Genomic DNA, 261,505 nt, shown 5'->3' with positions numbered 1-261,505 from the left:
CACAAGTTTTCTCCGGGTCAGCAACCTTCTTGCAGTGGGATGAGTGGACCCAAGTCTCTCTCTCAGCAACCTTTAGTGCTGTCGTGCTGGTCAACAAAACTTGATACGGTCCTTCCCACCTGTCTATGAGGCAACCTGAGCGTAAAACATTTCTAATCATCACATAATCCTCAGGCTCAATGTCATGACAATTACTGTTCGGTAGGTCAGGAATCACCAGCTTTAGATTACTTTGCTGGTTTCTCAGTTGCTGGCTCATCCTAACCAAATATTGCACAATTATTTCGTTATTGCACTTCAAATCATCCCGAGGGTCTATCATTACATGGGGTTGTCGTACAAAGAACTTTGAAGGGTGATAGGTTAAGCGGTGACCTGGGAGTGGTTCTGATGCTGTACAACACTAGTGGCAATGCTTCTGGCCACAACAATCCAGTTTCAGCCATCACTTTGCAGCTTGTTCTTAATAGTGCTGTTCACTCTCTCTACCTTCGCACTTGCCTGTGGCCGGTATGGAGTATGCAGCTTGCCATTAATACCCATCAGTTTGCACATGACCTGAAAGACTTCACCTGTAAAATGGGTACCCCTATCACTTCCAATCATTCTAGGGATACCATATCTACACACAAATTCCTGCACAATTTTCTTTGTAGTGAACACAGCAGTATTTGTGGCAGCAGGGAACGCTTCTACCCAATTTGAAAAGACATTGGTACATACTAATACATTTCAAATTCCTACAGGGTGGTAACTGTATGAAGTCGATTTGTAGTACCTGGAAAGGTCCGTCTGTAGGAGGGATATGGGATGGCTCCGTTGGTATTGTCCTACCAATATTCTTCCTCAAGCAAGTAAGACATGTCATTGCTTTCTTACCTGCATGAGAAGAGCACCCTAGTGCACTCCAGTAGGCTCTTACCAATTTGCACATACCCAGATGAGTCAGACCGTGTGCCGCCTCAGCTAGGCTTGGGAGATATGCCCTGGGGGCCACTGGCTTACCGTGTCCATCTGTCCAGAGGCGGAACTACAGCCAGTGCAACCAGTGCATTGCACTGGGGCCCGCCTCTGTCCAGGGGCCCAAAGCATGTAATGAGTCAAACTGACTCATTACATGCCGCTGTGTGCTGCAGGCAACCACTGCCCGCAGCACACAGGGCCAATGCCGTTTCTAGCGGCGGGCGAGCCGTGCAACCGCAGGGGCGCCCGCCGCGGCACTTAGCGTGTCCTTATCTTCCCCTCCTCCCATTTCCCGAGCACTCCTGCTCGGGGGGCGGAGTTTCAGAATGACGCGTTTGCGTTGTGACGTCACGACGCAATCGCGTCATTCCGCGAAACCCTGCCCCCCGAGCAGGAGTACTCAAGAGGGAGGAGGAGCAGACAAGCCTGGAAGGAGGAGGCGGCCGGCACGAGGGAGGTGAGGCGTCCCGACCCGAAGAGTGGGAAGATCCTCTATGTAAGTAATCTCTCTCTCTCCCTCTCCCATCCTTCCCCCCCACTTGACACCTGCCTGACTCACTGTGTAAAATGGGGACACCTGCCTACCGCACTGTATAAAATGGGGACACCTGCCTGCCGCACTGTTTAAAATGGGGACACCTGCCTGCCGCGCTGTTTAAAATGGGGACACTTGCCTGCCGCGCTGTTTACAATGGGGACACTTGCCTGCCGTGCTGTTTAAAATGGGGACACCTGCCTGCCGCACTGTGTAAAATGGGGACACCTGCCTGCCGCTCTGTTTAAAATGGGGACACCTGCCTGCCGCTCTGTTTAAAATGGAGACACCTGCCTGCCGCGCTGTTTAAAATGGGGACACTTGCCTGCCGCGCTGTATAAAATGGGGACACTTGCCTGCCGTGCTGTTTAAAATGGGGACACTTGCCTGCCGCACTGTGTAAAATGGGGACACTTGCCTGCCGTGCTGTTTAAAATGGGGACACTTGCCTGCCGCACTGTGTAAAATGGGGACACTTGCCTGCCGTACTGTGTAAAATGGGGACACCTGCCGTACTGTGTAAAATGGGCATGCTGTCTGACGTAATGTGTAACAAGGGCACGCTGTCTGCCGTTATGTGTAAAAAGGGCACGCTGTCTGACGTTATGTGTAAAAAGGGGACGCTGTCTGCCGTTATGTGTAAAAAGTGTACGCTGTCTGCCGTTATGTGTAAAAAGCGTACGCTGTCTGCCGCTATGTGTAACAAGGGCACGCTGTCTGCCGTTATGTGTAAAAAGGGGACTCTGTCTGCCGTTATGTGTAAAAAGTGCACGCTGTCTGCTGCTATGTGTAAAAAGGGGGAATCTGCCTGCCGTAATGTGTAAAAAGGGGCACGCTGTCTGCCGTAATGTGTAACAAGGGCACGCTGTCTGCCGTAGAGATGAGCGGGTTCGGTTCCTCGGAATCCGAACCCGCCCAAACTTCACCCTTTTTTGCACGGGTCCGAGCAGACTCGGATCCTCCCGCCTTGCTCGGTTAACCCGAGCGCGCCCGAACGTCATCATCCCGCTGTCGGATTCTCGCGAGACTCGGATTCTATATAAGGAGCCGTGCGTCGCCGCCATTTTCACACGTGCATTTAGATTGATAGGGAGAGGACGTGGCTGGCGTCCTCTCCGTTTATATAGTTAGTAGTTAGTTGATCTGATTGCTACTGCTTAGCTTATTGTGGGGAGGATTGGGGAGCAGCTGTTAGGAGGAGTACAGTCAGTGCAGAGTTTTGCTAGTTTTTTTTATCCGTTCTCTGCCTGAAAAAAACCGCTCCATACCATATCTGACTGTGCTCAGCCTCAGTGTGCTGCATGATATATCTATGTATATCTGACTGTGCTGAGTGCTCACTGCTCACACAGCTTAATTGTGGGGGAGACTGGGGAGCAGTTATAGCAGGAGTACAGTGCACACTTTTGCTGCCAGTGACCACCAGTATATTGTCTGCCTGAAAAAGTTAAACACTCCTGTGGTGTTTTTATTTTTTATTCTATAAACGCATTCTGCTGACAGTGTCCAGCAGGTCCGTCATTCATTATATTATATAAATATTTACCTACAGTAGTGTTATATTTTTTTTTCATCACTATCATCTTTATCATCTCTATATTAGCAGACGCAGTACGGTAGTCCACGTCTGTAGCTAGTGCTACCTCTGTGTCGTGAGACTCGTGACTACTAGTGCTCGGCCAATATTGTAAATAATATACCTCTACCTGTGTGGTGTTTTCTTTTTTCTATCTTCATTCATACTAGTCTAGTACTAGTTAGTTTAGCAGTCTGCTGACAGTGTCCAGCAGGTCCGTCATTATATTATACATACCTACAGTAGTGATATATATATATTTTTTATATCATTATCATCTCTATACTAGCAGACACAGTACGGTAGTCCACGGCTGTAGCTACCTCTGTGTCGTCAGTGCTCGTCCATAATTGTATACCTACCTGTGGTGGGGGTTTTTTTTCTATCTTCTTCATACTAGTAGTTTAGCAGTCTGCTGACAGTGTCCACCAGGTCCGTCATTATATTATATACCTACAGTAGAATATTTATTATATTATCTATACTAGCAGACGCAGTACGGTAGGCCACGGCTGTAACTACCTCTGTGTCGTCAGTGCTCATCCATAATTGTATACCTACCTGTGGTGGGTTTTTTTTTTCTATCTTCTTCATACTAGTAGTTTAGCAGTCTGCTGACAGTGTCCACCAGGTCCGTCATTATATCATATACCTACAGTAGTATATTTATTATATTATCTATACTAGCAGACGCAGTACGGTTGGCCACGGCTGTACCTACCTCTGTGTTGTCACTCGTCCATAATTGTATACCTACCTGTGGTGGGGTTTTTTTTTCTATCTTCTTCATTCTAGTAGTTTAGCAGTCTGCTGACAGTGTCCACCAGGTCCGTCATTATATTATATACCTACAGTAGTAATATATTTATTATATTATCTATACTAGCAGACGCAGTACGGTAGGCCACGGCTGTACCTACCTCTGTGTCGTCAGTGCTCGTCCATAATTGTATACCTACCTGTGGTGGGGTTTTTTTTTCTATCTTCTTCATACTAGTAGTTTAGCAGTCTGCTGACAGTGTCCACCAGGTCCATCATTATATTATATACCTACAGTAGTAATATATTTATTATATTATCTATACTAGCAGACGCAGTACGGTAGGCCACGGCTGTACCTACCTCTGTGTCGTCAGTGCTCGTCCATAATTGTATACCTACCTGTGGTGGGGTTTTTTTTTCTATCTTCTTCATACTAGTAGTTTAGCAGTCTGCTGACAGTGTCCACCAGGTCCGTAATTATATTATATATACCTACAGTAGTAATATATTTATTATATTATCTATACTAGCAGACGCAGTACAGTAGTCCACGGCTGTACCTACCTCTGTGTCGTCACTCGTTCATAATTGTATACCTACCTGTGGTGGGTTTTTTTTTCTATCTTCTTCATACTAGTAGTTTAGCAGTCTGCTGACAGTGTCCACCAGGTCCGTCATTATATTATATATACCTACAGTAGTAATATATTTATTATATTATCTATACTAGCAGACGCAGTACGGTAGGCCACGGCTGTACCTACCTCTGTGTCGACTCGTCACTCGTCGTCCATAAGTATAAGTAATACTATCCATCCATCTACATTATACCTGTGGTGGCTTTTAGTTGTGCGCAAAATATGGAGAACAAAAATGTGGAGGTTAAAAAAATAGGGAAAGATCAAGATCCACTTCCACCTCGTGCTGAAGCTGCTGCCACTAGTCATGGCCGAGACGATGAAATGCCATCAACGTTGTCTGCCAAGGCCGATGCCCAATGTCATAGTACAGAGCATGTAAAATCATTGCGCCTCTTTTTTTCTTTGCGTCATGTGCTGTTTGGGGAGTAGTTTTTGGAAGGGCCATCCTGCGTGACACTGCAGTGCCACTCCTAGATGGGCCAGGTGTTTGTGTCGACCACTAGGGTCGCTTAGCTTACTCACACAGCTACATCATTGCGCCTCTTTTTTTTCTTCTTTGCGTCATGTGCTGTTTGGGGAGTAGTTTTTGGAAGGGCCATCCTGCGTGACACTGCAGTGCCACTCCTAGATGGGCCAGGTGTTTGTGTCGGCCACTTGGGTCATTTACATTAGCCATCCAGCGACCTCGGTGCAAATTTTAGGACTAAAAATAATATTGTGAGGTGTTCAGAATAGACTGTAAATGAGTGTAAATTATGGTTATTGAGGTTAATAATACTATGGGATCAAAATGACCCCCAAATTCAATGATTGAAGCTGTTTTTTAGGTTTTTTTGAAAAAAACACCCGAATCCAAAACACACCCAAATCCGACAAAAATAATTCGGTGAGGTTTTGCCAAAACGCGTTCGAACCCAAAACACGGCCACGGAACCGAACCCAAAACCAAAACACAAAACCCGAAAAATTTCAGGTGCACATGTGTAAAAAGGTCACGCTGTCTGCCGTAATGTGTAAAAAGGGGATGCTGTCTGCCGCTATGTGTAAAAAGGGCATGCTGTCTGCCGTTATGTGTAAAAAGGGGGACGCTGGCTGCCGTAATGTGTAAAAAGGGGATGCTGTCTGCCGTAATATGTAAAAAGGGGATGCTGTCTGCCGTAATGTGTAAAAAGGGGATGCTGTCTGCCGCTATGTGTAAAAAGGGCATGCTGTCTGCCGTTATGTGTAAAAAGGGGGACGCTGGCTGCCGTAATGTGTAAAAAGGGGATGCTGTCTGCCGTAATGTGTAAAAAGGGGATGCTGTCTGCCGCTATGTGTAAAAAGGGCATGTTGTCTGCCGTTATGTGTAAAAAGGGGGACGCTGTCTGCCGTAATGTGTAAAAAGGGGAATCTGTCCGCCGTAAGGTGTAAAAGGGTCTCTACCTGGTGTAGTGGTGCTACTGTGTGGCGTAATTTGAATAATGGAGACTACTGTGCACCGTTTTATGAATTGGTATTATGTTGTGGCCACACCCCATCCCCACGAAGCCACGCCCCTATGTATTTTTGCACGTGCCTACGGCGCGCACTGCCCCTGATTTGCATTCAGGGGTGGGGCTCCGATACCGTTTCTTGCACACAATGCTAAAATGTCTAGTTACGGCACTGTTGCTAGGTATCCATTTCTCTGGCCCTGAGCAGGACCCCTCACCAGATCCTCTCCAGGAGTGAGGAGGTGGACTTGGATGGGATGAGGGGGGCCCAAAGCATTTTGTCGCACATGGGCCCACCGCTCGCTAGTTCCGCCACTGCATCTGTCCAAAGTCCTGAGGAATCCTGACCATATCCCTTTGCCTTCCAGACCGCCCTCTCCTGTAGGGAACACAAATTTTGCATTTCAATTTAATTGTTGTGTATTTGTTGTATGTGGTAAAACGTCTCTAGAGGAGGAAGATGAGAGAATAAAAAAAAAAGAAAATGTCAGGTTTGCGTTCACTAACAGGCTGCACACCATCATGCATATCAGTGTCCGTACACAATCTCCCTTTACCAGTATTCCCATTCTCCACCCTTTGTGCATGACAAGGCACACTGCAGTAATACTGGTGCCACCATGCTGGTGAGATATACCGGGTTCGGGCAGCACTTTGAAAGACCAATTAGGCATGTGGAGTATGAACTGTAATCAGGTCCATGTATTGTACCCTCCTGTAGGTAAACGTAAGAGATGAAGAGCAGTGGCGTAAGTTCGTCACAGTCACCCGGAGGCAAGATAAATATTGGTACCCCCCTATTTCCTATATTAAGATAAATATATGTATGTGTGTGTGTGTGTGTGTGTGTGTGTGTGTGTGTGTGTGTGTGTGTGTGTTTATTATATGCAGTGTTCTGAAAAACATTTATATACTGTATTTATACATTTAATTGTCTTTTATTTTAAATCACACATTTCTTAGCAGTCATACCCAGGATTAGAACTCATGATCTGTTACACTGACAGCAGACACTTTACTGATGGAGTTATTTGCTCCTGTAGGGGAAGTATGAGAATTCTAACTATATGAAGTTACGGGTAATTGTCAGAAAAGTATCTTCATATAGTTAAAATTCTCATATTTCCTATACAGGAGCAAATAACTTCATCAGTAAGGTGACTGCTTCCAGTGTAATAGGTTGTGGTTTCTAATCCTGGGTGTGATACTTGTAAAATGTGTATATTCAGTATAATAAAGAGGGTGTGATTTGTAAGGTGCATGGACCAGTGAGGAAGTCGGCCACTGAAAAGACAGCGGCAGAGATCAATTAACTTAATTCAATGGTGTCACAGAATGGGAGTAGAGGTGCCCCCCTTCAGAGCAGGAGCCCGGCGGCAGATAACTCCATTGCCTCCCAGAGTTCTGCCTCTGATGAAGAGGAAACTGTGAAGACCAACCACATAGAGGTTGGTAACAGATAAGTTTGTAGAGGTGAAGAGGATTTTATTAAAATGACAACTGGATTGGGCACTACGGGGAATTGATTCCCTACTTGGTCTACTCCCTTTAAAATCTGTGTTTGTTGTATCACTACTGGGACTATCCCAGCCATCAATCCAGTGTCCTGTCCATCCTAAGGTCATAGGGAACCCGGTATTTTGCGAGATAATTTCCTCTACCTGTGATGGACATGAATCTAGAACGGGTGTGGTTCATTTTATCGACAGTGTCTAGGTCGACAATGTTTAGGTCAACCACTATAGGTCGACATGGATGGTAGGTCGACAGGATTTATAGGTCGACATGTGCTAGGTCGACAGGTCTAAAGGTCGACATGATGATTTTTTTTTTGGGTGTCGTTTTCTTCGTAAATTGACCGGGATCCCAAATTAGAGCACCGCATCCCCTCGCAGGGCTCGCTCCGCTCGCCATGCTTCGGGCATGGTGCCTTCGCTCCGCTGCCGCTTCGCTCGGCACACTTTACCGTTCCAATCGTAGTCCACGTGGATCGTTAAGTATGAAAAAATCCCCCAAAAATGTGAAAAACTCATGTCGACCTTTAGACCTGTCGACCTAGCACATGTCGACCTAGAAACCCTGTCGACCTTCCATCCATGTCGACCTAGTGACTGGCGACCTATAGTGGTCGACCTAAACATTGTCGACCTAGACACTGTCGATCTTCAGACCGGGTCCCATCTAGAACAGTGGAATGCAACATTAGTCTTTGTGGGTGTCTAACATACTTTGTACTTCCTGAGCAGGAGCACACTATATGTATATCATATTTAACAAAGTCTCTGTTGATTAAGTTAGTCAGGGGTCACCGTTGCTAGGAGAAAAAGTTTAGCTTCATAGAAGCCCCATCTTAACTTCAGGAGGTTTTGTCAAAGGGTAATGTTGCACTTATCTCGTTCTTCCCATTTGCCAAATTTGTGTTTTCTATGTGGTTTTGAATCCTTACTATATGTCCCTTGGTCCCGTCTATGTGTTTGATAACGTGGCTCGTGTTGTCTAGGAGGTCTATATTTACTATGTGTCCCACAACTTCTACAATCCCTGGCAAAATGCCTTCCTGCAATGGAAACATGTTATTGACCGTGACTTACCATCAGGGGTCTGGGATTTAGGCTGATGGGACTTCCCTATAAGAGCCTGTATACTTACCATCATCAGCTTATCCCCTTGCGACTCCTTGTGTTTAGTGATGTTGCGATCATGCTCAATGGGAGACTCTCTTAGTGCAACTACCGTGATACCCCTCCAATTTGGCAGAGAGGTCTGCATTCTGGTCCTCAATGCGTCCTTTAATCCATCCATTAGTACAGAGACAGCTACCTCCCTGTGGTTGGCTTTATATCCGCTATCCCTGTGTATCTAGCCATTTCCTGCGGTGCTCTATGGAAATACTCGGATGCCAATTCACTGTCCTTCTGTCTTATGGAGAAATTTTTGTTCCACTTAACAACAGTAGGGAAATACAATCCTAATTGTATGTTAATTTGCCTTACATTCTCCTGGTTGTACTCGTCAGTGAGAGGCAATTCTACATCTAGTTTACAAGCAGTTATGAATTTTGGGATGTCAAAATTTGAGGGTAGGCTCGCTCTTAGCACTGTCCGCCAATCTTTGTTTGTGAGCTCATGGGCATTACCCAATTCTCTAATAAATTTCTGGCATCCGACTAGATCTTTTCTGGGATCGGGGAATTCTGACATAATTGACCTCAGTTCTGATCAGGACCAAGGACAGTGCATTGCAATGTTCCTGATGGGAGTTACTCCCTGATTATCAGTTCTCCCATTGGGGACTGCAATCACCCTGACTGGATGTAACTCAACCACATCATTTTTGTTTGTCTCTATAATACGGGGAGCTATTGTCTTTGCATAATGTATGGTACCTTACTTACCTGTGGACATGATCTCACTCACCCCCGTGCTGGGGGGCATCGCCACTGCTCTCACTGGTTGGCCACATGAGTGTCCTGTATGGTAGCTGCTAGAAAGAGTGCTGATATCGTGCTAGGCTCGTCATCTTCCTCACAACCTTGGGGAAAATTCAAAACGGGATACAACTGGCAAGGGTTAGGGTTAATACATTGATTATGCATACTGCTATCTCTTACCGATGTACCATTGGTTGTAGACAATTTCCCCCCATCGACATATGGCAGTGGTGGTGCACTCGCAATCACCTTCCTGTTGGGTTTGGAACTTGCTGTGCGTGCAAGTTCCCTTTGCACATATCCCTCTTGTTTCCACATATTTAAACAATCAGTATGTCTGATCCTCTGTTTCCTAGATTTGATCAGACATATTCTAATCCCTATGCTCTGCAGTACCTCTGGTTCAAAAGTACCCATCCTAGGGAATGATGCCCTATCATCAGCAGTCATACGTACCCATTCGTCACAAAAAGCCTCCGAGTGTGGACCATATTTCTCACACATTATCACCCTTGCTGCCCCCTGGGCCACAGCTCTCCAACATGAACCCTGGCTGCCGAACGCCTTCCGCTTGTGCAATTGGATCCCATTGCAGACTTTTTAAACACAATACACAAATGCATAACGAAAAGACGGTGAAAGTTAACCTAGCACTTTCACTCGCTCCTGCCTACGCTGGCCTATACTCCGATCCACTCCACCAGTGAAAAACTCGGTGTACCCAACCTCGGACTCCTATCAGACCCTTCAGCACCGTAATTTCTTTCAGTGTAGGTTCTGTTGGAATATTTTCCTGAGAGAGAACCAGCAAAAAATTCCTATTCGGTATCTTTCCACTGGAATTTTTATAGGGAAACATGCTATCAATCCCCCTTTCCAGTGGACGCCCACCAGGGAGATTTCCTGTAAAGCGAAAAACCCCTTGTTTACACAATCACATCTGCATATGCTTTCCACAGCGCATATGACACAATAGTATCACGTTGTGCTGTGTAGAACAAATGGACGTGCGGTTATCTATATGCCCTACGATCGCGGGAGTCTAATTCACAAGCTGCGTTCCTCAGCCGGAGCGTAACACAAAAACCTTTAACTTCAATTCACAATCTATACTCTATCACGCTCCTGTGCAAGTTTCCTCACAATTTGCGTACTTCTCTATTTATTAACGTAAGGTAGCAGGCCTCACGCCACGAGCCTCTGCTAACTCAGTGTTTCCACAGGATCCCGAATTTCCGGGGTTCAATCCACTCACTCTCACTTTCAGCTCACAGTGTTTTTCTGTACAGAAAAATATCACTCCCTTTGACTGATAGCTTTACCCCAGAGGCAGTACAGTTTAAACAAAGTCTTACAATAATCTGCTTTTGAAATCGGATAGTTATGTGCTATAGTATTAAATGTATTCTATCCCGCCTTAAATTGAGGTGCTATCGTGTGGTTATACCTTGCGCTCGCAACTCTACGCAACCTTGCGTAAACAGGCGACCGTGCGTTTCTCTACACCACGTGCGCGACCCTGCGCAACATGCGAGCTTCTGTGCGCTGTCCTCACATACCGTACCACGTGAACAAATGTGCGTTCGCAATTCAATAAACCACACTATCGATAAATGTGAGCAACAAAACTACTATTGCTCACTAACACAACACACAATTGTTCGTGTTTTACAATTACTCCCTTAACACACTATTTCAAATAAATATATATATATATATATATATATATATAAAACCAAATGTATCCGATTTCACACAGATCTATAATGACTGTAATAACCTATGGCAACAATATGTGAGAATGCATGCAAAGTATCGGTACGCTTTGTGTGCGCTTTCGCGCCAAAATTACACACAAATAAACGTTTTTTTTCTTGTTTGTCCCTTGGGTTACACCAGCACCTCTAAAACTATACAGAACAGACATGGTCTAACAACACAAACTGGTTTCAAACACAATGCAAGGTTACTTAACATGCGTCTCCACCCTTTGTTGGTAGATCAAAGTCTGTTTATGGCCTGCAAGTCTGTGAGTGTGAGATGAACCAGACAAAGCTCCCAATATTTAAGTTTGATTAACTTTCAGGAAAAGAGCAATACTTTAAATACAGAAATGTTCAGGCTGCTGCAACCCTCTAAGCGTGTGTGTGAAACCCCTATGAAATGCGTACATGTTGCGTAAGCACACCGTCACACTGTAAGCACAAAGTAGCTACACATGCGGCGGAATATACTTTATAACCCCTAACAGGAAAGCATTGCGACACCAGTTGTTATATAATGTTGTGATCCAACCCAGCAACAAATATTTACTTAAAAGGGGGGTACAACAGAAATACAATAAGACAAGAGAAAAGAAGCTACAACCAATGGATACATACGTTTGTTCGCCTGCGCAACCCGATTCCGGCCCTCAGTCAATCTGGATAGATGACCTTCAGAGAATAGACTGAGCGCAGCCAGGAGGCTTGGATGTATACAATGGTCCAAAGCATGAAACAAAGGAAACTGTAATTTCTTCTTTCATAGGTCAAAGAGCTGGTCATTTACAGTACATGAGGGGTCATAGGTTTGAACAGGTGGGTGATGCTTAGTCCAGGTGTACTTGCAGATGTCTTCCACTGGGTTCCCGCCGAATATCAAGAGTACAGTACATACAGTGTGATATTAATAATATATTCCTGCGCATATCTATACGCAGGAGCGTGCTACTTTTTGCAAACTGCCATCGGAATATTGCCCTTGAAATATTGTACAGCTGGATACCAAACACCACCTCCTAACCTAATTCTGTCCCCTCATATCCTGTAAAGTTGAATCCCTCTGTTGTTATACCTTTGAAGCAAATGTAACTCGCTGGTGTGGTGCATGTAGGCTATGTGTAAATTATGTGCTATGTGGATTAAATATCAGTTTTGTCTTTTCTATGCAAATGCGTATGCTACCGTATTTACTCATACCACGCGATAATACGCAGGACCTTGTGGGCCAATATATGCAACGTGCGAGTATGCGCATGCATGGCAGAACAAGCACGCGCACGGAGGCCACTCTGTGTTGTATTTGCACGTGATGCGTGACTATAATATTTTCGACTTCGACAGACATCTGGCTGTGTAATGTACAGGAAGTGCAGGGCTGACCCCCTCTGTCACAGCCTCCCCCCCCCCACACCCCTTCACAGGAAACCTCAGTCAGCTGAAGGGCTTGTGACATCACAAATGATTACAAGGGGTTAATCGTGACTGATTATATTACACTAATGTGAACTATCCCCCTTATCAGCATAATTAGCTGGCTTTGTCCTACAAGGCCCTTTCCAGACTCCCAGGCACCAGCCTAGTAGGGAGCCAAGCTGCTCAAGGGACGTTTTACATTTCTTGGATTCAAGAGTCAGCCAATTCCTGCACAGAACTCAGTGGACATGTACATTCTGGGATTCAAGAGCCAACCAATCCCAGAGAGAGAATTGTCTCCTATCTCCACCAGCATCAGAGGTTTTAAAAGGTCACGCGGAAGGGCTTTTAGAGTCAGTTGAGTGAAGCTCCTGCCTTGTGAGGAGTTTTGGAACGAGGTTGTTGCCAGGAGTCGAGAGATCCTCTCAGCCCGTTTGTGTGGAGACCTGGCTCGGTGGAAAGGGTCCAGTATACGCAGCTAAGCGTTTGCTCCATCGGGAGCTGTCCCAGGTGTGTGACTGGTGTGCCGGCCGGAGCCGGGTGACTAGTCAGCATGCCCTACCTCTGCAGGGTAGAGGACCATCAGGCCAAAAGCAGCCAGGTTCAGCAAGACAGACACCATCACCCCTTCCAGGAACCAGTATCCGCCAGGAGCCGCCAAACGCAAGTATTCCCATTATTAATGCTACCTGTAAATAATGTATAAAGTGTGGTTACGGATTTTCCTGTATAATTAGTAAGGTGCGTTTTGTACTTTGCTATGGTGTCCTGTGTGATTCCTGACCCATACCAGGCACTGGAGTAACCGCACTGAGCTGTAAAGTACAGCCTTTCTGAAGGCTGCTCCCATAGTAAGTGCACATAAACCAGTGTCCTCACAGGGGGTAATGTCAAGACATTACCATCGTATCTGAAAGAAATTAGTCTCTTGGTGTGAGAGCAGACAATATTCTACAGTGGAATTTCATCTGGGACGTTACCTGCTTTTTTCTGCAGTCGGGAATGGATGTGGGCGTACGCCTAGGCTCCATAAAAGTTCAGAATTTGGCCTTGTCTATTTTCTTTCAGAAACAATTGGCTTCTCTGCCTGAAGTCCATATGTTCTTGAAGGGTGTCCTTCATATCCAACCTCCCTTTGTGCCTCCCACGGCACCCTGGGATCTCAAGTTGGTTCTACGATTCCTCCAATCGGACTGGTTTGAACCGTTACAGGAGGTAGACGTAAAGTACCTTACGTGGAAGGCCGTCACACTGCTGGCCTTGGCTTCAGCAAGACGTGTGTTGGAACTGGGGGCATTGTCTCACAAGAGCCCCTACTTGATTTTCCATGAGGACAGAGCTACACTCAGGACTCGTCAGCAATTCCTTCCTAAGGTGATGTCGGCGTTCACATCAACCAGCTGATGGTGGTTCCGGTTGTTACAGACACCTCTACTGTTTCAACGTCCTTGGATATTGTACGGGCTTTGAAGGTATATGTGAAGCACACAGCTCATACCAGGAAATTGGACTCGCTGTTCGTTCTCTATGATGCCAACAAGATTGGGTGTCCTGCTTCAAAGCAGTCGATTGCACGCTGGATCAGGCTCACTATCCAACATGCTTATTCCACAGCAGGTTTGCCGATTCCAAACTCTGTTCAGGCCCACTCTACTAGGTCGGTGGGTGCTTCCTGGGTGGCTGCCCGGGGTGTCTCGGCATTACAGCTCTGCCAAGCAGCTACTTGGTCAGGTTTGAACATGTTTGCCAAGTTTTACAAGTTTGATAACTTGGCTTCTGAGGACCTTCAGTTTGGTCAATCAGTTCTGCAGGAACCTCAGCACTCTCCCACCCGGTTTGGGAGCTTGGGTACATCCCCATGGAACTAAGGATTTCCCAGTATCCCCTAGGACGTAAAAGAAAATAGGATTTTAATTACCTACCGGTAAATCCTTTATTCATAGTCCGTAGGGGATACTGGCCGCCTGCCTGGTACTTAAGTTTTCCTGCATGGTTGCTTGTTAACTGTTGTTTGGTTCAGCTGTTGCTATCCTTGTTTTCAAGCTATGGTTAGCATGGCTATCCTCTTGTTCCGGTTGTGCTGGTTCGAAATCTCACCACTTTACTCAACTATTTTCCTTCTCTCAAAGTATGTCCATCTCCTCGGGCACAGTTTCCTGGACTGAGTCTGGTAGGAGGGGCATAGAGGGAGAAGCCAGCACACGTTATCAAACTTCTATAGTGCAAATGGCTCCAAGTGGACCCTTCTATACCCCATGGTACTAAGGATTTCCCAGTATCCCCTAGGATGTAAGAGATAAATGTGTAAGATGGTGATGCCCCAAAGCGGCCCAGGCAGAGCAATCCTAGGAGCCCCACGCCCCAAAAGTATAATAATTCAGAAATCAATATAAGAGGAATGGTTTTCCACCCACGATAATACATTGGCGGTGATCCCCCATCCTTTTTCTTAGTGAAGAAGAATCCAGCGCCGGCTGGAGAGGTGGAAGGAGGATGAAACCCTTTCCAGGTTTTCTTTAATGTAGGAAAAAAGAGAAAAATAAGGAGCGGAAAAAAGTTAAAATGTAAATGTAGATAAATAGAATACAATAAGATACATGTACAATATAGATCAGAATATGACCACATTGTCTCCGATAATGATATAAAATCAGCACTGGGGGGTGACGGAAATATCCCCTGACAGGTTCCAGACAATGTATCACTCTCCACACTGACTACTTTACAAGAAGAGATTTGTATCAGGATAATAGCGGATGTTACACTGTATCAGTCCAGCTGCTGCCAGTAATCAGGATTCCCCTTTACCAGCACTGTAGCAGACACATGTGACAGTATAGGGTGTATCAGAGCCTATTTATATCATTGCTGGAGACAGGATTGTCATGTGTGGATCATAGGGTCGACTGTAACTAGGTCGACCACTACTGGTCGACAGTGACTAGGTCGACACGGTCATTAGGTCGGCATGAACAAGGTTGACGAGGGTTTTTTTTGTGTCATTTTCTTCTGAAAGTGACCGGGAACCCAATTACTGCACCGTGTCCCCTCGCATGGCTCTCTTCGCTCAACATGCTTCGGGCAAGGTGTCTTGCTCTGCTACCGCTGCGTTCGGCACAGGTTACTATTCCCAATCGTAGTCCATGCGGATCTTAAAGGATTAAAAAGTAAAAAAAAAAAAAAGTGAGAAAACTGGATTTTGGTACTCACTGATAAAATCTTTTCTCGTAGTCTATAGGGGATGCTGGGGATGGATATTACAGTGGGGTATAGATGGGATCCACCTGCCGGGTGCACTTTAACTTTTTTTAGTGTGCGGCAGGCTCCTCCCCTCTATGCACACTCCCCCTGACCAGTTTAGAAACTGTGCTCGAAGAGAGAGAAACATACAGAAATAGGGAAGAAGCCAAACCAACAGAGAAAGTCTAACCAGAACAGTAAAACTGGAAACACAACTGTAATTGATAACACCACCAAGAGAACCAAACAAGAGACCACAGCACTGGGTGCGCGCCCAGCGTCCCCTATGGACTACGAGTAAAGGATTTATCAATGAGTACCAAAATCCTATTTTCTCTAACATCCATAGGGGACGCTGGGGATGGATATTACAGTGGGGACGTACAAAGCTCCCATCCTGGGTGGGACAGTGCTGTGGGTCCTGTAAGACAGAACGACCAAACTGAGAATCAGATTCTGCAAAGGTATCAAACCTATAAAATTTGATAAAAGTATGTCTACCCACCCAGGTAGCAGCACGACACAACTGTAAGGCTGAGACTCCCCGGGCCGCCGCCCAGGAAGATCCCACTGAATGGGTGGAATGGGCCGTTACAGCCGAAGGCAATGGCCTACACGAAGATATATAAGCCTGCCGAATGGCAAACTTAATCCACTGTTAGGGTCTCCTGCCCTGTGCTGCCACGTCGTCATGGCAACCGGGAGACAAGTGCTAGCGGAGTAACCTGAGCGCAGCTGATACTCCAGTTCGGGTCTTTTGCTGTGCAGTGGTTACAGGCAGGGGATCCGGTGCTGGTTTTTGTGCTCACAGTCTGTGAGGTCTGAGTGGGGCGTGGACAGCACCTGCTTTATAAGGCCTCTTCTCAGATTAAGCAGATGCTGCTGAATCTTTGTTGGTTAGTCAGTTCCTGAAAATTAGCCAGTACTGTGTAGCTTTGTATTTGTTATTGCTTACTGCATATAGGCCTGGAGATTTGGTACTACACTCTGCCAATCCAGACCTAGCAGTAAGACTGGAGTCAGTCGTTTAGCCTGCTGAAGTTCTTTTGCTATTCTGTGAACCCAGCAGGTTTGTGGCTGTACTTTCAGACCTGCATGCTTAATCCTCTCTCACTGTGCAGGGCGTCCATGTGTCAGTTTAGTGGCAGGAAGCTGAACCTGTGCCCTGCAAGTGAGAAATAGGATTGTGGAGACTCTCCTTGTGTCTACTATTCCATCTCTGACCAAGGAGTTTGCTGCCACACCCGTTGGTAACCCTTTAGGGTTTTGCTGTTGCCCTTAGCAACAGCATTTCGGGTTCTCTACGTATTAAAACACAACATCTTGCTTTTTCCATCTGAGCATTTGTAATACTAGGGAGACACCCAGTTTCTTAGCCTCTGGGCTTATCTGTTCACTTTGTGTTGGTTTTGTTACCCTATCACTTTCTGTGTACGTGATGTCATATTTCCCAGTCTGTCTGTTAGTTCATTTGTTTTGCATCCCTCTCTGTTCAGACACCAGTACATTCCTGCAGGCACTGGTGTGCATAACATATTCAGCAGCCCAATACTCCTGTTGAAATTTTGTGGGAATATGGAGCATACCCCTCAAAATACGTTGCAACAGGTGGTCGATCAGGTGCAGGTCCTGACTCGTCAATTTAGTGATTTGTCCATTAAAATGCACACCTCCCAGGCCGCTGGCGGAGCTCCCGCAGCAGCAGCACCTTCAGGGGTTAAGGAGCCGAAAGTAAATCTTCCGGATCGTTTTTCTGGAGATCGCTCGCAGTTCTTTTGTTTCAAGGAGAGCTGCAAGCTATATTTCCAGCTTAGGCCTCAGTCTTCTGGGTCAGAGATTCAGCGGGTGGGCATAGTGATTTCCTTGCTACAAGGAGACCCACAGGTCTGGGCATATGGGTTGCAGCCTGACTGTCCGTCGCTTAAAAGTGTTGATGCTTTTTTTACGGCACTGGGCATGTTGTATGATGACCCTGACAAGACGGCCTCAGCCGAGGCTCAGATTTCGATCCTTAAGCAAGGGCGAAGGCCAGTTGAGGTTTACTGTACGGAGTTTCGGAGGTTGGCCCATGATACCCAGTGGAATGACCCAGCCCTGAGACACCAGTACCGAAGAGGTCTTTCTAACCAGATAAAAGACCAACTGGTACAATATCCCTTGCCTGATAGCTTGGATCAGCTCATGCAGTTATCCATCCGGGTTGATAGACGGCTGAGAGAGCGTAGGCTTGAAAGGGAGACCGAGGTTTCCTTCTTTCCCAAGGGAACCTCAGACTCTGAGGAATTTTCCGAGGAGCCTATGCAGATTGGGGCTAGACGCCTCTCCTCGCGTGAGAAGACGCGGAGGAGACAGCAGGGGTTGTGTTTGTACTGTGGGAATAAGGGTCATGTGGTAGTATCATGCCCAGAAAAGCCGGAAAACTTCAGGGCCTGAGGGTGATGGGAAATATCCTGTCAGGCCAGAAGTCAGAATTTCCCAAGAAGACTTTTATCATTCCGGTGACCTTGAAGATCCTCGGTCAAACTGTCAAGACTGAGGCCTTTGTGGACAGTGGGGCCGACGGGGTTTTTATGGACCGCCAATTCGCCCTGAAACACTTTGTTTCCTTAGTACCCTTGGCGTCGGAAATTGAAATTTGTGGGTTAAACGGGGAACCATTATCCCAGGGTAAAATTACCTCTTGCACTAGCCAGATTTCTTTGTTTATTGGAGCCACACACTCTGAAAAATTGTCCTTTTATGTGACTGTCTGTACTTTTGCCCCAATGGTGTTGGGGTTACCCTGGTTAAGGGCCCACAATCCTCAATTTGACTGGGTCTCTGGGGAGATTCTTAGTTGGGGTACTGATTGTTTCAGGAGTTGCTTGAGCCTTCCAGTCAGGCTCTCGCAGCTAAGTTTGCCAGGATTGCCAGGGTGTTATGCAGATTTTGCGGACGTGTTCTCCAAAAAAGTTGCAGAGGTACTACCTCCCCATCGCCCCTATGACTGTGCCATTAATTTGTTGCCGAATGCTAAGCTTCCCAAGAGCAGGTTGTACTCCCTGTCACGTCCTGAGACTCAGGCTATGGCAGAGTACATTCAGGAGAACTTGGCTAAAGGATTTATCAGACCTTCACAGTCTCCAGTTGGGTCGGGGTTCTTCTTCGTGGGTAAAAAGGATGGTTCATTGCGACCCTGCATCGACTTCAGGGAATTGAACCGTATCACGATTAAAAACTCATACCCACTGCCTCTCATTTCGGTCTTGTTTGACCAGCTTCGTACTGCCACCATTTTTTCTAAGATTGACCTACGCGGTGCGTACAATCTAATCCGAATAAGAGAGGGGGATGAATGGAAGACTGCCTTTAATACTCACTCAGGGCATTATGAATATTTGGTGATGCCTTTTGGGCTCTGTAATGCCCCGGCAGTCTTCCAGGATTTCATGAACGATGTGCTCAGGGAATATTTGGATAGATTCTTGGTCGTATACTTAGATGACATCCTAATCTTCTCCCATTCCCTGGAGGAACATCGGAAGCATGTACGCTTAGTCCTCCAGAAACTCAGAGACCACCGGCTTGGGGCGAAGCTGGAGAAGTGCGAATTTGAAGTTCAGCAAATCGCATTTCTAGGATATATTATCTCCCCAGAAGGTTTCCAAATGGAGGGTTCCAAGGTACAGGCAGTCCTGGATTGGGTGCAGCCCACTAGTTTGAAGGCGCTTCAGCGTTTCCTGGGCTTTGCAAATTTTTATAGACGATTTATCGCTGGATTTTCGTCTATAGTGGCGCCCTTGGTGGCACTCACTAAGAAAGGGGCGGATGTTGTTCACTGGTCTCGTGAGGCCAAATCGGCTTTTGCCCGTCTCAAAAGGGCATTTGTCTCGGCCAAAGTGCTGCGACACCCAGATCCAGAGCGTCCTTTTGTGGTGGAGGTGGATGCCTCTGAGATGGGTATTGGGGCAGTGCTCTCTCAGATGGGAGTGTCTGATAATCGCCTTCATCCCTGTGCTTACTTTTCCCGTAAATTTTCGCCTGCCGAGATGAATTATGACGTGGGTAACCGGGAATTGTTGGCTATTAAGGATGCACTCGAGGAGTGGAGACACTGGCTTGAGGGGGCTAAGTTTGTGGTCTCAATTCTCACCGACCATAAGAATTTGGCATATTTAGAGTCAGCAAAGCGTCTCAATGCCAGGCAGGCACGATGGGCTTTGTTTTTTGCTCGCTTTAATTTTTTGATAACATATCGCCCTGGGTCAAAAAACATCAAGGCTGATGCGCTCTCGCGGAGTTTTGCTCCAATCCAAGAGACCACCGAGGAGCCGTTGCCCATTGTGTCCCCCTCATGTATTAAAGTGGGCATTACCCAGGACCTCTTGTCATTAGTCCTTAGAGCACAGGAGCAGGCTCCTCCAGACCTTCCGGTAGGTCTTTTGTTTGTGCCTCCTAGGTTAAGACAGCGAGTGTTCCTGGAATTCCATGCCAAGAAGTCGGCAGGTCACCCGGGTATTGCCAGAACTCGGGAGTTGCTATCTAGGGCGGTGTGGTGGCCCTCGGTGGCTAAGGATGTGGATCAGTGGGTTCGGGCATGTGACATCTGTGCCCGAAATAAGACTCCTAGAGGGGTTCCTGTTGGCCCATTGCATCCACTCTCTATTCCATCTAAGCCATGGACCCACATTTCAATGGATTTTGTGGTGGACTTGCCCAAATCCTCGGGGATGACAGCCATCTGGGTTGTCGTTGACAGGTTTTCGAAGATGGCGCACTTCGTTCCACTGGTTGGGCTGCCATCGGCCAGACGCCTGTCTGAATTATTTATGCTGCATGTTGTGCGTCTCCACGGGTTGCCACTTGATGTGGTCTCTGACCGCGGATCCCAGTTTGTGGCCAAATTCTGGAGGGCATTTTGTTCCGATCTCCAGATTTCTGTCAGCTTGTCGTCAGGCTACCATCCGCAGTCTAATGGGCAGACTGAAAGGGTGAACCAGTCCTTGGAGCAGTTCCTCAGGTGTTATGTCTCCAAGTGTCAGACTGACTGGGTTGCTCATCTGTCCATGGCGGAGTTTGCCTATAACAACGCGGCTCACTCTGCTACAGGGATCTCTCCTTTCCTTTGTGTGTATGGGCATCATCCTAAGGCCAATTCTTTTGACCCCCTGGACTCCACGCCTGGTGGTTCCTCTGTCGTTTCGGTCCTTAGAGGTATTTGGAGGAAAGTGAAGAAAGCCCTTGTGTCTGTGTCATTAGTGACCAAAAGGGTTTTTGATAAGCGGAAAAGACCCTGCAGCTTCAAATTAGGAGACTTCGTCTGGTTGTCTACCAAGAATTTGAAGTTGAGACAGCCATCTCATAAGTTAGGCCCCCGGTTCATCGGCCCTTATAAGATCACCAGGGTTATCAATCCAGTGGCATTTCAGTTAGATCTGCCCCGTTCTTTGGGTATCAATAAAACATTTCATTGTTCCCTTTTAAAACGGGCGATTAGTAATCCTTCTTCCAGAGGAAGACCTTCCCCTCTTCTGATACGTGGCCAGAGGGAGTTTGTTGTTGAAAGGATTCTTGACTCCAAGATGGTTCGGGGTCGGCTGTCATTTTTGGTGCACTGGAAGGGGTATGGCCCGGAGGAGCGGTCGTGGGTGCGCAGTTGTGATCTTCATGCCCCCAGACTGATACGCTCTTTCTTCTCGCAGTTCCCCGATAAACCCGGTGGTAGGGGTTCTTTGACCCCTCGTCAGAGGGGGGGTACTGTTAGGGTCTCCTGCCCTGTGCTGCCACGTCGTCATGGCAACCGGGAGACAAGTGCTAGCGGAGTAACCTGAGCGCAGCTGATACTCCAGTTCGGGTCTTTTGCTGTGCAGTGGTTACAGGCAGGGGATCCGGTGCTGGTTTTTGTGCTCACAGTCTGTGAGGTCTGAGTGGGGCGTGGACAGCACCTGCTTTATAAGGCCTCTTCTCAGATTAAGCAGATGCTGCTGAATCTTTGTTGGTTAGTCAGTTCCTGAAAATTAGCCAGTACTGTGTAGCTTTGTATTTGTTATTGCTTACTGCATATAGGCCTGGAGATTTGGTACTACACTCTGCCAATCCAGACCTAGCAGTAAGACTGGAGTCAGTCGTTTAGCCTGCTGAAGTTCTTTTGCTATTCTGTGAACCCAGCAGGTTTGTGGCTGTACTTTCAGACCTGCATGCTTAATCCTCTCTCACTGTGCAGGGCGTCCATGTGTCAGTTTAGTGGCAGGAAGCTGAACCTGTGCCCTGCAAGTGAGAAATAGGATTGTGGAGACTCTCCTTGTGTCTACTATTCCATCTCTGACCAAGGAGTTTGCTGCCACACCCGTTGGTAACCCTTTAGGGTTTTGCTGTTGCCCTTAGCAACAGCATTTCGGGTTCTCTACGTATTAAAACACAACATCTTGCTTTTTCCATCTGAGCATTTGTAATACTAGGGAGACACCCAGTTTCTTAGCCTCTGGGCTTATCTGTTCACTTTGTGTTGGTTTTGTTACCCTATCACTTTCTGTGTACGTGATGTCATATTTCCCAGTCTGTCTGTTAGTTCATTTGTTTTGCATCCCTCTCTGTTCAGACACCAGTACATTCCTGCAGGCACTGGTGTGCATAACATATTCAGCAGCCCAATACTCCTGTTGAAATTTTGTGGGAATATGGAGCATACCCCTCAAAATACGTTGCAACAGGTGGTCGATCAGGTGCAGGTCCTGACTCGTCAATTTAGTGATTTGTCCATTAAAATGCACACCTCCCAGGCCGCTGGCGGAGCTCCCGCAGCAGCAGCACCTTCAGGGGTTAAGGAGCCGAAAGTAAATCTTCCGGATCGTTTTTCTGGAGATCGCTCGCAGTTCTTTTGTTTCAAGGAGAGCTGCAAGCTATATTTCCAGCTTAGGCCTCAGTCTTCTGGGTCAGAGATTCAGCGGGTGGGCATAGTGATTTCCTTGCTACAAGGAGACCCACAGGTCTGGGCATATGGGTTGCAGCCTGACTGTCCGTCGCTTAAAAGTGTTGATGCTTTTTTACGGCACTGGGCATGTTGTATGATGACCCTGACAAGACGGCCTCAGCCGAGGCTCAGATTTCGATCCTTAAGCAAGGGCGAAGGCCAGTTGAGGTTTACTGTACGGAGTTTCGGAGGTTGGCCCATGATACCCAGTGGAATGACCCAGCCCTGAGACACCAGTACCGAAGAGGTCTTTCTAACCAGATAAAAGACCAACTGGTACAATATCCCTTGCCTGATAGCTTGGATCAGCTCATGCAGTTATCCATCCGGGTTGATAGACGGCTGAGAGAGCGTAGGCTTGAAAGGGAGACCGAGGTTTCCTTCTTTCCCAAGGGAACCTCAGACTCTGAGGAATTTTCCGAGGAGCCTATGCAGATTGGGGCTACCCGCCTCTCCTCGCGTGAGAAGACGCGGAGGAGACAGCAGGGGTTGTGTTTGTACTGTGGGAATAAGGGTCATGTGGTAGTATCATGCCCAGAAAAGCCGGAAAACTTCAGGGCCTGAGGGTGATGGGAAATATCCTGTCAGGCCAGAAGTCAGAATTTCCCAAGAAGACTTTTATCATTCCGGTGACCTTGAAGATCCTCGGTCAAACTGTCAAGACTGAGGCCTTTGTGGACAGTGGGGCCGACGGGGTTTTTATGGACCGCCAATTCGCCCTGAAACACTTTGTTTCCTTAGTACCCTTGGCGTCGGAAATTGAAATTTGTGGGTTAAACGGGGAACCATTATCCCAGGGTAAAATTACCTCTTGCACTAGCCAGATTTCTTTGTTTATTGGAGCCACACACTCTGAAAAATTGTCCTTTTATGTGACTGTCTGTACTTTTGCCCCAATGGTGTTGGGGTTACCCTGGTTAAGGGCCCACAATCCTCAATTTGACTGGGTCTCTGGGGAGATTCTTAGTTGGGGTACTGATTGTTTCAGGAGTTGCTTGAGCCTTCCAGTCAGGCTCTCGCAGCTAAGTTTGCCAGGATTGCCAGGGTGTTATGCAGATTTTGCGGACGTGTTCTCCAAAAAAGTTGCAGAGGTACTACCTCCCCATCGCCCCTATGACTGTGCCATTAATTTGTTGCCGAATGCTAAGCTTCCCAAGAGCAGGTTGTACTCCCTGTCACGTCCTGAGACTCAGGCTATGGCAGAGTACATTCAGGAGAACTTGGCTAAAGGATTTATCAGACCTTCACAGTCTCCAGTTGGGTCGGGGTTCTTCTTCGTGGGTAAAAAGGATGGTTCATTGCGACCCTGCATCGACTTCAGGGAATTGAACCGTATCACGATTAAAAACTCATACCCACTGCCTCTCATTTCGGTCTTGTTTGACCAGCTTCGTACTGCCACCATTTTTTCTAAGATTGACCTACGCGGTGCGTACAATCTAATCCGAATAAGAGAGGGGGATGAATGGAAGACTGCCTTTAATACTCACTCAGGGCATTATGAATATTTGGTGATGCCTTTTGGGCTCTGTAATGCCCCGGCAGTCTTCCAGGATTTCATGAACGATGTGCTCAGGGAATATTTGGATAGATTCTTGGTCGTATACTTAGATGACATCCTAATCTTCTCCCATTCCCTGGAGGAACATCGGAAGCATGTACGCTTAGTCCTCCAGAAACTCAGAGACCACCGGCTTGGGGCGAAGCTGGAGAAGTGCGAATTTGAAGTTCAGCAAATCGCATTTCTAGGATATATTATCTCCCCAGAAGGTTTCCAAATGGAGGGTTCCAAGGTACAGGCAGTCCTGGATTGGGTGCAGCCCACTAGTTTGAAGGCGCTTCAGCGTTTCCTGGGCTTTGCAAATTTTTATAGACGATTTATCGCTGGATTTTCGTCTATAGTGGCGCCCTTGGTGGCACTCACTAAGAAAGGGGCGGATGTTGTTCACTGGTCTCGTGAGGCCAAATCGGCTTTTGCCCGTCTCAAAAGGGCATTTGTCTCGGCCAAAGTGCTGCGACACCCAGATCCAGAGCGTCCTTTTGTGGTGGAGGTGGATGCCTCTGAGATGGGTATTGGGGCAGTGCTCTCTCAGATGGGAGTGTCTGATAATCGCCTTCATCCCTGTGCTTACTTTTCCCGTAAATTTTCGCCTGCCGAGATGAATTATGACGTGGGTAACCGGGAATTGTTGGCTATTAAGGATGCACTCGAGGAGTGGAGACACTGGCTTGAGGGGGCTAAGTTTGTGGTCTCAATTCTCACCGACCATAAGAATTTGGCATATTTAGAGTCAGCAAAGCGTCTCAATGCCAGGCAGGCACGATGGGCTTTGTTTTTTGCTCGCTTTAATTTTTTGATAACATATCGCCCTGGGTCAAAAAACATCAAGGCTGATGCGCTCTCGCGGAGTTTTGCTCCAATCCAAGAGACCACCGAGGAGCCGTTGCCCATTGTGTCCCCCTCATGTATTAAAGTGGGCATTACCCAGGACCTCTTGTCATTAGTCCTTAGAGCACAGGAGCAGGCTCCTCCAGACCTTCCGGTAGGTCTTTTGTTTGTGCCTCCTAGGTTAAGACAGCGAGTGTTCCTGGAATTCCATGCCAAGAAGTCGGCAGGTCACCCGGGTATTGCCAGAACTCGGGAGTTGCTATCTAGGGCGGTGTGGTGGCCCTCGGTGGCTAAGGATGTGGATCAGTGGGTTCGGGCATGTGACATCTGTGCCCGAAATAAGACTCCTAGAGGGGTTCCTGTTGGCCCATTGCATCCACTCTCTATTCCATCTAAGCCATGGACCCACATTTCAATGGATTTTGTGGTGGACTTGCCCAAATCCTCGGGGATGACAGCCATCTGGGTTGTCGTTGACAGGTTTTCGAAGATGGCGCACTTCGTTCCACTGGTTGGGCTGCCATCGGCCAGACGCCTGTCTGAATTATTTATGCTGCATGTTGTGCGTCTCCACGGGTTGCCACTTGATGTGGTCTCTGACCGCGGATCCCAGTTTGTGGCCAAATTCTGGAGGGCATTTTGTTCCGATCTCCAGATTTCTGTCAGCTTGTCGTCAGGCTACCATCCGCAGTCTAATGGGCAGACTGAAAGGGTGAACCAGTCCTTGGAGCAGTTCCTCAGGTGTTATGTCTCCAAGTGTCAGACTGACTGGGTTGCTCATCTGTCCATGGCGGAGTTTGCCTATAACAACGCGGCTCACTCTGCTACAGGGATCTCTCCTTTCCTTTGTGTGTATGGGCATCATCCTAAGGCCAATTCTTTTGACCCCCTGGACTCCACGCCTGGTGGTTCCTCTGTCGTTTCGGTCCTTAGAGGTATTTGGAGGAAAGTGAAGAAAGCCCTTGTGTCTGTGTCATTAGTGACCAAAAGGGTTTTTGATAAGCGGAAAAGACCCTGCAGCTTCAAATTAGGAGACTTCGTCTGGTTGTCTACCAAGAATTTGAAGTTGAGACAGCCATCTCATAAGTTAGGCCCCCGGTTCATCGGCCCTTATAAGATCACCAGGGTTATCAATCCAGTGGCATTTCAGTTAGATCTGCCCCGTTCTTTGGGTATCAATAAAACATTTCATTGTTCCCTTTTAAAACGGGCGATTAGTAATCCTTCTTCCAGAGGAAGACCTTCCCCTCTTCTGATACGTGGCCAGAGGGAGTTTGTTGTTGAAAGGATTCTTGACTCCAAGATGGTTCGGGGTCGGCTGTCATTTTTGGTGCACTGGAAGGGGTATGGCCCGGAGGAGCGGTCGTGGGTGCGCAGTTGTGATCTTCATGCCCCCTTTCTTCTCGCAGTTCCCCGATAAACCCGGTGGTAGGGGTTCTTTGACCCCTCGTCAGAGGGGGGGTACTGTTAGGGTCTCCTGCCCTGTGCTGCCACGTCGTCATGGCAACCGGGAGACAAGTGCTAGCGGAGTAACCTGAGCGCAGCTGATACTCCAGTTCGGGTCTTTTGCTGTGCAGTGGTTACAGGCAGGGGATCCGGTGCTGGTTTTTGTGCTCACAGTCTGTGAGGTCTGAGTGGGGCGTGGACAGCACCTGCTTTATAAGGCCTCTTCTCAGATTAAGCAGATGCTGCTGAATCTTTGTTGGTTAGTCAGTTCCTGAAAATTAGCCAGTACTGTGTAGCTTTGTATTTGTTATTGCTTACTGCATATAGGCCTGGAGATTTGGTACTACACTCTGCCAATCCAGACCTAGCAGTAAGACTGGAGTCAGTCGTTTAGCCTGCTGAAGTTCTTTTGCTATTCTGTGAACCCAGCAGGTTTGTGGCTGTACTTTCAGACCTGCATGCTTAATCCTCTCTCACTGTGCAGGGCGTCCATGTGTCAGTTTAGTGGCAGGAAGCTGAACCTGTGCCCTGCAAGTGAGAAATAGGATTGTGGAGACTCTCCTTGTGTCTACTATTCCATCTCTGACCAAGGAGTTTGCTGCCACACCCGTTGGTAACCCTTTAGGGTTTTGCTGTTGCCCTTAGCAACAGCATTTCGGGTTCTCTACGTATTAAAACACAACATCTTGCTTTTTCCATCTGAGCATTTGTAATACTAGGGAGACACCCAGTTTCTTAGCCTCTGGGCTTATCTGTTCACTTTGTGTTGGTTTTGTTACCCTATCACTTTCTGTGTACGTGATGTCATATTTCCCAGTCTGTCTGTTAGTTCATTTGTTTTGCATCCCTCTCTGTTCAGACACCAGTACATTCCTGCAGGCACTGGTGTGCATAACATCCACCTGGCCAAGGTCTGTTTAGAAGCCGACCAGCCCAACTTATGGGGATCATACAACACAAAAAGGGAATCAGATTTTCGTAGTGAAGCCGTCCTCTGAATATAGATACGGAGGGCCCGAACAACATCCAAGGTCTTTGTAGCAGGAGAATCATCCTTCAAGACAGGCACCACAATTGGTTGATTTACTGTATGTGAAAAGCCAAAACCACTTTTGGCAAGAAGGTCGGTCGGGTCCTCAATTCTGTTCTGTCTGCATGAAAAATCAAATACAGAGAGCGACAAGACAATGCTCCCAATTCAGAAACTCTCCGAGCTGATGCTAGAGCCAAAAGAAGCACCACCTTCCACGAAAGAAATGTAAAATCCATGGTATCCAGAGGTTCAAATAACGGAGACTGAAGGAATTGAGGCCCTCATTCCGAGTTGTTCGCTCGGTATTTTTCATCGCATCGCAGTGAAAATCCGCTTAGTACGCATGCGCAAAGTTCGCACTGCGACTGCGCCAAGTAACTTTACTATGAAGAAAGTATTTTTACTCACGGCTTTTTCTTCGCTCCGGCGATCGTAATGTGATTGACAGGAAATGGGTGTTACTGGGCGGAAACACGGCGTTTCAGGGGCGTGTGGCTGAAAACGCTACCGTTTCCGGAAAAAACGCAGGAGTGGCCGGAGAAACGGTGGGAGTGCCTGGGCGAACGCTGGGTGTGTTTGTGACGTCAACCAGGAACGACAAGCACTGAAATGATCGCACAGGCAGAGTAAGTCTGGAGCTACTCTGAAACTGCTAAGTAGTTAGTAATCGCAATATTGCGAATACATCGGTCGCAATTTTAAGAAGCTAAGATTCACTCCCAGTAGGCAGCGGCTTAGCGTGTGTAACTCTGCTAAATTCGCCTTGCGACCGATCAACTCGGAATGAGGGCCTGAAGCACCAATTTTAAGTCCCAAGGTGCCGTAGGAGGTACAAAAGGAGGTTGTAACTGCAAAACCCCCTGTAGGAAAGTCTGAATCTCTGGGATAGTGGTTAAACACTTCTGGAAAATAAATAGGATTTTAATTACCTACCGGTAAATCCTTTTCTCGTAGTCTGTAGAGGACACTGGGGTCCACATTAGTACAATGGGGTATATACAGGTTCACTAGGTGCCTTGGGCACTTTAAGAAATCAATAGTGTCCTCCCTCTATGCTCCTCCTACTGGACTCAGTGTAGAAACTGTGCCCAAGGAGACGGACATACTTTGAGAGAAGAATAGAAAAGAACAGTGGTGATTTTCGACCCAGCCCACACAAACAAGAGGAAAGCCATGCTAACCAAACTTGAACAGGAACAGCAACAGCTGAACCAACAACAATACATAACCAAGTAACAGTGCAGGAAAACATGAAGCACTCTACGGACTACGAGAAAAGTATTTACCGGTAGGTAATTAAAATCCTATTTTCTCTTACATCCTAGAGGATACTGGGGTCCACATTAGTACCATGGGGATGTACCAAAGCTCCCAAACCGGGTGGGAGAGTGCTGAGGTTCCTGCAGAACAGATTTACCAAACTGAAGGTCCTCAGAGGCCAAAGTATCGAACTTGTAGAACTTAGCAAACATGTTCGAACCTGAGCAAGTAGCTGCTTGGCAGAGCTGTAAAGCCAAGACACCCCAGGTAGCCGCCCAGGAAGAACCCACCGACCTAGTAGAGTGGGCCTGTACAGATCTTGGAACAGGCAAATCTGCCATAGAATAAGCATGCTGGATAGTAAGCCTGATCCAACGAGCAATAGACTGCTTTGAAGCAGGACACCCAATTTTATTGGGATCATAGAGAACAAACAGCGAGTCCAATTTTGTGTGACAAGCTGTCCGCTTCACATAGATCTTCAATGCCCTCACAAAATCCAAGGACTTTGAAGTAGCAGAGGTGTCTGTAACCACCGGAATCACAATAGGTTGGTTGATATGAAACGCAGACACCACCTTAGGAAGAAATTGCTGATGAGTTCTGAGTTCAGCTCTATCCTCACGAAAAATCAAATAGGGGCTTTTGTGAGACAATGCCCCCAGCTCTGACACACGTCTTGCCAAAGCCAAGGCCAACAGTGTGACGGCCTTCCATGTAAGAAACTTGACGTCAACGTCCTGCAAAGGCTCAAACCATTCAGATTGCAGGCACTGCAACACCACGTTGAGATCCCAAGGTGCCGTAGGAGGCACAAAGGGCGGTTGGATGTGCAGAACACCCTTCAAAAATGTCTGAACCTCCGGGAGAGAAGCCAATTGTTTCTGGAAGAAAATGGATAAGGCCGAAATCTGGACTTTTAAGGAGCCCAAATGTATGCCCACATCCACTCCTGACTGCAGAAAAAGGAGAAAATGTCGCATTTGAAATTAAATGCAGGAAATTTCCTGTTCTCACACCAAGAGACGTATTTTTTCCAAATACGGTGGTAAGTTTTAGACGTTACCCCCTTTCTGGCTTGGATCAAAGTTACAATAACCCTGTCCGGGATCCCTTTCCGGGCCAGAATTTGATGCTCAACCTCCATGCCGTCAAACGTAGCCGTGGTAAGTCGTGATAGACATATGGCACCTGTTGTAAAAGATCCTCGCAAAGAGGTAGAGGCCAGTGGTCCTCTAGGAGCATCTCCAGTAGATCCGCATACCAGGCCCTTCCTGGCCAGTCTGGAGCAATGTGAATTGCTTGAACCTTTTCGCTTTTTATTCTTTTGAGAATTCTTGGGATCAATGGAAGTGGTGGAACCACGTACACCATCTGGTAGACCCATGGAGTCACCAGAGCGTCCACCGCCACAGCCTGTGGGTCTCTCAACCTGGAACAATACCGCTTAAGCTTCTTGTTGAGTCGAGAGGCCATCATGTCGATTTGTGGAATTCCCCAACGTGTCAAGTACCCGAACACTTCCGGGTGAAGGCCCCACTCTCCTGGGTGGAGGTCGTGTCTGCTGAGGAAGTCTTCTTCCCAGTTGTCTACTTCCGGAATGAAGACCACTGACAACGCCACAGCATGTCTTTCTGCCCAGAGGAGAATCCTTGTTACCTCTGACATTGTTGCTCTGCTCCTCGTTCCGCCATGTCGGTTTATGTACATTACTACCATCACATTGTCCGACTGACAATGTGACGCCTGTAAAAGGGCATTGTATATGGCCCTTATTTCCAGAATGTTGATTGGAAGAATGGTTTCCTGACTTGATAATTTTCCTTGGAACTTTTCCCCTTGGGTGACTGCTCCCCAACCCCTGAGGCTTGCGTCTGTGGTTAGCAGAATGCAATTTTGAATCCTGAACCTTCGGTCCTCGGTCAGGTGAAAAGTCTGAAGCCACCACAGAAGAGAAATCCTGGCTTTTGGCGACAGACGTATCCTCTGGTGCATGTGAAGATGCGAACCGGACCATTTGTCCGAAGGCGAATGCATAGATGCACCGATATCCGGGTTTGTTTTAGAACATCCCGCACCATTGATTGGATAACCAATGCCTTTTCCAATGGAAGGAATACCTTCTGTTCCTCCATGTCCAGTATCATCCCCAGGAATGGAAGCCTCCGTGTTGGTTCCAGGTGAGATTTTGGCAGGTTCAGAATCCACCCGTGATCCTGGAGTAGTGGTGTTGATAGGGCAATGTTGTCCAACAACTTCTCCCTGGAAGGAGCTTTTATCAGCAGATCATCCAGGTACCGTATTATGTTCACTCCTTGCTTGCGGAGGAGAAACATCATAGTAACATAGTATCTAAGGTTGAAAAAAGACAATTTGTCCATCGAGTTCAACCTGTTTGTGGTCTCCTATGCAGGATTATTTTGGTCTAAATTTTGTCTGATGCTAATGTCAGCCGTTGTGTATTATTCCTCTTTTTATAGTAACTATATTGCGTGACTACGCACCATAACCCTGGATAGCCTTATCCATTAGGAATTTACCTAACCCATTAAAGGTGTTGACTGAGTCCGCCATTACAACTCCCTCAGGCAGGGAATTCCAAACAAGTATTGTCCTTACTGTGAAAAAAACCTTTACGCTGCATTGTGTGGAATCTCCTCTCCTCTAACCTAAGAGAGTGTCCACGAGTCCCCTGTGCTGATCTTACCAAAAATAGGTCACGCGCAATCTGTGCATTGTCCCCTTATATATTTGTAGACGTTGATCATGTCCCCTTAGTCTCCTCTTTTCCAGTGTAAACATGCATATCCTTGCAAACCTTTCCTCGTATTCCAGCTTCTCCATGCCCTTAATTAGTTTGGTCGCCCGCCTCTGAACCTTTTCTAGTTCCAGGATATCCTTTATGTAGTATGTTGCCCAAAATTGTACACAGTATTCAAGATATGGCCTCACTAGTGATTTATATAATGGGAGTATAACACTCTCCTCCCTTGCATCAATTCCCTGTTTTATGCATGCTAATCTCCTAATATTACCCCATTTAGTATGTAAGTGTTATTTTGTTCTTGCTACGAGAGTGCATTACCTTACACTTGTCGGTATTGAAGCATATTCTCCATTTGGTTGCCCATGCTTCTAGTTTAACTAAGTCATTATGAAGAGACTCAGAATCCCCCTCCGTATTTATAACCTTACACAATTTGGTATCGTCAGCAAAAATTGACACCATGCTCTCTAGACCTAATGAAAATGTTGAACAATAGTTGTCCTAGTACAGACTCCTATGGCACACCACTTAACACTTCAGTCCAATTTGAAAATGACCCATTACCCACAAAGCGCTGCTCCCTATTATCTAACCAATTTTTGACCCAAGTGCATATTGTGCTCCCTAGCCCTATTTCTTGAAGCTTATAGATAAGTCGCAAGTGTGGTACTGTGTCAAAAGCTTTGGAAAAGTCTAAAAAGATTACATCCACCTCCTTACCACGATCAAGGTTCGCACTTACTGTTTCATAAAAGCCAAGTAAGTTGGTTTGACATGATCTGTCCTTCACAAATCCATGTTGATTCCTATTAATGACCTTACTGGCTTCAAGGAACTTCTGAATACTATCCCTTAGAATACTTTCTAATACTTTCCCCACTATAGATGTAAGACTAACTGGTCTATAATTACCCAGTTCAGCTTTACTTCCCTTTTTGAATATTGGCACTACTTCTGCTACACGCCAGTCTTTGGGAACCATACCTGATATAACTGAATCTTAAAAGATCAAAAATAGCAGTCTTGCAAGTTCAGAGTGAAGCTCCATTAGGACCCTTGGGTGAATTTCATCAGGACCCGGTGACTTATTTATCTTTACATTTTTTCATCGGTCACAGACTACCTCCTCACTTAAATAAGCACTTATCAGTGGGGCAATATCATTATTGAGTTTGTGTGTTAGTCCCTGAATTTGGTCGTCTCTTGTAAATACCGTTGGAAAAAAAACTCATTTAGTTTGTCCGCTATGTCATTATCATTTTTGATTAAGACTCCCAACTTGTCTTTTAGAGGGCCTATACTCTCCTTCTTTAATCTCTTGCTGTTGATGTATTTAAATAATTGTTTGGGATTCACTTTGCTTTCCTTTGCTACTAGTTTTTCAGTTTCTACTTTAGCCGCTCATTTTTTTTTTGCATATTTTCTTACATTACTTATAGTGCTGAAATGACTCCGCATTCCCGTCAGATTTGTATTTTTTGAATGCTTGCCTTTTCTTGCCCATAAGTTCCTTTATCTTTTTGTTCAGCCACATTGGTTTGGGATTTTTATTCCTTTTTTTACTGCTCGTGGGAATAAATTTGAGAGTATTTTTATCTAGCAGTGATTTTAATACATCCCATTTCTCCGTAGTATTTTTTTCCTTGAAACAAAATTTCCCATTTGATATTCCTTAAAGCTTCCCTCATCATGTCAAAGTTGGCTTTGCTAAAGTTTAGAGTCCTAGTTGAGCCAGTATAGGAATGCTTATGAAAGCTGATATTGAATGTGACCATATTGTGGTCGCTGTTTCCTATGGCCTCCCCTACTATAATATTTGATATCCGTTCCCCATTGTTATTTAATATCAGGTCTAAGATTGCATTGTACCTAGTTGGTTCCTCAATTAGTTGAACTAAGTAGTTATCATTTAGTATATTTAAAAACATGTTACCCCTAGCAGTATCACATGAATCGTTTTTACAGTAAATCTCTGGATAGTTAAAATCTCCCATCACTACTATGTCTCTTACTCCTGCTGCTCTTTCAATTTGCTTTATTAACAATTCCTCATCAGGCACATTAATACCAGGCAGCCTGTAGCATAACCCCAATACTAACTTTTTATTCCTTTGCCCCGCTTGCAATTTCTACCCATAACGTCTCAACAGTGTCTACAGTCCCCTCCTGAATATCTTCCCGTATATCAGGTTTTAAAAACGGCTTTACGTAAAGACATACCCTTTCACCCCGTTTATTAAATCTGTCACTCCTGAACAGCGTATAACCCTCTAGATTGACTGTCCAATCATGAGATTTGTCCCACCAAGTTTCAGTAATGGCTATAATATCATACTGTTTGCTTGCTGCAAGTATTTCTTGTTCGCCCTTTTTACCTGTAAGGCTTCTAGCGTTTACATACATACAATTAAGATAAGTATTTCCCCTTGTGCTAGGGACATCATTCACTTTATGCAACAACGATGACACGTAATCATTATTAGTTAGTGTTTTGATAAAACCTTTTTTAGTACCCATGTTGATACCCTTACCGGCTGCTCTTTCCCTCCTCCTACTCCTCCTCTATTTCGTTTACTACCGCCATCCCCATTATTCTCACTGCATGACCCGTAGTTTCTAGCTAAACCCTCCCACCAGGCTCCTAGTTTAAAATGTCCAACCTTCTAACCATCCTTCCCCCATCACCGCTGTCCCCTCTCATTCAGGTGCAATCCATCACGACAAAAAAGATGGCACCTGACTGAGAAGTCTGCCCAGTGTTCCAGGAACACAAATCCCTCTTTCCTGCACCAATCCCTAAGTCACACATTTACCTCCCTAGTCTCCCTCTGCCTCCCTGGGCTAGCGCGTGGCACGGGTAATATTTCGGAGAATATTACTTTAGATGTTCTTGCCTTAAGTTTCTTGCCTAAGTCCCTATAATCTTTCTTAAGGACATCCCACCTTCCACTAACTTTGTCATTGGTGCCAACATGCACCAAGACCGCCGGGTCCTTCCCAGCCCCCCCCCCAACAATATCTACCCGGTACGCGATGTGCCGCACCCGGGAGACAACAGACTGTACGGCGATCACGGTCCTGGTAGCAGATTGCCCTATCTGTCTTCCTGATAATGGAATCCCCTTGGTGAACACCCTCTGTGCCGTGGAGAGGCCAAATGGCAGGGCCTGGAACTGGTAGTGACAGTCCTGTAATGCAAACCATAGATAAGTCTGATGAGGCGGCCAAATCGGAATATGAAGGTACGCATCCTTGATATCCAGAGACACCAGGAATTCCCCCTCCTCCAGACCTGAGATCACTGCTCTCAGAGACTCCATGTTGAATTTGAACGTCCGTAAGTATGGGTTCAGTGACTTGAGGTTTAAAATGGGCCTTATGGAACCATCCGGTTTCGGTACCACAAACAGGTTGGAATAATAACCCTTGTTTTGCAGGTGAGGTGGAAATGGAACAATGACCTGAGTCTGTACCAGTTTTTGAATTGCCACCAGTAAATTCATGCCTGCTTCTGTAGAAGCTGGTAAGCCTGATTTAAAGAATCTGTGAGGTGGGAGTTCCAGAAACTACAGTCTGTAGCCCTGGGCGATAAGATCTTTGACCCAGGGATCCAGGCATGATGTTGCCCATATGTGACTGAAATATCTTAATTGGGCTCCCACCTGCCTGTTTTCCAGGCAGTGTGGTCCACCGTCATGCTGAAAGCTTTTAGGAAGCAGAACCGGAGGTCTGTTCAGGTGAACCTGCAGTTGCAGGTTTTCTGGGTTTACCTCTATTGCTTTTGAAGGCTGTAGAAGAACCTTTGGATTTACTTTTAAATTTTGCTGTCCAAAAGGACTGCAGAGTTGGAGCAGAGTAGGTTTTCCTAGCTGGTGTTGCTGCGGAAGGAAGGTATGTAGACTTACCCGCCGTAGCCTTGGATATCCACGTATCCAGTTCATCTCCAAAAAGGGCTTCACCTGTGAAAGGTAGACTTTCCATGCCCTTCCTCGAATCCGCATCCACAGTCCACTGGCGTAGCCACAAGCCCCTTTGCGCTGACACTGCCATGGCAGTGGTGCATGCATTGAGCAAACCAATTTCCTTTATGGCCTCCACCATAAAATTAGCAGAGTCCTGTATATGCTGTAGGAGTAAACTTATCTCCCCCGTGGATAAGGACTCTAACCCGTCAATGATACCCCTTTTACACTCGCAGAAAAATCCCGGGATATTGCACGTGAACGCGCATCATCCCGGGATTCTTCTCAGTGTAAATGGGTACAGGGACAATTTCCCAGGACGAGCATCCCGGGATTTCATCCCAGGTCAAAAGCAGGGTTGAACCCGGGACCGTCCCGGGAAGCTGCCAGTGTAAACGGGTATACCGGGTCAAGGCGACCCGGCACCCGTTCTCTTCATAGGAGGAGGCGGTGCTTGGAGAAGATTATCTCCAAGCACCGCCTCTGGGAGACTCGGCAGTGACGTCACTGTGTCGGCAATATGCCGGGTCAGCCCGCTAATGTGAAAGGGTCATTCCCGGGAATGTGTCCCGGCAAATATACCGGGACACATTCCCGGGAATGAACTTTCCTGCGAGTGTAAAAGAGGTATGAGATTACCTGACCATTTTGCAATGGCCCATATACAAGCAATAGTGGTAACTATATGTGGAATGGTATGTGTTTCAGCGCAAGGACCTTCGATGGTAACGGTGTATGAAGAATAATAAACAAATATATGATTGTGGTAAATAAAAATAAGAATTTACTTACCGATAATTCTATTTCTCGGAGTCCGTAGTGGATGCTGGGGTTCCTGAAAGGACCATGGGGAATAGCGGCTCCGCAGGAGACAGGGCACAAAAGTAAAGCTTTCCGATCAGGTGGTGTGCACTGGCTCCTCCCCCTATGACCCTCCTCCAGACTCCAGTTAGATACTGTGCCCGGACGAGCGTACACAATAAGGGAGGAATTTTGAATCCCGGGTAAGACTCATACCAGCCACACCAATCACACTGTACAACCTGTGATCTGAACCCAGTTAACAGTATGATAACAGGGGAGCCTCTGAAAAGATGGCTCACAATAACACTAACCCGATTTAGTTAGCAATAACTATGTACAAGTATTGCAGATAATCCGCACTTGGGATGGGCGCCCAGCATCCACTACGGACTCCGAGAAATAGAATTATCGGTAAGTAAATTCTTATTTTCTCTATCGTCCTAGTGGATGCTGGGGTTCCTGAAAGGACCATGGGGATTATACCAAAGCTCCCAAACGGGCGGGAGAGTGCGGATGACTCTGCAGCACCGAATGAGAGAACTCCAGGTCCTCTTTTGCCAGGGTATCAAATTTGTAGAATTTTACAAACGTGTTCTCCCCTGACCACGTAGCTGCTCGGCAGAGTTGTAATGCCGAGACCCCTCGGGCAGCCGCCCAAGATGAGCCCACCTTCCTTGTGGAATGGGCATTTACATATTTTTTGCTGTGGCAAGCCTGCCACAGAATGTGCAAGCTGAATTGTACTACAAATCCAACGAGCAATAGTCTGCTTAGAAGCAGGAGCACCCAGCTTGTTGGGTGCACACAGGATAAACAGCAAGTCAGATTTCCTGACTCCAGCCGACCTGGAAACTATATTTTCAGGGCCCTGACAACATTCAGCAACTTGGAGTCCTCCAAGTCCCTAGTAGCCGCAGGTACCACAATAAGCTGGTTCAGGTGAAACGCTGACACCACCTTAGGGAGAAACTGGGGACGAGTCCACAGCTTTGCTCTGTCCGAATGGACAATCAGATATGGCTTTATGAGATAAAGCCGCCAATTCTGACACTCGCCTGGCCGAGGCCAGGACCAACAGCATGGTCACTTTCCATGTGAGATATATCAAATCCACAGATTTGAGTTGTTTAAACCAATGTGATTTTAGGAATCCCAAACTACGTTGAGATCGCCCAGTGCCACTGGAGACATCAAAAGGGGGTTGTATATGCAGTACTCCCTTAACAACTTCTGGACTTCAGGAACTGAAGCCAATTTCTTTCTGGAAGAAAATCGACCGGTCGAAATTTGAACCTTAATGGACCCCAATTTGAGACCCATATACACTCCTGTTTGCAGGAAATGTAGGAATTAACCTAGTTGAAATTCTTCCGTGGAGCCTTCCTGGCCTCACACCATGGAACATATTTTCACCTAAGCGGTGATAATGTTGTGCGGTCACCTCCTTCCTGGCTCTGACCAGGGTAGGGATGACCTCTTCCGGAATGCCTTTTTCCCTTAGGATCCGGCGTTCACCCGCCCTGGCGTCAACGCAGCTGCGGTAAGTCATGGAACAGACATGATTCTTGCTGAATCAAGATCCTTTCTAGTATCTCTTGAAGTTCCGGGTGCCAAGTTCTTCTTGGCCAAACCGGAGCCACGAGTATAGTTCTTACTCCTCTCCTTCCTATCATTCTCCATACACTGGGTATGAAAGGCAGAGGAGGGAACACATACACCGACTGGTACACCCACGGTGTTACCAGAGCGTCCCAGCTATTGCCTGAGGGTCTCTAGACCTGGCGCTTCATGTGAGACGCCATCATAACCACCTTTGGTCTTTCCCAACGGTTTACAAACATGTGGAAACTTCCAGATGAAGTTCCCACTTTTCCGGGTGGAATTCATTCATGCTGAGGAAATCTTGCTAGTTGTCCACTCCCGGAATGAACACTGCTGACAGTGTTATCACATGATCTTTCGCCCAGCGAAGAATCCTTGCTGTCATTGCCCTCCTGCTTCTTGTGCCGCCCCGTCTGTTTACGTGGGCGACTGCCATGATGATGTCCTACTGGATCAGCACCGGTTGACTTTGAAGCAGAGTTTTTCCTAGGCTCAGAGCATCGTAAATTGCCCTTAGCTCCAGTATATTCATGTGGAGAGAAATCTCCAGACTTGACCACACTTCCTTGGAAATTTCTTCCCTGTGTGACTGTTCCCCAGCCTCTCAGGCTGGCATCCGTGGTCACCAGAACACAGTCCTGAATGCTGAATGTGCTGCCCTCTAGAAGATGAGCACTCTGCAGCCCCCACAGAAGAGACACCCTTGTCCTTGGAGACAGGGTTATCCGCTGATGCATCTGAAGATGCGATCCGGACCATTCGTCCAGCAAATCCCCCTGAAAAGTTTTTGCGTGAGATCTGCCGAATGGAATCGCTTCGTAAGAAGCCACCATTTTTCCCAGGACTCCTGTGCATTGATGCACTGATACTTGGCCTGGTTTTAGGAGGTTTCTGACTAGGTCGGATAACTCCCTGGCTTTCCCCTCCAGGAGAAATACCTCTTTCTGGACTATGCCCAGAATCATTCCTAGGAACAGCAGACGTATCATCGGAAAACAGCTGCGATTTTTGGAATATTTAGAATCCACTCGTGCTGTCGTAGAACTACTTTAGATAGTTCTTTTCCGGCCTCCAACTGTTCTCTGGAAACTTGCCCCTTTCAGGATATCGTCCAAGTAAGGGATAATTAAGATGCCTTTCTTCTTTTAAGAATCATCTTTTCGGCCATTACCTTGGTAAAGGCCCGGGGTGCCGTGGATAATTCAACGGCAGCGTCTGAAACTGATATTGACAGTTCTGTATCACGAACCAGAGGTACCCTTGTTGAGAAGGGCAAATTTGGACATGGAGGTAATCCTTGATGTCCAGGGACACCATATAGTCCCCTTTTTTCCGGTTCTCTATCACTGCTTTGAGTGACTCCATCTTGATTTGAACCTTTTTATGTAAGTGTTCAAAGATTTCAGATTTAGACTATGTCTCACCAAGCCGTCTGGCTTCAGTACCACAATATAGTGTGGAAGACTAATACCCTTTTCCTTGTTGTAGGAGGGGTACTTTGATTATCACCTGCTGGAAATACAGCTTGTGAATTTTTTCCAATACTGCCTCCCTGTCGGAGGGAGCCGTTGGTAAAGCAGGCTTCAGGAACCTGCGAGGAAAAAATGTCTCGTCTCTCCAATCTGTACCCCTGGGATAATACTTGTACGATCTAGGGGTCAACTTGCGAGTGATCCCACTGCGCGCTGAGACTCTTGAGACTACCCCCCCACTGGTGGAGGGCTTCTTTTCCTGGGAAGGGGCTGCCTGCTGCAGTCTACTTCCCTTTCCTCTATGTCTGGGCAGATATGACTGGCCTTTTGCCCGCTTGCCCACATGGGAACGGAAGGATTGAGGCTGAAAAGACAGTGTCTTTTTCTGCTGAGATGTAACTTGGGGTAAAAAGGTTGGATTTCCCAGCTGTAGCCGTGGCCCCCAGGTCCGATGGACCGACCCCAAATAACTCCTTCCCTTTATACGGCAATACTTCCACGTGCCGTATGGGATCTGTATCACCTGACCACTGTCGTGTCCATGACATCTTCTGGGAGATATGGACAACGCACTTATCTTGATGCCAGAGTGCAAATATCCCTCTGTGCATCTCGCATACATATATATAGAATGCATCCTATTAAATGCTCTATATCAATAAAATATTTTTAGTCAGGGAATTCGACCAAGCCAACCCAGCACTGCATCTCCAGGCTGATGGCGATCGCTGGTCGCAGTATAACCACCGTATGTGTGTATATACTTTTTAGGATATTTTTCCAGCTGCCTATCAGCTGGCTCCTTGAGGGCGGCCGTATCTGGAGACGGTAACGCCACTTGATAAGCGTGTGAGCGCCTTTTCCACCCTAAGGGGTGTTTCCCAACGCGCCCTAACTTCTGGCGGGAAAGGGTATAACGCCAATATTTGCTATCGGGGTAAACCCACGCATCATCACACACTTCATTTTATTTTATCTGATTCAGGAAAAACTACAGGTAGTTTTTTCACTCCCACATAATACCCTTTTTTGTGGTACTTGTAGTATCAGAAATATGTAACACCTCCTTCATTGCCCTTAACGTGTGGCCCTAATGAGGAATACGTTTGTTTATTCACCGTCGACACTGGATTCAGTGTCCGTGTCTGTGTCGACCGACTGAGGTAAATAGGCGTTTTTTTTTAAAAACCCCTGACGGTGTTTCTGAGACGCCTGGACCGGTACTAATTGTTTGTCGGCCGTCTCATGTCGTCAACCGACCTTGCAGCGTGTTGACATTCTCACGTAATTCCCTAAATAAGCCATCCATTCCGGTGTCGACTCCCTAGAGAGTGACATCACCCTTACAGGCAATTTCTCCGCCTCCTCCAACATCGTCCTCATACATGTCGACACACACGTACCGACACACAGCACACACACCTGGAATGCTCTGACAGAGGACAGGACCCCACTAGCCCTTTGGAGAGACAGAGGGAGAGTTTGCCAGCACACACCAAAAAAACGCTATAATTACATAGGGACAACCTTATATAAGTGTTTCTCCCTAATAGCATCTTTATATATATATTTATATCGCCAATTAGTGCCCCCCCTCTCTGTTTAAACCCTGTTTCTGTAGTGCAGTGCAGGGGAGAGCCTGGGAGCCTTCTCTCCAGCCTTTCTGTGAGAGAAAATGGCGCTGTGTGCTGAGGAGATAGGCCCCGCCCCTTTTCCGGCGGGCTCGTCTCCCGCTCTTTAGTGAAGTTTGGCAGGGGTTAAATATCTCCATATAGCCTCTGGGGGCTATATGTGAGGTATTTTTAGCCAGTATATAGGTTTACATTTGCCTCCCAGGGCGCCCCCCCCCAGCGCCCTGCACCCTCAGTGACTGCGTGTGAAGTGTGCTGAGAGGAAAATGGCGCACAGCTGCAGTGCTGTGCGCTACCTTTAGAAGACTGCAAGGGTCTTCAGCCGCCGATTCTGGACCTCTTCTTACTTCAGCATCTGCAAGGGGGCCGGCGGCGCGGCTCCGGTGACCATCCAGGCTGTACCTGTGATCGTCCCTCTGGAGCTGATGTCCAGTAGCCAAGAAGCCAATCCATCCTGCACGCAGGTGAGTTCACTTCTTCTCCCCTCTGTCCCTCGTTGCAGTGATCCTGTTGCCAGCAGGACTCACTGTAAAATAACAAACCTAAGCTAAACTTTCTCTAAGCAGCTCTTTAGGAGAGCCACCTAGAATTGCACCCTTCTCGGCCGGGCACAAAAATCTAACTGGAGTCTGGAGGAGGGTCATAGGGGGAGGAGCCAGTGCACACCACCTGATCGGAAAGCTTTACTTTTGTGCCCTGTCTCCTGCGGAGCCGCTATTCCCCATGGTCCTTTCAGGAACCCCAGCATCCACTAGGACGATAGAGAAAAGTGTTTATTAATTGACAGATGGTTATCACCTGATTAATATGTAGTACATATGACATGAAGAAAAAGAAGAAAAAGAAAAAGGGAAAGAACAGAAAAAATGAGAGGAAGAATGAGATGGGGACAAAATTTAAAATGAATAAAAATAATATATATGAAAATAAGAAATAAAAAATTAATTTAGCAAAAATTCTTTAAAAATGAGGAATCCTCCTTGATGCTTTCAAAAATTGTCCATCAAAAAACTATTTAAATACCAGTATAAAATTCATAGGTGTGAATAAAAGTCACAATTGATGTCGAAGTTTTTAGGTATCCTGGTACTAACAGTTTCCCATATAGTAGATACAAATCTTTAAACATACATCCTCAAAATGCCCTGAAGAAGCCTTACGGTGAAACGATGGTGAGAGGAGCTTGGATGTTCCAGGACTTAGGTCATTTGGACAACCAGCTTTGCTGGCAAAACACCCCTCCGTCGATTGAGACAAGGTTCGGAATAAACCTTGACCACAAATCTGATATGGACAAGTGACGTATGTTTAAAGATTTGTATCAACTGTGACTTTTATTCACACCTATGAATTGTATACTGGTGTTTCAATAGTTTTTTGATGACAATTTTTTAAAGCATCAAGGAGGATTCCTCATTTTTAAAGAATTTTCCCTAAATCAATTTTTTATTTTCATATATATTATTTTTATTAATTTTTATTTTTTTTTCCTTCTCATTCTTTCTCTCCTTTTTTCTGTTCTCTCCCTATGTCTTCTTTTTCTTTTTCTTCATGCCATATGTACTACATATTAATCAGGTGATAACCATCTGTCAATTAATAAACACTTTTTATTTTCCACAATCATATATACCGTATATACTCGAGTATAAGCCGACTTTTTCAGCACTTTTTTTTGTGCTGAAAAAGCCACCTTGGCTTATACTCGAGTCAGCGTTAGGAGGGACACGGAGAGCACAGCGCGCGGCTCTCCTGTGTCCCTCCTGCATCTCCGGCGGCAGTAGCGTGTGTGTTAAAGGAAGTGCACAAACCGGCACTTCCTTTAACACACGCCGGAGATGCAGGAGGGACACAGGAGAGCCGTGTCCCTCCTTCAGAAGACAGCGCGGGAGCGATGGAGGGTAAGTATCTAGCACTGTGGGGCACATCTGGCACTGTGGGGCACATCTGGCACTGTGGGGAATATCTGGCACATCTGGCACTGTGGGGCATATCTGGCACTGTGAGGCATAGCTGGCACTGTGGGGCATATCTGGCACTGTGAGGCACATCTGGCACTGTGAGGCATAGCTGGCACTGTGGGGCATATCTGGCACTGTGAGGCACATCTGGCACTGTGAGGCATAGCTGGCACTGTGAGGCATAGCTGGCACTGTGGGGCATATCTGGCACTGTGGGGTATACCTGGCACATCTGGCACTGTGGGGCATATCTGGCACTGTGGGGCATATTTGGCACATCTGGCACTGTGGGGCATAGCAGGCACTGTGGGGCATAGCTGGCACTGTGGGGCATATCTGGCACTGTGGGGGCATATCTGGCACTGTGGGGCATATCTGGCAGTATGAGGGCATATCTGGCACTGTGGGGCATATCTGGCAGTATGAGGGCATATCTGGCACCGTGGGGCATATCTGGCAGCATGAGGGCATATCTGGCACATCAGGCACTGTGGGGCATATCTGGCAGTATGAGGGCATATCTGGCACTGTGGGGGCATATCTGGCAGTATGAGGGCATATCTGGCACTGAGGGCTGTGTACGGCTAGAGCTGCATTTCCCACCCTAGGCTTATACTCGAGTCAATAAGTTTTCCCAGGTTTTTGTGGTAAAATTAGGTGCCTCGGCTTATATTCGGGTCGGCTTATACTCGAGTATATACGGTATTTTTATTATTCTTCATACACCATTACCATAGAAGGTCCTTGCGCTGGAACACATACCATTCCACATATAGTTACCACCTTAGGGGACTGGGGATTCCCTTTATTCCAATAGCAGCATACCTTATACGGTTATATTACTTGTTTCTCCAGTTAGCGCAGCCATTTTACAATTTTCTGTTACAAACAATAGTGGGTCTCTGGGCCGCCCCGGCAGCTGTGTACAGGGATCTGAGAGTGGTCTCGATTTTGCAGTCAGCCGTGTTCTTTAAGGAAGCTGCCCCCGGGACAGGGAAGACTATTTTATGTGACAACCTAGATACCGATGCATCCACAATCGGCAGATTTTCCCAATCTTTCCTATCATCCTGAGGAAACGGGAAGGATGTGAGCAACCTTTTAGGGATCTGAAAATTTTTGTCTGGATTAACCCAAGTTTCTTCAAACAGAGAATTTAACTCATTTGAAGCAGGTAAAGTAGCAGAGGATTTTTTGACATTAAAATAAGATACCTCATCCACCTCCACCACCTTGTCAGGAATGTGCAGGACATCTCTAATAGCTTCTATCAGGGCCTGTATTCCTAGTGACAGAGCTGCACCCCCCCCCCCCCCACCTAAGTCCACCTCACCCTCCTCTGCATTTGATACATCATCATCAGTGTCAGCCTACAGGATTTGGGCCAGTGTACGCTTTTGTGGACAAATGGTAGGGGTCTGAGACGCTGGTATGGGAACTGAATCTCTAGTTATCAGGTCCTCCACAGACTTAAGTATTGTGTCTCTTTCTCATTTTGGGACAATTTATTAGAAAATTTTAGATCATCCCTTTAAGGGAATCCAACCATACTGGGTCGGACCCACTAGCCAGAGAATGTGTACTATCCTGAGTACACTGTAGTGATCCCCCCGGGGAAGACAAACACTCTGCTGTGCATGAAACACACTCCCTTGACATTGCAGATGTGAAGGAACACACACACAGGAAATGGTTAAAGCACAGTTAACCCACACAGAGCCCACTAGGGAGACAGAGTATGATGGAGCCGTGCCCTTATTGCCAATGCAAAGCAAAGCTGGGTTGCAAACCAAGTACCCGTAATAGGGGCTTAGTGGTCTAATAACGCTCGCCCCCCTTACTATGACCCCCTGGTACTGCTGAGGTAGTATGGAGTCCTTGTGGAGGAGCTGCGCTTCCCTGCCAGTTTGTCTGTGTGAAGCTGCATAGGGAAAATGGTGCTGGTGAGGTGCTGGATCCGCTCATAGTGAAGCACCACCACCTCAATGGCACGCGGTCTTCCCAGTTTTTTATACTGGCTGAGGTGAATTTGGTGCTTAACAGTGGTTCAGAGCCCCTGCGGGTATTATGTGTGAAACGGCTCAGCTCGTTCCTCAAGCAGTGCAGCCATGCTGATCTTAGCCCTGTAGACGCAGCCTGTACTCAAGAGCTGCGCTCCTACCCTTGTGCCACCATAATAGCCGGTGACCCGTTAACCGGGACGCCGGCATAGTACTCACCACTCTTCTGTCTTCTGGCTCTGTTAGGGGTGGTGGCATGCTGTGGGAATGTACGCTCGCCGTGGTGGGTCTCATCAGCGGGGAATGGGACCATTAACCCTATAGGAGTTTGGACCGTCTCCCCTCTTCCCTAAGTCCCACGAAGCAGACAGGCTGGTGCCAACCAGCCCTGGCTGAAAATAACAAACAGAGAAGAATGTAGAAAACACTCCAGGAGCTTCCCCAAGCGTGACCGGCTCCTCCGGGCACATTTTCTAAACTGAGTCTGGTAGGAGGGGCATAGAGGGAGGAGCCAGCGCACACTATTGATTTATAATGTGGCCAAGGCTTCTAGTGGACCCGTCTATACCCCATGGTACTAATGTGGACCCCAGTATCCTCTAGAACGTTAGAGAAATAGACAAGGCCGATATCTGTACTTTTAAAGATCCTAATCATAAAACAGCCTCCAACCCTGACTGTAGAAAACGGAGGAACCAGCCTAGATGAGAAACCCCCGCCGGGACCTGGCGTCGTTCACACCAGGTAATGGAGGCTTTCCAAATCCTATAATAATGTTGCGACGTAACTTCCTTCCTAGATCGCAGCATAGTAGGAATGACCGCCTCTGCAATACCCTTCCTCTTCAGCAGCTCCTTCTCAACAGCCATGCCGTTAAACAAAACCGCTGTAAATTCGGGTAAACGAAGAGACCTTGCTGAAGGTCTTCTTGCAGAGGCAGAGAATATAGGTTGTCTATGAGAAGATCTGCATACCATGTTCTGTGTGGCCAATCTGGAGCCACCAGGATTATCGTTACATCCTCACGTTTTATCCGCTTGAGGAGACATGGAGGTAGAGGGAATGGCGGAAACAGATATGCCATCTGAAAATGCCAGGGAGCTGTCGGCGCATCTACCACCTTCGTCGCAGGATTTCTAGTTCTGGAAAAGTAGCATTGAAGTGACGGGACACCATGAGATCTATCTGAGGCTGCCCCCAGTGGGATACCAGAAGCTGGAAAATAGCAGAGATTGCCTCCAGATGTTGTTCCGCCCAGTGAAGAACTTTGGATACTTCTCTCATCGCCGCCCTGCTCTTCGTCCCGCCCTGCCGATTTATGTATGCCACAGCAGTGGCATTGTCAGATTGAACTTGAACCGCCTGGCCCCTGAGCATAGGGAAGGCCTGAAGCAGGGCATTGTAGATCGCCCGTATCTCCAAGATATTGATGGGAAGAGAAGACACCTGAGTAGTCCAACGACCCTGAAACTGACAATTCAGGTTCACTGCCCCCCAACCGCAAAGACTCGCGTCTGTAGTTAGCAGCACCCAGTTCCATGTCCCGAAAGAATAACCTGCCAGCAGATGAGGAGTGTGTAACCACCACAGGAGCGCTATCCTGGACTGAGGGGAGAGGCAAACCAGCCTGTGCATCTGGAGATGAGATCCCGACCATTTTGAGAGTAGATCCAACTGGAACGGCATGGAGTGAAATCTTCTGTATTGAATCGCCTCGGAGGCCACCATCTTACCTAGAAGTTGAATACACAGATGGATGGAAACACTTGTCTCACTAGAGCTTTCAGTGTGTGGGCCTTGTCCAATGGGAGAATTACCCGTTGTTCCACCGTGTCTAGGATCATGCGAGGAATTGGAGTCTCTGAGTAGGTATCAGGTGAGATTTTTGAAAATTCAAAATCCAACCGTGCTGGATTAGTAAATTCTGAGTTAATGCAATACTGTTTAGAAGTAGTTCCTGTGACTGGGCTTTTATCAGTAAAACGTCCGAATAGGGAACAATATTTACTCCCTGCGTCCAGAGCTGTCTCATCATCTCTGCCATTACTTTTGTAAATACCCGCGGGGCTGAAGATGGGTCGAATGGCAGGGCCTGAAATTGATAATGAGAATCCCGAAAAGCAAAACGTAGAAAAGCTTGATGTGGTGTCCAGACCGGAATATGAAGATATGTGTCCTTGATGTCCAAGGACACTAGGAACTCCTTTGGTTCCAGTCCGGCAATCACTGCTCTCAGAGATTCCATCTTGAACTTGAAGACTCTTAGGTACGGATTTAGGGACTTCAAGTTCAAAATCAGCCAGACCGAGCCATCTGGTTTAGGGACCACAAACAAGTTTGAATAAAATCCCTTCTTTTGTTGCTGATAAGGAACTTGAATGATTACATTTGCCTGACGCAACCTGTGAACTGCTTCCTGTAAAATGATCTGTTTTTCTGTGGAAGCTGGTATATTGGAAGTGAAAAACCGTAATAGGGGTTGTATCTCGAAGTCGATTGTGTATCCTCAAACAATGAGATCCCTGACCCAGGCGTCTTGACACGTCTGTTCCCAAACACACCTGAAATTCCTGAGACGCTCTCCCACTCTGGGATCCCCCAGGTGAGAGGATAGACCGTCATGCAACAGGTTTGGTGGTAGGTTTAGGATCCTGTTGGGAGGTAGTCGTGGTGGAACGACCATGCCCGCTTGCACCTCTGTTAATGGAAGAGGATCCTCTTGCATGACCCCCGAACTTTGCAGGGGGACAAAAAGATCGAAAGGACGGCCCTGTGTAGAGAAGTCGCCACGGAGGCGCTGCAGAAGGAAGATAAGTGGACTTACCTCCTGTAGCCTTAGAAATCCATTTATCCAGCTCCTCACCGAAAACGGCTACTCCATCATAAGGTAGACCTTCAACCCGTCTCTTGGATTCAGTATCCGCCAACCACTGTCGTAACCACAGAACTCTGCGTGCTGAAACAGCCATAGACGAAAAGATAGCATCCCTATCTCCTTGCCTGCTTCACAAAGATATACAGCCGACTCCTGTGTTGCACCAGTATTACTAGTTCCTCCGCTGGGAGATCCTCCTGAATTACTGACACCAACTTCTGTGCCCAGGCCTCAATTGCCCTATTCACCCAGCAGCTAACTATAGCTGGTCTAAGGGTTACTCTGGCCGCTGTATAAATAGATTTGAGAGTATTTTCCAGTTTCCGGTCCGACGGCTCCTTAAGAGCGGTGGCTCCTGGAAATGTGAGGAAGATTTTCTTAGATAAACGAGAAACAGACGGGTCTACTGTCGGTGGGGTTTCCCATTTCCGTCTGCTATCAGCAGGAAAAGGATAAGAAGATAAAATTATTTTAGGAATCTGAAACTTCCTATCCAGATGAGCCCAAGCCTCCTGAAGAAGGGTGTGTCCAGTTTTTGCGCTACCGGAAAAGTAACTGAAGACTTTTGCCTAGGTCCGAAAAAGGAAGGCTGCACAGGAGCTGGATCCGAATCAGGAATTTTTAAGATATCTCTTACCGCCAAGATATGTGCATCGATTCCTTGTGAACTTGAATCGGACTCCTCCTGAGGGTATTCATCTACCGACTCCTGGACGAACTCGCCTTCTTCCAGTGTTGGTATATCATCATCCAATTCCTCTGATTGTAGCACCAGCAGGTAACTGGCGTATCTTAGTTACCTGCTTAGAGGGAATGGAGAATTTTTGTGAAGAACCCATAGCTGAAGCTCAGTTGTCACAACTGAGGGCCTGAGCTGACGGGAGGCAGCCTCAGTTGTAGGGGCTGAGATGTAACGGAACCTGGGAGGTTGTATCAGACCCCTAGACATGTAAGTAACATGTAGAATAACTGCCCGAAGGCGTGACCACGACAACCAGGATAAAAGTCAATGATGTTTATTATGACAAACTCCGTAACACAGCAGCAGTAAAGGAAACATAAAAGTCAACAGAGGATAAATACAATTCCTGGGTACTACAGGGTGGCAAGGGCCACAGGCACTGGTAGAGTGAGACAGTTCTAATAATCTTCTAGTTGGAAAGTCCTTACCAGGCCTGACTGTAGCAATGGAGAGAACCCAGGATCGTACCAGCTGGTGTTCCAGGAAAGGCTGGGTTGCTGAAGATAAAACGGCTGCTGTGGATACTGGCTGGAACCAGACTGTTGTTGGTACGGAGTGGATACTGGCTGGAACCAGTTAAATAATAAACGAACTTGAGAGCGATGAAATAATAATGAAGTTTGGAGTTTGAGAGCGGTGAAATAATAATACCGGTGGAGAGTGGTAAACTGCAGAAAGGACACCGGCCCTTTAAGAGAAGCTGTACACTGCTGGAAGCTGGGCTGGAAGCAGGTGATTGATGAAGTTTGGAGTTTGAGAGCGGTGAAATAATAATACCGGTGGAGAGTGGTAAACTGCAGAAAGGACACCGGCCCTTTAAGAGAAGCTGTACACTGCTGGAAGCTGGGCTGGAAGCAGGTGATTGATGTAACTGGAAACAGATGAGTCCAGAATGGATCGGAGAGTCAGGCTACACCGCAGATGGAATGCTGGTGCGGGTCTCTATAGCAGAAGTCTGGAGACAGGAGCTGGAACCTGGAAGACAACCACAGGAGAGAGACAAACTGGAACTAGGTTAGACAACCAAAGCACTGACGCCTTCCTTGCTCAGGCACAGCTTACTTATACCTGCAGCAAGGAAGGGGTTGGCTAGGCAATTATGCAAATCAACAATACAGACAGCAGATTGGTGGAAATGCTCAGATGACAAAATCCAAGATGGCTGCGCCCATGCAGACACTTGGAGGGAAGTTTGGTTTGTAATCCATGTGAGAATTGAAACAGTAATGGCGACGCCGGCCACAGGAGACAGGAGACGCCAGACTGACAAGCGCACATTTAACCACGCGGGCACAGCGGAGGCCGCGGCTAATGAAATCACCACTCTGACATTCTGTATGTGGAAACTCAGGAACAGCGGGATCCGGACCTGGAACGCTGAGCCAGCCTTAGGAGGCATCTGAAGGGTAAGTAATGGCGTCCAGATACCCGGATCGTGACAGCACCCCCCCCTTTAGGAGTGGCCCCAGGACACTTCTTAGGCTTTAAAGGAAACTTTGCGTGGAAATTTCGGACCAAGGCAGGAGCATGGACGTCTGAGGTGTTGCCTTATAGGTAATTGTCTGCACTTAGTATAATATTAGGGCAATGGATATTGTCTGAATCAAAATATAATTCATTATAAATAGGCGATGTTACCATAGTGGACAGTATACTGGATATATATAGTAAGGAATAGATATGAAATAAGTTTGAATGTATGAGGTAATGTTTAGCTGATTTAAGAAATTAGGTTTGTGTATGTGTTTATATAGATATACTGTATATTTGTGTTTTACAGCAAGATGGTAAAAAATAGTGTAGGGAACAGGTTTATTCTGCTCTAGTCATAAATAAGGCCAGAGAGGTTACAGTAAGATCAAGAGTCATTGTAGAGAAAAGGTATTAGGCCATAAATGATAATAGGTATGTGACAGAGCTCTGTTGGTCATTGGAATTCACAGGTGTGCTTACAGTAGATCAGAATCTACTGGTTTGTCTATTGTCCAGTGAAGGTTAAAAGCTAGGGAGTATAAATTAACTACTATGAAAAGAGATCACATCCATTGATAAAACATTGTGTAACCGACCCCAGGAAAACTTGTCAATACAACAGAACTTTGGATGAAAAGACATTCCAGATTTTACAATACTATACTTGCTTAAGGCAGTGTGGACACCACACTTTTATGACACCATGCCTCCGTGAACAGGACACGACAGCCCAGTTCAATGTTTGTTTTATTACACCTTGGAATCTGACAAACCTATAATTACCTATTCCATTGGAAACTATGAGAATATGATAGTTTGAATTGGTAAAATATGAGATAAAAGGACCAGACTTGTAGTTAGGAGTTAGAAGGAAGAGGGAGAGGGAGAAGAAGAAGGAGAAGGAAGGAAGTCAGTCAGGAGGAGAAGTCATGGAGAACATGCAGAAGGAATGATTCTTGGGATGGCAATCTTTAACTTGCAAGTATACATTTTATGTTAGCAATTGAAACTGTTTGTGAAACTTATGTCATGTTGTTTTATGTTATGTAACGAAGGAAGCATATATAATTATAATTAGTATATATATCACTACTGTGTATATCTTATTCTGTACGATTTGATCTGCCTGTAAATAAAGAATCATATAAAAAGAGCGGTAATATTCAAGCTTGAACTCTCTTTAAGGAATCTTAACTTAATAACTTCATAAGTCATATGTATAAGGACTGCATATATGTATCAGCCAATTAGTTTGTAAGCCTGACATAATATATTTGCAGATATATATGATAAATGCATATTAATTGAAATATATCCATATATTAAATACCATATATGATATATTAAATATTAATATTCATAAATATGATTCCATAAATCAATATTGGCGACCACGAATTGGACTTGTTATTACTGAATCTGATTATCTGATCTATAATATTTATGAGGAGTAGCAGATGCTATAAGCTGGCTACCAAATCTGCAGAATCACGGTGGGGATGTATCTATGAAAATTTATTACCATTGTGTAATGTCAATTTTGTATTCTGTATAACCTAGGATAAATGTGTTAGTGCAATATACGTTATTTTAACTAACATAATATCTATTAGGAAGCAGCACCAAAGGCTATAAGCCTGCTGGCAAAATACAAGATCACAGTGGAATAGGTTACAAATGAGAATAAAGAATTTAAAGGCCTAGAATAGAAAATGTGCACAGTGGAAAAGAGTATTTCCAAATAAATGTATAAATGTACCAGGTATTAGAGTTTAACCTTAAGACACCGGTCAATCTTAAGGAGAGGATACCTTCAGTACTAAAAACAAAGAATATATAAATTTAGCATTGAAATGTTAAAAATGCAAAAGTTTTCTGTAGCATTTAGAAAAATGCGCAGAACTGCGGCTCTAGAAGCCAAACAGAAATGTAAAGAAGAATCAGGTTCACGTCTTCGTAAGGCGTGCCTGACCATTAATGCAAAAATGCATTCGTTATTTAAGTCCCTTAAACAGAAAAATAAACAGAAAAAGTTTGGGGCAGAAGCGAAAAGCCTGACAGTTTGTAATCAAATTGTCAAGATCTCTGATGAAGAGATAACATCCAGCAAGCAAGCTGAGATAGAAACACCAAACAGGAATAGTGTTGAGGTATGTGAAACTCTGTACACAGAGTCTACAGGAGTCAGAAATGACTTAATCAGTCAAGATCCTAAAATTAAGGAAAGTTACATGTTGCAGGACTGCATCAATGTGCAGCGCATGGAGTCTGCTATGGTCACACAGACCACCAGCAGAACAGCCTCTGTGGTAAAGGAAGAAAGTAGCAATGTGCCGGATGTGTCTATCATCAGACAGCACATTAATGTAAAGGAGGTAGCAGCAATAGGAGATGTCCCCTATACTGTGTCTAGTAAGGGGGAAGATCATTGTAACTCAGATTATGAGTATTCTGCTGAATACACTCTCAGAGTTCCCAATGTAAATGAAGAATTTGTTATGCCCTTAGGCAAAGGTGAATTGTCAGCAGATTTAAACACTGATAGCAGCAGTACAGTGCACACAGGGGTGGGGAAGTTCCCCATGGTGAAAACTCCCATGGCAACCAGAGTTGCAAACCTTGAAATGTATTCACCTGGAAACATGTTTAAAGGGAAAATCCATGAAATTAATTCAGGAATGCATGTTTACAAACAAAGTTCCCAAACTTATGTAACCCCCACAGAGCACTCAGAGACTTCTAGTGATGGTGCAAATGTTTGCATGCTCTCAGAGAGACCACATGCAGAGTGTCATTCTGCAAACCACACACCAATTAACAATGACAAAAAGGATCACCAGGATGAAAATGTTTTTATGCCCTGGTGCCATAACCATTTTATTACAGGTGTGGAAAGACAGAAAGCCCTGGGACCTGCAATACATATTTGGCAAAGTTTAACAAGTTTCTCTCCCCACAAAAGTAGGTTTTTTCAGAAGCTCCAAGATTCTTCCAAACTAAGGAGCCACACCAAGCAGCAAACGCTATGGTTAAAGACAGTCTGGGACCAGGCTGCATCACAAGGGAGTATGGTCACAAGTGAATACGGTAGTATCATTCCTTTACTTGTTAGATCCAATGAAGCCATTGTTTGCTTTGATGTTCAAACAGCCACAGTTTCCAAATTAAACCTGCATCATATCTGCAGCGACAATTGTGCTGTCATTGACACACAATGTGACAGGAAAGATTGGCACAGGCCAGAAACAATTGTTTGTTTGTTATTCAATCGTTAAAAGACACATTTGTAAATTCTGTACCTGATAACATGCAGCAGATAGGACAGAATGCATAGCAAGCTATGTTAAATCACTGTATAAATATCTGTGATAGTCATTGTATGTATTTTTGTTTGATTCATAGTAATCCTGGCAACCTGTATACAGAATGGTGCAAGACTCCAAAAAGACTCCAATTTACAAGGGAAAAGGTCTTCATTAACCCTTTCATCGCTGCTATCCAGCAAAATCTACATAGCATCCCTAAAGACTGATATATGGACAAATCCTCAAGGAGTTTTCCAGTTTCACAAGAAAGGGGAAGGTTTTCATTAACCCTTTCATCACAAGTAATCATTTACTTGTCTTTCAAACTACATGTACACTCCCACAACAGTGTACAGCACATCTCATCACTGTGATTATACAGAACTGTCTCATCCCTTCATATACCTTAATCACATATATGTAAACATTTGTCTGAGATATATTTTATATCATTGCATATATACCTTGTAAATATTTTATGTTTTTTTTATATATTACACAATAGATACTACCTATGCTTCCTTCGTAAAAGCTTCAAAAGTAATTAAATATCTAATACAGGATGGTATACCACGTTATAACAAATTGGGCCGAGATTATTAAGTGGGATGAATAATTCTCTTAATAAAGACTGTCACAAGTCTAAGATAATTATTTGTAGCATAACAGGGTCACTGTATATGCACATGGCTGCATATAAAATAATATTGGATGGAATTAGATATATTTAAAGCCATTCCTAAATGATATTTAATATCTGTTTGAAGCAAAATTATATTCATTTATTGTATTGATAGGATGTTACTATATACACATCAAAAGCATTTTAAATAATTATTAGTCAAAATATAGGTAGGATAGAAAACGCCTTTATATGGGTTAAACTGGTATAAGTTTATGTAAGATTGAGATGTATAAATAGGTACAAGGTAGAATAAGGAGATTTAAGACTGCATGGTAATTTATTCAGTGAGGAAATACAGAACAGAGTAGGTGTACTACTCACAGCCATTTGTGGTACTATTGCCCGAAGACAATTAAGACCTACTATTAACAAGCAAGGAAAGAAAGAAAGAAAGAAAAAAAAAAAAGACTGTTTCATATATGCCTGTTCTATTCAAAATCACAACCTGTTTGTGCAAAAGCAATATGGACACTGGTCACAACTGCGGCATTGGATAAACGCAAAGGAAACAGAACTGCTAAAGACTGTATAAAGACTATTACTATTACTGAGGGTCGTCACAAGTACTGAATGTTCAAGACACAGCACTCGACGTACACAGCCCTCTGCCTCAAACAGCGAAATGGCAAGCAAAGGAGCAGCTGCTACGAAGAATTCTACTTCTAGTAATGGTGCAAATGTTGCAAACGCAAGGCCATAATGCAAACGCAAGGCATCTCCAATTGCAAGCAAACCACGCAGATGACAGTCTTATCCCAGTAAATTGCTACATACAAGAACAGCAAAAATGTCCAAACGTACTGATCCAGATACAGAAAAAAGGTCTACAATTGGGCTATGGTATTCCAAATGTCTGTAGAAATTAGTTTTCCTCATGAATACTGAATAAAAACCTCAGTTTTGTCTGCTTTAGTTAAAAGTAGAATAAGGTTAGGTAAGCTAAGAATTTTTAGAGATTTTTAAAATCATAATGGTTATTATTATTACACTTATGGTATATATTATGGTTACAACGAAAGTTATGTTTGAAGGAATATTTTGAAATGTATTTGGAAGCAATTACGCTAGTTTAATGTGTGGCCAATCAAAAGAATTTCTCATGGCCACAAGGGGGCGACTGTTGCCTTATAGGTAATTGTCTGCACTTAGTATAATATTAGGGCAATGGATATTGTCTGAATCAAAATATAATTCATTATAAATAGGCGATGTTACCATAGTGGACAGTATACTGGATATATATAGTAAGGAATAGATATGAAATAAGTTTGAATGTATGAGGTAATGTTTAGCTGATTTAAGAAATTAGGTTTGTGTATGTGTTTATATAGATATACTGTATATTTGTGTTTTACAGCAAGATGGTAAAAAATAGTGTAGGGAACAGGTTTATTCTGCTCTAGTCATAAATAAGGCCAGAGAGGTTACAGTAAGATCAAGAGTCATTGTAGAGAAAAGGTATTAGGCCATAAATGATAATAGGTATGTGACAGAGCTCTGTTGGTCATTGGAATTCACAGGTGTGCTTACAGTAGATCAGAATCTACTGGTTTGTCTATTGTCCAGTGAAGGTTAAAAGCTAGGGAGTATAAATTAACTACTATGAAAAGAGATCACATCCATTGATAAAACATTGTGTAACCGACCCCAGGAAAACTTGTCAATACAACAGAACTTTGGATGAAAAGACATTCCAGATTTTACAATACTATACTTGCTTAAGGCAGTGTGGACACCACACTTTTATGACACCATGCCTCCGTGAACAGGACACGACAGCCCAGTTCAATGTTTGTTTTATTACACCTTGGAATCTGACAAACCTATAATTACCTATTCCATTGGAAACTATGAGAATATGATAGTTTGAATTGGTAAAATATGAGATAAAAGGACCAGACTTGTAGTTAGGAGTTAGAAGGAAGAGGGAGAGGGAGAAGAAGAAGGAGAAGGAAGGAAGTCAGTCAGGAGGAGAAGTCATGGAGAACATGCAGAAGGAATGATTCTTGGGATGGCAATCTTTAACTTGCAAGTATACATTTTATGTTAGCAATTGAAACTGTTTGTGAAACTTATGTCATGTTGTTTTATGTTATGTAACGAAGGAAGCATATATAATTATAATTAGTATATATATCACTACTGTGTATATCTTATTCTGTACGATTTGATCTGCCTGTAAATAAAGAATCATATAAAAAGAGCGGTAATATTCAAGCTTGAACTCTCTTTAAGGAATCTTAACTTAATAACTTCATAAGTCATATGTATAAGGACTGCATATATGTATCAGCCAATTAGTTTGTAAGCCTGACATAATATATTTGCAGATATATATGATAAATGCATATTAATTGAAATATATCCATATATTAAATACCATATATGATATATTAAATATTAATATTCATAAATATGATTCCATAAATCAATAGAGGCATTGGTCCAAGAGCGTTCTTCAGGACCATAGCCCTTCCAGTCAATGAGGTATTGTAACTGACCGTAACGGAAACGTGAGTCCAAAATCTTGGCCACCTCGTACTCGACTCCCCGTTGAGTCTGAACTTTGGGAGCTGGAGGAAGTGCGGAATGAAACCGATTCAGGATCAGCGGTTTCAACAAAGAAACATGAAATGTCCTGGGTATTTTCAAGAAGGATGGTAACTGTAACCTGTAGGCAACAGGATTGATGACTTGTTCAATCTTGAAGGGTCCGATGTAGCGAGGTGCAGATTTCATGCTGGGAACTCTCAACCTCAAATTCTTCGTGGACAGCCACACACGATCACCCACCTTGAGAGCAGGAACCGCTCTACGCTTTCTATCGGCAAACTTCTTATACCTGAATGAGGCTTTAAGCTGCGCGGACGTTCCTCCAGTTATTTGAAAACTGACGCAAGGTGACATCCACTGCTGGAACAGAAGTTGCGGGAAGCGGTTGGAATTCTGGGACTTTAGGGTGGAATCCATAATTAATGAAGAATGGTGTAGAAGAAGATGAGGAATGGTATTGATTGTTGTGGCTGAACTCGGCCCAAGGAAGGAGTTGAACCCAGTCATCTTGAGAGGAAGACACATATATACGGAGGAAGGCCTCCAAGTCCTGATTCACCCTCTCGGTTTGACCATTGGTCTGAGGATAGTAAGCCGTGGAAAACTTTAACTTGACTTGGAGGGCTTGACACAAACTTCGCCAAAATTTGGCTACAAATTGTACTCCACGATCCGAGATGATCTCTTCAGGAAGACCGTGAAGTCGGAAGATCTCTAGTATAAACACTTGAGCCAACTTGGAAGCTGACGGAAGACCGGTGAGAGGGATGAAATGTGCCATCTTGGTGAACCGGTCAACTACCACCCAGATGGTATTAAACTTGTTGCAGATAGGTAGATCGGAAACAAAGTCCATCGACAAATGGGTCCAAGGTCGACGGAGAACAGATAATGGAACCAGTTGCCCCGCAGGCGACTGGCGGGAGACTTTGTGTTGGGCACACTTTGGGCAGGAGGCAATAAATTCCATAACGTCCTTCTTCAGAGTTGGCCACCAGTAGGACCTAGAAATAAATTCAAGGGTTTTCTGAATGCCTGTATGTCCAGCAAAACGGGAAGCATGGGCCCAATGCATGAGCTTCTTCCTTAGAACTGGCTTAACAAAACTTTTCCCTGGTGGAGGCGTAGAGTCCATCCCTACCGTGGAGAATGCCAACGGATTAATAATAGGATGCTTGTCTGCAGACTCGGACTCATTTTCTTGCTCCCATGAGCGGGAAAGGGCATCGGCCTTACGATTCTGAGAACCCGGACAGAACTGGAGTTTAAAGTCAAACCTAGAGAAGAAAAGTGCCCATCTGGCCTGACGAGGATTCAGACATTGTGCGCCTTTGAGATATAAAAGATTTTTGTGGTCGGTAAGTATGGTGATTGAGTGGGAAGCTCCCTCCAACAGGTATCTCCACTCCTCCAGAGCGAGCTTGATGGCTAGCAACTCCTGATCGCCAATGGCATAGTTGCGCTCAGCTGGGGAGAACTTCCGGGAGAAGAAACTGCAAGGATGTAGATGTCCATCTTTGGCCCTCTGGGATAACACTGCTCCTACTCCAACGGAGGAGGCATCTACCTCTAAGATAAAAGGAGAGTCGGTATCGGGCTGTTTCAGAACTGGTGCAGAGATGAACCGTTGCTTCAGAAGGTGAAAGGCCTGTGTAGCTTCCTCGGACCACTTGGACGGATTAGCACCTTTCTTGGTTAATGCAGTGATAGGCGCCACAATGGTGGAAAAGTCTCGTATAAATTTTCTATAATAATTGGCGAACCCTAAGAACCTCTGGACCCCTTTGAGGCTTAAGGGTATAGGCCAATTCTGGATTGCTTGGAGTTTCTCAGGATCCATCTCTAGTCCGGAACCGGACACAATGTAACCTAGAAACGGAATGGTTTTAACTTCAAACACACACTTCTCCAATTTACAATAGAGGTGATTGACACGGAGACGGGAAAGAACCTCTTTTACCCAGAAACGATGATCTTCGAGATTATTAGCAAAGATGAGGATGTCGTCTAGATAAACCACGACATGGCGGTACAAGATGTCCCTGAAAATCTCATTCACAAAGTGCTGGAAGACTGCTGGAGCGTTGCTCAATCCGAAGGGCATGACGAGGTACTCATAATGTCCGTCACGGGTGTTAAAGGCGGTCTTCCACTCGTCACCCTCACGGATTCGGATGAGATTATAGGCACCCCTCAAGTCCAGCTTTGTGAAAATAGTTGCACCACTAACTCTATCAAAGAGCTCGGTAATCAGGGGTAAAGGGTATCGGTTCTTGACGGTAATGTCGTTCAGACCTCTGTAGTCGATGCACGGACGCAGGCCACCGTCTTTCTTCTTAACGAAGAAGAAGCCTGCGCCGGCTGGAGAAGAAGATGGTCGGATGAAACCCTTCGCCAGGTTCTCTTTGATGTACTCTTCCATGGAGTGTGTCTCAGGCAGAGACAACGGATAAGTTCGGCCTCGCGGTGGAACCTTCCCTGGAATGAGGTCGATTGGGCAGTCCCATTCTCTATGAGGAGGAAGGATATCAGCAGAGGCTTTACTGAACACGTCCGTGAAGTCTTGATATGGAGGAGGCGGAACATCAGATGACCTGGGGAAGGAAGAACAAACAGGAAGAACTTTGGCTAAACAAGTCTCAGCACAGGAGGAACCCCATGCCAGTATTTGCGTAGTCGCCCAGTCAATTGATGGGTTGTGGAGACGGAGCCATGGAAGGCCTAAAACCACTGGATGTGTGGCTCTTGGAATCACTAAAAAAGAAATATACTCAGAATGAAGAACTCCCACTCTCAGACGAACTGGAAGAGTCCTTAAGGAAATGACTGCGTCAAAAATCTTGCTGCCATCCACGGCAGTCAAAGAGATGGACGAGGACAGTCTCTCGGTGGGTAGGGACCACCGTTTAACATAAGCTTCGGTTATGAAATTCCCAGCTGCTCCGGAATCAAGGAGGGCAATGACGTTCCTGTAACGTTGAGCAACTTGAAGCGAGACTGGGAGATTACAATCTTGAGGGGATGGAGAGGAGATAATTACTCCTAGCCGGCCCTCTCCTTGGCGAGCTAGGGTCTGGAGTCCCGGACGTTTGGGACAAGCATTAATGGTGTGAGACGGAGCTGCACAATAAAGACAGAGAGACCTGGAGAGACGTCTTCGGCGCTCAGCAGGAGTTAAACGGGAACGCCCAATTTGCATGGGCTCATCTTTAGTTGGTGACAGTTGGCGAGGAGGAGGAGCAGAAGATTTTGGAGCAGATGATCTTCCACGCTCAGTTGCTCTCTCTCTGAAACGTAAGTCAACTTTTGTACAAAGTGAGATTAGCTCATCTAACTTGGAGGGTAAGTCTCTGGTAGCTAACTCGTCTTTAATACACTCAGATAAACCATGCCAGAATGCAGCATACAGGGCCTCGTTGTTCCATGCCAGTTCGGATGCCAGGATCTGGAACTGTATAAGATATTGTCCTACAGTATGTGATCCCTGGCGTAAACGGAGAATCTCAGACGAAGCTGAAGTTACCCGGCCTGGCTCGTCGAAGATGCGCCTGAATGTTGACACGAAGTCAGTATAGGAGGATAGCAGGGGATCAGACTTCTCCCATAAAGGTGATGCCCAGTCAAGGGCTGAGCCACTGAGAAGGGAGATGATATAGGCAATTTTGGTACGGTCACTGAAGAAATTGCCAGGTAGAAGCTCAAAGTGGATTTCACATAGATTGAGAAATCCCCTGCAGAACCTTGGAGATCCATCAAATTTTGCTGGCGTTGGAAGATGAAGATGTGGACTGGAAATGGGTAAGGTGGGTGGGGTTACAGCTGGTGTCACTGTAGTGGACGCACCGGACGTGCCAGGTCCATGGAGGGTCGTTTGAATCCCATCCAGCCGTGTAGAGAGATCCTGGAGACAGCGGATGATGTGGCCCTGTGCAGGTCCTGATGTTCAAGTCGGGCTGCCAGTTCTTGCATTGGCCTGGCCGCTTGATCCTGGTCTCCGGCTGGATTCATTAGGTCAGTGCTTACTGTCACAACTGAGGGCCTGAGCTGACGGGAGGCAGCCTCAGTTGTAGGGGCTGAGATGTAACGGAACCTGGGAGGTTGTATCAGACCCCTAGACATGTAAGTAACATGTAGAATAACTGCCCGAAGGCGTGACCACGACAACCAGGATAAAAGTCAATGATGTTTATTATGACAAACTCCGTAACACAGCAGCAGTAAAGGAAACATAAAAGTCAACAGAGGATAAATACAATTCCTGGGTACTACAGGGTGGCAAGGGCCACAGGCACTGGTAGAGTGAGACAGTTCTAATAATCTTCTAGTTGGAAAGTCCTTACCAGGCCTGACTGTAGCAATGGAGAGAACCCAGGATCGTACCAGCTGGTGTTCCAGGAAAGGCTGGGTTGCTGAAGATAAAACGGCTGCTGTGGATACTGGCTGGAACCAGACTGTTGTTGGTACGGAGTGGATACTGGCTGGAACCAGTTAAATAATAAACAAACTTAAGAGCGATGAAATAATAATGAAGTTTGGAGTTTGAGAGCGGTGAAATAATAATACCGGTGGAGAGTGGTAAACTGCAGAAAGGACACCGGCCCTTTAAGAGAAGCTGTACACTGCTGGAAGCTGGGCTGGAAGCAGGTGATTGATGAAGTTTGGCGTTTGAGAGCGGTGAAATAATAATACCGGTGGAGAGTGGTAAACTGCAGAAAGGACACCGGCCCTTTAAGAGAAGCTGTACACTGCTGGAAGCTGGGCTGGAAGCAGGTGATTGATGTAACTGGAAACAGGTGAGTCCAGAATGGATCGGAGAGTCAGGCTACACCGCAGATGGAATGCTGGTGCGGGTCTCTATAGCAGAAGTCTGGAGACAGGAGCTGGAACCTGGAAGACAACCACAGGAGAGAGACAAACTGGAACTAGGTTAGACAACCAAAGCACTGACGCCTTCCTTGCTCAGGCACAGCTTACTTATACCTGCAGCAAGGAAGGGGTTGGCTAGGCAATTATGCAAATCAACAATACAGACAGCAGATTGGTGGAAATGCTCAGATGACAAAATCCAAGATGGCTGCGCCCATGCAGACACTTGGAGGGAAGTTTGGTTTGTAATCCATGTGAGAATTGAAACAGTAATGGCGACGCCGGCCACAGGAGACAGGAGACGCCAGACTGACAAGCGCACATTTAACCACGCGGGCACAGCGGAGGCCGCGGCTAATGAAATCACCACTCTGACATTCTGTATGTGGAAACTCAGGAACAGCGGGATCCGGACCTGGAACGCTGAGCCAGCCTTAGTAGGCATCTGAAGGGTAAGTAATGGCGTCCAGATACCCGGATCGTGACAGCACCCCCCCTTTAGGAGTGGCCCCAGGACACTTCTTAGGCTTTAAAGGAAACTTTGCGTGGAAATTTCGGACCAAGGCAGGAGCATGGACGTCTGAGGCATTGGTCCAAGAGCGTTCTTCAGGACCATAGCCCTTCCAGTCAATGAGGTATTGTAACTGACCGTAACGGAAACGTGAGTCCAAAATCTTGGCCACCTCGTACTCGACTCCCCGTTGAGTCTGAACTTTGGGAGCTGGAGGAAGTGCGGAATGAAACCGATTCAGGATCAGCGGTTTCAACAAAGAAACATGAAATGTCCTGGGTATTTTCAAGAAGGATGGTAACTGTAACCTGTAGGCAACAGGATTGATGACTTGTTCAATCTTGAAGGGTCCGATGTAGCGAGGTGCAAATTTCATGCTGGGAACTCTCAACCTCAAATTCTTCGTGGACAGCCACACACGATCACCCACCTTGAGAGCAGGAACCGCTCTACGCTTTCTATCGGCAAACTTCTTATACCTGAATGAGGCTTTAAGCTGCGCGGACGTTCCTCCAGTTATTTGAAAACTGACGCAAGGTGACATCCACTGCTGGAACAGAAGTTGCGGGAAGCGGTTGGAATTCTGGGACTTTAGGGTGGAATCCATAATTAATGAAGAATGGTGTAGAAGAAGATGAGGAATGGTATTGATTGTTGTGGCTGAACTCGGCCCAAGGAAGGAGTTGAACCCAGTCATCTTGAGAGGAAGACACATATATACGGAGGAAGGCCTCCAAGTCCTAATTCACCCTCTCGGTTTGACCATTGGTCTGAGGATGGTATGCCGTGGAAAACTTTAACTTGACTTGGAGGGCTTGACACAAACTTCGCCAAAATTTGGCTACAAATTGTACTCCACGATCCGAGATGATCTCTTCAGGAAGACCGTGAAGTCGGAAGATCTCTAGTATAAACACTTGAGCCAACTTGGAAGCTGACGGAAGACCGGTGAGAGGGATGAAATGTGCCATCTTGGTGAACCGGTCAACTACCACCCAGATGGTATTAAACTTGTTGCAGATAGGTAGATCGGAAACAAAGTCCATCGACAAATGGGTCCAAGGTCGACGGGGAACAGATAATGGAACCAGTTGCCCCGCAGGCGACTGGCGGGAGACTTTGTGTTGGGCACACTTTGGGCAGGAGGCAATAAATTCCATAACGTCCTTCTTCAGAGTTGGCCACCAGTAGGACCTAGAAATAAATTCAAGGGTTTTCTGAATGCCTGTATGTCCAGCAAAACGGGAAGCATGGGCCCAATGCATGAGCTTCTTCCTTAGAACTGGCTTAACAAAACTTTTCCCTGGTGGAGGCGTAGAGTCCATCCCTACCGTGGGGAATGCCAACGGATTAATAATAGGATGCTTGTCTGCAGACTCGGACTCATTTTCTTGCTCCCATGAGCGGGAAAGGGCATCGGCCTTACGATTCTGAGAACCCGGACAGAACTGGAGTTTAAAGTCAAACCTAGAGAAGAAAAGTGCCCATCTGGCCTGACGAGGATTCAGACATTGTGCGTCTTTGAGATATAAAAGATTTTTGTGGTCGGTAAGTATGGTGATTGAGTGGGAAGCTCCCTCCAACAGGTATCTCCACTCCTCCAGAGCGAGCTTGATGGCTAGCAACTCCTGATCGCCAATGGCATAGTTGCGCTCAGCTGGGGAGAACTTCCGGGAGAAGAAACTGCAAGGATGTAGATGTCCATCTTTGGCCCTCTGGGATAACACTGCTCCTACTCCAACGGAGGAGGCATCTACCTCTAAGATAAAAGGAGAGTCGGTATCGGGCTGTTTCAGAACTGGTGCAGAGATGAACCGTTGCTTCAGAAGGTGAAAGGCCTGTGTAGCTTCCTCGGACCACTTGGACGGATTAGCACCTTTCTTGGTTAATGCAGTGATAGGCGCCACAATGGTGGAAAAGTCTCGTATAAATTTTCTATAATAATTGGCGAACCCTAAGAACCTCTGGACCCCTTTGAGGCTTAAGGGTATAGGCCAATTCTGGATTGCTTGGAGTTTCTCAGGATCCATCTCTAGTCCGGAACCGGACACAATGTAACCTAGAAACGGAATGGTTTTAACTTCAAACACACACTTCTCCAATTTACAATAGAGGTGATTGACACGGAGGCGGGAAAGAACCTCTTTTACCCAGAAACGATGATCTTCGAGATTATTAGCAAAGATAAGGATGTCGTCTAGATAAACCACGACATGGCGGTACAAGATGTCCCTGAAAATCTCATTCACAAAGTGCTGGAAGACTGCTGGAGCGTTGCTCAATCCGAAGGGCATGACGAGGTACTCATAATGTCCGTCACGGGTGTTAAAGGCGGTCTTCCACTCGTCACCCTCACGGATTCGGATGAGATTATAGGCACCCCTCAAGTCCAGCTTTGTGAAAATAGTTGCACCACTAACTCTATCAAAGAGCTCGGTAATCAGGGGTAAAGGGTATCGGTTCTTGACGGTAATGTCGTTCAGACCTCTGTAGTCGATGCACGGACGCAGGCCACCGTCTTTCTTCTTAACGAAGAAGAAGCCTGCGCCGGCTGGAGAAGAAGATGGTCGGATGAAACCCTTCGCCAGGTTCTCTTTGATGTACTCTTCCATGGAGTGTGTCTCAGGCAGAGACAACGGATAAGTTCGGCCTCGCGGTGGAACCTTCCCTGGAATGAGGTCGATTGGGCAGTCCCATTCTCTATGAGGAGGAAGGATATCAGCAGAGGCTTTACTGAACACGTCCGTGAAGTCTTGATATGGAGGAGGCGGAACATCAGATGACCTGGGGAAGGAAGAACAAACAGGAAGAACTTTGGCTAAACAAGTCTCAGCACAGGAGGAACCCCATGCCAGTATTTGCGTAGTCGCCCAGTCAATTGATGGGTTGTGGAGACGGAGCCATGGAAGGCCTAAAACCACTGGATGTGTGGCTCTTGGAATCACTAAAAAAGAAATATACTCAGAATGAAGAACTCCCACTCTCAGACGAACTGGAAGAGTCCTTAAGGAAATGACTGCGTCAAAAATCTTGCTGCCATCCACGGCAGTCAAAGAGATGGACGAGGACAGTCTCTCGGTGGGTAGGGACCACCGTTTAACATAAGCTTCGGTTATGAAATTCCCAGCTGCTCCGGAATCAAGGAGGGCAATGACGTTCCTGTAACGTTGAGCAACTTGAAGCAAGACTGGGAGATTACAATCTTGAGGGGATGGAGAGGAGATAATTACTCCTAGCCGGCCCTCTCCTTGGCGAGCTAGGGTCTGGAGTCCCGGACGTTTGGGACAAGCATTAATGGTGTGAGACGGAGCTGCACAATAAAGACAGAGAGACTCGGAGAGACGTCTTCGGCGCTCAGCAGGAGTTAAACGGGAACGCCCAATTTGCATGGGCTCATCTTTAGTTGGTGACAGTTGGCGAGGAGGAGGAGCAGAAGATTTTGGAGCAGATGATCTTCCACGCTCAGTTGCTCTCTCTCTGAAACGTAAGTCAACTTTTGTACAAAGTGAGATTAGCTCATCTAACTTGGAGGGTAAGTCTCTGGTAGCTAACTCGTCTTTAATACACTCAGATAAACCATGCCAGAATGCAGCATACAGGGCCTCGTTGTTCCATGCCAGTTCGGATGCCAGGATCTGGAACTGTATAAGATATTGTCCTACAGTATGTGATCCCTGGCGTAAACGGAGAATCTCAGACGAAGCTGAAGTTACCCGGCCTGGCTCATCGAAGATGCGCCTGAATGTTGACACGAAGTCAGTATAGGAGGATAGCAGGGGATCAGACTTCTCCCATAAAGGTGATGCCCAGTCAAGGGCTGAGCCACTGAGAAGGGAGATGATATAGGCAATTTTGGTACGGTCACTGAAGAAATTGCCAGGTAGAAGCTCAAAGTGGATTTCACATAGATTGAGAAATCCCCTGCAGAACCTTGGAGATCCATCAAATTTTGCTGGCGTTGGAAGATGAAGATGTGGACTGGAAATGGGTAAGGTGGGTGGGGTTACAGCTGGTGTCACTGTAGTGGACGCACCGGACGTGCCAGGTCCACGGAGGGTCGTTTGAATCCCATCCAGCCGTGTAGAGAGATCCTGGAGACAGCGGATGATGTGGCCCTGTGCAGCCTCCTGATGTTCAAGTCGGGCTGCCAGTTCTTGCATTGGCCTGGCCGCTTGATCCTGGTCTCCGGCTGGATTCATTAGGTCAGTGCTTACTGTCACAACTGAGGGCCTGAGCTGACGGGAGGCAGCCTCAGTTGTAGGGGCTGAGATGTAACGGAACCTGGGAGGTTGTATCAGACCCCTAGACATGTAAGTAACATGTAGAATAACTGCCCGAAGGCGTGACCACGACAACCAGGATAAAAGTCAATGATGTTTATTATGACAAACTCCGTAACACAGCAGCAGTAAAGGAAACATAAAAGTCAACAGAGGATAAATACAATTCCTGGGTACTACAGGGTGGCAAGGGCCACAGGCACTGGTAGAGTGAGACAGTTCTAATAATCTTCTAGTTGGAAAGTCCTTACCAGGCCTGACTGTAGCAATGGAGAGAACCCAGGATCGTACCAGCTGGTGTTCCAGGAAAGGCTGGGTTGCTGAAGATAAAACGGCTGCTGTGGATACTGGCTGGAACCAGACTGTTGTTGGTACGGAGTGGATACTGGCTGGAACCAGTTAAATAATAAACGAACTTGAGAGCGATGAAATAATAATGAAGTTTGGAGTTTGAGAGCGGTGAAATAATAATACCGGTGGAGAGTGGTAAACTGCAGAAAGGACACCGGCCCTTTAAGAGAAGCTGTACACTGCTGGAAGCTGGGCTGGAAGCAGGTGATTGATGAAGTTTGGAGTTTGAGAGCGGTGAAATAATAATACCGGTGGAGAGTGGTAAACTGCAGAAAGGACACCGGCCCTTTAAGAGAAGCTGTACACTGCTGGAAGCTGGGCTGGAAGCAGGTGATTGATGTAACTGGAAACAGGTGAGTCCAGAATGGATCGGAGAGTCAGGCTACACCGCAGATGGAATGCTGGTGCGGGTCTCTATAGCAGAAGTCTGGAGACAGGAGCTGGAACCTGGAAGACAACCACAGGAGAGAGACAAACTGGAACTAGGTTAGACAACCAAAGCACTGACGCCTTCCTTGCTCAGGCACAGCTTACTTATACCTGCAGCAAGGAAGGGGTTGGCTAGGCAATTATGCAAATCAACAATACAGACAGCAGATTGGTGGAAATGCTCAGATGACAAAATCCAAGATGGCTGCGCCCATGCAGACACTTGGAGGGAAGTTTGGTTTGTAATCCATGTGAGAATTGAAACAGTAATGGCGACGCCGGCCACAGGAGACAGGAGACGCCAGACTGACAAGCGCACATTTAACCACGCGGGCACAGCGGAGGCCGCGGCTAATGAAATCACCACTCTGACATTCTGTATGTGGAAACTCAGGAACAGCGGGATCCGGACCTGGAACGCTGAGCCAGCCTTAGGAGGCATCTGAAGGGTAAGTAATGGCGTCCAGATACCCGGATCGTGACATCAGTTTTCCACAGATTTACCTAAATTCTGAGCCCACACTGGCTCAGGTGCTTGTTTCAAAGCTTCTCTATCTTTTCTTGCTGCGTCATGTTCCGAAGATAAGGCGGACATTACCCCAGTCAAAAGAGATAACCAAACCGGCGCCGTCTCCTGAATTTTTGAAGCGGGCTGTGATGCTGACTCCTCTGCATATTGGCCCTCATTCCGAGTTGTTCGCTCGTTAGCTGCTTTTAGCAGCATTGCACACGCTAGGCCGCCGCCCTCTGGGAGTGTATCTTAGCTTAGCAGAATAGCGAATGAAAGGATAGCAGATTTGCTATTACATATTTCTTTGCAATTCCTGAGTAGCTCCGGACCTACTCGCAGATTGCGATCAGCTCAGTCCGTTTAGTTCCTGGTTTGACGTCACAAACACGCCCTGCGTTCGGCCAGCCACTCCCCCGTTTCTCCAGCCACTCCCGCGTTTTTCCTTGGCATGCCTGCGTTTTTTAGCAATCTGCTATTTAGATTTAGAAAATCGGCAACGAGCGAACAACTCGCAATGACCCCCATTGATCACAATATAAGGAATTTTCAGAAGAGCACTGAGTAAATTTGTTTTCACAACATTTACAGGTAAATAATTTCTGTGAGCCCTTAGATACAGCTCCTCTTCCAGTTATGTTTCCAGTCTCACTGCACCACAGACTTAGGTGTAACAAGAAAAAACGAATTAGGAGGAGAGAGAGAGAGAGAGAGAAAAAGAGAGAGAGAGAGAGAGAGAGAGGAGAGCCCTAGAGGGAAGAGTTACCACCTATAATACTGGTCTATGCACCCAGACAGTATTAATATGGGAGGTCATTCCGAGTCGTTCGCTCGGAAAATTTCTTCGCATCGCAGCGTTTTTCCGCTTAGTGCGCATGCGCAATGTCCGCACTGCGACTGCGCCAAGTAAATTTGCTATGAAGTTTGGATTTTTACTCACGGCCTTTTCTTCGCTCAGGCGATCGTAGTGTGATTGACAGGAAATGGGTGTTACTGGGCAGAAACAGGCCGTTTTATGGGCGTGTGGGAAAAAACGCTACCGTTTCCGGAAAAAACGCAGGAGTGGCCGGAGAAACGGAGGAGTGTCTGGGCGAACGCTGGGTGTGTTTGTGACGTCAAACCAGGAACGACAAGCACTGAACTGATCGCAGATGCCGAGTAAGTCTGAAGCTACTCAGAAACTGCTACGAGGTGTGTAATCGCAATATTGCGATTACTTCGTTCGCAATTTTAAGATGCTAAGATTCACTCCCAGTAGACGGCGGCTTAGCGTGTGCAATACTGCTAAAATCGCCTTGCAAGCGAACAACTCGGAATGAGGGCCATAGTGTTCACTCTAGGATTTTTTTAGGGCAGGGTGCTGACCTTGGGGAGGGCACATTTTTGATTCGGGGGTGGCACATTTTGATTTGGGAGGGCACATTTTAATTTAGAAGGGCAAAATGATGTACATACTGTAATATGTATGCAGGTGTCTTAAACTGGCAGCACATTGTATCTTATAAACCATCCTGGGACACCTTCGCTTCAATCTGACAGCACATTTTAAGTTTAAACGTGCCGTCAGATTGAAGCGAAGGTGTCCCAGAATGGTTTATATAGCATTCATGTGCTGCCAGTTTATTTCTGAAGTGTCTCAATAGGGTTTATATAGTTTATTTAACTATATAAATCCTATTGAGACACTTCAGAATTAAACTGGCAGCACATGTTGCTGTATAAACCCTATTGAGACACTTCAGAAAAAAACCTGCAGCACGTGTGGCTATATAAACCCTATTGATACACTTCGGAATTAAACTGGCAGCACATATTGCTATATAAACCCTATTGAGACACTTCAGAAAAAACTGGCAGCACATATTGCTAACTAAACCCTATTGAGACACCTCAGAAAAAATCTGGCAGCACATATTGCTATATAAACCCTATTGAGACACTTTAAGAATGAAACTGGCAGCACGTGTTGCTATATAAACCTGATTGAGACACTTCAGAAATAAACTGGCAGCACATCGTATTTTAAGTTTAAATGTGCTGTCAGATTGAAGCGAAGGTGTCACAGATTGGTTTATATAACATTCATGTGCTGCCAGTTTCATTCTGAAGTGTCTCAATCGGGTTTATAGAGTTCATTAAACTATAAGATTAGTTGAGTGCTGCCAGATTAAAACTAAAGGGGCACCAGGCGACCTATATACAGTAGGATAAATAGCTTAGTCTGGCAGCACTAGTCTTATATGATGTTTGTGTGTCAATTCAACTTACTGGTGGCTGATGCTGCGGGAGTGAGCATGCTGGTGTCCCCCCCCTCACACACCGCGGAGCTGGATGAAAATGGCCGCCACACTGATCCTACCCAGCGTCCTCTTTTATAGGGTTATGTACATAGAGGAGGGCTGGGTTTGCCTCGGCGGGAGAGACAAACCCAGCCCTCCTCATCTCACCAACAGCCTACAGTATTGCCGAGACCCGAGAGCGCATTAGCGCGACAAGCCTGAGGGAGCGGCATGGAGGCGTGGCAGCACGGCGGGAGCAGTGGCATCGTAGCGGGGAGGAGTGCCAGCGTGGCAGGGAGGAGTGACAGCGCTGCGAGAGGAGTTTCAGTGCGGCTCGGTGCGGCAGTCCTTTAGTAATCAGCAGGGCGGGCACAAACGGGCAGGGCGCATTCTGACACTCAGAAAAGGGGAAGGGCGCAGCGCCCCGCGAAAGAAGGCTAGAGTGAACACTATTAATATAATGTATCTAACAGCAGGATATTATATATTATAATAAGCAGTATATATCTCCCCCTCAGCAACCCCACTGTAATGGAACCTGAGGTTGTGCTTGCAGAGTCCCGTGCACCTGCCACATGCTGCTGTCAGGTCCGTGTAGCGCTAAGATGGCGCTCCGGCGTCTAGTGTGCAGATGCTGGGTTGCGCCTAAGCTCCGCCCCCTGCCGTCATGGCGCCTTTTTACCTCCATCCCGCTCCTTTAACTGAAGCACTGTGGGGACTGTGGAGCCGCCGTTGAGTGCTCCGCTCTGCTGCTCTCCCCGCCGCCCGTCACACCTTACAAATCCGCTGTCTTATTCCTGCGAGCCGGTGACGGCGGGGGGATCTCATTGCCATGTCTTATGTAGCTGCAATGGAGACTCCCCAGGACGGAGGTCCACAAGTCGGGGACCCAGCCGCCGCCGCAGGGTGGGAACGTGTACCCCCCGGTAGCTCCATCGGTGCAGGGAGTCAGGGGCCAGCTGTCTCCCTGTTGTATCAAAATAAACTAAAATGAAATGAAAAGCAGCTGCAGAGAGTGCCCGACTCTAAGGGGGGAGGGGCCATAGAGGGGAGGAGCCTGCCACAGACTAAACATTTTTAGAGTGCCCCCTTCTATACCCCTGTATAATATCCATCCCCAGCGTCCCGTATGGATGTTAGAGAAACTCATGTCGACCTTTTTACATGTCGAACTATAGACCGGACACCATATTGTCATAGCTTTATATTACACCTGTATAACAGTAACAGCGGGGTCTCGTACAGTAACGGCGGCGTCTGCACCACCTGTATTACGGTAACGGCGGGGTCTGCGCCACCTGTATTACGGTAACGGCGGCGTCTGCACCACCTGTATTACGGTAACGGCGGGGTCTGCGCCACCTGTATTACGGTAATGGCGGCGTCTGCACCACCTGTATTACGGTAACGGCGGGGTCTGCGCCACCTGTATTACGGTAACGGCGGGGTCTGCGCCACCTGTATTACGGTAACGGCGGGGTCTGCGCCACCTGTATTACGTAACGGGCGGGTCTGCGCCACCTGTATTACGGTAACGGCAGGGTCTGCGCCACCTGTATTACGGTAATGGCGGGGTCTGCGCCACCTGTATTACGGTAACGAACGGGTCTGCACCACCTGTATTACGGTAACGGCTGGGTCTGCGCCACCTGTATTACAGAAACGGCAGGGCATGCGCCACCTGTATTATGGTAACACCGTGGTCTGCGCCACCTGTATTACAGTAATAGGACACCAGAGGCTGCTCCAGCTGCACTATAACAAGGCACCGGAGGCTGCTCACCCTGTAGTACAGCAACCTGACACCAGAGCTGCTCAGCCTATAGAATAATAATAATAATAATAATAATAATAATAATAATATCATTATCTGCTGCCAGACACAGCAATAGCTGCTCTCTGCTCCTGCTGCCTTGTGGGAATGATAGAAGGAAAGCGGAGCTCAGACCGGGGGAAAATGGCCGCCGCTCCTGACGTCACTACACGGCCACGGAACCTATTGCTGCTGCCGGAATGGTCTACAAGAAAATGTCCGCCGGTCTTACGCACTGAGGACATGTATTGTAATATTAATTACAGAAATCGGGGCTGTGCCCTTGGTGTAAGAGGGGTGGGGCCAGTCACCAGGAATCGGCCTGCGCCAATCATACCCTAGTTCCGGGATGTGCGTTCCACCTTACTTCCGGCCCGTGCGTTCCACACATAGGAAGTGAGTTTTCATCGTCTGCTGCAGCCTCTCAGTGTCCGTAGAGATCAGGTAATGGCGTCTTACTATACAGGTGGAGCAGCTTGTGGTGTCCTGTTACTATTATTAGACGGGGAGCAGCCTGTGGTGTCCGGTTATTATTATACAGGGAGAGCAGCCTGTGGTGTCATGTTGTTATTATTATTATACAGGAGAGCAGCCTGTGGTGTCCTGGTGTTAATATTATAATACAGGGGGAGCAGCCTGTGGTATCCTGGTGTTATTATTATACAGGGGGAGTAGCCTATGGTGTCTTGTTGTTGTTGTTGTTATTATTATACAGGGGTTGCAGCCTGTGGTGTCCGCTTATTATTATACAGAGGGAGCAGCCTGTAGTGTCCTGTTGTTGTTGTTGTTGTTGTTATTATTATACAGGGGTTGCAGCCTGTGGCGTTCTGTTATTATTATTATTATTATTATTATTCAGGGAGAGCAGCTTTTGATATTTTGTTTTTATTATACAGGGGAGCAGTCTGTGGTGTCCTGTTGATATTATACAGGGGGAGCGGCCTGTGGTGTCCTGGTGTTGTTATTATACAGGAGGAGCAGCCTGTGATGTCCTGGTATTATTATACAGGGGGAGCGGCCTGTGTTGCCCTGGTATTATTATAATACAGGGGGTAGGTATATGTGGGGTAGGTGTGTGCACAGGTGTGATCGCTTATGTAGTAGGTGATTGGAAAATGAAGAACCGGTAACACGTCCACAGGAAACACATAATGGCGGAGTAATGTGCGTGGGAGAGTAATAGGGGTGTGAAGGACGTGAGAGTCCAGAGTAGATAAATATAGGGATTAGAGGAACGCTGCCTGGTGATCTTCTCATTCAGCCCTTTAGGAGCATTACTTATACCCCCTCCCCCCTAATGTCCAGACCGAATGCTGTGAGCACATTACTCCGCCATTGTGTTTCGTGCGGACACGTCTGGCCGATGTCGGGAACTGATGCATTCTGGGTAGGTCAGATCGGGCGTTTCTGGTGGTTTCAGAGTTTCTAATAAAAGTTACGTTTTATCATTATATAAGAGTGTCCCCAGAGAGAGTCTTCTTTTCTCCTTTTATTATAGTATACAGGGGGAGCAGCCTGTGGTGTCCTGTTGTTGTTGTTATTATTATTATTATTATTATACAGGGGGAGCAACCTGTGGTGTCCTGTTGTTATTATTATTATTATTATACAGGGGGAGCAGCCTGTGGTGTCCTGTTATTATTATTATTATTATTATTATACAGGGGGAGCAGCCTGTGGTGTCCTGTTGTTGTTGTTGTTATTATTATTATTATTATACAGGGGGAGCAGCCTGTGATGTCCTGTTATTATTATTATACAGGGAGAGCAGCCTGTGATGTCCTGTTATTATTATTATTATACAGGTGGAGCAGCCTGTGGTGTCCTATTATTAGTATATGGTTTGAGTGGGGGGCAGACTAGATGGGCCAAGTGGTTCTTATCTGCCGACAAATTCTATGTTTCTATGAGTTGTATACGGAGTGGTGTTCAGTAATTATTATTATTATTATTATTATTATAAAGAGGGATCCGTCTGTTGTGTTCACTTATTATTATAGAGGAGCAGCCTTCAGTGTACTGTTATAATTTTTATATGGGAGGAGTAGTCTTTAGTGTCCTGTTATTTTATGTTACTGTGGGGATCTTCTAAGACCAAAATATCTGCAATCTCCCTGTAACATATCGTGATTGGTGCAATTTGAAGCAAATGTGAGTGACAGGACCCAGACTCCTGTGTAATCTTATAACAATACTGATGCTCCTCACTTACCAACATAGGGGTGAGGAGGGTTTATTGGTTACTTATTGCTTTATTTCTACAGTATGTTACTTGTGAACTCTGGTGTTTCTTATAATTATTATACTTCTAGACCACTGAGTGTTTACTAGACGTCACATGAGGATGAGATGCGTCACTGATTCCCTGAGGATGGGGAACGACGGCAGTCACATGACTGAGAGGATACTAAATCTCACCCTGGAGATCATCTACCTGCTGACTGGGGAGGTGAGGGGATCTGGGAGCGTCACAGTGACATCACTTATATCTATAGTAATAATACAGGGACATGACTGGGAAGGTGAAGGGATCTGGGAGCGTCACAATGATGTCACTTATTTCTATAGTAATAATACAGGGACATGACTGGGGAGGTGAGGGGATCTAAGAGCGTCACAATGTCACTTATATCTATATTAATACAGGGACATGACTGGGGAGGTGAGGGGATCTGGGAGCGTCACAGTGACATCACTTATATCTATAGTAATAATACAGGGACATGACTGGGGAGGTGAGGGGATCTGGGAGTGTCACAGTGACATCACCTATATCTATAGTAATAATACAGGGACATGACTGGGGAGGTGAGGGGATCTGGGAGCGTCACAGTGGCATCACTTATATCTATATTAATAATACAGGCACATGACTGGGGAGGTGAGGGGATCTGGGAACGTCACAGTGACATCACTTATATCTGTAGTAATAATACAGGGACATGACTGGGAAGGTGAGGGGATCTGGGAGCGTCACAATGATGTTACTTGTAACTATGGTAATAATACAGGGACATGACTGGGGAGGTGAGGGGATCTGGGAGTGTCACAGTGACATCACATATCTATAGTTATAATACAGGGACATGACTGGGGAGGTGAGGGGATCTGGGATTCTATGCAGTAATTGTGTAATTTATCTTTTCTTTGTTTCTCATAATACACAGGGTTACACAGTAGTGAAGAAGTCATCCGGTGAATGTGAGACACTCAGCAGCTGCCCCCGTGTGTCAGGAGGACTGAGCAGGACCCAGTGCCCCATCACGGTGCCTCCACCTCACTCACTGATACATGAGAAGTACAATGACCAGAGGATCCTGGAACTCACCAACAAGAACATTCAGCTGCTGACTGGAGAGGTGACTGCTGGGAATGGGGCATTATACAGTACACCAGGGGACGTGTCTGGGTGATGACTGGAGAGGTGACTGCTGGGAATGGGGCATTATACAGTAACACCGAGGGATGTGTCTGGGTGATGACTGGAGAGGTGACTGCTGAGAATGGGAGATTATACAGTAACACCAGGTGACGTGTCTGTGTGATGACTGGAGAGGTGACTGCTGGGAATGGGGCATTATACAGTAACACCAGGGAATGTGTCTGGGTGATGACTGGAGAGGTGACTGCTGGGAATGGGACATTATACAGTAACAACAGGGGATGTGTCTGGGTGATGACTGGAGAGGTGACTGCTGGGAATGGAACATTATACAGTAACACCAGGGGATGTGTCTGGGTGATGACTGGAGAGGTGACTGCTGGGAATGGGGCATTATACAGTAACACCAAGGGATGTGTCTGGGTGATGACTGGAGAGGTGACTGCTGGGAATGGGGCATTATACAGTAACACCAGGGGACGTGTCTGGGTGATGACTGGAGAGGTGACTGCTGAGAATGGGAGATTATACAGTAACACCAGTGGACGTGTCTGGGTGATGACTGGAGAGGTGACTGCTGGGAATGGGACATTATACAGTAACACCAGGGGATGTGTCTGGGTGATGGCTGGAGAGGTGACTGCTGGGAATGGGGCATTATACAGTAACACCAGGGGATGTGTCTGGGTGATGACTGTATCATTGTGTGTGTCAGGTGTCTATAAGGTGTCAGGATGTCACTGTCTATGTCTCCATGCAGGAGGGGGAGTATATAGAGGAACACAGGAGTCTGTACAAGGACGTTATGATGGAGAATCACCGGCCCCTCACATCACTGGGTAAGAGGAGACTGCCATGTAATGTACAGGGGAGACCAGGTATGGGGGCCCCTATATACACACATCATTTGATAATCACATATATACACTGTACTCAGTCACTGTGTGTCTCCTACAGATGGGCCCAGTAACAGAGATACCCCAGAAAGATGTCCCCGTCCTCTGTATTCCCAGGACTGTACAGAGGAGAATCACAGGACCCTACAGGAGGATCAGGTAGGTGGGATTTAGGGTCTCACCAATATACCAAAGTAACTTTACACTATATCAGTCATTCCCAACTTGTGGCCCTAGTACCCCAGGGGGTTACTCACTGTGATTCTCAGGGGTACTTATTGTTCTGTAGTGATGGGGCTGGTGCAGGATATACAGGTGATAATGAGACACACAGGGAAAGCAGTGTAATTGGGGGTCTCTAGCCCCATGCACCACAGTAGGACCCTGATAATAACATGAAAACATCTATCCCTGTATAAGAAGGCAGATGGGGTTATAGGTTTAGGGGTCAGTCCTATTAGGGCTCCGAGCAATTTAGTGCGAATTCAGCCTGAAATCAGCCCGTGACGAGTGCGAGATTGGGCGCTGTTGCTGGCGTTAAAACGCTGTGGCAACAGCACAACGCACCCTTCACGCCTAATAGGATTGACCTCTTATTGTGCATTTTGCATTTTTCACAAATTGTGATAAGTAAGAAATATATATGGGCTGTCATGTTATTTTATATATAACACCTAAATATTTTATCTGAATTATATTCATTCCAATGTATTGCTTCACAAATGTCAGGGGTACAAATAAGTCAAATGGACCGGAAGGGGGTACCCAGAGGGATATGACTGAGAACCATTGCACTATATGGTCTGTACAGAGCTGTGTGTCTAATCTCCTGATTACTCTGAGTAATGATGTCCGGCATTAATAAAGCATTAATTTCTATATGGGTGACTTAGGGTGAAGATCTTACAAATATAAAGGGAGAAGAAGAGACGTCTGTGGCTGATATGAGGGCAGAAGATACAGAGGGAGAAGAGACGTATGTGACTGATATGAAGGCAGAAGATATAGAGGGAGAAGAAGAGACGTATGTGACTGATATGAAGGCAGAAGATACAGAGGGAGAAGAAGAGACGTATGTGACTGATATGAGGGCAGAAGATACAGAGGGAGAAGAAGAGACGTATGTGACTGATATGAAGGCAGAAGATACAGAGGGAGAAGAAGAGACGTATGTGACTGATATGAAGGCAGAAGATATAGAGGGAGAAGAAGAGAAGTATGTGACTGATATGAAGGCAGAAGATACAGAGGGAGAAGAGACGTATGTGACTGATATGAGGGCAGAAGATACAGAGGGAGAAGAAGAGACGTTTGTGACTGATATGAAGGCAGAAGATACAGAGGGAGAAGAGACGTATGTGACTGATATGAAGGCAGAAGATATAGACAGAGAAGAAGAGAAGTATGTGACTGATATGAAGGCAGAAGATACAGAGGGAGAAGAGACGTATGTGACTGATATGAAGGCAGAAGATATAGAGAAAGAAGAAGAGACTTATGTGACTGATATGAAGGCAGAAGATACAGAGGGAGAAGAAGAGACGTATGTGACTGATATGAAGGTAGAAGATACAGAGGGAGAAGAAGAGACGTATGTGAGGGGTGATCAGCAGTGTAAGGAGGAGGAAATCCCTACAGATATCGGCACAGGTGAGTAATAAACACTTATTACAGAAAATAGGATTTTGATAACCTACCGGTAAATCCTTTACTCCTAGTCCATAGAGGATGCTGGGGATGACATCAAGACCATGGGGTATAGACGGGATCCGCAGGAGACATGGACACTCTAAAGATTTTTCATTGGGTGTGAACTGGCTCCTCCCTCTATGCCCCTCCTCCAGACCTCAGTTGTAGGAACTGTGCCCAGAGAGACTGACATTTCGAGGAAAGGGTTTACTTAACTAGTGGTGAGATACCTACCAACTCACACCCTCAACCATGCCGCACACATGGCATTCAAAATAACACATGCCAACAGGCATGAACTAATTGCAGCAACATGTTGAAAACAAGATAACACAACTTGTGTAACTCTAATAACTAAACTGCAGGTAAAGTACGCACTGGGACGGGCGCCAAGCATCCTCTACGGACTAGGAGAAAAGGATTTACCGGTAGGTTATCAAAATCCTATTTTCTCTGACGTCCTAGTGGATGCTGGGAACTCCGTAAGGACCATGGGGTATAGACGGGCTCCGCAGGAGACTGGGCACTCTAAGGAAAAGATTAGGTACTATCTGGTGTGCACTGGCTCCTCCCTCTATGCCCCTCCTCCAGACCTCAGTTAGAATCTGTGCCCGGCCAGAGCTGGGTGCTCCTAGTGGGCTCTCCTGAGCGTACTAGTAAAGAAAGTATTTATTAGGTTTTTTATTTTCAGTGAGCTTCTGCTGGCAACAGACTCACTGCTACGTGGGACTAAGGGGAGAGAAGCAAACCTACCTGCTTGCAGCTAGCTTGTGCTTCTTAGGCTACTGGACACCATTAGCTCCAGAGGGTTCGAACACAGGCACCTGTCCTCGATCGTCCGTCCCCCTCGCAGAGCCAGAAGAACAGAAGCTTGAAGACGACGAAATCGGCGGCAGAAGACTCCTGTCTTCATTTAAGGTAGCGCACAGCACCGCAGCTGTGCGTCATTGCTCCCAGCACACTTACACACTCCGGTCACTGTAGGGTGCAGGGCGCTGGGGGGGGGGGGGCGCCCTGGGCAGCAATTAAAGTACCTTTTGGCAATAAAAATACATATATACAGTCTGGCACTGTATATATGTAAAAACCCCCCGTCATTTTTTTACACAGAAAGCGGGACAGAAGCCCGCCACTGAGGGGGCGGGGCTTTCTTCCTCAGCACACCAGCGCCATTTTCTCATCACAGCTCCACTGGAAGCAGCTCCCCAGGCTCTCCCCTGCAGTATCCAGGTACAAGAAGGGTAAAAAAGAGAGGGGGGGCACATAAATTTAGGCGCAAAATAAGACATATAAGGCAGCTATTGGGTAAGCACTTATTAAAAGTGAAAATCCCTGTGTTATATAGCGCTGTGGTGTGTGCTGGCATACTCTCTCTCTGTCTCCCCAAAGGACTTTGTGGGGTCCTGTCCTCAGTCTGAGCATTCCCTGTGTGTGTCGGTACGGCTGTGTCGACATGTTTGATGAGGAGAGTTACGTGGAGGCGGAGCAAGGGCAGATAAGTGTGGTGTCGCCCCCGTCGGGGCCGATACCTGATTGGATGGATATGTGGAAGGTCTTAAACGACAATGTAAGCTCCTTACATAAAAGGTTTGATGACGCTGCAGCCTTGGGACAGCCGGGGTCTCACCCCGCGCCTGCCGAGGCGACTCAGAAACCGTCAGGGGCTCATAAATAAACGCCCTCTATCTCAGATGGTTGACACAGATGTCGACACGGAGTCCGACTCCAGTGTCGACGATGATGAGGCACATTTACAGACTAAATGACCAAGGCCATCCGATACATGATTATTGCAATGAGAGATGTATTACACATTTCTGATGTTAACCCGGTTACTACCAAAAAGGTTTATATGTTTGGGGAGAAAAAGCAGCCAGTGACTTTTCCCCCATCGGATGAATTACATGAATTATGTGAAGAAGCGTGGAGTTCCCCTGATAAGAAAGTAGTGATTTCTAAGAGGTTACTGATGGCGTACCCTTTCCCGCCAACGGACAGGTTACGTTGGGAAACATCCCCTAGGGTGGACAAGACGCTGACACGCTTATCTAAAAAGGTGGCCCTGCTGTCTCAGGATACGGCCGCGCTAAAGGAGCCTGCGGATAGAAAGCAGGAAGCTATCCTGAAGTCTGTGTATACACACTCTGGTACTCTACTGAGACCTGCTATTGCTTCAGCCTGGATGTGTAGTGCTGTAGCAGCATGGACAGATACTCTGTCAGACGACATAGATTCCCTCGACAGGGATACTGTTTTGCTAACCCTGGGCCATATAAAAGATGTCGTCTTATATATGCGGGATGCCCAGAGGGACATTTGCCTGCTGGGCTCTAGAATTAATGCAATGTCCATTTCTGCCAGGAGGGTCTTATGGACACGGCAATGGACAGGAGATGCTGATTCTAAAAAACACATGGAGGTTTTGCCTTATAAGGGTGAGGAATTGTTTGGGGACGGTCTCTCGAACCTCGTGTCCACAGCGACAGCTGGAAAGTTGACTTTCTTGCCTCAGGTTTCCCCACAACCTAAGAAAGCACCGTATTATCAAATGCAGTCCTTTCGTTCTCAGAAAGGCAAGAGGGTCAGAGGCGCATCCTTTCTTGCCAGAGGCAGGGGTAGAGGAAAGAAGTTGCACCATGCAGCCAGTTCCCAGGAACAAAAGTCCTCCCCTGCTTCCACTAAGTCCACCGCATGACGTTGGGGCTCCACAGGCGGAGCCAGGTGCGGTGGGGGCGCGTCTCCGAAACTTCAGCAACCAGTGGGTTCGCTCACAGGTGGATCTCTGGGCTGTACAAATTGTATCTCAGGGATACAAGCTGGAATTCGAAGCGACTCCCCCCCACCTCGCCATTACCTCAAATCTGCCTTGCCAGCTTCACCCATGGAAAGGGAGGTGGTACTGGCGGCAATTCACAAGCTGTACCTCCAGCAAGTGATAATCAGGGTCCCCCTCCTTCAACAGGGATGGGGTTACTATTCCACAATGTTTGTGGTACCGAAACCGGACGGTTCGGTGAGACCCATTCTGAATTTAAAGTCCTTGAACACTTATATAAAGAAATTCAAGTTCAAAATGGAATCGCTCAGAGCGGTTATTGCAAGCCTGGAAGAGGGGGATTTAATGGTGTCTCTGGACATCAAGGATGCTTACTTGCATGTCCCTATTTACCCACCTCACCAGGAGTACCTCAGGTTTGTGGTGCAGGACTGTCATTACCAATTCCAGAAGTTGCCGTTTGGCCTGTCCACGGCACGAGAATTTTTACCAAGGTAATGGCCGAAATGATGATACTCCTTCGGAAGAAGGGGGTTATAGTTATCCCGTACTTGGACGATCTCCTCATAAAGGCGAGGTCCAGAGAGCAGTTGTTGATCAGCGTAGCACTCTCTCAGGAAGTGTTGCAACAGCACGGCTGGATTCTGAATGTTCCAAAGTCGCAGCTGATTCCTACGCGGTGTCTGCTCTTCCTGGGCATGATTCTGGACACAGAACAGAAGAAGATGTTTCTCCCGGTGGAGAAGGCCCAGGAATTGGCATCTCTGGTCAGGGACCTCCTGAAACCAAAACAGGTATCGGTGCATCACTGCACGCGAGTCCTGGGAAAGATGGTGGCTTCATACGAAGCCATTACCTTCGGCAGGTTCCATGCGAGGATCTGTCAGTGGGATCTGTTGGACAAGTGGTCCGGATGCATCTTCAGATGCATTGGCTGATCACCCTGTCCCCAAGGGCCAGGCTGTCTCTTCTGTGGTGGCTGCAGAGTGCTCACCTTCTCGAGGGCCGCAGGTTCGGCATACAGGACTGGGTCCTCGTGACCACGGATGCAAGCCTCAGAGGATGACTCAGGGAAGAAACTTCCAAGGGCTGTGGTCAAGTCAGGAGACTTCTCTACACATAAATATACTGGAACTGCGGGCCATTTACAACGCCCTGAGTCAAGCAGAGCCCCTGCTTCGAAACCAAGCAGTGCTGATTCAGTCAGACAACATCACGGCGGTCGCCCATCTAAACCGCCAGGGCGGCACAAGAAGCAAGATGGCAATGGCGGAAGCCACAAAGATTCTTCGTTGGGCGGAGAATCATGTGCAAGCACTGTCAGCAGTGTTTATTCCGGGAGTGGACAACTGGGAAGCAGACTTCCTCAGCAGACACGACCTCCACCCAGGGGAGTGGGGACTTCATCAAGAAGTCTTCACACAGATTACAAAGGGAACGGCCACAGGTGAACATGATGTCATCCTGCCTCAACAAAAAGCTAAAAAGATATTGCACCAGGTCAAGGGACCCTCAGGCGATAGCTGTGGACGCCCTAGTGACACCGTGGGTGTACCAGTCGGTATATGTGTTTCCTCCTCTTCCTCTCATATCCAAGGTACTGAGAATAGTAAGGAAGAGAGGAGTAAGAACAATACTCATCGTTCCGGACTGGCCAAGAAGGACTTGGTACCCATAACTACAAGAGATGATCACAGAGGACCCATGGCATCTGCCTCTCAGACAGGACCTGTAGCAACAGGGGCCCTGTCTGTTCCAAGACTTACCGCTGCTGCGTTTGACGGCATGGCGGTTGAACGCCGGATCCTAACGGAAAAGGGTATTCCAGATAAAGTGATTCCTACGCTGATAAGAGCTAGGAAGGATGTGACAGCAAAGCATTATCACCGTATATGGCGAAAATATGTTGCTTGGTGTGAGGCCAGGAAGGCCCCTACTGAGGAATTCCAGCTGGGTCGATTTCTGCACTTCCTACAGTCAGGGGTGACTATGGGCCTAACATTGGGGTCCATAAAGGTCCCGATTTCGGCCCTATCCATTTTCTTTCAAAAAGAACTGGCTTCACTGCCTGAGGTTCAGACGTTTGTTAAGGGAGTGCTGCATATTCAGCCCCCTTTTGTGCCACCAGTGGCACCTTGGGATCTTAACGTTGTGTTGAATTTCCTGAAATCCCATTGGTTTGAGCCACTTTAAACCGTGGAGCTAAAGTATCTCACGTGGAAGGTGGTCATGCTGTTGGCGTTAGCATCAGCTAGGCGCGTGTCAGAATTGGCGGCTTTGTCATCTAAAAGCCCATATCTGATCTTCCATATGGACAGGGCAGAATTGAGGACTCGTCCCCAATTTCTCCCAAAGGTGGTATCATCGTTTCATTTGAACCAACCTATTGTGGTGCCTGCGGCTACTCGGGACTTGGAGGACTCCAAGTTACTTGATGCAGTCAGGGCTTTGAAAGTCTATGTAGCCAGGACGGCTGGAGTCAGGAAAACTGACTCGCTGTTTATCCTGCATGCACCCAACAAGCTGGGTGCTCCTGCTTCAAAGCAAACTATTGCTCGCTGGATCTGTAGCACGATTCAGCTGGCTCATTCTGCGGCTGGATTGCCGCATCCAAAATCAGTAAAAGCCCATTCCACAAGGAAGGTGGGCTCTTCTTGGGCGGCTGCCCGAGGGGTCTCGGCTTTACAGCTTTGCCGAGCGGCTACTTGGTCGGGTTCAAACACCTTTGCAAAGTTCTACAAGTTTGATACCCTGGCTGAGGAGGACCTTGTGTTTGCTCATTCGGTGCTGCAGAGTCATCCGCACTCTCCCGCCCATTTGGGAGCTTTGGTATAATCCCCATGGTCTTTACGGAGTTCCCAGCATCCACTAGGACGTCAGAGAAAATAAGAATTTACTCACCGGTATTTCTATTTCTCGTAGTCCGTAGTGGATGCTGGGCGCCTGTCCCAAGTGCGGACTTTCTGCAATACGTGTATATAGTTATTGCTTAATAAGGGTTATTGTTATGAGCCATCCGTTGAGTGAGGCTCAGTTGTTGTTCATACTGTTAACTGGGTAAGGTTATCACAATTTGTACGGTGTGATTGGTGTGGCTGGTATGAGTCTTACCCTGGATTCCAAAAATCCTTTCCTTGTAATGTCAGCTCTTCCGGGCACAGTTTCCCTAACTGAGGTCTGGAGGAGGGGTAAAGAGGGAGGAGCCAGTGCACACTAGATCGTACCTAATCTTTTCTTTAGAGGGCCCAGTCTCCTGCGGAGCCCGTCTATTCCCCATGGTCCTTACGGAGTTCCCAGCATCTACTACGGACTACGAAAAATAGAATTACCGGTGAGTAAATTCTTATTTTCTCGTACGTCCTAGAGGATGCTGGGGACGACATCAAGAGCATGGGGTCTATATCAAAGCTCCAGTACGGGCGGGAGAGTGCGGATGACCCTGCAGCACCAATTGACCAAACTTGAGGTCCTCATCGGCCAAGGTGTCAAACTTGTAGAACTTAGCAAATGTGTTTGACCCTGACCAAGTAGCTGCTTGGCAAAGTTGTAATGCCAAGACTCCCCGGGCAGCTGCCCAGGGTGAGCCCACCTTCCTAGTGGAGTGGGCCTTTACCGATGATGGTAATGGCAAACCAGCCGTAGTATGAGCTTGCTGAATCGTATTTCTAATCCAACGTGCAATAGTCTGCTTGGAAGCAAGACAGCCAATCTTGTTGTGAGCATACAGGACAAACGGAGCCTCCGTTTTCCGTATACGAGCCGTTCTAGCGAAATAGATTTTCAAAGCTCTAGCCACATCTAGAGATTTTGAATCAGTGAATGTGTCAGTAACTACTGGTACTACAATAGATTGGTTTATGTGGAAAGATGAAATCACCTTCGGAAGAAAATGTTGTCGAGTCCTGAACTCTGCCCTATCTTCATGGAAGATCAGGTAAGGGCTCTTGTGAGACAAGGTCCCCAATTCAGACACCCGTCTTGCGGATGCCAAAGCCAAAAGCATCACCACTTTCCAAGTGAAAAACTTAAACTCTATCTTTTGTAGAGGCTCAAACCAATCTGATTGAAGGAACTGCAATACCACGTTAAGGTCCCATGGTGCCACTGGAGGCATGAATGGAGGCTGGATGTGCAGAACCCCTTTCACAAAGGTCTGAACCTCTGGAAGAGAGGCCAATTGTTTCTGGTAGAACACTGACAAGGCCGAAATCTGGACCTTGATTGATCCCAATCGGAGGCCCGCCTCCACACCATCCTGCAAAAAATGGAGAAAACGTCCCAACTCAAACTCTTCCGTAGGAGCCTTCTTGGATTCACACCAAGACACACATTTTCTCCAAATACGGTGGTAATGTATCGACGTTACTCCCTTTCTGGCCTGAATAAGTATGAGGATGACCTCCTTGGGAATACCCTTCCTGGCTAGGATACGGCGCTCAACAGCCATGCCGTCAAACGTAGCCGCGGTAAGTCTTGGTACACGCACGGCCCCTGCTGCAGCAGGTCCTCTCGAGGAGGAAGAGGACGAGGATCTTCTATGAGCAACTGCTGAAGATCTGGGTACCAAGCCCTCCTTGGCCAGTCTGGGGCAATGAAGATTGCTCAAACCCTTGTTTTTCTTATGATCCTGAGTACTTTTGGGATCAGCGGAAGTGGAGGGAAGACATACACTGACGGAAACACCCACTGGGTCACCAGTGCATCCACTGCTACTGCTTGAGGGTCCTCGACCTGGAACAGTATCTCTGAAGCTTCTTGTTGAGATGAGACGCCATCATGTCTATTTGAGGAACACCCCAAAGACTTGTCACCTCTGCGAAGACTTCTTGGTGGAGGCCCCACTCTCCTGGATGTAGATCGTGTCTGCTGAGGAAGTCTGCTTCCCAGTTGTCTACTCCCGGAATGAATATTGCCGACAGAGCTTGAAAATGTTTTTCTGCCCAGCGGAGGATTTTTGTCACCTCTGCCATTGCCGCTCTGCTTTTCGTTCTGCCCTGCCTGTTTATGTATGCGACTGCTGTTACATTGTCCGCCTGGATCTGCACAGGACGGTCTTGAAGAAGATGTACCACTTGTTGAAGGACGTTGTAAATGGCTCTTAGCTCCAGAACGTTTATGTGAAGGCAGGCTTCCTCTTGTGACCAATGTCCCTGGAAGTTTTCTCCCTGAGAGACTGCTCCCCAGCCTCGGAGACTTGCACCCGTGGTTACCAGGACCCAGTCCTGAATCCTGAACCTGTGTCCCTCTAGCAGGTGAGAGCTGTGCAACCACCACAGGAGCGAAATCCTGGTTTTTGACGACAGGATTATCTTTCTGTGCATGTGTAGGTGTGACCCCGACCACATGTCCAACAGGTCCCACTGGAATACTCTGGCATGGAACCTGCCAAACTGTATGGCCTCGTAGGCCGCCACCATCTTCCCCAACAACCGAATGCACTGATGGATCAACACACTTGATGGTTTCAATATCTGTTTTACCATTTTCTGGATTTCCAGAGCCTTTTCCAGCGGAAGAAATACTATCTGAACTTCTGTGTCCAGAATCATCCCGAGGAAAGACAACCTTGTCGTCGGTTCCAACTGTGACTTTGGGTCATTTATGATCCACCCGTGTTGTTGGAGTACTGACAGAGAGTGTGATATGTTTTGTAACAACTGCTCCCTGGATATCGTCTTTATCAGGAGGTCATCCAGATAAGGAATTATATTGACTCCTTTCTGATGAAGGAGAACCATCATCTCCGCCATTACCTTGGTGAATACCCTCGGCGCCGTGGAGAGACCGAACGGTAACGTCTGGAATTGGTAATGGCAATCCTGAACCGCGAATCTCAGATAAGCCTGGTGAGGAGGATAAATGGGGACATGTAGGTAAGCATCCTTTATGTCCTCCGACACCAAGTAGTCCCCCTCCTCCAGACTGGCAATCACTGCCCGAAGTGATTCCATCTTGAACTTGAACCTTTTTAGGTAACAATTCAGATCCTTTAGATTTAGGATCGGTCTGACTGAGCCGTCCGGCTTCGGAACCGCAAAGAGGCTGGAGTAAAAACCCCTCCCTTGTTGTGACAATGGTACCAGGACTATAACCTGGTCTTGACATAATTTTTGGATTGCCGCTGTTACTGCTTCTCTTTCTGATGGAGAAACTGGCAAGGTCGATTTGAAAAATCGGCATGGGGGAACATCTTGAAACTCCAGCTTATACCCCTGGGATACTATTTGCAACACCCAGGGAATCCAATCCTGGCTAAAGAGTCTGAGACGTGCCCCCACCCGAGCGGCCTCCCACAAGGGAGCTCCGGCATCATGCTGGGGATTTGGCAGAAGTAGGGGTAGACTTCTGCTCTTGGGAACCTGGAGTCTCTGTGGGCTTCTTTCCCCTTCCCCTACCTGCAAAGAAGGGGGAACCTCTCGTCTTTTTGTATTTATTGGGCCGAAAGGACTGCATTTGCGGGTGATAGGTCTTTTTTGCCGGTGCAGGCGCAGAGGGCAAAAATGTTGACTTACCTGCGGTAGCCGCCGAGACTAACGCATCCAGGCCATCGCCAAATAAGGCCTCACCTTTATATGGGAGAGCCTCCATGTTTCTTTTGGAATCTGCATCCGCGTTCCACTGGCGAATCCACAACGCCCGCCTAGCCGATACTGCCATGATAGCGGCCTGTAAACTCGAGTCCAATATCCTTCATTGCTTCCAGCATGTAGGCGGCAGCGTCCTTGATATTCCCTAACTTAAGGAGTATCTCATCTTTATCAATCGTGTCAATTTCTGATGACACGCTTTCTGACCATTTTTCAATAGCGCGACTCACCCATGCGCAGGCAATAGTGGGCCTAATCAGTGTACCATTGGTAACATAAATGGATTTCAATGTCGTTTCCATTTTGCGGTCTGCCGGCTCTTTAAGAGAAGCCGTACCAGGAGAAGGGAGAATTACCTTCTTTGTCAACCTGGAAAGTGCACTGTCTAATACAGGGGGTGACTCCCACTTTTTCCTGTCCTCAGCCGGGAAAGTTTAAGCTATGTGAATCCTTTTGGGAATACGAAATTTTTTATCAGGATTCACCCACATCCCTTCAAACAGAGCATTTAGTTTGTGTGAAGGTGCGAACGTGACTTTGGACTTCTTTTCCTTACTTAAATATGCCTTCTCCTGAGGTACAGGAGTGGTTTCTGTAACCTCCAACACGTCCCTTATAGCATCAATCATATATTGTATATTTTTTGCCAATTTATGATCTATCTCTCTGGATTCACTATCGTCGACACAAGAGTCAGAATCTGTGTCGGTATCAGTGTTTACAACATTTGCAAATGGTCTCTTATGTGACCCAGAGGGGCCGCCCGCTTAAGGAATAACAGCATCCTGAAAAATCACATCTTCCACAGATTTTCTCCAGCATGCAGCCTTAGATTCAGACTTATCTAATCTACGGTTAATCAGATGCATACGGTCACGTATCTCTTTAACCCATGCAGGCTCTTGGTGTGCCGGTAGTGCCACCACATTACAACTCTGTGTCCCTAAAATTGCTTCGCCCGGCGAGGAACTCCCTGCCTTAGACATGCCTCACACGTGTACAGCACACCAACAGACTCACTGGGACTTATTTTGGGGACAGATCCACAGTAAAATCTGTCAGAGGGACACAGGATAGGAGCAGCCAGTTCACAATCCCAGCGCCAGTATGCTATGCCTGTGAACACAGAATGTCCACAGCCAAATAGCACCTTTAAACAGTAATTAACACTATTAAATGCACCACAATCGCTTTGTGCCCCCCCCCCCCCCTTAATAGCACCCTGTACTTGTCAGAAGTGGAGAGGACCAGCGTGTTCTCTGCAGCCTGAGGAGAGAGCGAAAATGGCGCTGAGTAGTGGCTGGCTGCCTGAGGAAGAAGCTCCGCTCCCGCAATGGTGCGTCCTTACACTCATATAAACACTGTAATATTTATACTGGCGGGGGTAGGGCTGTGCCAGCGGCAACTTATGCCCCCTTTTAGCCAGTTTTGAGGTATTTTTCTTGCTGCCCAGGGCGCCCCACGCCCTGCACCCTGTAGTGCCTGTGTGTGTGGGCAGCAATGGCGCGCTGCGCTCCCGCCAGCCGCGCCGCACCTCAGCCGTCACTTACTTGATAGAAGATCATTCTTCTTATACTCACCTGTCTTCTGACTTCTGGCTCTGTGAGGGGGGTGACGGCGTGCTGTGGGAGTGAGCATCTAGACACGGAGAGCGTTCAGTTCCCTTCAGGAGCTAATGGTGTCCTGTCAGCCAGAAGCAGAGCCATGAAACTCTGAGGAAGTTGGTTCTGCTTCTGCCCCCTCAGTCCCACGAAGCAGGGAGATTGTTGCCAGCAGATCTCCCTGAAAATAAAAAACCTAACAAGTCTTTTCAGAGAAACTCAGTAGAGCTCCTCAGAGTGCATCCAGTCGACCTGGGGTCTGGAGGAGGGGCAAAGAGGGAGGAGCCAGTTCACACCCAATGAAAAGTCTTTAGAGTGCCCATGTCTCCTGCGGATCCCGTCTATACCCCATGGTCTTGATGTTGTCCCGAGCATCATCTAGGACGTATAAGAAAGTCACATATTCTCCTTGCTCAGTCACTAGACTAATCTCTTATCCTACACCCTCCTCTGCCAGTACAAACTATTGCGGAAAATGTAGTTTCATTGTATACACAATTGAAATCACATAGACATGAAGCAACATCTTCACAATCTATACATGTTTCGGAATCAGAGGACACTTCAGACTCTGGTTCATCCCATTCTGAATCTGCATCTAGAGATGGAGTTTCTTACATCAGTAGATATACCTGAGTTAATTCATGCAGTGAAATCCATTCTGTCTTTAGAGGAGGCAGTAGAGCCCGTGTTAAAATCTAAGGTTTCTGTGTTTAAATGTCCAAAAACTGTTAAAGCAGAATTTCTGGATTCAGAGCAGCTGATGGAAATAATGTAAGAGGCATGGGTTACACCTAGTAAGAAATGTAAGATTCCTAAGAAATGGGGTTATTATTATCCTCTCCCCTCTGTGGACTATTTGAATAATCTACATTACCTCTGCCTTCAACAGCATTAAACATGATGTAACAGACAGACAGATTGATGGTTTTCTTTAAACTATTTTCTCCTTGACGGGGGCAGTTTCTAGTCCAGCTATGGCCACAGCTTGGGTGGCTAAAGCAGTGGCAGGCTGGGTAGAAGCGTTGGAAGATGGATCTTTCAATGGCAATAAAAGAACAATTTAAATTTAAATTATCGTCCACCACCTACCAAACCAGAGTATAAACCATCAGCCTGACAGGGCGGGCCTCCCCTTGGGAGACCCAAGAGCAGGAGGTCAACTTCTTCAGTTCGTCCAGGCTTCGCATCAGATCACAATAGATGCCTGGGTTCAAGAAGTGGTCTCCTATGGGTACGCTCTCTCCTTCCGGAAGTGTCCTCCCAGATAATATTTTCCTACCAGTCAACCAGCAAACCTTGGCAAAGCCAAGATGCTGTAGAGGGTCATTCAATCCTTACTACAGTCAGGCATGATTATTCCTGTCTCTATGTCTGAACAGGGCCATGGGTTCTATTCTATGTTCTTTTTGGTTCAGAAACCCAGCGGGTCTCATCGTCCCATACTCAATCTCAAATTACTGAACAAATATCTCAAGATGCCCATGTTTCATATGGAAACTCTCTGTTCCATTGTCCTGGCTATGTGACCTGGGGAATTTATGGTCTCCCTGGATATACAGGATGCTTACCATACCTATAGCACCCTGTCATTAACAGTGCCTCCGGTTTGCTGTCTCATGTCACCATTTCCAGTTTCTGACCCTACACATCGGCCTTTCCACAGCCCCCAGGGTATTCACCACACTTATGGCGGTGATGGCTGCTCATCTTCGGCAGCAGGGAATCTGGATAGTCCCTTACTTGGATGATTTCCTCCTCCTGCTCCGGAGGTCCTCTCCAGGTGACCATGTCATTCCTTCAAAGTCACGGTTGGCTGATCAACTGGGCCAAGTCCTGACTCATTCCGTCTCAGAGGATCCTTCATATCTGAGCTCTCCTGGATGTCCAAGTGCAATGCATATTTCTTCCTCTGGACAAGATTACAGCAGTACAATTACGCATCCACAACTTTCTGTCCACTCCGCGATGCAGATCTTTGGGCTCCATGGTATCTGCATGTGACATGGTGGAATCCGCCCAATTCCACTCTAGACCTCTACAACACTCGATATCCCTGTTTCTATGGTCTCCCAAAGGGCCTCAGCCTTTTCTTTAATAGTTTGTATTAAAATAGTATTTATGCTTTTTCTGCAGCGGGGTACACTGGTATTCCACAGGGAATAACATTGGGCTGTAGAGTTGGATATTGATCCGAGGCACCAACAGGCTAAAGCTTTGACTGCTCCCAGTATGCACTGCACCGCCTCCTCTATAGCCCCGCCTCCAGGCACTGGAGCTCAGTTTGTAAGTTGGTGCCTGCAGTGCAGGCAGCTAACAGGTCGGGCTGCCCTAGGCAGCCCTGATAACAGCTTTTTATGAAGAAAGGAGACTTCAAGGGCCGCAACACAGGCACTGGATGCTGTTTATGTCATGTTGACATTCTGTGCTGTGGCTCCATCACCTCACCCAGCAGCGCTGCATACTCCCGTGACCTGGTTGCCGGGTACTTGCAGCAGAGGCGCGCTCCGGTCATCAAGCACACATTCCCGCTGCTGCTCTCCTGGATCAAGTGGCCACACTACAGGGAGGAGTTAAGAGGGTCCCCCAGGTGGTACCCGCCAAAATTGGCGATCCGGTCACGGTCCCAGGAGACGGACCGCGCCGCTGGCGTGAACCCTGTAGCCGTGCAGGGGCCCCACTATATCCATCAGGGTAGGGAGCACGAGTCGAGTTTACCAAAAATCCATTTGTCATAGGCTCCATAGTACCCGGTGGTGAAGTCCAGCAGAGGGGTAAAGGCGCTGACCTGTAGCCCCTCCCCCAGCTCCATGCTCCTTCTACAGCAGGTGTTCCCACCCTGGAGCTGCATCTCTCTCTCTCTCCCTCACTCGCTCTCTGTCAGCGTTTGGGCGCCATTTCACAGAGCTGCGCTGATTCTAGGACTGCTGGGTGATGTCTCCTCTGTAAAAGCCGCCTGTCATCAGCGCTGTGCATTTACAGGACACTTAAGTATTCTACATGTCTCTTAGACAGTGTTAGTTAAGCTGAAGTATATTCAGTGATATACATCCAGTGTTTACTGTGCATTGTTATATCTGTATACATACATATCTCTATGTAGTATTACATATAGATATTGTTTATATGTAATAGTGCAGTTTTATTGTTTATATGTAATAATTTCTGCATTGTACCTGTGACTGTGTTTCAGTCACCTCACACTGTTTAAATCCTCTGCTTGTGTTCTGCATTTGCGGTCATAACACAGGGGGTTATTCGCTGGTACTGTTTGTCTGGCTATATTGTACTGTTACGCCTTAAGGCTACATTCCCAATAATGTCTGCTACACAGGCGGGAAATCCGCGGACGCTCCTGCATCGTGCAGTGCTGACGCCATGGTTTTACCTGAGGAAAAGATTTCAGCTGAGGATTCAGGTACTTGGTGCTCTGCACCTTCCTGTCAGCCCGTAGCCCCTGTGGCAAATCAAGATCCACTTTGGGCTGCTTTTTCAAATATGCTGACTACGCTTGTAACATGACTTACGCCCCCTGTGGGACCTCCTGTGCCATTACAGCCACATATTGTCCCTGTAGTTAATCCACCATGGACGGTTACTCCTATCAACTCAGTTACAGCAACTGAATCAGTCCTTGGTTAAACAAAAACCTAACCTTCACCCTACTGGGACCAAGGGGTCATCTAAGCGGGCCATTTCCTCCTCACAATCCACTAATATTTTGGATGATTCTTCAGATGAGGATGGGGAATATACTTATCCATCAGACGCTGATACAACTGCTTCTGATGAGGAATCTACAACACAGGTTGATGTTCCTGACCTCGTGGAGGCTATCAAGCTGATTCTTCAGATTGATGATGAAATTGATTCTCCGGATACATCTAAGAAACCTGATAAGTTCAAACGTCAGAAGGTTAATAAAATAGTCTTACCACATTCTGACCTTTTAATTGACATACGTCAGGAATCCTGGGCTTCTCCAGGAAATAAATTTCCTCGTCTAAAAAGATGCTAGCTCGTTATCCTATCCCTGCGGAGTTGAGTAACAAGTGGGAAGCCCCACCACCAGTGGACTCTGCCTGTCACCACCGCCACCGGATAAGCGTGTGGAGGGTTGCTTGAAGTCTATTTACACTCTTACAGGTGCTGTTCATATACCCACTATGATGGCCCCCTGGGCTGCTAAAGGAATTGAAGTATGGGTTCAAGCAATCGAGGAAGAGCTACCTCTGAATTTTTCTGACACTGCCAGACAATATCTCTCATATATTACCAAAGCCTCCCACTATATTCAGGAGGCGGCCCCTGATGCGGGCGTTATGGCAGCCAAGGCATCTACATCTATCCTGTGTCACCGGAGTCTGTGGTTATGGTGCTGGTCGGTGGACCTGGAGGTGCTCCCTTTTAATGGAGATATACTATTTGGGGAGGATCTGAACAAGATTGTGACTGACTTGGTGTCTGCCAAGACTGCGTTTCTCCCAAGTACTAATCCTTCGGCTCCGAAGGCTAACAGTACCACTTTTCTTTCCTTTCGACCTCCAGGTAATGCAAAGGGTCAGGCATGCCCGAGACAGGCTCGTACTTCTAAAACATCTAAGCCCAAACCTAAACGTTCTTGGGCTGCCCGTCAGCCTGCTTCTAAACCAGACAAGCCTGCTGCATGATGGGGTGGGCCTCCCCATCAGGGAACCCAGGGTGGGAGGTCGACTTCTGCAGTTCCAGCACCTCTGTCTCAAAGAGGTAGGGGATACTATTAGACACTGTTTCTGGTTCCAAAGCCGAATGGATCCTCCCGGCCTATACGCAGCCTCAAATGTTTGAACAAATTTGTCAGGGTATCCAAATTCCGTATGGAAACTGCGCTCTATTGTACTGGCTTTGGAACCCAAGGATTACATGGTATCCCTGGACATACAGGATGCTTACCTACACATACCTATTGCCATGTCGCATCAGCAATATCTGCGGTTTGCTATTGGCAACCTAGATTAGCAATTCCAAGCCTTGCCTTTCGGACTGAACACGACTCCTCGGATCTTCACCAAGGTCATGACGGCTCTTCTCCGCCATCAGGGTATCAGGATCCTGCCGTATCTGGACGACTTGTTAATCCTGGCGAGCTCCCCAGAGGTTGTCCGTCATCTTGAACTGATGGTCCAATTCCTGCAAGCCCACGGGTGGTTCATCAACTGGAAGAAATCCTCGTTGGTCCCTGCTCAGAGCATGGTGCACCTGAGGGCGTTACTGGACACACACAACCAATGTTTGTTCTTGTATCCAGAAAATGTCCTGAAACTTCAGGACAGAATCGGATGCTTCCTCTCTCGCCCAAGAGTGTCGATACACTCGGTGATGCAAGTACTAGGCCTCATGGTGTCGGCTTTCGACATGGTAGAGTACGCTCAATTTCATTCCCGCCCTCTGCAGAGGATAATCCTTTCCAAGTGGGACGGCCTGCCTCACCGGATCATGTCTCAAATTATTTCCTTGACTCCAGAAGTCCATCTGTCACTGAGCTGGTGGCTACAGGACCAACAATTGATCAGGGGTCGTCCCTTCTGGATCTCCAACTAGGTCCTCCTAATGACGGATGCCAGTCTGCGGGGTTGGGGCGTGGTGTTGGAGCAACACTCTCCTCAGGGTTGGTGGACCAGGGAGGAATCTCTCCTTCCGATAAATATTTTGGAATTGCGGGCAGTGTTCAATGCGCTGAAACTTGCCCTGCCTCTGGTTCAAAACATGCCTGTTCAAGTTGTCAGACAACGCCACCACGGTGGCGTACATAAATCATCAAGGTGGCATTCGAAGCCACATGGCAATGATGGAAAAATCCTTCAAGGGGCGGAACGCCATCTGGCAGCCATATCGGCAGTGTTCATTCCGGGAGTCCTCAACTGGGAAGCGGACTTCCTCAGTCATCAGGACGTACACGCCAGAGAGTGGAGTCTTCATTCGGAAGTCTTCCAGCTCCTAGTGAACATGTGGGGCCTACCAGATGTAGGCCTGATGGCGTCTCGACACAATCACAGGGTTCCAGTCTTCGGAGCAAGGACAAGGGATCCTCAAGCAGCATTCGTGGACGCACTGGCAATTCCATGGAACTTTCGGCTGCCATATGTGTTCCCTTCGGTGTCTCTTCTGTCCTGGGAGATACGGAGGTTCAAGCAAGATGGAGGAATACTACTTCTAGTCGCTCCAGCGTGGCCCAGATGGCATTGGTTCTCAGACCTGCAGGGTCTCTCGGTAGAGCGTCCTCTTCTACTTCCTCAACGCCAAGACCTCCTCGTTCAGGGCCCTTGTGTCTATCAGGACCTGGCACGACTGGCTTTGACGGCGTTGCTCTTGAAGCTTCACTCCTGAGGGCCAAAGGATTCTGAGTCGGTCGTTCAAACTATGTTGAAAGCCCGTAAACCAGCTCCGGCTTGGATTTATTATAGGGTCTGGAATTCTTATGTCACCTGGTGTGCTTTTTAAGAATTACGATGCATACAAGTTCAGTACTGCCAGATTTTTGGCTTTTCTACAACAAGGCCTAGACTTAGGCCTTCGTTTAGCCTCCCTCAAGGACTTAATGCTTAAGGTTGTTTCTCATACGTCCTAGAGGATGCTGGGGTAACCATAAGAACCATGGGGGGGGGGATAGACGGGATCCGCAGGAGACATGGGCACTTTAAGACTTTGAATGGGTGTGAACTGGCTCCTCCCTCTATGCCCCTCCTCCATACTCCAGTTTTAGAATTGTGCCCAGGCAGACTGGATGCACACTGAGGAGCTCTACAGAGTTTCTCGGGAAAAGACTTTTGTTAGGTTTTTTATTTTCAGGGAGACTGCTGGCAACAGTCTCCCTGCTTCGTGGGACTTAGGGGAGAGAAGTCAGACCTACTTCTAGTGAGTTTAAAGGCTCTGCTTCTTGGCTACAGGACACCATTAGCTCCTGAGGGTCTGATCGCTAGGTACGCTTAGATGCTCGTTCCCAGAGCCGGCCGTCACCCCCCTTGCACAGCCAGAAGTCAGAAGACAGGTGAGCAGAAGAAGCAAAGAAGACTTCAGTGACGGCTTCTGAGGTACCGCACAGTGATCGCACACTGCGCGCCATGCTCCCACTACACAGCGGCACTACAGGGTGCAGGGCGTGCGGGGGCGCCCTAGGCAGCATATAAATCTCAAAGGAGACTGGCTATAGGGGACATAGTGCCCGGGGGCATTGTCCTAACCCCCACCAGTATAAATATTTATTTAAAAATAGCGGGACTGAAGCGCGCCATTACGGGGGCGGAGCTTAGCCCTCACAGCTCACAACAGCGCCATTTTCTCTACAACAGGCTGCAGAGACGCTGGTCCTTCCTCACACTGCTGCATAAGTATCAGGGTGTAAAACGGGGGGGGGGCACAGTAAATTTGGTGCAATATATGTGTGTTATAAAAGCGCTGCAGGTCTGAGGCATTGTTTAGTGTTGTCAGAACCGTTGGTGAAGCGCTGGGTTGTGAGCTGGCAATCTCTCTCTGTGTCTCTCTGTCAGACTTTAGGTGGGTCTGTCCCCTATATGCCCAGTGTGTCTGTGAGTGGTGAATACACGTGTGTCGGCATGTCTGAGGCAGAGTGCTCTTCCCAGGAGGAGACTGTATTAGGGACACAAAAGGCTGTGGGAGTGACCCTGTTGAATGCTTTGAATGCAAATGTGGCTCTTATTAATAAGAGATTGGATAAATCTGAGTCTCAGAACCAGGCCTGGAAGAAATCTGTGGAGGATGTGTTGTTACAAGTCCAGACCCCCTCGGAGTCACAAAAGTGATCATTTGCTCAGTTGGCAGACACAGATACCGACACGGACTCTGACTCCAGTGTCGACTACAGTGATACCAGATTAGATCCAAAATTGTCAAAGAGCATTCGGTACATGATTGTGGCGATAAAAGACGTATTACATATCTCGGAATACCCTCTTGTTCCTGATAAAAGGGTCTGTATGTATAAGGGAAAGAAACCTGAGAACGTTTCCTCCCTCTCATGAACTGAACACTCTATTTGAAAAGGTTTGGGAAAATCCTGACAAAGTTTCAGATTCCCAAAAGGATTCAGGTGGCGTATCCGTTTCCCTCGGGGATAGGGAAAAGTGGGAGTCATCCCCTATTGTGGACAAGGCTCTAGCATGGCTGTCCAAAAAAGTGGCTCTTCCGTCCCCTGACACGGCAGCCCTTAAGGATGCTGCGGATCGGAGGCAGGAAATTACATTGAAATCCATTTATGTCACCACAGGTACGCTGCTCAGGCCAGCCATTGCATCTGCCTGGGTGAGTAGTGCTATCAAAAATGGGCTGACAGCTTGTCTTCTGAGATAGATACCCTGGATAGGGATAGCGTTCTCGACACTAGGTCATATCAGGGACGCTGCAGCCTACCTAAAGGAAGCTGCGAGGTATATCGGTCTTTTGGGTTCGAAAGCCAATGCCATGGCAGTCTCAGCTAGGAGAGCATTGTGGATTCATCAATGGAATGCTGATTCTAAGAGAAATAGGGAGTCTCTACCATATAAAGGTGGTGTCTTGTTTGGTGACGGTCTCGCTGATTTGGTATCTACGGCTACCGCGGGTAAGTCATCCTTTTTACCTTAAGTTCCTGCACAACAAAAGAAAACACACCACTATCAGATGCAGTCCTTTCGGCTCAATAAATAAAAGAAAGGCCGAGGTTCTTCCTTCCTTGCTAATAGAGGAAGGTGAAAAGTTAAAAGATCACCGGCAGTGGCAGGTTCCCAGGAGCAGAAGTTCTCCCCGGTTTCTGCCAAATCCACTGCATGATGCTGGGACTCCTCTGCGGGAGTCCGCACCGGTGGGGGCACGTCTCAAACTCTTCAGTCAGTTCTGGGTTCGTTCGGCCCTGGACCCATGGGTTTTGGAAATAGTGTCCCAGGGGTACAAACTAGAGTTTCAAGCCGTTCCCCCTCGCCGATTTTTCAAATCGGCCTTACCAGCTTCTCTTCCGGACAGGGAGGTGGTACGCGACGCAATACAAAAGTTGTGTCAAAATAAGGTAATTATCAAGGTTCCCCCGTCACAACAGGGAGAAGGATTTTATTCGAGCCTATTCGTGGTACCGAAGCCGGACGGCTCGGTCAGACCAATCCTGAATCTAAAATCCCTCAATTTCTACCTAAGAAAATTCAAACTCAAGATGGAATCTCTCCGGGCAGTGATCTCCAGTCTGGAGGAAGGGGATTTTATGGTGTCGGTGGATATAAAGGATGCCTACTTGCATGTTCCCATCTATCCTCCGCATCAGGCTTACCTGAGGTTTGCAGTTCAGGATTGTCATTACCAATTTCAAACGTTGCCATTTGGTCTGTCCATGGCTCTGAGGGTTTTCACCAAAGTAATGGCGGAAATTATGGTTCTCCTGCGCAAGTGAGGAATCACAATTATCCCGTACTTGGACGATCTTCTGATAAAGGCGAGATCCAGGGACCAATTGCTGCAGAACAAGGCGATCTCCCTGACAGTTCTGCAACAACATGGTTGGCTCCTAAACTTGCCGAAATCACAGTTGGTGCCGACGACGCGGCTGTCCTTTCTGGGAATGATTCTGGACACAGAATTACAGAGAGTTTTTCTTCCAGTGGAAAAGGCTCTGGAAATTCAGAACCTGGTCAAACAAATTCTGAAACCGGCAAGAGTGTCAATCCATCAATGCACTCGGTTGCTGGGGAAAATGGTGGCGGCTTACGAGGCCATTCAGTTTGGCAGATTCCATGCCAGGGTGTTTCAGTGGGATCTGTTGGACAAGTGGTCCGGATCCCACCTTCACATGCACCGAAGGATAATCCTGTCTTCCAAGACCAGAATCTCGCTCCTGTGGTGGCTGAACAGCTCTCACCTCCTAAAGGGGCGCAGTTTCAGGATCCAAGACTGGATCCTAGTAACCACGGATGCGAGTCTCCGAGGCATGGGTGCAGTCACACAGGGGTAAAACTTCCAGGGAAGATGGTCAAGCCAAGAAACTTGTCTACACATAAACGTTCTGGAGTTAAGGGCCATTTACAACGGCCTTCTTCAAGCGGAACATCTTCTGCGCAATCTGCCCATCCTGATTCAATTGGACAACGTAATAGCAGTAGCGTACATAAACCGCCAGGGCGGAACAAAAAGCAGAGCAGCAATGGCAGAGGCCACGAAAGTTCTCCATTGGGCGGAAAAACATATAAGCGCTCTGTCAGCAATCTTCATTCCAGGAGTGGACAACTGGGAAGCAGACTTCCTCAGCAGACACTATCTCCATCCAGGGGAGTGGGGTCTTCATCAAGAGGTCTTTACAGAAGTGACAAGTCTTTGGGGAGTTCCTCAAATAGACATGATGGCGTCTCGTCTCAACAAGAAACTTCCGAGATATTGTTCTAGGTCGTGGACCCTCAAGCAATAGCAGTGGACGCTCTATTAACACCATGGGTGTTTCTGTCGGTGTATGTATTCCCTCCGCTTCCTCTCATTCCAAAAGTACTAAAGATCATGAGAAAAAACAAAGGTTCAGGCGATCCTCATTGTTCCAGACTGGTTAAGGAGGGCTTGGTATCTAGATTTTCAGGAATTACTCATAGGAGATCCCTGGCCTCTTCCTCTATGAGAGGATCTGTTACAGCAGGGGCCGTGTGTGTATCAAGACTTACCGCGGCTACGTTTGATGGCGTGGCGGTTGAACGCCGGATCCTAGCCCGAAAGGGTATTCCCTGTGAAGTCATTCCCACACTTCTTCAGGCTTGAAAAGGTGTAACGTCTAAACATTACCACCGTATTTGGAGAAAATATGTGTCTTGGTGCAAATCCAAGAAGGCTCCTACGGAAGAATTTCAGTTAGGACGTTTTCTCCATTTTGTACAAGCAGGTGTGGATGCGGGATTAAAGTTGGGCTCAATTAAAGTACAGATTTCAGCCTTATCAGTTTTCTTTCAAAAACAATTGGCCTCCCTTCCAGAAGTTCAGACTTTCGTGAAAGGCGTGTTGCACATCCAACCTCCTTTTGTGCCTCCAGTGGCACCATGGGATCTTAATGTGGTGTTGCAGTTCCTTCAATCACATTGGTTTGAACCTTTACAGAAGGTAGAGTTGAAATTTGTGACTTGGAAAGTGATCATGCTGTTGGCCTTGGCATCCGCAAGGCGGGTATCGGAGTTAGTGGCCTTGTCTTACAAGAGCCCTTATTTGATCTTTCATGAAGATAGAGCAGAGTTGAGGACTCGTCAACAATTTCTGCCGAAGGTGATGTCGTCGTTCCACATGAACCAACCTATTGTGCTGCCAGTGGCTACTGGCGTCTTAGTGGAGTCGAAGTCTCTCAATGTGGTCAGAGCTTTAAAAATTTATGTAGCCAGAATGGCTCAGATTAGAAAAACGTAAGCTCTGTATGTCCTGTATGATCCCAACAAGATTGGGGCTCCTGCTTCCAAACAGACTATTGCACGCTGGATTTGTGCTACGATTCAGCGGGCTCATTCTACGGCTGGATTGCCGTTACCGAAATCGGTGAAGGCCCATTCTACTAGGAAGGTGGGCGCGTCCTGGGTGGCTGCCCGGGGGGTCTCGGCATTACAACTTTGTCGAGCAGCTACTTGGTAGGATTCAAACACTTTTGCTAAGTTTTACAATTTTGATACCCTGGCCGAGGAGGACCTCATGTTTGGTCAATCGGTGCTGCAGAGTCATCCGCACTCTCCCGCCCGTTCTAGAGCTTTGGTATAACCCCATGGTTCTTATGGTTACCCCAGCATCCTCTAGGACGTATGAGAAAATAGGATTTTAATACCTACCGGTAAATCCTTTTCTCTTAGTCCGTAGAGGATGCTAGGCGCCCGTCCCAGTGCGTACTGTATCTGCAGTTATTGGTTATGGTTACACACAGGTTGTGTTATGGTTATGGTCAGCCTGTTGCTGACATTGTTCATGCAGTTGGCTTGAGTTCTGTTGGATGCCATGTTGCGTGGCGTGTTTGTGGTGTGAGCTGGTATGTATCTCACCTTAGTTTAACAATAATTCATTTCCTCGAAATGTCCGTCTCCCTGGGCACAGTGCCTATAACTGGAGTCTGGAGGAGGGGCATAGAGGGAGGAGCCAGTTCACACCCATTCAAAGTCTTAAAGTGCCCATGTCTCCTGCGGATCCCGTCTATACCCCCCCATTGTTCTTAGGGTTACCCCAGCATCCTCTACAGACTAAGAGAAAAGGATTTACCGGAAGGTATTAAAATCCTATTTCTCTGACGTCCTAGTGGATGCTGGGAACTCCGAAAGGACCATGGGGAATAGCGGGCTCCGAAGGAGGCTGGGCACTCTAGAAAGATTTATGACTACCTGGTGTGCACTGGCTCCTCCCACTATGACCCTCCTCCAAGCCTCAGTTAGATTTTGTGCCCGGCCGAGGTTGGTTGCACACTAGGGGCTCTCCTGAGCTCTTAGAAGAAAGATAGTCTTAGGTTTTTTATTTTCAGTGAAACCTGCTGGCAACAGGCTCACTGCAGCGAGGGACTAAGGGGAGAAGAAGCGAACTCGCCTGCTTGCAGCCGGATTGGGCTTCTTAGGCTACTGGACACCATTAGCTCCAGAGGGATCGGCCGCAGGCCCAGCCTTGATGTTCGGTCCCGGAGCCGCGCCGCCGTCCCCCTTACAGAGCCAGAAGCAAGAAGATGGTCCGGAAAATCGGCGGCATGAAGACATCAGTCTTCACCAAGGTAGCGCACAGCACTGCAGCTGTGCGCCATTGCTCCTCTCACACTTCACACTCCGGTCACTGAGGGTGCAGGGCACGGGGGGGGGCGCCCTGAGGCAGCAATAAAAACCCCTTGGCTGGCAAAAATACCTCAATATATAGCCCCAGGGGCTATATATGAGGTAAATACCCCTGCCAGATTCCATAAAAAAGCGGGAGAATAGGCCGCTGAAAAGGGGCGGAGCTATCTCCCTCAGCACACTGGCGCCATTTTTCCCTCACAGCTCCGCTGGAAGGAAGCTCCCTGGCTCTTCCCTGCAGACTACACTACAGCAAAGGGTAAAAAAACAGAGGGGGGGCACTAAATTTGGGCGCAGTATACATTTATATAGTAAAAGCAGCTATAGGGGACATAACTCAGTTAGTCCCTGCCTTATATAGCGCTCTGGTGTGTGCTGGCATACTCTCACTCTGTCCCCCCAAAGGGCTTTTGTGGGTCCTGTCCTCTATTAGAGCATTCCCTGTGTGTGTGGAGTGTGTCGGTACGGCTGTGTCGACATGTTTGATGAGGATAATGAGGTGGAGGCGGAGCAGATGCCTTTAGAAGGGATGTCACCCCCTGGGGGGCAGACACCTGAGTGGATGAGCTTATGGAAAGAAATTAGTGCACGTATAGACTCCTTACATAAGAAATTTGACGACATGCCAACTGTGGGACAGCCGAGTTCTCAGCTCGTGCCTGTCCAGGTGTCTCAAGGGTCATCAGGGGCTCTAAAACGCCCGCTATCTCAGATGGCAACCGCAGATGTCGACACTGATACTGACACCAGTGTCGACGACGATGAGTCAAATCTAATGCCCATTAGGGCCATTCACTGCATGATTGAGGCAATGAAAGAGGTGTTAAATATTTCTGATTTACATCCAGGTACCACAAAAAAGGGTATTATGTTTGGGGAGAAAAAACTACCCGTAGTTTTTCCCCCGTCAGATGAATTAAATGAAGTGTGTGAAGAACCGTGGGCTTCCCCTGATAAAAAATTGGTAATTCCTAAGAAGGTACTAATGGCGTTCCCTTTCCCGCCAGAGGATAGGTTACGTTGGGAAACACCTCCTAGGGTGGATAAAGCGCTCACACGTTTGTCTAAAAAGGTGGCACTACCGTCTCAGGATACGGCCGCCCTTAAGGAGCCTGCTGATAGAAAGCAGGAGGCGATCCTGAAGTCTGTATATACACACTCAGGCATTATACTTAGACCAGCTATTGCGTCAGCATGGATGTGCAGTGCTGCCGCTGCGTGGTCGGATAAACTGTCAGAAAATATTGACACACTAGACAGAGACACGATTCTGCTAACAATTGACCATATCAAAGACTCAGTCTTATATATGAGAGATGCACAGAGGGAAATCTGCCGGCTGGCATCTAAAGTAAGTGCATTGTCCATCTCTGCTAGGAGATGCTTATGGACTCGCCAGTGGACAGAAGATGCAGATTCCAAAAGGCACATGGAAGTTTTGCCTTATAAGGGGGAGGAATTATTTGGGGATGGTCTCTCCGACCTAGTTTCCACAGCAACGTCTGGGAAGTCAGCATTTTTACCCCATGTCCCCTCACAGCCTAAGAAGGCGCCATTTTATCAGGTTCAGTCCTTTCGGACCCAGAAAAACAAGCGTGGAAAAGGAGGGTCTTTTCTGTCTAGAGGCAGAGGTAGGGGAAAAAGGCTGCAACAAACAGCAGGTTCCCAGGAGCAAAAGTCCTCCCCCGCTTCCTCTTCCAAGTCCGCCGCATGAAGGTGGGGCTCCACAGGCGGAGCCAGGTATGGTGGGGGCCCGCCTCATGAATTTCAGCGATCAGTGGGCTCGCTCACAGGTGGATCCCTGGATCCTTCAAATAGTATCTCAGGGGTACAAGCTGGAATTCGAGGCGGCTCCACCCCACCGGTTCCTAAAATCTGCCTTGCCGATTGCTCCCTCAGACAGGGAGGCGGTGCTAGCGGCAATTCACAAGCTGTATTCCCAGCAGGTGATAATCAAGGTACCCCTACTTCAACAAGGCGGGGGTTACTATTCCACACTATTTGTGGTGCCGAAACCGGACGGTTCGGTGAGACCCATTTTAAATTTGAAATCCTTGAACACATACATAAAAAAATTCAAGTTCAAGATGGAATCGCTCAGGGCGGTTATTGCAAGCCTGGACGAGGGGGATTACATGGTATCCCTGGACATCAAGGATGCTTACCTGCATGTCCCCATTTACCATCCTCACCAGGAGTACCTCAGATTTGTGGTACAGGATTGCCATTACCAATTCCAGAACGATCCAAGGAACAGTTGTTAGTGGGAGTAGCACTATCTCAGGAAGTGCTGCGCCAGCACGGCTGGATTCTGAATATCCCAAAGTCACAGCTGGTCCCGACGACACGTCTAATGTTCCTGGGGATGATTCTGGACACAGTCCAGAAAAAAGTGTTTCTCCCGGAGGAGAAAGCCAGGGAGTTGTCTTCTCTAGTCAGAGACCTCCTAAAACCAAAACAGGTATCGGTGCATCACTGCACGCGGGTCCTGGGAAAGATGGTAGCTTCTTACGAAGCAATTCCATTCAGCAGGTTCCATGCCAGAATATTTCAGTGGGACCTGTTGGACAAGTGGTCCGGATCGCATCTTCAGATGCATCGCTTGATAACCCTGTCCCCAAGAACCAGGGTGTCTCTTCTGTGGTGGCTGCAGAGTGCTCATCTTCTGGAGGGCCGCAGATTTGGCATACAGGACTGGGTCCTGGTGACCACGGATGCCAGCCTACGAGGCTGGGGGGCAGTCACAAAGGGAAGAAACTTCCAAGGACTATGGTCAAGTCAGGAGACTTCCCTTCACATAAATATTCTGGAACTAAGGGCCATTTACAATGCCCTAAGTCAAGCAAAATCCCTGCTCCTACACCAGCCGGTGCTGATCCAGTCAGACAACATCACGGCAGTCGCCCATGTGAATCGACAGGGCGGCACAAGAAGCAGGATGGCAATGGCAGAAGCCACAAGAATTCTCCGATGGGCGGAAAATCATGTACTAGCACTGTCAGCAGTGTTCATCCCGGGAGTGGACAACTGGGAAGCAGACTTTCTCAGCAGGCACGACCTCCACCCGGGAGAGTGGGGACTTCATCCAGAAGTCTTCCAAATGATTGTAAATCAGTGGGGTCGTCCACAGGTGGACATGATGGCGTCCCGCCTAAACAAAAAACTAGAGAGGTATTGCGCCAGGTCAAGAGACCCTCAGGCGATAGCTGTGGACGCTCTAGTGACACCGTGGGTGTACCAGTCAGTTTATGTGTTCCCTCCTCTACCTCTCATACCAAAGGTATTGAGAATAATAAGAAAGCGAGGAGTAAACACAATTCTCGTGGTTCCGGATTGGCCAAGAAGAGCGTGGTACCCGGAACTTCAAGAGATGATCTCAGAGGACCCGTGGCCTCTGCCGCTCAGACAAGACCTGCTACAGCAGGGGCCCTGTCTGTTCCAAGACTTACCGCGGCTGCGTTTGACGGCATGGCGGTTGAACGCCGGATCCTGAAGGAAAAGGGCATTCCGGAGGAAGGCATTCCTACGCTTATTAAAGCTAGGAAAGAGGTTACAGCAAATCATTATCACCGCATATGGCGGAAGTATGTTGCATGGTGTGAGGCCGAAAAGGCCCCAACAGAGGAATTTCAACTAGGTCGATTTCTGCATTTCCTGCAAGCAGGAGTTAATATGGGCCTAAAACTGGGCTCCATTAAGGTACAGATCTCGGCTCTGTCGATTTTCTTTCAAAAAGAACTAGCTTCAGTACCTGAAGTTCAGACATTTGTTAAAGGAGTGCTGCATATTCAGCCCCCGTTTGTGCCCCCTGTGGCACCTTGGGATCTCAACGTGGTGTTGAGTTTCTTAAAATCACATTGGTTTGAGCCACTAAAAACCGTGGATCTGAAATATCTCACGTGGAAGGTGGTCATGTTATTGGCCTTGGCTTCTGCCAGGCGAGTATCAGAATTGGCGGCTTTGTCTTGTAAAAGCCCTTATCTGATTTTCCATATGGATAGGGCAGAATTGAGGACTCGTCCCCAGTTTCTCCCTAAGGTGGTGTCAGCGTTTCACCTGAACCAGCCTATTGTGGTACCTGCGGCTACTAGGGACTTGGAGGACTCCAAGTTGTTAGACGTTGTCAGGGCCCTGAAAATATATGTTTCCAGGACGGCTAGAGTCAGAAAATCTGACTCGCTGTTTATCCTATATGCACCCAACAAGCTGGGTGCTCCTGCTTCTAAGCAGACTATTGCTCGTTGGATTTGTAATACAATTCAGCTTGCACATTCTGTGGCAGGCCTGCCACAGCCAAAATCTGTCAATGCCCATTCCACAAGGAAGGTGGGCTCATCTTGGGTGGCTGCCCGAGGGGTCTCGGCTTTACAACTTTGCCGAGCAGCTACTTGGTCAGGGGCAAACACGTTTGCAAAATTCTACAAATTTGATACCCTGGCTGAGGAGGACCTGGAGTTCTCTCATTCGGTGCTGCAGAGTCATCCGCACTCTCCCGCCCGTTTGGGAGCTTTGGTATAATCCCCATGGTCCTTTCGGAGTTCCCAGCATCCACTAGGACGTCAGAGAAAATAAGAATTTACTCACCGGTAATTCTATTTCTCGTAGTCCGTAGTGGATGCTGGGCGCCCATCCCAAGTGCGGTTTATCTGCAATACTTGTACATAGTTATTGTTAACTAAATCGGGTTATTGTTGAGCCATCTGTTGAGAGGCTCAGTTGTTTCAAACTGTTAACTGGGTATAATATCACGAGTTATACGGTGTGATTGGTGTGGCTGGTATGAGTCTTACCCGGGATTCAAAATCCTTCCTTATTGTGTACGCTCGTCCGGGCACAGTGTCCTAACTGAGGCTTGGAGGAGGGTCATAGTGGGAGGAGCCAGTGCACACCAGGTAGTCATAAATCTTTCTAGAGTGCCCAGCCTCCTTCGGAGCCCGCTATTCCCCATGGTCCTTTCGGAGTTCCCAGCATCCACTACGGACTACGAGAAATATAATTACCGGTGAGTAAATTCTTATTTTTTTCTGTTGGCTATTGCCTCTGCTAGGAGGGTGTCGGACTTAGGTGCTTTGTCCTGTCATCCACCCTTTCTGATATTTCACCGTGACCGTGCAGTTCTTAGAACTCGCCCTTGTCATCTACCTAAGGTGGTGTCATCTTTTCACCTTAATCAGCAGATTGTGGTACCGGCCTTTATCTCTCCTGGATTGTCCTCCAAAGAGCAGTTTTGGATGTGGTATGGGCTCTCCGTATCTATGTGGAGAGGACTGCCTCCATCAGGTCAGACTCTCTTTTTTGCCTTTTTGGTTTTCACAAACGTGGCTGGCCTGCGAATAAGCAAACTTTGGCCAGATGGATTAAAATGGTGATTGCACATGCTTATGCGTAGGCTGAGCTCCCAGATCCTGCTTCCATTAAGGACCATTCTGCTCGGTCTGTTGGACCTTTTTGGGCGGCACACCGTGGCACGTCCCCGGAACAATTCTGAAAGGCAGCTATGTGGTCCTCAGTGAACACGTTCATAAGGTTCTATGCCTTTGATACTTCCGCCTCCCAGGATGCTTCCTTTGGACGCCGGGTTCTTGTGCACACTACAGTGCGTCCCCTCCCATGTGGAACTGCTTTAGGACATCCCCGATGTTATTCCCTGTGGAATACCAGTGTACCCCACCGCAGAAAAGGAGATTTATGGTAAGACTTACCATTAATTCTCTTTCTGCAAGGTACACTGGTTTCCACAGGGCGCCCACCCTGACGCACTTAGCTTCTTTGGGTTTGTATGGCATTAGCCGCTGGTACCTTCTCCTGTCGTGAGAATGTGGTTCTATTTGAGAATCTACCGTCTCTATTTTACCTGCTACTGCATTGGACTGGTTAACGAAACTGAGCCCGAGAGCCTGGAGGCGGGGCTATAGAGGAGGCGTTGCAGTGCTTCATGGCAACAGTCAAAGCTTTAGCCTGTTGGTGCCTCGGATCAAGATCCAACTCTACACCCCAGTGTTATTGTCTGTGGAAACCAGTGTACCTCGCAGAAAGAGATTTAATAATTATAAGTCTTACCATAAATCTCCTTTTTTTTACATACATTGCTGTGCCTCCTCAGATTCTCCCCACTCTGTCCTTTCTAAATAAAGTATATCCCGGTATAGTTATGTCCCTGTCATGATTTTCATTGCACCATGACTCTGTAATAGCCACAATATCTAGACCATCCCTTGTAATTATTGAAATGAGTTTGGGGATTTTATATCCTAAGCTCCTAGCATTTGCACACATAGCTCTTAGAGTTAGGTTTGTGCTTCTCTTCCTAGCTATGTTCATCTCTCTGCCTATGTTTATTTGGTTTTGATCTGAATTATCTTCTGTTGCTGTGGATATGCTTACCATTCCCTTTGCCTGCAGAACCAATACATTTGGGTTGTGGGAACAGGTCGCCTTATTTCTATTTGGATCACTGCCCCATCTGTTAGTTTAAATAGTTCTTGATGAAGCATCCAAACTGTTTACTTAGTAGGACTAAAAAAAAATTTTTTTTCCCTCCACGAATGGAGAAAAAAGAGAGAAAGAGGCGCTGATATGAAAATATTGTTGATAAATACACAATATACCAATGAATATAATTAATAATTTATTTAAGCAATAAAAATACTTATTTGTATTTATATTATTACCGGCCGGTAAGTACAATCAAATAAATTTTATGATTTATATACTCCTTAAAATTAAACAAATTTTAAAACAAATACAGAGTATCCCATATCCATATATTCCGAAATACGGAATATTCCGAAATACGGACTTTTTTGAGTGAGAGTGAGAGAGTGAAACCTTTGTTTTTTGATGGCTCAATGTATACAAACTTTGTTTAATACACAAAGTTATTAAAAATATTGTATTAAATGACCTTCAGGCTGTGTGTATAAGGTGTATATGAAACATAAATGAATTGTGTGAATATAGACACACTTTGTTTAATGCACAAAGTTATAAAAAATATTGGCTAAAATGACCTTCTGGCTGTGTGTATAAGGTGTATATGTAACATAAATGCATTCTGTGCTTAGATTTAGGTCCCATTACCATGATATCTCATTATGGTATGCAATTATTCCAAAATACGGAAAAATCCGATATCCAAAATACCTCTGGTCCCAAGCATTTTGGATAAGGGAGACTCAACCTGTATCTAGAAAGCTACACTACAGAGTAATCAACATGTATTCAAATACTTATAATGGATACGTATGTCCAACTTCAGTAATTGTAATCACTCTTCCCGTCCGCTGGTAGCAGTTCCTTTATGTGCGGACATATCTGGAAATCCGGTGAGTATATTTAATTCACAGCTGGTTATTATAATGCTCAGAATAAATTGTTGGTTTGCCCAGTAAATTTCACTGTAAAACAGTCTCTTAATTACTGAACCATAAAAGCGGTACTCTGTAGGCAGTCTATTGATCACTATACCGCAGGAGGGGCACAATTTTCCTTTATATGAATGGTGATTTAATTAGTAATGGGAGAGCTAAACGGCAATATTTCCATTTACACGAGGTGTATGTTAAAAGTGCTCACCTCGTCCTTTATACTGGACTGTAAACTGCTTCCGAATTGAGCCACCGGCGTCGCTTCAGACGCTTATCTCTCCCGCAGCCGTATCCTAAGCTGCTCCCTCTATGCCGTAGTGTCGGGGCTCCACACTGCATATGAGCCGTACGGCAATAGATGTTTCTCTGACGTCCTAGTGGATGCTGGGAACTCCGTAAGGACCATGCGGAATAGCGGCTCCGCAGGAGACTGGGCACAAAAGTAAAGCTTTAGGACTACCTGGTGTGCACTGGCTCCTCCCCCTATGACCCTCCTCCAAGCCTCAGTTAGATTTTTGTGCCCGGCCGAGAAGGGTGCACACTAGGGGCTCTCCTGAGCTGCTTAGTGAAAAGTTTAGTTTTAGGTTTTGTATTTTCAGTGAGACCTGCTGGCAACAGGCTCACTGCATCGAGGGACTAAGGGGAGAAGAAGCGAACCTGCCTGCTTGCAGCCAGCTTGGGCTTCTTGGCTACTGGACACCATTAGCTCCAGAGGGACAGAACACAGGCCCAGCCTCGGAGTCCGGTCCCAGAGCCGCGCCGCCGGCCCCCTTACAGAGCCAGAAGCAAGAAGAGGTCCGGAAAATCGGCGCCAGAAGACATCAGTCTTCACCAAGGTAGCGCACAGCACTGCAGCTGTGCGCCATTGCTCCTCATACACACCTCACACTGTGGTCACTGAGGGTGCAGGGCGCTAGGGTGGGGCGCCCTGAGCAGCAATAAAAACACCTTGGCTGGCAAACATACATCACATATAACCCCCAGGGCTATATGGATGTATTTTAACCCCTGCCAGAATCCATAAAAATGCGGGAGAAAAGTCCTCGAAAAAGGGGCGGAGCCTATCTCCTCAGCACACTGGCGCCATTTTCTCTCACAGCTCCGTTGGAGGGAAGCTCCCTGGCTCTCCCCTGCAGTTACTACACTACAGAAAGGGGTTAAAAAAGAGAGGGGGGCACTAATTAGGCGCAGTATTAATAAAACAGCAGCTATAAGGGGAAAAACACTTCTATAAGGTTATCCCTGTATATATATAGCGCTCTGGTGTGTGCTGGCATACTCTCCCTCTGTCTCCCCAAAGGGCTAGTGGGGTCCTGTCCTCTATCAGAGCATTCCCTGTGTGTGTGCTGTGTGTCGGTACGATTGTGTCGACATGTATGAGGAGGAAAATGGTGTGGAGGCGGAGCAATTGCCTGTAATGGAGATGTCACCCCCTAGGGAGTCGACACCTGAGTGGCTGAGCTTATGGAAGGAATTACGTGACAGTGTCAGCTCTTTACAAAAGATTGATGACATGAGACAGCCGGCTACTCAGCCTGTGCCTGTCCAGGTGTCTCAAAAGCCATCAGGGGCTCTAAAACGCCCGTTACCTCAGATGGCAGATACAGATGCCGACACGGATACTGACTCCAGTGTCGACGATTAAGAGACGAATGTGACTTCCAGTAGGGCCACACGTTACATGATTGAGGCTATGGAAAATGTTTTACATATTTCTGATAATACCAGTACCACTAAAAAGGGTATTATGTTGGGTGAGAAAAAACTGCCTGTAGTTTTTCCTGCATCTGAGGAATTAAATGAAGTGTGTGATGATGCGTGGGTTTCCCCCGATAAAAACTGTTAATTCCTAAAAAGTTATTAGCATCATACCCCTTCCCGCCAGAGGATAGGGCACGTTGGGAAACACCCCCTAGGGTGGATAAAGCGCTCACACGCTTGTCTAAACAGGTGGCACTACCGTCCCCGGATACGGCCGCCCTTAAGGAACCTGCTGACAGAAAGCAGGAAAATATCCTAAAATGTATATACACTCACACGGGTGTGATACTGCGACCAGCAATCGCCTCAGCCTGGATGTGCAGTGCTGGGGTGGCTTGGTCGGATTCCCTGACTGACAATATTGATACCCTAGATAGGGACAGTATATTACTGACTATAGAGCATTTAAAAGATGCATTTCTATATATGCGTGATGCACAGAGGGATATTTGCCGACTGGCATCAAGAGTAAGTGCGCTGTCCATTTCTGCCAGAAGAGGGTTATGGACAAGACAGTGGTCAGGTGATGCTGATTCCAAAAGGCATATGGAAGTATCGCCTTATAAAAGGGAGGAGTTATTTGGGGTAGGTCTAACAGACCTGGTGGCCACGGCAACGGCTGGGAAATCCACATTTTTACCCCAGGTAGCCTCTCAACATAAGAAGACGCCGTATTATCAGGCGCAGTCCTTTCGGCCCCATAAGGGCAAGCGGGCAAAAGGCTCCTCATTTCTGCCCCGTGGCAGAGGGAGAGGAAAAAGGCTGCAGCAAACAGCCAGTTCCCAGGAACAGAAGCCCTCTCCCGTTTCTGCCAAGTCCTCAGCATGACGCTGGGGCTTTACAAGCGGACGGTGGGGGCCCGTCTCAAAAATTTCAGCGTGCAGTGGGCTCACTCACAGGTGGACCCCTGGATCCTTCAGGTGGTATCTCAGGGGTACAAATTGGAATTCGAGACGTCTCCCCTTCGCTGTTTCCTAAAGTCTGCTTTACCGACGTCTCCCTCCGACAGGGAGGCGGTATTGGAAGCCATTCACAAGCTGTATTCCCAGCAGGTGATAATCAAGGTACCCCTCCTACAACAGGGAAAGGGGTATTATTCCACGCTGTTTGTGGTACCGAAGCCGGACGGCTCGGTGAGACCTATTTTAAATCTGAAATCCTTGAACACTTACATACAAAGGTTCAAATTCAAGATGGAGTCACTCAGAGCGGTGATTGCGAACCTGAAAGAAGGGGATTATATGGTGTCTCTGGACATCAAGGATGCTTATCTCCATGTCCCAATTTACCCTTCTCACCAAGGGTACCTCAGGTTTGTGGTACAGAACTGTCACTATCAGTTTCAGACGCTGCCGTTTGGTTTGTCCACGGCACCCCGGGTCTTTACCAAAGTAATGGCCGAAATGATGATACTCCTTCGAAGGAAGGGAGTTTGTTATCCCTTACTTGGACGATCTCCTGATAAGGGCAAGATCCAGGGAACAGTTGGTAGTCGGGGTAGCACTATCTCAAGTAGTGTTGCGGCAGCACGGTTGGATTCTCAATATTCCAAAATCTCAGCTGATCCCGACGACACGTCTTCTATTCCTAGGGATGATCCTGGACACAGTCCAGAAAAAGGTGTTTCTCCCGGAGGAGAAAGCCAGGGAGTTATCCGAACTAGTCAGAAACCTCCTAAAACCAGGCCAAGTGTCAGTGCATCAGTGCACAAGGGTCCTGGGAAAAATGGTGGCTTCCTACGAAGCAATCCCATTCGGCAGATTCCATGCAAGAACTTTCCAGTGGGACCTGCTGGACAAATGGTCCGGATCGCATCTTCAGATGCATCAGCGGATAACCCTGTCACCAAAGACAAGGGTGTCTCTCCTGTGGTGGTTGCAGAGTGCTCATCTTCTAGAGGGCCGCAGATTCGGCATTCAGGACTGGGTCCTGGTGACCACGGATGCCAGCCTGCGAGGCTGGGGAGCAGTCACACAGGGAAGAAATTTCCAGGGCTTGGGGTCAAGCCTGGAGACATCACTTCACATAAATATCTTGGAGCTAAGGGCTATTTACAATGCCCTAAGCCAAGCAAGACCTCTGCTTCAAGGTCAGCCGGTGCTGATCCAGTCGGACAACATCATGGCAGTCGCCCACGTAAACAGACAGGGCGGCACAAGAAGCAGGAGGGCAATGGCAGAAGCTGCAAGGATTTTTCGCTGGGCGGAAAATCATGTGATAGCATTGTCAGCAGTGTTCATTCCGGGAGTGGACAACTGGGAAGCAGACTTCCTCAGCAGGCACGACCTCCACCCGGGAGAGTGGGGACTTCACCCAGAAGTCTTCCACATGATTGTAAACCGTTGGGAACAACCAAAGGTGGACATGATGGCGTCCCGCCTAAACAAAAAATTGGACAGGTATTGCGCCAGGTCAAGGGACCCTCAGGCAATAGCTGTGGACGCTCTGGTAACACCGTGGGTGTACCAGTCAGTGTATGTGTTCCCTCCTCTTCCTCTCATACCAAAAGTACTGAGAATTATAAGACGGAGGGGAGTAAGAACTATACTCGTGGCTCCGGATTGGCCAAGAAGGACTTGGTACCTGGAACTTCAAGAGATACTCACGGAGGACCCGTGGCCTCTACCTCTAAGAAGGGACCTGCTCCAGCAAGGACCCTGTCTATTCCAAGACTTACCGCGGCTGCGTTTGACGGCAGGGCGGTTGAACGCCGGATCATGAAGGAAAAAGGCATTCCGGATGAAGTCATCCCTACCCTGATCAAAGCCAGGAAGGATGTAACCGCAAAGCATTATCACCGCATTTGGTGAAAATATGTTGCGTGGTGCGAGGCCAGTAAGGCCCCGATGGAGGAATTTCAACTAGGTCGATTCCTGCATTTCCTGCAAACAGGAGTGTCTATGGGCCTAAAATTGGGGTCCATTAAGGTTCAAATTTCGGCCCTGTCAATTTTCTTCCAGAAAGAACTAGCTTCAGTTCCTGAAGTTCAGACTTTTGTAAAAGGGGTACTGCATATACAGCCTCCTTTTGTGCCTCCAGTGGCACCTTGGGATCTCAATGTAGTTTGGGGTTCCTAAAGTCACATTGGTTTGAACCACTTGAATCTGTGGAGTTAAAATATCTCACATGGAAAGTGGTCATGCTGTTGGCCCTGGCCTCGGCCAGGCGCGTGTCAGAATTGGCGGCTTTATCCTGTAAAAGCCCTTATCTGATCTTCCATTCAGACAGGGCGGAATTGAGGACTCGTCCTCATTTTCTCCCTAAGGTGGTTTCAGCGTTTCATCTGAACCAACCTATTGTGGTACCTGCGGCTACTAGTGACTTGGAGGACTCCAAGTTGTTGGACGTAGTCAGGGCCCTGAAAATATATGTTTCCAGGACGGCTGGAGTCAGAAAATCTGACTCGCTGTTTATCCTGTATGCACCCAACAAGCTGGGTGCTCCTGCTTCTAAGCAGACTATTGCTCGTTGGATTTGTAATACAATTCAGCTTGCACATTCTGTGGCAGGCCTGCCACAGCCAAAATCTGTAAAAGCCCATTCCACAAGGAAGGTGGGCTCATCTTGGGCGGCTGCCCGAGGGGTCTCGGCTTTACAACTTTGCCGAGCAGCTACTTGGTCAGGGGCAAACACGTTTGCTAAATTCTACAAATTTGATACCCTGGCTGAGGAGGACCTGGAGTTCTCTCATTCGGTGCTGCAGAGTCATCCGCACTCTCCCGCCCGTTTGGGAGCTTTGGTATAATCCCCATGGTCCTTACGGAGTTCCCAGCATCCACTAGGACTTCAGAGAAAATAAGAATTTACTTACCGATAATTCTATTTCTCGTAGTCCGTAGTGGATGCTGGGCGCCCATCCCAAGTGCGGATTGTCTGCAATACTTGTACATAGTTATTGTTAACTAAATCGGGTTATTGTTGTTGTGAGCCATCTATCCAGAGGCTCCTCTGTTATCATGCTGTTAACTGGGTTCAGATCACAAGTTGTACGGTGTGATTGGTGTGGCTGGTATGAGTCTTACCCGGGATTCATAAATCCTTCCTTATTGTGTACGCTCGTCCGGGCATAGTATCCTAACTGAGGCTTGGAGGAGGGTCATAGGGGGAGGAGCCAGTGCACACCAGGTAGTCCTAAAGCTTTACTTTTGTGCCCAGTCTCCTGCGGAGCCGCTATTCCCCATGGTCCTTACGGAGTTCCCAGCATCCACTACGGACTACGAGAAATAGAATTATCGGTAAGTAAATTCTTATTTTCTCCGTGCCACTCCTCCTCAGGTATCGGTTCACTTTCAGGATATGTGAACCAAAAAGATGCGCCGGCTTGTAGTGCAAAGTATAGAAAGGTATACTATATATCTATACTTTGCACTACAAGCCGGCGCATCTTTTTGGTTCACATATTCACATATCCTGAAGGTGAACCGATACCTGAGGAGGAGTGGCACGGAGAAACATCTATTGCCGTACGGCTCATATGCAGTGGGGAGCCCGACACTGCAGGCACAGAGGAAGCCCACCAGGAGACGGCTGCAGGAGGGATAAGTGCCCAAAGCAGCGTCGGTAACTTGGTCTGGAAGCAAGCGGCACTGGGGACACTAACTGCCATGCGGCCCATATGCAGTGTGGAGCCCCGACACTACGGCATAGAGGGAGCAGCTTAGGATACGGCTGCGGGAGAGATAAGCGTCTGAAGCGACGCCGGCGGCTCAATTCGGAAGCAGTTTACAGTCCAGTATAAAGGACGAGGTGAGCACTTTTAACATACACCTCGTGTAAATGGAAATATTGCCGTTTAGCTCTCCCATTACTAATTAAATCACCATTCATATAAAGGAAAATTGTGCCCCTCCTGCGGTATAGTGATCAATAGACTGCCTACAGAGTACCGCTTTTATGGTTCAGTAATTAAGAGACTGCTTTACAGTGAAATTTACTGGGCAAACCAACAATTTATTCTGAGCATTATAATAACCAGCTGTGAATTAAATATACTCACCGGATTTCCAGATATGTCCGCACATAAAGGAACTGCTACCAGCGGACGGGAAGAGTGATTACAATTACTGAAGTTGGACATACGTATCCATTATAAGTATTTGAATACATGTTGATTACTCTGTAGTGTAGCTTTCTAGATACAGGAATGTATTTGTTTTAAAATTTGTTTAATTTTAAGGAGTATATAAATCATAAAATGTATTTGATTGTACTTACCAGCCGGTAATAATATAAATACAAATAAGTATTTTTATTGCTTAAATAAATTATTAATTATATTCATTGGTATATTGTGTATTTATCAACAATATTTTCATATCAGCGCCTCTTTCTCTCTTTTTTCTCCATTTGTGGAGGAAAAAATAATAATTTTTTAGTCCTTTTTTGTCTTATTGTGGGGAAAGCATACCCACTTTAGAGGCTGCAGATATTTAAATATTATCAGCTGGCGCTGGGTGATCTTTCTTTAAACATTTTTTTGGTTGTTTACTTAGTATTCTCATTCCCCTTGAAGATGGGTGCAGGCCATCACTTTTGTATAGGCTTCTATCTTGCCAGATGGTGTGACTATGACATATCAATCTAAATCTCTCCTCCTCTTTTATGGCCATGAGTTCAGCATTAGCCAGGTCATTTGTCCCTAGGTGGACAATGACATCCACCTCCCCATCTTTTCTTGCTGCCTTCACAATTCTTAGCATGTGCTCGTTATCCCTTGCCGCTGCGGCTCCAGGTAAGCACCTTACTTGTTTCTCTACTTCATTACCGTTTCCCAGGTATACTCCTCTAATAATGGAATCTAGAAGTGCAGTGTTTCACACTCACAATTCACTTAAGTATTCAAGCTTCACTTTAGTATGCAAGCTAGGGTTAATTCTGATACAAATTACCCCTAGTACCTGTCCATGTGGTAGGGAATATAGATTGTAAGTTCCCCTGGTGGGACTGATGTGAATGACTAAATATTCTCTGTACAGTGCGGAGTAATATGAGTGCACTATATAAAGATCTGTGAATAATAATAATACATTTTATTTCCCTCAGATGGAGGCACAAGCAGGAATGCCTTGGAGGGAGATCTCATCTTGTCTGCAGATACTAAAACAGAAGATAACATCACACAGGATTCTCCAGGAGACAGCCCCTTTATGCTAAATATACATCCAGTACCTCTCAGCGCAGATATATCATCTGATCCCCCTAACTGCGAGGACTGGTCTCCTGATACCTCAGATTTTGTTGCACATCGTGCAGCTCATACACCTGATAATATATTTCCCTGTTCCGAGTGTGGGAAATGTTTCACAAAGAAATCAAATCTTGTTAGACATCAGAAAAGTCACACAGATGAGAGGCCATTTCCATGTTCTGAGTGTGGAAAATGTTTCACACATAAATCAGATCTTGTTAAACATCACAGACGTCACACAGGTGAGAAACCATTTCCATGCTCCGAGTGTGGGAAATGTTTCACACATAAATCAGATCTTGTTCAACATCAGAGACGTCACACAGGTGAGAAACCATTTCCATGCTCAGAGTGTGGGAAATGTTTTACAGTGAAACAAAATCTTGTTGCACATTTGAGATGTCACACAGGTGAGAAACCATTTCCATGCTCTGAGTGTGGGAAATGTTTCGCACATAAATCAGCTCTAGTTTTACATCAGAGATGTCACACAGGTGAGCAACCATTTCCGTGCTCTGAGTGTGGGAAATGTTTCGCACATAAATCAGCTCTAGTTATACATCAGAGATGTCACACAGGTGAGCAACCATTTCCGTGCTCTGAGTGTGGGAAATGTTTTACACGCAAATCAGATCTACTTAGACATCAGAGAAGTCACACAGGTGAGAAACCATTTCCATGCTCAGAGTGTGGGAAATGTTTTACACTGAAACAAAATCTTGTTGCACATTTTAGATGTCACACAGGTGAGCAACCATTTCCGTGCTCTGAGTGTGGGAAATGTTTTACACAGAAATCAGATCTTGGTAAACATCAGCGACTCCACACAGGTGAGAAACCATTTACATGCTCTGAGTGTGGGAAATGTTTTACACACAAATCAGCTCTTCTTATACATCAGAGAAGTCACAAGAGACAAACCATTTCCATGTCCTGAGTGTTGGAAATGTTTTACACACAAATCACATCTTTTTAGACATCAGATTTCACACAGTAGAAAAGCATTTCTATGAGCTGATACAAAACAGGGTTGTAGCACAGCTCCTGTCACACAGTATTTGAACAATGTAAGTTAACCATCCGCAGACAATTGGAATGGATGTCATATAAGACTGGAGTAGATCACTCAGGTGAAACTAAAGTGTAATAACAGACCACATTATTGTTTTGTAGCATCTACATTTTGTGCATTTCAGTTAAACACGTAACAATATAAAATGCATTATCATTTTTAAAAACAGATTTTATTATGGAAACTCGTGTAAAATCCAAATTTTAGTTGTATTGGAATGGTGGATAAATGGTGACTCACAAACCACAAAGTAGTTCTCGGTGGGTAGAAACAAATGAAAGATGCAGCAGACAAGGAGTGTGGTTTGTATAGTGCAATATGTCGTGGATTGGGAAGCACTTTCTCCACGTCACACATATATACACATTTTCACCCATTGGTAAATATAGAAACGGGTAATGTAGGGTGACTGGGGTGGAGAACGGACTTTCCAGGTCTTTCATTACAGACAGTTCTAGCTGCAAATCTTACATTAAATAAACAATATCTATCTCCTATGCCGAGATGTGTCATATTATATTGCAGATATCTTACTTCACTCCTAGATTATAATGTCTTATAGGTGATGCACCTACTTCTAGCTGCTATGAATGTGGGACACCATACACAGATATTGGGGGTAATTCCAAGTTGATCGCAGCAGGAATTTTTTTAGCAGTTGGGCAAAACCATGTGCACTGCAGGGGAGGCAGATTTAACATGTGCAGAGAGAGTTAGATTTGGGTGTGGTGTGTTCAATCTGCAATCTAATTTGCAGTGTAAAAATAAAGCAGCCAGTATTTACCCTGCACAGAAATAAAATAACCCACCCAAATCTAACTCTTTCTGCATGTTATATCTGCCTCCCCTGCAGTGCACATGGTTTTGCCCAACTGCTAACAAAATTCCTGCTGCGATCAACTTGGAATTACCCCCATTGTACGTTGCTTGTGGAACGGCCTACAAGTACAAGTATTATGGATGGAACGTCAAAATTATATTAACAATATACTGATAATTGAATTTGTTGATGAAACTTGGACCTTCTGGGGTATTTACTACAAGACAAATTCATGTAAATTAACCAAAAGTAACAGAACATGACTTGTAGAATTGCCAGCCGGCACTAAGAAGACTATATTGTCTCAATGGATCTCTCCTGATCCTATCTCTGTAACCTTATACCCCAGAATGTATTCCTTGTTTCTTATGGCCTGGACTGATGTATCCCTGCAAAAAGAAAAATGGTGGCAAAATTCTATATATGGCTTCCTTATGTTCACACTTTGGGGGTCATTCCGAGTTGATCGTATCTGTGCTAAATTTAGCACAGCTACGATCTTCCCTGACATGCGGGGGGACGCCCAGCACAGGGCTAGCCCGCCCCGAATGTCAGTCCGGCCCCCCGTCACAGAAGTGCAAAGGCATCGCACGGCGGCGTTGCCTTTGAACTTCAAGAGTAGCTCCCGACCAGCGCAGCTTTAGTGTGCTGGCCGGGAGCTACTCATCGCTCTCCGGCCCGCAGCGGCTGCGTGTGACATCACACAACCGCTGCGGCCCGCCCCGTTTGGTCCGGCTACGGCGCATGCGCAGCAGGGACCCGTTCGCTCTGCTCCGTTAAAATGCAGCGAGCGACTGGGTCAGAATGACCACTTTTGCCTGCAGTTTTCATAGAAACACTGAGAAAATGTTTCCAGTCTACCTCATAGTATAACCTAGAGGTACTTACCTCTGGTGTAGCAGTGTAATGTATGTATGAGATATATTCCATGCTTCTTTCCCTTGTCCTTATTACTATGTTTTATATGTAAGAACAAGACCAGTATTGTTACATCTTTTTGAATTGCCCAATGTTATGGTACTGGGGATACTGTAAATGTCTGTATCTTCCTTTATTATACATAACTTTTCTTCTGTGTTATTGTCAAAATTATTCTATATTCTTGTTACTCAGATGTATATCTTTTGTTTTTATTGTATGAACTTGTCAAAAAGCAAAAACATAAAACTATTTGCTTTCTTTACCGTTTCTTGCAATTGAAAGAAAAATAAAAATATTTGTTTTTCTTGGGCAGATTGTCTTTTCTGTTTAAGATAAATAAGGAACTAATGGAATTTTCTTGAGAAAAAAAACAAGGCATAGATAATACAAAACAAAGAGATTTTTTGTCAGCACTTGTTACCACCACTGCAAGTCAGTATGTATCTAGCAAATGACGGCATATTCATATTTGTTCAAAACATTTATGGCTTGGAGGCCAGCGTCCAGGGTTCTTTATCTGCAATTTCCTACTATATGGAATTTGCTTCATATCTGTTCCCGGTGGAACTAGGATCTGATACATCAAGGTGTTAATATCTGTACATCAGGCATGTCCAAACTGCGTCTCTCCAGCTGTTGAGAAAATACACATCCCAGCATGCCCTGACACAGCTTTTGTATTCTCTGACAGCAAAACTGTGTCAGGGCATGCTGGGATTTGTAGTTTCACAACAGCTGGAGGGCCGCAGTTTGGACATGCCTGCTGTACATGAAAGAGTCATCACACCAAAAACCCAATACAACACAGTTTTATTAACAAAGGTTCAGTATATACTCAGGTTTGAAAATGGTTTTAGCATTCTGTCATGATCCGATCCCAGAATATAATATTTCTCATATTGTATGTGTGGTAAAATGTTATTTTCTGTGTACTGTATGCCATTCCCCTGTGCTAGGTTGTAAATACTGTGGACTTAGCCCCAGGGGGCCCAGGAGGTTATCGCTCTGAGTGATTCTGACCAGGCCACTACTTCCTGAAGCCATAAATGTGTTTAGTAGGGACAATAAAATGGAAGTAGAAATTTATGTTCGGCAACAGTGATTTCTCATCCTGTGCCAGTCATAAATGTTTGAGGGGTGGAAGACTGCATCATTCAGTCCCCCTCTGTAAACGAACTGTGCAGGACAGCATTGAGCAGGTTAAAAACCCCAAGGCTGGGGGAAGTGAGGGCAACTGAGGGTATATCTATCCCTTTCACTGTAATATGTGTGTTCATTCTCATGGGGGGCAGCTGCGGCTAGAAGTGAACCGATAAACTCACCGGTGTCATTCCCACAGCCAGATCCTAAATTTATGTGTAAGTTTAGGCTTCTGAATTATCTCTTTATTTTTGTTTGAGATTGTACCGTACTCCTGTGAGTATTCTTAAAATATTCTTAATAATCTTTGTAACATTTTTGTAACTAAAGCTCTAAAGTATTCTTGGAATTAAAATTACAAATCAAGCTCCTGATTCTGTGCTTCTTTAAACCTAAGGCCTTGTGTGGCCCACGTCTACCTATTTTTGCAATGTGTGTGACAGGTAGAAGGGAAGGCTACCTTGCGTTTAGACCCTAGATCCCTCTTGCTGGTGGCAGCGAATGTGCTTGCATAACCCTTTGTGTCCAAAGTAACCCACATGTCACAGGCGGCGCTTCTCAGATTGGCATATCTGAAGAAGCGACCGGCAGGTCCGTGACACGTTCAACCAATGAGCACATGCAAGGGAGCCCCATCGTCTTGTGGTGCTGCCTGTACAGTTTAGGAGTGAGCTGGACTGGACACCATGAAATTGATTCCTGTCATAGTTACAGAATTCTGTTGATCGGTATCTGGACCCTTGGGTATAACTGACATAAAGATGAAACGAGATTTCAGATAGTTCTAGCTCATAGAGTGAACACAGGTACGGACTATAGCTGAGAAGCTCAGATGTCTATGGCAATCACAACCACACAGTGTCACTCTGGACTGGAATCAGTACAAAGATACAGAACTGAAACCCCAGCCATGAGAGCCTGGAACTGGTCGTTCAGAACTCAACCCTAATGGAGCTAAAGGCTGGGACCCACTACTGGGAACTGAGATAAACACAATTGGAGAAATTTAGAAGTGCATAGTACTGAACCTGAAGCCCAGAAACTCAGAACTCTTAAGGAATCAGAGTCTAACATCTACAAGATTTTAGCTACTGCAGCTATCCAACTAGAATTGCTCTGATCCAAACCTGGAACGGGAATCAGACCCAGGAAGAGCCCCAGTGCAGAAAACCAGAAACCAAACCCCAGTACCAACCTATGGAAATAAGCAAGAGCGATGGAACAAAAGTCCAGTGTTGTTCCTACAGCCCTCTCTGAGACAGCACCCTGCATCACATCCCATTTCTGGGAGAGTAGTGCCTTCTGCAGCCCCAGCTCCTCCAGTGTTGTTCCTACAGCCTCATCTGAGACAGAGAAGCTTGCATCATATCCCCTTTCTGGAAGAGATCTGTTCCTTCTGCTGACACAGCTCGTGCAGTGTTGTTCCTGCAGCCACCTCTATGAGACAGAGATACCCGCATCACATCCCCTTGCTGGGAGAGACCGGTGCCTTCTACTGCCACAGCTCCTCCATTGTTGTTCCTACAGCACCCAAAATCCAGAATCTCCCTCCTGTGGGGGTTACAAACTTCTCACCTGGTGAAGGGTCGAAGGTTCGGGATATAGAATTGGATTCTGTTAACCACAGACACAAGCCTCAGAGGTTGGGGTACAGTAACCCAGTGCAGTTTCAAGGATGATGGTCGTCAGGAAGTTGTCCTTCCGATAAATATTCTGGAGCTCAGGGCAATCTACAATGCCTTTCTGCAGGCCTCATCCCTTTTTCAGAATCATGCCATTCAAGTTCAGTCGGACAATGTGACGGCGGTGACGTACATAAACCAACAAGGCAAAATGAAAAGAAGAGCCACAATGTCATAGTTGTCAAGGATTCTCCTCTGGGCGGAAAAGCACGCCGAGGCATTGTCGGCAATCTTCATTCTGGGAGTAGACAACTGGAAAGCAGATTTCCTAAGCAGACATGACCTGCACCCGGAGGAATGGGTTCTCCACCCTGAGGTGTTCCAGTGGCTGACGCATCGGTGGGGTTATCCACAAATCGACATGATGGCCTCTTTCGACTCAACAAGAAGCTCAAGCGGTATTGTTCCAGGTCAAGGGACCCACAGGCTGTAGCGGTCGATGCCCTGACAACTCCGTGGGTCTACCAACTGGTGTACTTGTCTCTTCCAATTCCTCTGATCCCAAGAGTTCTCAAAAGAATAAAAAGGGAAAGAGTTCAGGCAATCTTGATTGCTCCATACTGACCACGAAGGGCCTGGTATGTGGATCTTCTTGTTATGCTACTCGAAGATCCGTGGCCTCTGCTTCTTCGAGAGGATCTTCTGCAACAGAGCCCATTCATTATATCAAGACTTACCATGGCTACGTTGGACGGCATGGAAGTTGAAAGGCTGATTCTAGCCAGGAGAGGGATCCCTGACAAGGTCATCCTATGATCCAAACCAGGAAGGGGGTGTGACGGATGCAGCCACACCAGCGTCACGTATTTTTTGGCCAACCTGTTCCCACATTCAGTATGTAAGTCCAAGATGCAGGATATAACTGAGTGTGACCCTCTACGGCCCACTGCCTGCATGCTCACTGGAGTGGTGTATCCCCTACTATTGTGGACATTAACAGGACAATATATGGTTAAATGCTGAACCTGTCATCTACTATATGTATTTAGGTAATTATTCCTCTTTTTATATGGGTATGCCTTTCATGAAATATCTTTCTAGCCCTGATTTGCTCCCTACAAAATACCTATGAAATGTATATGTGTGATTGTATTGTATTGCACTAGTGGGTGTAAGTGTTTGTTGTCAGGTGTGTGCCCAGCCAGTTAAGCTGTCTAGGACATGTTAAATTCGATTAATTTTCAGGAAAAGAGCAATACCTTAAATACAGAAATGTTCAGGCTGCTGCAACCCTCTAAGCGTGTGTGTGAAACCCCTATGAAATGCGTACACGTTGTGTAAGCACACCATCACGCTGTAAGTACAAAGTAGCTACACATGCGGCGGAATATACTTTATAACCCCTAACAGGAAAGCAATGCGACACCAGTTGTTATGTAATGTTGTGGTCCAACCCAGCAACAAATATTTACTTAAAAGGGGGGGTACAACAGAAATACAATAACACAAGAGAAAAGAAGCTACAACCAATGGATACATACGTTTGTTCGCCTGCGCAACCCGATTCCGGTCCTCAGTCAATCTGGATAGATGACCTTTAGAGAATAGACTGAGGCCAGCCAGGAGGCTTGGTTTTATACAATGGTCCAAAGCATGAAACAAAGGAAACTGTAATCTCTTCTTTCATAGGTCAAAGAGCTGGTCATTTACAGTACATGAGGGGTCATAGGTTGGTTTGAACAGCTGGGCGATGCTTAGTCCAGGTGTACTTGCAGATGTCTTCCACTAGGTTCCCGTCGAATCTCGAGTACAGTACATACAGTGTGATATTAATAATATATTCCTGCACATATCTATATGCAGGAGCATGCTACTTTCTGCAAACTGCCATCGGAATATTGCCCTTGAAATACTGTACAGCTGGATACCAAACACCACCTCCTAACCTAATTCTGTCCCTTATAAAATCCTTCGGGGGCCATACAAAAATTATCAACTTAAAAATTTGCCTGCCCCAGTAGATATGCCCCCCATCAGTAGTTATGCCCCATAAGATATGCCCCCAGTCAGTTTTTATGCCCTATTAGATATGCCCCCAGTAAGTTGTTATGCCCCATTAGATATGCCTCCTAGTAGTGCCGCTTACACACACACACACACATTAAAAGGAAGAAAAAACACAATACTCACCAGCCCCGCTCCTGCTTCCGGACCGTTGCCCTCCACCTGGACGCCCGGTCCTCAGAACTATGGGAGAGACGTCATGACATCTCTCCCATAGCACCGCACAGACGCACACTGCCAGAGCCGAAAGACGGAGCTCAGGAGTGAGCTCCTGCCTCTGGCTGCTGCTGAGGAGCCGGGCACACGTTAGTAACAAAATCTCAGCGGGTGCCTGGCATCTCCCTCGGTTAGGTGAGCCTGGCCAAGCCGGATCAGGTGGCTCTGCGGGCCTTATATGGCCCGCGGGCCTGAGGTTCCCCACCCCTGGTGTAGGCTATGTGTAAATTATGCACTATATGGATTAAATATCAGATATGTTTTTGTGGCTTTTCCATGTGAATGCATATGCTACCGTATTTACTCATACCATGCGCTAATACACAGGACCTTGTGGGCCAATATACACGTGCGAGTATGCACACGCACGGCAGAACAATCACCCGCACGGAGGCCAATCTGTGTGGTGTTTGCACGTGAAGCGTGTGACTATATTTTCGACTTCGACAGTCCACCCTTTGGCAGTCAACAATTACTGCCACATATAATAAAACTGAAAATATTACATATACTTTATATACAATGTTCGGATGACCGGGGGAGAGTTGTAGGTGGGAAATGTATAGCCTAGTGGGATAGGAAAAAGCATGTATGTATGAATTAATGTCTATGGGGCATGTATCATCATGCAGTATATGTTCTAAGTAAGGTTCTAGTTATTGCGACGTATACATTAAATTCTTCTCATCCCGTATTAAGGGTCTGTACATGGGCAAACAAACACTAGCGAGCTCTTTTTTGGGCAAGGGTCATTAGCCCTCACCTTTCCGGCTTCTTATACCAACAAATGGGGAGCACATTTATCTGATGATGCATGGAGGTGAAAGGTATGTGTGTGCTACTATATGTAGATAACGTTTATCGACTATGTGTGCCATTAACTGAAGGTTGCAGAGATGAGGGTAAAACACATAAAAATACATTGACATAAATTTGTGTATGGTTGACGTCTTTTCCGGTTGGAGGTTTCTGGGTAGAGGGGGAAAACAGAAAAAAATAGTGAAAGGCCATGCAATCCTTATCATAACACTGTCTCTACGGATGGGTCATAAATCAAATCTGCTGCTGTAACAACACCATCGCTCCTTAGACTCATCAAATTTGTGCTGTTTGCGCCGCGTCAAGATTCGAACACATCTGAATATCAGACCAATATATATGACGACACCCAGGATACAAAGGAGAAACTTTCCTGCACTCGCAATTACATTTTGCGCCCACTCTCCTAATCCCGAGAACCATTGTTCTCAATATACAATATACAAGCCTGTGTATAACGCCCACATGTATATACCGCTGTGTCAGGAATCGACTCACCATAGCTACATCTGTCCGTCGGTGCGTACTCCGTCCGGGGTCCCTACGTTTTGCTGTCGCCCATCTCCCTGCCGCCAGACGTCATCCTGGGCCTAGGAACGCTTCAGTTGTCAGCGGGCGTGTTGTTCCCGCCGGGCCGCGGCATGGGCGCCGCCATGACAGTCTCCATCAGTCAGAGTGTGGCAGCCAATCCGGAGCTTGGCCGCACCTCCTCGTTCCACTCCAGCCAATGCCTGCAGACCATGGGGTATATCAGAAGCTGCAGGGTGAGCCTGTGGTTGTCCTGAACTTTGTGTCACTCCTGCGACCCATGTGTCTGGATCTGCTCTCCTGTTTCTCTGTGTTCCTGGTTACCTTCCTGGTTCTCTGTGTTCCTGGTTACCGTCCTGTATTTCCGTGGAACTACAAGCACCAGCAATACCTGTGTTGTTACCTGGCTCCACACTTTCTACAACTACAGTGTGCTCCAGGCCTCAGCAGTAGAGACTCTCTCTCCAGGTGCATTCCATCACCTCACCTGTGAATCAGCTTGCAAGCTGCCTGTGCATTACCATCTGCACTGTGAACTTTCACCAGAGTCTCCTGCATCTGCTACCAGGTTTGCTACCAATACCACCATCTCTGCTGGCTCCACGTTTAAAAACTACTCTGGTTCCCAAACCAGCTTATTATCAACTACACAGTCATACTGCTTTTCCATAGACTCTCAGCTTCCACGCTGCACCATTATCATTGCATTCCTTATTGTTTATTTCTGCAAGTATTCCTGCTGCCTTACTGTTTGACTTTTTATTTATTAAAACCTCATTGCTCACATGCGCAGAAACCTCATCCAGCCTCCTCACTTCTTACACCCTACCTCCACTGACCCACTAGCGCCCCCTCCGGGGACACAAGCAAAACCGAACCTGACACTACCCGTATACCTGAAGGTGTCATCATACATCTCAGTGATATTATCTATCAAGTTTGCCAGCGCATGGATGTACTTATAATTTATAGTTCCTCTGGCAGTACGGGTGATATCTAATGCGAGAAGGAACTGAATCCCGGTGGATTCATGGATCAAATCAGGGGCTGCGTGCTCTGTCCTATCTATGAGGTGTCTCTTGATGTGTTCATAATGGGTACGAGTATAAGGAGTCTGAGCGTTGCGGTGAATGTCTTTCATTTTGTCGTGTGCTATGGTCATAACCTCTGGTAGGACTCTCCCAATAAAACACAACCATTCAGAGCTCGGAGTAAGCCACTTGTATGCTTTCCTCCCACATATGAAGTATCTGGAAGAACATACGGGACAAAATGCAACAAAACATTATCACATATCTTCCTTATAAAGAAACCGGTCCCCAGTTCTCTCATTTGCTCAGTACAAGTATCGGGCTGGATGATGTGGGCACAATACCCCTGCGACACTTTCCCAGCCCACACGGTTTTAATCCCACATGTATACCTATACTGAAAGTACTTCCCACTGGTGGCTATCTTGCGTACAAGTTCGGAGTCGATAGGTATTCTATCAGCTCTGTGTGAAAAGGTCATTGTCTGGTTATTCCATGTCACTTCCCAATTTTCTGGTTTCCAGAAATTGGACACATTAAAGCACAACAGCGACCTATCTACGTGGTACTGGTGGAGATTCAAGCTAGGGGGCCTAGATATATTGAATTTCTTGTCCACCGGGGCCCCCCCCCCCCCTGTAATTCGAGTACCTCATCTATCGTTAAAGGGTATGGCACTAATCCCGACTTACTCTGTCCTCGAGGTACCTGTGAGCACACCCAGCATTCTGTTTGGTTTAAGACCGTACCCACTAATCAGTGGTAATCACTCAAAGGATGTCTGCCAATGTCAATATTACTGTTTGACTGACATCTCTGGATGCACCCATCTTCGACTATGTTTTCGCAATGCTTACATATACAGTATTCATCAGACAATAACCCTTCACATTGCCTCTGAGCTCTGTGACTACCAGATCTCTTACTGATACCAGCCTTGACCAAAGTGATGCGCTGATCCTGGGGTCCTAGGAATCCATACTCTCCATCAGAACCCATTCCAGATCCTTGCTCGATGTCACGGGGGCCCTCACAAAAACAGATTGTCCTGATCAAAAACAGAGTCTCAAGAAAAAGCTGAAACACAGTCTCTTGGTGTGGGTCCTTTTCGTTAAGGAGCAAAAATAGGAAGAGGAACAAAAAGAAAAATGCAGTGGGGGGTGAAAAAAGAAAAATGGTACGACAACCGTCCTTGATTTTGTTGTTCTCCGCGCTCAGGTGCCGTTCAACAGTCCTGCCTCTCAGCTTTCCCGAAACAGATTCTCTAGTGATACAACGTTCTCTTCACCTTTCTCTTTGTCACAAGTTTTCTCCGGGTCAGCAACCTTCTTGCAGTGGGATGAGTGGACCCAAGTCTCTCTCTCAGCAACCTTTAGTGCTGTCGTGCTGGTCAACAAAACTTGATACGGTCCTTCCCACCTGTCTATGAGGCAACCTGAGCGTAAAACATTTCTAATCATCACATAATCCTCAGGCTCAATGTCATGACAATTACTGTTCGGTAGGTCAGGAATCACCAGCTTTAGATTACTTTGCTGGTTTCTCAGTTGCTGGCTCATCCTAACCAAATATTGCACAATTATTTCGTTATTGCACTTCAAATCATCCCGAGGGTCTATCATTACATGGGGTTGTCGTCCAAAGAACTTTGAAGGGTGATAGGTTAAGCGGTGACCTGGGAGTGGTTCTGATGCTGTACAACACTAGTGGCAATGCTTCTGGCCACAACAATCCAGTTTCAGCCATCACTTTGCAGCTTGTTCTTAATAGTGCTGTTCACTCTCTCTACCTTCGCACTTGCCTGTGGCCGGTATGGAGTATGCAGCTTGCCATTAATACCCATCAGTTTGCACATGACCTGAAAGACTTCACCTGTAAAATGGGTACCCCTATCACTTCCAATCATTCTAGGGATACCATATCTACACACAAATTCCTGCACAATTTTCTTTGTAGTGAACACAGCAGTATTTGTGGCAGCAGGGAACGCTTCTACCCAATTTGAAAAGACATCGGTACATACTAATACATTTCAAATTCCTACAGGGTGGTAACTGTATGAAGTCGATTTGTAGTACCTGGAAAGGTCCGTCTGTAGGAGGGATATGGGATGGCTCCGTTGGTATTGTCCTACCAATATTCTTCCTCAAGCAAGTAAGACATGTCATTGCTTTCTTACCTGCATGAGAAGAGCACCCTAGTGCACTCCAGTAGGCTCTTACCAATTTGCACATACCCAGATGAGTCAGACCGTGTGCCGCCTCAGCTAGGCTTGGGAGATATGCCCTGGGGGCCACCGGCTTACCGTGTCCATCTGTCCAGAGGCGGAACTACAGCCAGTGCAACCAGTGCATTGCACTGGGGCCTGCCTCTGTCCAGGGGCCCAAAGCATGTAATGAGTCAAACTGACTCATTACATGCCGCTGTGTGCTGCAGGCAACCACTGCCCGCAGCACACAGGGCCAATGCCGTTTCTAGCGGCGGGCGAGCCGTGCAACCGCAGGGGCGCCCGCCGCGGCACTTAGCGTGTCCTTATCTCCCCCTCCTCCCATTTCCCGAGCACTCCTGCTCGGGGGGCGGAGTTTCGGAATGACGCGTTTGCGTTGTGACGTCACGACGCAATCGCGTCATTCCGCGAAACCCTGCCCCCCGAGGAGCAGACAAGCCTGGAAGGAGGAGGCGGCCGGCACGAGGGAGGTGAGGCGTCCCGACCCGAAGAGTGGGAAGATCCTCTATGTAAGTAGTCTCTCTCTCTCCCTCTCCCATCCTTCCCCCCCACTTGACACCTGCCTGACTCACTGTGTAAAATGGGGACACCTGCCTACCACACTGTATAAAATGGGGACACCTGCCTGCCGCACTGTTTAAAATGGGGAAACCTGCCTGCCGCGCTGTTTAAAATGGGGACACTTGCCTGCCGCGCTGTTTAAAATGGGGACACTTGCCTGCCGTGCTGTTTAAAATGGGGACACCTGCCTGCCGCACTGTGTAAAATGGGGACACCTGCCTGCCGCTGTTTAAAATGGGGACACCTGCCTGCCGCTCTGTTTAAAATGGGGACACCTGCCTGCCGCGCTGTTTAAAATGGGGACACTTGCCTGCCGCGCTGTATAAAATGGGGACACTTGCCTGCCGCACTGTGTAAAATGGGGACACTTGCCTGCCGTGCTGTTTAAAATGGGGACACTTGCCTGCCGCACTGTGTAAAATGGGGACACTTGCCTGCCGTACTGTGTAAAATGGGGACACCTGCCGTACTGTGTAAAATGGGCATGCTGTCTGCCGTAATGTGTAACAAGGGCACGCTGTCTGCCGTTATGTGTAAAAAGGGCACGCTGTCTGACGTTATGTGTAAAAAGGGGACGCTGTCTGCCGTTATGTGTAAAAAGTGTACGCTGTCTGCCGTTATGTGTAAAAAGCGTACGCTGTCTGCCGCTATGTGTAACAAGGGCACGCTGTCTGCCGTTATGTGTAAAAAGGGGACTCTGTCTGCCGTTATGTGTAAAAAGTGCACGCTGTCTGCTGCTATGTGTAAAAAGGGGGAATCTGCCTGCCGTAATGTGTAAAAAGGGGCACGCTGTCTGCCGTAATGTGTAACAAGGGCACGCTGTCTGCCGTAGAGATGAGCGGGTTCGGTTCCTCGGAATCCGAACCCGCCCAAACTTCACCCTTTTTTGCACGGGTCCGAGCAGACTCGGATCCTCCCGCCTTGCTCGGTTAACCCGAGCGCGCCCGAAACGTCATCATCCCGCTGTCGGATTCTCGCGAGACTCGGATTCTATATAAGGAGCCGCGCGTCGCCGCCATTTTCACACGTGCATTTAGATTGATAGGGAGAGGACGTGGCTGGCGTCCTCTCCGTTTATATAGTTAGTAGTTAGTTGATCTGATTGCTACTGCTTAGCTTATTGTGGGGAGGATTGGGGAGCAGCTGTTAGGAGGAGTACAGTCAGTGCAGAGTTTTGCTAGTTTTTTTTATCCGTTCTCTGCCTGAAAAAAACGCTCCATACCATATCTGACTGTGCTCAGCCTCAGTGTGCTGCATGATATATCTATGTATATCTGACTGTGCTGAGTGCTCACTGCTCACACAGCTTAATTGTGGGGGAGACTGGGGAGCAGTTATAGCAGGAGTACAGTGCACACTTTTGCTGCCAGTAACCACCAGTATATTGTCTGCCTGAAAAAGTTAAACACTCCTGTGGTGTTTTTTTTTTTTTATTCTATAAACGCATTCTGCTGACAGTGTCCAGCAGGTCCGTCATTCATTATATTATATAAATATTTACCTACAGTAGTGTTATATATTTTTTTCATCTCTATCATCTTTATCATCTCTATATTAGCAGACGCAGTACGGTAGTCCACGTCTGTAGCTAGTGCTACCTCTGTGTCGTGAGACTCGTGACTACTAGTGCTCGGCCAATATTGTAAATAATATACCTCTACCTGTGTGGTGTTTTCTTTTTTCTATCTTCATTCATACTAGTCTAGTACTAGTTAGTTTAGCAGTCTGCTGACAGTGTCCAGCAGGTCCGTCATTATATTATACATACCTACAGTAGTGATATATATATATTTTTTATATCATTATCATCTCTATACTAGCAGACACAGTACGGTAGTCCACGGCTGTAGCTACCTCTGTGTCGTCAGTGCTCGTCCATAATTGTATACCTACCTGTGGTGGGGGTTTTTTTTCTATCTTCTTCATACTAGTAGTTTAGCAGTCTGCTGATAGTGTCCACCAGGTCCGTCATTATATTATATACCTACAGTAGAATATTTATTATATTATCTATACTAGCAGACGCAGTACGGTAGGCCACGGCTGTACCTACCTCTGTGTCGTCAGTGCTCATCCATAATTGTATACCTACCTGTGGTGGGGTTTTTTTTTCTATCTTCTTCATACTAGTAGTTTAGCAGTCTGCTGACAGTGTCCACCAGGTCCGTCATTATATTATATACCTACAGTAGTATATTTATTATATTATCTATACTAGCAGACGCAGTACGGTTGGCCACGGCTGTACCTACCTCTGTGTTGTCACTCGTCCATAATTGTATACCTACCTGTGGTGGGGTTTTTTTTTCTATCTTCTTCATTCTAGTAGTTTAGCAGTCTGCTGACAGTGTCCACCAGGTCCGTCATTATATTATATACCTACAGTAGTAATATATTTATTATATTATCTATACTAGCAGACGCAGTACGGTAGGCCACGGCTGTACCTACCTCTGTGTCGTCAGTGCTCGTCCATAATTGTATACCTACCTGTGGTGGGGTTTTTTTTTCTATCTTCTTCATACTAGTAGTTTAGCAGTCTGCTGACAGTGTCCACCAGGTCCGTCATTATATTATATACCTACAGTAGTAATATATTTATTATATTATCTATACTAGCAGACGCAGTACGGTAGGCCACGGCTGTACCCACCTCTGTGTCGTCAGTGCTCGTCCATAATTGTATACCTACCTGTGGTGGTTTTTTTTTTTTTCTATCTTCTTCATACTAGTAGTTTAGCAGTCTGCTGACAGTGTCCACCAGGTCCGTAATTATATTATATATACCTACAGTAGTAATATATTTATTATATTATCTATACTAGCAGACGCAGTATGGTAGTCCACGGCTGTACCTACCTCTGTGTCGTCACTCGTTCATAATTGTATACCTACCTGTGGTGGGGGTTTTTTTTCTATCTTCTTCATACTAGTAGTTTAGCAGTCTGCTGACAGTGTCCACCAGGTCCGTCATTATATTATATATACCTACAGTAGTAATATATTTATTATATTATCTATACTAGCAGACGCAGTACGGTAGGCCACGGCTGTACCTACCTCTGTGTCGACTCGTCACTCGTCGTCCATAAGTATAAGTAATACTATCCATCCATCTACATTATACCTGTGGTGGCTTTTAGTTGTGCGCAAAATATGGAGAACAAAAATGTGGAGGTTAAAAAAATAGGGAAAGATCAAGATCCACTTCCACCTCGTGCTGAAGCTGCTGCCACTAGTCATGGCCGAGACGATGAAATGCCATCAACGTTGTCTGCCAAGGCCGATGCCCAATGTCATAGTACAGAGCATGTAAAATCATTGCGCCTCTTTTTTTCTTTGCGTCATGTGCTGTTTGGGGAGTAGTTTTTGGAAGGGCCATCCTGCGTGACACTGCAGTGCCACTCCTAGATGGGCCAGGTGTTTGTGTCGACCACTAGGGTCGCTTAGCTTACTCACACAGCTACCTCATTGCGCCTCTTTTTTTTCTTCTTTGCGTCATGTGCTGTTTGGGGAGTAGTTTTTGGAAGGGCCATCCTGCGTGACACTGCAGTGCCACTCCTAGATGGGCCAGGTGTTTGTGTCGACCACTAGGGTCGCTTAGCTTACTCACACAGCTACCTCATTGCGCCTCTTTTTTTCTTTGCGTCATGTGCTGTTTGGGGAGTAGTTTTTGGAAGGGCCATCCTGCCTGACACTGCAGTGCCACTCCTAGATGGGCCAGGTGTTTGTGTCGGCCACTTGGGTCATTTACATTAGCCATCCAGCGACCTCGGTGCAAATTTTAGGACTAAAAATAATATTGTGAGGTGTTCAGAATAGACTGTAAATGAGTGTAAATTATGGTTATTGAGGTTAATAATACTATGGGATCAAAATGACCCCCAAATTCAATGATTGAAGCTGTTTTTTAGGGTTTTTTGAAAAAAACACCCGAATCCAAAACACACCCGAATCCGACAAAAATAATTCGGTGAGGTTTTGCCAAAATGCGTTCGAACCCAAAACACGGCCACGGAACCGAACCCAAAACCAAAGCACAAAACCCGAAAAATTTCAGGTGCACATGTGTAAAAAGGTCACGCTGTCTGCCGTAATGTGTAAAAAGGGGATGCTGTCTGCCGCTATGTGTAAAAAGGGCATGCTGTCTGCCGTTATGTGTAAAAAGGGGGACGCTGGCTGCCGTAATGTGTAAAAAGGGGATGCTGTCTGCCGTAATATGTAAAAAGGGGATGCTGTCTGCCGCTATGTGTAAAAAGGGCATGCTGTCTGCCGTTCTGTGTAAAAAGGGGAATCTGTCCGCCGTAAGGTGTAAAAGGGTCTCTACCTGGTGTAGTGGTGCTACTGTGTGGCGTAATTTGAATAATGGAGACTACTGTGCACCGTTTTATGAATTGGTATTATTTTGTGGCCACACCCCTTCCCCACGAAGCCACGCCCCTATGTATTTTTGCACGTGCCTACGGCGCGCACTGCCCCTGATTTGCATTCAGGGGTGGGGCTCCGATACCGTTTCTTGCACACAATGCTAAAATGTCTAGTTACGGCACTGTTGCTAGGTATCCATTTCTCTGGCCCTGAGCAGGTCCCCCTCACCAGATCCTCTCCAGGAGTGAGGAGGTGGACTTGGATGGGATGAGGGGGGCCCAAAGCATTTTGTCGCACCTGGGCCCACCGCTCGCTAGTTCCGCCACTGCATCTGTCCAAAGTCCTGAGGAATCCTGACCATATCCCTTCACCTTCCAGACCGCCCTCTCCTGTAGGGAACACAAATTTTGCATTTCAATTTAATTGTTGTGTATTTGTTGTATGTGGTAAAACGTCTCTAGAGGAGGAAGATGAGAGAATAAAAAAAAAAGAAAATGTCAGGTTTGCGTTCACTAACAGGCTGCACACCATCATGCATATCAGTGTCCGTACACAATCTCCCTTTACCAGTATTCCCATTCTCCACCCTTTGTGCATGACAAGGCACACTGCAGTAATACTGGTGCCACCATGCTGGTGAGATATACCGGGTTCGGGCAGCACTTTGAAAGACCAATAAGGCATGTGGAGTATGAACTGTAATCAGGTCCATGTATTGTACCCTCCTGTAGGTAAACGTAAGAGATGAAGAGCAGTGGCGTAAGTTCGTCACAGTCACCCGGAGGCAAGATAAATATTGGTGCCCCCCTATTTCCTATATTAAGATAAATATATGTATGTGTGTGTGTGTGTGTGTGTGTGTGTGTGTGTTTATTATATGCAGTGTTCTGAAAAACATTTATATACTGTATTTATACATTTAATTGTCTTTTATTTTAAATCACACATTTCTTAGCAGTCATACCCAGGATTAGAACTCATGATCTGTTACACTGACAGCAGACACTTTACTGATGGAGTTATTTGCTCCTGTAGGGGAAGTATGAGAATTCTAACTATATGAAGTTACGGGTAATTGTCAGAAAAGTATCTTCATATAGTTAAAATTCTCATATTTCCTATACAGGAGCAAATACTGTAACTTCATCAGTAAGGTGACTGCTTCCAGTGTAATAGGTTGTGGTTTCTAATCCTGGGTGTGATACTTGTAAAATGTGTATATTCAGTATAATAAAGAGGGTGTGATTTGTAAGGTGCAGGGACCAGTGAGGAAGTCGGCCACTGAAAAGACAGCAACAGATATCAATTAACTTAATTCAATGGTGTCACAGAATGGGAGTAGAGGTGCCCCCCTTCAGAGCAGGAGCCCGGCGGCAGATAACTCCATTGCCTCCCAGAGTTCTGCCTCTGATGAAGAGGAAACTGTGAAGACCAACCACATAGAGGTTGGTAACAGATAAGTTTGTAGAGGTGAAGAGGATTTTATTAAAATGACAACTGGATTGGGCACTACGGGGAATTGATTCCCTACTTGGTCTACTCCCTTTAAAATCTGTGTTTGTTGTATCACTACTGGGACTATCCCAGCCATCAATCCAGTGTCCTGTCCATCCTAAGGTCATAGGGAACCCGGTATTTTGCGAGATAATTTCCTCTACCTGTGATGGACATGAATCTAGAACGGGTGGGGTTCATTTTATCGACAGTGTCTAGGTCGACAATGTTTAGGTCAACCACTATAGGTCGACATGGATGGTAGGTCGACAGGATTTATAGGTCGACATGTGCTAGGTCGACAGGTCTAAAGGTCGACATGATGATTTTTTTTTTGGGTGTCGTTTTCTTCGTAAATTGACCGGGATCCCAAATTAGAGCACCGCGTCCCCTCGCAGGGCTCGCTCCGCTCGCCATGCTTCGGGCATGGCGCCTTCGCTCCGCTACCGCTTCGCTCGGCACACTTTACCGTTCCAATCGTAGTCCACGTGGATCGTTAAGTATGAAAAAATCCCCCAAAAATGTGAAAAACTCATGTCGACCTTTAGACCTGTCGACCTAGCACATGTCGACCTAGAAACCCTGTCGATCTTCCATCCATGTCGACCTAGTGACTGGCGACCTATAGTGGTCGACCTAAACATTGTCGACCTAGACACTGTCGATCTTCAGACCGGATCCCATCTAGAACAGTGGAATGCAACATTAGTCTTTGTGGGTGTCTAACATACTTTGTACTTCCTGAGCAGGAGCACACTATATGTATATCATATTTAACAAAGTCTCTGTTGATTAAGTTAGTCAGGGGTCACCGTTGCTAGGAGAAAAAGTTTAGCTTCATAGAAGCCCCATCTTAACTTCAGGAGGTTTTGTCAAAGGGTAATGTTGCACTTATCTCGTTCTTCCCATTTGCCAAATTTGTGTTTTCTATGTGGTTTTGAATCCTTACTATATGTCCCTTGGTCCCGTCTATGTGTTTGATAACGTGGCTCGTGTTGTCTAGGAGGTCTATATTTACTATGTGTCCCACAACTTCTACAATCCCTGGCAAAATGCCTTCCTGCAATGGAAACATGTTATTGACCGTGACTTACCATCAGGGGTCTGGGATTTAGGCTAATGGGACTTCCCTGTAAGAGCCTGTATACTTACCATCATCAGCTTATCCCCTTGCGACTCCCTGTGTTTAGTGATGTTGCGATCATGCTCAATGGCAGACTCTCTTAGAGCAACTACCGTGATACCCCTCCAATTTGGCAGAGAGGTCTGCATTCTGGTCCTCAATGCGTCCTTTAATCCATCCATTAGTACAGAGACAGCTACCTCCCTGTGGTTGGCTTTATATCCGCTATCCCTGTGTATCTAGCCATTTCCTGCGGTGCTCTATGGAAATACTCGGATGCCAATTCACTGTCCTTCTGTCTTATGGAGAAATTTTTGTTCCACTTAACAACAGTAGGGAAATACAATCCTAATTGTATGTTAATTTGCCTTACATTCTCCTGGTTGTACTCGTCAGTGAGAGGCAATTCTACATCTAGTTTACAAGCAGTTATGAATTTTGGGATGTCAAAATTTGAGGGTAGGCTCGCTCTTAGCACTGTCCGCCAATCTTTGTTTGTGAGCTCATGGGCATTACCCAATTCTCTAATAAATTTCTGGCATCCGACTAGATCTTTTCTGGGATCGGGGAATTCTGACATAATTGACCTCAGTTCTGATCAGGACCAAGGACAGTGCATTGCAATGTTCCTGATGGGAGTTACTCCCTGATTATCAGTTCTCCCATTGGGGACTGCAATCACCCTGACTGGATGTAACTCAACCACATCATTTTTGTTTGTCTCTATAATACGGGGAGCTATTGTCTTTGCATAATGTATGGTACCTTACTTACCTGTGGACATGATCTCACTCACCCCCGTGCTGGGGGGCATCGCCACTGCTCTCACTGGTTGGCCACATGAGTGTCCTGTATGGTAGCTGCTAGAAAGAGTGCTGATATCGTGCTAGGCTCGTCATCTTCCTCACAACCTTGGGGAAAATTCAAAACGGGATACAACTGGCAAGGGTTAGGGTTAATACATTGATTATGCATACTGCTATCTCTTACCGATGTACCATTGGTTGTAGACAATTTCCCCCCATCGACATATGGCAGTGGTGGTGCACTCGCAATCACCTTCCTGTTGGGTTTGGAACTTGCTGTGCGTGCAAGTTCCCTTTGCACATCTCCCTCTTGTTTCCACATATTTAAACAATCAGTATGTCTGATCCTCTGTTTCCTAGATTTGATCAGACATATTCTAATCCCTATGCTCTGCAGTACCTCTGGTTCAAAAGTACCCATCCTAGGGAATGATGCCCTATCATCAGCAGTCATACGTACCCATTCGTCACAAAAAGCCTCCGAGTGTGGACCATATTTCTCACACATTATCACCCTTGCTGCCCCCTGGGCCACAGCTCTCCAACATGAACCCTGGCTGCCGAACGCCTTCCGCTTGTGCAATTGGATCCCATTGCGGACTTTTTAAACACAATACACAAATGCATAACGAAAAGATGGTGAAAGTTAACCTAGCACTTTCACTCGCTCCTGCCTACGCTGGCCTATACTCCGATCCACTCCACCAGTGAAAAACTCGGTGTACCCAACCTCGGACTCCTATCAGACCCTTCAGCACCGTAATTTCTTTCAGTGTAGGTTCTGTTGGAATATTTTCCTGAGAGAGAACCAGCAAAAAATTCCTATTCGGTATCTTTCCACTGGAATTTTTATAGGGAAACATGCTATCAATCCCCCTTTCCAGTGGACGCCCACCAGGGAGATTTCCTGTAAAGCGAAAAACCCCTTGTTTACACAATCACGTCTGCATATGCTTTCCACAGCGCATATGACACAATAGTATCACGTTGTGCTGTGTAGAACAAATGGACGTGCGGTTATCTATATGCCCTACGATCGCGGGAGTCTAATTCACAAGCTGCGTTCCTCAGCCGGAGCGTAACACAAAAACCTTTAACTTCAATTCACAATCTATACTCTATCACGCTCCTGTGCAAGTTTCCTCACAATTTGCGTACTTCTCTATTTATTAACGTAAGGTAGCAGGCCTCACGCCACGAGCCTCTGCTAACTCAGTGTTTCCACAGGATCCCGAATTTCCGGGGTTCAATCCACTCACTCTCACTTTCAGCTCACAGTGTTTTTCTGTACAGAAAAATATCACTCCCTTTGACTGATAGCTTTACCCCAGAGGCAGTACAGTTTAAACAAAGTCTTACAATAATCTGCTTTTGAAATCGGATAGTTATGTGCTATAGTATTAAATGTATTCTATCCCGCCTTAAATTGAGGTGCTATCGTGTGGTTATACCTTGCGCTCGCAACTCTACGCAACCTTGCGTAAACAGGCGACCGTGCGTTTCTCTACACCACGTGCGCGACCCTGCGCAACATGCGAGCTTCTGTGCGCTGTCCTCACGTACCGTACCACGTGAACAATTGTGCGTTCGCAATTCAATAAACCACACTATCGATAAATGTGAGCAACAAAACTACTATTGCTCACTAACACAACACACAATTGTTCGTGTTTTACAATTACTCCCTTAACACACTATTTCAAATAAATATATATATATATATATATATATATATATATATAAAACCAAATGTATCCGATTTCACACAGATCTATAATGACTGCAATAACCTATGGCAACAATATGTGAGAATGCATGCAAAGTATCGGTACGCTTTGTGTGCGCTTTCGCGCCAAAATTACACACAAATAAACGTTTTTTTTCTTGTTTGTCCCTTGGGTTACACCAGCACCTCTAAAACTATACAGAACAGACATGGTCTAACAACACAAACTGGTTTCAAACACAATGCAAGGTTACTTAACATGCGTCTCCACCCTTTGTTGGTAGATCAAAGTCTGTTTATGGCCTGCAAGTCTGTGAGTGTGAGATGAACCAGACAAAGCTCCCAATATTTAAGTTTGATTAACTTTCAGGAAAAGAGCAATACTTTAAATACAGAAATGTTCAGGCTGCTGCAACCCTCTAAGCGTGTGTGTGAAACCCCTATGAAATGCGTACATGTTGCGTAAGCACACCGTCACACTGTAAGCACAAAGTAGCTACACATGCGGCGGAATATACTTTATAACCCCTAACAGGAAAGCATTGCGACACCAGTTGTTATATAATGTTGTGATCCAACCCAGCAACAAATATTTACTTAAAAGGGGGGTACAACAGAAATACAATAAGACAAGAGAAAAGAAGCTACAACCAATGGATACATACGTTTGTTCGCCTGCGCAACCCGATTCCGGCCCTCAGTCAATCTGGATAGATGACCTTCAGAGAATAGACTGAGCGCAGCCAGGAGGCTTGGATGTATACAATGGTCCAAAGCATGAAACAAAGGAAACTGTAATTTCTTCTTTCATAGGTCAAAGAGCTGGTCATTTACAGTACATGAGGGGTCATAGGTTTGAACAGGTGGGTGATGCTTAGTCCAGGTGTACTTGCAGATGTCTTCCACTGGGTTCCCGCCGAATATCAAGAGTACAGTACATACAGTGTGATATTAATAATATATTCCTGCGCATATCTATACGCAGGAGCGTGCTACTTTTTGCAAACTGCCATCGGAATATTGCCCTTGAAATATTGTACAGCTGGATACCAAACACCACCTCCTAACCTAATTCTGTCCCCTCATATCCTGTAAAGTTGAATCCCTCTGTTGTTATACCTTTGAAGCAAATGTAACTCGCTGGTGTGGTGCATGTAGGCTATGTGTAAATTATGTGCTATGTGGATTAAATATCAGTTTTGTCTTTTCTATGCAAATGCGTATGCTACCGTATTTACTCATACCACGCGATAATACGCAGGACCTTGTGGGCCAATATATGCAACGTGCGAGTATGCGCATGCATGGCAGAACAAGCAAGCGCACTATAATATTTTCGACTTCGACAGACATCTGGCTGTGTAATGTACAGGAAGTGCAGGGCTGACCCCCTCTGTCACAGCCTCCCCCCCCCCCCCCCCACACCCCTTCACAGGAAACCTCAGTCAGCTGAAGGGCTTGTGACATCACAAATGATTACAAGGGGTTAATCGTGACTGATTATATTACACTAATGTGAACTATCCCCCTTATCAGCATAATTAGCTGGCTTTGTCCTACAAGGCCCTTTCCAGGGGTGTGGTATTGAAAGTCGACAGTAACTAGGTCGACAATGTCTAGGTCGACCACTATTGGTCGACAGTAACTAGGTCGACAGGGTCAAAATGTCGACAGGGTCAAAAGGTCGACATGTTCTAGGTCGACAGGTCAAAAGGTCGACATGAATTTTTTATGTTATTTTGGTGTCATTTTCTTCGTAGAGTGACCGGGAACCCCAATTAGTGCACCGTGTCCCCTCGCATGGCTCGCTTCGCTCGCCATGCTTCGGGCATGGTGCCTTCGCTCCGCTACCGCTTCGCTCGGCACAGATTACCGTTCCAATCGTAGTCCACGTGGATCGTTAAGTATGAAAAGGTTCAAAAAAAGAAAAAAATGGTGAAAAACTCATGTCGACCTTTTAAACTGTCGACCTAGAACATGTCGACCTTTTGACCCTGTCGACCTTTTGACCCTGTCGACCTAGTTACTGTCGACCAATAGTGGTCGACCTAGACATTGTCGACCTAGTTACTGTCGACTTTCAGTCCGGATCCCCCTTTCCAGACTCCCAGGCACCAGCCTAGTAGGGAGCCAAGCTGCTCAAGGGACGTTTTACATTTCTTGGATTCAAGAGTCAGCCAATTCCTGCACAGAACTCAGTGGACATGTACATTCTGGGATTCAAGAGCCAACCAATCCCAGAGAGAGAATTGTCTCCTATCTCCACCAGCATCAGAGGTTTTAAAAGGTCACGCGGAAGGGCTTTTAGAGTCAGTTGAGTGAAGCTCCTGCCTTGTGAGGAGTTTTGGAACGAGGTTGTTGCCAGGAGTCGAGAGATCCTGTCAGCCCGTTTGTGTGGAGACCTGGCTCGGTGGAAAGGGTCCAGTATACGCAGCTAAGCGTTTGCTCCATCGGGAGCTGTCCCAGGTGTGTGACTGGTGTGCCGGATGGAGCCGGGTGACTAGTCAGCATGCCCTACCTCTGCATGGTAGAGGACCATCAGGCCAAAAGCAGCCAGGTTCAGCAAGACAGACACCATCACCCCTTCCAGGAACCAGTATCCGCCAGGAGCCGCCAAACGCAAGTATTCCCATTATTAATACTACCTGTAAATAATGTATAAAGTGTGGTTACGGATTTTCCTGTATAATTAGTAAGGTGCGTTTTGTACTTTGCTATGGTGTCCTAACTGTGTGATTCCTGACCCATACCAGGCACTGGAGTAACCGCACTGAGCTGTAAAGTACAGCCTTTCTGAAGGCTGCTCCCATAGTAAGTGCACATAAACCAGTGTCCTCACAGGGGGTAATGTCAAGACATTACCATCGTATCTGAAAGAAATATGTCTCTTGGTGTGAGAGCAGACAATATTCTACAGTGGAATTTCATCTGGGACGTTTCCTGCTTTTTTCTGCAGTCGGGAGTGGATGTGGGCGTACGCCTAGGCTCCATAAAAGTTCAGAATTTGGCCTTGTCTATTTTCTTTCAGAAACAATTGGCTTCTCTGCCTGAAGTCCAGATGTTCTTGAAGGGTGTCCTTCATATCCAACCTCCCTTTGTGCCTCCCACGGCACCCTGGGATCTCAAGTTGGTTCTACGATTCCTCCAATCGGACTGGTTTGAACCGTTACAGGAGGTAGACGTAAAGTACCTTACGTGGAAGGCCGTCACACTGCTGGCCTTGGCTTCAGCAAGACGTGTGTTGGAACTGGGGGCATTGTCTCACAAGAGCCCCTACTTGATTTTCCATGAGGACAGAGCTACACTCAGGACTCGTCAGCAATTCCTTCCTAAGGTGATGTCGGCGTTCACATCAACCAGCTGATGGTGGTTCCGGTTGTTACAGACACCTCTACTGTTTCAACGTCCTTGGATATTGTACGGGCTTTGAAGGTATATGTGAAGCACACAGCTCATACCAGGAAATTGGACTCGCTGTTCGTTCTCTATGATGCCAACAAGATTGGGTGTCCTGCTTCAAAGCAGTCGATTGCACGCTGGATCAGGCTCACTATCCAACATGCTTATTCCACAGCAGGTTTGCCGATTCCAAACTCTGTTCAGGCCCACTCTACTAGGTCGGTGGGTGCTTCCTGGGTGGCTGCCCGGGGTGTCTCGGCATTACAGCTCTGCCAAGCAGCTACTTGGCCAGGTTTGAACATGTTTGCCAAGTTTTACAAGTTTGATAACTTGGCTTCTGAGGACCTTCAGTTTGGTCAATCAGTTCGGCAGGAACCTCAGCACTCTCCCACCCGGTTTGGGAGCTTGGGTACATCCCCATGGAACTAAGGATTTCCCAGTATCCCCTAGGACGTAAAAGAAAATAGGATTTTAATTACCTACCGGTAAATCCTTTATTCATAGTCCGTAGGGGATACTGGCCGCCTGCCTGGTACTTAAGTTTTCCTGCATGGTTGCTTGTTAACTGTTGTTTGGTTCAGCTGTTGCTATCCTTGTTTTCAAGCTATGGTTAGCATGGCTATCCTCTTGTTCCGGTTGTGCTGGTTCGAAATCTCACCACTTTACTCAACTATTTTCCTTCTCTCAAAGTATGTCCATCTCCTCGGGCACAGTTTCCTGGACTGAGTCTGGTAGGAGGGGCATAGAGGGAGAAGCCAGCACACGTTATCAAACTTCTATAGTGCAAATGGCTCCAAGTGGACCCTTCTATACCCCATGGTACTAAGGATTTCCCAGTATCCCCTAGGATGTAAGAGATAAATGTGTAAGATGGTGATGCCCCAAAGCGGCCCAGGCAGAGCAATCCTAGGAGCCCCACGCCCCAAAAGTATAATAATTCAGAAATCAATATAAGAGGAATGGTTTTCCACCCACGATAATACATTGGCGGTGATCCCCCATCCTTTTTCTTAGTGAAGAAGAATCCAGCGCCGGCTGGAGAGGTGGAAGGAGGATGAAACCCTTTCCAGGTTTTCTTTAATGTAGGAAAAAAGAGAAAAATAGGGAGCGGAAAAAAGTTAAAATGTAAATGTAGATAAATAGAATACAATAAGATACATGTACAATATAGATCAGAATATGACCACATTGTCTCCGATAATGATATAAAATCAGCACTGGGGGGTGACGGAAATATCCCCTGACAGGTTCCAGACAATGTATCACTCTCCACACTGACTACTTTACAAGAAGAGATTTGTATCAGGATAATAGCGGATGTTACACTGTATCAGTCCAGCTGCTGCCAGTAATCAGGATTCCCCTTTACCAGCACTGTAGCAGACACATGTGACAGTATAGGATGTATCAGGATAATAGCGGATGTTACAATGTATCAGTCCAGCTGCTGCCAGTAATCAGGATTCCCCTTTACCAGCACTGTAGCAGACACATGTGACAGTATAGGGTGTATCAGGATAATAGCGGATGTTACACTGTATCAGTCCTGCTGCTGCCAGTAATCAGGATTCCCCTTTACCAGCACTGTAGCAGACACATGTGACAGTATAGGATGTATCAGGATAATAGCGGATGTTACAATGTATCAGTCCAGCTGCTGCCAGTAATCAGGATTCCCCTTTACCAGCACTGTAGCAGACACATGTGACAGTATAGGATGTATCAGGATAATAGCGGATGTTACAATGTATCAGTCCAGCTGCTGCCAGTAATCAGGATTCCCCTTTACCAGCACTGTAGCAGACACATGTGACAGTATAGGATGTATCAGGATAATAGCGGATGTTACAATGTATCAGTCCAGCTGCTGCCAGTAATCAGGATTCCCCTTTACCAGCACTGTAGCAGACACATGTGACAGTATAGGATGTATCAGGATAATAGCGGATGTTACAATGTATCAGTCCAGCTGCTGCCAGTAATCAGGATTCCCCTTTACCAGCACTGTAGCAGACAGGTGTGACAGTATAGGATGTATCAGGCTTTATGGTCAGAGCCTATTTATATCTTTACTGCAGACAGTATTGTTGGGTGTGGATCATAGGGTTGACTGCAACTAGGTCGACCACTATTGGTCGACAGTGACTAGGTCGACACGGTCATTAGGTCGGCATGAACAAGGTCGACAAGGGTTTTTTGTGTCCTTTTCTTCTGAAAGTGACCGGGAGCCCAATTACTGCACCGTGTCCCCTCGCATGGCTCTCTTCACTCGACATGCTTCGGGCAAGGTGTCTTGCTCTGCTACCGCTGCGTTCGGCACAGGTTACTATTCCCAATCGTAGTCCATGCGGATCTTAAAGGATTAAAAAGTAAAAAAAAAAAAAAGTGAGAAAACTGGATTTTGGTACTCACTGATAAAATCTTTTCTCGTAGTCTATAGGGGATGCTGGGGATGGATATTACAGTAGGGTATAGATGGGATCCACCTGCCGGGTGCACTTTAACTTTTTTTAGTGTGCGGCAGGCTCCTCCCCTCTATCCCCACTCCCCCTGACCAGTTTAGAAACTGTGCTCGAAGAGAGAGAAACATACAGAAATAGGGAAGAAGCCAAACCAACAGAGAAAGTCTAACCAGAACAGTAAAACTGGAAACAACTGTAATTGATAACACCACCAAGAGAACCAAACAAGAGACCACAGCACTGGGTGCGCGCCAAGCGTCCCCTATAGACTACGAGTAAAGGATTTATCAATGAGTACCAAAATCCTATTTTCTCTAACATCCATAGGGGACGCTGGGGATGGATATTACAGTGGGGACGTACAAAGCTCCCATCCTGGGTGGGACAGTGCTGTGGGTCCTGTAAGACAGAACGACCAAACTGAGAATCAGATTCTGCAAAGGTATCAAACCTATAAAATTTGATAAAAGTATGTCTACCCGCCCAGGTAGCAGCACGACACAACTGTAAGGCTGAGACTCCCCGGGCCTCCGCCCAGGAAGATCCCACCAAAAGGGTGGAATGGGCCATTACGGCCGAAGGCAATGGCCTACATAAAGATATATAAGCCTGCCGAATGGCAAACTTAATCCACCTGGCCAAGGTCTGTTTAGAAGCCGACCAGCCCAACTTATGGGGATCATACAACACAAAAAGGGAATCAGATTTTCGTAGTGAAGCCGTCCTCTGAATATAGATACGGAGGGCCCGAACAACATCCAAGGTCTTTGTAGCAGGAGAATCATCCTTCAAGACAGGCACCACAATTGGTTGATTTACTGTATGTGAAAAGCCAAAACCACTTTTGGCAAGAAGGTCGGTCGGGTCCTCAATTCTGTTCTGTCTGCATGAAAAATCAAATACAGAGAGCGACAAGACAATGCTCCCAATTCAGAAACTCTCCGAGCTGATGCTAGAGCCAAAAGAAGCACCACCTTCCACGAAAGAAATGTAAAATCCGTGGTATCCAGAGGTTCAAATAACGGAGACTGAAGGAATTGAAGCACCAATTTTAAGTCCCAAGGTGCCGTAGGAGGTACAAAAGGAGGTTGTAACTGCAAAACCCCCTGTAGGAAAGTCTGAATCTCTAGGATAGTGGTTAAACACTTCTGGAAAATAAATAGGATTTTAATTACCTACCGGTAAATCCTTTTCTCGTAGTCTGTAGAGGACACTGGGGTCCACATTAGTACAATGGGGTATATACAGGTTCACTAGGTGCCTTGGGCACTTTAAGAAATCAATTGTGTCCTCCCTCTATGCTCCTCCTACTGCACTCAGTCTAGAAACTGTGCCCGAGGAGACGGACATACTTTGAGAGAAGAATAGAAAAGAACAGTGGTGATATTCGACCCAGCCCACACAAACAAGAGGAAAGCCTTGCTAACCAAACTGGAACAGGAACAGCAACGGCTGAACCAACAATAATACATAACCAAGTAACAGTGCAGGAAAACATGAAGCACCAGGCGGGCGCCCAGTATCCTCTACGGACTACGAGAAAAGTATTTACCGGTAGGTAATTAAAATCCTATTTTCTCTTACATCCTAGAGGATATTGGGGTCCACATTAGTACCATGGGAATGTACCAAAGCTCCCAAACCGGGTGGGAGAGTGCTGAGGTTCCTGCAGAACAGATTTACCAAACTGAAGGTCCTCAGAGGCCAAAGTATCGAACTTGTAGAACTTAGCAAACATGTTCGAACCTGAGCAAGTAGCTGCTTGGCAGAGCTGTAAAGCCAAGACACCCCAGGTAGCCGCCCAGGAAGAACCCACCGACCTAGTAGAGTGGGCCTGTACAGATCTTGGAACAGGCAAATCTGCCATAGAATAAGCATGCTGGATAGTAAGCCTGATCCAACGAGAAATAGACTGCTTTGAAGCAGGACACCCAATTTTATTGGGATCATAGAGAACAAACAGCGAGTCCAATTTTGTGTGACAAGCTGTCCGCTTCACATAGATCTTCAATGCCCTCACAACATCCAAGGACTTTGAATCACAATAGGTTGGTTGATATGAAACGCAGAAACCACCTTAGGAAGAAATTGCTGATGAGTTCTGAGTTCAGCTCTATCCTCACGAAAAATCAAATAGGGGCTTTTGTGAGACAATGCCCCCAGCTCTGACACACGTCTTGCCAAAGCCAAGGCCAACAGTGTGACGGCCTTCCATGTAAGAAACTTGACGTCAACGTCCTGCAAAGGCTCAAACCATTCAGATTGCAGGCACTGCAACACCACGTTGAGATCCCAAGGTGCCGTAGGAGGCACAAAGGGCGGTTGGATGTGCAGAACACCCTTCAAAAATGTCTGAACCTCCGGGAGAGAAGCCAATTGTTTCTGGAAGAAAATGGATAAGGCCGAAATCTGGACTTTTAAGGAGCCCAAATGTATGCCCACATCCACTCCTGACTGCAGAAAAAGGAGAAAATGTTGCATTTGAAATTAAACGCAGGAAATTTCCTGTTCTCACACCAAGAGACGTATTTTTTCCAAATACGGTGGTAAGTTTTAGACGTTACCCCCTTTCTGGCTTGGATCAAAGTTACAATAACCCTGTCCGGGATCCCTTTCCGGGCCAGAATTTGATGCTCAACCTCCATGCCGTCAAACGTAGCCGTGGTAAGTCGTGATAGACATATGGCACCTGTTGTAAAAGATCCTCGCAAAGAGGTAGAGGCCAGTGGTCCTCTAGGAGCATCTCCAGTAGATCCGCATACCAGGCCCTTCCTGGCCAGTCTGGAGCAATGTGAATTGCTTGAACCTTTTCGCTTTTTATTCTTTTGAGAATTCTTGGGATCAATGGAAGTGGTGGAACCACGTACACCATCTGGTAGACCCATGGAGTCACCAGAGCGTCCACCGCCACAGCCTGTGGGTCTCTCAACCTGGAACAATACCGCTTAAGCTTCTTGTTGAGTCGAGAGGCCATCATGTCGATTCGTGGAATTCCCCAACGTGTCAAGTACCCGAACACTTCCGGGTGAAGGCCCCACTCTCCTGGGTGGAGGTTGTGTCTGCTGAGGAAGTCTTCTTCCCAGTTGTCTACTTCCGGAATGAAGACCACTGACAACGCCACAGCATGTCTTTCTGCCCAGAGGAGAATCCTTGTTACCTCTGACATTGTTGCTCTGCTCCTCGTTCCGCCATGTCGGTTTATGTACATTACTACCATCACATTGTCCTACTGACAATGTGACGCCTGTAAAAGGGCATTGTATATGGCCCTTAGTTCCAGAATGTTGATTGGAAGAATGGTTTCCTGACTTGATAATTTTCCTTGGAACTGTTCCCCTTGGGTGACTGCTCCCCAACCCCTGAGGCTTGCGTCTGTGGTTAGCAGAATGCAATTTTGAATCCTGAACCTTCGGTCCTCGGTCAGGTGAAAAGTCTGAAGCCACCACAGAAGAGAAATCCTGGCTTTTGGCGACAGACGTATCCTCTGGTGCATGTGAAGATGCGAACCGGACCATTTGTCCGAAGGCGAATGCATAGATGCACCGATATCCGGGTTTGTTTTAGAACATCCCGCACCATTGATTGGATAACCAATGCCTTTTCCAATGGAAGGAATACCTTCTGTTCCTCCATGTCCAGTATCATCCCCAGGAATGGAAGCCTCCGTGTTGGTTCCAGGTGAGATTTTGGCAGGTTCAGAATCCACCCGTGATCCTGGAGTAGTGGTGTTGATAGGGCAATGTTGTCCAACAACTTCTCCCTGGAAGGAGCTTTTATCAGCAGATCATCCAGGTACCGTATTATGTTCACTCCTTGCTTGCGGAGGAGAAACATCATAGTAACATAGTATCTAAGGTTGAAAAAAGACAATTTGTCCATCGAGTTCAACCTGTTTGTGGTCTCCTATGCAGGATTATTTTGGTCTAAATTTTGTCTGATGCTAATGTCAGCCGTTGTGTATTATTCCTCTTTTTATAGTAACTATATTGCGTGACTACGCACCATAACCCTGGATAGCCTTATCCATTAGGAATTTACCTAACCCATTAAAGGTGTTGACTGAGTCCGCCATTACAACTCCCTCAGGCAGGGAATTCCAAACAAGTATTGTCCTTACTGTGAAAAAAACCTTTACGCTGCATTGTGTGGAATCTCCTCTCCTCTAACCTAAGAGAGTGTCCACGAGTCCCCTGTGCTGATCTTACCAAAAATAGGTCACGCGCAATCTGTGCATTGTCCCCTTATATATTTGTAGACGTTGATCATGTCCCCTTAGTCTCCTCTTTTCCAGTGTAAACATGCATATCCTTGCAAACCTTTCCTCGTATTCCAGCTTCTCCATGCCCTTAATTAGTTTGGTCGCCCGCCTCTGAACCTTTTCTAGTTCCAGGATATCCTTTATGTAGTATGTTGCCCAAAATTGTACACAGTATTCAAGATGTGGCCTCACTAGTGATTTATATAATGGGAGTATAACACTCTCCTCCCTTGCATCAATTCCCTGTTTTATGCATGCTAATCTCCTAATATTACCCCATTTAGTATGTAAGTGTTATTTTGTTGTTGCTACGAGAGTGCATTACCTTACACTTGTCGGTATTGAAGCATATTCTCCATTTGGTTGCCCATGCTTCTAGTTTAACTAAGTCATTATGAAGAGACTCAGAATCCCCCTCCGTATTTATAACCTTACACAATTTGGTATCGTCAGCAAAAATTGACACCATGCTCTCTAGACCTAATGAAAATGTTGAACAATAGTTGTCCTAGTACAGACTCCTATGGCACACCACTTAACACTTCAGTCCAATTTGAAAATGACCCATTACCCACAAAGCGCTGCTCCCTATTATCTAACCAATTTTTGACCCAAGTGCATATTGTGCTCCCTAGCCCTATTTCTTGAAGCTTATAGATAAGTCGCAAGTGTGGTACTGTGTCAAAAGCTTTGGAAAAGTCTAAAAAGATTACATCCACCTCCTTACCATGATCAAGGTTCGCACTTACTGTTTCATAAAAGCCAAGTAAGTTGGTTTGACATGATCTGTCCTTCACAAATCCATGTTGATTCCTTTTAATGACCTTACTGGCTTCAAGGAACTTCTGAATACTATCCCTTAGAATACTTTCTAATACTTTCCCCACTATAGATGTAAGACTAACTGGTCTATAATTACCCAGTTCAGCTTTACTTCCCTTTTTGAATATTGGCACTACTTCTGCTACACGCCAGTCTTTGGGAACCATACCTGATATAACTGAATCTTAAAAGATCAAAAATAGCAGTCTTGCAAGTTCAGAGTGAAGCTCCATTAGGACCCTTGGGTGAATTCCATCAGGACCCGGTGACTTATTTATCTTTACATTTTTTCATCGGTCACAGACTACCTCCTCACTTAAATAAGCACTTATCAGTGGGGCAATATCATTATTGAGTTTGTGTGTTAGTCCCTGAATTTGGTTGTCTCTTGTAAATACCGTAGGAAAAAAAAATCATTTAGTTTGTCCGCTATGTCATTATCATTTTTGATTAAGACTCCCAACTTGTCTTTTAGAGGGCCTATACTCTCCTTCTTTAATCTCTTGCTGTTGATGTATTTAAATAATTGTTTGGGATTCACTTTGCTTTCCTTTGCTACTAGTTTTTCAGTTTCTACTTTAGCCGCTCATTTTTTTTGTGCATATTTTCTTACATTACTTATAGTGCTGAAATGACTCCGCATTCCCGTCAGATTTATATTTTTTGAATGCTTGCCTTTTCTTGCCCATAAGTTCCTTTATCTTTTTGTTCAGCCACATTGGTTTGGGATTTTTATTCCTTTTTTTACTGCTCGTGGGAATAAATTTGAGAGTATTTTTATCTAGCAGTGATTTTAATACATCCCATTTCTCCGTAGTATTTTTTTCCTTGAAACAAAATTTCCCATTCGATATTCCTTAAAGCTTCCCTCATCATGTCAAAGTTGGCTTTGCTAAAGTTTAGAGTCCTAGTTGAGCCAGTATAGGAATGCTTATGAAAGCTGATATTGAATGTGACCATATTGTGGTCGCTGTTTCCTATGGCCTCCCCTACTATAATATTTGATATCCGTTCCCCATTGTTATTTAATATCAGGTCTAAGATTGCATTGTACCTAGTTGGTTCCTCAATTAGTTGAACTAAGTAGTTATCATTTAGTATATTTAAAAACATGTTACCCCTAGCAGTATCACATGAATCGTTTTTACAGTAAATCTCTGGATAGTTAAAATCTCCCATCACTACTATGTCTCTTACTCCTGCTGCTCTTTCAATTTGCTTTATTAACAATTCCTCATCAGGCACATTAATACCAGGCAGCCTGTAGCATAACCCCAATACTAACTTTTTATTCCTTTGCCCCGCTTGCAATTTCTACCCATAACGTCTCAACAGTGTCTACAGTCCCCTCCTGAATATCTTCCCGTATATCAGGTTTTAAAAACGGCTTTACGTAAAGACATACCCTTTCACCCCGTTTATTAAATCTGTCACTCCTGAACAGCGTATAACCCTCTAGATTGACTGTCCAATCATGAGATTTGTCCCACCAAGTTTCAGTAATGGCTATAATATCATACTGTTTGCTTGCTGCAAGTATTTATTGTTCGCCCTTTTTACCTGTAAGGCTTCTAGCGTTTACATACATACAATTAAGATAAGTATTTCCCCTTGTGCTAGGGACATCATTCACTTTATGCAGCAACGATGACACGTAATCATTATTAGTTAGTGTTTTGATAAAACCTTTTTTAGTACCCATGTTGATACCCTTACCGGCTGCTCTTTCCCTCCCCCTACTCCTCCTCTATTTCGTTTACTACCGCCATCCCCACTATTCTCACTGCATGACCCGTAGTTTCTAGCTAAACCCTCCCACCAGGCTCCTAGTTTAAAATGTCCAACCTTCTAACCATCCTTCCCCCATCACCGCTGTCCCCTCTCATTCAGGTGCAATCCATCACGACAAAAAAGATGGCACCTGACTGAGAAGTCTGCCCAGTGTTCCAGGAACACAAATCCCTCTTTCCTGCACCAATCCCTAAGTCACACATTTACCTCCCTAGTCTCCCTCTGCCTCCCTGGGCTAGCGCGTGGCACGGGTAATATTTCGGAGAATATTACTTTAGATGTTCTTGCCTTAAGTTTCTTGCCTAAGTCCCTATAATCTTTCTTAAGGACATCCCACCTTCCACTAACTTTGTCATTGGTGCCAACATGCACCAAGACCGCCGGGTCCTTCCCAGCCCCCCCCAACAATATCTACCCGGTACGCGATGTGCCGCACCCGGGAGACAACAGACTGTACGGCGATCACGGTCCTGGTAGCAGATTGCCCTATCTGTCTTCCTGATAATGGAATCCCCTTGGTGAACACCCTCTGTGCCGTGGAGAGGCCAAATGGCAGGGCCTGGAACTGGTAGTGACAGTCCTGTAATGCAAACCATAGATAAGTCTGATGAGGCGGCCAAATCGGAATATGAAGGTACGCATCCTTGATATCCAGAGACACCAGGAATTCCCCCTCCTCCAGACCTGAGATCACCGCTCTCAGAGACTCCATGTTGAATTTGAACGTCCGTAAGTATGGGTTCAGTGACTTGAGGTTTAAAATGGGCCTTATGGAACCATCCGGTTTCGGTACCACAAACAGGTTGGAATAATAACCCTTGTTTTGCAGGTGAGGTGGAAATGGAACAATGACCTGAGTCTGTACCAGTTTTTGAATTGCCACCAGTAAATTCATGCTTGCTTCTGTAGAAGCTGGTAAGCCTGATTTAAAGAATCTGTGAGGTGGGAGTTCCAGAAACTACAGTCTGTAGCCCTGGGCGATAAGATCTTTGACCCAGGGATCCAGGCATGATGTTGCCCATATGTGACTGAAATATCTTAATTGGGCTCCCACCTGCCTGTTTTCCAGGCAGTGTGGTCCACCGTCATGCTGAAGGCTTTTAGGAAGCAGAACCGGAGGTCTGTTCAGGTGAACCTGCAGTTGCAGGTTTTCTGGGTTTACCTCTATTGCTTTTGAAGGCTGTAGAAGAACCTTTGGATTTACTTTTAAATTTTGCTGTCCAAAAGGACTGCAGAGTTGGAGCAGAGTAGGTTTTCCTAGCTGGTGTTGTAGGAAGGTATGTAGACTTACCCGCCGTAGCCTTGGATATCCACGTATCCAGTTCATCTCCAAAAAGGGCTTCACCTGTGAAAGGTAGACTTTCCATGCCCTTCCTCGAATCCGCATCCACAGTCCACTGGCGTAGCCACAAGCCCCTTTGCGCTGACACTGCCATGGCAGTGGTGCATGCATTGAGCAAACCAATTTCCTTTATGGCCTCCACCATAAAATTAGCAGAGTCCTGTATATGCTGTAGGAGTAAACTTATCTCCCCCGTGGATAAGGACTCTAACCCGTCAATGATACCCCTTTTACACTCGCAGAAAAATCCCGGGATATTGCACGTGAACGCGCATCATCCCGGGATTCTTCTCAGTGTAAATGGGTACAGGGACAATTTCCCAGGACGAGCATCCCGGGATTTCATCCCAGGTCAAAAGCAGGGTTGAACCCGGGACCGTCCCGGGAAGCTGCCAGTGTAAACGGGTATACCGGGCCAAAGGCGACCCGGCACCCGTTTTCTTCATAGGAGGAGGCGGTGCTTGGAGAAGATTATCTCCAAGCACCGCCTCTGGGAGACTCGGCAGTGACGTCACTGTGTCGGCAATATGCCGGGTCAGCCCGCTAATGTGAAAGGGTCATTCCCGGGAATGTGTCCCGGCAAATATACCGGGACACATTCCCGGGAATGAACTTTCCTGCGAGTGTAAAAGAGGTATGAGATTACCTGACCATTTTGCAATGGCCCATATACAAGCAATAGTGGTAACTATACGTGGAATGGTATGTGTTTCAGCGCAAGGACCTTCGATGGTAACGGTGTATGAAGAATAATAAACAAATATATGATTGTGGTAAATAAAAAGTGTTTATTAATTGACAGATGGTTATCACCTGATTAATATGTAGTACATATGACATGAAGAAAAAGAAGAAAAAGAAAAAGGGAAAGAACAGAAAAAATGAGAGGAAGAATGAGATGGGGACAAAATTTAAAATGAATAAAAATAATATATATGAAAATAAGAAATAAAAAATTAATTTAGCAAAAATTCTTTAAAAATGAGGAATCCTCCTTGATGCTTTCAAAAATTGTCCATCAAAAAACTATTTAAATACCAGTATAAAATTCATAGGTGTGAATAAAAGTCACAATTGATGTCTAAGTTTTTAGGTATCCTAGTACTAACAGTTTCCCATATAGTAGATACAAATCTTTAAACATACATCCTCAAAATGCCCTGAAGAAGCCTTACGGTGAAACGTTGGTGAGAGGAGCTTGGATGTTCCAGGACTTAGGTCATTTGGACAACCAGTTTTGCTGGCAAAAAACCCCTCCGTCGATTGAGACAAGGTTCGGAATAAACCTTGACCACAAATCTGATATGGACAAGTGACGTATGTTTAAAGATTTGTATCAACTGTGACTTTTATTCACACCTATGAATTGTATACTGGTGTTTCAATAGTTTTTTGATGACAATTTTTTAAAGCATCAAGGAGGATTCCTCATTTTTAAAGAATTTTCCCTAAATCAATTTTTTATTTTCATATATATTATTTTTATTAATTTTTTTTTTTCCCTTCTCATTCTTTCTCTCCTTTTTTCTGTTCTCTCCCTATGTCTTCTTTTTCTTTTTCTTCATGCCATATGTACTACATATTAATCAGGTGATAACCATCTGTCAATTAATAAACACTTTTTATTTTCCACAATCATATATACCGTATATACTCGAGTATAAGCCGACTTTTTCAGCACTTTTTTTTGTGCTGAAAAAGCCACCTTGGCTTATACTCGAGTCAGCGTTAGGAGGGACACGGAGAGCACAGCGCGCGGCTCTCCTGTGTCCCTCCTGCATCTCCGGCGGCAGTAGCGTGTGTGTTAAAGGAAGTGCACAAACCGGCACTTCCTTTAACACCCGCCGGAGATGCAGGAGGGACACAGGAGAGCCGTGTCCCTCCTTCAGAAGACAGCGCGGGAGCGATGGAGGGTAAGTATCTAGCACTGTGGGGCATATCTGGCACTGTGGGGCACATCTGGCACTGTGGGGCACATCTGGCACTGTGGGGCATATCTGGCACTGTGGGGAATATCTGGCACATCTGGCACTGTGGGGCATATCTGGCACTGTGAGGCACATCTGGCACTGTGAGGCATAGCTGGCACTGTGAGGCATAGCTGGCACTGTGGGGCACATCTGGCACTGTGAGGCACATCTGGCACTGTGAGGCACATCTGGCACTGTGAGGCACATCTGGCACTGTGAGGCACATCTGGCACTGTGAGGCATAGCTGGCACTGTGGGGTATACCTGGCACATCTGGCACTGTGGGGCATATCTGGCACTGTGGGGCATATTTGGCACATCTGGCACTGTGGGGCATAGCTGGCACTGTGGGGCATAGCTGGCACTGTGGGGCATATCTGGCACTGTGGGGGCATATCTGGCACTGTGGGGCATATCTGGCAGTATGAGGGCATATCTGGCACTGTGGGGCATATCTGGCAGTATGAGGGCATATCTGGCACCGTGGGGCATATCTGGCAGCATGAGGGCATATCTGGCACATCAGGCACTGTGGGGCATATCTGGCAGTATGAGGGCATATCTGGCACTCTGGGGGCATATCTGGCAGTATGAGGGCATATCTGGCACTGAGGGCTGTGTACGGCTAGAGCTGCATTTCCCACCCTAGGCTTATACTCGAGTCAATAAGTTTTCCCAGGTTTTTGTGGTAAAATTAGGTGCCTCGGCTTATATTCGGGTCGGCTTATACTCGAGTATATACGGTATTTTTATTATTCTTCATACACCATTACCATAGAAGGTCCTTGCGCTGGAACACATACCATTCCACATATAGTTACCACCTTAGGGGACTGGGGATTCCCTTTATTCCAATAGCAGCATACCTTATACGGTTATATTACTTGTTTCTCCGGGTGGTCTTCTGTTTGCCGGCGGTCGGGCTCCCGGCGCTCAGTATACCGGCGCCGGGAGCCCGACAGCCGGCATACCGACACTTATTTTCCCTCGTGGGGGTCCACGACCCCCATAGAGGGAGAATAAAATAGTGTGGCGCGCGTAGCGCGCCACCGTGTCCGTAGCGTGGCGAGCGCAGCGAGCCCGCAAAGGGCTCATTTGCGCTCGCCAAGCTGTCGGTAAGCCGGTGGTCGGGCTCCCGGCGCCGGGATGCTGGTCGCCGGGAGCTCGACCGCCGGCCAGCCGTAGTGAACCCGTTTCTCCAGTTAGCGCAGCCATTTTACAATTTTCTGTTACAAACAATAGTGGGTCTCTGGGCCGCCCCGGCAGCTGTGTACAGGGATCTGAGAGTGGTCTCGATTTTGCGGTCAGCCGTGTTCTTTAAGGAAGCTGCCCCCGGGACAGGGAAGACTATTTAATGTGACAACCTAGATACCGATGCATCCACAATCGGCAGATTTTCCCAATCTTTCCTATCATCCTGAGGAAACGGGAAGGATGTGAGTAATTTTTAGGGATCTGAAACTTTTTGTCTGGATTAACCCAAGTTTCTTCAAACAGAGAATTTAACTCATTTGAAGCAGGTAAAGTAGCAGAGGATTTTTTGACATTAAAATAAGATACCTCATCCACCTCCACCACCTTGTCAGGAATGTGCAGGACATCTCTAATAGCTTCTATCAGGGCCTGTATTCCTAGTGACAGAGCTGCACCCCCCCCACCTAAGTCCACCTCACCCTCCTCTGCATTTGATACATCATCATCAGTGTCAGCCTACAGGATTTGGGCCAGTGTACGCTTTTGTGGACAAATGGTAGGGGTCTGAGACGCTGGTATGGGAACTGAATCTCTAGTTATCAGGTCCTCCACAGACTTAAGTATTGTGTCTCTTTCTCATTTTGGGACAATTTATTAGAAAATTTGAGATCATCCCTTTAAGGGAATCCAACCATACTGGGTCGGACCCACTAGCCTGAGAATGTGTACTATCCTGAGTACACTGTAGTGATCCCCCCGGGGAAGACAAACACTCTGCTGTGCATGAAACACACTCCCTTGACATTGCAGATGTGAAGGAACACACACACAGGAAATGGTTAAAGCACAGTTAACCCACACAGAGCCCACTAGGGAGACAGAGTATGATGGAGCCAGCCATTCCGTGCCCTTATTGCCAATGCAAAGCAAAGCTGGGTTGCAAACCAAGTACCCGTAATAGGGGCTTAGTGGTCTAATAACGCTCGCCCCCCTTACTATGACCCCCTGGTACTGCTGAGGTAGTATGGAGTCCTTGTGGAGGAGCTGCGCTTCCCTGCCAGTTTGTCTGTGTGAAGCTGCATAGGGAAAATGGTGCTGGTGAGGTGCTGGATCCGCTCATAGTGAAGCACCACCACCTCAATGGCACGCGGTCTTCCCAGTTTTTTATACTGGCTGAGGTGAATTTGGTGCTTAACAGTGGTTCAGAGCCCCTGTAAGCGCTTTGCCATTGCGGGTATTATGTGTGAAACGGCTCAGCTCGTTCCTCAAGCAGTGCAGCCATGCTGATCTTAGCCCTGGAGACGCAGCCTGTACTCAAGAGCTGCGCTCCTACCCTTGTGCCACCATAATAGCCGGTGACCCGTTAACCGGGACGCCGGCATAGTACTCACCACTCTTCTGTCTTCTGGCTCTGTTAGGGGTGGTGGCATGCTGTGGGAATGTACGCTCGCCGTGGTGGGTCTCATCAGCGGGGAATGGGACCATTAACCCTATAGGAGTTTGGACCGTCTCCCCTCTTCCCTAAGTCCCACGAAGCAGACAGGCTGGTGCCAACCAGCCCTGGCTGAAAATAACAAACAGAGAAGAATGTAGAAAACACTCCAGGAGCTTCCCCAAGCGTGACCGGCTCCTCCGGGCACATTTTCTAAACTGAGTCTGGTAGGAGGGGCATAGAGGGAGGAGCCAGCGCACACTATTGATTTATAATGTGGCCAAGGCTTCTAGTGGACCCGTCTATACCCCATGGTACTAATGTGGACCCCAGTATCCTCTAGAACGTTAGAGAAATAGACAAGGCCGATATCTGTACTTTTAAAGATCCTAATCATAAAACAGCCTCCAACCCTGACTGTAGAAAACGGAGGAACCAGCCTAGATGAGAAACCCCCGCCGGGACCTGGCGTCGTTCAAACCAGGTAATGGAGGCTTTCCAAATCCTATAATAATGTTGCGACGTAACTTCCTTCCTAGATCGCAGCATAGTAGGAATGACCGCCTCTGCAATACCCTTCCTCTTCAGCAGCTCCTTCTCAACAGCCATGCCGTTAAACAAAACCGCTGTAAATTCGGGTAAACGAAGAGACCTTGCTGAAGGTCTTCTTGCAGAGGCAGAGAATATAGGTTGTCTATGAGAAGATCTGCATACAATGTTCTGTGTGGCCAATCTGGAGCCACCAGGATTATCGTTACATCCTCACGTTTTATCCGCTTGAGGAGACATGGAGGTAGAGGGAATGGCGGAAACAGATATGCCATCTGAAAATGCCGGGGAGCTGTCGGCGCATCTACCACCTTTGTCGCAGGATTTCTAGTTCTGGAAAAGTAGCATTGAAGTGACAGGACACCATGAGATCTATCTGAGGCTGCCCCCAGTGGGATACCAGAAGCTGGAAAATAGCAGAGATTGCCTCCAGATGTTGTTCCGCCCAGTGAAGAACTTTGGATACTTCTCTCATCGCCGCCCTGCTCTTCGTCCCTCCCTGCCGATTTATGTATGCCACAGCAGTGGCATTGTCGGATTGAACTTGAACCGCCTGGCCCCTGAGCATAGGGAAGGCCTGAAGCAGGGCATTGTAGATCGCCCGTATCTCCAAGATATTGATGGGAAGAGAAGACACCTGAGTAGTCCAATGACCCTGAAACTGACAATTCAGGTTCAGTGCCCCCAACCGCAAAGACTCGCGTCTGTAGTTAGCAGCACCCAGTTCCATGTCCCGAAAGAATAACCTGCCAGCAGATGAGGAATGTGTAACCACCACAGGAGCGCTATCCTGGACTGAGGGGAGAGGCAAACCAGCCTGTGCATCTGGAGATGAGATCCCGACCATTTTGAGAATAGATCCAACTGGAACGGCATGGAGTGAAATCTTCTGTATTGAATCGCCTCGGAGGCCACCATCTTACCTAGAAGTTGAATACACAGATGGATGGAAACACTTGTCTCACTAGAGCTTTCAGTGTGTGGGCCTTGTCCAATGGGAGAATTACCCGTTGTTCCACCGTGTCTAGGATCATGTGAGGAATTGAAGTCTCTGAGTAGGTATCAAGTGAACTCCTTTGGTTCCAGTCTGGCAATCACTGCTCTCAGAGATTCCATCTTGAACTTGAAGACTCTTAGGTACGGATTTAGGGACTTCAAGTTCAAAATCAGCCAGACCGAGCCATCTGGTTTAGGGACCACAAACAAGTTTGAATAAAATCCCTTCTTTTGTTGCTGATAAGGAACTTGAATGATTACATTTGCCTGACACAACCTGTGAACTGCTTCCTGTAAAATGATCTGTTTTTCTGTGGAAGCTGGTATATTGGAAGTGAAAAACCGTAATAGGGGTTGTATCTCGAAGTCGATTGTGTATCCTCAAACAATGAGATCCCTGACCCAGGCGTCTTGACACGTCTGTTCCCAAACACACCTGAAATTCCTGAGACGCTCTCCCACTCTGGGATCCCCCAGGTGAGAGGATAGACCGTCATGCAACAGGTTTGGTGGTAGGTTTAGGATCCTGTTGGGAGGTAGTCGTGGTGGAACGACCACGCCCTCTTGCACCTCTGTTAATGGAAGAGGATCCTCTTTCATGACCCCCGAACTTTGCAGGGGGACAAAAAGATCGAAAGGACGGCCCTGTGTAGAGAAGTCGCCACGGAGGCGCTGCAGAAGGAAGATAAGTGGACTTACCTCCTGTAGCCTTAGAAATCCATTTATCCAGCTCCTCACCGAAAACGGCTACTCCATCATAAGGTAGACCTTCAACCCGTCTCTTGGATTCAGTATCCGCCAACCACTGTCGTAACCACAGAACTCTGCGTGCTGAAACAGCCATAGACGAAAAGATAGCATCCCTATCTCCTTGCCTGCTTCACAAAGATATACAGCCGACTCCTGAATGTGTTGCACCAATATTACTAGTTCCTCCGCTGGGAGATCCTCCTGAATTACTGACACCAACTTCTGTGCCCAGGCCTCAATTGCCCTATTCACCCAGCAGCTAACTATAGCTGGTCTAAGGGTTACTCTGGCCGCTGTATAAATAGATTTGAGAGTATTTTCCAGTTTCCGGTCCGACGGCTCCTTAAGAGCGGTGGCTCCTGGAAATGGGAGGAAGATTTTCTTAGATAAACGAGAAACAGACGGGTCTACTGTTGGTGGGGTTTCCCATTTCCGTCTGTTATCAGCAGGAAAAGGATAAGAAGATAAAATTATTTTAGGAATCTGAAACTTCCTATCCAGATGAGCCCAAGCCTCCTGAAGAAGGGTGTCCAGTTCTTGCACTACCGGAAAAGTCACTGAAGACTTATGCCTAGGTCTGAAAAAAGAAGGCTACGCAGGAGCTGGATCCGAATCAGGAATTTTTAAGATATCTCTTACCGCCAAGATATGTGCATCGATTCCTTGTGAACTTGAATCGGACTCTTCCTGAGGGTATTCATCTTCCGACTCCTGGACAAACTCGCCTTCTTCCAGTGTTGGTATATCATCATCCAATTCCTCTGATTGTAGCACTGCTGGTAAATGGCGTTTCTTAGATACCTGCTTAGAGGGAATGGAGAATTTTTGTGAAGAACCCACAGCTGAAGCTCAGTTTTCCACAGATTTACCTAAATTCTGAGCCCACACTGGCTCAGGTGCTTGTTTCAAAGCTTCTCTATCTTTTCTTGCTGCGTCATGTTCCGAAGATAAGGCGGACATTACCCCAGTCAAAAGAGATAACCAAACCGGCGCCGTCTCCTGAACTTTTGAAGCGGGCTGTGATGCTGACTCCTCTGCACATTGGCCCTCATTCCGAGTTGTTCGCTCGTTAGCTGCTTTTAGCAGCATTGCACACGCTAGGCCGCCGCCCCCTCTGGGAGTGTATCTTAGCTTAGCAGAATAGCGAATGAAAGGATAGCAGATTTGCTATTACATATTTCTTTGCAATTTCTGAGTAGCTCCGGACCTACTCACAGATTGCGATCAGCTCAGTCCGTTTAGTTCCTGGTTTGACGTCACAAACACGCCCTGCGTTCGGCCAGCCACTCCCCCATTTCTCCAGCCACTCCCGCGTTTTTCCTTGGCATGCCTGCGTTTTTTAGCAAACGCCATGAAAACGCTGAGTTGCCGCCCAGAAACACCCACTTCCTGTCAATCACACTACGATCACTCGAGCATTGAAAAAACTTTGCTCGAGCTTATGTAAATCTACTAAGTTCTTAGTTAAATAACTAAGCGCATGCGCTCTGCGTACCATGCGCATACGCATTTTCCACCTAATTGCTGCGTTGCGGAAATCGGCAACGAGCAAACAACTCGGAATGACCCCCATTGATCACAATATAAGGAATTTTCAGAAGAGCACTGAGTAAATTTGTTTCCACAACCTTTACAGGTAAATAATTTCTGTGAGCCCTTAGAAACAGCTCCTCTTCCAGTCATGTTTCCAGTCTCACTGCACCACAGACTTAGGTGTAACAAGAAAAAACGAATTAGGAGGAGAGAGAGAGAGAGAGAGAGAGAGAGAGAGGAGAGCCCTAGAGGGAAGAGTTACCACCTATAATACTGGTCTATGCACCCAGACAGTATTAATATAGTGTTCACTCTAGGATTTTTTTAGGGCAGGGTGCTGACCTTGGGGAGGGCACGTTTTTGATTTGGGAGGGCACATTTTAATTTAGAAGGGCAAAATGATGTACATACTGTAATATGTATGCAGCTGTATTAAACTGGCAGCACATTGCATACCTCCCAACTTTACTGTTCTGTGGAGCGGGACACTTGCGCGGCGAAGCTGCGAGCTCCCGAAAAAGGGGCGTGGCCTACGAAAAAGGGGCGTGGCTTCATTGGAGGACCCGCGATCGCGAGTCACGCCCCCATTTTCATCACTGAGGGGGCATGCCCAGCGCTCTGTGAGCCGCTGGCATGCTCCCTCTCCCTCTGACTCCACTGAATAGACGCTGTGCGCATGCGCACAGCATCTATTCACCGCTGCTCTGCTAAGCAGAGCAGCGATTGACAGAGCCTCCCAACTGACCCCCCCACCGCGGGACACTGCGGCCCGCGGGTGGGACAGCGGGACAGTCCCCAAAAAACGGGACTGTCCTGCGCAAATAGGGACAGTTGGGAGGTATGACATTGTATCTTATAAACCATCCTGGGACACCTTCGCTTCAATCTGACAGCACATTTTAAGTCTAAATGTGCCGTCAGATTGAAGCGAAGGTGTCCCAGAATGGTTTATATAGCATTCATGTGCTGCCAGTTTATTTCTGAAGTGTCTCAATAGGGTTTATATAGTTTATTTAACTATATAAATCCTATTGAGACACTTCAGAATTAAACTGGCAGCACATGTTGCTGTATAAACCCTATTGAGACACTTCAGAAAAAAACCTGCAGCACGTGTTGCTATATAAACCCTATTGATACACTTCGGAATGAAACTGGCAGCAAGTGTTGCTATATAAACCCTATTGAGACACTTCAGAAAAAAATGGCAGCACATATTGCTATATAAACCCTATTGAGACACTTCAGAAAAAAATGGCAGCACATATTGCTATATAAACCCTATTGAGACACTTCAGAAAAAACTGGCAGCACATATTGCTATATAAACCCTATTGGGACACTTCAGAATGAAACTGGCAACACATATTGCTATATAAACCCTATTGAGACACTTCAGAATGAAACTGGCAGCACGTGTTATATAAACCCTATTGAGACACTTCAGAAAAAACTGGCAGCACATATTGCTAACTAAACCCTATTGAGACACTTCAGAAAAAATCTGGCAGCACGTATTGCTATATAAACCCTATTGAGACACTTCAGAAATAAACTGGCAGCACATATTGCTATATAAACCCTATTGAGACACTTCAGAATAAAACTGGCAGCACGTGTTGCTATATAAACCCTATTGAGATACTTCAGAAAAAACTGGCAGCACATATTGCTAACTAAACCCTATTGAGACACTTCAGAAAAAATCTGGCAGCACATATTGCTATATAAACCCTATTGAGACACTTCAGAAAAAATCTGGCAGCACATATTGCTATATAAACCCTATTGGGACACTTCAGAATGAAACTGGCAGCACATATTGCTATATAAACCCTATTGAGACACTTCAGAATGAAACTGGCAGCACGTGTTGCTATATAAACCTGATTGAGACACTTCAGAAATAAACTGGCAGCACATCGTATTTTAAGTTTAAATGTGCTGTCAGATTGAAGCAAAGGTGTCCCAGGATGGTTTATATAACATTCATGTGCTGCCAGTTTCATTCTGAAGTGTCTCAATAGGGTTTATATAGTTCATTAAACTATAAGATTAGTTGAGTGCTGCCAGATTAAAACTAAAGGGGCACCAGGCGACCTATATACAGTAGGATAAATAGCTTAGTCTGGCAGCACTATATGATGTTTGTGTGTCAATCAAACTTACTGGTGGCTGATGCTGCGGGAGTGAGCGTGCTGGTCCCCCCCCCCCCCCTCACACACCGCGGAGCTGGATGAAAATGGCCGCCACACTGATCCTACCCAGCGTCCTCTTTTATAGGGTCATGTACACAGAGGAGGGCTGGGTTTACCTCGGCGGGAGAGACAAACCCAGCCCTCCTCATCTCACCAACAGCCTACAGTATTGCCGAGACCCGAGAGCTGTGAGCGCATTAGCGCGACAAGCCTGAGGCAGCGGCAGGGAGGCGTGGCAGCACGGCGGGAGCAGTGGCATCGTAGCGGGGAGGAGTGCCAGCGTGGCAGGGAGGAGTGACAGCGCTGCGAGAGGAGTTTCAGTGCGGCCCGGCGCGGCAGTCCTTTAGTAATCAGCAGGGCGGGCACAAAAACGGGCAGGGCGCATTCTGACACTCAGAAAAGGGGCAGGGCGCAGCGCCCCGCGAAAGAAGGCTAGAGTGAACACTATTAATATAATGTATCTAACAGCAGGATATTATATATTATAATAAGCAGTATATATCTCCCCCTCAGCAACCCCACTATAATGGAACCTGGGGTTGTGCCTGCAGAGTCCCGTGCACCTGCTACACGCTGCTTTCAGGTCCGTGTAGCGATAAGATGGCGCTCCAGCATCTAGTGTGCAGATGGTTGAGGCTAGATCCAAGTGGCCTAAGGGACCTTTTCCGTCAGGGGGAGGAGCCATGACACAAGGGGGAGAAGCTACACCAGCAGTACAGTTGCTCTAGTATCCACGCCACCAACTATTACCTTTCGTGGCGAGCGTACTTTTCGGGTACCTTGTTCGGCCGTAGCTCCTCCCCCTGGTGACGGGTCTCCTCCCCTAGGTACGTCAGAAGGTCCCTTCTCCCACTCCGATATAGAACCAACCGTGTGCAGATGCTGGGTTGCGCCTAAGCTCCGCCCCCTGCCGTCATGGCGCCTTTTTACCTCCATCCTGCTCCTTTAACTGAACTGAAGCACTGTGGGGACTGTGGAGCCGCCATTGAGTGCTCCGCTCTGCTGCTCTCCCCGCCGCCCGTCACTCCATACAAACCCGCTGTCTTATTTCTTCGAGCCGGTGGCGGCGGACTGTGGGGGGCTCTCATTGCCAGCTCTTATGTAGCTGCAATGGAGACTTCCCAGGACGGAGGTCCACAAGTCGGGGACCCAGGCGCCGACGCCGCAGGGTGGGAACGTGTACCCCCCGGTAGCTTCATCAGTGCAGGGAGTCAGGGGCTAGCTGTCTCCCTGTTGTATCAAAATAAACTAAAATGAAATGAAAAGCAGCTGCAGAGAGTGCCTGGCTCTAAGGGGGAGGGGACATAGAGGGGAGGAGCCTGCCACAGACTAAATTTTTTTAGAGTGCCCCCTTCTATACCCCGGTATAATATCCATCCCCAGCGTCTCCTATGGATGTTAGAGAAACTCATGTCGACCTTTTTACATGTCGAACTATAGACCGGACACCATATTGTCATAGCTTTATATTACACCTGTATAACAGTGACAGCGGGGTCTCGTACAGTAACGGCGGCGTCTGCACCACCTGTATTACGGTAACGATGGGGTCTGCACCACCTGTATTACGGTAACGGCGGGGTCTGCGCCACCTGTATTACGGTAATGGCGGGGTCTGCGTCACCTGTATTACGGTAATGGCGGGGTCTGCGTCACCTGTATTACGGTAACGGCAGGGTCTGCGCCACCTGTATTACGGTAACGCTGGGGTCTGCGCCACCTGTATTACGGTAACGGCGGGGTCTGCGCCACCTGTATTACGGTAACGGCGGGGTCTGCGCCACCTGTATTACGGTAACGGCGGGGTCTGCGCCACCTGTATTACGGTAACGGCCGCGTCTGCGCCACCTGTATTGCGGTAACGCCGGGGTCTGCGCCACCTGTATTACGGTAACGGCGGGGTCTGCGCCACCTGTATTATGGTAACGCCGGGGTCTGCGCCACCTGTATTACGGTAATGGCGGGGTCTGCCTTACCTGTATTACGGTAACGACGGGGTCTGCGCCACCTGTATTACGCATACTTGCCTACCTGACCCTCTCCATGAGGGAGAAAATGCTCTGTTCCTGGACTTTCCTGGTAATGTATGATTGCCATCACCTGTGGTGAAACACCTTTCTTATCAATTAACTAGCTCACCACAGGTGATGGCAATCATACATTACCAGGAAAGTCCAGGAACAGAGCATTTTCTCCCTCATGGAGAGGGTCAGGTAGGCAAGTATGGTATTACGGTAACGACGGGGTCTGCGCCACCTGTATTACGGTAACGGCGGGGGGTCTGCGCCACCTGTATTACGGTAACGGCAGGGTCTGCGCCACCTGTATTACGGTAATGGCGGGGTCTGCGCCACCTGTATTATGGTAATGGCGGGGTCTGCGCCACCTGTATTATGGTAACGCCGTGGTCTGCGCCACCTGTATTACAGTAATAATAGGACACCAGAGGCTGCTCCAGCTGCACTATAACAAGGCAGAAGAGGCTGCACCCCCTGTAGTACAGCAACCTGACACCAGAGCTGCTCAGCCTATAGAATAATAATAATAATAATATAATTAATTGCTGCCAGACACAGCAATGGCTGCTCTCTGCTCCTGCTGCCTTGTGGGAATGATAGAAGGAAGGCGGAGTTCAGACCAGGGGAATATGGCCGCCGCTCCTGACGTCACTACACAGCCAGGGATCCTATTGCTGCTGCTACAAGAAAATGGCCGCCGGTCTCCCGCACTGAGGACATGTATGTTAATAAGCGTTGCTGTGGCCATGGTGTGGGAGGGGAGGGGCCAGTCACCAGGAATCGGCCAGCGCCAATTATACCCTAGATCCGGCTGGTGCGTTCCACCTTACTTCCGGCCCGTGCGTTTCACACACAGGAAGTGAATTTTCATCGTCTGCTGCAGCCTCTCCGTGTCCGTCGAGATCAGGTAATAGCGTCTTACTATACAGGGGGAGCAGCCTGTGGTGTCCTGTTATTATACTGGCGTAGATGCCTGTGGTGTCCTGTTATTATTATACAGGGGGAGCAGCCTGTGGTGTCCTGTTACTATTCTTATACAGGGGGAGCAGCCTGTGGTGTCCTGTTACTATTCTTATACAGGGGGAGCAGACTGTGGTGGCCTTTTTTTATTATATAAGGGGAGCAGCCTGTGGTGTGCTGCTGTTATTCTTATTATACAGGGGGAGGAGCCTGTGGTGTCCTGTTGTTGTTGTTATTATTATTATTATTATTGTACAGGGGGAGCAGCCTGTGGTGTCCTGTTATTATTATAAAGAGGGATCAGTCTGTGGTGTCCAATTATTATTATACAGGAGGAGCAGCCTTCAGTGTACTGTTATAATTATTATATGGGAGGAGTAGTCTTTAGTGTCCTGTTAGTTTATGTTACTGTGGGGATCTTCTAAGACCAAAATATCTGCAATCTCCCTGTATCAGGCCTTTGTAACATATCGTGATTGGTGCAATTTGAAGCAAATGTGAGTGACAGGACCCAGACTCCTGTGTAATCTTATAACAATACTGATGCTCCTCACTTAACAACATAGGGGTGAGGAGGGTTTATTGGTTACTTATTGCTTTATTTCTACAGTATGTTACTTGTGTACTCTGGTGTTTCTTATAATTATTATACTTCTAGACCACTGAGTGTTTACTAGACGTCACATGAGGATGAGATGCATCACTGATTCCCTGAGGATGGAGAACGACAGCAGTCACATGACTGAGAGGATACTAAATCTCACCCTGGAGATCATCTACCTGCTGACTGGGGAGGTGAGGGGATCTGGAAGCGTCACAGTGACATCACTTATATCTATAGTAATAATACAGGGATATGACTGGGGAGGTGAGGGGATCTGGGAGTGTCACAGTGACATCACTTATATCTATAGTAATAATACAGGGACATGACTGGGGAGGTGAGGGGATCTGGGAGCGTCACAGTGACATCACTTATATCTATAGTAATAATACAGGGACATGACTGGGGAGGTGAGGGGATCTGGGGGCGTCACAGTGACATCACTTATATCTATAGTAATAATACAGGGACATGACTGGGAAGGTGAGGGGGTCTGGGAGTGTCACAGTGACATCACTTATATTTATAGTAATAATACAGGGACATGACTGGGGAGGTGAGGGGATCTGGGAGTGTCACGGTGACATCATTTATTTCTCTAACGTCCTAGTGGATGCTGGGGACTCCGTCAGGACCATGGGGAATAGCGGCTCCGCAGGAGACAGGGCACAAAAGCAAGCTTTTAGGATCACATGGTGTGTACTGGCTCCTCCCCCTATGACCCTCCTCCAAGCCTCAGTTAGGTTTTTGTGCCCGGCCGAGAAGGGTGCAATCTAGGTGGCTCTCTTAAAGAGTTGCTTAGAAAAAGTTTTTAGGTTCTTTATTTTCAGTGAGTCCTGCTGGCAACAGGCTCACTGCATCGAGGGACTTAGGGGAGAGATTTTCAACTCACCTGCGTGCAGGATGGATTGGATTCTTAGGCTACTGGACATAGCTCCAGAGGGAGTCGGAACACAGGGCTCGCCCTGGGGTTCGTCCCGGAGCCGCGCCGCCGACCCCCCTTGCAGATGCTGAAGATGAAGAGGTCCGGAACCAGGCGGCAGAAGACTCTCAGTCTTCATCAGGTAGCGCACAGCACTGCAGCTGTGCGCCATTGTTGTCAGCACACTTCACACAGCGGTCACGGAGGGTGCAGGGCGCTGGGGGGGGGCGCCCTGGGCAGCAATGTATAATACCTGTATGGCGAAAAATACATCACATATAGCCCTTGAGGCTATATGGATGTATTTAACCCCTGCCAGATATCTAAAACTCCGGAGAAGAAGCCCGCCGAAAAGGGGGCGGGGCCTATTCTCCTCCGCACACAGCGCCATTTTCCCTCACAGAAAGGCTGGTGGGAAGGCTCCCATGATCTCCCCTGCACTGCACTACAGAAACAGGGTTAAAACAGAGAGGGGGGGCACTGATTTGGCGATATGTATATATATTAAAATGCTATAAAAGGAACACTTATATAAAGGTTGTCCCTGGATAATTATAGCGTTTTGGTGTGTGCTGGCAAACTCTCCCTCTGTCTCCCCAAAGGGCTAGTGGGTCCTGTCCTCTATCAGAGCATTCCCTATGTGTGTGCTGTATGTCGGTACGTGTGTGTCGACATGTATGAGGAAAATATTGGTGAGGAGGCGGAGCAAATTGCCTGTAATGGTGATGTCACTCTCTAGGGAGTCGACACCGGAATGGATGGCTTATTTATGGAAATTACGTGACAATGTCAACACGCTGCAAGCCGGTTGACGACATGAGAGGGCCGGCGAACAAATTAGTATCTGTCCAGGCGTCTCAAACACCGTCAGGGGCTGTAAAATGCCCATTTACCTCAGTCGGTCGACACAGACCCAGACACGGACACTGATTTCAGTGTCGACGGTGAAGAAACAAACGAATTTTCTTTTAGGGCCACACGTTAAGGGCAATGAAGGAGGTGTTACATATTTCTGATACTCCAAGTACCACAAAAAAGGGTATTATGTGTGAGGTGAAAAAACTACCTGTAGTTTTTCCTGAATCAGATAAATTAAATGAAGTGTGTGATGATGCGTGGGTTTCCCCCGATAGAAAATTATTGGCGGTATACCCTTTCCCGCCAGAAGTTAAGGCGCGGTGGGAAACACCCCTCAGGGTGGATAAGGCGCTCACACGCTTATCAGAACAAGTGGCGGTACCATCTACGGATAGGGCCGTACTTAAGGAGCCAGCTGATAGGAGGCTGAAAAATATCCTAAAAAGTATACACACACATGCTGGTGTTATACTGCGACCAGCGATCGCCTCAGCCTGGATGTGCAGAGCTGAGGTGGCTTGGTCGGATTCCCTGACTAAAAATATTGATACCTTTGACAGGGACAGTATTTTATTGACTATAGAGCATTTAAAGGATGCATTTCTATATATGCGAGATGCGCAGAGGGATATTTGCACTCTGGCATCAAGAGTAAATGCGATGTCCATATCTGCAAGAAGATGTTTATGGACACGACAGTGGTCAGGTGATGCAGATTCCAAACGGCACAAAGATGTATTGCCGTATAAAGGGGAGGAGTTATTTGGGGTCGGTCCATGGGACCTGGTGGCCAGGGCAACTGCTGGAAAATCCACCGTTTTTTACCCTAAGTCACATCTCTGCAGAAAAAGACACCGTCTTTTCAGCCTCAGTCCTTTCGTCCCTATAAGAGTCATATCTGCCCAGGGATAGAGGAAAGGGAAGAAGACTGCAGCAGGCAGCCCATTCCCAGGAACAGAAGCCCTCCACCGCTTCTACCAAGTTCTCAGCATGACGCTGGGACCGTACAGGACCCCTGGATCCTACAAGTAGTATCCAAGGGGTACAGATTGGAATGTCGAGAGGTTTCCCCCCTCGCAGGTTCCTGTAGTCTGCTGTACCAATGTCTCCCTCCGACAGGGAGGCAGTATTGAAAAAAATTCACAAGCTGTATTCCCAGCAGGTGATAATAAAATTACCCCTCCGACAACAAGGAAAGGGGTATTACTCCACACTATATGGTGGTACTGAAGGCTAGGTGAGACCTATTCTAAATCTGAAAAATTTGAACACTTGCAAGGGTTCAAATCCAGATGGAGTCACTCAGAGCAGTGATAGCAAAGAACAAGGGGACTATATGGTGTCCCGGGACATCAGGGATGCTTACCTCCATGTCCCAAAATTTGCCTTTTCTCACCAAGGGTACCTCAGGTTCGTGGTACAGAACTGTCACTATCAGTTTCAAGACGATGCCGTTGGATTGTCCAAGGCACCCCGGGTCCTTACCAAGGTAATGACCGAAAGGAGGATTCGTCTTCAAAGAAAATGGACGACCTCCTGATAAGAACAAGGTCCAGAGAACAGTTGGAGGTCGGAGTAGCACTATCTCAAGTAGTTCTACGACAGCACGGGTGGATTCTAAATATTCCAAAACCGCAGTTGTTCCGACGACATGTCTGCTGGTCCTAGGGATGATTCTGGACACAGTCCAGGAAAAGGTGTTTCTCCCAGAGGAGAAAGCCAGGGAGTTATCCGAGCTAATCGGGATCCTCCTAAAACCAGGAAAAGTGTCAGTGCATCATTGCACAAGAGTCCTGGTAAAAATGGTGGCTTATTACGAAGCGCTTCCATTCGGCAGATTTCACGCAAGAACTCTTCAGTGGGATCTGCTGGACAAATGGTCCGGATCGCATCTTCAGATGCATCAGCGGATAACCCTATATCCAAGGACAAGGGTGTCTCTCCTGTGGTTATTACAGAGTGCTCATCTTCTAGAGGGCCGCAGATTCGGCATTCAGGATTGGATGCTGGTGACCACGGAGGCCAGCCTGAGAGGCTGGGGAGCAGTCACACAAGGAGTGTGATCAAGTCTGGAGAATTCTCTCCACATAAATATACTGGAGCTAAGAGCAAATTTATAATGCTCTAAGCTTAGCAAGACCTCTGCTTCAAGGTCAGCCGGTATTGATCCAGTGGGATAACATCACGGCAGTCGCCCACGTAAACAGAAAGGGCGGCACAAGAAGCAGGAGGGCAGTGGCAAAACTGCAAGGATTTTTCGCTAGGCGGAAAATCATGTGATAGCACTGTCAGCAGTGTTCATTCCGGGAGTGGACGACTGGGAAGCAGACTTCCTCAGCAGGCACGACCTCCACCCGGGAGAGTGGGAACTTCATCGGGAAGTTTTCCGCATGATTGTGAACCGTTGGGAAAGACCAAAGGTGGACATGATGGCGTCCCGCCCGAACAAAAAATGGGACAGGTATTGCGCCAGGTCACGAGACCTTCAGGCGATAGCTGTGGACGTCCTGGTAACACCGTGGGTGTAACAGTCGGTGTATGTGTTCCCTCCTCTGCTTCTCATAACCAAGGTATTGAGAATTATAAGACATAGAGGAGTAAGAACTATACTCGTGGCTCCGGATTGGCCAAGAGGGACTTGGTAACCGGAACTTCAAGAGATGCTCACAGAGGACTAATGGCCTCGGGAGCTAAGAAGGGTTTTGCTTTCAGCAAGTACCATGTCTGTTCCAAGAGGAACCGTGGCATCGGCCTTTAAGAAAGGACCTGCTCCAGCAGGGACCTTGTCTGTTCCAAGACTTACCGCAACTGCGTTTGACGGCATGGCGGTTTGAACGCCGGATCCTAAGGGAAAAGGCATTCCGGAAGAGGTCATACCTACCCTGGTCAAAGCCAGGAAGGAGGTGACCGCACAACGTTATCACCACATGTGGTAAAAATATGTTGCGTGGGTGAGGCCAGGAAGGCCCCACGAAAAAATTTCAACTAGGTCGATTTCTGCACTTCCTGCAAACAGGAGTGTCTATGAGCCTCAAATTGGGGTCCATTAAGGTTCAAGTTTCGGCCCTATAGATTTTCTTCCAGAAAGAATTGGCTTCAGTTCCTGAAGTCCAGACGGTTGTCAAGGGAGTATTGCATATACAGCCCTTGTGTGCCTCCAGTGGCACCGTGGGATCTCAACGTAGTGTTGGGATTCCTCAAATCATATTGGTTTGAACCACTCAAATCTGTGGATTTGAAATATCTCACATGGAAAGTGACCATGCTGTTGGCCCTGGCCTCGGCCAGGCGATTGTCAAAATTGGCGGCTTTGTCTTACAAAAGCCCATATTTGATTTTCCATTCGGACAGGGCAGAACTGCGGACTCGTCCCCAGTTTCTTCCTAAGGTGGTGTCAGCGTTTCACCTGAAACAACCTATTGTGGTGTCTGCGGCTACTAGGGACTTGGAGGACTCCAAGTTGCTAGACGTTGTCAGGGCCCTGAAAATATATATATATATATATATATATATATATATATATATATATATAATTCCAGGACGGCTGGAGTCAGAAAGTCTGACTTGCTGTTTATATTGTAGGCACCCAAAAAGCTGGGTGCTCCTGCTTCTAAGCAGACTATTGCTCATTGGATTTGTAGTACAATTCAGCTTGCACATTCTGTGGCAGGCCTGCCACAGCCAAAATCTGTAAATGCCCATTCCACAAGGAAGGTGGGCTCATCTTGGGCGGCTGCCCGAGGGGGTCTCGGCTTTACAACTTTGCCGAGCAGCTACTTGGTCAGGGGCAAACACGTTTGCAAAATTCTACAAATTTGATACCCTGGCTGAGGAGGACCTGGAGTTCTCTCATTCGGTGCTGCAGAGTCATCCGCACTCTCCCGCCCGTTTGGGAGCTTTGGTATAATCCCCATGGTCCTGACGGAGTCCCCAGCATCCACTAGGACGTTAGAGAAAATAAGATTTTACTTACCGATAAATCTATTTCTCATAGTCCGTAGTGGATGCTGGGCGCCCATCCCAAGTGCGGATTGTCTGCATTACTTGTACATAGTTATTGTTACAAAAAATCGGGTTATTATTGTTGTGAGCCATCTTTTTTAGAGGCTACTTCATTGTTATCATACTGTTAACTGGGTTCAAATCACAAGTTGTACGGTGTGATTGGTGTGGCTGGTATGAGTCTTACCCGGGATTCAAGATCCTTCCTTATTGTGTACGCTCGTCCGGGCACAGTACCTAACTGAGGCTTGGAGGAGGGTCATAGGGGGAGGAGCCAGTACACACCATGTGATCCTAAAAGCTTGCTTTTGTGCCCTGTCTCCTGCGGAGCCGCTATTCCCCATGGTCCTGACGGAGTCCCCAGCATCCACTACGGACTATGAGAAATAGATTTATCGGTAAGTAAAATCTTATTATCTATGGTAATAATACAGGGACATAACTGTGGAGGTGAGGAGATCTGGGATTCTATGTAGTAATTGAGTAATTTACCTTTTATTTGTTTCTTACAATACACAGGGTTACACAGTAGTGAAGAAGTCATCTGGTGAATGTGAGATACCCAGCAGCCGCCCCTGTGTGTCAGGAGGACTGAGCAGGACCCAGAACCCCATCACGGTGCCTCCACCTCACTCACTGATACATGAGAGACACAATGACCTGAAGATCCTGGAACTCACCAACAAGATTATTCAGCCGCTGACTGGAGAGGTGACTGCTGGGAATGGGACATTATACAGTAACACCAGGGGATGTGTCTGGGTGATGACTGGAGAGGTGACAGCTGGGAATGGGACATTATACAGTAACACCAGGGGATGTGTCTGGGTGGTGACAGGAGAGGTGACTGCTGGGAATGGGACATTGTACAGTAACACCAGGGGATGTGTCTGGGTGATGACTGGAGAGGTGACTGCTGGGAATGGGGCATTATACAGTAACACCAGGGGATGTGTCTGGGTGATGACTGGAGAGGTGACTGCTGGGAATGGGGCGTTATACAGTAACACCAGGGGACGTGTCTGGGTGATGACTGGAGAGGTGACTGCTGGGAATGGGGCATTATATAGTAACACCAGGGGATGTGTCTGGGTAATGACTGGGGAGGTGACTGCTGGGATGGGACATTATACAGTAACACCAGGGGATGTGTCTGGGTGATGACTGTATCATTGTGTGTGTCAGGTTCCTATAAGGTATCAGGATGTCACTGTCTATGTCTCCATGCAGGAGGGGGAGTATATAGAGGAACACAGGGGTCTGTACAAGGACGTGATGATGGAGAATCACTTGCCCCTCACATCACTGGGTAAGAGGAGACTGTCATGTATTGTACAGGGGAGAGCAGGTATGGGGGCCCCTATATACCCACATCACCTGATAATCACATATATACACTGTACTCAGTCACTGTGTGTCTCCTACAGATGGACCCAGTAACAGAGATACCCCAGAGAGATGTCCCTGTCCTCTGTATTCCCAGGATTGTACAGAGGAGAATCACAGGATCCCACAGGAGGATCAGGTAGGTGGTATGTAGGGTATCATTAAATTCCAAAGTAACTTTACACTATGAGACACACAGGGAAAGCAGTGTAATTGGGGTCCCTAGCCCCATGCATCACAGTAGGACACTGATAATAACATGAGAACATCTATCCCTGTATAAGAAGGCAGATGGAGTTATAGTTTTAGGGGTCAGTCCTATTAGGGCTCCGAGCAATTTTGTGCGAATTCAGCCTGAAATCGGATTGTGACGAGTGCGAGATTGGGCGCCGTTGCTGGCGATAAAACGCCGTGGCAACAGCACAACGCACCCTTCACGGCTAATAGGATTGACCCCTTATTGTGCATTTTGCATTTTTTCACAAATTGTGATAAGTAAGAAATATATGTGGGCTATCATGTTATTTTATATATAACAACACCTAAATATTTTATCTGAATGATATTCTTTCCAATGTATTGCTTCACAAATGTCAGGGGTACAAATAAGTCAAATGGACCGGAAGGGGGAACCCAGAGGGATATGACTGAGAACCATTGCACTATATGGTCTGTACAGAGCTGTGTGTCTAATACTCTGATAGTCTCCTGATTACTCTGAGTAATCATGTCCAGCATTAATAAAGCATTAATTTCTATATGGGTGACTTAGGGTGAAGATCTAACAAATATAAATGTAGACCAGACGTATGTGACTGATATGAAGGCAGACGATATAGAGGGAGAAGAGACGAATGTGACTGATATGAAGGCAGAAGATATAGAGGGAGAAGAAGAGACGTATGTGACTGATATGAAGGCAGAAGATATAGAGGGAGAAGAAGAGACGTATGTGACTGATATGAAGGCAGAAAATATAGAGGAAGAAGAAGAGACGTATGTGACTGATATGAAGGCAGAAGATATAGAGGAAGAAGAAGAGACGTATGTGACTGATATGAAGGCAGAAGATATAGAGGGAGAAGAAGAGACGTATGTGACTGATATGGAGGCAGAAGATACAGAGGGAGAAGAAGAGACGTATGTGAGGGGTGATCAGCAGTGTAAGGAGGAGGAAATCCCTACAGATATCAGCACAGGTGAGTAATAAACACTTATTACAAAAAGTCACATATTCTCCTTGCTCAGTCACTACAGTAATCTCTTATCCTACACCCTCCTCTGCCAGTACAAACTAATGAGGAAAATGTAGTTTAATTGTATATACAAATGAAATCACATAGACATGAAGCAACATCTTCACAATCTACACATGTTTCGGAATCAGAGGACACTTCAGATGAGGACTCTGGTTCATCCCATTCTGAATCTGCATCTAGAGATGTAGTTTCTTACATCAGTAGATATACCTGAGTTAATTCATGCAGTGAATTCCATTCTGTCTTTAGAGGAATTAGAGCCAGTGTTAAAATCTAAGGCCCCAATGTTTAAACGTCCAAAAACTGTTAAAGCAGAATTTCTAGATGCAGAGCAGCTGATGGAAATAATGCAAGAGGCATGGGTTACACCCAGTAAGAAATGTAAGATCCCTAAGAAATGGGGTTTATATTATCCTCTCCCCTCTGTGGACTGTTTGAATAATCTACGTTACCTCTGCCTTCAACAGCATTAAAAATGATGTAACTGAAAGAAAGATTGATGGTTTTCGTTAAACTATTTTCTCCTTGACAGGGGCAGTTTCTAGTCCAGCTATGGCCACAGCTTGGGTGGCTAAAGCAGTGGCAGGCTGGGTAGAAGCGTTGGAAGATGATCTTTCAATGGCAATAAAAGAACAGTTACCCATAAAGCAAATATAAAGCGGGCGGCTGTTTTTATGGAAGAAGCAGCCCTGGATATTGGTACAGTTGCTTCCCAGGCATCAGTTTCCACAGTAGCAGCTCGCAGAGCTGTTTGGCTACGTACATGGAAGGTTTGCCATTTGCTGGAAATAGTCTCTTTGGTACAGAATTAAATAGCACTCTTGTGTTTGAAGCAGACTCCAAAAAAGTGACGTTTCCTTCGACACCTAAAGTTAAACCCAGATTTCGGGCTTTCTGGTCCTTTTGGATCCAAGGTAATGCAAAGGGAAAGATTTACGACAAACAGTCTCAGTGAGATAAATCTGGAAATACTAAGAAACTTTGGGCAACCAGACGCCCGGTGTCTAAACCAGATGACAATCCTTCAGCTTGATGGTACGGGCCTCCACCTGGGAGACCCCAGGGTGGGAGGCTGACTTCTATTTGCACAGGCTTGACAGCAGTCCACCACAGTTACCTGGGAACAAGAAGCAGTGTCTCACGGTTACGCTTTTTCCTTCAAGAAACACCCTCCTCAAAAATTCTTCTGTACCAGCCCATCTCCAGTGGAAACGAAGGCCAGGGCACTACAAGAGGCAGCTCAGAAGTTACTACAATCAGGAGTGATAGTACCGGTTCCCTCAGCACAATGGGGACGAGGTTTCTATTCCAACCTGTTTCTAGCTCAGAAACCAAATGGGTTCTACCAGGCCATTCTGAATCTCAAAGCTCTGAACAAACATATTTGGGTGCCTCGATTCCTTATGGAAACCTTATGTCCCATTATCTTGGCAATAGAGTCGGGGGATTTTATGGTGTCCCTAAATATTCAGTATTCTTACCTACATGTACCTATTGCACCTTCCCATCAGTGCTATCTCAGGTTCGCTATCCTCCGGCAACATTTCCAGTTTCAGGCTCTACCCTTTGGACTGGCTACAGCTCCAAGAGTATTTACCAAAATGATGATGGTGATGGCAGCTTATCTCCGTCGTCAGGGAATAAGGATTTTCTCTTACGTCCTAGAGGATGCTGGGGACTCCGTAAGGACCATGGGGTATAGACGGGCTCTGCAGGAGACATGGGCACTTTAAGACTTTAAATGGGCGTGCACTGGCTCCTCCCTCTATGCCCCTCCTCCAGACTCCAGTTAGATCCTGTGCCCAGAGGAGACTGGTCACACACTAGGGCAGCTCTACTGAGTTTCTCTAGAAAATACTTTTGTTAGGTTTTTTATTTTAACAGAGCACTGCTGGCAACAGGCTCTCTGCTTCGTGGGACTGAGGGGAGAGAAGCAGGCCTACTTAAATCCTAGGCTCTGCTTCTTAGGCTACTGGACACCATTAGCTCCAGAGGGTCTGAACACTGGTGTCGTCTAGCTGTTCATTCCCGGAGCCACGCCGCCGTCCTCCTCACAGAGCCGGAAGATAGAAGCCGGGTGAGAATAGGAAGAAGACTTCACAGGCGGCAGAAGACGTCAATTCTTCGTGAGGTACCGCACAGCGGTCGCGCTGCGCGCCATTGCTCCCACACACACACAAGGCACTACAAGGGTGCAGGGCGCAGGGGGGGCGCCCTGGGCAGCAAAATTTACCTCAGATACTAGACTGGCATAGTATATACACTGCATAGAGTGGGTATACAAACCCCCGCCAGTATAAATAATAGCGGGACCAAAGCCCGCCATCAAGGGGGTGGGGCTTATTCTCTCAGCTCTAACCAGCGCCATTTTCTCCACAGCTTGCTGCAGAGACACTGCTCTCGGACCCTGCCCTGCTATACACAAGTAACAGGATGCAAAACGAGGGGGGGGGGCACAATAATATGGTGCTGATTTGATATATATTTATATATATAAAAGCGCTTACAGGTCTGGGGTATTGTTAATATTTCAGACTGTGGCGGCGCTGGGTGTGAGCTGGCAAACTCCCTCTCTGTCTCTCCAAAGGACCTCCTTGTGGGTCTGTCCCCTATAATTCAGTGTGTTTGGGGGTGTCAGTACGTGTGTGTCGATATGTCTGAGGCGGAAGGCTCTTCGAGGGAGGAAGCGAAGCAGAATGTGGTAATTACTCCGTCGGCACCGCCAACTGCTGATTGGGTAGACATGTGGAATGTTTTGAATGCAAGTGTGGCTTTATTACATAAAAGGTTGGACAAAGCTGAGTCTCAGAACCAAGCATGGAGTCAATCCATGGATATTACTGTGTCGCAGAACCCATCAGGGTCCCAGAAACGTCCCTTTACCCAGATAGCAGACACTGATACCGACACGGATTCCGACTCCAGTGTCGACTATGATGATGCGAGGTTAAACCCAAGGGTGGCCAAGAGTATTCAATACATGATTATAGCAATAAAAGATGTACTACATGTCACAGGGGACCCTTCTGTCCCTGACAAAAGGGTCTGTATGTTTAAGGACAAGAAACGTGAGGTAACGTTTCCCCATCTCATGAACTGAACGCTCTATTGGAAAAGGCTTGGGAAACTCCAGACAAGAGGCTCCAGATTCCCAAGAGAATTATTATGGCGTATCCTTTCCCCTCACAGGACAGGTTAAGGTGGGAATCATCACCCTCGGTGGATAAAGCCTTAACACAGTTATCCAAAAAAGTGGCCCTACCGTCCCCAGACATGGCGACCCTAAAGGATCCGGCGGACCGCAAGCAGGAAACCACTTTAAAATCAATTTATGCGACTACGGGAGCCCTCCTCAGACCGGCAGTTGCGTCGGCATGGGTGAGTAGCGCAATTGCAGGTTGGGCAGATAACTTGTCATCTGACATGGACACCCTCGACAGGGATACTGTTCTGTTAACTTTGGGTCACGTCAAAGATGCAGCATTATATCTAAGGGAGGCTGCGAGAGATATTGGCCTCTTGGGATCAAGGGCCAATGCCATGGCAATTTCAGCTAGGAGGTCGCTGTGGACCCGTCAATGGACTGGTGATGCTGACTCCAAGAGACTTATGGAGGCTTTGCCTTACAAAGGTGAAGTTTTGTTTGGGGATGGCCTCGCGGACCTGGTTTCCCCAGCTACCGTGGGTAAGTCTTCTGTTTTGCCTTTTGTTCGCCCACAGCAAAATAAAACACATCAATACCAGATGCAGTCCTTTCGGTCTCATAAATTCAGAAAGGGGCGTGGATCATCTTTCCTCGCCAGAGGTAGAGGAAGAGGGAAAAGAACACCAGCTACGGCTAGTTCCCAGGAGCAAAAGTCCTCTCTGGCTTCTGCCAAATCCACCGCATGACGCTGGGGCTCCCCTGCGGGAGTCCGCACCGGTGGGGGCACGTCTTCGCCTCTTCAGCCAGGTCTGGATTCAGTCGGACCTGGATCCTTGGGTGCTAAGAATTGTGACCCAAGGGTACAAACGAGAGTTCGAAGACGTGCCTCCACACCGATTTTTCAAATCGGCCTTACCAGCTTCTCTCCCAGAGAGAACAATAGTTTCAGCGCAATACAAAAGCTGTGTCAACAGCAAGTAATTATCATGGTTCCTTGGTTACAACAGGGAAAGGGGTTTTATTCAACTCTATTCGTGGTCCCGAAGCCAGACGGCTCAGTCAAACCGATTCTGAACCTAAAATCCCTAAACCTGTATTTGAGGAGATTCAAATTCAAGATGGAATCTCTCCGGGCAGTGATCTCCAGTCTGGACGGGGGGGGGGGGGGGGGGGATTTTATGGTGTCACTAGACATAAAGGATGCATACCTTCATGTCCCCATATACCCTCCTCATCAGGCGTTCCTGAGATTCGCTGTGCAGGATTGTCATTACCAATTTCAGACGTTGCCGTTTGGGCTTTCCACGGCCCCAAGGATTTTCACCAAGGTAATGGCAGAAATGATGGTGCTCCTGCGCAAGCAGGGTGTCACAATTATTCCGTACTTGGACGATCTCCTGATAAAAGCGAGATCAAGAGAACAATTACTGAAAAACGTGGAGCTCTCTCTGAGGGTGCTACAACAACACGGCTGGCTTCTAAGTTTGCCAAATTCACAGTTGATTCCGACAACTCGGCTGTCGTTTTTTGGCATGATACTGGATACGGAAAGACAGAGGGTTTTTCTTCCAGTGGAAAAAGCTCAGGAAATCCAGAACATGGTCAAGGATCTGCTGAAACCAAAAAGAGTGTCGATTCATCAATGCACTCGAGTGTTGGGAAAGATGGTGGCGGCCTACGAGGCCATTCCGTTTGGCAGGTTCCATGCAAGAGCTTTTCAGTGGGACCTACTGAACAAGTGGTCAGGGTCCCATCTCCAAATGCATCGGTTGATAAGCCTGTCCCCCAGGGCCAGGATCTCTCTCCTGTGGTGGCTCCAGAGTGCTCACCTTCTAGAGGGTCGCCGGTTCGGAATTCAGGATTGGGTTCTCGTGACCACGGACGCAAGCCTCCGAGGATGGGGAGCGGTCACACAGGGAAAAAACTTTCAGGGAATATGGTCAAGCCAGGAGGCTTGTCTGCGCAGAAATGTGCTGGAATTAAGGGCCATATACAACGGCCTGAGACAGGCGGAGCATCTTCTTCGCAACCTACCTGTTCTGATCCAGTCAGACGTCACAGCTGTGGCGCATGTAAACCGACAGGGCTGAACAAGGAGCATAGCATCAATGGCGGAAGCCACCAGGATTCTACGCTGGGCGGAAAATCACATGAGCGCCCTGTCAGCAGTTTTCACTCCAGGAGTGGACAACTGGGAAGCAGACTTCCTCAGCAGGCACGACCTCCATCCAGGAGAGTGGGGACTTCATCAAGAGGTCTTTGTAGAAGTGACAAGTTGCTGGGGACTCCCTCAAATAGACATGATGGCGTCACGCCTCAACAAGAAGCTTCGGACATATTGTTCCAGGTCAAGGGACCCTCAGGCGATAGCTGTGGACGCGCTAGTAACACCATGGTTGTATCAGGCAGTTTGTGTTCCCTCCACTTCCACTCATCTCAAAAATATTGAGAATCATAAGAAGAACAAAGGTTCAGACGATACTCATTGTTCCAGATTGGCCTCGAAGGGCCTGGTATCCAGATCTTCAGGAAATGATCACGGAAGATCCTTGGCCTCTTCCTCTCAGAGAGGACCTGTTACAACAGGGGCCGTGTGTGTTCCAGGACTTACCGCGATTACCTCTGACGGCATGACGGTTGAACACCAGATCCTAGCTATGAAAGGTATTCCAGGGGAAGTCATCCCTACTCTACTTAAAGCTAGGAAGGAGGTAACGGCGAAGCACTATCACCGTATCTGTAGGAAGTATGTGTCTTGGTGTGAATCCAAGAATACTCCTACGGAGGATTTCCAGCTGGGTCGTTTTCTCTATTTTCTACAGACAGGAGTGGATATGGGCCTAAAGTTAGGCTTCATTAAGGTGCAGATTTCGGCCTTATCAATATTCTTTCAGAAGGAATTGGCTTCTCTTACAGAAGTGCAGACTTTTGTGAAGGGAGTACTGCACATCCAACCTCCCTTTGTGCCCCCAGTGGCACCGTGGGACCTTAACGTGGTGTTACAGTTCCTTAAATCACATTGGTTTAAACCGCTTCAAACTGTTGACTTGAAATTTCTCACTTGGAAAGTGGTCATGTTATTGGCCTTGGCATCGGCAAGGCGGGTGTCGGAATTGGCGGCCTTGCCTTACAAGAGCCCCTATCTGATTTTCCATGTAGATAGAACGGAATTGAGAACTCATCCTCAGTTTCTACCCAAGGTGGTTTCGTCGTTTCACATGAACCAACCTATTGTAGTGCCGGTGGCTACGGATGTCTTGGAGGATTCCAAGTCCCTTGATGTGGTCAGGGCTTTAAAAATCTATGTAGCCAGAACGGCTTGTATTATGAAAACAGAGGCACTGTTTGTCCTATATGCGGCCAACAAGATTGGCGCGCCTGCTTCCAAGCAGACTATTGCACGCTGGATCTGTAACACGATTCAGCAGGCTCATTCTACAGCTGGATTGCCGTTATCAAAATCGGTAAACGCCCATTCCACTAGGAAGGTGGGCTCTTCTTGGGCGGCTGCCTGAGGCGTCTCGGCATTACAGCTTTGCCGAGCAGCTACTTGGTTGGGTACAAACACTTTTGTAAAATTCTATAAGTTTGATACCCTGGCTGATGAGGACCTCATGTTTGCTCAATTGGTGCTGCAGAGTCATCCACACTCTCCCACCCAGTCTGGAGCTTTGGTATAAACCCCATGGTCCTTACAGAGTCCCCAGCATCCTCTAGGACGTAAGAGAAAATAAGATTTTAAACCTACCGGTAAATCTTTTTCTCCTAGTCCGTAGAGGATGCTGGGCGCCCGTCCCAGTGCGGACTGAAATCTGCAATACTTGTACATAGTTATTGATAAGGTTAAACAAAGGTTGTGTTACAGTTGAAATCAGGCTGTTGCAGTCTTCTTTTGTTGTTCATACTGTTAACTGGTTTACTTATATACCATGTTGTACGGTGTGTTTGTGGTGTGCGCTGGTATGTGTCTCACCCTTAATTAACAAAATCCTTTTCCTCGTAATGTCCATCTCCTCTGGGCACAGTTCCTATAACTGGAGTCTGGAGGAGGGGCATAGATGGAGGAGCCAGTGCATGCCCATTTAAAGTCTTAAAGTGCCCATGTCTCCTGCGGAGCCCGTCTATACCCCATGGTCCTTACGGAGTCCCCAGCATCCTCTACGGACTAGGAGAAAAAGATTTACCGGTAGGTTTAAAATCTTATTTTCTCCGGCAGGGTCCACAGGTTATCCACAGGATAACAATGGGATATGATGGAGCGACAGCGGATTGGCACCAAACTTTCAGGCCTCCCAGGATGCAACGGGCTCGTCCATATATCCCTGCCCACTGGCTCAGGCAAATCAGTTTTTTGTTTGTTGCGGCAGGAGTCGGACCATGGTCACAGGGCTGCTGTGTTTGGCAGCCCTAAGCTTTTTTATTTTATTTTTATAGTCTTACTACATTGTTTTCCTAACAGCGTATTACACGCATATTGGAAAAAGTCACTCCAACAACTCTCCGCCGGGTCGCAACAACGCTTACCCATGGTACAAGTGCTGTCTCGACGGGTGTCTGTTTCGGATATACTAGTAGGTCCAGCAGACGTTACCAGGCTGTGGCAGAAGCACGGGGAGAAGGTAAGGCATCGGTTCTGCTTAGAAGGGGAATACGGACACAGCCGCACTGTTTTGGGAGGAGACTACCAAACAGTAGCTGGCGCGCTGCCACCACGGGTGCTCCAGCGCTAGGCCTTAGGGATCATAAGGCATCAGGATTAGTTTGAGGCTGCAATCCCTAGGGTTGATGTCAGCGGTGTGGAGTCAGACACTCTCCTGGTTTCCCCTCCCCCCAGTTCATGTCTAGTTTCCGCGCGTCTCCCACTATGAACTGATTGCCTCACTTCCGTCTCAGACGCTACCACTTGGAGTCTCTGTCGCAGCATAGTCCGCTGCATCTGTGTACACTAAGGTTACCGCTAGGAGACTGGGTCGCAGACGGGTGCGTCTGCATGCACTTGCGTTCACTGAGTATCTGTGTCCACTAAAAAGTTCCCGGAGCTGCAGTGTACACTAGTAGGGTCTGGATCCACTCAGCGTTCGCTAACGTATTGATCGATCCTGGAAGTGGGGTGAGTCTCCCTGTATTCCACTCTACGGAGTAAGGGTTATACAGCACTAAATTTCTATCTAGTTTTGTTAGTATGAATAGTTAAGTTTAGTGCCTATTGCATATGAGTCTGTGTACATTACTGTGGTTTTTTTCGCAATGCGTCTGAATACGTTAAATAACTGTATAGAACAGAATTCATTAAATGTACTCCTACATACTTGAAATGTGTTTGTAGTTGATAATATGCTCATATGACTAATATATAACGTGACTGCTAGTGTGATTGCTGATTTTATATATGTTGGTCAGTGTTTCTTCTGAGCCTCAATGCTGGTGCTTGGGTTGGGGTCAGATTGATATCACTTTAATACAGTAAAGTGATTACAGTCACTGTGTAAAGCTGATTATCATGTCTAAGAGCGGCAAAGGTGATGAGGTTACATTAACAGTAACACCAACACTTATAACATGTTTATCCTGTAAGGTGGGGTTATCAACTCAGCATCTGGCACATGATGGGTTATGTGCAAATTGTTTTGCGTTTCAGCAGATTGCAAGGCAGATGCCTGTTCAACGACAAATAGATCCACCTTGGGCTATGTTTGCACAAACCTTATCCAGCATAGCTGATGGGTTGGTCCCTACAGCTTCAACCTCAGGAATAGGGTATACTATTAACCCATACATGCAGCTCCCATCTTATGGTATAGCCCCAACAGCTTCTACAAATCAACAAGCTGATAAACCAAGGGTAAATATGTCATCAAATTCATAGGCTACACAGGATGATACATCAGACGAGGATAGCTCCATTTACTCTACTTCACCATATGAAAAACAGGTAGAAGGTTTCAGCTCAGAGGATATAGCTGAGTTAATTTGAGCAATGAAGGCTATTCTGTCTCTAGAGGATTCAGCAGAGCCAATAATAAAAACTAAAGCACCTGTGTTTAAATGTCCCAAAACAGTTAGGGTTGAGTTTCCAGGGTCAGAGGAACTGACGGCAATTATGGAGGAAGCTTGGGCTACACACAATAGGAAATATAGAATTCCAAAAAAATGGGATTCCTATTACCCTTTTTCAACTGGGGACCTCCTAAGGTAGATAAGCAAGTCATTCGATTAGTGCGAAAATCTATTTTGCCTTTACCATCAACATCATTAAATGATGTCACAAACAGAAGAGTGGATGGGTTTTTGAAAAACAATTTTTTTTTCTGTCAGGGGCAGTCATAAGTCCAGCTATGGCCTCGGTCTGGATGGCAAAGGTGGTAGCTGAATGGGCTGATGAACTGGAAAACTGGTTTTCAGCACCTACTAGGGAGCAGGAATCCCATATAGCTCATATGAAACAGGCTGCACTATTTTTAGAAGAAGCAGCAATGGATATGGGTATGATTGCTTCCAAAGCATCAGCCTTAACGGTAGATGCTCGCAGAGCAATTTGGCTGCGTACATGGAAAGCTGATTCAGAATCCAAGAAGGTTCTGGAAGCTTTGCCTTTTGTTGGAAACATTCTCTTTGGTAAGGAATTGACAGATATTCTGGAGTCAGAAGCAGAATACAGGAAGGTCAGGTTTCCTGCCAGTTATAACCCTAGGCCTAGGGGTTCGGGGTTTCGGCCATTTCGGTGGCAAGGTAAAACAAAAGGCAAAAATTATTCTAAGCAGACCCAGCACAATAAGTTTGGTAAAGCAAAGAGGCGATGGGCCACCAGAGGGCCAGCTTCCAAACCAGAACAGAAACCATCAGGCTGATGGTGCTGGCCTCCACCTGGGGGACCCAAAGGTAGGGTGCCGACTTCTTCAGTTTGCACACATATGGCAGCAGTCGACGACAGATGCTTGGGTGCAAGAAGTGGTATCTCTGGGTTATGTTTTCCCTTTCAAGAAGCAGCCTCCTCAAAGTTTTTTTTGCACCAACCCGTCTCATATAGAGGTGAAGGCCAGAGCCCTGCAAGAAGCAGTTCAGAAATTGCTTCAGTCCGGGGTAATTATTCCAGTACCCCCGGCAACAACGGGGGCAGGGTTTTTACTCCAACCTATTTTTGGTTCAGAAGCCAAATGGGTCATTCCGGCCAATTCTCAATCTCATAATGTTAAACAAATACATTTGGGTCCCAAGGTTCCACATGGAGACGTTACGCTCCATAGTTTTGGCCATTGAACCAGGGGATTACATGGTATCTCTGGATATACAGGATGCTTACCTGCATGTGCCTATAGCATTGTCCCATCAGTGTTACCTCAGGTTCGCCATCCTCCAGAAACATTTTCAGTTCCAGGCCTTACCCTTTGGGTTAGCCAAAGCCCCCAGAGTATTTACCAAGATCACTGTTGTTATTGCAGCTTATCTCCGCAAGCAGGGGACAAGGATTTTTCCATACCTCGACGATCTTTTAATCCTGGCACAATCCCAGGAATTGCTCTTGAGCCATCTCCAACAGGCAATAAATTGTCTACAGAAGCACTGATGGCTCATAAATTGGGCAAAGTCGTCTCTGATTCCGTCACAACGGATGATTCACTTGGGGGCTGTATTGGATTCAAGTCTGCAGAAAATATTTTTACCCCAGGCAAAGATATCCAAGGTGCAGTTAATGACTCCGGAATTATTACACAGTCAGACAATATCAATTCACGCAGCAATGCGAGTGATGGGGTTGATGGTGTCAACATTCGACATGGTGGAGTGTGCACAATTCCACTCAAGACCTCTGCAGCATCTGATTCTGACCAGATGGAATGGAATACATCAGACAATAAAGAAACAAATGATGGTAATTCCAGTAAAGGTTAAAAGGTCATTAACTTGGTGGCTGCAGACATCCCATCTAGACAAGGGAAGACCCTTTTGGATATCAGATTGGGAGATCCTAACAATGGATGCCAGTCTACAGGGCGGGGGAGCAGTGTCCAGAAGATTATGGTTCCAGGGACAATGGACCACAGAAGAAAGTTGCCTGCCAATAAACCTGTTGGAACTCCGGGCAATATACATGGCACTGATTCAGGCAAAGGACATTCTGCAAGGAAAACCAGTCCAGATCCGTTCGGACAATGCAACTGCAGTAGCGTACCTCAACCATCAGGGAGGAACTCGCAGCCAAAAAGCAATGAAGAAGGTAAGTCACATACTAAAGTGGGCAGAACTCCATCTTTCACGTCATTCCTTCCAGTGTTCGTTCTAGGAGTCCTAAACTGGGAAGCGGACTTTCTCAGTCGACGCACCATTCAAGCAAGCGAATGGGATCTACACCAGGAGGTCTTTCAGACTCTAGTAGACAAGTGGGGGTTGCCAGAGATAGACCTCATGGCATCCCGTCTGAACAACAAAGTTTCGGCATACGGGTCAAGATTAAAAGACCCCGGAGCGATCCTTGTGGACGCACTGTCAGTGAAATGGGACTTTCATCTGGCATATCTGTTTCCTCCAATCTCCCTGCTGCCCAGGGTGGTAAGGAAAATAAAACAAGCAAAGGGTGTCGTGATTCTGATAGCTCCGGCTTGGCCCAGAAGGCATTGGTACATAGATCTGCAGAGGATGTCATTGGATGTTCCAATTCTGCTCCCTCAACGTCCAGATCTACTGATGCAGGGTCCTTGTTATCACAGCCATCTGGATTGGCTGTGTTTGACGGCGTGGCTGTTGAAACCTCTATCCTAAAGTCAAGAGGATTCTCACAACAGGTAATTCAAACTATGCTCAGAGCAAGGAAACCCTCCTCAGCTCGCATTTATCATCGAATATGGCAAGCCTATATTCATTGGTGCAGTGAAAGAAGTATGGATCCAGAATCTTAGATTTTCTTCAGGCAGGAATGGATAAGGGTTTGAAGGTGGCTTCCTTGAGAGTTCAAGTATCAGCATTAACTGTATGGTTCCAAAAGAAAATTGCCACTTTACAGGATGTGCGTACTTTTTTCCAGGTAATGCTACGCATTCAACCACCCTTTGTTCCTCCTGCAGTATCTTGGGATTTAAGTCTGGTCCTCAAAGCACTTTAGGGTGCTCCGTTTGAACCACTTAATAAAGTGGTTCGTAAATGGTTGACAGTTAAAGTACTCTTTCTACTGACTATGACATCAGCTAGAAGATTATCAGATTTAGGAGCGCTGTCATGTAAGTCTCCTTTTCTGATTTTTTTTATCCAGATAAAGCAGTTCTCAGTACTAGGTCTGGTTATCTTCCGAAGGTGGTCTCTAAGTTTCACCTTAACGAAGAAATTGTAGTCCTGGCTTTTCAGGTGTCGGGACATTCTGCGGGAGAAGCGTCGCTGGACATAGTCCGTGCATTAAGAATCTACGTGGATCGTACCAGTACCATCAGAAAGACAGATTCTCTCTTCATTCTCTACGGATTTCACAAGAGGGGATGGCCTGCTACTAAACAGATGCTAGCAAGATGGCTTCGAATGACGATTTCAGAAGCATATTCTCGAGCTGATCTCCCTGTTCCGGCTAATGTCTCTACTCACTCTACACGTAGGGTAGGTCCTTCATGGGCAGCACAACATGGTGCTTCAGCAGAACAGATATGTAAGGCAGCCACATGGTCTTCCATTAACACATTCATTAGACATTATGCCTTGGATACTTTTACCTCTCATGACACTGAATTCAGGCGTACGGTTCTCCTGTCTAATCAGGAGCGTCCCCACCACTAAAAATTGCTTTGGGAAGTCCCATTGTTATCCCGTGGATAACCTGTGGACCCTGCCAGAGAAATACACGTTAAGGTAAGACCTTACCGTTGATAACGGTATTTCTTCAGTGTCCACAGGTTTGAGAATCTTTATACTCACCTCTTCCCTCTTGCATGGAAGGGTGTGCATGTGTGTCCTTCTCGCCTGAATAGGTTTCTACATAATGCTCCTGCCTAATTGCTTTGGAAGAAAACTGATTTGCCTGAGCCAGTGGGCGGGGTTATATGGATGAGCCCGTTGCAACCTGGGAGGCCTGAAAGCTTGTGATCGTTTGGTGCCAATCCGCTGTCGCTCCATCATATCCCATTGTTATCCTGTTGAAACCTGTGTACATAGGAGAAATACAGTTATCAACGGTAAGTTCTTACCATAACATATATTTCCCATATCTAGACAATTTGCTAATCCTGGCTCAGTCCCAGGAAACTTTGCAATGCCATCTACAAGTGACAATAGCCAGTTTATAGGCTCACGGCTAGCTCATAAATTGGGCCAAGTCCTCCTTAGGCTCTTTACAATGGATGACGCATCTGGGGCTATATTGGATACCAGTCTTCAGAGAATCTTTCTACCTCTGAACAAAATATCCACAATGCAGACGAGGATTCTGGGGTTGCTACACAACCGGAGAGTATCCGTCTATGCAGCAGTGCGAGTTCTAGGATCGATGGTCTTGACATTCGACATAGTAGAATATACTCAATTATATTCAAGGGCCCTTCAACATCTGATTCTCTCCAAATGGAACGGGCAGCATCATATGATAAAGCTCAGACTATAATTCTTCCTCAGGAAGTGTTTATCTGTTACTGGCTGCTGATTGTACAAAATGGGAAAACCCTCCTACTGTGGATTCTCATGTGACACGCTTGGTAAAGAGTTCCATTCTTCCTATTCCTAAAGCGTCCTCTCTCAAGCACATACCTGATAGACAATTGGACACGTCATAAGTCTTTATATTCACTTACAGGCACCACTGCCAGATCTGCCACAGCTTCGGCCTGGGTGGCTAAAGCTATTGAAAACTGGGCGGATGCCCTTGAAAACAGTTTCCCTTCTGAGGTGACTAAGGAACAACTGTCACTAATTGCCAGCATCAGGGATGCCACCTATTACATTGGCAAGGCTGCTCTGGATACAGCACTCCTGTCATCTAAGGCTTCAGCTGCTTCTGTAGTAGCCCCATGCATTGTTTGGCTTCATTCCTGGAAGGCAGTCTCTGACGCTAAGAAAGTCCTCGAAGCACTTCCTTACACAGGCAGATTTCTTTTTGGACCAGATTTGGACAAGATTGTCAATAACCTGACAACAGTTAAAATGGCTTGCCTACCCTCAGCCTCCTCTACACGGCTTCGGAATTTGTCATTTCACCCTCAGGGCGAGGTCAGTGGTCAGACCTTCCCTAGACTGTCACATCCCACAAAGACTTCTAAGAGCAAATCCAAACAGGCATGGATGACTAGACGTCCACCTACCAAACCAGAAGATAAACCATCAGCCTGACAGGGTGGGCCTCCCCCTGGGAGACCCAAGGGTAGGAGGTCAACTTCTTCAGTTCATACAGGCTTGGTGTCAGATCACAATAGATGCTTGGGTTCAAGAAGTGGTCTCCTATGGGTACGCTCTCCTTCCGGAAGCGTCCTCCCAGACAATACTTTCCTACCAGTCAACCAGCAAACCTCGGCAAAGCCAAGATGCTGAAGAGGGTCATTCAATCCTTACTACAGTCAGGCGTGATTATTCCTGTCTCTGTGTCTCAACAGGGCCATGGGTTCTATTCTATGTTCTTTTTGGTTCAGAAACCCAGTGGGTCTCATCGTCCCATACTCGATCTCAAATTACTGAACAAATATCTCAAGATGCCCATGTTTCATATGGAAATTCTCTGTTCCATTGTCCTGGCTATGCGACCTGGGGAATTTATGGTCTCCCTGGATATACAGGATGCTTACCGTACCTATAGCACCCTGTCATTAACAGTGCCTCCGGTTTGCTGTCTTATGTCACCATTTCCAGTTTCAGGCCCTACCCATCGGCCTTTCCACAGCCCCCATGGTATTCACCAAATTTATGGCGGTGATGGCTGCTCATCTTCGGCAGCAGGGAATCCGGATAGTCCATTACTTGGATGACCTCCTCCTCCTGCTCTGGAGGTCCTCTCCAGGTGACCATGTCATTCCTTCAAAGTCATGGTTGGCTGATCAACTGGGCCAAGTCCTGACGCATCCCTTCTCAGAGGATCCTTCATCTCCGAGCTCTCCTGGATGTCCAAGTGCAATGCATCTTTCTTTATCCGTACAAGATTACAGCACTACAATTACGCATCCACAACTTTCTGTCCACTCCGCGATGCAGATCCTGGGCTCCATGGTATCTGCATTTGACATGGTGGAATCTGCCCAATTCCACTCTAGACCTCTACAACACTCCGATATCCCTGTTTCTATGGTCACCCAAAGGGCCTTAGCTTTTTTTTTAATAGTTTGTATTAAAATAGTTTCTCTGACGTCCTAGTGGATGCTGGGGACTCCGTAAGGACCATGGGGAATAGACGGCTCCGCAGGAGACTGGGCACATCTAAAGAAAGATTTAGGACTATCTGGTGTGCACTGGCTCCTCCCCCTATGACCCTCCTCCAAGCCCCAGTTAGATTTCTGTGCCCGGCTGAGCTGGATGCACACTAGGGGCTCTCCTGAGCTCCTAGGAAGAAAGTGTTTGTTAGGTTTTTTATTTTCAGTGAGACCTGCTGGCAACAGGCTCACTGCATCGAGGGACTAAGGGGAGAAGAAGCGAACCTACCTAAGTGGTGGTAGCTTGGGCTTCTTAGGCTACTGGACACCATTAGCTCCAGAGGGATCGAACACAGGACCCGACCTCGTCGTCCGTTCCCGGAGCCGCGCCGCCGTCCCCCTTACAGAGCCAGAAGCATGAAGGTGGTCCGGAAAATCGGCGGCTGAAGACTTCGGTCTTCTCCAAGGTAGCGCACAGCACTGCAGCTGTGCGCCATTGCTCCTCATGCACACCACACACTTCGGTCACTGATGGGTGCAGGGCGTTGGGGGGGGGGGCGCCCTGAGCAGCAATACTGACACCTTGGCTGGCAAACTGGCACCATATATAGCCCCAGAGGCTATATAGGTGCTTTTTAACCCCTGCCAGAATCCATAAAAATGCGGGAGAAAGTCCGCGAAAAAGGGGCGGAGCTATCTCCTTCAGCACACTGGCGCCATTTTTCCCTCACAGCTCCGTTGGAGGGAAGCTCCCTGGCTCTCCCCTGCAGTCAATACACTACAGAAAGGGTTAAAAAGAGAGGGGGGGCACAATTTAGGCGCAGTATACAATATATATAGGCAGCTATAAGGGAAAACACTCTTATATGTGATATCCCTGTGATATATAGCGCCCTGGTGTGTGCTGGCATACTCTCCCTCTGTCTCCCCAAAGGGCTTTGTGGGGTCCTGTCCTCTGTCAGAGCATTCCCTGTGTGTGTGCTGTGTGTCGGTACGGCTGTGTCGACATGTATGAGGAGGATAATGATGTGGAGGCGGAGCGAATGCCTGTAAATGTGATGTCACCCCCTGCGGGATCGACACCGGTGTGGTTGGACTTATGGAAGGATTACGTGAAAGTGTCAACTCCTTACACAAAAGGTCGACGACACAGAACAGCCGGCTACTCAGCTTGTGCCTGTTCCAGCGTCTCAAATGTCATGGGGGGCTCTAAAAACGCCCTCTAACTCAGATGGCAGAAACAGATGTCGACACGGATACCGACTCCAGTGTCGACGATGATGAGACTAGTGTACCCTCCAAATAGGTCCACCCGTTACATGATTGAGGCAATGAAAAATGTATTACACATTTATGATAATACCCCAGGTACCACATAAAAGGGTATTATGTTTGGTGAGAGAAAACTACCAGTAGTTTTTCCTGCATCTGAGAAATTAAATGAGGTGTGTGAGGAAGCGTGGTCTTCCCCCGGTAAGAAATTGATAATTTCTAAACGGTAATTGGCAGCGTACCCTTTCCCGCCAGAGGATAGGTCACGTTGGGAAACACCCCATAGGGTAGATACAGCGCTTACACGCTTATCAGAAAAGGTGGCACTACCGTCTCCGGATACGGCCGCCCTGAAGGAACCTGCTGATAAAAAGCAGGGGGTTACCCTAAAAGATATAGTCACACACTCGGGCATTATATTGCGACCAGCCATTGCTTCGGCATGGATGTGCAGTGCTCCCGCTGCGTGGTCAGATTCCCTGTCGGAAAATTACTATGGATAGGGACAATATTTTGCTGACAATAGAGCATATAAAAGACGTGGTCTTATACATGCGTGATGCACAGAGGGATATTTGCCGGCTGGCATCAAAAATAAGCGCTAGGTCCATTGCCGCCAGACGGGGGTTATGGACTCTGCATTGGTCAGGCGATGCCGACTCGAATCGGCACATGGAAGTTTTGCCCTATAAGGGGGTAAAACTGTTGGGGGATGGTCTTTCAGACCTCGTTTCCACAGCTACTGCTGGGAAATCGACTTTTTTGCCACAGGCTACCCCACAACAAAAGAAAGCACCTTATCATCAAGTACAGTCCTTTCGGCCCCAGAAAAGCAAGAGGGCTAGAGGCTCATCCTTTCTGCCGAGAGGCAAAGGTAGAGGAAAAAGCTGCAGCACACAGCTAGTTCCCAAGAGCAGAAGTCCTCCCTGCGTCCGGTAAGTCCACAGCATAACGCTGGGGCTGCTCAGGCGGACCCGGGTACGGTGGGGGCCCGTCTCAGAAATTTCAGCGCCCAGTGTGCTCTCTCACATGGATCCCTGGGTCCTTCAAGTAGTATCTCAGGGGTACAGGCTGGAGTTCGAGACGTTCTTCCCCCCGCCGTTTCCTAAAATCTGCCTTACCGGCACCTCCCTCTGCCAGGGAGGCGGTGTTGGTGGCTATTCAACACTATAATCACAACAAGTGATTGTCAAGGTGCCCCTCCTTCAGCAAGGAAGGGGTTACTATTCCACAATGGTTGTGGTACCGAAACAGAACGGTTCGGTGAGACCCATCTTAAAATTAAAATACTTGAACTTTTATATCAGAAGATTCAAGTTCGAGATGGAATCGCTCAGGGCGGTTATTACGAGCCTGGACGAGGGGGATTACAGGGTCTCCCTGGACATCAAGGATGCGTACCTGCATGTCCCCATTTACCCTCCTCACCAGGAGTACCTCAGATGTGTGGTACAGGACTGTCACTATCAGTTCCAGACGCTGCCGTTGGAGTTGTCCACGGCACCGAAGGTCTTTACCAAGGTAATGGCCGAACTGATGATACTCCTTCGCAAGAAGGAAGTTTTTATTATCCCGTACTTGGACGATCTCCTGATAAAGGCGAGGTCCAAAGAACAGTTGGTAGTGGGGGTAGCACTCTCTCGGGAAGTGCTACAACAGCACGACTGGATTCTCAATATTCCAAAGTCACAGCTGGTCCCGACGACACGTCTTCTGTTCCTGGGAATGATTCTGGACACAGACCAGAAAAGAGTGTTTCTTCCAGTGGAAGCACACGAGTCCTGAAAAAAAATAAAATGGTAGCTTCGTACGAAGCATAATTCCATTCGGAAGGTTCCACGCAAGGACGTTCCAGTGGGACCTGTGGGACAAATGGTCCGGGTCCCATCTACAGATACAACAGCGGATAACCCTGTTGGCAAGAAACAGGGTGTCGCTGCTGTGGTGGCTGCAGAGGGCTCATCTACTAGAGGGCCGCAGATTCGGAATACAGGACTGGGTCCTGGTGACCACGGAGGCCAGCCTTCGGGGCTGGAGTGCAGTCACACAGGGAAGAAATTTCCAAGGAGATTTCGCTTCACATAATTATTCTGGAGCTAAGGGCCATTTACAATGCCCTAAGCCAAGCAAGGCCCCTGCTTCAGAACCAGCCGGTACTGATCCAATCAGACAACAACACGGCGGTCGCCCATGTAAACAGACAGGGCGGCACAAGAAGCAGGATGGCGATGGCAGAAGCCACAAGGATTCTCCGATGGGCGACCTACACCCGGGAGAATGGGGACTTCTTCCAGAAGTTTTCCAAATGCGGGTAAACCGTTGGGAATGACCACGGGTGGACATGATGGCGTCCCGCCTCAACAAAAAGTTGAATATATATTGCGCCAGGTCAAGGGACCCTCAGGCGATCGCTGTGGACGCTCTAGTGACACCGTGGGTGTACCAGTCGGTTTATGTGTTTCCTCCTCTACCTCTCATACCCAGGGTACTGAGAATAATAAGAATGCGAGGAGTGAAAACCATACTCGTGGTTCCGGATTGGCCAAGAAGAGCTTGGTACCCGGAACTTCAAGAGATGCGGGCAGAGGACCTTTGGCCTCTGCCGCTCAGACAAGACCTGCTGCAGCAGGGACCCTGTCTGTTCCAAGACTTACCGCGGCTGCGTTTGACGGCATGGCGGTTGAACACCGGATCCTAAAGGAAAAGGGTATTCCGGAGAAAGTCATCCCTACCCTGATCAAAGCCAGGAAGGATGTCACCGCAAGACATTATTACCGCATTTGGCGGAAATATGTTGCTTGGTGTGAGGCCATGAAGGCCCTGAAGGAGGAATTTCAACTGGGTCGATTCCAACACTTCCTGCAAGCAGGGGTGACGTTGAGCCTCAAATTGGGGTCCATCAAGGTCCAGATTTCGTCTCTGTCGATTTTCTTCCAGAAAGAACTGGCTTCACTGCCTGAAGTTCAGACTTTTGTCAAAGGAGTTCTGCATATTCAGCCTCCTTTTGTGCCCCCAGTGGCACCTTGGGATCTCAATGTGGTTTTGGCATTCCTGAAATCACATTGGTTTTAACCACTTAAGACTGTGGAATTAAAATATCTCACGTGGAAAGTGGTCATAAGATGGATAGGGCAGAATTGAGGACTCGTCCTCAGTTTCTCCCGAAGGTGGTCTCAGCTTTTCACTTGAACCAACCTATTGTGGTGCCTGCGGCTACTAGGGACTTGGAGGATTCCAAGTTGCTGGACGTAGTCAGGGCCCTGAAAATGTATGTTTCCAGGACGGCTGGAGTCAGAAAAACTGACTCGCTGTTTATCTTGTATGCACCCAACAAGCTGGGTGCTCCTGCTTCTAAGCAGTCTATTGCGTGCTGGATTTGTAGCACTATTCAGCTGGCGCATTCTGCGGTAGGATTACCGCAGCCTAAATCAATAAAAGCCCATTCCACAAGGAAGGTGGGCTCATCTTGGGCGGCTGCCCGAGGGGTCTTGGCTTTACAACTTTGCCGAGCAGCTACTTGGTCAGGGGCAAACACGTTTGCTAAATTCTACAAATTTGATTCCCTGGCTGAGGAGGACCTGGAGTTCTCTCATTCGGTGCTACAGAGTCATCCGCACTCTCCCGCCCGTTTGGGAGCTTTGGTATAATCCCCATGGTCCTTACGGAGTCCCCAGCATCCACTAGGACGTCAGAGAAAATAAGATTTTACTCACCGGTAAATCTATTTCTCGTAGTCCGTAGTGGATGCTGGGCGCCCATCCCAAGTGCGGATTGTCTGCAATACTTGTACATAGTTATTGTTACAAAAATCGGGTTTTGTTGTGAGCCATCTCTTCAGAGGCTCCAATTGTTATCATACTGTTAACCGGGGTTCCTATCACGTGTTATACGGTGTGATTGGTGTGGCTGGTATGAGTCTTACCCGGGATTCAAAATCCTTCCTTATTGTGTCAGCTCTTCCGGGCACAGTTCCTAACTGAGGCTTGGAGGAGGGTCATAGGGGGAGGAGCCAGTGCACACCAGATAGTCCTAAATCTTTCTTTAGATGTGCCCAGTCTCCTGCGGAGCCGTCTATTCCCCATGGTCCTTACGGAATCCCCAGCATCCACTACGGACTACGAGAAATAGATTTACCGGTGAGTAAAATCTTATTATTTATGCTTTTTTAGCAGCGGGGTACACTGGTATTCCACAGGGAATAACGGGGTCATTCCGAGTTGATCGCTAGCAGAAAATGTTCGCTGCGCATCGATGATGCAAAAAAATGGCACATCTGCGCATGCGGCGAATGCGCACGCGCTACGTACTTTCACAACGTCCGATGTAATTTCACACAAGGTCTAGCGAAGCTTTTCATCAGTCGCACTACAGGCCGCAGAGTGATTGACATGAAGTGGGCGTTTCTGGGTGTCAACTGAACTTTTTCAGGGAGTGTTCGGAAAAACGCAGGCGTGCCTGGAAAAACGCAGGCGTGGCTGAGTGAACGCAGGGCGTGTTCGTGACGTCAAAACAGGAACTGAACAGTCTGAAGTGATTGCAAGCGCTGAGTAGGTCTGAAGCTACTCAGAAACTGCACAATCTTTTTTTGTAGCCGCTCTGCGATCCTTTTGTTCGCACTTCTGCTAAGCTAAAATACACTCCCAGTGGGAGGCGGCATAGCGTTTGCATGACTGCTAAAAACTGCTAGCGAGCGAACAACTTTGAATGACCCCCAACATCGGGGTGTAGAGTTGGATCTTGATCCGAGGCACCAACAGGCTAAAGCTTTGACTGCTCCCAGTATGCACTGCACCGCCTCCTCTATAGCCCCGCCTCCAGGCACTGGAGCTCAGTTTGTAAGTTGGTGCCTGCAGTGCAAGTCACTAACAGGTGGGGCTGCCCTAGGCAGCCCTGATAAGAGCTTTTTATGAAGAAAGAAGACTTCAAGGGCCGCAACACAGGCACTGGATGCTGTTTATGTCATGTTGACATTCTGTGCTGCGGCTCCATCACCTTCCCCAGCGGCGCTGCATACTCCCGCGACCTGGTTGCCGGGTACTTGCAGCAGAGGTGCTCCGGTCATCAGGCACATTCCTGCTGCTGCTCTCCGAAATTGCGTGGCCTCACTTCAGGGAGGAGGTAAGAGGGTCGACCAGGTGGTACCCGCCAAAATCGCAATCCGGTCGCGGTCCCTGGAGACGGACCACACCGTTGGTGTGAACCCTGTTGCCATGCAGGGATCCCACTATATCCAAACCGGGCAAGGAACATGGGTCGGATTTACTAAAATCCATTTGTCATTGGCTCCATAGTACCCGGTGGTGAAGTCCAGCAGAGGGGATAAGACTCTGACCTGTAGCCCCTCCCCCAGCACCAGGCGCCATCTACAGCAGGTGTTACCACCCTGGAGCTGCATCTCTCTCCCTCACTCCCTGTCAGCGTTTGGGCGCCATTACACAGAGCTGCGCTGATTCTGGGACTGCTGGACCTGTCTCCTCTGTAAAGCCGCGACACTTAAGTATTCTACATGTCGTTTAGACAGTGTTCGTTACTATATGATTATTTAGTACAAGTATTCTGTGATATACATCCAGTGTTTACTGTACATTGTTATATCTGTATATCTGTATACTGTACATACATATCTATATGTAGTATTACATATAGATATTGTTTATATGTAATAGTGCAGTTTTATTGTTTATATGTAATCATTTCTGCGTTGTACCTGTGACTGTGTGTGCCTATAGCTGCTGTGTGGTTTCTATTCTGTATATCACACATATTGCTATCACTATATTCTGTACCCTTGGGGAGTTAAGTGCATCAGGGTCTCAAATACCGTGTAGTGTCCCACAGGATATACTGTTTTGTATTTTTCACTGTATATTTCAGTCACCTCACACCGCTTAAATCCTCTGCTTGTGTTCTGCATTTGCAGTCATAACACAGGGGGTTATTCGCTGGTACTGTTTGGCTATATTGTACTGTTACGCCCTAAGGCTACATTCCCAATAATGTCTGCTACACAGGGCGGGAAATCCACAGACGCTCCTGCATCATGCAGTGCTGACGTCATGGTTTTACCTGAGGAAAAGATTTCAGCTCAGGGTTCAGGTACTTGGTGCTCTGCACCTTCCTGTCAGCCCGCAGGACCTGTGGCAAATAAAGAGCCACCTTGGGCTGCTTTTTCAAATATGCTGACTACGCTTGTAACATGACTTATGCCCCCTGTGGGACCTCCTTTGCCATTACAGCCACATATTGTCCCTGTAGTTAATCCACCATGGGCGGTTACTCTATCAATCCAGTTACAGCAACTAAATCAGTCATTGGTTAAACAAAAACCTAACCTTCACCCTAAAGGGACCAAGGGGTCATCTAAGCGGGCCATTTCTTCCTCACAATCCACTAATATTTTGGATGATTCTTCAGATGAGGATGGGGAATATACTTATCCATCAGACGCTGATACAGCTGCTTCTGATGAGGAATCTACAACACAGGTTGATGTTCCTGACCTCGTGGAGTCTATCAAGCTGATTCTTCAGATTGATGATGAAATTGATTCTCCGGATACATCTAAGAAACCTGATAAGTTCAAATGTCAGAAGGTTACTAAAATAGTCTTACCACATTCTGACCTTTTAATTGACATACGTCAGGAATCCTGGGCTTCTCCAGGAAATACATTTTCCTTGTCTAAAAATATCCTAGCTCGTTATCCTATCCCTGCGGAGTTGAGGTACAAGTGGGAAACCCCACCACCAGTGGACTCTGCCTGTCACCACCGTCACCTCTCTGAAGGAACCGATGGATAAGTGTGTGGAGCGTTGCTTGAAGTCTATTTACACTCTTACAGGTGCTGTTCATAGACCCACTATGGCGACCTCCTGGGCTGCTAAAGGAATGGGTTCAAGCAATCGAAGAAGAGCTACCTCTGAATTTTTCTGACAGAACCAGACAATATCTGTCGTATATTACCACAGCCTCCCACTATATTCAGGAGGCGGCCCCTGATGTGGGCATTATGGCAGCCAAGGCATCTACTACGTCTATCCTGGCTCACCGGAGTCTGTGGTTACGGTCCTGGTCGGTGGACCTAGACTCTAAAAAGACTTTGGAGGTGCTCCCTTTTAAGGGAGATATACTATTTGGGGAGGATCTGAACAAGATTGTGACTGACTTGGCGTCTGCCAAGACTGCGTTTCTCCCAAGTACTAATCCTTCGGCTCCGAAGGCTAAGAGTACCACTCTTCATTCCTTTCGACCTCCAGGTAAAGCAGAAGGTCAGGCATACCCGAGACAGGCTTGTACTTCTAAAACCTCCAAGCCCAAACCTAAACGTTCTTGGGTCGCCCGTCAGCCTGCTTCTAAACCAGACAAGCCTGCTGCACGACAGGGCGGGCCTCCACATGGGGGAACCCAGGGTGGGAGGCCAAATTCTGCAGTTCCGGTACCTCTGTCTCAGAGAGGCAGGGGATACTATTTGACACTGTTTCTGGTTCCAAAGTCGAATGGATCCTCCCGGCCTATACTCAACCTCAAATGTTTGAACAAATTTGTCAGGGAATCCAAATTCCGTATGGAAACTTTGCGCTCTATTGTACTGGCTTTTGAACCCAAGGATTATATGGTATCCCTGGACATACAGGATGCTTACCTACACATACCTATTGCCATGTCGCATCAGCAATATCCATGGTTTGCTATTGGCAACCTACATTATCAATTCCAAGCCTTGTCTTTCGGACTGACCACGACTCCTCGGATCTTCACCATGGTCATGACGGCTCTTCTCCGCTATCAGGGTATCAGGATCCTGCCGTATCTGGATGACTTGTTGATCCTGGTGAACTCCCCAGAGGTTCTCCGTCATCTTGAACTGACGGTCCAATTCCTGCAAGCCCACGGGTGGCTCATCAACTGGAAGAAATCCTCGTTGGTCCCTGCTCAGAGCATGGTGCACCTGAGGGCGTTACTGTACACACACAACCAACGTTTGTTCTTGTCTCCAGAGAATGTCCTGAAACTTCAGGACAGAATCAGTTGCTTCCTCTCTCACCCAAGAGTGTCGATACACACTCGGTAATGCAAGTACTAGGCCTCATGGTGTCGGCTTTCGACATGGTAGAGTATGCTCAATTTCAATACCGCCCTCTGCAGAGGTTAATCCTTTCCAAGTGGGACGGCCTGCCTCACCGAATCAGGTCTCAAATGATCTCCTTGACTCCGGAGGTCCGTCTGTCACTGAGCTGGTGGCTACAGGACCAACTATTGCCCATGGGTCGTCCCTTCTGGATCTCCAACTTGGTCCTCCTAACGAAGGATGCCAGTCTGCGGGGTTGGGGCGCGGTGTTGGAGCAACACTCTCCTCAGGGTCGGTGGACCAGGGAGGAATCTCTCCTCCCGATAAATATTGTGGAATTACGGGGAGTGTTCAATGCGCTGAAACTTGCCCTACCTCTGGTACAGAACAGGCCTGTTCAAGTACAGTCAGACAATGCCACCATGGTGGCGTACATAAATCATCAAGGCGGCATTCGAAGCCGCATGGCAATGATGGAGGTATCAAAAATCCTTCAATGGGTGGAACGCCATCCGGCAGCCATATCGGCAGTGTTCATTCCAGGATTCCTCAACTGGGAAGCGGACTTCCTCAGTGTTTAGGACGTACACGCCAGAGAGTGGAGTCTTCATCTGGAAGTCTTCCAACTCCTAGTGGACATGTGGGGCCTACCAGATGTAGACCTGATGGCATCTCGACACAATCACAAGGTTCCGGTCTTTGGAGCAAGGACAAGGGATCCTCAAGCAGCATTCGTGATGCACTGGCAATTCCATGGAACTTTCGGCTGCCATATTTGTTCTCTTCGGTGTCTCTCCTCTCCTGGGTGATACGGAAGTTCAAGCAAGAAGGAGGAATGCTACTTCTAGTTGCTCCAGCATGGCCCAGATGGCATTGGTTCTCAGACCTGCAGGGTCTCTTGGTAGAGCATCCTCTTCTACTTCCTCAATGCCCAGACCTCCTCGTTCAGGGCCCTTGTGTCTATCAGGACCTGGCACAACTGGCTTTGACGGCATTGCTCTTGCAGCTTCACTCCTGAGGGCCAAAGGATTCTCTGAGTTGGTCATTCAAACTATGTTGAAAGCCCGTAAACCGGCTTCGGCTCGGATTTATTATAGGGTCTGGAATTCTTACTTCACCTGGTGTGCTGCTAAGAATTACGATGCATACAAGTTCAGTACTGCCAAATTTTTGGCTTTTCTACAACAAAGCTTAGACTTTGGCCTTTGTTTAGCCTCCCTCAAGGATCATATATCTGCCTTGTCGGTGTGGTTTCAGAGAAAAATTGCATCTCTTCCTGACATTCATACTTTCACTCAGGGTGTTTTATGGATTCAGCCTCCCTATGTCCCTCCTGTGGCGCCATGGGATCTGTCTGTTGTTTTGAATGCCCTACAAGAGTCTCCATTTGAACCTCTTGAGTCAGTGGACCTTAAATGCCTTACGCTTAAGGTTGTTTTTCTGTTGGCTATTGCCTCTGCTAGTAGGGTGTCGGACTTAGGTGCTTTGTCCTGTCATCCACCCTTTCTGATTTTTCACCATGACCGTGCAGTTCTTAGAACTTGCCCTTGTTATCTACCTAAGGTGGTGTCATCTTTTCACCTTTATGTCTCCTGGTTTGTCCTCCAAAGAACAGTCTTTGGATGTGGTATGGGCTCTCCGTATCTATGTGGAGAGGACTGCCTCCATCAGGAGGTCAGACTCTCTTTTTGTCCTTTTTGGTTTTCACAAACGTGGCTGGCCTGCGAATAAGCAAACTTTTGCCAGATGGATTAGAATGGTGATTGCACAAGTTTATGCGTAGGCTGGGCTCCCAGCTCCTGCTGCTATTAAGGCCCATTCTGCTCGGTCTATTGGACCTTCTTGGGCGGCCCACCGTGGCGCATCCCCAGAACAATTGTGCAAGGCGGCTACGTGGTCCTCAGTGAACACGTTCATAAGGTTCTATGCCTTTGATACTTCTGCCTCCCAGGATGCTTCCTTTGGACGCCGGGTTCTTGTACCCGCTACAGTGCATCCCTTCCCTTGAGGAACTGCTTTAGGACATCCCCGATGTTATTCCCTGTGGAATACCAGTGTACCCCGCTGCAGAAAAGGAGATTTATGGTAAGACTTACCATTGTTAAATCTTTCTGCGAGGTACACTGGTTTCCACAGGGTGCCCACCCTGACACACTTAGCTTCTTTGGGTTTGTATGGCATTAGCCGCTGGCACCTTCTCCTGTCGTGAGAATGTGGTTCTATGTGGCTAACATCTACCATCTCTATTCTACCTGCTACTGCATTGGACTGGTTAACGAAACTGAGCTCCAGTGCCTGGAGGCGGGGCTATAGAGGAGGCAGTGCAGATCATCCTGGCAACAGTTAAAGCTTTAGCCTGTTGGTGCCTCGGATCAAGATCCAACTCTACATCCCGATTTTATTTCCTGTGGAAACCAGTGTGCCTCGCAGAAATAGATTTAACAATGGTAAGTCTTACCATAAATCTTTTTTTTACTTGCATTGCTATGCCTCCTCAGATTCTTCCCATTCTGTCCTTTCTAAATAAAGTATATCCTGGTATAGGTATGTCCCAGTCATGATTTTCATTGCACCATGACTCTGTAACTGCCACAATATCTAGACCATCCCTTGTAATTATTGAAATGAGTTCGGGGATTTTATATCCTAAGCTCCTAGCATTTGCACACATAGCTCTTAGAGTTTTATTTGTGCTTTTCCTCTTCCTAGCTATGCTCATCTCTCTGCCTATGTTTATTTGGTTTTGATCTGAATTATCTTCTGTTGCTGTGGATATTCTTCCTATTCCCTTTGCCTGCAGAACCAATACATTTGGGTTGGGGGAACAGGTCACCTTATACCTATTTGGTTCACTGCCCCCTCTGTTAGTTTAAATAGTTCCTGATGAAGCATCTGTTAATGTTTAAAATTAAGAAAGTCATAATAATTGAGAGTTCTCCGTTGTGATGATATTCAGCATATAGAATTTATTATAAATACGGAACCACACCCAATATTCTCTGCAGAGGAGTGTGGACCAGGACAAAATTCACCATGAGCCTGTGTGTTCAGCACACTGACTTTACATCATTTTATACCTTATACAATCATTCATAGCTTATTTACAAACAAGGCGTATATATAGATTAAATCATAGGAATACATTGGTTGATGAACTAGAAAGGGGAAATACCAGATGTGGTCAGATCAGCTAATTGTAGAGAGTGGTTTTATCCAAAAGATGGCAGACTTGCCCATGAATCATGAATCTCCTATACATAACAATTAGGTTCTCTAATAGGCGGGAGTTGTCATAAAGGTCATTCTTGTTCATAATAACGTGTTATTGTCCAGTGAAGGCTCATCAGATTCCAGAAAATATGTCCTCCTTGTGATGCCACCAAGTCTCAAACAATATCATTGAGCACTTGTTATCTATACAAAGGCCTTGCAACTAGTCACATAAACATCTTACCCAAATAATGCACAAGTGTTGAAATAAGACCCTGTTTAAAGTGAACGTAGTACAGTATTAAGAATGATAGCATAATAAATGAGACAATAGAAATATTTGATTTAACTTCAACACATCCAAACTGTTTCCTTAGTATTCTCATTCCACTTGAAGATGAGTGTGGGCCATCACTTTTGTATAGGCTCCTATCTTGCCAGATGGTGTGACTATGACATATCAATCTAAATCTCTCCTCTTTTATGCCCATGAGTTCAGCATTAGCCAGGTCATTTGTCCCTAGGTAGACAATGACATCCACCTTCCCATCTTTTCTTGCTGCCTTCACAATTCTTAGCATGTGCTCTTTATCCCTTGCAGCTGTGGCTCCAGGTAAGCACCTTGTTTCTCTACGTCATTACCATTTCCCAGGTGTACTTCTCTAATAATAGAATCTAGAACAGTAGTCCTTTTTGAATATGTAATTTTCCTGTTCCTGTTCCTTTTCCTATAGTTAGTAGAAGTCCCCATATCCTCCTGTTCTGTATTGCATATATCAGTTGTATCTTCCAGCCCTGCAAGAGCAGCATATGCGTTTTGCAGTGTCACATCTTATGGGAGATATCTGTGTCCATCTGGAAATCTCTGCCTTTCAAAGCCCACAGCAGTCCAGGCAGAATGTCTTCTGGTGGCTCTCTGAGGTAGTGGTGTCCTCAAGGACACAGACATCCTACATGTCCCAGCATGCAGCTTAGCTATCTCCTCCTGCAGCAGAGAGAATTGCTCACAGATTGGACAGCAGCTGAGCCTCCAGAATGTCCCCCGCAAACCAAATGCATCACATCCCATGCACGGCACTAGCCCATACATTGTATCAGATGCTAATGGTATTGCCAATATGTGTGTATTATACCTCACCTGATCTGTATTATATCTCACCTGATCTGTATTATATCTCACCTGCTGCTGTCTCACAATTCACATAAGAATTCAAGCTTCACTTTAGTATGCAAGCTAGGATTAATTCTGATACAAATTACCCCTAGTACCTGTCCATGTGGTAGGGAATATAGAGTGTAAGCTCCCCTGGTGGGACTGATGTGAATGACTAAATATTCTCTGTACAGTGTAATATGTAGGCGCTATATAAAGATCTGTGAATAATAATAATACAGCTATTTTATCTCCAGCAGATGGAGGCACAAGCAGGAATGCCTTGGAGGGAGATTGTATCTTGCCTGCAGATACTGACATAGAAGATAACATCACACAGGATTCTCCTGGAGACAGCCCCGTTATGCTAAATATACATCCAGTACCTCTCAGCGCAGATATATCATCTGATCCCTCTAACTGTGAGGACTGTTCTCCTGATACCTCAGATTTTGTTGCACATCGTGCAGCTCATACACCTGATAATATATTCCCCTGTTCTGAGTGTGGGAAACGTTTCACAAAGAAATCGCTTCTTGTTACACATCAGAGAAGTCACATAGATGAGAGGCCATTTCTATGCAGTAAGTGTGGAAAATGTTTTACACTGAAATCAAATCTTGTCAGACATCAGAAAAGTCACACAGATGAGAGGCCATTTCCATGTTCTGAGTGTGGAAAATGTTTCATACATAAATCAGATCTTCTTAAACATCAGAGAAGCCACACAGGTGAGCAACCATTTCCGTGCTCTGAGTGTGGGAAATGTTTTACACTGAAACAAAATCTTGTTGCACATTTGAGCTGTCACACAGGTGAGAAGCCATTTCCATGCTCTGAGTGTGGGAAATGTTTCGCACATAAATCGGCTCTAGTTATACATCAGAGAAGTCACACAGGTGAGAAACCATTCCCATGCTCTGAGTGTGGGAAATGTTTTACACTGAAACATAGTCTTGTTGCACATTTGAGATGCCACACAGGTGAGAAACCATTTCCATGCCCTGAGTGTGGGAAATGTTTCGCACATAAATCAGCTCTAGTTATACATCAGAGATGTCACACAGGTGAGCAACCATTTTCATGCTCTGAGTGTGGGAAATGTTTTACACTGAAACAAAATCTTGTTGCACATTTGAGCTGTCACACAGGTGAGAAACCATTTCCATGCTCTGAGTGTGGGAAATGTTTCGCACGTAAATCAGTTCTAGTTATACATCAGAGACGTCACGCAGGTGAGCAACCATTTCCGTGCTCTCAGTGTGGGAAATGTTTTACACTCAAATCAGATCTAGTTAGACATCAGAGAAGTCACACAGGTGAGACACCATTTCCGTGCTCTGAGTGTGGGAAATGTTTTACACAGAAATCAGATCTTGGTAAACATCAGCGACTCCACACAGGTGAGAAACCATTTACATGCTCTGAGTGTGGGAAATGTTTTACACTGAAATCAAATCTTGTTGCACATTTGAGATGTCACACAGGTGAGAAGCCATTTCCGTGCTCTGAGTGTGGGAAATGTTTTACACACAAATCAATTCTTGTTAAACATCAGAGACTCCACACAGGTGAGAGGCCATTTCCATGCTCCGAGTGTGGGAAATGTTTTACACAGAAATCAGCTATTGTTATACATCAGAGAACTCACACAGGAGAGAAACCATTTCCATGTCCTTAGTGTTGGAAATGTTTTACACACAAATCACATCTTTTTAGACATCAGATTTAACACAGTAGAAAAGCATTTCTTTTTCATCCACTAGGGGTCACTGGAGTACTCTTGGGATATGGACGGCTTCCACCGGAAGAAGGCACTGAATAAATTAATTTTTGAGACTACTCCTCCCCTCCATATCCTCGAGCACTTCAGTGTTTTTTCTGTGCTCGACACAGTTAGAAGGCATAGTGGAGCTCGTCCACAAAGTATTGGAATTTTTTCTAAGTTTTTTTTTTTTTTTCCTTTCAAGGATTTCCACGTCCTTTCCCCCCTTCTAACAGGCGTGGGTCAGGGACAGTGGAAGCGGCTGAGAACAGCCGTGAGTGTCGGACCTCTCTGTAAAGAGCTCCCTCACTCCACCTGCAGGCTGCCTGCAAAAAGCTGGACGGAGCTTGGATGAGAAGCCCCGTCATAGACTTTTGTTACGGTCCAGGTATGTTGGGTAGGGGCGGTCAGCTTATGCTGCCGCCCCACTGTTGGGGATTGTATTGGGCATGTTTCACTCACTAACGACCGCTGCCCGGAGCGCGTGTGCATAGGCCGCTTCACGGCTCTATGCAGCGCGCTCTCACTCTCCGCCGCTCCCAGCATCTTAAAGTTACCTAGCAGACCGCTGCTCCCTGCGCCGCAGCAGCCGATATGTTCCCCGCTGCCTGGCTACACAGGAGGCCACTCCACTCTATGCTGTGTGTGGCGGGCCGGGAGCGCGTGTGCATAGGCCGCTCCACGGCTCTATGCAGTACGCTCTCTGCTCCCGCTGACCGCCCGCAGCAGCCGAGGAGTTCCCCGCTGCCTTGGCATACAGGTACAGGCCGCTCACACGGCCCTATGCAAAGTTCCGCAGGCCCCGACCCGGTGCTGTACACGGAGGTCGTGGGGGTGGGGGGAGACATTAGCAGTATTGGCAGTGTTAAGCTTTGTAGAAAAACTTGGTACTTAACATGTTTAATGTTCTCCTGTCTGTTCCAGGATTCCTATATTACATCTCGGCTTAAGAGTGGTACTAGGGGAATTTGGGGGTCAGTTTTCTTATTGCTGGCAGGCACTGCACTTGCCTGATATATACAAGGAACTTTGGTGTTATTACTGAGTCGTGCAGACTGTCTGTGTGTAGTTTGTATTGTCTGTCTTTATAATGAGTAAGACACCAGCAAAATCTAAGAAACATTTTTCATGTCATGTCTGTAAGAGTGTGTTGCCTGATGGATCCACCACATGTACAGCATGTGTTGTTAATACAGCCACAAATACGATTTCCACAGAAGTAAAGCCAGCATCTCTGGACCCTCCATGGGCTTTACTTGCAGATGTATTAGTTGGTTTACAATCAGAGCTGGCCGCCTCTCGTGAAGAAAGAGAGGCGGCAAGATCTGAGTTTAAAATGAGACCATTTGAGTTACCAGGGGAGTCTCAATCTGGTCAGAGGTCCACCTTGAGTGGAAAAGATAAGTTTCCTTTTCCTAATAATTTTCCAGTCTCTGGGATACTAGACCTCACTGAACATGAGTATGAGGAGGGCGAAATAGACCAACAGTCAGATAGTGACGATTTTGACAGCCCAGGTATTGATAATCTCATCAGAGCAGTACGTCAGTCGCTGGAGTTTACGGAAACTGAGGAGCCCCTGACGAATGATGAGGTAGTCTTTACTAAACGACAGAGATCTCCGATGTGTTTCCCTATTTCGGAATCTCTTAATAAAATGTTACTGGAAACACGGAAGAATCCGGATAAACGGTTTTCTATACCTCGTAGATTTAAATCGAGTTACCCGTTTCCAGAGTCCATGACAGCTACATGGGAGAACCCACCATCGGTGGATTCATCCGTATCTAAACTTACAAGGAAGTTAACCATACCAGTACCAACTGCTACTACGCTTAAAGACCCTGCAGATCGTAAAATAGAGGCTATGCTAAGGTCCATGTATACAGCAGCTGGAGTGCTGCTGAGACCTGGGTTGGTTGGCATTTGGGTTACTAAAGCATTAATGGTATGGATAAAAGAGCTCAAGTCGGCTCTGCAAGATGACCATCTTATACTTCTCGCGGATCAAATCTGGGAAGCTGCTGAATATCTATGTACAGCTTCTACTGACGTCTGTCAGCTTACTTCTCGCCTGTCCTCATCGCTAGTCATAGTTCGACGAGCACTTTGGCTGCGTTCTTGGCAGGCGGAGACGGAGGTTAAAAAAGGTATAGAGGCATTGCCTTATGATGGCGAGAAGCTTTTCGGTCCTGAATTGGACAAATGGATTTCTGAGGCTACTGGAGGGAAGTCTGTTTTTCTTCCATCGCCTACAACTATACCTAAACGGAAATATTCTGGTCCGGCGTTCAAATCCTTTAGAACTCAGCCCTTTCGTGGGCAGGGCACAGGAGCAGTCACGCCTGGTAGAAGAGGTCGGGGACGTAGTGCCCGACAATCCAATGCACGTCGTCAAGACACTAAGACCACTAACAAACCAGTGGCATGACGGGCTCCCAGCCCATCTCGGATCTCCAATTGTGGGAGCACGCCTTCAGAGTTTTCAGGGGGCGTGGCTGCAGACGTCCACAGATGGGTGGATCCGCAATTTAGTATTAGAGGGTTACAAAATAGAGTTCGATTATCTTCCGACAGGAAGATTTTTCACGACAGGACTGCCTGTGTTGGACGACAAGAAAGCAGTTCTGCAGGTTGCCATTCAGTCTCTGCTGAATGCTGCAGTTGTAATTCCGGTCCCCGTGCAGGAACAGGGGCAGGGTTATTATTCCAGTCTGTTTCTGGTACCAAAACCAGATGGCTCAGTCAGGCCAATATTGAACCTAAAAGGTCTCAATCATTACGTCACTTACCACAGATTCAAGATGAAATCTCTCAGGTCAGTAATTGCAGGGTTAGAGCCACAGGAATTCATGATTGCACTGGATCTCAAAGATGCGTACTTACACATTCCGATTTGGCCACCTCACCAGAGTTTCTTAAGGTTTGCAATAAGGCGAGACCATTACCAGTTTCAGGCTCTGCCGTTTGGCCTCTCATCAGCGCCTCGGGTATTCACCAAGGTAATGTCCGTGATGATAGCTCATCTCAGGTCCCTAGGAGTAATAATTGTTCCGTATTTGGACGATCTACTCATAAAGGCTCCGTCTCAACAATTGCTTCTCCAGCATGCTTTGCTAACGTACAATGTACTAGTTCAGCACGGTTGGATAGTCAGTTTAAAGAAATCACATCTAATTCCGTGTCAACGACTTCAATTCCTAGGGATGATTCTCGATACAGTAAATCAAAAGGTTTACCTGCCACAACAGAAAGTACAGGTCATTCGTCATCTGGTGCAATTAGTGCTCAAGCCACGCACAGTCTCAGTACATTTGTGCATTCGCCTTTTAGGCACAATGGTGGCGGCTTTCGAAGCACTTCAGTTCGGAAGATTTCACTCACGTCCGTTTCAACTGGAGGTGTTAGCGCAATGGTCGGGATCACATCTGCAGATGCACCACAGGGTGAGATTGTCGCCACAAGTCAGGGTGTCTCTTCTCTGGTGGTTAAAAATACACAATCTATCTGCAGGGAGACGATTCGGCGTCGTGAATTGGATAATTCTGTCAACAGACGCAAGTCTCAGGGGTTGGGGAGCTGTAGTTCAGAGTTATCGGCTCCAGGGCCTCTGGGCAGATCACGAAAGATCGCTATCCATAAATGTTCTGGAACTCAGGGCGATTTACAATGCTCTAAGACAAGCAGTGTACATGTTTCGTTTTCAGACTGTTCAGGTGCAGTCAGACAATGCGACGGCAGTCGCATACATAAACAAACAAGGAGGAACGAGAAGCCGCATGGCAATGCGGGAAGTAGCTCGGATCCTCAGATGGGCCGAATATCACCAGGTGATATTGTCGGCAGTGTTCATTCCGGGAGTGGACAACTGGGAGGCAGATTTTCTCAGTCGTCGGGATTTTCATCCAGGAGAGTGGGCATTAAATCCAGAAGTGTTTCAGATGTTGATCCAGAGGTGGGGTTACCCTCAGGTGGATCTGATGGCATCCCGCCACAATCATCAGGTGTCACGATATGTGTCCAGAACAAGAGATCCAAGGGCAGTGGCGGTGGATGCTCTCACAGCCGCGTGGCCGTACAGCCTCGTGTATCTGTTTCCACCGTTTCCGCTGCTCCCGCTGTTGCTAAAACGGATCAAGAGAGGGTCCGTCACAGTCATACTAATAGCGCCTCATTGGCCTCGGAGAACTTGGTTCTCGGATCTCCTCGGTTTACTCGCAGACGATCCGTGGCCACTCCCACTACGTCCGGACCTGTTACAACAAGGTCCGTTCCTTTACCCCGATTTAGCGCGGCTGCGTTTGACGGGGTGGCTGTTGAAAAGGCCATCTTGAGAAGAGAGGGCATTCCGGAGTCTGTTATACCAACCATGGTACGAGCTAGGAAGCCGGTTACGGCAGCTCATTATTACAGAATCTGGCGTACTTATATAGGTTGGTGTGAAGCTCGGAAGTTTCCGACATCATCTTTTAATTTATCCCGTCTTTTGTTATTTTTACAGATGGGGTTAGATGGAGGACTACGTCTTTCCACACTAAAGGTGCAGGTATCTGCGTTGTCAATTTACTTTCAAAGGAAATTGGCCTCGTTGCCGTCAATACATACGTTTCTACAGGGTGTAATGAGGATACAGCCTCCTTTCATTCCACCTACAGCACCATGGGACTTGAATCTGGTTTTAGATTTCTTACAGTCCGATTACTTTGAACCCTTACAACAAGTGGATATTAAATTTCTCACTTGGAAAACGATTTTTCTTTTAGCCTTAGCTTCAGCTAGGCGTGTTTCAGATCTGGGTGCCTTGTCGTGCAAGTCACCGTATTTAGTTTTTCATGATGACAGAGCGGAACTTCGGACGAATCCCGCTTTTCTACCAAAGGTAGTGTCGTCTTTTCACATCAATCAACCAATAGTAGTTCCGGTATTAACAGAGAATGCTGAAACGTTGGATGTGGTTCGCGCATTATGCGTCTATGTATCCCGAACGTCTACGGTTCGTAAGACGGATACGTTGTTTGTTCTCTATGATGCGGCTAAGAGGGGTTGGCCAGCCTCTAAGCAGACCTTATCCAGATGGATCAAACTGACCATACGTCAGGCTTACCTTCATGCTAGGTTACAGCCACCTACATCAGTAACAGCTCATTCCACACGTTCTGTGGGAACGTCATGGGCAGCGAGTCGTGGGGCTTCTACGACACAGCTTTGCCGTGCGGCTACTTGGTCTTCAGTGCACACGTTTGTGCGCTTTTACAAGTTTGATACGTTCGCGGCATCAGCATCTAGCTTTGGCCGTTTAGTGTTACAAGTGCCAAACAGCTCTCCCGCCACGGAGGAAACTTTGGTACATCCCAAGAGTACTCCAGTGACCCCTAGTGGATGAAAAAGAAAATAGGATTTTGGTACTTACCAGGTAAATCCTTTTCTTTGAATCCATAGGGGGCACTGGACGCCCACCCAGAGCAGTTTATCTGTTTTAGGAAGTTCAGTGGTTCTTATGGTAACACACTTTCACGACTGGTTTAAATTTAACAAAGGTTAATCAGTTAGGGTGTCAACTGTTTAGTTGTCTGTTACGTTTTGTGTCAACTTTATTGTTGTCCGTGAGATTATAGGTAATTCTCCTTTTGTCAATCTCTCTATCGATCCTGTTCGGCTCAGTAAAAAACACTGAAGTGCTCGAGGATATGGAGGGGAGGAGTAGTCTCAAAAATTAATTTATTCAGTGCCTTCTTCCGGTGGAAGCCGTCCATATCCCAAGAGTACTCCAGTGCCCCCTATGGATTCAAAGAAAAGGATTTACCTGGTAAGTACCAAAATCCTATTTTCTATGAGCTGATACAAACCGGTTGTAACACAGCTCCTGTCACAGTATTTGAACAATTTAAGTTAACCATCCGCAGACAATTGGAATGGATGTCATATAAGACTGTAGTAGATCAGTCAGGTGAAACTAAAGCGTAATAATAGACCACATTATTGTTTTGTAGCATCTACATCTTGTGCATTTCAGTTAAACACGTAACAAGATAAAAATGCATTATCATTTTTTAAAACAATTTATTATGGAAACTCGGGTAAAATCCAACTTTCTCCGGCAGGGTCCACAGGATAACAATGGGATATCATGGAGCGTCAGCAGATTGGCACCAATCAGTCAAAGCTTTCTGGCCTCCCAGGATGCAATGGGCCCGTTCATATATCCCCACCCACTGGCTCAGGCAAATCAGTTTTTTTGGTGCGGCAGGAGCCGGACTATGGTCAGAGGGCTGCTGCTCTTTGCAGCCCTAAGCTTTCTTATTTTATTTTTTATAGTCTTACTATGTTTTTTTGAGTGATCTTTCTAAATAGTCTTATACGCATATTGGAAAGAGTCACTCCAACAACTCTCTGCCGGGTCGCAACAACGCTTACCTACGAGTACAGTGCTGTTTCGGCGGGCGTCTGTGTCGGATATACTAGCAGGTCCATCAGACGTTACCAGGCTGTGGCCGGAGCATGGGGAGAAGGTAAGGCATCGGTTCCGCTTAGCTAGATGGAATACGGACACAGCCGCACTGTTTTGGGAGGAGACTACCAAACATTAGCTGACGCGCAACCACCGTGGGTGCTCCAGCGCTAGGCCTTAGGGATCATAGGCTGCAGGATTAGTGTGAGGCCGTGATGTCTAGGGTTGATGCCAGTAGGGGGAGTCAGACGTTTTCCTGGTCGCCCCTCCCCCAGGTTCATGACCAGTTTCCGCCTAGTCTCCCGCCATGAACTGTTTCCTCGCTTTTGCCCAGACGCTATCACGAGGGGACCCGGTCACAGCTTAGGCGGCTGTGTGACCGGTGCATCTGTGTTCACTGATTGCTACCAGGAGTGGATCCGGTCGCAGCATAGGCGGCTGTATAACCGATGCGTCTGTGTTCACTGAGCATCTGTGTTCACTATAGGTTCGTGGAGCGGCAGTGTACACTAGTAGCGCTGGATCCACTCAGCATTCGCTAATGTATTGATCGATCCTGGTAGCGGGGCGAGTCTCCCTGTATCCCACTCTCCTAAGTACGGGTTATACAGCACTACGTATAGTTAGATAAGTGCCTATTAGAAACATAGAATTTGACGGCAGATAAGAACCACTTGGCCCATCTAGTCTGCCCATTTTTTTACCCTTTAGGTAATCGCAACCCTTTTTGAACCTTAATTCTTTGTAAGGATATTCATATGCCTATCCCAGGCATGTTTAAATTGCTCTACAGTCTTAGCCTCTACCACCTCTGATGGGAGGCTATTCCACTTACCCACTACCCTTTCTGTGAAATAATTTTTCCTTAAATTTCCCCTGAACCTGCCTCCCACCAGTTTCAATGTATGTCCTCAAGTTCTAATACTTCTCTTCCTTTGAAGAATGTTCCCCTCCTGAACTTTGTTAAAACCTTTGGTATATTTGAAAGTTTCTATCATGTCTCCCCTTTCCCTTCTCTCCTCCATACTATACATGTTAAGATCTTTTAGCCTTTCCGGGTAAGTTTTGTGATGTAGGCCATGCACCATTTTAGTTGCCCTTCTTTGTACACTCTCTAATGTATTTATATCCTTCTGGAGATATGGTCTCCAGAACTGGACACAGTATTCCAGATGAGGCAGCACCAATGACCTATACAGTGGCATTATTACTTCTTTTTTCCTGCTACTGATTCCTCTCCCTATGCAACCAAGCATCTGACTTGCCTTTCTCATTGCTTTGTTGCATTGCTTTCCTGCCTTTAAGTCACTTGAAATAGTGACTCCTAAATCCCTTTCCTCCTCAGTAGTTTCAATTATAGTACCCTTGATACTATATTTAGCCTTTGGGTTTTTGAGACCCAAGTGCATGATTTTGCATTTTTTAGCATTAAACTGTAGTTGCCATGTTCTTGACCATTTTTCAAGCCTAGTTAGGTCATCAATCATTTGTTTTACCCCTCCTGGTGTGTCTACCCTGTTGCATATCTTTGTATCATCTGCAAAAAAGGCATACTTTCCCTTCAATACCATTTGCAATGTCACCAACAAAGATATTAAAGAGAACTGGTCCGAGTACAGATCCCTGGGGTTGCACTCCATTTACTACAACTGTCTGTTTCCTATCCTGCAACCAGTTTCTTATCCATTTAACTATTTTATAATCCACCCCCACACCTTATTTAGCAGTCTGCGATGTGGGACAGTGTCAAATGCCTTACTAAAGTCTAGATATGCTACATCTACAGCTCCCCCTTGATCTATTATTTTCATCACAGAGTCAAAAAAGTCAATAAGATTTGTTTGGCATGATCTCCCACCAGTAAATCCATGCTGTTTTGGATCCTGTAAGTTGTTTGATTTAAGATATTCCACAACTCTTTATTTTAGTAGTTTTTCCATTACTTTCCCTACTACTGATGTAAGGCTTACTGGTCTGTAGTTACTTGCTTCTTCCTTGCTTCCACTTTTGTACAGTGGAACTACATTTGCTCTTTTCCAGTCCTCTGGAATGGCACCTGTATTTAGTGACTGGTTTAATAATTCTGTTAATGGTGCCACCAGCACATCTTTTAGCTCTTTTAGTATCCTTGGGTGTATCCCATCTGGCCCCATTGATTTATCCACTTTTAGTTTTTAAAGTTCAGTTAGGACCTTCTCCTCTGTAAATGTAGTTTTATCTACCTTATTTTTATGGATGTCCTTGCAACATAACTGGGGCCCCTTCCCTTCTCCTTCTGTAGTAAATACTGAGCAAAAATAATTATTTAGGTGATCTGCTATTGCCTTGTCTCCCTCCACCAAATTCTCACTCTATGTCTTAAGTCTTATTATTCCTCCATTTGATTTTCTCCTTTCATTTCTATACTTTAAAAAAGTTTTGCCCCCTTTATCTACTGACTGGGCCATTTTCTCCTCAGCTTCTGCCTTTGCACGTCTGATCACTTTCTTAGCATACTTCCGTCTGTCAAGATACACCTCTTTGTCATTATTATTTTGAGTCTGTTTGTATTTCCTAAAAGCCATCTTTTTTGCTTTCACACTAGTTGATACTTCTTTTGTGAACCACATTGGCTTCCTTTTCCTGGTGCTTTTCCTAACCCTTTTGATACAAAGGTCTGTTGCCCTTAGTATTGCACTTTTCAGTTTTTCCCATCTCTCCTGCACCCCTTCCAAGTTCTTCCAGTACGCCAATGAATCACTTAAACATCTCCTCCCCATTTTTGCAAAGTCAGCATTTCTAAAATCCAACACCTTTGTTTTTGTGTGACAGGAGTTGGATCCTGTCTTTATACTAAACCATACTGCTTGATGATCACTGGATCCCAGGTGCTCACCCACATATATGTCTGATATCCTGTCACCATTTGTAAGAATTAAATCTAATATTGAGTCTTTGCGAGTGGGCTCCCTCACCAATTGCTTGAGAGATGCTCCCTGTAAGGAATTTAGAAATTTGCCACTTGTAGCTGAACTTGCAAAGGACCCCTCCCAATTTACATCAGGTAAATTAAAGTCTCCCATGATTATGACTTCTCCCTTTAAAGCCGTTTTAGAGATGTCCAACAATAGGTTCCTGTCCAAATCCTGCCCCTGGCCTGGTGGTCTATAGATCACCCCAAAGTGAATAATGTCCTTCTCCCCAGTTTCCGTGGTGACCCAAAGGGCCTCAGTTTTGTCCTCAACATTTTGTATTAAAGTAACATTTATGCTTTTTTTTCACATACATTGCTAATTCTCCTCCTATTCTTCCCATTCTATCCTTCCTAAATAAATTGTATCCTGGTATAGCTATGTCCCAGTCATGATTCTCATTGCACCATGACTCAGTAATTGCAACAATATCCAGGTTATCCCTTGTCATTATCGCAATTAGCTCTGGAAGTTTGTCTCCTAAGCTCCTAGCATTTGCACACAGCTTTAAGAATTTTGTCTGTGCATCTGTTATTAGTAGCCATGTCCAGACAGTACAAAAAAATAACAAGTTTAAAGTTGAAATTACCTGTTTGGTGATGTTGCTCAGTGTTTGTTTGTGTATTCCCCCCCCCCCCAATCAGGAATCACACTCTGTCCTTTACACCACGACTACACCTCACTTAATGAAAAGATATAGTACACCTGTCCACAAATGGCCAAATAGTCAAAGGAGGTAAACACCAGACAGCATGCAGTAATAAAACTGTTTCACTGAACAACTTCCCCACACATGCAATGCCAATTACAAGCAATTCATTACATCAAGGAGGTCATTCCGAGTTGGTCGCTAAGGTTTTCGTTCGCACAACATAATCGCAAAGTTGCGATTATGTTGTAAAATTGCGAACGTCCGCCCCCGTCGTACTTTTGCTATTTCGTACGCAGTATTGCACAAGGTAGGCGTATGCCATATTACAACGCATTATTGCGAATCCAACGCATACACACAAACCTCATCACAAAAATACGATGTCATCGTAGATTTACGCATTCTTCTTAAATATGCTAAGTTTTGTGCAAACAAACGCACAGCAATGGTTTTTTAAACCTAATTTAGCTGACACCTTGCAATTCTAAGTCAGCAAGCGTCCCTCAATTATAAATCCAATTAGTGTAATAATTGATTATGTGCATCACCAGTTAAGTCTGCTAAGAATACCTTAAGAAAAGTTTGTAGGCATAATTGGTCATTACCATGTTTTTTTATAAAGAAGTGCAAGAGATGTATAAACTGTGCCTGACAGAAATGTAGATAGCATAATTTGGTGTGTATGTGTAGTGTGTGAATGTATGTGTTTACTTTTTTAAAAAATAAAATAAGCTAACTTACCTAATTTGTATGTAATAAATAAGAATTAAACTCCTAATTTTTATTTTTTATTTTTTTTAGCTAACCAATTTCTGCATTGCAATATGCTTTTAGATTGTTGATTAAAAAACAACACAAGCGCATAACAGTAAATAATGATTGTTTATTTTTTCTAAATGTTTTATTTTTAATTTTTTTAAACAATTTTTGTTTTTTTTAATAACTTAAATAAAATTTGACAAATTATTAACTTCGGCCAACATGGCCTCCAAATGCATTCGCAAGCGGACAACGATGCCTGCTAGGCTTGTGGGATCTCCAATGGCACCATCTGAAATGCAGAGTAAAAATGATTAATGTTAAAAAAAAAACATTTCCTATTACATCACAATTCCACAAAGCACACTTTCATATCAAATGATATACATCATGTATGTATAAATGACTAAACAGTAGCATACCAACACACAAGCATACTCAGCAATGTTTGACATAGCTAAATTACAATGTGTAAAAGTCTACCACACCATGATGTACATTTACTAAGATGGGAGTTTTATTTAGGGTGTGATGTTGTCCATAGCAACAAATCACATTCTACTTCTCTTCTCGAAGGTGGGAAATAACTGTAACTTTGTTTTTGTTTGTTTGCTATGGTAAACATCCAATCTTGAATCACAACCCCAAATTAGTACATGTAACCCCATACAGGTCTTCATTCACATCTGTAGTGAAGCAGACTTCTTTTTTGTGCTGCTTTGCCCTGCATCATCACCCTGCATATCAACATCTTCAGGAGGACAACATATCCTAGCATGCCCACACTCCCTGAAAGCCTGCCTTACAAAATAATGAAGGACAATTAGTTTTGAATTAAGCAAATAAGCATTTTGTGAGTGTAACTTGCAAAACCCAAAAAAAAAAAAAAAATTTAAAATAACAATATCACTCAGGTCTAAATGTGTTGCAGATAATGTTTCACATACAAAGCTTGTTGTGCAGGCAAACCTGTCGACATAGTGATTTACAACCAGATGTAGACACTGTACATATAATGTCCCGCACACAAATGTGAATGCATCATCCATACCATGATGAAGAAGTCAAGCATTTAACCTAGACAAAAGATTATCCACAGTACAACAATGCATTTTTATTTTATTTTGTTGTTTTAAATTAAAAATAAGGAATGTGTGCGAACTTACTATCCTCTGCCACTTGGCAACCTCCCTCTAGTGGCTCTGGGGCCTCTGCTGCCCATTCTGTAGGCGTCGTTGGCTGGCTGGGGGATGGAGGCTGGATGGGGGATAGGTGCTGGCTGGGGGATAGAGGCTGGAGGGGTGAGGTTGGCTGGCTGGGGGATGGAGGCTGGATTGTGGAAGGAGGCAGGATGGGGGGAAGGAGGGTCCCATTGTGTGACAGGATGTAAGGGGGAGGGACTTTCAGAGTGGGTTAAGGAATTATAGGGTGAGGGTGGTGGTGTGATTTTAACGGACACAGAGGGTGAGGGGGGCAGAGAGGGGAATTTGGAAAAAGTGTGGGATTGGGCTGGAGAGGGGGTGTGGGCTGGAGAGGGGGATTGGGAAAGAGAGTGGGCTTGGGCTGGAGAGGGGGTTTGGGAAAATGATGCTGAGGTGGCTTGAGAGGGGGATAGGGCAGGAGAGGCTGAGGTGGCTGGAGAGGCTGAGGTGGCTTGAGAGGGGGATTGGGCAGGAGAGGCTGAGGTGGCTTGAGAGGGGGATTGGGCAGGAGAGGCTGAGGTGGCTGGAGAGGCTGAGGTGGCTTGAGAGGGGGATTGGGCAGGAGAGGCTTAGGTGGCTGGAGAGGCTGAGGTGGCTTGAGAGGGGGATTGGGCAGGAGAGGCTGAGGTGGCTGGAGAGGCTGAGGTGGCTTGAGAGGGGGATTGGGCAGGAGAGGGTGAGGTGGCTGGAGAGGGTGAGGTGGCTGGAGAGGGTGAGGTGGCAGGAGAGGGGGATTGGGCAGGAGAGGGGGATTGGGCAGGAGAGGGGGAGGTGGCTAGAGAGGGGGTGTGGGCAGGAGAGGGGGTGTGGGCAGGAGAGGGGGTGTGGGCTGGAGAGGGGGATTGGGCCGGAGAGGGGGAGGGTGATCGGGAAGGGGATGGGGAATGTTGCTTGTGTGGACTCCCACCACCAGCACCTTGCCGTTGTGCTCGCCCCATAATGACATATGTTAAATTTCTGTAAAAACAATAAAAAATGAACCACAGCATATTCCTATTACTCTGTTCTGTACCATGTTAAAGAAACAGGGTTAACATGACTAAGTTAGTAAAATATATTTCATGGTGATGTTGGCCTTATTAAACAAAAAGATGCAAAATAAACTATATTAAATACCGTCTATCCATTTTAAACTATATTCTCATTTCTCTATCGTCCTAGTGGATGCTGGGGTTCCTGAAAGGACCATGGGGAATAGCGGCTCCGCAGGAGACAGGGCACAAAAAGTAAAGCTTTACGATCAGGTGGTGTGTACTGGCTCCTCCCCCTATGACCCTCCTCCAAGCCTCAGTTAGATTTTTGTGCCCGGCCGAGAAGGGTGCAATCTAGGTGGCTCTCCTAAAGAGCTGCTTAGAAAAGTTTAGCTTAGGTTTTTTTATTTTACAGTGAGTCCTGCTGGCAACAGGATCACTGCAACGAGGGACTTAGGGGAGAAGAAGTGAACTCACCTGCGTGCAGGATGGATTGGCTTCTTGGCTACTGGACATTAGCTCCAGAGGGACGATCACAGGTACAGCCTGGATGGTCACCGGAGCCTCGCCGCCGGCCCCCTTGCAGATGCTGAAACGAGAAGAGGTCCAGAATCGGCGGCAGAAGACTCCTCAGTCTTCTTAAGGTAGCGCACAGCACTGCAGCTGTGCGCCATTTTCCTCTCAGCACACTTCACACGGCAGTCACTGAGGGTGCAGGGCGCTGGGAGGGGGGCGCCCTGGGAGGCAAATAAACCTTTTTTGGCTAAAAATACCTCACATATAGCCTCCGGGGGCTATATGGAGATATTTAACCCCTGCCAGAATCCACTAAAGAGCGGGAGACGAGCCCGCCGAAAAAGGGGCGGGGCCTATCTCCTCAGCACACAGCGCCATTTTCCTCACACAGCTCCGCTGGTCAGGAAGGCTCCCAGGCTCTCCCCTGCACTGCACTACAGAAACAGGGTAAAACAAGAGAGGGGGGGCAAAATTGTGGCAAAACTATATTATTAAAGCAGCTATACAGGGAGCACTTATTATAAGGCTATCCCTGTCATATATAGCGCTTTTGGTGTGTGCTGGCAAACTCTCCCTCTGTCTCCCCAAAGGGCTAGTGGGGTCCTGTCTTCGTTAAGAGCATTCCCTGTGTGTCTGCTGTGTGTCGGTACGTGTGTGTCGACATGTATGAGGACGATATTGGTGTGGAGGCGGAGCAATTGCCAAATATGGGGATGTCACCTCCTAGGGGGTCGACACCAGAATGGATGCCTTTATTTATGGAATTACGGGATAGTGTCAACACGCTAAAGCAGTCGTTTGACGACATGAGACGGCCGGACAATCAATTAGTGCCTGTCCAGGCGCCTCAAACACCGTCAGGGGCTGTAAAACGCCCTTTGTCTCAGTCGGTCGACACAGACCCAGACACAGGCACTGATTCCAGTGGCGACGGTGACGAATCAACCGTATTTTCTAGTAGGGCCACACGTTATATGATTTTGGCAATGAAGGAGGCGTTACATATTGCTGATACTACAGGTACCACAAAACAGGGTATCATGTGGGCTGTGAAAAAACTACCTATAGTTTTTCCTGAATCAGATGAATTAAATGAGGTGTGTGATGAAGCGTGGGTTGCCCCCGATAAAAAAATGCTAATTTCAAAGAAGTTATTGGCTTTATACCCTTTCCCGCCAGAGGTTAGGGCGCGCTGGGAAACACCTCCTAGGGTGGACAAGGCGCTCACACGCTTATCTAAACAAGTGGCGTTACCCTCTCCTGAGACGGCCGCACTTAAAGATCCAGCAGATAGGAGGATGGAAAATATCCCAAAAAGTATATACACACATACAGGTGTTATACTACGACCAGCTATAGCGACAGCCTGGATGTGCAGTGCTGTGGTAGCTTGGTCAGAGTCCCTGATTGAAAATATTGATACCCTGGATAGGGACAATGTTTTACTGTCTTTAGAGCAAATAAAGGATGCATTTCTTTATATGCGTGATGCACAGAGGGATATCTGCACACTGGCATCACGGGTAAGTGCTATGTCCATTTCGGCCAGAAGAAGTTTATGGACGCGACAGTGGTCAGGCGATGCGGACTCAAAACGGCATATGGAAGTTTTGCCGTATAAAGGGGAGGAGTTATTTGGTGTCGGTCTATCGGATTTGGTGGCCACGGCTACAGCCGGGAAATCCACCTTTTTACCTCAAGTCACTCCCCAACAGAAAAAGACACCGACTTTTCAACCGCAGCCCTTTCGTTCCTTTAAAAACAAGAGAGCAAAGGGATATTCATATCTGCCACGAGGCAGAGGAAGGGGGAAGAGACAGCAACAGGCAGCTCCTTCCCAGGAACAGAAGCCCTCCCCCGCTTCTACAGAAGCCTCAGCATGACGCTGGGGCTTCTCAAGCGGACTCGGGGGCGGTGGGGGGTCGTCTCAAGAATTTCAGCGCGCAGTGGGCTCACTCGCAGGTAGATCCCTGGATCCTGCAGATAATATCTCAGGGGTACAGGTTGGAACTAGAGACGGATCCACCTCGCCGTTTCCTGAAGTCTGCTTTACCAACGTCCCCCTCCGACAGGGTGACGGTCTTGGAAGCCATTCACAAGCTGTACTCTCAGCAGGTGATAGTCAAGGTACCCCTTTTACAACAAGGAAAGGGGTATTATTCCACTCTATTGTGGTACCGAAGCCGGATGGCTCGGTAAGACCTATTCTAAATCTGAAATCCTTGAACCTGTACATAAAGAAGTTCAAGTTCAAGATGGAGTCACTCAGAGCAGTGATAGCGAACCTGGAAGAAGGGGACTTTATGGTATCCTTGGACATCAAGGATGCGTATCTCCACGTTCCAATTTACCCCTCACACCAGGGGTACCTCAGGTTCGTCGTACAGAACTGTCACTATCAGTTTCAGACGCTGCCGTTCGGATTGTCCACGGCACCTCGGGTCTTTACCAAGGTAATGGCCGAGATGATGATTCTTCTTCGAAGAAAAGGCGTATTAATTATCCCATACTTGGACGATCTCCTAATAAGGGCAAGGTCCAGAGAACAGCTAGAGATGGGATTAGCACTGTCTCAAGAAGTGCTAAAACAGCACGGGTGGATTCTGAATATTCCAAAATCCCAGTTAATTCCGACAACACGTCTGCTGTTCCTAGGGATGATTCTGGACACGGTTCAGAAAAAGGTTTTTCTCCCGGAGGAAAAAGCCAAGGAGTTATCCGAGCTTGTCAGGAACCTCCTAAAACCAGGAAAGGTGTCTGTACATCAATGCACAAAAGTCCTGGGAAAAATGGTGGCTTCTTACGAAGCAATTCCATTCGGCAGATTCCACGCAAGAATTTTCCAGAGGGATCTGTTGGACAAATGGTCAGGGTCGCATCTTCAGATGCACCAGCGGATAACCCTGTCTCCAAGGACAAGGGTATCTCTTCTGTGGTGGTTGCAGAGTGCTCATCTATTGGAGGGCCGCAGATTCGGCATACAGGATTGGATCCTGGTGACCACGGACGCCAGCCTGAGAGGCTGGGGAGCAGTCACACAAGGAAGAAACTTCCAGGGCGTGTGGTCGAGCCTGGAAACGTCTTTTCACATAAACATTCTGGAACTAAGAGCAATCTACAATGCTCTAAGCCAGGCAGAACCTCTGCTTCAAGGAAAACCGGTGTTGATCCAGTCGGACAACATCACGGCAGTCGCCCATGTGAACAGACAGGGCGGCACAAGAAGCAGGAGTGCAATGGCAGAAGCTGCAAGGATTCTTCGCTGGGCAGAGAATCATGTGATAGCACTGTCAGCAGTGTTCACCCCGGGAGTGGACAACTGGGAAGCAGACTTCCTCAGCAGACACGACCTTCACCCGGGAGAGTGGGGACTTCATCCAGAAGTTTTCCACATGCTGGTAACCCGTTGGGAAAGACCAATGGTGGACATGATGGCGTCTCGCCTCAACAAAAAACTGGACAGGTATTGCGCCAGGTCAAGAGATCCGCAGGCAATAGCTGTGGACGCGCTGGTAACGCCTTGGGTGTACCAGTCGGTGTATGTGTTTCCTCCTCTGCCTCTCATACCAAAAGTATTGAGAATTATACGGCAAAGAGGCGTAAGAACGATACTAGTGGTTCCGGATTGGCCAAGAAGGACTTGGTACCCGGAACTTCAAGAGATGATCACGGAAGATCCGTGGCCTCTACCTCTGAGAAGGGACTTGCTTCAGCAGGGTCCCTGTCTGTTTCAAGACTTACCGCGGCTGCGTTTGACGGCATGGCGGTTGAACGCCGGATCCTAAAGGAAAAAGGCATGCCGGAAGAAGTCATTCCTACTTTGATTAAAGCAAGGAAGGAAGTAACCGCGCAACATTATCACCGCATTTGGCGAAAATATGTTGCGTGGTGCGAGGATCGGAGTGCTCCGACGGAGGAATTTCAACTGGGTCGATTCCTACATTTCCTGCAATCAGGATTGTCTATGGGTCTCAAATTGGGATCTATTAAGGTTCAAATTTCGGCCCTGTCGATTTTCTTCCAAAAAGAATTGGCTTCAGTTCCTGAAGTCCAGACTTTTGTTAAGGGAGTGCTGCATATACAGCCCCCTGTGGTGCCTCCAGTGGCACCGTGGGATCTCAATGTTGTTTTGGACTTTCTCAAATCTCATTGGTTTGAACCACTAAAAACTGTGGATTTGAAATATCTCACATGGAAAGTGACCATGCTACTAGCCCTGGCTTCGGCCAGGAGAGTGTCAGAACTGGCAGCTTTATCTTACAAAAGCCCATATCTGATTTTCCATTCGGACAGGGCAGAACTGCGGACTCGTCCGCATTTTCTCCCTAAGGTGGTGTCAGCATTTCATCTGAACCAACCTATTGTAGTGCCTGCGGCTACAAGCGACTTGGAGGACTCCAAGTTGTTGGACGTTGTCAGAGCTTTAAAAATATACATTTCAAGGACAGCTGGAGTCAGGAAATCTGACTCGCTGTTTATACTATATGCTCCCAACAAGTTGGGCGCTCCTGCGTCTAAGCAGACTATTGCTCGCTGGATTTGTAGTACGATTCAGCTTGCACATTCTGTGGCAGGCCTGCCACAGCCAAAATCGGTAAAAGCCCACTCCACAAGGAAGGTGGGTTCTTCTTGGGCGGCTGCCCGAGGGGTCTCGGCATTACAACTCTGCCGAGCGGCTACGTGGTCGGGGGAGAACACGTTTGTAAAATTCTACAAATTTGATACCCTGGCTAAGGAGGACCTGGAGTTCTCTCATTCGGTGCTGCAGAGTCATCCGCACTCTCCCGCCCGTTTGGGAGCTTTGGTATAATCCCCATGGTCCTTTCAGGAACCCCAGCATCCACTAGGACGATAGAGAAAATAAGAATTTACTTACCGATAATTCTATTTCTCGGAGTCCGTAGTGGATGCTGGGCGCCCATCCCAAGTGCGGATTATCTGCATTACTTGTACATAGTTACAAAAATCGGGTTATTATTGTTGTGAGCCATCTTTTCAGAGGCTCCGCTGTTATCATACTGTTAACTGGGTTTAGATCACAGGTTGTACGGTGTGATTGGTGTGGCTGGTATGAGTCTTACCCGGGATTCATAAATCCTTCCTTATTGTGTACGCTCGTCCGGGCACAGTACCTAACTGAGGCTTGGAGGAGGGTCATAGGGGGAGGAGCCAGTACACACCACCTGATCGTAAAGCTTTACTTTTTGTGCCCTGTCTCCTGCGGAGCCGCTATTCCCCATGGTCCTTTCAGGAACCCCAGCATCCACTACGGACTCCGAGAAATAGAATTATCGGTAAGTAAATTCTTATTTTTTTAATCTAAACAACATCCCCAGTGTCAAAATTGACCCACATTTTAAAATTATAAAAAAAAAAAATCATCCGGTAATTTATTAAAGTTTTCTGCATGTGTATTAATTATGGCCAACAACATACAGTCAGTACCATACCTCCCAACATGAGTCTCGCCAGGAGGGACAGAATGTTCTGCTCCGTCACTTCACTCTTAATGTATGATTGCCATCACTTGTGCAGAGAAATCAAGAGATTAACAATTAAGTTACAAATACCTAAGCAGAGTTTTCGGTTCCTCTTGCAAAAGGTCATATTGGGAGTTATGCATCACTGCATAACCTACCTACACACACTCATGCAAATTTTCTCTGTGCAAATTTTGGCACTCACACTTAACGATAGTATGCAAAGGTTATGCGTTAATCCCGTCTGTGCACGAAATGTTACTTACTGCGGACACGTAGGATCTGGATCTGTTGGCGCATCTCCGCCAGGAGGTCTGGCGTGCGCCTCCGCAGGTCGCTCCAGCGCCTCTCAAGCTGGATGATGGTCCTGCGACTGCGGAGGCGGCTCCGTAATAGGCGGCGGACCTCCGCGTAGGCCTCGCGTTTAACCCTATTTGGGATAAAACGCCCAACGCGGCCTACGCGTCGGTCCATTACCGCCACTAGCAGGCGGAGTTCCCGCCTTGTGAACGGTGCAGCACGCATCATGGCAATGGCGTTTTCCTTGTTTGGGTATATATTTATAGTGTGTGTTGGCATGTGATTGGTGTAAAATCTATGCTGTCATTTAAATAAACTTTATTGATGTTTGCAATGCTGTGAAGAGCAGAGTGATTATTTCGCTAGAGCGGAAATACGCAGTCGCGGAAGAGCATGAAAAAAAAAAAATTCTGACATAACCCCCAATACAAACACACTTTGTATAAATTTAACAAAAAACACAGTGTACTCACCACATTTGGTGTGATAAATCAGCTGCACAGTCACAAAATGTACCACATTTTGTAACATATGTTGGTGTTTTTTTTCAAAGAAAACATGATTTAAAAAAAAAAAAAAAATTAGCAACGACACATTATTATATTCCCAGAAAAAACATTGTAAGCTTAACATTTTAAATTTAAAATGACCAAAAAAAAAAATTATATATTCAAACACACCCTAACAATTACACAATGACCTTACAATAACAACCTAAATGACATGTGATCAAAATGACCATAAGCATACAGTGTTTTTTAGTAATTTCCAAAAGCACAACAAAATACACTATACCTGAAATATTCTTGGACAATGCTTGCCCTTACTTGGCTTCCCCTCCGGGAAACACTCCCACCACCAAATCTCCGCCCAACCCCTGGCTCCTCATCTGGCAATTCCTCTGTGTCAGGAAGCTCAACGCGACTCCTTACCGCGATGTTATGAAGTATAGCGCACAGGACCACTATTTTACTTGCCATCTCCGGCGAATACATGATATCGCCACCAGTGCGGTGGAGCACACGAAAACGTCCTTTAAGCACACCAATTGTGCGCTCCACCAGCTGTCTAGTGGCAGTAAGCGCGGAGTTAAATGCCGTCTGTGGTCCTGGCCTGGGATTACGGTAAGGAGTCATGAGCCAGGGGGTGCAAGGATATCCACGGTCTCCTGTTTGATGAGAACATTAAATTAGAATGAGAATATTATTTAGGTATAAAAAATTTTATTAAAAATAAATTAAAAAAACTCACCCAATAACCACATGTCTTGTCGTTGACTTGATCTTAATCTCTGCCATATCCCTGATTGTCTAATAACATGTGCGTCATGGGAGCTCCCAGGGAACTTAGCATTCAGGGACAGGATCTGGAGGGATGGCCCACAAACAACCATTACATTCAGAGAATGAAACAGTTTCCTGTTTCTATAAATTTCTTCATTATGTCTTGGTGGCACAATAGCTACATGTGTGCCATCCACAACCCCAATAACATGTGGGAAGCGACTACCACCTTCCTCAAATTGCCGCTTCACCACATCTAGGGCACCAGCATCCAAAGGCATAGCAATAAATTGCTTCACACGCTTTAGGAAAGCCTGGCTGACACGCCGCAGGACCTTACTGAACTGGCCCTGCGACATGCCAACCAGGTCTCCAACCACATGCTGGAATGACCCTGTGGCCACAAAATGTAACACAGCAAGGAATTGTGTCAATGGTGGTATTGCTGTAGGATACCGAATTGAAGACTCCAGATCACTCTCTATTATGGAGAGAGTGTCTAGGATTAGATGTGGTGGCAGCCTGTATCTACGCACAACCACATCATCTGGCATCCCAAAAAGTAGGACACGGGTGCGGAAAATTGGTGGCCTGGCACGCCTCCGTTGCCTTGGTTGATGAGGAGCCGGTTGTGGTTGGGGGGCTGGCGGTTGGGGTGTGAGTGCTTCCGTGGGTTGGGTTGGGAGAGCTTCTGCAGCCACAAAGACCGACATCACCAACTTAAAATAAAGATAATAATATTGAGAATAAGACAAATGCAAAATTAAAATGTACAACCTTAATCCCAAAAACAATTTCAGGGTGTAAACTTACTGCAGGAGCATACGACATTGTTTCTGGATTCAATTACGGACCAATTTGAAATTGAGACAAAAAAGGAAAATCACAAATTAAAAGGGATAAACAAACATAGTTTAAACCCAAAAATAAAAAAAAGTGTCAACCAACCAAACAGACACATAATAAGAGCATCAAAAACATATCAAACACCTAAGTATAAATAATGATAATTACGTTAGAAATCTAAACTATATTCAACACAAAATTTAGTCCTTTAGTAGCTATTACAGGCAAGAACAGCACTACTTTGCAGAACAATCCGGGAAAAAATAAGTTTATTTTGAAAAAATAGTGATGACAAACATAATCAAAACACTTTGAACACACACATACTCCACAACACACAGGCCTAGGGGACTTACCTGCTCCTCAAAATCACACACTTGATTAGTGTAAGAAGCTGTGTCCAAAAAATAGACAATAATTTGTGCAGAAAAACAAAATGGAATACTTCTCCAAAATATAACACCTACAAGAGACACAAAATGACACTAAGACCACATAGAGCCCATTAGCACAAACAGACACAAACACAGGCCTAGGGGACTTACCTGCTCCTAAAAATCACACACTTGATTAGTGTAAGAAGCTGTGTCCAAAAAAATAGACAATAATTTGGGCAGAAAAACAAAATGGAATACTTCTCCAAAATATAACACCTACAAGAGACACAAAATGACACTAAGACCACATAGAGCCCATTAGCACAAACAGACACAAACACAGGCCTAGGGGACTTACCTGCTCCTCAAAATCACACACTTGATTAGCGTAAGAAGCTGTGTCCAAAAAATAGACAATAATTTGGGCAGAAAAACAAAATGGAATACTTCTCCAAAATATAACACCTACAAGAGACACAAAATGACACTAAGACCAACATTTTTACATTAGTCCACAAAACAGAAACACTAAAGTACAGGTTAGGGCCCAAAAATAAATCAAAAATCAACATTGTAAAAAATACAATAAAAAAAATAACTACATCAGAAAAACACCTGCATTGCACCAACAAACATACTTGCATTTAACAACAAGACGATTGCACGAATACTCTGTCAAAGTCAAAAATATTACATAGAGAGAACATACAAACTGCACACATTTAAGTCGCTATACTTGCAAATATGCGCAGCGAGCACAGCAATATATAGTAACACACGCATTTGCTCGGACATGGCACGGAGATGGATTCGGCGCTTGTTTCATACAGTACATGGTTATAATAATGTCGGGCACCAGACATCATGGAGATTTAGAATTGGCTGATGAATTGATGTCATGAATGTGTATTATTTGAACAGAACCAGATGCGCCCGTCATGTTTGGTATTGAAGCAAGCAGATTGATGTGTGGGTTAGTTTGATGCTTGTTGTGAAGTTGTGGGACATTGCAGCGGATAGATATGATTATATGTATAAAAGCTAAGATCACTTTGTTAGAACAATGAATGATCAAGCCAACCCTTTTGCCAGTTTTCAGGGCTGAACCTGATCAGCATATACAAAGAGAATAGTGACTCAATCATGAAGGAGAGAGAGAGACCCCTCCCCCAGGAACAGACACACAGGAGAATAGTTCCTGTCTGGGGGGGGGGGGGGGGGTCAGTTGTGGGGGCCTCTGAGGACAGATATACTGTAACTCACTCACACAGCTACCTTACACACAGCAAGCATGGCTGGATCATCACCAGGCTCCTTACAAAAGGCTAAGTATCATAATCTCAATATCTCATGGCTGATTGGCATAGAATAGTTTTAAATATGTGTTTGTGGTAAAGTAGTTGTAGAATGATTGGCATAGATTAGTTAGTTTGGAGATACAAATGGCTTAAGGTTAACGAGGTTTGGGCAGTTGTGTGATTGTTGGGTGTTTGTGTTGATACTCTGTGAAGTCTGTGATGAATTGGAACAGTAGACAATCTGTAGCATAGTATTTGTGGTATTTGTTTGCCTATGGTGATTTAAAATAGATTGTGCTGGTTTGTTATAATATATCTTGTTAATCATGAATACCACCATGCAGTACTTTTGAACATGTGCTTGTAGCAATGGCAGGCTGATACTTGTGGGTACCTGGTGGTCTGGTCTTGTGATAGCTCATATGCTCTGGTTATTGAGATACTGTGTTTGCTTGAAATTGTGAAAGGTGATTTAGATGGTTTGGAATTGTAAAATCAACATATGCATTGTTTTGAGGCTTGGACATTTTGGAATAAAATGGAGTCTTGTGTCTTCTGCTATGTGATTGTGGTGTAGCAGAGAGTGCCATGTGTTTAGACCTGCAAATCTAAAATGGCTGCTGCCGGGTGTTTTCCCCTCCCCCTTTCAACCATGTGTTGCAGTCTTTGGAATCATGGGAGTTCTCAAAATGGAGTCTAGCTTCCATCCCATGCGGTATTCAGCATTGACTAACTGCACAGCGATTGTCCCTCACATGTGTAGTTTTATCTGCAACCATATTGTCTCTTATTTAATGTTATAAGCCATTCTCTCTCTCCTTCCCCTTTTAAAAGTAATTGTGTCTTTATTGTATTTTATGTGTAGTAACTTGGTTAGATATTCTATGTTATTTTGGTAGTGTATAGCTTGTATTGTATTATTCTTTTTGAACGTTCATTCTCTCACTAAAGGCGTTAGAACCTTAGACCGGTATTTGATTGGTTATTATAAATGCATAAAGGTTTCTCAGAGCGTCATAGTCGCACATACAGCTTTTAAGCTAACAAGGTTACACTGCATTACATCTACACATTGTCACTGCACAAATGTTTACAGTATAAGTACATTCCTTAAGGTATAGTTAAGGGAGTACCCTTGCGGTACTTTTTGCGCCAATTGCGTACTGTGTTCTTTAACCTTTAACGTGTTTTTAATAGGACAAATATTATATACATTGTCAATTGGGGGCTCTCCTCCGGTCTTCACATATCTGCACTAGGTAACTTCAGCAGACATTATCGGTCAGCAAAGAGTGGAAGGTAGTATCCCTCGTTAAACCGTTTGGAGGTCGGGGATACTGCAGTGCTGACCAGTTAATTGTCTGCTTCACTTGGTAAGGAGTGCTGAGGGAATTCGGGAACTGGAAGGTAGGAACAGTACGTTATTGTCTTTGAAAATCTGTTTTTTTTTAATTTCTATTTGGTGCCAACTACACACGCAGATTGGATGGTTTGTCTGTTTAAATAGGTTTAAAATTATTTTTAATCGCTCTGCATAGCCTTGATATAGTTTAAAAAAAAAAAAAAAACTCAGGCCTAGAATAACTTTAGGAGTTTGAATGATGACTTTCTTTGTGACAAGAAGCAGCATGGTCTGTCCACCATTTTGTGTGACCCCCATGGAGGTGAAAGGGGGAGGAGCAGCGGCCATTTTGGGAAGGTCAAATTTTTATTTATTTTTTTCTTTCTCTCCCCTAAGCGGCTGATTTTCAGTTGACTCAGGAAATAATCAGCCATCCACTGTCAAAAAGAAATCATCATTTAATGAGTTTTTTTTATGCATTTATTTAATCTATATCATAGTCAATCATAAGTAATAGTGATTGGTACTTATATGTAAAATCTATATGCGTGTGCTTACATCAATGTATGTTATTAGATTAAATTTAGAATTGCATGTTCATTTGTGTAAGTTTCACATCTCACCTTCCTGTTTGCCATTTGCATTGATAACGTGCTAAGAAAGATTTGTTGCTATTAGTAGTTAAAAAGATAAAAAGTAATATTTAAGGTTATAATTGTAAAAAGCACACACGCAGCTCTACCTAAAGGTACAAGGAGAGATTGGTGTGGTGCTCGGTAGACGATCGAGGATCATCTACATTGATAAACGTGTTAGTTGTGTTACGGTGGATAAAAGACTGGTGTACACGTGTCTCTAACAAAGGGTGAGACTCGCGTGCGCAAAGGCCGACGCACGCAGCGTAAATTACGCAACGGAGCGTCTGGGTACGCCCACGTAACTCAAGTCACACGATAGTGTTATTTTAGCAGGCGAAGAGGTGGCAACGCGATAAATAGCGCAAGTCGATTTTAGTGTCCGAAATTTAAATTAACAGATCCTTCTCCAAATTTACAACACATCTGGTCTAAAGGAAATTTCTGCGCAGAAATAGAAATAGAAACAAAAGTGTACATGTGGTGAGTGAGTGTTTTGCATATATAAGTTTTTTTACAATATTGGGGATTGAACCAAAGAAATCATCGAGTTCTCGTGAAGGTACATACGTATAAGTGACATACGTAGTGGCTAGGGAGGCATCTCTGGTTAAACATAAAATTTGAGCATTAGAGTGTAGCGGACCAGGAGGTATAGCAGACCTGGAGGTCAGACCAGGAGGTCTTATAACAGACCAGGAGGTCTAGGTACAAAGAAGTCCGCTATAGAGACAAGGCACAACACCAAGAAGGGTTGGTGCAACACCCATATAGGCCATAAAAGCTCAGGCTGAAGGAATTCGCAGCTGCTGAATGTCGATTCCGTTGGTCGCTCCGTACATAAGATTAGTTGCTTATGTACTGAACGATTGTACCGCACGTAATTGTGTACATTAGTTAGTAATCTGACCTAGTACCATTAGAGTAGAGGGGTCACAAACGCTATTTGTACATTCTAACGTGATTTGTGTAATTTTTTATTTTCTCAAGAAGGGAAGTTCGCTGGTCACTCAGGAACTATCTGACAACCCCACAGTTACTGGAAAGGGTTAATGCTCTGCGGATCACACTCACATGTTCCAGTAAACAAAGGTTCATAGGGGCCCTGGGTCGAGTACGCCAGCACTATATCAGTGTGAACAGGTCGTATTGGTCGGCGTGGGCAGAGTGAGTAAGGTGCTCGGTAAACCTTACCGTCAACCTATCTTTGAATATTTTGGTTTTTTGTACGGGTTCGCTGAAGACCCTGATATAAAGGTCAGAGGTAGAGCAAGCAACACCTGCAAATTATGGGGGCCAGTTGTTCAGGAAGGGGGCGATCAACCTCGGTTCGGGTTGATTCAGTGAACCGACCAGTCGGGTCGGCAAGGTACGTAATGTGTGAAAAATACGGGTCACACACAGAAGTTTTATGTGATGAATGGGAGAGAATGACTGTACATGACGGGGAGAAATCCCCAAGAGTAGGCAGCTTTAGCCCAGAAGTGTTACAGAACCTAAGGAGAAGGATAGGTCTCATTAAATCAGTAAAGAGACGGATCAAACATTATGATTGTTTAAAATTGTGGCAACAGGAAAGTGAAATGCAAAGAGAGTTAACTGACATATCTGACCCTCATCTTGGGAGGAGAGACATGGCAATGGAGAGGATTATGGTTGCGGAGAAAGGCACAATGTTGTACAATAAAAATGCACTTAGCAACTGTATTATAGATAAGAATAATTGTAATAAACATAACAATGATAATTGTAATACTGTTAAATGTACAACTATTAACCTATGCAAGTTGCACCCCATGTTAAACTTCCCTCAGGAATACAAGCAAGAAAGTGAGCTCAGCATGATGTCGGCACCTCTTCCAGCAGCCATCACACAAGACATCCAGGTGGACGCGACCAAATCGGTAAAGGCAATAATCAAACCCCCTAACGGAGGGTCAGGTGAGGTCGTGTCCACAGGTACGTACGGTGTTATATATCACGCGCAAACAAATGTACCCTATATTGTAAGACCAACACAAGGTGATGTAATTGAATTTAGTCCTGTCAGGGTGATCACAGTCCCCAATGGGAAGACTGACGATCAGGGAATCATTCCCGTCAAGGACAGTGCAATGCGCTGTCCCTGGTCCCGGACCGAATTGAGATCAATCATGTCTGATTTCCCAGATCCTAGGAATGACCTAAGTGTATGATCAAAGATTCACAGAAGGTATATCAACTCCCTAGACAACGACATAATCATGGTATCCAAGGAATCAGGGAGGTACAGGGAAAGCGGTTGATGGTGATGAGCATCCAAGCGTTTGAGGAGGCATCAAATCAACCAAGACCCCATTTCACTGACCCTTGGAGGAAGCCCAGGGTTTGTGATCTTTGCAAAAGAGAAGGGCATTATGCCAGTAACTGCAACAGCCCACATAAAGTCAGACCCCCTAGACATGAATATGAGCATGAATATGACACACCAAATTCTAATCAGGGATCATATAGGAAGAATTTTGGGCCACACCCATAATATGTAGTCAAGAAAGGTGATCACTAGGACGGATGGTAAGCCTGAGGTAACAGTTAATAAATTGGGAGGTCATTCCCTGAAGACACAGGAATGACCGGGTGAAACGTTGTAAATGTATCTGTGAAATGTTTCTTTTCTCTCCCCATCTCTGACGATTATTGATAGGACTCAAACATTGCATATCTACTTGGTCTTTGCAGAAGTCTACCAAACCCCAGCATGACCTATCCGCATCAATGTATTCTGGCCAGATACAGAGGGTGGAGTATGGAGGTGCTGGTGGGAGGGACTGCGCAAGGAAACCATTGGACATGTAGATATGACAGCCTGATGATCTGACAATGTTTTAAAATGTTTGAAAAATGTTTTTTTTCCCTGTTGTTGTTCTCTGTTGATTTATGTGATATATACATATATGAATTGTTCTCTCTCTCTCTTTTGTTTTTTTTTGTTTTCTCTCTTCTTTCTCATGTTTTCATGTTTTAAAGATGGTATGTCACACATCAGTTAGACAAATGGTAATGCAAGATTTTTGCTCCTTACAGAGAGATCGCTGGTTTGGAAGGAATATTGCATCACCGGAATGTTCGGTTGGAAGACTGAGAGACAGCACCTTTGAGATGACGACAGAACAGGAAGAACGACAAAGACTAGAGAACTTAATTATCGTAACAAGTTTCTCTCCCCCTCAAACTGATTTTCTGTACCCCCATTACAAATTTCTCCTTTTCTCTTCCTGTAAGATGGACTTGCCCCAAGAGACTGTGATATGGATTTTTCATGTTGACCCTGATGTTGACCAGAGCAGTCTGTTTCGGTGAGAGTACCAGTGAGGTCGAGAAAGGATCCAGAAAGGTTCTGATGACTGAGACGGAGGTGTAAATTTCCAATAGCAACACAACCACCAAGCAAAGGCGAGTACCGGAAACGATCTAGCAGCCATGTTATTTGTAAACATTGTTAGCTGAAAAGAGAACTGTATCTGTAGACTCTGTGACAGTGTAGTAGAGGATGGGTGCATCAAGGAATGTCAGTCCAGTTTTAACATTAACATGAACCGGCATCCATTGAGTGACTATCACTCCTTAGTGGGTAATGTGTTAAATCAGACAGATTGTTGGGTATGCTCTCAAGTACCTCAAGGCCATAGCAAATCAGGATTAGTACCATTCCCTTTAACGGTAGGGGAGGTACTTGAGCTAAAGGGCGGGAGACCGGTGGACAGGAGGTTTAATATCTCCAGCCCTCCTAGTTTGAAGCTCCACCAATATCATGTGGATAGGTCCCTAATATGTTTTAACATTTCCAATCCCCGAAGGCCGGGAAATTGGGAAGTGTCATGGAATAACCAAACCATGACCTTTTCATATAGAGCAGATAGAATGCCCACAGATACAGAACTTATACGCCACATAGCCAGTAGAGGAAAATCTTTCCGGTATATGTATACCCTAGGAAGTAGGATTACGAGAGTTGGAGAGGTATCACCGGGATACTGTGCACATATCGTACAAACTGATACGTGTACTAAACAGATGTGAGAATTAGGGTTAGGAGATTTCACATGGAAGATGTGTAATATGGTAATGTCCTACTCCGTCCCATATGTTCTCCCCGATGATGCATATTTCATATGCGGGAGGAAGGCGTATAAAGTGGCTTGCCCCAAACTCTGAAGGATTGTGTTATATTGGAAAAGTACTACCTGAGGTAATGAGTCTAAGGAGTGAGGAAATTGTAATTCCAATAGATTTGATTTATGACCCAACGGTAGAAACAATGATGTGATGAAAATGCGATTATACGGTCCGTTTCTTTCACCTGTTTCTCCGTTTTCTCCAAGGTAAAAAGACCCACTTGGACGAGGAATTTGATGAGCCTGTATACAGACAACTGATGGATTAAAGAAGAAGTTTTAACAACCTTATACACAGATATTTGATGAACTATGCCATAGACCCCCAGTTTCCCTAGAAATTTTAAAATTACGCTAGCCCAACACTTTTGTAAGTCTATGGACATTGACAAAGCTTTTTGCCCACACCTTTTGGCAAAAGCCCAAAGAAGACTGCATTCAACAGACACCAGACAAGACTTCAACCGACAAATGTTCATTTACCTGACATAGAATACCACTGCATTTACCATAAGTGTTCTTTATCTTCATCTCTACAACCTTCAGGTAATGACACACATAGTCGATAGGGAATACAGGCACAGATATCAGCAATCACATATTCCCCCATTCATGTATCATCAACTAAAATGTGCTCCCCCATTTTTGTTGCAACCAAAATCCGAAAAGAGCTCGGTAAAGTTTGACAGCCCATCCACAGACCCGTACCGCGGGATAAGAAGGAATTCAAATGTATACTTCGCAATACCTCGAAGCTTGATTTAAAACACGTACGGCACGATGATACATGACGCCCCAAACATGGATTTATACACACATGCTTCTGCTATCTCACTAGGTCATACCTTTTTCCCACCTTCTTCTCTCCTCCCTTACCCAATCATAGAAATGTATTTACATATGACATATATTTTTCTCTTTTTGAAATGTTTTAGGAAGTGGCAGTTATTGGTGACTGCCAAAGGGTGGACTGTCAAAGTCAAAAATATTACATAGAGAGAACATACAAACTGCACACATTTAAGTCGCTATACTTGCAAATATGCGCAGCGAGCACAGCAATATATAGTAACACACGCATTTGCTCGGACATGGCACGGAGATGGATTCGGCGCTTGTTTCATACAGCACATGGTTATAATAATGTCGGGCACCAGACATCATGGAGATTTAGAATTGGCTGATGAATTGATGTCATGAATGTGTATTATTTGAACAGAACCAGATGCGCCCGTCATGTTTGGTATTGAAGCAAGCAGATTGATGTGTGGGTTAGTTTGATGCTTGTTGTGAAGTTGTGGGACATTGCAGCGGATAGATATGATTATATGTATAAAAGCTAAGATCACTTTGTTAGAACAATGAATGATCAAGCCAACCCTTTTGCCAGTTTTCAGGGCTGAACCTGATCAGCATATACAAAGAGAATAGTGACTCAATCATGAAGGAGAGAGAGAGACCCCTCCCCCAGGAACAGACACACAGGAGAATAGTTCCTGTCTGGGGGGGGGGCGGGGTCAGTTGTGGGGGCCTCTGAGGACAGATATACTGTAACTCACTCACACAGCTACCTTACACACAGCAAGCATGGCTGGATCATCACCAGGCTCCTTACAAAAGGCTAAGTATCATAATCTCAATATCTCATGGCTGATTGGCATAGAATAGTTTTAAATATGTGTTTGTGGTAAAGTAGTTGTAGAATGATTGGCATAGATTAGTTAGTTTGGAGATACAAATGGCTTAAGGTTAACGAGGTTTGGGCAGTTGTGTGATTGTTGGGTGTTTGTGTTGATACTCTGTGAAGTCTGTGATGAATTGGAACAGTAGACAATCTGTAGCATAGTATTTGTGGTATTTGTTTGCCTATGGTGATTTAAAATAGATTGTGCTGGTTTGTTATAATATATCTTGTTAATCATGAATACCACCATGCAGTACTTTTGAACATGTGCTTGTAGCAATGGCAGGCTGATACTTGTGGGTACCTGGTGGTCTGGTCTTGTGATAGCTCATATGCTCTGGTTATTGAGATACTGTGTTTGCTTGAAATTGTGAAAGGTGATTTAGATGGTTTGGAATTGTAAAATCAGAACATATGCATTGTTTTGAGGCTTGGACATTTTGGAATAAAATGGAGTCTTGTGTCTTCTGCTATGTGATTGTGGTGTAGCAGAGAGTGCCATGTGTTTAGACCTGCAAATCTAAAATGGCTGCTGCCGGGTGTTTTCCCCTCCCCCTTTCAACCATGTGTTGCAGTCTTTGGAATCATGGGAGTTTTCTCAAAATGGAGTCTAGCTTCCATCCCATGCGGTATTCAGCATTGACTAACTGCACAGCGATTGTCCCTCACATGTGTAGTTTTATCTGCAACCATATTGTCTCTTATTTAATGTTATAAGCCATTCTCTCTCTCCTTCCCCTTTTAAAAGTAATTGTGTCTTTATTGTATTTTATGTGTAGTAACTTGGTTAGATATTCTATGTTATTTTGGTAGTGTATAGCTTGTATTGTATTATTCTTTTTGAACGTTCATTCTCTCACTAAAGGCGTTAGAACCTTAGACCGGTATTTGATTGGTTATTATAAATGCATAAAGGTTTCTCAGAGCGTCATAGTCGCACATACAGCTTTTAAGCTAACAAGGTTACACTGCATTACATCTACACATTGTCACTGCACAAATGTTTACAGTATAAGTACATTCCTTAAGGTATAGTTAAGGGAGTACCCTTGCGGTACTTTTTGCGCCAATTGCGTACTGTGTTCTTTAACCTTTAACGTGTTTTTAATAGGACAAATATTATATACATTGTCAACTCATAAACGGAACTTCGCAAAAATTATGCAATACGGTGTATATGCTAAAAGCTACAAAACAGAAAACTGTATGCTTGACAATGCTAAAATTACTCACTCTGAAAAGTCCAAGAGCACCTTCTCGCACGAGCCAGAAACACAAACTCCATTCATCACCAAAACACTCACAGCGTGCAAACCAGGCCATTAAATAAGCAGTACAATCAGTAGCAAGATTAGCATACTGTACACCTGTGTGAATGAACGCGCCGCACGTAGGTATAAATAGGCACACACCTGGGCGTACAGACTTCATCTCCAACATGGCTACTCGTGAGGAATTAGCAGCAGAGATGGACCGCATTATGCAGCAGCAGATGGCATTGGCGAAAAAACGCATAGAGTGCCAGAGACGGATGATGGAATCCGCCTCTGCGGATTTTGAAGAGGCAGGACCTAGTACTCGGGAAATGTCAGCTTCTGAGCCCCAACAATTAAGTGAGGATACCCTGCCACACACACATACTGGCCAAACTGAGGGAGAATCATCATTAGCCACACAAGCACAGCAGACAGAAGCTGCTAGTGACGAGGAAGATGGTGAGGAGCAACAGGAAGAAAGCTCACAGGCTACCTCCAGACGTAAGAAAAGACAGCCAGCATTCACTAAGAGGGAGTTGCGTGTTTTGGTCACGCAGGCCATGTCCAAAATACATAGAGGCCCCAAAAACATGGGTGCTGCTACGAAAGATCGCATCTGGAGGGACATCACACATTCTGTGAATGAAGTTGGCTCTGTCGTCAGAACATCACAGGAAGTTAGATGACGGTAAGTGCATCTTGGCAGTCCATTCTCTGTGCTAAGTTGTCTTAAAAATGTAGTTACATATGTGATGTTATGTATAGCAAACAAAAGCAGAACATGTGTCCTATATATTTTTAGACAGAAATAATAATACTCTACTTTGCCCCTATTTCCACAAACATATGTAGTTGGGCCGACTTCAAATCCCGCCTGAAGGCAAAGAGGTCTGCGGAGTGGAATGCCTCAAGGGCTACAGGTGGAGGACCAGCTGTCGCTGTGGAGTTTACAGACTTGGAGGAGATGGCGATGCCCTGTATCAGTTATGAGGAGGCCCAAGGGGTGTCAAATATGGACACGGACCTGCCTGAGATCCTGACGGAACATGACTTGCTAGGTAAGTTTACACACGTATTTGTCTGCAATTTAAACTGTATGTTTAAAAAAAAAAAAAATTTTTTATTGTACTCTTTTCCCACACATTCTTCTATTTGCTTGCCACAAAACACAGCACAGGGGGGTGATCAGTTAGAGTCACAGGAAGGTTATGTGGCTGAGGTGGAGGGACCTAGTGGGTCTGGGCGTGTGGGCCCACAAATCCCACCTCTGCAGGTTCCTACTGGCCCCCCCACCCAACCCTCTGCTATCCCGGAGATCCTGCTTGAAATAGCTAGGTATGGTGAGAGCCTAAATGCATTTCAAGACGGGGTCCTCCGGGAGGTAAGCCAGATAGCTGTCCGGCTCAGTGAGCACCGAACCAGTGTTGAGCAAGGTGTTGCTCAACTCTGCCGAGGTCTGGCAGAGATCAGGCAGGGACAAGAACAACTTGCCCCCTCATTCCAAAGCCTTGCAACTAACATCTTGCAAGGGCTCCAGGCCATCGCTGTCTCCATTGCCCACAGTGGCAGAGAGCCACCCACATCGGCTCCCGCCCCTGCCCAGGAAGAACAGCCCACTGGGCAGGCCCAACGAAGGTCGCTCCGCAGACCAAGCCAAGAAGAACAGCCTCAGGCGGGGCGAAAAAAAAGAAAGTGATGTCTCTCCAGATGGGCAGCACCCATGTTTTTCATGTTGCCTCTATGTTATTTTGGAGTTGGCTTGTGTGTCCAGAATGGCTAACTCCCTCTTAGTGAAATGTATTATTAATGTTTGGAGGTATTGTAGCCTGTGAGCTTATTTTCAGAAACAACAGAGCCATCTTCCTCTTACTAGTGTGCTATGTATTGCTGTGTTTGTGTGGTGGATCCTAATTCTTTCTCAGTTGGGTCCAAATTTTTGTGTGGCAGGGTGTGTAATATTTTATTTTGGTACTTAAATTTCTCAGTTTGTCAGAAGCTGAATTTTGCCGAGTACTGAGTTCTGCTATATCATTTGTGTCAGTGGCATCTGCTTGCTGCTTGGTCCATCTCTGCCTGTGATACTCACGTGTAGCCATGTTGTTTTGATGTTCAAAAATATTACTACAGTAATAAACATATAATATTTTACCAACAATTGTGCACTTTATTCAAGGTAATGCATTATGTAAATCTTAGTTCCAGGAAGATTATGTAAGCATATAGACACTTGTGTAACGAGGGAACAATCTGCAATTTTTTGAAACAATTGCATCTTCAAAAATACTACAGGTATGCCTTGCACCACACTTTAATGTCCATATTAATTAAACTGACACAACACTTTTTTGTTTTATCTATGGTCAACAGGACATCATTTAAAACATTGTCAGATATTATAAAAAAAAAACAACTATAATTTCTGGCCAAAATTAAGTGTATGCTGCATTATGTGGGTGTCTGTTTATTTAGGTAAAATGTTGCTGCTTGCAATTAACATTTTGTGTAATTTCACTTGTTTGCAGTTAGTAGTCTTACACACATTAAAACCTGCCCTTTACAAAAATGTTTACACACCAACTTTAACACAAACAACAACCTTATTTGGCAGTGTGTGAGATTTATATGTGAGTAGAATAAACATGTAATGTGGGTTCAGACAATTGCTGTTTGGTAACTTTCATCTGAGCAGTATTTAACAAGTAATTGGCCAACAGATGAATGTGCTCTCCAATTAACTGCTAATTACTGCATACACACTTGTAACAGCACTTCGCAAATGCAGAGTAACTGCAGACCTACTCGGCTGCTACGTGAAGATTGCTATGGATTCCTATGTTAGTTTTAACAGCGACAATGTTTTATTGCGAAAAACACGCCCATTGCGAGTTGCATACTCCCACACTGTACGCCCACTTTCACGCCCATGTCGGACCATTGCGAAGTCTCGCCTCCGCCACGCCTCCGCCACTCCTCGTTTTCGTTTGTGAGTAACGTGTGGGTTTTTTTGTGGTATTTTTGCACCAGTGTCGTACGACTGTGCTCGCGCATGCGTATTTACGCATTTGCGCATGCGCAGTTAGTTAGGTTTTGCACATTTGCAATGCGATGTCTCTCTGCGATCAACTCGGAATGAGGGCCCAAGAACATACATGAGTTTGCATAATAGAGAACTGTAGTGAGAAAATTGGGGATGTCTTTTCTTAGTTTAAAAGACAGATAATATGCATAAGCTGAATTACATTTTTATTGTGTCTGAATACGCTAGATCAGTTAAACATCATCAGTAACTTATTCTCCTACATACTTAAAAGATGTTTGTAGTTGATGTTATGATCATATTGCTAATTATAATGTATAACATGTGACTGACTGCTAGTGTGATTGCTGACTTTGTTATATGTCTGTAATTGTCTTTTCTGATCCTCAATGCTGGTGCATGGGTAGGGTCAGATTGTAGGTCACTTTAAATATTTTAAAGTGATTACAGTCACAAATTGTGTAGACACTATGAAAGTGCTGATTATTTATCATGTCTAAGAGCGGCAAAGGTGAGGAAGGTACACTCACAGCAACACCAACACTCACTTCATGTTTATCTTGCAAAAATGTATTATCTACATATAGATTGGTAAATGCTCAATTAGCTTAGTGATATCATTCAGGTGCTCGAAATGAAGGGGTATTTCTGAGCAAGAAAAAAAGCAATTGTTTCCCCAGCACACTGAATGGATAACAGTAACCAGATATAAATCCCACATGATAATAGAATTCAGAGATCTTCGTTACACATATTTGCGCAAATGTGTGGTTAAGCCCCAAAGCCGCATCAAGGCCTCTCTGTATATTTGGGGTCCCTGGCGCTATATCTAGGTGCAGCACCCCAAAACACCAGAATGAGCCAGAAAGCACAGCGTGACATACCAGTGTAAAAAACTATAGTGGTAATAAATTAGTATTTAGGAAGCCGAAGCTATAGAGGGGGTGATACAAACATGAAATGTAATTAAAATAGAGAAATAGTGTTAGAAAATTAATAAGTGAAAAGTGTTAATAGAATGTAAAGGTATGCCACACTAAAGCCATCCAGCTCAGCCAGTCCAGAGGCACCACACCTCACACCTCCATTACCCCAATCTGGGTCTAATATTAACCAGCAAGGAGTCACATGATAATGGCTCCTTACTAAAATATGTCTAAGCTAAGAGCTACTTACCTTGGAGCAACCCCATAATGCTCCATGTGGCATGTCAGGGCCTGCACCTCCTCCTAATGCAGAAACCTCTCTGCCTCTCACAACATACATATAGATTGGTAAATGCTCAATTAGCTTAGTGATATCATTCAGGTGCTCGAAAGGAAGGGGTATTTCTGAGCAAGAAAAAAAGCAATTGTTTCCCCAGCACACTGAATGGATAACAGTAACCAGATATAAATCCCACATGATAATAGAATTCAGAGATCTTCGTTACACATATTTGCGCAAATGTGTGGTTAAGCCCCAAAGCCGCATCAAGGCCTCTCTGTATATTTGGGGTCCCTAGCGCTATATCTAGGTGCAGGGTGTGGCACCCCAAAACACCAGAATGAGCCAGAAAGCACAGCGTGACATACCAGTGTAAAAAACTATAGTGTTAATAAATTAGTATTTAGGAAGCCGAAGCTATAGAGGGGGTAATACAAACATGAAATGTAATTAAAATAGAGAAATAGTGTTAGAAAATTAATAAGTGAAAAGTGTTAATAGAATGTAAAGGTATGCCACACTAAAGCCATCCAGCTCAGCCAGTCCAGAGGCACCACACCTCACACCTCCATTACCCCAATCTGGGTCTAATATTAACCAGCAAGGAGTCACATGATAATGGCTCCTTACTAAAATATGTCTAAGCTAAGAGCTACTTACCTTGGAGCAACCCCATAATGCTCCATGTGGCATGTCAGGGCCTGCACCTCCTCCTAATGCAGAAACCTCTCTGCCTCTCACAACATACATATAGATTGGTAAATGCTCAATTAGCTTAGTGATATCATTCAGGTGCTCGAAAGGAAGGGGTATTTCTGAGCAAGAAAAAAAGCAATTGTTTCCCCAGCACACTGAATGGATAACAGTAACCAGATATAAATCCCACATGATAATAGAATTCAGAGATCTTCGTTACACATATTTGCGCAAATGTGTGGTTAAGCCCCAAAGCCGCATCAAGGCCTCTCTGTATATTTGGGGTCCCTAGCGCTATATCTAGGTGCAGGGTGTGGCACTCCAAAACGCCAGAATGAGCCAGAAAGCACAGCGTGACATACCAGTGTAAAAAACTATAGTGTTAATAAATTAGTATTTAGGAAGCCGAAGCTATAGAGGTGGTGATACAAACATGAAATGTAATTAAAATAGAGAAATAGTGTTAGAAAATTAATAAGTGAAAAGTGTTAATAGAATGTAAAGGTATGCCACACTAAAGCCATCCAGCTCAGCCAGTCCAGAGGCACCACACCTCACACCTCCATTACCCCAATCTGGGTCTAATATTAACCAGCAAGGAGTCACATGATAATGGCTCCTTACTAAAATATGTCTAAGCTAAGAGCTACTTACCTTGGAGCAACCCCATAATGCTCCATGTGGCATGTCAGGGCCTGCACCTCCTCCTAATGCAGAAACCTCTCTGCCTCTCACAACATACATATAGATTGGTAAATGCTCAATTAGCTTAGTGATATCATTCAGGTGCTCGAAAGGAAGGGGTATTTCTGAGCAAGAAAAAAAGCAATTGTTTCCCCAGCACACTGAATGGATAACAGTAACCAGATATAAATCCCACATGATAATAGAATTCAGAGATCTTCGTTACACATATTTGCGCAAATGTGTGGTTAAGCCCCAAAGCCGCATCAAGGCCTCTCTGTATATTTGGGGTCCCTAGCGCTATATCTAGGTGCAGGGTGTGGCACCCCAAAACACCAGAATGAGCCAGAAAGCACAGCGTGACATACCAGTGTAAAAAACTATAGTGTTAATAAATTAGTATTTAGGAAGCCGAAGCTATAGAGGGGGTGATACAAACATGAAATGTAATTAAAATAGAGAAATAGTGTTAGAAAATTAATAAGTGAAAAGTGTTAATAGAATGTAAAGGTATGCCACACTAAAGCCATCCAGCTCAGCCAGTCCAGAGGCACCACACCTCACACCTCCATTACCCCAATCTGGGTCTAATATTAACCAGCAAGGAGTCACATGATAATGGCTCCTTACTAAAATATGTCTAAGCTAAGAGCTACTTACCTTGGAGCAACCCCATAATGCTCCATGTGGCATGTCAGGGCCTGCACCTCCTCCTAATGCAGAAACCTCTCTGCCTCTCACAACATACATATAGATTGGTAAATGCTCAATTAGCTTAGTGATATCATTCAGGTGCTCGAAAGGAAGGGGTATTTCTGAGCAAGAAAAAAAGCAATTGTTTCCCCAGCACACTGAATGGATAACAGTAACCAGATATAAATCCCACATGATAATAGAATTCAGAGATCTTCGTTACACATATTTGCGCAAATGTGTGGTTAAGCCCCAAAGCCGCATCAAGGCCTCTCTGTATATTTGGGGTCCCTAGCGCTATATCTAGGTGCAGGGTGTGGCACCCCAAAACACCAGAATGAGCCAGAAAGCACAGCGTGACATACCAGTGTAAAAAACTATAGTGTTAATAAATTAGTATTTAGGAAGCCGAAGCTATAGAGGGGGTGATACAAACATGAAATGTAATTAAATTAGAGAAATAGTGTTAGAAAATTAATAAGTGAAAAGTGTTAATAGAATGTAAAGGTATGCCACACTAAAGCCATCCAGCTCAGCCAGTCCAGAGGCACCACACCTCACACCTCCATTACCCCAATCTGGGTCTAATATTAACCAGCAAGGAGTCACATGATAATGGCTCCTTACTAAAATATGTCTAAGCTAAGAGCTACTTACCTTGGAGCAACCCCATAATGCTCCATGTGGCATGTCAGGGCCTGCACCTCCTCCTAATGCAGAAACCTCTCTGCCTCTCACAACATACATATAGATTGGTAAATGCTCAATTAGCTTAGTGATATCATTCAGGTGCTCGAAAGGAAGGGGTATTTCTGAGCAAGAAAAAAAGCAATTGTTTCCCCAGCACACTGAATGGATAACAGTAACCAGATATAAATCCCACATGATAATAGAATTCAGAGATCTTCGTTACACATATTTGCGCAAATGTGTGGTTAAGCCCCAAAGCCGCATCAAGGCCTCTCTGTATATTTGGGGTCCCTAGCGCTATATCTAGGTGCAGGGTGTGGCACTCCAAAACACCAGAATGAGCCAGAAAGCACAGCGTGACATACCAGTGTAAAAAACTATAGTGTTAATAAATTAGTATTTAGGAAGCCGAAGCTATAGAGGTGGTGATACAAACATGAAATGTAATTAAAATAGAGAAATAGTGTTAGAAAATTAATAAGTGAAAAGTGTTAATAGAATGTAAAGGTATGCCACACTAAAGCCATCCAGCTCAGCCAGTCCAGAGGCACCACACCTCACACCTCCATTACCCCAATCTGGGTCTAATATTAACCAGCAAGGAGTCACATGATAATGGCTCCTTACTAAAATATGTCTAAGCTAAGAGCTACTTACCTTGGAGCAACCCCATAATGCTCCATGTGGCATGTCAGGGCCTGCACCTCCTCCTAATGCAGAAACCTCTCTGCCTCTCACAACATACATATAGATTGGTAAATGCTCAATTAGCTTAGTGATATCATTTAGGTGCTCGAAAGGAAGGGGTATTTCTGAGCAAGAAAAAAAGCAATTGTTTCCCCAGCACACTGAATGGATAACAGTAACCAGATATAAATCCCACATGATAATAGAATTCAGAGATCTTCGTTACACATATTTGCGCAAATGTGTGGTTAAGCCCCAAAGCCGCATCAAGGCCTCTCTGTATATTTGGGGTCCCTAGCGCTATATCTAGGTGCAGGGTGTGGCACCCCAAAACACCAGAATGAGCCAGAAAGCACAGCGTGACATACCAGTGTAAAAAACTATAGTGTTAATAAATTAGTATTTAGGAAGCCGAAGCTATAGAGGGGGTGATACAAACATGAAATGTAATTAAAATAGAGAAATAGTGTTAGAAAATTAATAAGTGAAAAGTGTTAATAGAATGTAAAGGTATGCCACACTAAAGCCATCCAGCTCAGCCAGTCCAGAGGCACCACACCTCACACCTCCATTACCCCAATCTGGGTCTAATATTAACCAGCAAGGAGTCACATGATAATGGCTCCTTACTAAAATATGTCTAAGCTAAGAGCTACTTACCTTGGAGCAACCCCATAATGCTCCATGTGGCATGTCAGGGCCTGCACCTCCTCCTAATGCAGAAACCTCTCTGCCTCTCACAACATACATATAGATTGGTAAATGCTCAATTAGCTTAGTGATATCATTCAGGTGCTCGAAAGGAAGGGGTATTTCTGAGCAAGAAAAAAAGCAATTGTTTCCCCAGCACACTGAATGGATAACAGTAACCAGATATAAATCCCACATGATAATAGAATTCAGAGATCTTCGTTACACATATTTGCGCAAATGTGTGGTTAAGCCCCAAAGCCGCATCAAGGCCTCTCTGTATATTTGGGGTCCCTAGCGCTATATCTAGGTGCAGGGTGTGGCACCCCAAAACACCAGAATGAGCCAGAAAGCACAGCGTGACATACCAGTGTAAAAAACTATAGTGTTAATAAATTAGTATTTAGGAAGCCGAAGCTATAGAGGGGGTGATACAAACATGAAATGTAATTAAAATAGAGAAATAGTGTTAGAAAATTAATAAGTGAAAAGTGTTAATAGAATGTAAAGGTATGCCACACTAAAGCCATCCAGCTCAGCCAGTCCAGAGGCACCACACCTCACACCTCCATTACCCCAATCTGGGTCTAATTTTAACCAGCAAGGAGTCACATGATAATGGCTCCTTACTAAAATATGTCTAAGCTAAGAGCTACTTACCTTGGAGCAACCCCATAATGCTCCATGTGGCATGTCAGGGCCTGCACCTCCTCCTAATGCAGAAACCTCTCTGCCTCTCACAACATACATATAGATTGGTAAATGCTCAATTAGCTTAGTGATATCATTCAGGTGCTCGAAAGGAAGGGGTATTTCTGAGCAAGAAAAAAAGCAATTGTTTCCCCAGCACACTGAATGGATAACAGTAACCAGATATAAATCCCACATGATAATAGAATTCAGAGATCTTCGTTACACATTTCTCTATCGTCCTAGTGGATGCTGGGGTTCCTGAAAGGACCATGGGGGATAGCGGCTCCGCAGGAGACAGGGCACAAAAAGTAAAGCTTTCCGATCAGGTGGTGTGCACTGGCTCCTCCCCCTATGACCCTCCTCCAAGCCTCAGTTAGATTTTTGTGCCCGGCCGAGAAGGGTGCAATCTAGGTGGCTCTCCTAAAGAGCTGCTTAGAAAAGTTTAGCTTAGGTTTTTTATTTTACAGTGAGTCCTGCTGGCAACAGGATCACTGCAACGAGGGACTTAGGGGAGAAGAAGTGAACTCGCCTGCGTGCAGGATGGATTGGCTTCTTGGCTACTGGACATCAGCTCCAGAGGGACGATCACAGGTACAGCCTGGATGGTCACCGGAGCCTCGCCGCCGGCCCCCTTGCAGATGCTGAAACAAGAAGAGGTCCAGAATCGGCGGCAGAAGACTCCTCAGTCTTCTAAAGGTAGCGCACAGCACTGCAGCTGTGCGCCATTTTCCTCTCAGCACACTTCACACGGCAGTCACTGAGGGTGCAGGGCGCTGGGAGGGGAGCGCCTTGGGAGGCAAATGAAAACCTATTTGGCTAAAAAAATACCTCACATATAGCCTCCGGGGGCTATATGGAGATATTTAACCCCTGCCAGAATCCACTAAAGAGCGGGAGACGAGCCCGCCGTAAAAGGGGCGGGGCCTATCTCCTCAGCACACAGCGCCATTTTCCTTACACAGCTCCGCTGGTCAGGACGGCTCCCAGGTCTCTCCCCTGCACTGCACTACAGAAACAGGGTAAAACAAGAGAGGGGGGGGCAAAATAGTGGCAAAAATTATACAGGTTGAGTATCCCATATCCATATATTCCGAAATACGGAATATTCCGAAATACGGACTTTTTTGTGTGAGAGTGAAATAGGGAAACCTTTGTTTTTTGATGTCTCAATGTACACAAACTTTGTTTAATACACAAAGTTATTAAAAATAGTGTATTAAATTACCTTCAGGCTGTGTGTATAAGGTGTATATGAAACATAAATGAATTGTGTGAATGTAGACACACTTTGTTTAATGCACAAAGTTATAAAAAATATTGGCTAAAATGACCTTCAGGCTGTGTGTATAAGGTGTATATGTAACATAAATGCATTCTGTGCTTAGATTTAGGTCCCATCACCATGATATCTCACTATGGTATGCAATTATTCCAAAATACGGAAAAATCCCATATCCAAAGTACCTCTGGTCCCAAGCATTTTGGATAAGGGAGACTCAACCTGTATTATAAAAGCAGCTATACAGGGAGCACTTATTATAAGGCTATCCCTGTCATATATATAGCGCTTTGGTGTGTGCTGGCAGACTCTCCCTCTGTCTCCCCAAAGGGCTAGTCGGGTCCTGTCTTCGTTAAGAGCATTCCCTGTGTGTCTGCTGTGTGTCGGTACGTGTGTGTCGACATGTATGAGGACGATATTGGTGTGGAGGCGGAGCAATTGCCAAATATGGGGATGTCACCTCCTAGGGGGTCGACACCAGAATGGATGCCTTTATTTATGGAATTACGGGATAGTGTCAACACGCTAAAGCAGTCGTTTGACGACATGAGACGGCCGGACAATCAATTAGTGCCTGTCCAGGCGCCTCAAACACCGTCAGGGGCTGTAAAACGCCCTTTGCCTCAGTCGGTCGACACAGACCCAGACACAGGCACTGATTCCAGTGGCGACGGTGACGAATCAACCGTATTTTCCAGTAGGGCCACACGTTATATGATTTTGGCAATGAAGGAGGCGTTACATTTAGCTGATACTACAGGTACCACTAAACAGGGTATTATGTGGGGTGTGAAAAAACTACCTATAGTTTTTCCTGAATCAGAAGAACTAAATGAGGTGTGTGATGAAGCGTGGGTTGCCCCCGATAAAAAGATGCTAATTTCAAAGAAGTTATTGGCTTTATACCCTTTCCCGCCAGAGGTTAGGGCGCGCTGGGAAACACCTCCTAGGGTGGACAAGGCGCTCACACGCTTATCTAAACAAGTGGCGTTACCCTCTCCTGAGACGGCCGCACTTAAAGATCCAGTAGATAGGAGGATGGAAAATATCCAAAAAAGTATATACACACATACAGGTGTTATACTACGACCAGCTATAGCGACAGCCTGGATGTGCAGTGCTGGAGTAGCTTGGTCAGAGTCCCTGATTGAAAATATTGATACCCTGGATAGGGACAATGTTTTACTGTCTTTAGAGCAAATAAAGGATGCATTTCTTTATATGCGTGATGCACAGAGGGATATCTGCACACTGGCATCACGGGTAAGTGCTATGTCCATTTCGGCCAGAAGAAGTTTATGGACGCGACAGTGGTCAGGCGATGCGGACTCAAAACGGCATATGGAAGTTTTGCCGTATAAAGGGGAGGAGTTATTTGGAGTCGGTCTATCAGATTTGGTGGCCACGGCTACAGCCGGGAAATCCACCTTTTTACCTCAAGTTACTCCCCAACAGAAAAAGACACCGACTTTTCAACCGCAGCCCTTTCGTTCCTTTAAAAACAAGAGAGCAAAGGGATATTCATATCTGCCACGAGGCAGAGGAAGGGGGAAGAGACAGCAACAGGCAGCTCCTTCCCAGGAACAGAAGCCCTCCCCCGCTTCTACAAAAGCCTCAGCATGACGCTGGGGCTTCTCAAGCGGACTCGGGGGCGGTGGGCGGTCGTCTCAAGAATTTCAGCGCGCAGTGGGCTCACTCGCAGGTAGATCCCTGGATCCTGCAGATAATATCTCAGGGATACAGGTTGGAACTAGAGACAGATCCACCTCGCCGTTTCCTGAAGTCTGCTTTACCAACGTCCCCCTCCGAAAGGGAGACGGTCTTGGAAGCCATTCACAAGCTGTACTCTCAGCAGGTGATAGTCAAGGTACCTCTTCTACAACAAGGAAAGGGGTATTATTCCACTCTATTTGTGGTACCGAAGCCGGATGGCTCGGTAAGACCTATTCTAAATCTGAAGTCATTGAACCTGTACATAAAGAAGTTCAAGTTCAAGATGGAGTCACTCAGAGCAGTGATAGCGAACCTGGAAGAAGGGGACTTTATGGTATCCTTGGACATCAAGGATGCGTACCTCCACGTTCCAATTTACCCCTCACACCAGGGGTACCTCAGGTTCGTCGTACAAAACTGTCACTATCAGTTTCAGACGCTGCCGTTCGGATTGTCCACGGCACCTCGGGTCTTTACAAAGGTAATGGCCGAGATGATGATTCTTCTTCGAAGAAAAGGCGTATTAATTATCCCATACTTGGACGATCTCCTGATAAGGGCAAGGTCCAGAGAACAGCTAGAGATGGGATTAGCACTGTCTCAAGAAGTGCTAAAACAGCACGGGTGGATTCTGAATATTCCAAAATCCCAGTTAATGCCAACAACTCGTCTGCTGTTCCTAGGGATGATTCTGGACACGGTTCAGAAAAAGGTTTTTCTCCCGGAGGAAAAAGCCAAGGAGTTATCCGAGCTTGTCAGGAACCTCCTAAAACCAGGAAAGGTGTCTGTACATCAATGCACAAGAGTCCTGGGAAAAATGGTGGCTTCTTACGAAGCAATTCCATTCGGCAGATTCCACGCAAGAATTTTCCAGAGGGATCTGTTGGACAAATGGTCAGGGTCGCATCTTCAGATGCACCAGCGGATAACCCTGTCTCCAAGGACAAGGGTATCTCTTCTGTGGTGGTTGCAGAGTGCTCATCTATTGGAGGGCCGCAGATTCGGCATACAGGATTGGATCCTGGTGACCACGGACGCCAGCCTGAGAGGCTGGGGAGCAGTCACACAAGGAAGAAACTTCCAGGGAGTGTGGACGAGCCTGGAAACGTCTCTTCACATAAACATTCTGGAACTAAGAGCAATCTACAATGCTCTAAGCCAGGCAGAACCTCTGCTTCAGGGAAAACCGGTGTCGATCCAGTCGGACAACATCACGGCAGTCGCCCATGTGAACAGACAGGGCGGCACAAGAAGCAGGAGTGCAATGGCAGAAGCTGCAAGGATTCTTCGCTGGGCAGAGAATCATGTGATAGCACTGTCAGCAGTGTTCATCCCGGGAGTGGACAACTGGGAAGCAGACTTCCTCAGCAGACACGACCTTCACCCGGGAGAGTGGGGACTTCATCCAGAAGTCTTCCACATGCTGGTAACCCGTTGGGAAAGACCAATGGTGGACATGATGGCGTCTCGCCTCAACAAAAAACTGGACAGGTATTGCGCCAGGTCAAGAGATCCGCAGGCAATAGCTGTGGACGCGCTGGTAACGCCTTGGGTGTACCAGTCGGTGTATGTGTTTCCTCCTCTGCCTCTCATACCAAAAGTATTGAGAATTATACGGCAAAGAGGCGTAAGAACGATACTAGTGGTTCCGGATTGGCCAAGAAGGACTTGGTACCCGGAACTTCAAGAGATGATCACGGAAGATCCGTGGCCTCTACCTCTAAGGAGGGACTTGCTTCAGCAGGGTCCCTGTCTGTTTCAAGACTTACCGCGGCTGCGTTTGACGGCATGGCGGTTGAACGCCAGATCCTAAAGGAAAAAGGCATGCCGGAAGAAGTCATTCCTACTTTGATTAAAGCAAGGAAGGAAGTAACCGTGCAACATTATCACCGCATTTGGCGAAAATATGTTGCGTGGTGCGAGGATCGGAGTGCTCCGACGGAGGAATTTCATCTGGGTCGATTCCTACATTTCCTGCAATCAGGATTGTCTATGGGTCTCAAATTGGGATCTATTAAGGTTCAAATTTGGGCCCTGTCGATTTTCTTCCAGAAAGAATTGGCTTCAGTCCCTGAAGTCCAGACTTTCGTTAAGGGAGTGCTGCATATACAGCCTCCTGTGGTGCCTCCAGTGGCACCGTGGGATCTCAATGTGGTTTTGGACTTTCTAAAATCTCATTGGTTTGAACCACTAAAAAATGTGGATTTGAAATATCTCACATGGAAAGTGACCATGCTACTAGCCCTGGCTTCGGCCAGGAGAGTGTCAGAACTGGCAGCTTTATCTTACAAAAGCCCATATCTGATTTTCCATTCGGACAGGGCGGAACTGCGGACTCGTCCGCATTTTCTCCCTAAGGTGGTGTCAGCATTTCATCTGAACCAGCCTATTGTAGTGCCTGCGGCTACAAGTGACTTGGAGGACTCCAAGTTACTGGACGTTGTCAGAGCATTGAAAATATATATTGCAAGGACAGCTGGAGTCAGAAAATCTGACTCGTTGTTTATATTGTATGCACCCAACAAGATGGGTGCTCCTGCGTCTAAGCAGACGATTGCTCGTTGGATCTGTAGCACAATCCAACTTGCACATTCTGTGGCAGGCCTGCCACAGCCGAAATCTGTAAAGGCCCACTCCACAAGGAAGGTGGGCTCATCTTGGGCGGCTGCCCGAGGGGTCTCGGCATTACAACTTTGCCGAGCAGCTACGTGGTCAGGGGAGAACACGTTTGTAAAATTTTACAAATTTGATACTCTGGCTAAGGAGGACCTGGAGTTCTCTCATTCGGTGCTGCAGAGTCATCCGCACTCTCCCGCCCGTTTGGGAGCTTTGGTATAATCCCCATGGTCCTTTCAGGAACCCCAGCATCCACTAGGACGATAGAGAAAATCAGAATTTACTTACCGATAATTCTATTTCTCGGAGTCCGTAGTGGATGCTGGGCGCCCATCCCAAGTGCGGATTATCTGCAATAATTGTACATAGTTATTGTTAACTAATTCGGGTTATTGTTGTAGGGAGCCATCTTTCAGAGGCTCCTCTGTTATCATACTGTTAACTGGGTTTAGATCACAAGTTGTACGGTGTGATTGGTGTGGCTGGTATGTGTCTTACCCGGGATTCAAAATTCCTCCCTTATTGTGTACGCTCGTCCGGGCACAGTACCTAACTGAGGCTTGGAGGAGGGTCATAGGGGGAGGAGCCAGTGCACACCACCTGATCGGAAAGCTTTACTTTTTGTGCCCTGTCTCCTGCGGAGCCGCTATCCCCCATGGTCCTTTCAGGAACCCCAGCATCCACTACGGACTCCGAGAAATAGAATTATCGGTAAGTAAATTCTTATTATTTGCGCAAATGTGTGGTTAAGCCCCAAAGCCGCATCAAGGCCTCTCTGTATATTTGGGGTCCCTAGCGCTATATCTAGGTGCAGGGTGTGGCACCCCAAAACACCAGAATGAGCCAGAAAGCACAGCGTGACATACCAGTGTAAAAAACTATAGTGTTAATAAATTAGTATTTAGGAAGCCGAAGCTATAGAGGGGGTGATACAAACATGAAATGTAATTAAAATTGCCAAATTTCGGCTTTGGGGCTTAACCACACATTTGCGCAAATATGTGTAACGAAGATCTCTGAATTCTATTATCATGTGGGATTTATATCTGGTTACTGTTATCCATTCAGTGTGCTGGGGAAACAATTGCTTTTTTTCTTGCTCAGAAATACCCCTTCCTTTCGAGCACCTGAATGATATCACTAAGCTAATTGAGCATTTACCAATCTATATGTATGTTGTGAGAGGCAGAGAGGTTTCTGCATTAGGAGGAGGTGCAGGCCCTGACATGCCACATGGAGCATTATGGGGTTGCTCCAAGGTAAGTAGCTCTTAGCTTAGACATATTTTAGTAAGGAGCCATTATCATGTGACTCCTTGCTGGTTAATATTAGACCCAGATTGGGGTAATGGAGGTGTGAGGTGTGGTGCCTCTGGACTGGCTGAGCTGGATGGCTTTAGTGTGGCATACCTTTACATTCTATTAACACTTTTCACTTATTAATTTTCTAACACTATTTCTCTATTTTAATTACATTTCATGTTTGTATCACCCCCTCTATAGCTGCGGCTTCCTAAATACTAATTTATTAACACTATAGTTTTTTACACTGGTATGTCACGCTGTGCTTTCTGGCTCATTCTGGTGTTTTGGGGTGCCACACCTTGCACCTAGATATAGCGCTAGGGACCCCAAATATACAGAGAGGCCTTGATGCGGCTTTGGGGCTTAACCACACATTTGCGCAAATATGTGTAACGAAGATCTCTGAATTCTATTATCATGTGGGATTTATATCTGGTTACTGTTATCCATTCAGTGTGCTGGGGAAACAATTGCTTTTTTTCTTGCTCAGAAATACCCCTTCCTTTCAAGCACCTGAATGATATCACTAAGCTAATTGAGCATTTACCAATCTATATGTATGTTGTGAGAGGCAGAGAGGTTTCTGCATTAGGAGGAGGTGCAGGCCCTGACATGCCACATGGAGCATTATGGGGTTGCTCCAAGGTAAGTAGCTCTTAGCTTAGACATATTTTAGTAAGGAGCCATTATCATGTGACTCCTTGCTGGTTAATATTAGACCCAGATTGGGGTAATGGAGGTGTGAGGTGTGGTGCCTCTGGACTGGCTGAGCTGGATGGCTTTAGTGTGGCATACCTTTACATTCTATTAACACTTTTCACTTATTAATTTTCTAACACTATTTCTCTATTTTAATTACATTTCATGTTTGTATCACCCCCTCTATAGCTTCGGCTTCCTAAATACTAATTTATTAACACTATAGTTTTTTACACTGGTATGTCACGCTGTGCTTTCTGGCTCATTCTGGTGTTTTGGGGTGCCACACCCTGCACCTAGATATAGCGCTAGGGACCCCAAATATACAGAGAGGCCTTGATGCGGCTTTGGGGCTTAACCACACATTTGCGCAAATATGTGTAACGAAGATCTCTGAATTCTATTATCATGTGGGATTTATATCTGGTTACTGTTATCCATTCAGTGTGCTGGGGAAACAATTGCTTTTTTTCTTGCTCAGAAATACCCCTTCCTTTCGAGCACCTGAATGATATCACTAAGCTAATTGAGCATTTACCAATTTATATGTATGTTGTGAGAGGCAGAGAGGTTTCTGCATTAGGAGGAGGTGCAGGCCCTGACATGCCACATGGAGCATTATGGGGTTGCTCCAAGGTAAGTAGCTCTTAGCTTAGACATATTTTAGTAAGGAGCCATTATCATGTGACTCCTTGCTGGTTAATATTAGACCCAGATTGGGGTAATGGAGGTGTGAGGTGTGGTGCCTCTGGACTGGCTGAGCTGGATGGCTTTAGTGTGGCATACCTTTACATTCTATTAACACTTTTCACTTATTAATTTTCTAACACTATTTCTCTATTTTAATTACATTTCATGTTTGTATCACCCCCTCTATAGCTTCGGCTTCCTAAATACTAATTTATTAACACTATAGTTTTTTACACTGGTATGTCACGCTGTGCTTTCTGGCTCATTCTGGTGTTTTGGGGTGCCACACCCTGCACCTAGATAGCGCTAGGGACCCCAAATATACAGAGAGGCCTTGATGCGGCTTTGGGGCTTAACCACACATTTGCGCAAATATGTGTAACGAAGATCTCTGAATTCTATTATCATGTGGGATTTATATCTGGTTACTGTTATCCATTCAGTGTGCTGGGGAAACAATTGCTTTTTTTCTTGCTCAAAAATGTATTATCCTCAGGATCTGCTTCAGGATGGTTTGTGTGCAAATTGCTTTAGTTTTCAGAAAAATATAAGGCAGATCCCGACGCAAATGGATCCACCTTTGGCTATGTTTGCACAGACCTTGTCCAGTATAGCTGAACGTATAATTCCTACTCCATCTGTACCAGGTATAGGTTACACTATTAACCCTTACATGTAGCTCCCTACCTACGGTATATCATTCCCACCAGCACCTTCTCAAGGGAAACAGGTGGATAAGCCGAAGGTAAGTAAATCTTTACCTTCACAGGCTACACAGGAGGGAGACGAAGATTCATCAGAAGATGAAAGTTCAAATAATTCTACTTCGGCATACGAAGAAGAGGAGGAAGGTCTCAACTCAGTCGATATAGCTGAGTTAATTAGAGCTATAAAAGCCATTCTATCCTTAGAGGATTCAGCAGAGCCTGTGTTAAAAACTAAGGCACCTGTGTTTAAACGTCCTAAACCAGTTAAAACTGAGCATTTCCCAGAGTCAGATCAACTGACGGAAATCATGGAAGAGGCTTGTGCAATGCCCAATAAGAGGTTTAGAATTCCAAAGAAATGGGATTCCAATTATCCTCTTCCAGCTGGGGATTGTGAAAAAAGGGAGGTGGCTCCTAAAGTAGATGCGCATGTAATTCGATTAGTGTGGAAATCTATTTTACCTTTGCCATCAACATCATTAAATGATATCACGGATAGGAGAGTAGATGGGTTTCTTAAAACCATTTGTTTCCCTGTCTGGGGCAGTCATAAGGCCAGCCATGGCTGCAGCTTGGATGGCAAAGGCAGTGGCTGCCTGGGCTGAGACATTGGAGGGGGATTTTCCAGTATCCTCTAGAGAGCAAAAACCCCATGTAGCACATATAAAACAGGCTGCAATTTTCTTGGAAGAAGCAGCGTTAGATATGGGTACTATCACCTCCAGGGCATCAGCTTCAACAATAGCTGCTCACAGAGCACTTTGGTTACGTACATGGAAAGCTGATTCAGAGTCCAAGAAGGTTTTGGAATCTTTGCCTTTTTCTGGAAATATTCTTTTTGGCAAAGAATTGACAGATATTTTGGAGTCAGCAGCAGACTCCAAAAAGGTAAAGTTTCCTTCCACTTTCAAATACAAACCTAAAACTCTGTTTTTTTGCCTTTTCAGTCTCAAAGAAAGGGTAAGGGAAAAAGTAATCGCAAGCCCCAATACAACAAGTCTGATAAGACTAAAAAACATTGGGCTACCAGAGGCCCAGCTTCCAAATCAGAGGATAAGCCATCAGCCTGATGGTGCGGGCAGTGGCGTCATGAGGCGGGTTCGGGGGGTGCGGCCCGCACCCAGGTGTCACCCTTCAATGGGGTGACACCAAAAAAAGTTGTACACCCACACTCACTTCCGCCAGTTATACAGACACCCGCCTGGCCTAACTATTTTCACCTCCACGGCGCCGCCGAATCTGTACAGCCGCAATCTATAGATGCCGGGTGCAGGACATCACTCCCGTGACGTCATCGCGCACGCCGGCACCGCAGGGCAGACCATTCTGTGAGGGAGAATGGGAGTCGAGTGCATGGTGCCCACGTGGGGTGCGCCCGGCTCCCGTCTTTGCAGCTAGCGGGGTACCCGGCTCTCCTCCCTGCCTGCCACCGCCGGAGCACCGCGAGGCGCGCACAGGAGATGCGCCTGGATCTCGTCCCTGCCGCTGAAGGACCACCGCCGGGCACTTGGTTCCTGTACCTGCCGCCGCTGGAGCTGGTAGGCTTTTAAATTAAATGACAATCTCTAGTATGTTCCTCTCCAACCCAGCGTCCCAATCCCCAGTCTGTCCCTCTCCCACCCTGCATCTTCTCCCACCCAGTGTCCCAATCCCCAGTCTGTCCCTCTCCCACCCTGCATCTTCTCCCACCCAGTGTCCCAATCCCCAGTCTGTCCCTCTCCCACCCTGCATCTTCTCCCACCCAGTGTCCCAATCCCCAGTCTGTCCCTCTCCCACCCTGCATCTTCTCCCACCCAGTGTCCCAATCCCCAGTATGTCCCCCTCCCTGTCTGCATCCTCTCCCCCCCAGTGTCCCAATCCCTAGTCTGTCCCTCTCTGCATCCTCTCCCACCCAGTGTCCCAATCCCTAGTCTGTCCCTCTCCCACTCTGCATCCTCTCCCACCCAGCGTCCCAATCCCCAGTATGTCCTCCCACCCTACATCCTCTCCCACCCAGTGTCCCAATCCCTAGTCTGTCCCTCTCCCACTCTGCGTCCTCTCCCACCCAGTGTCCCAATCCCTAGTCTGTCCCTCTCCCACTCTGCATCCTCTCCCACCCAGCGTCCCAATCCCCAGTATGTCATCCCACCCTACATCCTCTCCCACCCAGTGTCCCAATCCCTAGTCTGTCCCTCTCCCACCCAGTGTCCCAATCCCTAATCTGCCCCTCTCCCACTCTGCGTCCTCTCCCACCCAGTGTCCCAATCCCAAGTCTGTCCCTCTTCCACTCTGCATCCTCTCCCACCCAGCGTCCCAATCCTCAGTATGTACTCCCACCCTGTGTCCTCTCCCAACCAGTGTCCCAATCCCTATTCTGTCCCTCTCCCACCCAGTGTCCCAATCCCTATTCTGTCCCTCTCCCACCCAGTGTCCCAATCCCTAGTCTGTCCCTCTCCCACTCTGCATCCTCTCCCACCCAGCGTCCCAATCCCCAGTATGTCATCCCACCCTACATCCTCTCCCACCGTGTCCCAATCCCTAGTCTGTCCCTCTCCCACCCAGTGTCCCAATCCCTAATCTGCCCCTCTCCCACTCTGCGTCCTCTCCCACCCAGTGTCCCAATCCCAAGTCTGTCCCTCTTCCACTCTGCATCCTCTCCCACCCAGCGTCCCAATCCTCAGTATGTACTCCCACCCTGTGTCCTCTCCCACCCAGTGTCCCAATCCCTATTCTGTCCCTCTCCCACCCAGTGTCCCAATCCCTATTCTGTCCCTCTCCCACCCAGTGTCCCAATCCCTAGTCTGTCCCTCTCCCACTCTGCATCCTCTCCCACCCAGCGTCCCAATCCCCAGTATGCCCCTTCCCACTCTGCATCCTCTCCCACCCAGCATCCCAATCCCCAGTATGTCCCCCTCCCACTCTGCGTCCTCTCCCACCCAGCGTCCCAATCCCTAGTATGTCCTCCTCCCACTCTGCGTCCTCTTCCACCCAGCGTCCCAATCCCCAGTATGTCCCCCTCCTACTCTGCGTCCTCTCCAATCCCAGCGTCCCAATCCCCAGTATGTCCCTCTCCCACTTTGTGTCCTCTCCCACCCAGCGTCCCAATCCCCAGTATGCCCCCTTCCACTCTGCGTCCTCTCCCACCCAGCGTCCCAATCCCCAGCATGTCCCTCTCCCACCAAGCGTCCCAATCTTCAGCATGTCCCCCTCCCACCCTGCGTCCTCTCCCACCCAGCGTCCCAATCCCCAGTATGTCCCCCTCCCACCCTGCGTCCTCTCCCACCCAGCGTCCCCATTCCCAGTTTGTCGTCCTCCCACTCTGCATCCTCTCCCACCCAGCATCTCCCCCTTCCTCTGTCCCTCTATCCATTATGTCTTTCTCCCACCCTGCATCCCCCTCTCACCTAATGCCCCCGGCCTCCTCAGTCCCTTCCTCCACCATGTGTCCTCCCTCTCACCCAGTGCCTCTTAAGGACAACCGCCTTCTGATTGGCCACACCCCATTTTCGGCATCTGCCACAGTACACCATCGAGTGGACACTACCCCTTTCAATTTTCCATACCCCCACTTCAAAATCCCACTTCGATCACCGTATGTGTGTATAGGTATGTGTGTGTGTGTGTGTGTGTATGTATGTGTGTATATATATATATATATATATATTATACACACACACACACACACACACTGATAAGAAACCGTGTGGTGTGCTACGGGAGGACGTCCGTGGGGGGTGACACCATGAGTTACCACACCGGGTGACACCAACCCTAGTGACGCCTCTGGGTGCGGGCCTCCACCTGGGGGACCCCAGTGTAGGGGGCAGACTTCTGCAGTTTGCACAGATTTGGCAACAGTCTACAACAGATGCCTGGGTGCAGGAAGTGGTATCTCTAGGTTATGCTTTTCCCTCCAAGAAGCATCCTCAAAGGTTTTTCTGTACCAGTCCATCTCAGGTCGAAGCAAAGGCCAGGGCTTTGCAAGAAGTGGTTCAGAAATTGCTTCAGTCAGGAGTAATTATTCCAGTTCCCCTTGCACAGCGAGGACAGGGTTTTTACGCCAACCTATTTTTGGTTCAGAAGCCAAATAGGTCATCTCGGCTCAATCTCAAAATGCTGAACAAATACATGTGGGTACCTCGGTTTCACATGGAGACGTTATGTTCCATAATCTTGGCCATGGAGCCAGGAGATTATATGGTATCCCTGGATATACAGGATGCTTACCTACATGTTCCTATAGCACTGTCCCATCAGTGTTATCTCAGGTTCGCTATCCTCCAACAGCATTTTCAGTTCCAGGCTCTACCCTTTGGGTTAGCCACAGCTCCCAGAGTATTTACCAAAATGATGGTGGTTATGGC

The 261,505-nt window shown here is 46.4% G+C and overlaps 2 protein-coding genes across 2 annotated transcripts; one reads left to right on the top strand and one right to left on the bottom strand.

Annotated features, from left to right (window-relative positions):
- Nucleotides 1-72,120: 72,120 nt before the first annotated feature.
- LOC135057088 (oocyte zinc finger protein XlCOF7.1-like) lies at nt 72,121-206,939 on the top strand. The gene is made up of 13 exons (XM_063962987.1): nt 72,121-72,185; nt 74,054-74,190; nt 74,909-75,100; nt 75,884-75,962; nt 76,081-76,178; nt 76,913-77,669; nt 116,619-117,697; nt 167,642-167,770; nt 173,881-174,072; nt 174,592-174,670; nt 174,789-174,886; nt 175,520-175,946; nt 205,417-206,939. The coding sequence occupies exons 2-13, from the start codon at nt 74,080-74,082 to the stop codon at nt 206,838-206,840; spliced, it is 4,665 nt and encodes a 1,554-aa protein (XP_063819057.1). The 5' UTR covers nt 72,121-72,185; nt 74,054-74,079; the 3' UTR covers nt 206,841-206,939.
- A 19,999-nt stretch (nt 206,940-226,938) lies between these two features.
- LOC135054574 (putative nuclease HARBI1) lies at nt 226,939-228,058 on the bottom strand. Its single transcript, XM_063957733.1, has 2 exons — nt 227,455-228,058; nt 226,939-227,371 (listed from the first exon to the last, which is right to left on the bottom strand). Exons 1-2 carry the CDS (start codon nt 228,038-228,040, stop codon nt 226,962-226,964), a joined length of 996 nt encoding a protein of 331 aa, XP_063813803.1. The 5' UTR covers nt 228,041-228,058; the 3' UTR covers nt 226,939-226,961.
- Between the last annotated feature and the right edge of the window lie 33,447 nt (nt 228,059-261,505).

This window comes from Pseudophryne corroboree, chromosome 3 (assembly GCF_028390025.1).
Source record: "Pseudophryne corroboree isolate aPseCor3 chromosome 3, aPseCor3.hap2, whole genome shotgun sequence".
In the NCBI taxonomy this organism is placed as follows: Eukaryota; Metazoa; Chordata; class Amphibia; order Anura; family Myobatrachidae; genus Pseudophryne; species Pseudophryne corroboree.
Note: the sequence above shows the minus strand (reverse complement) of the source record. Positions and strands in the feature narration are given on the sequence as shown.

Bases quoted from the DNA above. Each gene is read 5' to 3' on its own strand.
- LOC135054574 (XM_063957733.1), bottom strand. From the start codon at position 228,040: ATGCCAGATGATGTGGTTGTGCGTAGATACAGGCTGCCACCACATCTA. The intron at 227,372-227,454 runs GTGAGTTTTTTT...CTCATCAAACAG, and splicing joins ACAAGACATGTGGTTATTGG to GAGACCGTGGATATCCTTGC.
- LOC135057088 (XM_063962987.1), top strand. From the start codon at position 74,080: ATGAGGATGAGATGCGTCACTGATTCCCTGAGGATGGGGAACGACGGC. The intron at 76,179-76,912 runs GTAGGTGGGATT...TGGGTGACTTAG, and splicing joins GGACCCTACAGGAGGATCAG to GGTGAAGATCTTACAAATAT. The intron at 174,073-174,591 runs GTGACTGCTGGG...GTCTCCATGCAG, and splicing joins TTCAGCCGCTGACTGGAGAG to GAGGGGGAGTATATAGAGGA.